This window comes from Columba livia, chromosome 16 (assembly GCF_036013475.1).
Source record: "Columba livia isolate bColLiv1 breed racing homer chromosome 16, bColLiv1.pat.W.v2, whole genome shotgun sequence".
Taxonomy (NCBI): domain Eukaryota; kingdom Metazoa; phylum Chordata; class Aves; order Columbiformes; family Columbidae; genus Columba; species Columba livia.
This window is the reverse complement of record NC_088617.1, coordinates 6,050,539-6,276,340: the sequence shown is the minus strand read 5'-3', so window position 1 is coordinate 6,276,340 and position 225,802 is coordinate 6,050,539. Positions and strand designations below refer to the sequence as shown.

At 59.2% G+C, this 225,802-nt stretch overlaps 21 protein-coding genes and 2 long non-coding RNA genes across 68 annotated transcripts; 16 read left to right on the top strand and 7 right to left on the bottom strand.

Annotated features, from left to right (window-relative positions):
* The first annotated feature begins 14,317 nt into the window (after window positions 1–14,317).
* RSPO4 (R-spondin 4) lies at window positions 14,318–22,413 on the top strand. The gene is made up of 5 exons (XM_005499547.3): window positions 14,318–14,877; window positions 17,648–17,836; window positions 18,113–18,256; window positions 18,350–18,535; window positions 21,306–22,413. Exons 1-5 carry the CDS (start codon window positions 14,799–14,801, stop codon window positions 21,377–21,379), a joined length of 672 nt encoding a protein of 223 aa, XP_005499604.2. The 5' UTR covers window positions 14,318–14,798; the 3' UTR covers window positions 21,380–22,413.
* Window positions 22,414–23,440: 1,027 nt separating this feature from the next.
* ANGPT4 (angiopoietin 4) lies at window positions 23,441–32,957 on the top strand. 2 transcript variants are annotated; one of them, XM_005499545.3, is made up of 9 exons: window positions 23,441–24,211; window positions 27,740–27,895; window positions 28,123–28,244; window positions 28,564–28,796; window positions 29,214–29,320; window positions 29,786–29,887; window positions 29,967–30,133; window positions 30,691–30,821; window positions 30,905–32,957. In XM_005499545.3, the coding sequence occupies exons 1-9, from the start codon at window positions 23,900–23,902 to the stop codon at window positions 31,063–31,065; spliced, it is 1,491 nt and encodes a 496-aa protein (XP_005499602.2). In that variant the 5' UTR covers window positions 23,441–23,899; the 3' UTR covers window positions 31,066–32,957. The 2 variants fall into 2 exon arrangements, with proteins under 2 accessions (XP_005499602.2, XP_005499601.2); XM_005499544.3 differs by having other exon boundaries at window positions 29,211–29,320.
* A 2,250-nt stretch (window positions 32,958–35,207) lies between these two features.
* Window positions 35,208–43,556, bottom strand: FAM110A (family with sequence similarity 110 member A). Of its 3 annotated transcripts, none has more exons than XM_065032136.1 (2): window positions 43,428–43,556; window positions 35,208–37,029 (listed from the first exon to the last, which is right to left on the bottom strand). In XM_065032136.1, the coding sequence occupies exon 2, from the start codon at window positions 36,958–36,960 to the stop codon at window positions 35,944–35,946; it is 1,017 nt and encodes a 338-aa protein (XP_064888208.1). In that variant the 5' UTR covers window positions 36,961–37,029; window positions 43,428–43,556; the 3' UTR covers window positions 35,208–35,943. The 3 variants fall into 3 exon arrangements, with proteins under 3 accessions (XP_064888208.1, XP_064888207.1, XP_005516040.2); XM_065032135.1 differs by lacking the exon at window positions 43,428–43,556 and adding an exon at window positions 39,058–41,326; XM_005515983.3 differs by lacking the exon at window positions 43,428–43,556 and adding an exon at window positions 37,987–39,051.
* Window positions 43,557–43,583: 27 nt separating this feature from the next.
* On the top strand, window positions 43,584–46,575 carry SLC52A3 (solute carrier family 52 member 3). 6 transcript variants are annotated; one of them, XM_065032139.1, is made up of 4 exons: window positions 43,584–43,723; window positions 44,567–45,633; window positions 45,883–46,006; window positions 46,147–46,575. In XM_065032139.1, exons 2-4 carry the CDS (start codon window positions 44,609–44,611, stop codon window positions 46,357–46,359), a joined length of 1,362 nt encoding a protein of 453 aa, XP_064888211.1. In that variant the 5' UTR covers window positions 43,584–43,723; window positions 44,567–44,608; the 3' UTR covers window positions 46,360–46,575. The 6 variants fall into 6 exon arrangements, with proteins under 6 accessions (XP_064888211.1, XP_064888214.1, XP_064888212.1 ...); XM_065032142.1 differs by having other exon boundaries at window positions 43,587–43,723; window positions 44,572–45,633; XM_065032140.1 differs by lacking the exon at window positions 43,584–43,723 and adding an exon at window positions 44,028–44,187.
* A 3,329-nt stretch (window positions 46,576–49,904) lies between these two features.
* On the top strand, window positions 49,905–55,302 carry SCRT2 (scratch family transcriptional repressor 2). Its single transcript, XM_065032164.1, has 2 exons — window positions 49,905–50,270; window positions 52,509–55,302. Exons 1-2 carry the CDS (start codon window positions 50,147–50,149, stop codon window positions 53,213–53,215), a joined length of 831 nt encoding a protein of 276 aa, XP_064888236.1. The 5' UTR covers window positions 49,905–50,146; the 3' UTR covers window positions 53,216–55,302.
* A 1,301-nt stretch (window positions 55,303–56,603) lies between these two features.
* Window positions 56,604–58,040, top strand: SRXN1 (sulfiredoxin 1). Of its 2 annotated transcripts, XM_005499542.4 has the most exons (3): window positions 56,604–57,003; window positions 57,126–57,372; window positions 57,615–58,040. In XM_005499542.4, exons 1-2 carry the CDS (start codon window positions 56,737–56,739, stop codon window positions 57,327–57,329), a joined length of 471 nt encoding a protein of 156 aa, XP_005499599.3. In that variant the 5' UTR covers window positions 56,604–56,736; the 3' UTR covers window positions 57,330–57,372; window positions 57,615–58,040. The 2 variants fall into 2 exon arrangements, with proteins under 2 accessions (XP_005499599.3, XP_064888245.1); XM_065032173.1 differs by having other exon boundaries at window positions 56,606–57,003; window positions 57,126–58,040.
* A 5,524-nt stretch (window positions 58,041–63,564) lies between these two features.
* Window positions 63,565–66,588, top strand: TCF15 (transcription factor 15). The gene is made up of 2 exons (XM_005499690.3): window positions 63,565–64,202; window positions 66,146–66,588. Exons 1-2 carry the CDS (start codon window positions 63,726–63,728, stop codon window positions 66,218–66,220), a joined length of 552 nt encoding a protein of 183 aa, XP_005499747.2. The 5' UTR covers window positions 63,565–63,725; the 3' UTR covers window positions 66,221–66,588.
* Window positions 66,589–68,488: 1,900 nt separating this feature from the next.
* On the top strand, window positions 68,489–91,947 carry CSNK2A1 (casein kinase 2 alpha 1). 6 transcript variants are annotated; one of them, XM_065032161.1, is made up of 13 exons: window positions 68,489–68,744; window positions 82,148–82,347; window positions 83,355–83,466; window positions 83,909–84,010; window positions 84,423–84,473; window positions 85,074–85,133; window positions 85,789–85,872; window positions 86,076–86,186; window positions 86,990–87,091; window positions 87,941–88,041; window positions 88,671–88,819; window positions 90,053–90,139; window positions 90,624–91,947. In XM_065032161.1, the coding sequence occupies exons 2-13, from the start codon at window positions 82,247–82,249 to the stop codon at window positions 90,737–90,739; spliced, it is 1,176 nt and encodes a 391-aa protein (XP_064888233.1). In that variant the 5' UTR covers window positions 68,489–68,744; window positions 82,148–82,246; the 3' UTR covers window positions 90,740–91,947. The 6 variants fall into 6 exon arrangements, with proteins under 6 accessions (XP_064888233.1, XP_064888231.1, XP_064888234.1 ...); XM_065032159.1 differs by lacking the exon at window positions 68,489–68,744 and adding an exon at window positions 72,268–72,420; XM_065032162.1 differs by lacking the exon at window positions 68,489–68,744 and adding an exon at window positions 72,277–72,298.
* Window positions 91,948–93,202: 1,255 nt separating this feature from the next.
* TBC1D20 (TBC1 domain family member 20) lies at window positions 93,203–102,962 on the top strand. Of its 2 annotated transcripts, none has more exons than XM_065032148.1 (8): window positions 93,203–93,413; window positions 95,641–95,826; window positions 96,783–96,863; window positions 98,282–98,468; window positions 99,164–99,265; window positions 100,001–100,142; window positions 100,535–100,719; window positions 100,837–102,962. In XM_065032148.1, exons 1-8 carry the CDS (start codon window positions 93,218–93,220, stop codon window positions 101,090–101,092), a joined length of 1,335 nt encoding a protein of 444 aa, XP_064888220.1. In that variant the 5' UTR covers window positions 93,203–93,217; the 3' UTR covers window positions 101,093–102,962. The 2 variants fall into 2 exon arrangements, with proteins under 2 accessions (XP_064888220.1, XP_021137947.1); XM_021282272.2 differs by lacking the exon at window positions 93,203–93,413 and adding an exon at window positions 93,462–94,926.
* Window positions 102,963–105,511: 2,549 nt separating this feature from the next.
* On the bottom strand, window positions 105,512–110,592 carry SOX12 (SRY-box transcription factor 12). Its single transcript, XM_065032163.1, has one exon. It carries the CDS (start codon window positions 109,614–109,616, stop codon window positions 108,717–108,719), a length of 900 nt encoding a protein of 299 aa, XP_064888235.1. The 5' UTR covers window positions 109,617–110,592; the 3' UTR covers window positions 105,512–108,716.
* Window positions 105,555–119,390, top strand: C16H20orf96 (chromosome 16 C20orf96 homolog). Of its 9 annotated transcripts, none has more exons than XM_065032152.1 (11): window positions 105,556–105,805; window positions 112,244–112,301; window positions 112,549–112,666; window positions 113,012–113,154; window positions 113,751–113,909; window positions 114,386–114,485; window positions 114,909–115,066; window positions 115,185–115,286; window positions 116,174–116,347; window positions 116,559–116,677; window positions 119,184–119,390. In XM_065032152.1, exons 2-11 carry the CDS (start codon window positions 112,257–112,259, stop codon window positions 119,287–119,289), a joined length of 1,224 nt encoding a protein of 407 aa, XP_064888224.1. In that variant the 5' UTR covers window positions 105,556–105,805; window positions 112,244–112,256; the 3' UTR covers window positions 119,290–119,390. The 9 variants fall into 9 exon arrangements, with proteins under 9 accessions (XP_064888229.1, XP_064888224.1, XP_064888222.1 ...); XM_065032150.1 differs by lacking the exon at window positions 105,556–105,805 and adding an exon at window positions 111,379–111,787; XM_065032153.1 differs by lacking the exon at window positions 105,556–105,805 and adding an exon at window positions 111,859–111,968 and having other exon boundaries at window positions 116,174–116,257.
* Window positions 119,391–119,966: 576 nt separating this feature from the next.
* Window positions 119,967–125,094, top strand: REM1 (RRAD and GEM like GTPase 1). Its single transcript, XM_005499539.4, has 4 exons — window positions 119,967–120,746; window positions 120,966–121,048; window positions 122,123–122,324; window positions 122,510–125,094. Exons 1-4 carry the CDS (start codon window positions 120,431–120,433, stop codon window positions 122,785–122,787), a joined length of 879 nt encoding a protein of 292 aa, XP_005499596.2. The 5' UTR covers window positions 119,967–120,430; the 3' UTR covers window positions 122,788–125,094.
* Window positions 125,095–126,026: 932 nt separating this feature from the next.
* Window positions 126,027–137,403, top strand: HM13 (histocompatibility minor 13). 5 transcript variants are annotated; one of them, XM_065032145.1, is made up of 13 exons: window positions 126,032–126,250; window positions 127,680–127,778; window positions 128,299–128,381; window positions 129,216–129,304; window positions 130,090–130,175; window positions 130,315–130,440; window positions 131,604–131,661; window positions 132,117–132,200; window positions 132,468–132,504; window positions 133,481–133,583; window positions 134,137–134,222; window positions 134,557–134,689; window positions 134,779–135,462. In XM_065032145.1, the coding sequence occupies exons 1-13, from the start codon at window positions 126,083–126,085 to the stop codon at window positions 134,812–134,814; spliced, it is 1,188 nt and encodes a 395-aa protein (XP_064888217.1). In that variant the 5' UTR covers window positions 126,032–126,082; the 3' UTR covers window positions 134,815–135,462. The 5 variants fall into 5 exon arrangements, with proteins under 5 accessions (XP_064888215.1, XP_064888217.1, XP_064888216.1 ...); XM_065032144.1 differs by having other exon boundaries at window positions 134,776–135,462; XM_065032146.1 differs by lacking the exons at window positions 134,557–134,689; window positions 134,779–135,462 and adding exons at window positions 136,249–136,438; window positions 137,040–137,403 and having other exon boundaries at window positions 126,035–126,250.
* A 4,619-nt stretch (window positions 137,404–142,022) lies between these two features.
* Window positions 142,023–142,916, top strand: ID1 (inhibitor of DNA binding 1). The gene is made up of 2 exons (XM_065032174.1): window positions 142,023–142,417; window positions 142,603–142,916. Exons 1-2 carry the CDS (start codon window positions 142,085–142,087, stop codon window positions 142,642–142,644), a joined length of 375 nt encoding a protein of 124 aa, XP_064888246.1. The 5' UTR covers window positions 142,023–142,084; the 3' UTR covers window positions 142,645–142,916.
* Window positions 142,917–144,681: 1,765 nt separating this feature from the next.
* LOC102093602 (bactericidal permeability-increasing protein) lies at window positions 144,682–150,236 on the top strand. Of its 2 annotated transcripts, XM_005499687.3 has the most exons (16): window positions 144,682–144,841; window positions 145,914–146,048; window positions 146,210–146,324; window positions 146,421–146,549; window positions 146,639–146,794; window positions 146,926–146,989; window positions 147,111–147,171; window positions 147,312–147,403; window positions 147,490–147,690; window positions 147,795–147,854; window positions 148,323–148,490; window positions 148,723–148,790; window positions 149,049–149,091; window positions 149,239–149,302; window positions 149,379–149,455; window positions 149,542–150,236. In XM_005499687.3, the coding sequence occupies exons 1-16, from the start codon at window positions 144,826–144,828 to the stop codon at window positions 149,581–149,583; spliced, it is 1,491 nt and encodes a 496-aa protein (XP_005499744.3). In that variant the 5' UTR covers window positions 144,682–144,825; the 3' UTR covers window positions 149,584–150,236. The 2 variants fall into 2 exon arrangements, with proteins under 2 accessions (XP_005499744.3, XP_064888210.1); XM_065032138.1 differs by lacking the exon at window positions 144,682–144,841 and having other exon boundaries at window positions 145,928–146,048; window positions 146,167–146,324.
* BCL2L1 (BCL2 like 1) lies at window positions 150,231–167,793 on the bottom strand. Of its 6 annotated transcripts, none has more exons than XM_065032167.1 (3): window positions 167,594–167,793; window positions 166,069–166,731; window positions 150,231–152,006 (listed from the first exon to the last, which is right to left on the bottom strand). In XM_065032167.1, the coding sequence occupies exons 2-3, from the start codon at window positions 166,621–166,623 to the stop codon at window positions 151,869–151,871; spliced, it is 693 nt and encodes a 230-aa protein (XP_064888239.1). In that variant the 5' UTR covers window positions 166,624–166,731; window positions 167,594–167,793; the 3' UTR covers window positions 150,231–151,868. The 6 variants fall into 6 exon arrangements, with proteins under 6 accessions (XP_064888239.1, XP_064888242.1, XP_064888238.1 ...); XM_065032170.1 differs by having other exon boundaries at window positions 166,069–166,726; window positions 167,594–167,781; XM_065032166.1 differs by lacking the exon at window positions 167,594–167,793 and adding an exon at window positions 167,345–167,493.
* LOC135575574 (uncharacterized) lies at window positions 152,363–166,062 on the bottom strand. Its single transcript, XR_010466571.1, has 2 exons — window positions 161,632–166,062; window positions 152,363–161,486 (listed from the first exon to the last, which is right to left on the bottom strand). It is a non-coding gene; the product is annotated as an uncharacterized LOC135575574 (long non-coding RNA).
* Window positions 167,794–167,806: 13 nt separating the features above from the next.
* On the top strand, window positions 167,807–182,492 carry TPX2 (TPX2 microtubule nucleation factor). Of its 12 annotated transcripts, none has more exons than XM_065032130.1 (18): window positions 167,820–167,994; window positions 168,829–169,028; window positions 173,828–174,000; window positions 174,271–174,393; window positions 174,597–174,717; window positions 175,261–175,392; window positions 176,065–176,187; window positions 176,619–176,752; window positions 177,043–177,200; window positions 177,605–177,776; window positions 177,907–178,045; window positions 178,560–178,776; window positions 178,984–179,082; window positions 179,700–179,876; window positions 180,020–180,166; window positions 180,759–180,870; window positions 181,541–181,707; window positions 182,097–182,492. In XM_065032130.1, exons 3-18 carry the CDS (start codon window positions 173,898–173,900, stop codon window positions 182,205–182,207), a joined length of 2,235 nt encoding a protein of 744 aa, XP_064888202.1. In that variant the 5' UTR covers window positions 167,820–167,994; window positions 168,829–169,028; window positions 173,828–173,897; the 3' UTR covers window positions 182,208–182,492. The 12 variants fall into 12 exon arrangements, with proteins under 12 accessions (XP_064888199.1, XP_064888206.1, XP_064888200.1 ...); XM_065032122.1 differs by having other exon boundaries at window positions 181,520–181,707; XM_065032132.1 differs by having other exon boundaries at window positions 167,822–167,994; window positions 173,775–174,000.
* A 4,045-nt stretch (window positions 182,493–186,537) lies between these two features.
* MYLK2 (myosin light chain kinase 2) lies at window positions 186,538–194,990 on the top strand. Its single transcript, XM_065032112.1, has 12 exons — window positions 186,538–186,687; window positions 187,623–189,132; window positions 189,240–189,568; window positions 190,399–190,504; window positions 190,722–190,815; window positions 190,988–191,097; window positions 191,207–191,348; window positions 191,672–191,742; window positions 191,960–192,088; window positions 192,400–192,552; window positions 192,825–192,957; window positions 193,384–194,990. Exons 2-12 carry the CDS (start codon window positions 187,679–187,681, stop codon window positions 193,462–193,464), a joined length of 2,802 nt encoding a protein of 933 aa, XP_064888184.1. The 5' UTR covers window positions 186,538–186,687; window positions 187,623–187,678; the 3' UTR covers window positions 193,465–194,990.
* Window positions 194,991–198,144: 3,154 nt separating this feature from the next.
* Window positions 198,145–200,232, bottom strand: FOXS1 (forkhead box S1). The gene has a single exon (XM_021281698.2). It carries the CDS (start codon window positions 199,540–199,542, stop codon window positions 198,202–198,204), a length of 1,341 nt encoding a protein of 446 aa, XP_021137373.2. The 5' UTR covers window positions 199,543–200,232; the 3' UTR covers window positions 198,145–198,201.
* Window positions 200,233–200,388: 156 nt separating this feature from the next.
* On the bottom strand, window positions 200,389–212,236 carry DUSP15 (dual specificity phosphatase 15). The gene is made up of 15 exons (XM_065032763.1): window positions 211,767–212,236; window positions 210,224–210,257; window positions 208,765–208,847; window positions 208,311–208,360; window positions 207,900–207,974; window positions 207,274–207,445; window positions 206,965–207,162; window positions 203,408–203,647; window positions 202,770–202,959; window positions 202,535–202,578; window positions 202,139–202,241; window positions 201,704–201,805; window positions 201,226–201,621; window positions 200,970–201,088; window positions 200,389–200,853 (listed from the first exon to the last, which is right to left on the bottom strand). Exons 1-15 carry the CDS (start codon window positions 211,785–211,787, stop codon window positions 200,713–200,715), a joined length of 1,968 nt encoding a protein of 655 aa, XP_064888835.1. The 5' UTR covers window positions 211,788–212,236; the 3' UTR covers window positions 200,389–200,712.
* A 2,949-nt stretch (window positions 212,237–215,185) lies between these two features.
* On the top strand, window positions 215,186–222,722 carry LOC110355929 (uncharacterized). Of its 2 annotated transcripts, none has more exons than XR_010466570.1 (3): window positions 215,186–218,654; window positions 218,746–218,835; window positions 220,015–221,360. It is a non-coding gene; the product is annotated as an uncharacterized LOC110355929 (long non-coding RNA). The 2 variants fall into 2 exon arrangements; XR_010466569.1 differs by adding an exon at window positions 221,401–222,722 and having other exon boundaries at window positions 218,621–218,835; window positions 220,015–220,607.
* On the bottom strand, window positions 221,641–223,328 carry PDRG1 (p53 and DNA damage regulated 1). The gene is made up of 5 exons (XM_065032113.1): window positions 223,134–223,328; window positions 222,970–223,045; window positions 222,795–222,869; window positions 222,344–222,424; window positions 221,641–222,014 (listed from the first exon to the last, which is right to left on the bottom strand). Exons 1-5 carry the CDS (start codon window positions 223,215–223,217, stop codon window positions 221,932–221,934), a joined length of 399 nt encoding a protein of 132 aa, XP_064888185.1. The 5' UTR covers window positions 223,218–223,328; the 3' UTR covers window positions 221,641–221,931.
* Window positions 223,329–225,802: the final 2,474 nt, after the last annotated feature.

Sequence of the window (225,802 nt, the reverse complement as noted above, 5' to 3'; positions counted from 1 at the left end):
GGCTGGGGACCTGCCCCATCTCCCAGTATTCCGGCTCCAAGGAAAACGGCCGCAGCTTGAAAGCCGAGTGAGCTGCACTGGCTCTGCCGGACTCGGCAGGAAAGCGACTGCTGATTTTCCATGGGGCTGGAATTTCAGCACGGGAGCTTTGCAAGAGGCATGGGATGGGGATGTGATGAGAACAGCAGGAAATGCCTCAGCTGGAGCTTTTCCAGCGCTGGGCTTGTGATTCACAGCAGCAGGCAGCGTTTCCACCCCACAGCTTGCTCCCGGCAGCAGCAGCCGCAGTTTCAGGCTTTGGCGGCATCCACATTTCACTTTCCCAACACAGCCTGTCCCTGGGCGAGTGAGGGGGGCACCAGTAGCTTCATTTGAATCACCCCTCCCGAGGCAGGATTTGAAATCTTGGGTCTTCCTCCAGAAACTTGATCCTAAATCCTGTATCCCAGCACCGCTAACACGTTTCCCCTGCCTGTCTGTGGCCTCGCCACAGGTGCAGGAGCACGTGCGTGTTTGGGATCAGCGACCACGGGAGCCGGCGGTGCCTCAGTGGGGCAAGAGGCAACAGGAATTGCACACAAGCTGTGCCAAGTGCTTGCCAAGCTTTTGCTTTTCCATCCAACTTGCTGCCATCGCTGTTCACCCTCTCACCCATTGCCACGTGCTCCCGTCCAGCCATTGGCTCGTCCTCCTGTGGCTTCACCTCTGCTCATCCTGAATTTATTTTCCCTTCTCCGTGTCACACTGGCTGCCTCAGACCACACACAATGGGTGACTTGTGGTGCCAAGACCCCCTGGCTCGATCATCCCCTCCGTGGGCACATCACGGGGTACAATGGGATGCCTCCATGTGTCCCCTCCCCACGGGACCCTCCTCGGAGCTGGGACCCTGCTGTACCTGAGCCCACGGCCCCAGGGCTGGCTGCCGCTACATCAAAGCTGCCTGCGGTGCCTCGCCGTGCTGGCCTGGCTCCCCATCGGCTCCTTTGCTCCAGCGTCTCGCTCGCTCTGTGGCTCGCTGATGATGAAAACCTCTGGCCACATGAAAGCAGCTCCCCTCGTGCGAGCTGGGGTCTGCAGGCGACGTGGGAGGCAGCGGGCAGCACGGCCCCGGCCGGCATGCAGCAGCCAAGTCAGTAACGAGGTGACGAGAATTACAGAACCAGCTCATTAGTGCTGCAAGGCAAGTGCGTCACGTTGCCTGCCGGGCACACCGGTGCCGTCGTCGGAGCAGGCAGAGCCAAGCCAGGAGAGCAGCGATGCTGTGAGAGCTGGGTGATGCTGTGAGAGCGAGTGAATCCCCAGAGCAGCTGGAGCCCCGGACTCCTGCACACGTTCATGAGGATGTGAATCTGGCTCTTGGAGCAGACAGCACTGACCGTCCTACCCATGGAAATGCAGGAGAAGCTGCATGTGGCCTTTTTCCTCCCTCTTTCACGAGGGAATGGGATCGGTGTGGCCATGCGGCTCACTGCAGAGGACAGGGACGGTATCCCAGGGTGGCAGTGGCTGAAGCCGCCCCAGCAGGGCTGTGGTGCTTGGAGCAGGTAGAGGCTGCATCACCTCCGTCAGACAAACCGCAGCCTCCCCTGACCTTCATACTTTCCTGCTGCCTCACTGCTCGCTGTGGATGAGCCCACGGTAGTGTTGTAATGAGCAGAAGAGGAAACAGATTTCCCAACCGCCCGCCCCGCTGGCAGCCCGTGAGCCCTCCGTGCTGGGAACGGCAGCTGCCACAGCCGTGCCATGCGATGTGCACCAGGTATGGCCTGGCAGGAGGCAGCAGAGAGGGACGTGGATTATCCCCGGCTGGTGTTCAGGTGTCACAGGCTGTTTGAGAGCATCACCCCTGCCTCCGGGTCAGCTCACTGTTGTCGTTGCCCATGCACAGCTGGAGCGATGGAGGGATCCTCCGGCAGAGCCTCCCGCATGCTCTGCTGAACCGCCGGGGGCTTAGTGACACATAAAGAGCCACCTGAAGGTGACCGAAATCGCCATGCCAAGGGACCCGGGGTGGAACAGGGCATTGCTGGCTCCTGGTTTCACCCCTCAATTTCATGGGGCTTCCGTCATTGCTGTGAGAGGAGACGCAGTCACTCCATGAAAATTTGGCCTCCTCTTCATTTCCCCCAAGTTTAATTCCAGGGAAAGATGACACCAAGGCAGGAGAAAGGGGGTTTTTCTCCAGGGGAGAAATTCAAACCACATGCGGATGGGCTCGCCGCAGTAGCAGGAGGAGGGACTGGGGCTGCGAGAGAGTGGGCGCCCGTCAGCGAGGCCAAATGTAAAGTCAATTAGCACTTTCAGGGATCAGAACATGCTCGAGTGCTGTGCTTCGAGCAGGGATAATCCCCATCGGAGCGAGGCTGCCAATAGGCTTTGAAAATAATGAGGAAGGCCAGAGCCCCTGTGCTTCCCAGAAAAGCCCATTAGCTCTGCAGTGGAAACCTCGCTAGCAGGGAGCGCGATGCACAAACACTGTCGTGACTCATCAACTGGATGGAGCGAAACTCAGTTTTTCAGAGGTCAACACGCTCGAGTCCTGATGAGCTTTATCCTCGGCGGGGCTCCTGCGCTCCCTTCGCCTGCCTGAATTCAGGGGATGCCCAACACGCCTGAGAGTAGCGGGGGGCAGTTTCATGGGATGTGTGTCATCCAGAGACACCGACACCTTCCTAAGGGGCAGTGGCGATGAGGAAACTGAGGCACAAAGTGCTTGAACCACCTGTGCCAGCAGCCTGGAGGGCAGCAGCAACCTCGGACCCCCTGACTGGAGCGTGCCTCCCACCAGCCCCATCCCTGCAGTCCATGTGGACGCTGCTGTCCCCCCTCCCTCTCGGGGGACCTCAGATGTGAATCCGAACGGCCCTGGACAGCCTTGGAGGAACAAAAACAAGGCCATCAATCACCCTTGCTTCACTCCCACCCCAGTCTGCAGACTGAGCCGGGTTGCATTGTGCGGAGCCGGAGGGACCCCACATCAAAGTGGGAACCAGACGGGCAGCGCCCTGCCCACGAGCTGCCTGTCTGCGCTGCCTGCGCGGGCCCTGCCTGCACCCGCTGCCCGCGGCCAGGCGGCAAAGCTGGGATGCAAAAGTGCTCCTCGCTCAGGGTACCACGGGGGATGCCCGAGGCCAGTCAGCTGCAGAAAGCATCAAAGACAAGAGAGAGCAGATGCCGCCCTGGGGCCAGGATCCTGCTCCAGCATCCCAGGAGCATCTTCTCTCTGTGGGGAAGAGGAGGAGGAGGAAGACGAGCCGGTCCCATCCTGAGCTTGTCCTGGAGCACTTCAGAGGCTGCGCGAAGCTGGCAGGGCCACGGGGCCAGCACAGCGTGCTCCCGCAGCGCAGCCCCCGCTATCCTCACAAGACCCTTTTCCTTTGCAGTTCCTTCCATGACACACGGCGGTCGCTTCCCCCGGGCTGCTGCTCTGCCGCTGCTGCAGACAGTACATTCATTTTTTGGATGGCGTTCGCAGCTCCCCGGCGTTTCTCCCCATCCCAGGCACGAACGGATGGTATGAGGCAATGTTCTCAGGGAGTATCGGCTTCCCAGTGCTGTTGGGTAAGCGCTCGCCTTTCTTCTGAGCAGCTGATGGTGAATATCCCCCCGGTGGAATGAGCCAACGTGCTGCCTGTGCAGAAGTGTAACAGCAATTAGGGTGCAAAACTCAAAATATTTCTCCACTAGCAAAGAGTTGAAGTGACTCTTCGCTGTGACCCTCAGCACGGTACAGAGCGGGGAGGACCACATCTGCCTGCACAGGGAGCCACGCTGAGCACCAGTGACCAGCCCCACCACCCACAGCCCACCCTGTGCCCCAAAACAGGTCTGTGCTCCTCTCTGGCCCTGCTCCTGGGCTTGCCACAAGGCCACCGACACCACAGCATCACTGATGCAGCCAGGAAAAAGCCATCTGGGCACCTGGAGAGTAGCGACCTGGCAGCCCAGAGACACTGAGCCCTGTTGGGAAGGGGATGGAGGCAGCAAAATTCCATCTCACGGGGGTTATCACCTGGGTTGAGGGTGGTGGTGCAGCCTGTGCCACCAGCGTTCACCATCCCCGAGGGCATGCAGACCAGCACTGCGGGAGCAGCTCTGCCATCACAGCCGGCTGTGCACGTGTGCCCGTGGCAGCCCACAACGGACATTTTTTCCAGTTCGCTAATTAAGACAGAATAAAAGTCACTAAAATGAGAGGCTGGGTGTTTAAAAGGAAAATTCTCCTCCAGGTGCTGGGTTTATTAAAAGAAGGTGAAAAAAACAAGGACGAGAGGCAGGACCACAAGCTGGACAAAGAACAGATGGGGAAGGAGACACTTTTGTGGGGTCAGACAGTGTTGGGTGCGTGTTGGGGAGCGGTGAGGACAGGGGCTGCAGTGACCACTGTGTCCCCATGGCCCCCAGGAAGCCATGCCCTGGGCATCGCTGTGGGGCAGGAGGTCCCCAGTTCACCCTGCATGCCCAGAGCATCCTCTGGTGAGGTGACACCCCGGCAGGGCTGATCCACATCCTTTGAAAGTTTCCCCATTAACTGGTAGGAAACTGCCCCAAACTGGGCAGGATCCCGGCTGGGAAAGTGGAACAGACTCTCAGCATCACCACCAGAGCCGGAGAAACACAAGGAAGATACACTCAGACAGGGGCCGCGGTTTGATGTGATGCTTGGGGCAGCAAAACCGCCCCCCAGCTCCTGCCAGCCCCCCTGGGAGAGCAGGGCCCAGGCTGGGGGTGGCAGAGCCCCCGGCCCCCCACACCACCCACCTCCGCCGGGTGCCTGCGCACAGGCGCGGCATTTGCACTTACACATGTAAAGCATTAGGACTTGTTTAGAAGCCCTTTATTGTCATATTTTGTTCTTTATTTCCTACAAATTAAATTTGCTGAGGGATATGTGTGGATTGTGAAATTATTTTGAGAATAGTTCCTTTGGGTTTTTTAATTTCCTTTGTATTAAATTTTTACAGCGTTTAAAAGACTATGAAAAAATTTAAATTTAAAAAAAAAAAAAAAGGTTGGACAGAATCCCAGGGAAGAAAAGAGAAGAGCCTGAGAAGGTGACCAGCCACTGCCACTTCTGTTATCGCAGGTGCCGGGGACGGTCTGCCACAAATGTCCCTTCCTGGTGCCCTCTGTCCTAGCCCTGCCACTCATCAGGGAACTGGGGCTGGGAGAGATGTGGCGGGACCTGCCACCCAACGACTACCAAGGCTGTTCCCACCATTTGCACACGCTGGCCGTTCCCTTCCCTTTACTCCCGGTGCTGGATTGGGGCAGAGACGCTCACACGAGGCTTGGGGGGACCCACTACCCATATTTCCAACCTAGAGCAATTGTTCGGTGCTGACATGAAAACCCGTAGCCAGGCTAGCAAACCACCCTCCCTGCGAGCAATTTCCAATGCGATAATCTTCCCAATTACTCCCCTGAGCTGCCACTGGTGCGGAAAGCTGAGCTGTCCCCCACAAAGGGCTCCACATCTTGGAAGCATTAGGGACCCCTTTCACTGCCGGGGCGCACGGCGTGGCGGCGATGGCTGGCCCGGACCCACCCTCCCACCCCTCCGTCCCCTGCACTGGGTGTTTCCAGCTTGTTAAAATCACAGACACATTCTTCATCTCTTTATTTCTGCCACTGTCATCGTCATTGTTTCAGGCTGGTGCAAATTGGGAACTGGCCGTGCACTGACGCTGCTGCTCCGCTCCACCCGGGAGCCGCCTGCGGCCCCTGGACACACAGGAGGGCCCCGCTCTGGGGATGGGGACAGGGAACGGCGTGGCACCAGCCTCCTGCCACTGCTCCATGGGGAAATTTGGACCCAGGTCCATGGCACTGGCCATCATGGGACCCCTGCACACCGACTCATGGGGACGCAGGGATGCGGGGATGCGGGGTTGTTGGGACACATGCAGGGATGTGGGGATGTTGAGATGCAGGGATGCAAGTCCTGACCTGATGGCCCCTCTGACCAGCACATCCCTCTGTCCATGCAGACCCTCTCCCCAGCCCCAGGGTGCTGAGGCCTCCTCAGCTCAGCCCAGCTCAGCTTGGTTCAGCTCAGCTCAGCTCAGCTCCGCTCAGCTCCTCTGGCCCCACTGAGGAACTTGGCACAGTGACGGGAGCGGATTACCGAGCCGAGCAGAGCCCAGCTCTTGATCTGTTCTAGGAAAAGGGAGGCCACACCAAGAACTTTCTGAAATTCCTTCCCAAATCCTTGGCCGAAAGCTGCTGCCTCTTTGCCGAGGCATTTAGACCTGGCAGTGCAGTGGCTCGAGCCCTGGCCTGGCGATGCCATCCTGTCCTTCCTAGCACTCTGGTTTAGGGAGCTGGAGCCTTTGCCATGGCTCCGTGTCCCCGTCCCATATGCCTCTGCAGGTGTCCAGGCACGGAACCACCCCAACAGACACCTCCTGGCCCCTCTTTGTCACCGGAGATGCAGGGTGATGGTTTCTCTGGGCTAAGGGATGCCCAGCATCACTCTCCCGACCACACTCTGGCAAATTCCTTTCACATGAACAGGAAATAAAAGTTCTCTGCTTCTCTTTGTTTTCTTCAGGAAAAAATATGTTAAAAAAAATCAAATAATATCCTATTTTTTTGTGGTCTCAGTGGTCTCCAGTTGTTTGGTTGAGTCTGGAACTCAACGCAATGCTGTTGGGATGATCATGTACTGTGTACACTCCAAATCTGCTGCAAATTTGGAGCACCCAGCCCTGCCATCAGCTGCATGAGCTGGGGCTTGTCCCCATGTGGGGACAGATGGATGTCCCCACGTCTCCACTGAAACCGGGTGCTGCTCCCACTCTGCCCGGGCTGGCTGAGGGTGTAGGGGGTGCCTGCTGGGAGCTCCGGCTTTGCCGTGTGGTCTTCCAGGGGGGGCTCAAATTAGCAAAGCAACATTGCTAAAGAGCTGAAAACATCAGCAACCTCTAATTAGCCCCTTTCCCCAGGGGAGGAGACATTTTGCACTCAGGGGAGGCTGTGACACACATCACTCTTTCATCACAATATGATGGTATTTTCCCCAAAATGATTTGAACCAGCTGAGCTCCCGATGGCAAGTGCCACCATGTCAGGACCCCAGACATCCCTGCCCCTGGGTGTCACCTCCACTGTGCTCATGGGACCTCTGTTCTTGGGGACGTCTGAGAAAGCCGAACCAAAGCCCAGCACAGAGGCATCCCTCCTTCTGCAAAGAGGTGACATGAGTTTTGTCCCTGTCCCCAATGGGCTGTGCCTGCTCTGAGCATCACCAGGTGCCTTGGGAGTGGGTTTGCCCTCTGCACCCTGGAGCACCCCTGGGTTGGTGGGGGAGACATGGCAGGAGGGTCCCTCTGCCTGCAGGAAGGTGCTGGAGCTTCACCCCCATGATGGGTGACAGCTCTGTGCTGCCGGACAAACAGCCAGGGCACAGTCAGGATGGACAGAGCAACTGGGACAAGGCTGCTGAGTCATAGTGTCCCCTCTGAGCTGGGACAGAGCTGTGCCCCTGGGTGACAAGCCATAAATCCCCAAGCCATGGGGAGGAGAGACAGCACGCTGTGCGTGCAGGCCTGGGAAGAGGCCGGGGTATTTGGAAATGTACTTTTTCTGCCTATATTTTTCCTTCATTTAATCATTTTTTTGCTCAAATTCTCAAGTGAACAATTCTTTCCATGTGCTGTAGCTCTGTGCCCAGCCATGGGCACTGGGGACCAGCCGGGGTCCGTGTCCCCGCATCCAGATGCTCAGGGACCAGAGCGAGGGTCGGGGCAGCATCAGCCCCTCTTGAAGCCCCCAGGCTGGGCTTTGGCTCCGCTCACCCACCACGACCCCTTTTTCCTCTCACTCCTGGTGCTTTTTGGGATGATGTTGAAGCTTCGAGATCAGAGCTGCCCCAACAGTGTTTGAAACTGCTCAGGCTTTGTCTTTATTCCAGCTCCTGAAAATTTAATTTGTTAGTGGCATAAACAGGATATAAGGAGAGGGGAACATTTTTCTCCACGGCTTTGCTGGTGATGGAGGAAGTGACCTGTGGGACCACATCCCCACACTTGGGTTCATTAGTGAAACTCCTCCCTAATGGCAAACAGACCCTGGGGAGCAGCTCCATCCAGCATCCTGGGACAGCTCCTGAACCTCGGGGTTTGGTGGACACACAGGTTGGCCCTTTGCAACTTCTGCTCTTTCCTTCTTTTTTCTTTTTTTCATGGTGTTCTCCAAAATCCGCAGTGGTTTATGGTGCTCTTTGACGTCACTCGCCTGCCAGGTGGTAATAATTTTCCTGAATGTTGGCTAAATAGAATTATCACTCTATTTTCACTTCAGAATATTAAAGATTTTTGTCCCTCCTGTTATTAATTCTGGGAAAAGTCTTTGTGAGTTACTGTGACACACGGCCGCCAGTCCCTTGGTGGTGATGGGCTCCCGTCCGTGTGTCCTTGGGGCACTGGGAGCCTCTGCGGGGCCAGTGACCACGGTCTGTGCCACATCCCTGGGCTGTGCTGGAGGGACAGGAGGCTTTGCCCAGGGGACACAGGGACCAGAAGCTGGGATGTCACCGGGGTGAGGATGGAGCATGGGGCTGGAAGGCAAGGAGGGACCTGTGTTCCCATGGGACACCCAAATCCCTGTTCCTGTGGATGGAGCAGGATGAGCTGGGGACAGGGGATATGCCAGGTGGCTCTGCTGCTGGTGACGAGGGACACTGGCAGATGTCCCTCATCATTTACAGCAATGGTGGAGCAGGTGCTCTTTTTCAGTCAGCTGCATGAAATCCAGTCTTCCATCCGTGAGCCAATGCAGCACAGACCATCAAAGGATGGACTTGTCAACAGCCCTCAGGACACACCATTTCTCTCTGGCTCACTGCCAGGAGCACACCTGAGCAGTTTTGGTCAGGACAGGTGGGAGCAGAGGAGCTGTTGGCTTCGGTCACAGCACAAGTCAAATCCAGTAGGTACATGAGGGTTTGCTGAACAGGGCCCAAGTTCATCCACCGCTAGCAGGACCCACAGCAGTGACCAGAGCTGACACAGGGAGGCTGGATTTCAAGCAAACTGGTTTAAAACAAAGCTCTGGCACAGAGACACACCGGCACAGACATGCCAGCACAGCCTGTGGCATCTGAGTGGCAGCCAGGCGATGCCAACACCAATTCTCTCAGCCCTGGCGTCTGCTGGGATGCAGGTACAGCCACACACCCAGGATTTGTCACCAGATGGGCACCCAGATGAGCACCCACTTGCCTCTCCGAGGCACCGTCGGCCCCTGCACCACGTCCCCTCACCGGTGGCACGTGCACCAGGAGCCACGGCTGCCAGGGGAATGAATTTCCCCATCCAGGAGCCGACCCAAAGCCTTTGTCTTCTGCTGAATTCCAGCAAGTAAGAGTCATCCCAAGGAGTCAGAGGATTTACCCTCCTGGGGAATTATGTGCAAGAGGGAACCACGTAGTCACAGTAGAATTATTTGGAAAAGGACGGGAGTTCTGAGTGCTGTCTCACGTGGAGCCAGGAACATCCATCTGACTGATGCTTCCATCTGTCTTTCTCAATAGTTTCCTGAAATAGTGCAAATATTAAAAGAAATTCAACTGGAATTTGGCATGAATGATTCTTAGGAGAGCAGAACAGGGACAGCTATTAAAATACCACTGGCTTGTGCCCATCCAGTAACAAACACATGATTTGCACTGCTAGAAAAGCAGGAGCCAGCTGATAGCTGTGAGGAGGATGCTCTGCGGTCACCGATGCTCTGGCTTTGCTGCGGGACTGGTGTCGGCTGTGCCGGGGCTGAGGAACATGGTGACAGCACCCTCCTCCCCTGGGGAATCCTGGCTCCCAAAATAATCTGCGGAAATGCTGCAATTTCAGGTTTCCAGGCTGTCTGAAGCCTGGTCCTGCTATGGGAGTCTGTGGGCTGGGGAGGAGAGAATGGCTGCAATGGCAGGAAGAGATTTCTGAGCCGTTTCTTCACCATGTCTCAGTTCCCCGAAGAGCTCTCCTGTTTTTGCTTTTAGTTTCAGCTCCTGTCAGCTCCCCCAGGGAACCTGCCGGTGCTGCGGAGTGGGAGGCTGGTTTATGGCCTGGTTCAGCATCAGGGATTTCTCACAATCATCTTTGCTCTTGTTTTGTCCGGCCAGCTCTGCTGCTCCTCAGGGGACAAGCAGAGGTGGCAGTTTCCGTGACACATGTGGGATGGAGATTGATGCTGGCTGCAAGGACAGAGGTTGGTATGAGCCCTCGCCCATGGGGATGCTGGAGCTGGGGAGTTTTCTGAAGAGACCCTGCTCCCAACACCCACCTGCTGCTGGGGAGGGAGTGAATAAAACCTTCAACAATCCCAAACCCCACATCTATCTCCTTTCACCTTCTCTGGTGAATACGAAGATCTCAGCACATTGGTTCACAAGCACATCCTCCCTCCTCCCAGAGCTCATCCAGTTCCACCATCCTCATCCCCTGGCTCCCTGCGATCGATGCCCAAACCCCACATCTCCCTGAGAAATCCCGACTCAGCCAGAACCACCAGCCCTGGTACAGCGGATGAGCCCTGGTGTTGGCGATGCCGTTCCCGCAGCCCAGCGGTGAGCCCAGCAGTGCCGGCCGGCGCCGAGCCCGTCCTGCACGAGCCGCCGTGCTGGTTCTCCCGCTCTGACATCTGTACGGAAATTGGAAGGCGGTGCTGACATGTGTCACTAATAATCAGGGAACAAGTGCCAACGGCGGCGGCTGTCCCCACCACCTAGAGCAGACTGGCCAGTCTTGGCTGAAATCAAGGCAAATCACGGCTGGGAAGTAGGAGTATTGTTTCAATTATTGCCATTATATAAAGTCAAGCCATTCAATATATTCTGCCTCAAAGAGGCTCGACTAAAGAGATAAAATAAACACTGGAAATCTGCCCCGCTGGCATGGAGCAGGAATCTGCTTTTGACACCAAACCTTCCCTCCCACCTTGCCTCTTGCCTTACCTCTCCTCCCACTGCCCCTCAGCCTTCGGCACCGCTCGACACCAATTCTGTCTTTGGGTTTTGCTTCTGTTTTGGCAGTCAGAGCGCTCGGAGGCTGCGCAGCCGCTGCGGGGGCCGGAGCGGAGGTGGAGGAGCTGCACCGGTGGGAAGGAGTGGGACCCCCAGTGCTCTCCCCAAGAGGAAGGATGTGATTTAAGGCAAATCTCCACTCCATTCCTGGGGGTGCCACATCCCCCCAAGAGCAGCAGGACCGGCAGGTGGCACAGACCCAGGACGAGCAAAGGCACAGTGGGAGGACGAAGAAGAGGAGGAGGAGAGCAAGAGCGCTGGCATGCAGGGAGCAGCGCCCAGCTGCACCTGGCTCCTGCACCAACACCAAATCTGCAGTTTGACCTTTTCCAGCAGGTTTCCCACTGAGCTCCAAGCTGTGTCCCCTCTGGAGTGGGAGTCATGGGCAGCATCACCGCTGGGGACGTGGGTGACAGAGGTGGCACCATGGGTGGCACCATGGGTGCCTGGTGATGGCCATGGTGCAGTGTTAGGTGGAGCTGGCATTTCGTAAGTGTGGGGGAAAGGGCCTCTGCCGAGCTGGCCTGGGGAGCGGCTGTGACTTTCCATGCCTGTGGGAAGCGGACTGCCACCGTCCAAGCATCTGGGCTTGTTATGATGGGAGAGGAATGCCAAATATTTTTCTTCCTTATCCACTACCATCCGCTCAAACCCGCCCCTGATCAAACCCACATTCACCGCCTGGGATGCACGAGGGCGCCTGCTCCGGAGCAGATTTCCCTCCCAGCAGCTGCGGGAAGCTCCTTGTACCTGGGGGGAAAACCTTGGGCCAGGGGCTCCCTCTGTCCCACTGCCCCTTGCTGTCCCCTTCCCCTACTGCCAGTCAGTGCCAGCCATTTCATTTTCACTTTGCCGCCTTGTCCAGGAGCAACTCTGTACCAGCATCACTGTGCCAGCATCGCTAGTGCCAGTATCACTGTGCCAGCATCCCTGTGCCAGCATCCCTGGCTGACCTGCAGCTCTGTCAGGGTCACACTGTCCCCTCCAAAGCCCCAGGCACCCCAAAAGCAGCCCCTCATGCCACGGGTGCGTAGCCGGGATGCCGGCCATGCTGGGAAGCGGGCGGTGCTGCCTTGGAGGGTCACCAAGATTTTTTTTTTCAAAGATGAAAGCATGCTCAAGTGTCAAACAAACTTTCCATATTATCTTCCTGGACACTCTCTCCCGGATTCTTTTGGAAGACAGAAGAGGAACATTGCATTCCCTCCCCGCTGGTGTGGGGTGCTTCTCCCCGGCATTACCCATGAGTCACCACGGTTGCCGCCCCGGCACAGCCAGCAGAGCTTCCCGCCCCCCCTGGTGCCCCAAAACACCTCCCAACACAACAGAGAGGTCACAGACGTCTGATTAATCAACAGACAACACATCATCCCTTTCCATCACAGTTTTCAGAGGTGTAGTCATAAATAGCCAGATTAAGGCAAATGAGAGGATTTCTCTGCTCCCTCGGGGCCACCCAGCACCCACTGGCGAGGAGCCGGGACCGGCAGCTCTGCGGCCTTGGCAAAGGCTCCGTTATTGCACAGCCCAGCGATGAGATGAGCAAATTGCCACGTGCCGTCCCCAAGGACCCGGCACTAATGAGAGCTGACTAATTAGCGCGCTCCTCCTGCGAGGGGCTCGCCCTGGCAGGGCTCGCGCCGACATCCGCTGGCTCGTGCCAGCAGCCAGAGGCAGGACCAGGGACGAGGCGCTTCCCTGGCCCGTGCACAGCGTTTTCCTTCCAGGCCTGGACAATGAGAGTTCCTGATCAGCTCCGGGGAGGTGGGCTGGCCCTGCTGCGGCGCCAGGAGCTGCCACCAGCTCCGCCAGGCTGGCACCCATGTGGGCACCCGCGGCCATGGGCACCTGTCACCGGCAGCGCTGGCACAGCCACCTGCAACCATGATTTCTAGATACTCCAGAATCTCCACTGCCATTCTCATATCCCTATTTTTCTCAGCTCCTGTGCCGGATGGTGCCACCCTGCCCATGCCCATGGAGGCCTCCCAGCCCATGCAGATCGACGCTGGGGATGCCGTGTTGTGGCCTTGGCTGTTTATGGAGAGTAAGGCTGAGCCAGATGCTGAAAACCTGCATTTTATGGGTAATTGTTCAATTCCTTTCACATTGGCATTAAAAAAAAATCCTAAAGTGAACCCAACCATCATTACTCCTGATTTCCTACAGCGAGGGCAAAGGGGTCTGAAACGGCTCCTTTGTTGTCTGAATCATTAACTCTTTGGGAATGAAACTCAGTGGGGCTGGATGGGAGTGGCAGGGAGAGGGAGAGCAGGAGGGGGGAATTCCAGGGGGAACAGGGGATGGTAACCCCAATGTTTTCCCTAGGCATGGCTAGATGCCCCAGGACACTGAGGGGCACATCTACTGCAGACCTGTGGGCAACTCGCCCCAGTGCAATGAGTTTGCTGGTGCTCAGCAATTCCCCAATGCGTTCGTCGCTCCCAAGTACAGCAGACCCAGAGCATTCCAGGTGGGAATGTGCCCTACCCGGCTGTCCTCAGCCTTGTCTGCAGAAACAAATCCCATAAAATTGGTGCAGACCGCAAGAGTGGAGCAGACAGAAACTCTCCCTTGGTTGAGTGGAAGCCATCAGAACCGAGATCCAAACACAAATCTCTCCCTGGAGCGAGTGGGGACACAGCAGCTGGCAGAGCCACTAAGCACAGCTCAAGAAACGCTGGGTTTGCCCACAAAAGATGGAAACCAGTTCTTGGCCCTTTTATTTCCCTGTGCCTGCAGCCAGCTGGGATGGCAAAGGGGTCAGCAACTGTCTCAGGGGTTGCGGGTACTTTGGGGAGCCCTGCATGGGGCAAGAGGGTGGGCGCCTGCGTGGGAGCCGGGAAGGGCTCAGTGCAGCTCAGCTCAGTTTAGCTGATCTTGGCTCAGCGCAGATCAGTTTAGCACAGCTCAGCTCGGCTCGGCACTGCTCGGGTTGGCTCAGTGCAGCTGGGCACAGCTCCGCTCAGCTCGGCTCAGGTCGGCTGGGCTCGGCTCACTTCAGCTCGGCTCAGTTCAGCACAGCTCCTGCAGCTCGGAGGGAGGTGAGTTACGAAGCGCTTGGAAAATCAGAGTCAGATGCGATCCCGGGGACAGCCAGGGCAGATCCGCAGCCGCCGCCGGAGCTGCCGGGGACTCCCCGCGGCTCCCGGCCCGGGGGGCTCAGCCCGGCCCGGGGGTCTGACCAGCGGGGTTGCCGGGGCCGGAGCGGGGCTGAGCCGAATGGGGCTGAGCCGGGGGGGCCGAGCCCGGGGTGGGGGCGGTGCAGGCAGCGTCACCCACCTGGCTCCACCCCTCCCAAAAGTGGCAGGGGCTTCGCCGTGACCCCGGCGCTGGGATGGCAGCGGGACAGTCGCACCGCGGCGGGACAGCGGGACGGTCCCCAGCCGAGGTGGCGGCTGGAGCGCTCCGGCGGGGGGAGACTCCAGCCAGTTTGTTTGCTAGTCGCTTTGTTGCTGCTGGGGGATATTTTATTATTATTACTATTTTGAAGTGCGGGGGGTGGCGAAGGGGGGCTGGCACCGGCTATAAAGGCAGAGCTCCCCGGAGCAGCCAACGCTTCCCCGGCACCATGAGTGCTGCCCTGGCCTGACACCCCCGCGTCCCCGGGGGTCCCAGCTGATGGCACCGTGGAGCGCGGCTGCATCCCGGGGTGGGATGGTGTGAGCCTAGAGCTGCTCTCCTCTCCACCACCCACCGTCCCTCGGCTGGAGCTGGACTCGCCAGCCGCTTGGATGATTTGATTTCTACCCTGCCTGAAATCACTCCTGCCCAGATGCAGTGGATAATATTCATGTTGCTGTTATTCATCAGCTCCATGGAAATGCTCATGCAGAACCGATGGAAGAAGCAAGGTACGGTGCGTGTGGCCGGCTCATCCTGCTCAGGTGCTGTGAGGCAGCTTGGGGACATGGGGCTGCTGGCCCCTGCCTGCCCTGCCAGTGCTTGGGCTGCTGGTGATGCCTGCATGGAGAGGGCAGAAGGTGTGAATCGGGGCTGATCGACACCTGGGGCTGGAAGAAGCTGGGAACCAGCATCCCCAGCCTGGCTGCATTCCCCTCTGGGTGCACGGCCCGGGCTGGATCAGCAGGATGTGGAGGAGGCCATGCCCAGCCCCATGGCACTGCTTGCCCCATGGCAGTGCTGCCCTCAGGGCTGGCAGGGAACAGGGGGACAGTGGCTGGCACTGGGATGAGCGGTACAAACCCCAGGAGCAGTGAGTGCAGTGGGGATAGTACAGAATGAGCTGATTTTCCAATATTTTTCTCCTTTGCTTCACACATTAAGTGTGTGGGGAATAAAACCTCCTGGAAGGGTGCTCAGAGTCACCGCAGGCATTGCCTTTCCCCTTCCCCATCCTCCTCTGAGCAGAGGCACCAGCCAAGCCACTGCTCAGTGCCAGGGCAGGATGTACGCTGGGGCTGTGCCGAGGTACCCACACCCTCTGCTGGGCACCGGCTCGTGTCCCCCCACTGAGAAGAGCCAGCCGGCTGTGGGAATGGGGCCAAGGCTGCTGCTTGGCTCTGCACTGGGACCAGGTTGTTTTTGGAACTGGCATGTGCCAGGGTAGAGACAGGACCTGTCAGGACCAAGGATCTTGGAGGCTGGAGCCTGGACAGTTTCCCTGTGGCTGATGCATGTTAAAGATGTGTGGAGCAGCAAGCACACATGGTTATGTCATGGCCAGGCTGGCTGTTGAAACCCCCCGATCGGAAACAGCCAGGCACCCAGAGGGGCTGTGGGTGCTGCGGTGCCAGGGCTCTGGCTGCTGCCGTTCCATGCGGAGCAGCCCAATGCTGCGGGATGCACGGGGGCAACAGGTCCTGGCAGCACCCAGGAGTCTGGCCACAACTCCCTGCCTGGAATGTGTGTTGTATCTCCTGTATAACCAGCGCAGAAGGGCCAGCATCGCTTCTGGTGGCTGGGAGCTGAGAGAAGATGCTGCAGCATCCTACAGCCACCCCAGGAGTTGCCTCCAGCCGTGTCCTGCTGCCACAGAGGGACTGTCTGGGGGGCTCCCGGTGCCTGCAGAGCCCACAGCGGCAGAGCTGGGCTGGGAATAGGCAGCGATGGGTGATGCCGCACTGGCATCCAGCACCCCCATACCCTCTGTGCCCCCTGCCCAGTGCCCATCCCAGCTCAGCCCTGCACCCCAGGTCTGAAATCAGCACTCGTCAGGGGGAGGCAAACCCATCAGGTGTCCCTACTTTTGCCAGCACCACTGTGTTGGTGTCAGCCGGGTCTCGTTCCGTGGCACAGCCAGCTCTGCACCAGCTCCCCAGTGTTGCTCCCCGCGGCAGAGCTGGTGATGGGAACGTCTCTGCATCGGCTGGTGGCAGCGCAGGGTCCCACAGCCTGCACAGGGCTCCTCACCTTCCCTGCCCCGACTGGGGCTTGGAGAGAGCGCGGCAAAAAAAAAAATCATCAAAAAGAACGAGGGAAGGGAAAGAGGCTCGTAAATCCCTGGGTCTCCAGGGAAGCGGCTCCAGCTGCAGCCAGGAACACAAATGTTGTCAGCGTTTGGTAAATATGTAACGGAGACCATAACAACTTAATGGATCCAAGGTGCTTTGTTAGCACGCTCCCAGCAGTCGCAGCCCTAATGAAGCCTCCCGGCTGCACCACACGGTGCAGCTGCCTCCTTAGGCCTTGGCTTTGTGCAAAAAATCACCTTCATGCTGTAAGGTCTGCTGGCAGATGAAGCCTGAGCCCCGAATAGGCAGTGCTGGCACTGCTGGCACTGTCACCACTGCGCAGAGCCGGTACCTGCACCCAGCAAACACTTCCCAACGTGGCCGGGCACAGCAGAGGCATCGGTCACCTGCATGTAGGAGCTTGGTGGCCACTTACAGAGATGCCCAGCCAGGCTGGGGGTGCTGCAGGACACGGGGTGCAGGTAACCCCCAGTGCTGGTGGCTCAGCTGCTGCGGTCCCAAAGTGTCTTTGCGTCAGGAGCATGTCTCTGGGCTTCATCTCCCTGGGCGCAGGGAGGCAGCTCAGGGAGGAGGAGCGAGTGGCAGGGGCTGGGGGGTGGCGCCCTGTCCTTGTCCCTGGGAGCAGAGCCCACCTTGGGGTGGGCGCTGTCACGCAGGTCGGGAACACAGCAAAGGCAGCCAGGGAGGCGGCAAGGGTCTTGAGCAACCAGACAGATCCTTATCTTGGCTCCTCTTGAACTTTCCCGAAAGGCTCCTTGTCCCCTGACACTTAACAGCCATCAACTAATTAATCCAGGTCAGAGCAGATTGCTGCCCACTGATGAGCTGCTGCCCAGCTTCTGTTCAGATGCTTCCCACAGGATGGGCACAGTTGGTGCAGAGACAGGGACAGGCTGGCACCCCTGGACACAGGGTGAACCCCTGGACCTGGTGCCCAGGGTGACAGAGGTGACAGTGCCCAAGCTGAGTGCAACGGGGAACAATGGCTCTGTGCACCCCTTGCTGCCAGCCCACAGAGAACCGGGGATTTAGGGAGCGGAGGAAGGTGGGAGGTAACTGCAGTGAGACGGGATGCTGCTGTCACCTCCCTGGGTGGCAGAGAGGCTGCCACGGGGCTGAGACTGTCCCCAAAGCCTCGACTGTGCCATGCAGGTGTGACACAGCCACTTTCCATCGTTTGTCCCCACAGCGAGCGCTGGGCTGCTGGAGAACTGCACGGGCTGCGTCCTGTGCTCAGAGGACAATGGCTGCATCACCTGCCACCACCGGCTGTTCCTGCTCATCTGGAGGGACGGCATCCGCCAGTACGGGATGTGCGTCCACACCTGCCCCCCTGGCTACTTTGGCGTGCGGGGACTGGAGGTCAACAGATGCACAAGTATGTCCTACACTAGCTGGGGGCCCCTGGCTTGTCCCTGTGTCCCCTCACCACCCCACGGGTCCCAGCACTGTGGGAAGGGCCATGGCTGCGTTTCCTGCAGCATCCCTGGTGAGGGTAGCCGGGCCAAGGGGCTGCTTCCCTTTTTACCCAGAGCTGCAGCCCGGACCCCACACATTTGCCAAGGGCTTTGGGTGCCCGGCGGGTACCGGGGCTGCTGGCTCTTTCCATGCCGGCTCTCGGCTGGCGCAGCTGACCAGCCCTCCTTCCCGGCAGAGTGCAGGTCTCCCAGCTGCGAGAGCTGTTTCAGCAGAGACTTCTGCATGAAGTGCAAAGACAAGTTTTACTTGCACAAGGGCCAGTGCTTTCGGCAGTGCCCCCCCAGCACCGCGGCACAGCCCGGCACTCGCGAGTGCCAAGGTAAGCAGCACCCATACCCACGCCCTTGGTCCCTGGGGACATGCTGGGTGCTGCTCGGTCACCATCTCCCCCTTGCACCCCCGCTCCCCACAGAGACGTGCATGCCGGGGCCCTGGAGCCAGTGGAGCGCCTGCACCCATGAGGGCCGGACCTGCGGCTGCAAGTGGGGTGTGGAGACACGGGTGCGGGAGGTGCTGGGGGCTGCCCAGGAAGAGGGGGCTGCCTGCCCCGCGCTGCTGGAGACCAGGAAATGCCGCATGAGGAAGCACTGCCCAGGAGGTGAGCACCCCCTGCCCACCACCCCAGGGGTGGCTTCGTGCCCCTCCGAAGCGCTCCCCATGGTGTGCCATGGAAGGGGGTGGTGGCAGCAGCCCAGCAGTTGCTGGCGAGCCTGGTGTCATGTCCCAGGCATGTTGAGGCCGGTGGCTGTAACCATGCAGTTCTGGAGAAAGCCGCCGTCCCAGGCACATGTGCTGAGCAGCCCCTGGGACTGCCTGGAACAGGCCAGTGTCCCCTTCTGCCACCCGGCTGGGACAGGCACTGGCGTCAGCCACCACGGGGGGACAGGTCTGCCGGGCTCCGACAAAGGGAAAGGCACAGCTGGGGCTTTGTGACTCCCAGTTGTGAATAACCAGGGTTGAAACCCACCTGCAAAAAACCCTGAGCCCCCGAAATACCATCAGCGCTTGCAGAGCTGGAGGGCATCACCCGGGGGATTTCTGGTTGCCAAAGCATTGGGGAACACCCCCAGGGCAGGGTCGCTCTCCATGGCTTGGGCACGGGTGCGTGGCTGGCAATGGGAACCAGGAGGCGGCTGATGTCATTTCTGGATACAGGCGGCTGGACCGAAGCTGTTCTAATAAATCTCCACTCCAGAACTGGCAGAAAGGGGGAATCGCATGAGATACGGAGCTGTAGGGCCTGGAAGGAGATCTGAGCCGCCAGCCCCGGCCAAGCAGGGCTTTGCCGTGCGGAGCTGCGGGCTCGCCGTGTGCCGAGGGACGCCGTGTGCCGAGAGACGTGCCGGCCGGCACTGCCAGCGTGGCGGTGGCCAAGGGCGGCAGAGGAAAGGACTGGGAGGGATAGAAAAGGGATGGAGAAAGGGGGGCAGTAACAGGAGGCGTGTACGCTGGGCAGAGGCCACGGAGCCAGGAGAGCGGCTCCATCTCAGCACCATCACTCATAAATCATATTTTCCCGCTGACAGCAGAGAGGAGCTGATTTCCATCCCCGCCTTGGCGCCGATTCACAGCTTCAGGGCGCCAGGTGGCATCGATTTTGGGGATGTTCCCCTCCCTGCTGGGCTGTGCCGGCTCCGGACCCAGAGAGCTGGTGACAGTTTGATGTGGCAAGTTTGGCATGGGATGAGGACAGGCGGCTCCGGAGCGTGGTGTCCTGCGGCACGGTGCCGGGCGGATGCCTGCGGCGCCAGGTCTGGCACATGGCGGGTCCTGCCGTCACCGCAGCGCTGGCGTTTCGCCGTGTCCCATCTCATGGGGTGTCTGGGAAGGCAACAGCACCCTGGCAAAGCGCTCAGCCTCCCGCTCTGCCCGCAGCCCTGAGGCCATGGTGATGGGCTCAGGGAATGGCGAGGCTCCTCGCTCTAGCTGCTGCCTGGGACAAGCTCTGGAGCCGGGTCTGGCCCTGAGATGGCAGAGGGAAATCCATCCATGCCCCATGAGCAGCCCCCGTTGTCCCATCAGCCTGGGCAGCTCCTCCATGTCTGGCAGCTCCGGGTGTCCCCGCCGCGGCACAGCCTGCGTCTGCCCTCGCTCCCGGCTCCTGCCTGCCCGACCAAGTGCTGCCTTATGGGATCCAGATGCTGGAGGAGGACGGCGAGTTCACTTGATGTAGCCGAGACAAGCCAGGGAAGGACCCGAGCGTGTGATGAGAGATTTGTGCCACCACGTCTGAGCTGTCCTCGGGCAGCTGGAAGGGAGAAGAACCCGCGCTTGGCCAGGGCACAAACCCCCTTGCGCTGCTGTAAATCTGCCTTGTGTGTCTGCTGTGCTCTCCAGACACTCGGCATTCGTGCTGTGCCCTCTCCGTGGTGGGTGGCAACTGTCTGGAGATCAGAGCCGAAAAACAGAGCCAGGAAGGAAAAGAGCTGGAGCCCTCAGAAAGGATTGGTGATACCAGCCCTGGCACACACCACACCGGCCAGTCGCTGTCCCTATACCCCTCATGCGGGGAAAGTGGCACTGGGCACCCCTGTGTCACCCATCTGGGGGTGAGCAGAGTGCATAGTGGGCACAAGAGTAGAAGTGGAGGCAGAGCTGCAGGTTTTTGTGCAGCTGTCCCACTCCCCAGCACGGGCTCTTCTCCCCGTCAGAGCTCGTGGCACAGCAGAGCTCATCCTGGGTCCCTGCTCAGTGACAACACTAGCCAGCAGAGCTGGGAGCTGGAGGGTGCTCGGGGCAGCCCCTTGGGGTGTGCAGAGATTTGGGTCCCAAGACCTTATTGGGGTTGTGCTGCCTGGGCCAGGAGCATTCCTAGGGAGAGCATCCCCACCCACGCATGGCCACCCCACCTCCCACCGTACCCAAACCCTCCTGGGGAACCTGCTGGGTACCGCAGGAGCCCGCAGCGGTGGGCAGCACCGGCTGGTCCAGAGGGAGCCATGGCCCTGCACCACAGCAGAGCCTGACATCACCGCAGCACCACTTTGAGGTGTTGGTGCAGCCGCCGTCCGGTTCCGACACTCCCAGTCCTCGCTCAGAGAGAATCTGGGGGATCTCCGGGCAGCCCCAACAGTTTGGTTGAGGTGGCCCCAGCCCATTCCTGTACATTTGCGGGGTATCAGGATTTAAAGTCCAGCCATGGGAGACAGGGGGACAATGCATCGGTGTTCCTGGCCTTCCCGCAGACCCATGCTGCTGTTTGGTGACCTGGAGGCGGGCTCTGGGGTCCCCCAAATCAAGAAGCGGGTCCTGTGCTAACACCCAGGACAGGATGCGGGATCCGCATCCCATGGATGGGGCTTGGGGTGGATACTGCTGCCCAGCTGACAAGCGAGCCCTCCTTTTCTCCTCCTTTTCTTCTCTTCCAGAGAAAACTGAACCCAAAAATAAAGGCAAAAAGCGGCAGAAGAAGCCAAAGACAGAACCGCACGTGGGTACCTAGCGAAACCAGCACGTGAGCCGGTGAATAGCGGTGGGAGCTGGTTGGGAGCTCTCTGTGCCACTGGCCGGTGGCATGAAGAGGTCCCAACCAGCTCCCACCGTGCTACCCCGGCCACATCGCCCTTGTTTTTCCATCCACAAAAAAAAAAAAATTGCACAATTTTCTCCCCCCCTCCCATTTCTTTTGAGACAATTTATGGCCTGTAAAACATTTCCTTTTCAGAAAATCTAATTTGCAATGTCCAAAGCGATGCCTCGGGGCTCGGGGAGGGGGTGGCTTCTTGTATTTGTTTTTTCCCTCTCCCCCAGCCTTCTCAGTCCCTTCCCTTGCTCTGGATGGATGGGATGGGGGTTGATCCTCGGGGTTGGACCCCATCTCTGCTTGGGTACCGTCCCCCAGGGCTGAGAGATGCTCTGTCCCCATGGGGCCCCGTTTGTACAGGGGTGCTGCAGTGCATAGGGTGCCACCGAGCTGCTCTGGGTGCTGGATAAGGTCCCCCATCCTCAACCACTGTCACAGAGAGCGGTGGGACCCCCAGAGTTCAGACTCCATTGGGGATGATGACATCAGTCATGGTAGTGCAGTCTGGTGCTCAATGGCACAACCGTGCACCAAATCCTGCTGTCCTCAGGCTCACAGAAGGGCTGGAGGAACCTCTCTCCCCACCTGATGTGGGTGCAGGGATTTGGGGTGGCTCTGGCCGGGTTTGGTCCAGGACAGGGGGTGCACACGCTGCAGCTGCTGGAGCCCAGGCAGGGGATGCTGCTGCCTGCTGCATCCTCTGGCCAGGACCCACCGCAGCCCCTCCTAAATGTCACCAGGGGCAAATTGCTGTCCCAGCCACAGGCATCTCTCTATTTGGAGGTGTTCTGGGTCAGATACCCCGTCCCTGCACCAGGCAGGGGGAGGCCAGGTCAGGGGGGTTGTCAGGGCTGCACAGACCCTGCAGGGCGAGAGCGCTGGGGCTGACACCAAGCTGCCACAGCAGCTCCTCCATTCGCTTAATACCAAATAAATGTATTAAAACTCCACCATCCCTCTCGCCTCCCTGTTTTCCTCATGTCCATGAGGCGCTGCCGAAAGGGGACAGGGGACAGGGACACTGGCTGGGGCCATGGCATCACCCTCGCATCCCCCTGCGTGGCACTGGGCATGGCAGCCCGGCTCTGCGCCAGCCCATGGCACTGCTGGGGGTGCAGGAGCAGCTGAGTCTCTCCGATGTCCCCCACACACAGCTGTCCCCAGCCCCTGAAGGGGACGGGAACAGCAGCCATCAGCATCGGTCCCCTCCATCCCACAACCTACAGCCTGTGCCCAGTGTGTGGCTCCCAACGTGGGGGGTCACCCTGTCTGGCCTCCTGGTACTGGAGGAGTCTGGTGAAAGGTTTTAGTGTTTTTATTTAAAGCATCACCAGCATTTTTTGGTGGCTGAGCCAACAGCTGGAGCGAGCAGCAAGCATGTCACCAGGGCTGCAAGTACCCCAGGCTGGGCTCTGCCACCGGCAAGCACCGAGAGGCTTGTTTGGCCGGTTGCTAATTGAGTGAGAACACTGGGCATCACTGGGCCACGATGGCAGCAGCAGCTGGGCCCAGCCATGTAATTGAAGGCACAGCCATGTAGGGACAGGTGCCCCCCACCCTCTCCTGACACACACACCTCAAGCCCAGGGAACCCCGCTCTGCCAAACCATCTTGTCTCCCCCACCATGGTTGTCCCCTCCTGGGGACCCAACCTGGATCTACCCCAGCACACTGGCAGCCGCCGTGACCCTTGGCTGGTGACACACAGCCGTCCTAACCCCCACCAGCCCCCAAGCCCAGGAACTGGGCACCCCGAGCCCTGCGCAGGGTCTGGCTGGGACGCAGCCCCTGTCCCGGTCCCCACGGGTTCGTCCCGTGGCCAGAGAAGTCAAACCCAGGCCTGGCTCCCGCTAGTGTTATAAATAGCCAGGACGTGGGGCGGGAGCTCTGCTGCCCGGGGGGGGTGTCCCGGGGCGGCGTGTCCCAGCGGGTGCCTGTTGGGGGGTGCTGGGGCTGGGGGGTGGGAGGGCTCAGTGCTGGTGTGGGCAGCTCGTCCCCACTGCCCTGGGAGGTGCAATGAGCTGTGCAGAGAACAGTCGGGGGGTTCAGCCAGGGGGGCACAAGGGCTGCGTGTGTGTGTGTGCGAGAATTTATAGATCACGTGTGAAACTTGATCTCCCCGCAGTGGGCCTGGAGGAGAGAAAAAAGATAGAAGTATTGTTTTTAAAGATTTTTTTCCTTTGTTTTTCTTTTTCTTTTTTTTTTTCTTTCCCCTCTCCCCCTGCGAGGGCTGCGGCCGCCTGGCGATAAAAGGCCGGGGCGGCCAAAGCCGGCTCAGAGGGAGGAAATGCCGAAATCGCAGCATTTCGACTTGGCGGCGAGAACCCACTGACCCATCCCAGCACAGAGCAGCATCGCGGCCACCCGGGAGGTGCCAGCGCATTCCCAGCCACGGCACCCGGCTGTCACCCCCCCCAGCACTGCGGGGACCCCTGCGCCATGCGGGTGCTCAGCATCAGCCTTGTGGCCTTGACCTTGGCCACGATGATTCTGTGCGCAGCCGGAGCCCAGCGCCGGGCGTTGGAGGGGAGCGGCCGCCGGCGGTACCACCGGGTGCAGCATGGGCACTGCAGCTACACCTTTGTGCTCCCTGAGGCCGACCCCCTGCCCTGCCCGGGCTCCCCCGGCCCCGCCAACGTGCTGCTGCAGCGGGACTCACCGGCCAGCACCGCGGTCACCAGCCACGGGGCCACCGAGCGCCTGCGGCACCTGGAGAGGATCCTGGAGAACAGCACCCAGTGGCTGCTGAAGGTAGGGTGCAAGGCGGGGGGGACAGGGGGTTGTCCCCAGCACCCAAGTGTGCAGCATCCCTGTACCAGGTTCCTGCTTCAGCTCTGCCTGCTCTGAGCTGCTGGCGGCAGAGCCGAGTGCTGGGGGGGCTTGTACCCCCCCAAGCAGCAGCACTGCCGCCGGACTGCATCTCCTCTGCAGGTTTGCACCCCAGGCCTGATCCTGCCCTGTTTATACCAGGCACTGTATCAGCAGAGGGGATGGGTGCTGTGGGTGCTGTGGGTGCTGCAGGTGCTGCAGCTCACTGGTGCTTGTGGCTGCAGCTGTGTCCTCTGCCATCGCCACTGTGACTGTCCCCTGCCATCCCTGCTGTGACTGTCCCACTGCAGCTCCTCCTCCCAGTCCCAGCGAGGCTGTGCCAGGCAGACCTTGGGGCTCAGAGTCACCCGTTCTGGGTCAGGATGCAGTTTTGCTCGAAAGCTCCTGGGAAGGGTTTTGGCAAGCGGCAGAGCGAGAGACCTAAGGGAAGGGGCCACCAAAACCTCTCCAGCTTCATTGTTTTCCCATTTCTGGGCTTTACAAAAGCTCCAGGCACTTTGAGTGGGATCCGCGGCTCCCGGGCAGCCTCACAGCACATGGGTGAGTGGTAGGGTGCAGGATAGGGACAGTGGGTGCCGCAGCAGAAGGGCTGTGTGCCCAGGGGGCTGTCCCCCACCCCAGCTCTCCCCATCCCCACCGCCCACGGCAGGAAGCACCATTTCCTTCCCGAGGGCTCGCACTGCAGCCTCCATCTGCTGAGTGCGGCTGCCTGCGTCAGACCCAGGAATAGCTCCCGGACGCCTCATCCCAGGGGACACCTCCCCAGGGGGCTGTATACCCCACAGCCCGGCAAGGCAGCAGCACCAAGCCCCTGGTGCTGATAAGAGGGCGAGTGGCTCGTCCCCAGCTGTCACTGAGCCTCCAGCCGAGCGGCATCGCCAGCACAGCTGCAGGCGCATCCAGGACTCACGTGTCTTTGCACCCCAGTTTCCCAGGTGATGTCACCAACTGAGCAGGGCCATCAGCGCTGTGACATGGTGTGTGCCAAGTCCCCACAGTGCCAAACACACCCACCTCATCCCATCCCATCCATCCCAACCCATCCTATCCCACCAGATCCCCATCCCATCCTATCTCCCTCTCCATTTAGAGGCAGTTTGCAGCTATTTTTTTTTGCTGTTCTTTGGCTTTCCTAATTTAACCGGAGCTGCCCAGGGAGGCTTGTTTTGGTCGGACTCCAGGCCTGAACAAACAAACTTGGGCTCAAAGGAGGCATCAGATTCGGGGACAGATTGTAAACAACGTCGTATCCCTGTCTGTGCTGTTCTGGCCTGAGGAGCCCTGCCAGGTGCTGGGGTGCAGGTCCATATCTCCTATGTGCACCCGCATGGCCAGGAGGGGCAGGGACACAGTGAGAAACCAGTGCATGAGGACACGTGGCTTCTGCTTACCATCCCATCGGCTGTTCCCACCTCAGGAAGAATTAATTTTAGTTCAAACACAAACATTTGATGGTGCTGCTGGGTCTTCGGGCGAGCTTGGGGCAGTAGCAGAGTGGCAGTACTGGGGTGCCCGTGGCACAGGGGCTGGTGCTGCTCACCCCGGCGTGGGTGCAGAGGTGCAGGCAGCAGGTGGGGGGACTTTCCCCACCTCTGGCCCTGTGGCTCCCCTGGCCGGTGCTTTCAGGTTGCTTAGAAATGCTGGGGCAGGATGGAGATAGGGACAGGGGAGGGATGTGACTGCAAGAAGGTGGCACAGGACCATCCAGATGTGGCAATGGGTCCCTGGCACTGGGACAGCCGGGTGGCCAGGGTCCTTCCTGCTCCCAGGCAGTGTTTTGGGGTGACCCACATCACCATGGTTGTCCCCCCCAAGTCACTGTGCCCTTTGTCATCCATGGGGCAAAGGGAGGGCGATCCCAGTTTCCCAGTCCTTTGCACAGAGCCTGTCCCACTTGGGTCCCCTGTGCCACCCATAGCTGGGGACACTGTGTCCCCCTCCAGCTGCAGCTGCTCACAGGAGCTGAGGCTCCATCGCTGGCTGCACTCAGCTCTCCCCATGCCAGCCTGACCTTTTCCATGGGTATGTGCTGCCCTCGGGCTCCGAGATATGTTTATTTAAAAAAAAAAAAAAAAAAGAAGGCAAGATTGAGGGGGAGAAAAGGCCTCCCCAAGCCCTGTGAAGCAACAAGATTAACGACGTGGTTAAAGGGAAACTCTCCAGCAATCACTCAGCTCGGGGAAATGTTTTCCAGACGTGGCTCTCCAACCTTTCCCTGCTTCCTCCCTGCTAGCACGTTCCGCAAGGGAAAATCCCTGGTGAATTGGGGTGCAGCCGCGCTGGCCAGGGACACGCTGGTCTCTCATGGGTGCTTGTGGTGGGGTGATGGTTTCATTGCTGTCCAGGTTTGGGGAGGGGGGAACAGGGCCCTGCTGCAGCCAGTGAGATTTCGTTATGTGCAAACAAGTGCAGAGCAGAGCCCTGTGCCCTGGCCCACTGCCAGACCCGCTCCTGTGCCGAGCATCCTGCACCGCTCTGTGCCGAGCATCCCGCACCGATCTGGTGCTGAGCATCCTGCACCGGTCTGTGTCGAGCATCCCGCACCGATCCTGTGCTGAGCATCTCAGCACCTTGGCTGCTGGCTGTGCCATCCAGAAGAGCATCATCCCACCGTGACTGGACCCACCTGGGACACAACCCCAAGAAATGCGCAGGGACGTGGGGCTCTGTGGGCACTGGCTGGGGGTCAGGCCAGAAGCAGAATCAGAGCAGTTTGGGGACAGTGGGATCTGTGGGGTGCCCCGTGGTGCCTTCCCAGAGTGGGCGGCTGTGTGGCCCCTCCTGCTCCCCACAGCCCCCACTGAGAGACCGTGCCCCTGCCGAGGCCATCGCCCTGGGGAGGGGCCGAATGGGAACCTCATGGTGTGGCTGCCAGAAATAGAAAAGCCTTTGGGAAAGGCAGCTCCCCACGGGCTGGGAAAGCGGAAGCGACATCTCTGCAGCGTCTGCAGCCCCGAGCACTTCTTCCCAGCTCCAAGTGCTTCCCCGGCAGCACCAGGGGCCGGACGCCCACTCACCTTCCCCAGCTGATGGTGGCCCCGCACCCTCCATGTCCCCCAGTCCTGGGAAACCAGTGCTGGGGCTGGCAGCGGAGCCAATGCTGATGTAGGTGGCGACGCCAATACTGACGCCGGCCACCCCCTGCCCAGCTGCTCGGCACAAGGCCACCCTGGCTGGGCACGTGCAAACCCATGCCAGGTCCTGGCAACCGGCTGGCACCGAAGAGCAGGAATCTTGGCAGCTGGTGCTGAGGGGCTCCCCGGCAGCAGCACAGCCCATGGACAACTTGCTCTGTCCTCCCAATGATCCTCATACAGCCCTGAGATGGGTTGTGCCGTGCTGAACCCCACAGGGGTGTGCCTGGGGGCTGTGCTGAGCTCAGTTTGGGTGCCAAAGGAAGACGCAGTGAGGTCCCCAAATGACCCACCATGCCCCTGCTCTCCTCTGCAGCTGGAGAGCTACATCCAGAGGAGCATGCGGCCAGAGCTGGCACAGCTGCGACAGACGGCGGTGCAGAACCAGACCGCAGCCATGCTGGAGATGGGCAGCACCCTCCTCAACCAGAGCGCCCAGCAGAGCCGCAAGCTCACTGACGTGGAGGCGCAGGTAGGGGGTGGCCAGGGCATGTGGCACATATGTCCCCACGTCCTTACCACCCCCAGGACCACGGCGAGTGGCATGGTTTCTCTGCTGCTAAAAGGGGTGCACCGTTTAATGCACCAGTGTGCAGAGGTACCAGGGTTGTGTGCCGGGGAGATGCAAGCCCAGTGAAACCGGGGACATGGTGTGACCCCGGCTGGTCACACCAACGCTCCCCTGCGCTCCCGGGGCAGGTGCTGAACCAGACATCACGCATCGAGCTGCAGCTGCAGGAGAACTCCCTGTCCACCACCCAGCTGGAGAAGCAGCTGCTGCTGCAGACCAACGAGATCCACAAGCTGCAGAACAGGAACAAGTAGGGCCTGGGGCAGCTCGGGGACCCACGCAGCCCCTACATCCCAGTGGGGAGGCTAGTATCTCACACCCCAGGAGCACAACTGCATTTGGGGGCGCTTGAACCCGTCCCAGGGCTGGCTGGGGTTCCTGGGGGGTTGCAGAGCCCCAGCACAGCCCTGTGGGCTTTGTTTTCCCTTGGTTAAGCACATTGGGTGGGATGCAATTTGGTGGGTGTGGGAGAGGACAGGGACAGCTCTGGGTCCCCACAGATCTGCTGGGTCCTCTCTGCCACCCTGCTCCCTGCACAGCCCCCCCATCACCGCTGCCCCCCATTCCAGCATCCTGGAGGTGCGGGTGCTGGCGATGGAGACGCAGCAGCAGGCGGAGCTAGCAGGGGCTCGCTCGAAGAAGGAGCAGCTGCAGCGGGTGCTGAGCTGGCAGAGCGGGGCCATCGCCGAGCTGGAGAAGTCACTGGCGGCCACCAGCACCAACGCCAGCCTGCTTCAGCGCCAGCAGCTCCAGCTGCTCGAGGCAGTGCAGAGCCTGGTGCGCCTCGTCACCCAGGGCAGAGGTGAGCTGGGGCGTGCAGGCAGGGTGCCGGCAGGGTGCAGGCAGCGATATTGCTCCTCACCCTCCCGAGAGGGTGCTGGGGCATTGTGCCAGCCCCTATGCTCGGCTCAGGCGTAGGTGAATTCACCCCAAAAATGAACCCTGTATCACATCCATGAAGCACCTCCGAGCCCACAGGGGAGGGTCCCTGGCCCAACACCATCCCAAGCCTGGCAAATCCCCCAGCTCAGGCTGGCGCAGCCCCAGTGCAGCCTGGCTGCCACCCCCAGCCCTGGAGATGGTGCAGAAGGAAGAAAAAGAATCAAAATAATCCCTGGGCACCAAAGCATCCAAAGGGAGAGGAGAAGAACAGCAAAGCCATGCAGGGCTGGGGGTCTGGGGGATTTCTGCCATCTCACCGTCCTGTCCGTCGCAGCAGCAGGGCAGGAGCAGCTGTTCCAGGACTGTGCTGAGCTGCGCCGGGCAGGCACCCACGCCAGCGGCGTCTACACCCTGCACATCACCAACCTCAGCGAGCCCAAAAAGGTGAGCACAGACCAGAGAGGGCTCCCAGTGCAGCACCCCAGGCTGCTGCTGACCCCTGTGCCACCCAGTGCCACCCAGTGACCCAGACCAGCGCGGGTATCCCTGTCTCATAGCACATCCCATACCCTCTGGCCGGGGACAGTGCTCCACACCCCATCTGACCGTGGGGCTGGGTTGTCCTGGGAGTGCAGAGGGATGAGGGCAGCAGCTGCTGGGTGAGGGCAGGGCTTGCACAGGCTTTCAGACAGGGGGGATAAAACTGATTTTAAACGTACCCACAGCCGTGTGCACCAGCCCCTGCCCTCAGCCACAGGGGGAGGAGAGACACCCCCCAGCCAGGCGCTGGGCTCGGCACATGATTAGCAAGCTCTAACACCCATGCAGCACCCATGCAGCTGAGCTGCCCAGCCCGGCGGGGATGCCCCCAGCCGCTCCCCCAGCCCGTCCCTTCTCTCCCTGCTGCAGGCGTACTGCGACATGGAGACGGACCGAGGGGGATGGACGGTCATCCAGCTTCGTGCCAACGGCAGCCTCAGCTTCCAGAGGGGCTGGAGGGAGTATAAGCAGGTCTGCATCCACCTGAGGAGGGGGGAGCCCTAGGGGCACCCCTGGCACCCCACACTCACCCACCCCACTGCTCCCCCAGGGCTTTGGGGATGCAGCAGGCGAGTACTGGCTGGGTAATGAGGCCGTGCACCTCCTGACAAGCCAAGCGCCCTATACCCTGCGCATCGAGCTGCAGGACTGGGAAGGCAGCCAGGTCTATGCCCACTATGGGAAATTCCAGCTGGGGAGTGAGCGGCAGCGTTACAGGTAGGAGAGGCACCGTGGCAGCATGAAATCACATCAACTCAGCGGGATTTCCCATCCAGCCAGCCTGGCACGGTGCAGCTCACTGCTGGGGCAGGTGGGGCTGATACAGCTGTAGCCACTGGGCACTCCCGGGGGTGCCAGGCATCCCCAGGATATTGCACTCATGACCGGGGAGGGACACTGAGCTCCTGCCACTGGGCTGGCGAGGACGGCGTGTCCAGGAGGGGTGGGAGGCAGCTGGGTGGTTTGGTGATGGGCTGGAGATGGGGGGAGATCCTGAGATCCCCTGCACTGTGTGTGCACCGAGCCCCAGCAAAGAGCACCAGAGGAGCCTCAGGGGTTCCCTCTGACACAGCACAGCATGACCCCCACCCCTGGGGACCCCTAGGACAGGCAGCCCTCAGCCATGCTGGAGCTGCAGGGTCTCTGCATCCCTGCATCCCTCCCTGCTGGCCCTCGCTCAGCTCGTGGCATCCCATGGCCTTCGACCCCCCCCAAGCAGGGCTGAGGAGCTGTGTGACCCCCCAGGCACTGACAGTGGCCACGCTGGGGGGCAGGCTGTCACTGCAGGACTACAGTGGGACGGCCGGGCAGCAGAGCGGGATGGCACCGCAGGGCACCCGCTTCAGCACCCGTGACGCTGACAACGACAACTGCCTCTGCAAGTGTGCCCAGATGCTGTCGGGAGGTGAGCAGAGGGTGGGACACCCACATAGCACCCATGGGTGCCAACCTGGGATGCCACCCTGCCCCTCTGCTCCCTCCTGGCAGGCTGGTGGTTCGACGCCTGTGGTCTCTCCAACCTGAACGGCATCTACTACCCAGCACGGCACAACATCCGCAAGCTCAACGGCATCCGCTGGCACCACTTCCAGGGGCCCAGCTACTCCCTGAAAGGCACTCGCATGATGATACGACCTGCCAGCTTCTAGCATGCCAGTGCTCAGGGCAGCACTGCCACTCGTGCCAGCCTGGCACAGAGGGAGGGCTCTGGGAGAGGGGACAGTTGGGCGACACTGAACCCTCCTGGCCACTGCAGGGAAGCTTTTCCCCCAGTTATATTTTTCACTCTTGTTTATCCTGCATTCCGGGAACCCGTGCACTGCAGAGAGGGACCATGGCACTACAGCCGTGCCGGAGGGACCCACAGGTGGTGACAAGGGGCTCTGTAGGAGCTGGCGGGAGGGCTCTGCTTCGAACCTGAGCCAGCCCCGCCACAATGGGCTTCGGCACACGGAAAACACCCAATCTGTCCCCAGCTTCTCTCCCCATCCTTCTGCGGGTGCCACTGGGTTTTGCCCCAGGGATGGGGGTCTGAGACTCCCTGGAACCCACTGCACACTCAGCTGGGCTCCAAGACGCAGTGGGTGCTTGGCCTTTTCCATATGTTTTTTGATTTGCAAAGCCCCCACCGTCTCACTTTCCCTGCAGGACTGTGGGGCTGAGGGAAGAATGGGGATCCCCAGGAATGCGAGGAGGACACAGGCTGCCCCCTCCCACATGCATGTCCCAAGCCACTGTCCCCATGCGCAGACACTGCTCCTCATGGGATGGAGCCAGGTGTCTCCAGCCCCTGAGGTGGACGGGAGGAGCAGGGGATGTCTTTGGGTACCCTGGGGGAACCAGTTCCAAGCTGGGATGGCTGGTGGCCCCGTGCTGGAAGGTGGTGTGGGCACAGGGACGGGCAGGATGGGGCTGGGGGTCACAGCTGGGGAGGGGGCTGTCATTTGAGATGGGGCTGGGGGGGTGGGAGATGGTGGGAAAGGTTCAGGGCGCTGGGGGGGCAGGGATCTGAGCTGGGCTGGGGGAGGGAGGAGGCAGGGGTGCAGGCGGGGAAAGTGGGGTTCGGGGTCAAGACCCCCCGTCCAGGGTTGTATTGACATGTCAAACCCCTCTGGTGGTACTTTTGGAAGCCGCCTGGGCAGAGTGGGGCACAGAGCAGATGGATCTCACCGCTTCCCCCCCCAGCTGCTGCAGCTTGGGCTGGAGGCACTTTTATTTTTGTACTAAGAGATATTTATTTTCTAAGCATCAGCGAGGCGGGAGCAGGCAGGGGCATCCCTGCGCCCCACTGCCCCCGAGCAGGGACCTGTCCCCCGGCTTCAGCAACACAGACAAAAGCAGAAGCTGGTGTTTGGCAGGCAGAGGGACCGCAGGACAGGGCAGGACAAACAGACCTTGGGCATCCCTGGGGGACCCCTGAGCCCCGCGCAGCTCAGTGCATGGGTGAGCCCACAGGAGGGCAGGGCTTGGTGACACCCAGTCACAGCCTGTCCTGTCACCCTTCTGTTCATCTGCAATCCCTGTCCCCCCTCCCTCTGGGGCCCGTTGTCATTAGAGTTCACTTGCAGCCAGGTGACAGCTCCCTGCAGCACCTTCACCCCTGAGGGACAGGGGTACCCCACTGGGTCCCCAGGTCACCTATTCCACTGGGTGCCAGGAAGCCCTGGGGACTGGTGACAGTGGTGGCAGCCTCTGGGACACCCAGGTACCACAGTGTCCCCCTCCCAAAAACGGGTCCCTCTTGCCCCAAGCAGGCATTTGCTGGGTGGGTGACGGCAGAGAACCTGCAGAGCCGAGGAGCAGAGGGGTTCAGGGATCCTCCACTGCCACCCAACTCAGTTCCCCCCGCCGCTCCCGGGGACAGGGCCAGTGCCCCGGGGTGGGACAAGGGACAGAGGAACGGGCTGCCCCCGCATCGGGACAGCAGGTGGTGGCACCAGCTGTGCCCACGGCAACAACGAAGCTCCCAATGCCCCCTCCTCACCTCGGTGCCGAGGCGTTCGCTAATTAACAGTGATTAAAGCACGTGATGCTGCTGGCACCTCCGGAAGCTGCTCATCAATGGGGCTGTGCGGAATAATTAAAAAATGGAAAATAGAGGCGGGGGGGCTGCCCGGGAACCTCGCCCCGCCCCCAGCGAGCAGCACTGCAGGCAGCAACAGCCCCGGCCCCCCGGCGGCTGCACCTGGGCCGGGGGCTCCGTGCCAGGGGGTTCGGCCCCACCCGGGGCTGGGCCGGGCTCCCCTGGGCGCTGCTGGTTCCTCTGCCCGCTGCCTGCAGCTCCTGCCTGCACACGGGGCGCCCACGGGGCACCCCGGCACGGAGGAGTGAGAGCGAGGGACACCCCCAGCTGTCCCTCCTCTCTGGAAATAACAGGCGGGCTCAGCTGCGGCTCTCACCGAAACCGGAGCCGCCGAGAGGCAGCTGCTAGGGACAGCGACAGGAACACGCAGAGCGGGTGCACTCTCGGCGGACAGTGTCACGTCCCTGCGGCTGTGCCGGGGGTACGTGCAGGCAGGGCCGGGGTGCAGGGTCAGCTGAAGGCTCCTGCTCCTGGAACACGGCTCCTCTTGTCCCTGCAGCTCCGTGCACGCGCACATGGACACACGTGCATACAAACGTGTGCGCATTGACACATGGACACACAAGCATGCACACACATGAACACGCATGCACACAGAGACATACGTGCACACATAAACTTGCATGCACATGGACATGCATGCACACAAACATGCATGTACGCTTGTACATACATGCACACAAATACGTGTGCACAATAGGACACACATGCACATGATCACACACACCCACATGAACACACAGGGCTTTGGGCGCCCATGCAGTTCGAGGGATGTCAGGATCAAGTGCACGCTGGCTGCCCAGCCCTGTGCTCGGCAGGGGTCTGGGGGGGGGCCCCCACCCTTGGCAATAGCAGCAAATTGAGACCAAGCCCTGGCCACACCGGGCTGAGGAATCCAGCAGCGCAGCCAGTCGCAGCACCAGTGGGGATCTGGTTCCTGCAGAGCTTCCCCCAGGGCAAAGCCTGTCCCTGAGTGTCCATGTCCCTGGTTTCCAGCTCCCTGGGGAGGCACTCGGTGCCTCATGTGCTGTCATTAAGGGTTCCGTGGGTATGTGCCTCCTCCCCAGCCCGCTCTGTCAGCCTGACTTGTGGGCTAGATATGTCCCCGTGTCCTGCCCACCCTGTCCTGCCTGCTGCATCCTGCACAGCCGGACCTGCCTGTACCCCTGTAAGAGTCGCATGGATCCTGCAGCCTGGGCAGTGGATGTGCATGCTGCAGGAGCCAGGCTGGGGTGGGAAATCCTTCATCCCCATGAAGGCTTTTTTGGGGAGCTCAAGTGCTGGATGGGACCCCCAGTCAGGGGAGCCCCAGTGCTGCCCTCCCCAGCACCTTCTGAGCGGGGGAAGCTCTGGCTGGAGCGGGATGAGGCGGCAGCAGCTCTGCTCCTTTCAATAATGGAACCCGCAGCCTTGGGGCAGGTGGCTGGACCTTGTCACCCACCTGTCACTGCCATGGTGCATGTGGCATTTGCCAAACATTGCCCCTGCCAGGCAGGCTGAGTTCCTGCACACGTGGAACCATTTGCAGCCACGGCCCCACCAACGTGACTGGAGCCGGGGGCAGGGGAGCAGCAGCAGGCCCAGTGTCCTGGTGGAGTCCCCTGGTTGCAGGCACTGGTGGCTTTGGTGCCAACTTCCCCAGCAGCCACCTGCCCCCATGAGATGCAGCAGCACGGTGCGGAGCAGGAGGACCTCACCAGCACAGGCATGGGCTGTGGTGCCGTGCGAGGCTGCCTGGGGACTCCACACGGGTGTTTTTCATCTTCAAAGCACTCCCTGCACCCACTTTCATCCTCGCGCCTCCCCAGCCTGCCTGGGAGGTCTTGATATCGCTGCCCCATCTCGCAGCCCCGCAGGAGCCGGGACTTGGCCAAGCTCTGTGCCGGAGAGGGGCAAGGAGGGAGGGGGGCTGCGCGGTCGACTTGGCGCTGGCTGTGGCGCAGAGGGGAATCCCGCCGGCCAGGGCTCTGCCGGGACCTGCCAGACCCAACCGCCACCCCTACCATGCCTGCCAGGCCCCGCGCTGGCACACCACGGCACAGCACCCATCGCTCCCACCAGCACCCATCGCTCCCGCCAGCACACGCCTCTTGGCACCGCCAGCCCCTGCCGAGCCCCAGAAGGTGCCAGCACCCCGGGGTCCCTGCCCCATCCCAATCCACACCACCTTGAGAGATGGCAGCCCACATAGCTTCCAAAGCACACAGATTTACTACAACCGGTTGCATTATTATTTTTTACAGATAAAACATCGGGAAAAACAGTAGAAATTAGGAAGAGACCAACAACTATCGTCTTCATAAATAGCAGGGCCCGGTGTGGCAGAGCTGTGTGCCCGCTGGCACCGGGAGGGGACACAAGCGCTCACAGACACTCAAACACACATGCAGCCTGGGGCTGCCTAAGGAGGGGTCGGGTTTGCCCCCCACAAAGCACCCCACTGCTCCCAGACCACCGGCATTAAGATGGGGGCTGCCAGGAAACAGCCCCCGCCCCAGGCAGCGTAGCTGCGTCCCTGCTCCTTGCAGGGAGGGAGTCCCAGGAAGTGCTGGTAGGGGCAGGGCAGGCAGGAGCCTCTGGCAGCACAGGCAGGAGGACCACACACGGGGTCCTGCAGGAGCGGGCGAGGGGACAGTGTTGGGGACCAGCCATGCACATGGGGACACACATGTCCTCTGCCCTGCTCACGAGAACCTGGCTTGCAGTGCCGGTGCAGGGGTCTGATGGAGCCAGAGCCAGCCGGAAGGATGCTCAGCCACCACACCGAGGCTCTGCCGGTGCCACTGTGGCCCAGGGGACAGGGAAGTAAGTGGGGAGATGAGTTCAAGGGTCCTGTCACCGCCGAGAGGTCCCTGTGCCTCCTGGGCCACAGCCAGCACTCCATGTCCAGTATCTCCTGCTCGTGAGCAACTTGTCCCCGGCACTGGTCACCACTATGGTACTGCTACACATTGGAAACCTGCTGGGGGTCCCTGGCCTGGCGCAGCCCATACAGCCACTTGATGACGCGGGCGTTGCGCTCGATGACAGAGATGCCGTAGGGGACGCGCTCAGCTGGCCGCCCCTCCGGCGTGGCGACACTGGGCGGCGAGCGGTCACCCTCCGAGCTGGCTGTGCTCACGCTGTGAAACTTGAGGGACACGATGTCGGAGCTGGCGCGGGCAAAGCGCTCGGCACCCATGTCCTGCACCTCCTCGGGGTCGAGGCCACAGTAGTTGAAGAAGCGTTCCAGGTCAGCGGTGGCCCGCGAGAGCCGGTCGCTCAGGTCTGACTTGGAGCGGTGCAGCAGCGGCTGACGGCGGGCGCTCTCAGGGCGGGCGGGCGAGATCTGCGCAGGGGTTACAGCCCGCCCCCCCAGGATAGGGGACATGGGCACTGGTGTCACCTGGCCCTGCGGAGCCCCACAGGGACGGACGTCCACTCTCCGCACGGCTACGCTGCCGGTGGGCTTGGTGGTGGCAGGGCTCTCTGGTGGTTTGTTGGCACCCTGTGCCCTGCCACCCAGTGCTGCCGGTGCCTCCACCCTCCACTTGTGCTCCCGGACCAGCGAGCTCTCTGCTTTGGGGAGAGGGCTGTCGCAGAGGTTGATGAGGTTGTTGAGGATCTCCAGGTTAAGCGAGGTCTTCGTGCCGCTGGCCTCGGCGCAGAGCGGCCCCGGGGGTGCCCTGCGGCTGGGGGTGAGCACAGCCCGGCGCACCCCCGGAGTGAAGAGGGGCTGCTTGAGTAGCGGTGGCTTCACCGGCTCCTGCTTGGTGCTGGCGACTTGCTGGCTCTTCACGTACTTGGCCTTGTCAGCCTCCAGCCTTTCCACAGCGCTGGGCTTCCCGGCACCTGGTTCAGCTCGCCGGCGGAAATACGCAGGGCCCTTGCTAAGGATGCGGATGGGCATGGCCGAGGTGAAGGGTGCCGTCACCGTCACCCCCTTCATGGCGTCACTGGCTTGCAGAGCCTCAATGGGCATCCTCTGCAGTGGCACCGGGGCGCGGGGTGGGTGGCCACCACGGGCAGCAAGGGGCTCACACACTGTCACCTGCAAAGAGGGGCTGGGGTGAGGGCTGGCAGGCGCTGCCTGCTCCCTGCCTGCTCCCTGCCTGCACCCCGGCCCCTCGAGCAGACAAAGGCTGTGTGGGGCTGTGCGGTACTGCACTGCCTGCGCTGGCCGCGCCAGGATTCCTATTTGAAGGCAGGGACCACGCCTCCGCCTCCGCCATGGCCTCCCCGAAACGTCACCCAGCCAATCCGCGCAGCAAACCTGCTTCAAACTGCACCCGGGCCAATGGCGCCGGTGGGGAGGGCACCCCGGCGAGGGGCACCCTGGAGAGCCAGCCTGGGATGGAGAGGGGTGGCGGTGCCCTGGTGCTCCTTGCCAATGCTCTGCCCACACCACCAGTGCCGAGGGGAGCGTCGCCCACATCCAGGGGTGCAATACCTGCACCCGGAGAAGCATTGCCAACAGCGAGGGGTGCATTGTCTGCACCCAAGGCTGCATCACCTGCCCCAATCACCCAGCACCCCACCCAGCTGGGGGTTCCGAGGCTCCGCTCCCTGCTTCCCCCTTGGCTCGCCATCCCCTCGCAGGCTCTGAGACTGCTTCCGGGCTCCCCGCTCCCACCCCTGAGCTCCTTGGAAAGCACCAGTGGGGTGCTGCGCTGCAGGCACCCCCTGTCCTTGGGCCCCCGCCAACCCCAACTAGCAGAGCTCCCGCCTCTGTGGTCACACAGAGGCACTGGCCCGCCCAAAACGCAGGAGGAGCCCAAACCAGCCCTGCACCCCTCTGCAGCCCCCGCCCAGGCTGGGCACAGCCAGAGGGGTCCCAGTGCACAGAGGGACTCAGCGTGCATAGGGGGGATATGTGGGGTCTGACCTGCCCCCACATTCCCCTCCCTCTCCATCCCCTTTCCCGAGCTGCTCTGAGAACCCTTCTGGGGGTCCCCATCTCGGGGGACAGGTGAGCCCCGGGGGGGTGACAGCAAGCCCTGGCACTCACCGGGTGCAGCAGTGGGAGCCAGGGTGCCACAGCCCTGCTCCCTCCCGTGGTGGCCCCGAGCAGGCTGCCGTCACTGTCACCGTCAGCCGCCCGCCTGCGCGCACAACTTCCTGGGTGCAACCCAGGGCCCGTCTCCGCGTCAGGAACCAGCCCCAGCACCCACAGCACCACGCAATGGCTGTGCCGAGCCATGGCAGCGCCGTCTGCCAGCCCATGTGCACCGGTGTGTCGGCCCCAGCCCCCCCAGATCAGCACCCCAGTGGGGTCCCTCCACCCCAACAGGGTCCCCACACAGTAGCCGCCACAGCACATGGTGCATTGACCTGATGCACTGTGACGGGCGTACAGCTTGGGGGAAGCTGGCTGTCCCTGTCCTTGTCCCCTGCCCGGGGGGACATGCTGTCTTCTGACCTGGAAAGTGTCTGTGGGGGGCCAGCCAGGCACAGGGACAGCTGGAGACGGTCCCAATGCCAGCACAGACACTCCTACCAGAGACCAGGGGCAGCTGGTCAAGAGCCTCACTGACCCAGCAGCAGGGACGTGTCCCCACATCCAGTGCTGGAGCTCAGCTCAGTGCCAGAGGCTCAGCCCCGTGGCCAAGCCATGGAGGAGATGGCTCTGGGGGCACAGGGACAAGGATCCAGGCACCTCCAGCACAGCCAGCCATGGCCAGTGTGGGCTCCCCCCCACCTGGCTGGGCACAACCTGCTGCTCCACATTCCTGTGGTGCTGAGCCTGCCCTGGCATGGCCGCGCTGAGCTGAGCCAGGCTGAGCTGAGCTGAGCTGGGCTGAGCTGCCCTCCAAACTGCCCCAAGAACACAGTGGCGTTGTCCCATGCCCCTGGCTGGAGCGCAGAGATGCGAGTGCCAGGGCTGACAGCCCTTCTCATGCCGGCAATGCCTGGCCGCAGCTCTGGCTCTGCTCCCTCCTGGCACAAGCAGCCCAGCCAGGCTTGCTCCGGCACGCCGGGTCACCTCCTGCTGGGTGGCAGCCGTCCCGGACAGCGGGTGACCCAGCCCCATGCTGCCACACAGGATGGGCACAGAACCAGCACCACCTCCACCACCCACCTGGATCAGCCCTGCGACGTGAGAGCCTCCCTGGCACAGTCCAGCTGCCACACTGCTTCTCCCAACACTTGTCCTGGGGGTGTCCCGATATCCCTGTGCCTCCTCCTCCCCAGCCACGTCCTCCCGTTCTCCCGGTGGGACAGCAGCTGGTGCGGTGCTGGAGCGTCTCTGTGCCACGGCTGCTCCCGCTGAGTCAGCACCGGGTGAGGACACGCTGCGAGACAGCTCAGCGCTCACATGGGATGAAAAGCATGGGGTATTCCCCCGTGCCAGGCTGCGTCACACAGTGTGAAGGTGTCCGGTGACGTCCCGGCACAGGTGCCGGTTCAGCCTGTGGTGCCGGCTGGGCAGCGCGGATGCACATCCTGGGGTGCACACGCTGCCAAAGCCAAAACACCCCTGGATGTCCCCTGCCCGCTGTAGGCAGAGGGTCCTGGTGCCCCTCTGGGCTCAGAGAGAGGGGAACATCCCCAGCCCTCCCGCGGGCACAGAGCTGCCACCCGGCTCCCTGTGTGCCACCGGCACAGCCAGCAGGGCCTGCTCTGGTTTGCAAAAATCACCTTGATTTCCCACGCACCCGGCAGCAGCCCTCTGCAATAAACCCAACACACAGCAAAATAAAATAACCCTGTTGGCACGAAGGGAGGTGACAGACCGGAGAAGGGCCGCTGACCCTGCAGCCACATGGAACGGGCAGCTCCTGCCTGTAGTGTGGGCAGATCCTGCAGTGACGTCCAGCTTGGTGTGCAGGGGCTGAGTGTTTGGCCCACGCAGCTTGGTTAGAACCCAGTGTTTTTCAAACTGCTCTTGGCAGCGAGACAAGGAGCTGACAGAGAGAGAAGAGCTGAGTGAAGTGCATGGAAAACTGCCAGTGCCCGGCTCAGGCAATGGCAAAGGTGGATCCACACCACGAGCTTGGCTGGAAAAACACTGCCTGGTGTGGTGAGAGACAGCAGAGCCTGCAAGCACCTGTCTGGTCACGCTACGTCCCCCCACTGTCCTGAGGCTGTGCGGGGTGCAGGCAGCCGGGTGCAGGAAGCAGGGTGCAGACAGTGGGATGCAGGCAGCGGCTGCAGGCAGCTGCCCGGACACGTCTGGGCATCCGGGTGATTTTGGAGTCAGGCAGCGCCCCAGAGCCTCACCCTCCTTGGGAGCATGCTAGGACTGGTTTTGGGAGGGCTGCCCCACCACGGGAGTGCTCCCCCAGAACCCGGCTCAGCACCTCTGCCATTGCACTGGACACACAAGGACAGAGCAGGGACGGGGGAATGGTGTTTGGAAACAGAGGGACAGGCGGGTGCTGGCACCAGCTTTGCCTTCACCTCCCACGGGTGCTCGTGCTGTTTCAAGGACCTCCTGGGAGGTAAATGCTGCCAATGAGCAAAAAACTCAAAACACTCACTCAAAGGCCAAATCCTCCCCGGGGGTAAGTGCTGGGTGGAGGCAGCTGCAGGTGCCCGGGGGCGAGCAGCAGGGCGGGGGCTCAGTGCAACTCAGGCAGCCCCAAGCAGAGGTGCCCCCAGAGACCGCCTTAACACCCTTGTCTTGGTGGGGGTTAATTCCTGGTGTTTCTTTATAGCCCCTCACCATGCTGGGCCTGCAGCCAGCTTTGCAGCAGGAGAATCACCCCTGAGCCACATGCCCCAAGCCTGAACAAGCCGCTGCTTTCTCCTGCCTCAGTTTCCCCAGCTGTGGGCTCTGCAAAGCAGCTCTGCAGGCAGAGGCAGCTTTCCAAGGGACATGGGGACTCAGGGAGGCTCTCGCTGGGCCCAGCATCACCTTGCTCAGCTGGGAGCTGGGGAGGTGACAGATGGGGACATGCCGGGTGCGAGGCCTTTGTCTGTGCAGCGGCACACGGCAGCACAGACCCGCAGATGGCGGCTGCTGGCTGGGCCAGGCCCGCAGCCCGCGGCCAGGCGAGCGCCAGGCCCTGGGGATCCGGTCCTTTGTCAGGGTCTCACCTCCAGCAGCCGCCCCTTCCCGGCCGCCCCCCACCAGCCTTTCAACTTTCAACTTGACCTGCTCCTTTCACATGGAAATGGGATGCAAATAGGGCCAGGGGGGCTGACAGGGGCCAGCGGCTGTGACCTGTCACTGGGTCCCCAAGTCTGGGGGGATCATTTCCACTTGTCTGGGGCAGACGGTGGTCCCAGGGGTGAGGGGCTGCCTCTTGTCCCCCTGCAATGGAGCAGTAGCCCAACCATCCCTACAGCTCCCTGCTGGAAGCAGCTAATGGGAGTGGCTCTTGCCATGCTCAGCTCACTAACAGACCCCGACTCTCCCTGGCTGCTGACCCCCCCCGTACCCTCCCATGGCCCAGGCACCCCCCCAACACAGGCAGTGTGCCCACCCCAGGAACCCCCTTCCCAGCCTGCCCTGTGCTGGCTGCAGTTAGGGACAGGTTCCCAAACCTGGCTGGGTAGGGAGGGGGCTCCTGGTCACCAGAGCCCAGGAAAGTCCCACGGCCAGGGACTGCTCGGCTACCACATGTTGCCATCTGCCTCAGGGGCCTTTGCTCGCATCTGCTGGGGGTGCGGAGGGGCGAGGGGCCAGGGGGGCAGGGGGAGTGGGGGGCTGGGGGGCTCAGCTGCAGCACGGGAGGGCAGAGGGGGCACAGCCATCTCCCACCACGCAGGCAGCACATGTCGGGCAGATCTGGGTGAGGAGCATGAAGCAGCAGCACAGCAGTCCCACACCCAGCAACCCCCCGAGCTCCCCTGTGCTGCAGATGGTTGCCTTTGGGAAGGGTCTCACCAGCCTTGTTGCTCCTTTGTGCTGCCAAATTAAACACAGGACAATCCCTATCCCTTCCCCAGCCCTGTCCCCTTCTCTGTCCTGAACCCCATGGGTGCCCAGGGACTGCAGCTGTCCTGGGACCAGCCCAAGCCCCAGTACCTGGTTTCTCCCAGTGTTCTGGATGTGCTCCCGCCCTCCCAGGTCCCCCCTGGGCACTTGTACTGGTTTTGGCTGGGATAGAGTTGATTTTCTCCATAGGAGCTGGTATGGGGCTGGTTTAGATTTGTGCCAAAAACAATGCTGATAACCCAGGGATGTTTTCACTGAGTGGTGCTTGCACAGCATCAAGGCCTTTTCTGCTCCTCACCCTGCCAGTGAGCAGGCTGGGGGTGCACAAGGAGTTGGGGGTGACACAGATGGGACAGCTGACCCTACTGAGCAAGGGATGTCCTATCCATAGGGTGTCCCGCACAGCAATAAAAGCTGGGGAAGAAGGAGGAAGAGGCAGACATTTGCAGTGATGGCCTTTGCTGGAGCCCTGGGGATGACACCTGCCCCAGGCAGCAGTGCAGGAATTCCCAGTTTTGCTTCGCTTGTGCACACAGCTTTTGCTTTCCCTGTGCAACTTTATTTTAAGCCACCAGTTTTTTCCCTTTTACCCTTCCCATTCTCTCCCCATCTCACTGGGGAGGGTGAGCAAGCAGGTGGTGGGTGCTGAGCTGCTTGCTGGGGTTAAACCATGGCCATACCTCAAGCTGTGCCCCATCATGGGCACCCGGCTGTGCCAGCACTGTCCCTGCAGCACCAGGGACACAGGAACAACCTTGTCCCCACTGCACCTGACAGCCCCAGCTGCCCCATGGTCAGGGCACAAGGTGGGATAGCTCAGGGGTCCCCCGAGAGCTCCATCCCCACCTATGACCCTGCAAAGGTCCCCAGTGCAGACACAGGCTGTCACCGGGTGACATTTGCACCTGCAAGAAGCAGCCTGATATTGGTGGCACACAGTTCAGCTGGGGACAAGCACAAAGTCCAGGACACCACCAAGAATAATCATTGGCACCTGGCCAAGCTGGGATGCACTGGGGCAGTGGTGACACTGTGGAGACCACCCCACACCGCAGCTGGGCACACCACGGGCATGGGGCTGCCGCTGGCACTGGTGGTATGTGAGGATGGAGGGCAGCGGTGGGCCCCGCAGCAGGGCAGGCATAGGGCTGCCCCCGGGCAGGCAGGGAGAAGGCAGGAGGTGGTCAGGAGCTGGAGGTGGCACAGCTGGACTTTGGCCACCAGGAAGAAGTTGGGAGCTGAAAAGGCCCAGCTGGTGCCCAAGGTCGGGCTGAGGGGGAAGAAGAGGGGAACCCCGTGGCTGGCACCGCACTCACCTGGGGAAGGGGCTGTGCCGGTGAAAACTGGGGACCCACCGGGAATGAAGGAAGGCAGGAGTGAGGGGTCCTGAGCCCCCTCCCGCCGCGTCCCCGTGCCCAGGCTGACACCAGCCCCTGCCCCGTGAGGGTGGGTGGACAACTGGGACCGGAGCTGGTCCCTCTAGCCACACGGGTGCCCTCGGCAGTGCGACATTCCCCCTCCCCGTGGCCCCAGGGACTCCAGTGCTTTTCCCTGCGCGTTCTTACCGCTCTTATCCCATCGCGCCCCGTGCCGGCAGCCGCAGCGCCCGTCCCCGCCCGGGACCTGCCGGGACCCGCCCACCCAGCACAGGTGCCCCAAACCCCGCTGCCGAGCACGTGGCGGGGCGCGGGGTGTCCCCGACTGTCCCCTGACCCCGGGACGCTGCCGGGCCGGAGCGGCACGAGGGACCGAGCGCGGCGGAGCCGCCTCCGTCTGCATCCGGAGCGGTGACGCGCGGCCACACGTCACTGCCCGGCAGCCGGATCGCGCCCGCCCGCGTGCCGCTGCCGGGCCCAACGCTGTGAGTTCGCCCGGGAGGGACCGGGCAGACCGGGAGCCCCGTTCCGTGCTGTTCCTGCTCGGTGTCCCCGTCACCTCCCCGCCGCGCCGGAGCCGTGGGCAGCTTGTCGCACGCTCCCGGCTCAGGGTGTCCCCCGGCGGGCTCAGCGCTGCCGCGCGGGGCTGTAGCCGGCTCTGCTGGGACATGGGGACACGGGGACGTGGGCTGGGGAGGTCTCCTGGCGGGAGCGGGTGCCCGGGGCGGGCAGGGACTGTGGCGGGATCCCGGCTGACTCAGCACGGCGGAATGAGCCCAGGCCGGTTTGCAGGTAGGGCCTCGGGGGCCCCTTCTCCCCGCGGCCACCGGAGCCGCAGGGGACCCGGCGGGGAGGAGACGGGCCCGCGCCGCCCTGCCCTGCGCTGCGGGGGAGGTACGAGGCTTCTTCCTGCCCAGCTCAGCGGCTGCCCAGGCCTCTGGCTGCCCAGGTGAGAGCCATCTTCACCGTCTGCCAGGCCGTGCCACGCCGTGCCAGGCCGTGCTGTCCCGCACCGAGCTGTGGTAGGTTCCGTGCCCACCGGGTCCCCTCCCGGCTCTGCACCGGGTGCTGCCGAGCTCCCCAGAATGGGGCCCAGGCAGAACCGAGCAGGTTCCTCGCCCGGTAGAGGAGGGTGCAGCGGCACGGCTTGCGGGGAGGAGGGGGCTTCCCAGGGCTGGTGGGGGGCAGAGGGCAGTGTGAGTCCCAGACCCCCATGGTATCTGCTCTGCCTGCCTGCCTGAGTGAGAACACAGGCAGCAGGAGGCCGGGTTCGGGCTTCAGGGGAGTCAGGTCTCACCGCACCAACTGACCAAAGCCTCTCTCCGCAGCGCAGCAGCATCACCCCCAGGCTGAGCAGCCAGCCCTGAGCCATGGCGCTGCTCACCCACCTCCTGGCCTGCGCCTTCGGCATGGGCTCCTGGGTGGCCATCAACGGGCTGTGGGTTGAGCTGCCACTGCTGGTGAGGGTACTGCCGGAGCAGTGGGACCTGCCCTCCTACATCACCATCATCATCCAGATGGCCAATGTGGGGCCACTCTTTGTCACTCTCATGTACCGTTTTCGGCCCGGCTTGCTGAAGGAGGTGATTGTTATCTACGTGGTTGTGTCTGTGGGTGTCGTGGCCAGCTTGCTCCTGGCCTTCCTCTGGAACTACACATCTGCCATCGCTGGGAAAACCTACAGCACTGCCTTCCTGATCCTCACCTTCTTCCTGGCCCTGGTGGACTGCACCTCCTCTGTCACCTTCCTGCCCTTCATGATGCAGCTGCAACCTCAGTACCTCACCACCTTCTTCATAGGTGAAGGGTTCAGCGGGCTGATCCCCGCTCTCATCGCCCTGGGCCAGGGCGCTGGAATCTCCATCTGCACCAACATCACCCGCGAAGTCAACGTCACCATTGGCAATGAGACCATAGAGACCACCATCTCTGAGATGGTGACTGACTACCTTCCAGCCAACTTCTCCACCCTTGTCTTCTTCCTTCTCATGACTGTAATGATGCTTGCCTGCTTGCTGGCCTTCTTTTTCCTTGCCAGGCAGCCCAAGGTGTGGGAGCTCTCCCAGCAGCACCTATTTCCCAGCAACATCATTCTGAGCTCGTTTGAGCAGATCTCTGATGAGGGAGCTGGCTTGCACCAAAGCAGAGGCTGTCCGTGCCCGAAGAATGCCAAGGGGCCTGGGGACATCCCGCCGGAGAAAGTCTACTCCCTGGCCAAGCTCACCTTCATCTACCTCCTCATTGCTTGGGTGAGCGCTCTGACGAACGGGGTCCTGCCATCTGTGCAGTCCTACTCCTGCCTGCCCTACGGCAACACCGCCTACCACCTCGCGACCACACTCAGCTCCATGGCCAACCCCCTCGCCTGCATGGTGTCCATGATCCTGCCTGGCAGGTGGGTAGCAGGGTGCTGGGGGATATAGTGGGTGCACTCCTGGGGCTCGTGTCCCAGGAACAGCCCCTGCTTTGCAATGGGGTGGGGGGATAAGACACTGGGTGGGAGAGTGTCTGTGGGATGTCAGTGCCTGGGCAGAGAAGTCACCCCAGGAAAGGAGGATGGAGCCAGCATGGATCCAATCAGTCTGTGCCCTCACCAGGGACAGGCTGGCAGTGCTCCTCAGTGTCACCTCCATGTCTCTTGCAGGTCCCTGGCTCTGCTGGGCACCCTCACAATGGCAGGGACAGGCTTTGGCGCCTACAACATGGCCGTCGCGGTGATGAGTCCCTGCCCGATCCTCCAGCAGTCCCAGTGGGGCGATGTCACCATCGTAAGTCACAGGGTCCCTCTCTCTTGGCCAGGGAAGTCTCTGGGCTGACCCCCTACTCCAGCCTTGCCCTAATGTCCCCCGTTTGCATAAGGGGAACCCCCCTGGCCCTGCTGACTGCTCTTTCCACCCTGTGCCGCCAGGTCCTGTCCTGGGTGCTCTTCACCGGGACGCTCTCCTACGTGAAGGTGATGGCCGGGGTCATCCTGCGGAGCCGCAGCCACAGCGCGCTGGTGTGGTACGGGGCAGCGGAGCAGGTGGGCTCCCTCCTGGGAGCCCTGGTCATGTTCCCCCTCGTCAACGTCTACGACTTCTTCACATCCGCTGACTACTGCAGCCTGCAGTGCCCGGCGTGAGCGGGACGGGCACCCTTGGACAGCCCCTCTTGCCACCACACACCGCCAAACCAGCGGGTGCTGGGTGGCCGGGCAGCAGTGCTGGGAGCGGGGCGGCTGCGGGCTTGTCTCCCCGCTGGGTTGTGCCGGGTCCCCGGGGGGCAGCAGCCCCATGGCTTTGTCCCCAGCCTGGGCACAGGGTGTCCCCGTTGTGTTCAAATAGAAGGTGTTTGCTCAGCCCTCGTCTCCCTGCTGCCTGTACCCCCACGCTGGTTGAGAGGGGCTGCTTGTGCCAGTGCCCCTCACCTGGCTATTGCTACATTTCGGCCACATCCCGTCCTGTCCCCTGGGGGGGCTGGTGCCATTTGGGACCTTGTGGGTGGGCACAGCCCCTGCTATGCCTGGCAGCACTGGCGACGTTCCCGGCCCCTTGCCATGGTGGAGGCAGCAGCTGCCCCGGGATGGTGGGTTTGCAGCAGCTGTGGGGAGCGGGGACAAAGGCAGCTGGGGCAGGGCTGTGCCAGAGCCTGTGCTGGGCATGGGGATAGGGCTTTCATAAGGGCCTCAATAGCAGCTGGAGAAACTGAGGCAAGGTAGGTCTGGGGGGATCTGCCCAGTGTTTGCCATCCTCTGCTGTGGCCCCATCCATGCCTGCTGCTCCCTTCCTGTAGCCCTGTACCTCACTGCACCCCATCCCAGCCCCGCTGCACCCCAAGACAGCGCTGCGGGGGCAGAAATGGCGAGGGACCGGGCACAGTGCTGCTTTGGGAAATGGCACAGGACCACCTGATACCAAACTGCGTCAGGTGGGCTCCAAGGTACCGTGGGCACAGGGGTCTGGAGGGCAGCAGCAGCCCTCAGACCGGGCCGGTGTCCACACCCTTCACGCGCATGCGCCCCTTCCCCGGGGCACGAGGCAGCCGGGCCTTTGTCCCCGGCCCTTTGTTTGGCAATCTGCTCCCCGAGCGGCGGCAATGCCAGACCCGCGCCTGCCGTGCCTCAAAGCCAGGGATTGGAGCCACTTCGGGGCTCCGGCTGTGGCCCGGCCGCCTCAGGGAAGGAGGACGTGGCTGGAATAGCTAATGGCCAGCAGCCCCCCCTGAGCTGGTGGCCAAGGCAGCAGAGAGGGCGGGAGCCAGGGCAGGGCTCTGACCGCAGCACCACCAGGCATCCCCCTTGCAGCTCCTGGCTGACCCCATGGCAGGATCTGGCCCCGTGGGGGATGAGGGGCAGGAGCGGGGGGTTGAGGAGTCGTGGGTGGTGTGGGGGCACCAACGGGCAGCTTGTCTCATCCTGGGAGTGGGGTGCATCCAACAGTCCTTGTGATGAGACCAGGAGCTGAAGTGGGGACCCTGTCCCGCCTGCGCCCTGAGAGGATGCTCCTGCCCTTGGGAGCCCCCAGGGACCCTCACCACCGGACACCCGCCGCCTCCTCCCTCTTGCTGGGAAAACAATTGCCTCCAATGGGAATTATTTCCATACAGCTGCTCAGGAAGGCACAAATACAGCTCTCCCCAGGCCGCAGCGGAGGAGAAAGGCTGAGCCTTTCTTCTGGCGCTCCCCTCCCTCCCCACCCCAGCGGGGGCAGATTTGGGGGGGCCCAGCCGCTGCAGTCAGCAATATTAGCACAGCTCGGCAGGACTGATTGCAGGTTATTAACATACATTATCTCAGTCCCCTGCCTCTGAAAGGAGCCGGGTTCCTATTCCCCCTCTCCCAGCCCTCCCTCCTCCTGTCTTTTACACTTAATTACCTCCCTTATTACACCACAGCCTGGAGAGAGACAAAATCCCAGGGCAGCGGGCAGGCAGGCAGGCAGGCCCGGCCCAACTAGGGCGTAAGTAATCGCCCATTCTGCAAACGTGCCTTCAAGGAGAGAAATGGCACACGCGCAGATAAATAAATCAGGGAGCAGAGGCCAGGAGCCTGGTGTGCAGGGGGAGGACACCGGGAGCAGCCTGGCAGGCAACGTCCCTCTGGGGCTGCGGCCCTCCGGGAGAGGTGACCTTGAACTTGGCACAGCCCTGACGTCAGGGCAGCGCTGCAGGGCCAGATGGAACTCGTGTCGCTGCCTGTGAGCCCCGGCCAAGCGCTGCAGGAGGGGGGGAGGCAAGACCCCAGCCCACGTGGGGAGCAGCCCCGGGACCCCCAGCCCTGGGTGTGGGTCTGGTGGGGTGGGCTGAGGGCTGCCCCGGGCTGGGGGATGCTGGAGGTTGCCCTGGGGTCTAGGATGCTGTGGGAGGTGGGATCCTGTGCAATGTGGGGTACCCATGGCTGTGCGATGCTGTGTGCTGTGGGATGCCCTGGGCTGTGAGCTACCACATGAAGCAGTGACCAGACCAAAGCAACGCAGGGATGGCCCCAGCCCTGGCTCCAAGCGCGGCTGGAGGAGCAGACACAGCTATAAGCAGCCAGGCCCAGGGTGCCAGCCACAGGGGTGCTGCTTTTGTCCCCCAGGCCCGATGCCACATGCCCAACTGAAGGTGCTGGTGCCTCCCAAGGCTGGGGGTGCCCATTATTAGGGCACAGGGTGCACCGCGGCTGCTCTGTGCTGGCTGTGCCAGCATCTCTGCCTGCGGTGATAGATGAGGGACTGGCCTTAGTTAAGTGCTGCAACTCTCGCCACGGTGCAGGGCTTGGGGAGTGCAGGGCCTGGTGCCAGCCAGGTCCTTGGTGTCACCCACCAGCCCCCAGCCACCACAGCCCCAGGGAGAGACAGTGTGCAGGACTAGGGCCTCATCCTGCTCCGGGAAGGGCGGCAGTGGAACGCCGGTGAGGGGAGGCGGGGGAGCGGGGGCTCCAGCAGGGAACAATGCACCGCCACGAGCCCGGTTATTGTTGTGGGCTGCGAAGGTCAAGGCGCTAACCCGGGAATGGGAATGGGGACAGGGACATGGGAAAAGGGGAGAAGGTGGGAAAAGGGACAGGGCAGAGGAATGGGGAGAAGGGAAGGTACAGGTGGGCAGGGATGGGGACAGGGCAGAGGTTGGACAGGAATGAGGGCAGGGAAAAAGGAACAGGGATGGGGACAGAGAAAAAGGGACAGGAGAAGGGACAAGGCAAAGGAGTCAGTGGAAAGGGACAAGAGACAGATTAGGACAGGGAAGAGGGATAGGAATGGGGAGCAAGGACAGAGACAGGAGAAAGGGGCAAGAAACAGACAGGGACAAGGGACAGGGCTGGAGACAAGGGACAAGGGACAGGCATGGAGACAAGGGACAGAGATGGGGACAGGAATAGAGACGGGGATGGAGACAAGGGAGAGAGGACAGGGATGGATGGGGACTCCCGCCCCGCAGCCCTGTTCGTCGCAGGCCCTGGGGGCTGGCGGCAGGAGACAAAGGCGGTGGGAGGCAGCGGTGTGTCCCACCCCCCAGTCCCCGCGTGTCCCCATTGTCCGTGGCCGGGGGGGTGTAACCGGGAGGGTAGCCGGGGGGGGACGACAGGGGAGCCCACACTGCCGTGATGCCCGGGGCGCCCGGCACAGCCGGCGACTCGGGGGACTCCAGGGGGGCTCCGGGCGCAGCCGGGCGGAGAGGCCCCCTCCTCCCCCGGCCGCCTGCCTTCCTCCCCCTCCTCCTCCTCCTCCCCTCCTCCTCCACCTTCTCCTCCTCCTCCTCCCCGCCGCCCTGCCTGCCCGCCCGCCTCCCCGCCCCTCGCACTCGGCTCCCCGCTCCTCGCCGCCCGCACAGCCGGGGCCGGAGCGCCGGGCGCAGCCGGGGCCGGGCGGGGCGGGGCGGGGGCCGGGGCCGGTGGCGGTGCCGGTACCGGAGCTGTCCAGTGCTGAGGGCGCCGGCCCGGCCCCGCCATGCCCCGCTCCTTCCTGGTGAAGAAGCTGAAGGCGGAGGCGTTCCCGGCCGCCGGGGCCCCCGCGCCCCCCTACGCCCCCCTGGAGCCCCCCTACGCGCTGCCCGGCCCCGCCGCCGGCGACGGTGAGTGCGGGGCCGGGGACTCCGGGTGGGACCCCCCCGCCGCTATTGTGTGTGCGCCCAGCGGGGCAGGGGGCGGGGGACGGGGACCGGGGCGGGGGTCCCGGGCGTTGTGTCCCGCTGCCGGGCGTCGTGCGGGGGTGCAGCGGGCCGGGGGGGTTCGTCCCTCCTCGCCTTGTCCCTCGTTACGGGGCCACCGGCCCCTGCGAAGTTGGTCCTTGGGGAAACATCCCCTGCGTGACAGCGGCAGCTCTCGTGGGCAGCCCCCGCCGCCCCCGCCGGCCCCCTCGTTCCCGGCCGGGGTGTAGCGAGGCCGGCTTCTGCCCACGACAAGTTTTTTGGGGGTACGAAGCCGCCGGGCTGCGGGGGCAGTCGGGGGAGCCGGCGGGGGGAGCGGGAGCCTCACCGTGCCTGCGGGTTTTATTGTTCGCAGCGGTGCCCCGAGCCCCCCCGGCAGCGCGGTTGGGATCGTCACCTCCCCGGGGCGCGGAGAGCAGGCGGGGAGAAGTGGGGGGCAGCCCCCTCCCCGCAACGCTGGGAGCGGAGCGAAGGGCTGGGCTGGCGGGTGGCCGGGGTCCCTGGAGCCCCCTCCTGCCAGGGGACACCCGGGCGGACTGTGGGAGTCACCCGGGGTCGGCAGAGACCCCCGACGGGGCGGCGCAGGGACCTGCCCTGGAAGAGCGGCCCGGGGAACGTCTGTCCCGGGCCGGGAGGTGTCGGGTCCCGACTGCTCGGGCACCGAGAAGCTGAGCTGGGTGCGGGGATGGGCCTGATCCAGCCACGCACAAGCCGAGATTCCCTGACCACTGCGGTGCTTGTCCCCGCTTTCCTACTGCGCGCTGCTCCCCAGCCTTTGGAGGGGTTTCCCAGCCGGGGACAGGGGTGCGAGGCACGGGGCGGGGTCTTCTGCTCCCCCCCTTCCCGCATCAGGAGCCAAGAGCCGATGGGGGAGGGATGTGCTGCAGCTGGGCAGAAGCTGCCGACGCTGCTCTCCTGGAAATAACCTTGCTGCATGCTCGGAGGCAGGGTGAGAAATTGCTGAGCAGAGCGCTTTTCTGCACAGCCCGCACGACCGCGCTGTCAGCACGGCGCGGGGGGACGGGGGGCCGAGCTCTGTCCCCAGCACGCAGCCCCCTCCCCACCACAGGCACCCCCAACCTCCCATGGGACAAACAGCAGCAGCCGGGCAGGGGGATCAAGGGGTGTCCCATGGGCAGGAGGGGCCTGGATTTAGGGGATGCTCAGCTGCAGCTGGGGGGTGTCCATGCTGCTCTGCTGCCATGCATTGGTGAGCCTGGCCATGCGCCGACCCTGGGCCCCTGACAGCCCCCACTGTCACCAACAGCAGGGCTGTGTCCTCTGAAGCAGCTGGCAATGCCCAGCGTGCGCAAGGCAGGAGACCACCAGGACCAGTTTGGGGAAGCCGGAGTGGCATCCTGTCCTACAAGGTTGCTGGCCCAGCAGGAAGAAGGCTGCGCTGCTCCTCCCGCAGTGACCTCCACATGCCAGCATGGAGGGACAGGGGTGCCCACGTGGTGCCCACTCTGCCATGGGTCAGGAGTCCATTATCCAGAGCCAGGCCATGAGCAGACATGTGCCAATGTCACACTACTGGCGTTGCACCTGAGTTCCACTTTGTGCCTGGGGAGCTGTGGGTTTCTCTCCTCTATGGGTGCCCAGGGCCCCATTGCCCCCAGCCTCTGGGTGCTGCCCCATCCCCAGGGACAGGGGGAGCTGAGGGGCCTTTCCCAGCCCCTTTGCTGGGGAAGGGAAACCCGGGGCAACCTCTTCCCCCTTGTCCTGGCTGCCGCGGGTTCCTGGAGCCAAGGTGGATGGAGCAGAGCTCATTACCCGCACCTGCCCCCCTGAACAATGGGGCTCCCGGCACCGACAGCTGTCTGGCTGCTAATGGCCCCTGGGGATTGCCTGCAGCCTGGGCAGCGGGGCGGCCCCTGGGCAAGCGCAGATGGATGTCCCATAGCCCTGTCCCCAGCTCCCACCTGGGGCAGCCCCGCAGGATGGGACGCATCCTGCTGGCAGACAGGAACAGGAGCCAGGCCAGACTTGGCCCTGTGCAGACAGGGCTTCAGTGCCTGGGGGGTTGTGCAGGGACAGGGACTGGTGCAGGGGGGAACAGCTCCGGTTCTGCACCCCCAATGAGCATTTTTGGCTCGTGGCTTTCCCTTGTCCCCAGTGGACCTGGCCCAGAGGGATGGTGACCTCACTGTCTTGTCCCCACAGGGTACCTCCAGCACTGCCTGGCACCCGCCAGCTATGACACTGACAAGAAGCAGGGTCTGCCGCCACCGCCACCGGACCCAGCCTACACCCCCAGCCATGAGGAGTACAGCGACCCCGAGAGCCCCCAGTCCAGCTTTTCCGCCCGCTACTTCAATGGGGAGGCAGCGGTGACAGACAGCTACTCCATGGATGCCTTCTTCATCACCGATGGGCGGTCGCGCCGGCGCAGCGAGAGCCAGCGCCGTGGCAGCCACCGGCACTCCTGCCCCGAGTGCGGCAAGACCTACGCCACCTCCTCCAACCTCAGCCGGCACAAGCAAACCCACCGCAGCCTGGACAGCAAGATGGCGAGAAAATGCCCCACCTGCGGCAAGGCTTACGTCTCCATGCCCGCCCTGGCCATGCATGTCCTCACCCACAACCTCAAGCACAAGTGCGACGTGTGCGGCAAAGCCTTCAGCCGGCCCTGGCTGCTACAGGGCCACATGCGCTCGCACACGGGGGAGAAGCCCTTCGGCTGCTCCCACTGTGGCAAAGCCTTCGCCGACCGCTCCAACCTGCGCGCCCACATGCAGACCCACTCCGCCTTCAAGCACTACAAGTGCAAGCAGTGTGAGAAGACCTTCGCCCTCAAGTCGTACCTCAACAAGCACTACGAGTCCGCCTGCTTTAAGGGCTCCGAACACAGCTGTGCAATAGGGAACTAGCCCCCCAGCCCCTGTGGCGCATCCTCATCCTCATGCCCCACCCCCATTGCCATCCCCGTTCCCATTGCCATCCCTGTCCCCACTGCCATCCCCGTTCCCATTGCCATCCCTGTCCCCATCCCCATCCCCATCCCTATCCCCATCCTGGTCCTCACTCCAGCTCTCCTGCAGCTGCAGCGGCCGGTCTGTGGCTGCACAGTGGCTGGAGGACACATCCCTGCAGACTCACTCCCCAGCTGGGAGGAGGGTGCCCAGCGCTCCCCAGGAAGGGACAGACCCAGTGCAGCCCACGGGTCCCCGAGCCCCCCGCAGCCAGGCAGGTCTCTCTGCGGGGGAATTACCCGGGAACCTCTTCCAGACCCAGGAGAGACTTTCCTACCCCGGCTTGTGACTTTCACCTCTATTTATTTAATTTATTACAATTATTTATTTAGATCTGCTGCTTCTCCTCCCAGGGGACCCCAGGGTAGAAAAGACACTTTTCTGCTCCCCCCAGGAGCAAAACCTCACCTTGACCCTAACACTGATGGGACCATGGGCTGGTGCTACCAGCAGCTCAGCGGAACCGACGGATGGTACGGCTGACAGGAGGACAGGGCTTTCAGTCACCCATGGAGGCTGGGGTCCCTGCAGCCTACCCCCCAAGCCCTGGGGCACCTCGATGTCCCCCTGCCTGGCAACAGTCCCATGGGACATGGGCCCATGGCACTGCAGCTCCGCAGCCCTGGCGTCAGGGAAAGAGTGAGGGGCTCCCAGCACAGACCCATGGACATGTACCCTGCTGGCTCCTGGCTCCCAGCTTTGCCAGGCACAACAGGCCCCCGCCACAGTGATGGGCAGGGGAACAGCCCCCCCAGGCAGATGCGGCTGCCCCTACCATGCATGCAAAGGGCCAGGCTGATGGCTGGGCTGAAGACCCAGCCCTGGGGCAGCACCAAACCCCCAACTGCCCCCCATGCACCCCCAGGCTCTGCCTGGACCCCTCCCCAGCGAGCTCCTAGCCCCCCTGCCATCGCCCCCACCTGCACTCAGGAGGAGGGGTCAGTGTAGCCGTAAAGTTCAGGTGAGTCTATTTAAACGTTCTTATTTATATTATTTATAACTTATGCTTTTCACTATTTATTTGCCAAGACTGGCAGGGCCGTGCCAGCACTGGCTTGCGGGAGGTGGCCGAGCTGCAGCAGAGCCGCCGTGCCCAGGACACAGCCACAGTGACACGGACGGGGACAGGACCCCACAAGCAGTCTGTGTAGTGGGTACAGAGGCGGGAGGGCACGAGCTGGCCCAGCAGCCCAGCTCCGCGCCCTGCAAGCCTCCCCCAAAGGCAAAGCCCTTCTTCTTCGTCTTCCTCGCTGCCACAGGCTCCTGCTCTGCTCCCTGCCCCACACTAGCCTGGTGGGGACTAACCAGCCATTCTATGCAACCTCCCGGTGCTGCACCCCCGCACCGGCCCCGGAGCAAGCACCACGTGTGCAGCGTCCAGGAGCAGGGCCCGATCCACGCCTCTGCTTCCTACCTCGGCCACGAGCTGCCATGGCCCCATCACCCCATGCCGGTCCCCAACACCTTTGGGGTTCAGCCCGGCACCCCACGGGGGGCACTCGTGTACCCCACACCGTCTTCCTGCGCCGTCTTCCTCCCTGTGCCGTCTTCCTCCCACTGCCTCGGTGCCCGTGTTGTCACGGTCACATTTTGCAGGCTCAGCACCTCCCAGGGACACCCCTGGCACGGTCCTCGCTGCCACAGCATGGTGGCCATGCACCCACATCCCACGCAGGGGAAGAGCATCGCCCTGGCCACACAGGCACCCACCAGCACGGATGCAGCCTGACTTTCCCCATGATGCCAGGACCTTTCTGCGGCAGCACCACGTCCCTTGGCTGGGCAGGCACAGGGCACCATGCCTCTGCCCCTGCCTATACTGTAAATAGCAGATATGACAGCAATAATTTTACATGCATGATAGATTTTTTTCTGCCAGGTTTTGTACTTGACAGCCCCCAGTAAGACAAGTCTACTGAGAACTGGCCACCCGCAGTATTACTTGTAATGCAATTCAGGGATATAAAAGGGATTTCTGCCACTAACCACGTGTCTCGAGAGGTTTGTACCGGCGGTGGTGGGTGGTGATGTGAGCACTGGACAGGGGAAGCCAGTCACCAGCCTGGCTGTCCCGTGGTGCCATGGGCAGCCCTGGGGCAAGAGCATCATGGAAAAATCATCTGCCTCAAACCAAGGGCTGGAGATGCCCCAGCAGACAGCTGGGAAGGGGGCGGCTAATGCAGCTGGAGCATCCAGCGCTGCCCGCTTTGCCTCGCCAGCCCTGGCAGCCAGCGGGCAGCGGCCAGACAACCCCCTGCTGTGGGTTTGTAATGACACCCAGATTGCAAAAGTGCCAGGAGAGGCTGTGAGCAGTGGCAGAGTGTTGACCTGGAAGTGAAGCGCCGTGTGAGATCCCAGCAGTGGGACAGAGAGCCCAGGGGCTGCCCAGCGATGCTCACACACCCCCAGCCTCACCCCCGGGGCTTGGCCATGCAGGATGGGAAGGGTTTGGTGAGCTGATTTCATTTAATCTGCCATCACATTTGCATCCACTCCTGCCCACACAGGCAGAGGTCGGGGCAGTGGGAACATCCCGGCAGAGCCTCGCTCCCGGGGGCAGCCGGGTGCTCCTGCCCCTCCCTCCCCCACCTTCCTTCCCCACAGATGGGTGCCAAACGGGGCAAATTATTTTCAGCCTCCAGCTCATCAGCAAAGCCCTCGCTGAGCCCTGTGCTCCAAGTGACATCGGTGCTGCCCCACAGGCAAGAGCACAATAATTCACCTGCAAAGTCATCACTGGATTCATCCCACAAAAAGCTCATCCTGGAGCCTTGCATGCCCATCCCCGAGTGTGACCATCCCCAGCCCTCACACACAGCAGTGAGTCACCCAGCGCACGCTGTCACACCGGCATGTTTCTGAGTCAGCACTGGGGCTGGAGACCCTCCCTGGGAGTCAGGGTGGGGGGACCAGGGGCAGCCATCCACCGGCACCACGGCCCTGCTATGGATCCAGGTTGCCCCAGTTCTGTCCACTGGTGGGGCAAGAGACCCAGTTCTTGCTGAGAGCTTCTCCAACATTTGTGACACTGGTCTGGTGAAATGACCTAGAAAGACTTGGGGCCAGAGCACCGCAGTGTCTGCCCAGCTGCAGAGCATCCGTGCTTCGCTGCTCACCTCTGGAGTTGTTTCATGGTGCCTCTTCCTCGCTGAGGACCCTGCAGGCGTCAGTGCAGTGGGGAGGGGTCTCTGGGGAGCAGAGACCCTCAGGCAGCCCCAGGGTGGGGGGCAGGACAGGGACCCCCAGCACCCACTGGGTGCCAAGGGGTGTCCTGCTCAGACAGGGAGCCAAGAGTAGCCCCGATCGTAGTAGCACCAGGGCAGAGAGGAGCCGGCAGCAGGCCAGTCAGCACTGGCACCGCTCCCGGCAGCCTGTCCTGCCCCTTCACTGTGACTCTGCAAAACAGCGAGGCGGTGGCGATGACGATGGTGATGGCTGGGCTGGGAGGAAGCAGAGCAGCACGGCTGGGTGCTGTGCTGCTTGGGGTGGAGCGGCAGGCTCAGTCGGGCCGGCAGGAGGAAGGACGAGGCTGGTTCACCACAGCAGCCATGGCTGAGACCGAGGAACGGAGCATCCACACGCAGCACATCTCGGCCGTGCACAACGTGCCCATGCGTGTTCTCATTCGGCCCATCCCAGCAGAGCTGGAGCCGGATAAGGTGCAGAGCCTGATGCAGACCCTGCAGGTGAGCCCCCCCTTCACCCACCCCTGCCCCCGGGGCACACCACTAGCACAGCTGCCAGCACCGCAGCCCTGGCACAGGTAGATCATGGGGTGTGTTGCTCTCGGGGGTCTCTGTCTTTCCAGGAGGATCCCGAGCGGGTCCCCCCCATCGACGTGCTCTGGGTCAAGGGCAGCGAGGGCGGGGATTATTTCTATTCCTTCGGGGGCTGCCACCGCTTTGCCGCCCACCAGGCGCTCAACCGGGAAACCATCCCCGCCAAGATCATCCCGTCCACCCTCAGCGATCTCCGCACCTACCTGGGCTCCTCCACCCCCCACCTGCGCTAGCCGGGCAGCCCGGAGCCTGCACGGTCCCCGCAGCCCCGGCCCGGTGGGTGTTCGCGGGCTGAGCTGGGCCTGATCCGGGGGCCCCGCGCCCCCCCGGTCGGGACGGGGTCGGGGTCTCGCTGGCACCGGGAGGCTCCCGGGGCGGTGCGGGGCGGCGGGGCCGGCAGGTGGCGCTATTGTGCCGCGCCGCGGGGACCGGAACGGGATGAACCGGGACGGGACGGGCTAGTCCGGGGCACGGCTCAGCCGGAACGGGACGAACCGGAACGGGATGAACCCACACAGGATGAATCGGGACGGGGTGCGGCTGAACCTGAGCACGTCTCAACCGGGATGGGCTGAACTGGCGCACAGCACAACAGAAAACGGCTGAACCGGGACAGCCTGAACCGGGACACACTGGAACTGGGCCAGGTCACAGCCCGTCCAGGGCACAGCCGAACTAGGAAGGGATACTGGCAAACTGGGACACAGCCAAACCGGGAGAGGCACAGCCAAACCTGGCATGGCCAGTTCCCAGACCTCCTCCAGCGAGTCTGGGGTCACACTGTGCCCAAATCGGGAGGACCCTGGGCTATGCCTGCCCCGAAACCTCCTGTCCCTACCCTTGGGCACATTCTGCATTCCTCTTCTCTGGGGGGGACATCTCTGGGATGGTGTGGTGGGGACACCCACTCCTGCATCTGGAATAAAGGCAATCAAACCCCCACAGCTCTGGGGCCTGGTGCTGCAGGGGTCAGGAGCAGGTGTGTGGCAGAACAGCACGATGTGGAGGCCTGGTGGCTGCCAGAGTGGTGGCTGTGGGCACAGGGGACAGGGACAGAGGCTGTGTCAGGAGGTGGATGCTCTGCAAAGGGACAGTGCTCTGCAGGGGCATGGAGGGTCTGTGAGGGGTTGGATGCTGTATTCAGTAAGGATGTTGTGCTGGGGGATGGATACCATGCTGGGGGATGAATGCAGTGCTGGGGATGGATACCGTGCTGGGGACAGTTGCTTTGTCAGACCACGTTGGTGTGCAGCTGGAGTCAGAGTCAGCTCTGGCCCAGCTGTGCGAGCACATGCAGTCTCACTACACTGGGATGCTGTCATTTCTGCAAACGCCACATCTTCACCCCATGTTCAGGCTGGAAAAACTTCCCTGAGCATCCCTCGGGCATATCAGCATCCCTCTGAGCCCAGAACCTCGGTCCAGGGAGGGGAAAGGCCACTGACTCACCCACCGCGCTGTGAGTCAGCAGCAGGACTGGGACAGGAACTGTGGCCGGACACTTCTGCCCTCGCTCTGCCCGCTCAGCCACGCTCCTCTCCAGATGGATCCTGTCCTCCCAGGGCAGAAATGGGCTGGGGAGGGTTTGGGAGGAGGACAAAGCCCCCCTGGGCAGCAGCTCTGCAGGGCAGCATGCACAGCGGCAGCTGGCAGTGCTGCCCACCGGACTGGGCGCACTTTGAGCTGCCTGCCAGCGTGGTGCTTCCGCAGAAGCCACTGGGGAGGAAGAGCACGGTGGGCTGGGGGCTGCTGTGCTGGAGCCTCACGAAGGAGAGGGAAGGGGCTGGAGGGAGAGTCCGGCATGGCAGAGCTGCATGTGCCACATCAAAGCCACTCTCCGCCGGGAGGAAGCCCTGCAAGCATTCACGGAGAGAGCAGCCCTGGCCCATGGCTCTCTGATGGGCCATAAATTTCTCAGCAGAATTGTGGCGTGCTAAAACGTTTCCTCTTGTTAGAGAGCGAGGAGGGGGAAGGGAGGAGGTGGCAGCTCCCATGGCAGCGCAGTACATCACCAGAGTGCCCTCAAATGGTTGCCCCATGGCAGGGATTGTGTTTTGCCCAGGCCCTGGGCTGTGCCCCAGTGCTGAGCATCTCCTGCGGGCTCTGCTCCCCCCCCTCTCCCCAGGTTCATGCTCCTTACAAAGGGAACTGAGCGTGAGGCAGCTCGGCAGAGCTGGAACCTCACGAGTGTGGATGAACTGAGGCTGCCTGGATCCTGCAACACCCTCTCCCTGCACCTTGCAACGGCTTCTTCCAACCGGGAAACCTGCTGCGGGATCTGCTCTGCCAGCCTCCCATCCCTGCACACAGTGCCAGGATGCTCACACCAGCCCTGCAGATGCCCCATGCTGCTTGTTCCAGGGCTCGGTGGCACTGGCTAGCAGCCAGGACCAGCTGCTGCAGCCAAAGGGCTGTGTGAGCATTGCCAGGGCTGACTGGCACATCCCTGGGGCTGGCACGATGCAGGTGTGAGCTGGTCCCCAGCCCCCAGCCAGTGCTGCCACCAGTGCCACAACCCCCAGCTGACACAGGAGCAGGTCCTGCCAGAGCCAGCGATCTCTGCATTGGCTTCATCCATCTGTCTGTCCGTCCCTTCACCTGTCCCCCTTCCCTCTGCCTGACCCGCAGGGTCTCCGGTGTCGCCAGCTGACAGCCGATCCCCACTGCCTTCAATCCATTCGTTCCAGGGCAGGAACAAAGGCGCTTTGTGGGCTCCCCCCAGCCTGGGCTGGGTGGGGGGGTCCTGGCTCCGGAACTGGGACAGACTTCCCCACGCGACAGGCGTGTAATGCCTTCCAGACCAGCAGCCCCAGCCCGCAGGTACAGCCCAGTGGGCAGAGGGGCCTGGGGCTTCTCACACTGCCCCAGGGACCCCCTGGGGCACCCCGTCCAGCAGCTCTGACCCGGGGGGGTCAGGCAGGGACCTCTCCCAGGGCAGGAGCTTCTTCCAGGGCAACGTTCCTGCTCCCCAAAAAGTTTCACAACGCCCGGTCCCCTTGAGCCCGTTTCACTGTTCCTCCCCACCCAGGGGGTTCCCAGGGGCTCCCAGGTCTGCCGGCCCTGGTGGGATGGGATATGTTGGAATATGATGGGATGGGATATGATGGGATGCGACCGGTTGGGTCAGTCTGGTGTGGCTTTGCAGACCCCAGCAGGGTCAGGACCAGCGTCCTGGTGGACACATGTGCTGGTGTTGCTGCGGGTCTGGAATCCATTTGCCTCGCTGGCAGCAGTGTTTTCCCAGCAGGGCTGGAGCAGCCCCATGGGGCTGTGGGTAGCCCTGGCCCCCTGGCCCATCTGCTCCCTGTTTATTTTCTTACACTTAAGTATCACCTCGCAGATAAACACTCCCCGGGGCAGGGGCAGGGGCCATTTCCCCATCAGCGGAGGAAGGACCCAGCCCTTGGGGTGCTCAGCACCCCAACCCCAGGGATGCCCTCGGCGCAACGGCTGGTTTGTTTGGCCTGATCAGCTGCGAGAGCCATGATGCCAAACACAACCTTGTCCTGGCAGCCGCTCAAGTCAGCTGCCCAGCACAGCAACCGGTGGGAGGTTTGTGGTACCATGGCCCCTGGCTGCGCCTCGTGCCGTCCGGCTGACTCAGACCTGCGGTGCTCAGTGTTGGGGGATTTGGGGCTGTCTGAGCACAGGGACACACGTCCTGTCCCGTGTGCCTGACCAGCAGCACAGGAAAACCCGGCTGCTGCCACGCGTCCTCTCAGCCCAGCAGCAGCAGCATCCGCAGGCAGCTGGCAGCAGGACAGACAGGGAGCCGGCAGCGTTCGTGGCTTCCTGTGGCTCCTGCTGTTCTCCTGGCCAGGACTGACGGCTCCTCTGTCTGTCCATCCTCCCACGTGCAGGACCTGCTGGGGCTGTGGCCACACACACATGTGCCAATCTGAGGAGCTTTCTGCAGCACGAGATGGTGGCAGTCGGGGTGTACATGGCTCCGTGCACACGTGTGCATGCACACGTGTGTACATGCACATACATGTGTGCAACTGCACACAGACACATATCCATGCACACACATGCGTGGATGCATGTGCACATCCGCATGTGCAGCTGTACACCCACACCAATGCACACTCAGATCTGTGCACGCACCTTCACGCACATGCATGCACACCTATGCGCTGCCCCTGCCCCATGCTGAGCCACCTCCAATGCCTGCTGCTCCTCCCCTGCCCATGTCCCCAAGGGCCCCATCCTCCACCACAGCAGCCCAGGCCACTGGCACCCCACACATGGCCGTGTCCCCTAGAAACACCCCAGGGCAGCTCGGCTGGGCCCTTGGCCTGGGGTTTCCCCCCCAGCCCATCCCTGTCAGCTGGTGGCCATGTGTGGGGTGGCTGCAGCTGAATATACAGCCCCTGCCATCCGTCTTGCCGCCTGTCAGGGCCGGGGGCTGCTGTGGGCCCCCCAGCCCCAGCCCAGCGGGACGCTGGGGTGATAGCAGGGCCTCCCCTCCCCATGCAGGCACCTGCCTGCTCCCTGCCTGCTGCACCAGGGGCTGACCTGTCCCCAGCGCTGCCCCGGGCAGCTCTGCAGGGGCAGGAACAGCCCCTAGTCCTATTGCCAGGAGGCCCATTGCATGGACTGGTGCACAATGAGGGGTGGGGGACACGTCCCCATGGCAGTGGGGACACTCAGTGCAGCCCCACGTGCCCCCAGCCCCAGCAGGACCCCCAGCCCGCGGCATGACCCTTTACCCCCCGCTGTGTGATTTACGGGCTCTGCACAGGCAGCCAAATGGTGAAGAAAAACAGGGCAGGGGGTCCCGCCAGCGAGGGGCTGCCTGTGCCCCGCGGGTGGGAGAGGGGCCGTTTGCTCACAACCCGTGGGACAGACGGGCAGCAAACCGGTACCGGTGCTGGTGCCAGTGCTGGCACCAGAGAGCATGGCCACCCTGCCGCTGTCCCAGCAGAGACAAGCCCTGGCATGCACAAGGAGAGCCCCAGGGGGACCCAGCAGTGCAGGAGCCACCCTGAAAGCTCCTGTACTGCAGCCATGGGGCACGTGCCATAGTGGGACATTATGCCACCCTATCCCATGGGCCAGAGACCCTTCAGTGGTCACCTCACTTTGGGGTTTGCAATGTGCCCGCTGCACCCTGTGGATGCCATCCCAGCCCCAACCAGCCCCCGGGCTGGCCATTTTTGCCTCATTACCTGAAGATTTCCCCCAGCATCCCCTCCGGATGTGGGGCTGCCAGGCAGATGGGGGCTGCAGCTGGCATGGGCCAGCACCGCAGCCACCACCAGGTCCCAGGGCCATGTACTCAGCAGCCCCGGGAGCATCCGCTGGGAGCCGGGTCCTGCCCTCCATTTGCCTTTGCTGCTTGACCTGCCATGCCCTGAGCATCACCGAGCTGCCAAGCTCCATGCGGTTGTGGGCCAGGGAGGAAGGCTCAGGATGGCTCAGGACAGCTCAGGAAGGCTCAGGACAGCTTCTGGCTGCTTGGCTCTGCTGGCCGCTCCCCCGCCTGCTCTCGGGGGTGCTGGGCTCAGTGCCAAGGCGGTGAAGGCAGAGGGGACCGCACAGACCTCTCTGGTGAGGAGCGGGGGGTGGCCACCACTAGTGGTAGTGGGTGCCCAGGAAGAACCAGGAGCCAACCGTGGGCTGGGGGCACCACCCGCCCTCCCCGGGGATTACAGCAGCTCCTCCTGTTCCCAGCTCAGCTCTCCCCTTGCAGGAAAAGACTCCGTGTTTCCACTGCCGGTGCACACCTTCCTCCGAGGCAGGAGGAAACGCTCCTGGCTGCCTGGCAGTGCTGCCTGCAACACTGCCCATGCCCCTGCCCCTGTCCCCCTGTCCCCTCCCATGCTGGGCAAGAAGGTGCCAGGCCCTGGGGACATAGGGGCGAGAGATGCAGAGCATCCCTGGGGGCTGCCTCTCCACTCCCTGCCCACCCCAGGCACCCTCCTGGGCACAGACCCTGTGCCAACCGGCACAGTGTGGTGGGGGGAGCAGCATGTCCCCCTCCCCAGCACCAGCATCCCATCCTGTAAACACCCCTGGGGACTGCACCAGTGCCACCCACGCCTGGGTACCTGCCTCTCCCGGCTCCCACACCCCATGTTCACCTTGTGCCGGACCCGGGGCTGGCTGGGGACAGCCGGGCAGGACCTGGGGACACGCTGTCTGGGGACTGGCACTGAGTGTGGCATCGATCTGCACACGCCAAGGGCAGCAGCACAGGGAGGTGGCCATGCGGTGACCCTAGCACTGTCTGCAGCACCACCAGGCTCTGTACCACCACGGGCACAACACAGAGCCCAGCCCTGGGTGCAAGGTGCCGCGGCCAGTGCCGGCGTGCCGGAGCAGGGCCAGGCCATGGCCGGAGCCAGCTCTGGCTCCCACGGGCTGGGGCGAGGACGCTGGCCGCTGGCCGGCGGCTCGGGGGGCCGGCTGGGGGTGGGCTCCGCCGCCAGCCCCTCCCCGGCCGTATAAATCCTGATTCCCCCCCGCAGACACTCGTCCCAGCCCCGCTCGGCTGCCGGAGTGGAGCAGCAGCGAGCGGGAAGGCGTCCGGAGCCGGCCGTGGCAGCCGTGCCGGCGGGGGGAAGGCTCCCCGCAGCCCGGGGGGTCCCCCCAGCAGGGCCGGGGACACGGGGGGACACCCTGCCATGGCCTTCACCATGCTGCGCCCTGTGGCCACCCGCATGCTGTACCCCGACCTCAGCATCCTCTCGGAGGACGAGGAGAACCGCAGCGAGAGCGACACGTCGGACCAGTCTTTTGGCTGCTGTGAGGGTGCCGAGACCCGCCGCAAGCTGCCGCGCAAACCGGGGCCCATGGTGATGGTGAAGCAGAGGCAGGCGGCCAACGCGCGGGAGCGGGACCGGACCCAGAGCGTCAACACGGCCTTCACCGCCCTGCGGACCCTCATCCCCACCGAGCCCGTGGACCGCAAGCTGTCCAAGATCGAGACCCTCCGCCTGGCTTCCAGCTACATCTCCCACCTGGCCAATGTGCTGCTGCTGGGCGAGGGCTGCGAGGACGGGCAGCCGTGCTTCAGCGCAATCTACGGCGCCAAGGGCGACCTGGACGGCAAGCAGCCCCGCAGCATCTGCACCTTCTGCCTCAGCAACCAGCGGAAAGGGGTGAGTGGGGCTACGGGATGGGGGCAGCAACCTCTGCCCGGGCTGAGCGGGGCAGGAGGTTTGACACGTCCCCAGGAGAACCACAGGCTCTGGCTCCAGCCCCGACAAGAGGTTTTGGCTGCTCCCGACCAAATCCTGCTCATAGCCGCACGCCCACAGCTCCCACTGGCGTCAGAGGGCCGGGCTGCTCCCCCACGTCTGTCCAGGACGAGAGGTCTCGGGGGGATTAAACAGTCACCCCAGTGCCGGGGCACTTGGCCACCCCGGTTGGGGTAATTCAGAGCTGGAAGGGTGATCCAGTCCCCATCCTTTTCCCTGCCCTGATCCTGCCAGCCTCCCGGGAGCTGTGGCAGGGCTGTCCCAGGCAGCTCCCCTGTGTGGTGGAGATGGGGGGACACAGCAGACACCCTGCATGGAGGCTGGGCAGGGCTCCCCGTCACGTGGCCGGGCACAGGCTCTGCGGCAGCGCCAGCACAGCTCCCACGCCGGCTGTGGGCCAGAGCTGGGCTGTGGCCTGGCACCCCTGTCCTGCCCAGCTGACCCCCACCCCTGGCACCCTTAGTCTTCAGGGGCACATTTCCCCTGGTGCCCCCTTCCCGCTGCCCACACCAGGGTCCTGGGTGCCCCTGCCCCACGGTGGGCCTGGCAGGGTACAGGGTACAGATTATGGGGTGCAAGTTGTGGGGTGCAGGATGCAGAGTGCAGGGTATGGGATGCAGGGTGCAGGGTGTGGGTTATGGGGTGCAGGGTGCGGGGTACAGGGTGTGGGGAGCAGGGTGTAGGGTATGGGGTACAGGGTGCAGGCTGCAGGGCACAGGGTGTGGGGTATGGGGTACAGGGTGCAGGTTGGGGGGTACGGGATGCAGTGTATGGGGTGCAGGGCGTGGGGTGAGGGAGCAGCAGCTGCCCAGCCCTGTGGGTACCCCCAGGCAGGGCCATGGGCAGGGGCTGCTGGACCCACCACTGTCCCCACAAGCCCCCCAAGTCATCTCACATGTGACCCTGAGCATCGTGGCCCCAGGACAGGCTCCAGCCCTCAGGCTCTTTCAGTTTCTGCTGCTCCATTTTTAATTCCTGCTCCTGCTCCCATCCCTTCCCTCAGTGGCTGGACTCTGCAGCAACCCCAGCCCCCCAGAGGACCCCCAGTCCCTGCCCCTCACTGGGACCACCCGGTTGGGGCTGAGCTGTGTCCCTGGGCTGCTCCCCCAGGGCCGGCACTGGCGGCTGGCAGGGCACTAGATCCCAAGGGGACCCCACAGAGGCTGGGACCCTGGGGACAATGGCAGGAGCTGGGCTGGGACCAGGCTCTGTGCTCCCAGCTCTGGGGCTGGAAAGAGGCTGTACTGGGATGGGCTGGAAGTGGGCTGTACTGTGCTGTGCGAGAGTGGAAATAGGTTGAGCTGGGCTCAAAATGAGTTGAGCTGGAACTGGGCTGTGCTGGGTTATACTGGGCTGTTCTGAGCTAGACCTGGGCCCTGCTGCTCTGTGCTGGGTTATACTGGACAGCACTGGAATGAAGTTGTGCTGATACACTGAGAAGTGGGGCTGAGCCTCCTCGTCCTCAGTGGGTCCATGGGGCTGTGGGTCTGTCTGGGGCTGTTGGTCCATCCTGGGGCAGCATCAGCACTGCCTGCAGGCCTGAGCCCAGCAGAGCTGAGCAGCCATGGGGGGCTGTGTCCCTGCAGGGTGACAGGGCCACAGGGACTCAGCTCGGGGAGCCCCCCCGAGCACCGACCCCCAGCTGCCTACCCAGCCACTTGCCAGGCACTGTCCCGTCTGTCTGTCCATCCCAGCCAGTGCTGAGCAGCACCAGGACTGCAGCACCAGCCATTTCGGAGCATATCCCCGTGCAGAACTGGCACAGGGCGGTGGTGGGCAGGAGTGGCGCACCCCAGCCAGGACACCCCCACATCGCCTGCAACTCTCCCCTCTTCTCTCCACAGGGCAGCCGGAGGGACCTCGGGGGCAACTGCCTGAAGGTGCGGGGGGTGACCCCGCTGCGAGTGTCACGGAGATGAGCCGGGGTCCGGCAGCACCCGCCTGAGACAGCAGCAGAGCCAGTGGAGCCCACGCACGCCAGCCCCAGAGACCGCAGTGGGGAGGGAGGGAGCTGCTGGCCCCAGATGGTGGCAGCCGAGCCCCGGGCTGTGGGCTAGGACCGCACTGACACCAGCCATGGGGCTGGCAGCGGGGCGGGAGGATGCTCCCGTGGCCAGTGCTGCCCGCAAAAGGCACGGCCAGGGAGGGGGTCCCTGCACCCCGGGGCTGGACTGGAAGGGGCCCGTGTGCGGCCGGCGTCGAGGTGCTTAGGGGGGACGGTGTCGCGGCCCCGTGGGCGCTGGTTGTGCACGTGCAGCCGCTTGGAAAATAAACCTTATTTTTCTGACGGGCCAGTGCCTGCCTGCTGCCCCAGCATAAGGGACATGTGATGTCCCCAGGGTGGCCCCAGCCCTGCGCCCACCACTGCTCTGCCACTGGAGCCTGTGTCACCATCCCAGCTCTCCCCGTGGGTGCACTTGTGGGCCCCAGTGGGAACCCTGTGGGGCAAGACCCCCAGGCACATACTGCTCCCATGTCCCCAGGCCCTGCTGACAGCTCTGGCTGTGGGACTCCAACACAGATTGTGCTGCGCGATACTGCAGTATGGGGACAGCACTGCCAGCCCTGTGCCACAGCCAAAAGTGCCTGTGCCACAGCTTGGGGTTGGTGTTGCTGCTTTTGTGCCTCCACCTGGTATGTCATGACTGTCTCAACTGCCACCACCACTGCCACCACCACCATGATGCCACCACCATGATGCCACCACCATGACTGCCACCACCATGACTGCCACCACCACGACTGCCACCACCACAACTGCCACCACCACCACAACCGCTGCTGCCACCATGACCGCCACCAACACAACCACCACCGCTGACATTACTGCTGTGACTGCCACTGCTGCCGCTACTGCCATGGCCACCACACCGGTGCCCCAGGCCGTGCACCTCTGGGCTGCAAGCAGCAGCACCTGCCTGGGGTCAGACAAGGACAGTGGGGTTCCCAGGCCAGGCCCCCCCCAGGACCCTGCTCGTGGGGTCAGGCTGCACCAGAGGTTCGCCGAGCCTGGGAAAGGTGCCGTGCCGGGGCCATGGCTCCCAGGGGCTGGCCTGTCCCGCGGAGCAGCAGCAGCTGTGGCTGGGGCGGCCGGGGGCTCCTGGGGCAGCCCCCCCAGGGCTGTGGGGCTGGGGCTGTGGGGCTGGCTGGGAGCAAGGGGAACGTCCCAGGGGTCCCGTGGGGGCCACCTCCAGCCTGGCCTGGGGAGGTGGGACCCCAGCAGCACCTTTGGGCCCCCCGCTCAGCTGCAGTGAGCCTGCCCTGGGCTCCCCCCCCGGGTTTGATTTATGGAGCTGACAGCGCGGCGCAGCTGCGAGCGCTGGTCCCAGGCAGGGAGCGGGGTGGGTGGGAGAGGTTTGTTCTCAGCGTGGCTAATGTGTCCCAGACTCCGAGCAACAGCCGTGAGATTCTCCAAACAGCCCAGGACACAGAATCCCTGCCCCCGGGTTTATCGGGGGGCAGCGGTGGGGGGAGCTGCGCTCTGCAAACAGCCAGACCCGCACATGAAAGGGGACACGGCCCTTGAAGCGGCAGCTCCAGAGCCCCCATGGGGCCAGTGAGGGCTGGTGGTCCCAGTGCTGGGGGCACAGTGGGTCCCAGCACCAGGGTGGGGGTCCCAGTATGTCCCAGCACATCCCAGTGCCAAGGGTGGTGGTCTCAGCACATCCCATTACTGAGTGTGCAGGTCCTAGTGTGTCTCAGCTGCTGGGTCATGGGACCCAGGATGTCACAGGGCTGAACATGAGTGTCCCAGTACATCCCAGTGCCAGTGATGAGAAGTCCTAGAATCCCCAAGTAAAGGCTATGGGTCCCAGTATGCTCCAGTGCGGGAACTGTGCATCCCAGGGTGTCCCAGTTCTGGGGCTGTGAATCCCAGCATATCCTAGCACTGAAGCCATGGATCCCAGCACATCCCAGCACCAAGACTCTGCATCCCAACATGTCCCAGCACTGGGACTGTGGGTCCCAGCATGTCCCAGGGCCAAGCTGATGGGTCTCAGCGTGTGCCAGTGCCAAGCCCATGGGTCCCAGTACATTCCATCCCATTCCAGCACCATGAGAGGGAAACGGTGACTCAGAGGTGCCGGAGGATGGTGGGAGCTGAGTGCCCTTTGGCCTCGCACAAGACGAGCCCCGTGGCCACCACCGCTGATCAACTGTGGGTGCTCCGGGCTCCCCGGCAGCTGCGGCCCCGCGCCGAGCCCGGCCATGCTGCCTCTCCCGCGCTCCCCTCCCATCCTCTCCCCTTCCTGCGCGCAGACACCCTTGGAAAGACTCTTGGCCGCTTTCTCTGAGACAGGAAGGTGTCCCCGAGTCTCAGGAAGGAAAAACACTCAGTGCTGAACCCACCAAGACCGTCTCCGAGGGGCCAGGGCTGGAGCTGCTCCAGGCCTGACATCACCTGGGAACTGGAACCAGAACCGCAGCTGCACTCCGCGCCTGGTATTTTTTTCTTTAACTTGTGTTTTTAAACTTTCTTTTTATAGATTTTCTTTTCCCCTTTCCCTTCTCCATTCCCCTCCCAAATATTTCAGCCTCTCGGCAGTTTAACCTTGCTGGGCCAGCGAGGCTGGAATGCAGCAGGGCTGCACCCGCGGCTGGAGCCCAGCAGTGTCGAGAGCCATCACAGTGCTGGGACAGCTGGGGACAGGGACGTCAGGGGCTGGGGATAGCCAGAGCCCTGGGCAGGCAGGCAGGGGGCTCGGGCAGGGGCTCACTGCCTGGTGATGGGGGGACCAGGACCCCACAGTCAAGGGAAAGGGACTGGTGGCCTCAAGGGGACCTGGGATGGCCTGCACAGGCACAGGGGGTGCGAGGAAGGAGCCACCAAAGCAGAGGATCTGGCACAGCCAGCGGTTGGTGGCAGCACAGCTGTCCCCATCACAACCCGGAGACAGGGCATTTGGTCAAGTTTGCCTGAGCCTGAGCCGTAGCCCGAGCCTGGGCCTGAGTCTGTTCTAGGTGAGCAAGCAGAGCTGACCAGGGATGTGGGACACAAAGACCAGTTCCAGCCCTGGGATCCATCCTTCTTCATGCCTTGGCCTTTGGCTGCACCTCTGGGTGCTGCTGGGCTCTCCCTGCACTCCTCATGGGGCAGGGGCTCACGATAAACATCCCGACATGTCCTGCACTGGCACCGGCACAAAGTGCAGACGCTTGCTGCCTGGGAAACCTCCCTGTTGCAGTGACCACAGTGACGGATTGAGCATTGCAGGTCACCCCCGGCCCTGTCAGACCTGGGGACAAACGTCTGTGAAGTGACCCCAAGGCCTAGATGGCAGCAGGTGGGGACAGGAGGACAGGTCTCTGCTGCCCAGGGCAGGGCAAAGGACCAGGGAGCAATGGGCAGCCAGATGTGGGGGTGGGATGGACACACCATGAACCATGGTGTGGTGGGCACACTGGGATGGGGTGGGATGGGGTGGGATGGGGTGGGCAGACCAAGGCTCCCGGTGCCATGATCCCACCACATCGCCCCATGCACCGGAGCCCTCGGAGCTGCCTGCCCCACCGGGACCCCGTGCTGGCCGCGGTCCCTGGGGACACAGGCCTCGCTGGCAGGGACAGGGCGTGAAGCTGCAGCGCGGGGTGAACGCCAGGTTAATCTCCCACTGGAGCTTCCCTCTGCAAACAATAAGACAATGCCCGGCCGGGGGCCGCCTGCGTAACCAGCAGCGTGGAGGGGAAGTTGTAATATTTGGATTTAGCACTCAGTAAATTAAGGAAGAAAAAGGAAAAAGCGCTGGGGGTAATCAGAGCAGGGCTGGCGCTGTGCCCTTCCCCATGGCCAGTGGCCCCAGGGGGCTCAACCCAGGCTGGGGACAGGTGCTGAGTGGGGTCAGTGTCCCCAAGAGCCAGCACAGCCAGGCACAGCTGGGACCAGGAAGTGTCCCCAAGGGCCGGGCAGGGGACAGGCACGTCCCCACCATGGAGACACACGGCCTGGAGGCTCGAGGCTCAGGCACTCAGCGGGGCTGCGGGCAGCGCTGGCGGCAAACATGGCATCTCCTGCGACACCACCAAAGGGATGTGGGCCAGGAGTTTATTTTAATCCAGACCTGCACATGGGAAATCAAACCCTGTTTCTGCAGCTGGGGTGGCTGGGCAGGAGAGGGCTGTGGGAGGGGACAGTCACCTCCAGCTGACAGCGGTCAGGGTGACAGGGGGTGACAAGCTAGGGGGCTCTCCCAGGGGTGTCTGTGGGCCTGAGCCCTGTCTTGCCGCAGCCCTGCAGGGGCTCCTGAACCAAATCGGCACAGGGACAGGGGCTGTCACTGGAGGCCGGGAAAGGGCTGTGCGATGGGTCACCCCTGTGGGTGCCCGGGGCAGGGACAGCTCTGCGGGGTTCAGCTTAACCCCTCTGAAATGTGAGCCCACACTGTGGGACCAAGCTGAGGTTTTGGGAGAGCTCCACCTCCCCTGTGTGCCCTGGGCAGAGCTGTCCCCTCCTTTGGGTACCCCAGGGTGGGGGTCTGGCACAGAGCTTGCAGAAACACTCGGACAGGTTGGGGAGAGGTGACAGTCGAGCAGCAACAGCACGGGAAGGCCTTCGGCACGCAGCCGCGCACCGGGAGCCCATTTCCCTACAACAGGGGCTGTTATCAGCGGTGAATACCCGGAGTGGTCCCAGGGGGGACCTCCAGCCCTTCCCCTCCACCTACCCCACCGCTCTCCCGCTCCGGCCCACGTCAATGCTGCCGCGAAGGTGTCGGAACAATCGCCTGACAAAGAGCTATTTTTAGGGACCGGGGCTCGGAGCGAGGATACGGCCCGGCTGCTGACAATGGGGGGAAGGGGGCCGGGCTTCCCCCGTGACCACTCCGCAGCAGAAGGACCTGTCAGATTTCCTCGATGACCCAGGCCCGTACAATACAAGGAAAGCGCGAGAGGGAGATACCCCCGCCAAGACGAGCTGCTCCTTTACCTAATGGGAGTGACCTGGGGTGAGGGGCTGTGAGGTTCGGGCCAGCGGCCTCCCAGGGGGAGGACTCCCACAGCGGGAGGGGACCTGGGTGAAGCATGGCCGTGCTCAGCTTTCCACAAGGCGCGGGGAGCCGGGATGGTTCCTGTCACCTTGTGCCACATGCCCGGTGCTGAGGCAGCTCCGGGGGGTGCAGGCACAGCACGAACCCCTCTGTCCTCCGGGCTGGCCCATGGCTCTGAGCAGGCTGCAGCGCTTGGCCAGAGCCTGCCTGCGGTGGCAGGGTTGTGACCAGCCTGGGTGTCCCTGTCCCCAGCCGGCCCCGCTCAAGGGTGCCGGGAACTGGGGCACACGCCGGCCCTGCCTGGGGGCTCGCTGGGTTCCACAGAGCGGTCGGGCTGTGCCCTGAAGCGTTTTCTCCTCTCTCGGGTCTCCCCGAGCTCGGCCTGCAGCAGAGGGCTCTGCGGACGATGCGCTTTAGGGGTGCAGCTCACGTCCTGGGATGCGCAACAGGAATCTGGGGCAAAACCCGTGAAAGGCAGCAGCGAGCAAAGGTCACCGGGGACCTGGAAGGGGTCAGGGCTCAGCCCAGCCCCGTCCCCAGTCCCCTTCGCCCGCGGCCGCACGGCCCGGGCTTCCCGCAGCGTCCCCGGGGTCCGGCCGCCCCCGTCGCGGAGCACGGCCGGGCTCACGGGACGGGCCGCAGTTGCCACCTGGCGGCGGCCCCGTGCACAGCCCTGAGGAGCGGCCGTGCCGGCGGCCCCTCGGGAGCCCCGTGGAGGGTCCCGGTCCCGGTCCCGGGCTGCCGCCGCGCACGGCCGGGACTCCTGCCGGGGCCCGCGGGGTGAGGGCAGGCGGTGCGGGCGGGCCACGGCTCGCCAGACGGAGCGGCCCGAGCTGCCCACGCCGGGGCACGGCCCGGAGACACGGAGTGCGGACAGGCGCAAGGCCCGGAGTCCCCCCGGTCCCGCCCGTGCCGCCGCCATCGCCGCCGCCCGCCCCACGGCGGACTACAGCTCCCATAACCCCGCGGGACAGCCCCCGCTCCGCCCCGCATGCGCGCCTCGCCCCCGCGGTACGTCGTGCGCCAGCAGGCGGCGGGGATTCCGGTTCCGGCGCGCCTCGCTCTGGTCCCTGCGGCGGCGGCCGAGCCTTGTGCCTCCGCCATATTGTCTGTGTGCGGCCGGCGGGCGGGCGGTGAGCGGGCGGCCGCGGCAGGTACCGGCGGGCCGCGGCGGCTCCGGCGCCTCTCCCAGGGCCACCCGGGGGGGACGGGCGGAGGGGGCGACTGGGGGGAGGCGCCCCCGTGTCTCCCGCACCCCCTCCTCGCCGCGGGCACGGTGCGGGCTGAGGGGCCGGGGCTGCCCCTCAGGAGAGCTGGGCCGCGGCGGGGGCTGGGCCGGTGCCGCTGAGGAGAAATAGGGCGGCTGCGGCGGGAGGGAGCGGTCGGGCCCGGCTGCGGGGGCAGGGCCCGCCGCCCTCTGCCTCTGGAGCGGCCTCGGTGCCCCCGGGGGGCGGCAGGGCCGGGCGGGGGCCGGGGGGGCGGTTCGGCCGCTCCCAGCCCGGCCTGGGACCAGCTGTTGGGCCCCCGCTGCCCCCGGGCGCGCAGGACGGGCCGGGTCCCCGCCCCGCTCCGGGTGCGCACGTTTAGGCGGTATAGGTGGGATTTAAAAGTCTTTCTTTTTTCCCCACGCTGTCCCAAAAAAGCGGGGGGCAAGGAGAGGCCTGCTGCTTCTCGCCACCGCCCCTAGCTGCGCAGGGGCTCTGTTCTGGGCCTTTCTGGGTGGAGGGGAAGGTGCTTCTCGCAGCTTTCCCCACCAGTCGCTCTCCTCTTCTGAAGTTCTCGGTGGTCAGTATCGCCCCTGCTGTACTTTAGTTAATTGTGCCTTGGGGCAACGGGCTGTGTGGCCATTGGTGAAATATGTTTTGTAAAGGAAAGGACAGATAAGATTATGAAACACCCTGCGTGTTCTTTGTCAGATTACTTTATTCTTCCTTACTCAGGGCTTTAGGTACAACCAATAAAGTTTGGATTATGAACACTCAGTCATCGGTATATTTTCTGCTGACAGCAGTGGTTGATCTGTGCAGAGACTCACAGAAGCATGTTCTTCGCTTCTGCAAGATAAACTGATGGATCCTGAGCCTGTGGTGTTCAGTGTTTTGGTTCTTCGCCCCCATGAGAGGTCTGCAGTAGCGTGGGGTCAGACCTGCCACTGGTTTGGGCTCTTGGAGCGCTGCTCCTGCGCTGAGCGTTGATGCCGGGCTGTGAAACTAAGTGCTGCCTTCTGTCTGTGGAGGTGGCTGTGCTGTGTGCCCCATGGGCGCTCGCTTGGCTCGTGCAAACCCCGTCCCCAGCGTGTTCCAAAAATGGCGTGTGAGGAGCAGCTCATTCTGCATCCAAGGCTCAGCACCCACCAGAGGTGACTTGGGCAACGTCGTCTTTTGAGAGAGAAGCACAGGAAGGCAGCAGCATCTCTGCTTGGGGGCAGGTGGTAGTTTAGTTTGCTCTTTGGACATTCTCTCTTTTTCAGAAACATAGTAGTTGCTTAGAATATTCAGGCGCAAGGAGAGTTGGTGTTCACACTGTGTTGCCAATTGAGCTGGGTGTTGGATTCAGGTGTAGCACAGGTAGGTGTGGAGAAGTCGCTCGTCCTGCACATTGTTCGTGTCGGTGTGATGCAGAAAAGGGTGAAGCTTGTGCCAGGAGAGGGGAGACTGATCTTGGGAATACTTTAGGCAGGATTTGCGGAAGATGTGAAGCTTGATCAGCTCCTTAGTCCTAAAACTAGGACTAAGGTAATACTTCCAGTTCTTACAGCACAATGCTGTGCCTGGGTAAAACACAGCAACAGTGGTGCATCCTCTGTGGAGACACACTGCGTCTGTCACTGGAAAAAGAAAACTGGAGCTGGATGAGCGTCTGCTTCCTACCCTCAGGAGAAGATCTGCCCGTGTCTCACGGGTGCAGGTCCGGCTCTTCAAGTGCCTCCTGGCAGAAAAGGGGTTATTGGAAAGGTCCAGACCTTTGCCCGGGTAGGAAATGTGTCCATCTTTGGTAGGCACTGATCCCTTTCTTCTTGGCAATGGAGACATTTCCTTTTTTTCACCTTTCTCTGTTACCTGGTAATGTAATTTCTGTTATTTATGCATTGTTAGTGAAACCTCACAGTCTTCTAGTGCCCAGCATGGGCAGTAGCAGAGCGTTCAGTGTCCACATCCTGCGGCTCAGACTGGTGAGCTCAGAGTTGGCTGCTGCCCACGAGGAATTGAAACGGTGTTGAGGAAGGTGAGATCAACCATGGAGTGAGGAAGGTGACACCCTCTCGGTCTCAGCTGTGGCAAAACAGGACAAAGGGATGAAGCAGAATAGCTGATAATGTGCTGTGGGGTGGATAAGGCACGGAGCATGGAAAAATGTTGTGAGAAAGTTGGATGCTGGAAGAGAAAGTGGAGACTTCTGAGTGGGAGGCTCGGAACAGCTTTGCTGGGTTTGGCGAGGCATGTGGGTTCATGGATAAGGGAGAAATCAGTCCTGTTGGGAATACAGCTCTTTGGAAGAGGGGCAGAAAAACTGACAGTGGGCTCTAGCAAATGTGGAGGAATCGTGTGCTGTTTCGTGCTGTTAAGCAGAGTTTAATTTTGTGCAGGGGCAGTTAATGGTACTCGATTACTTGAGAAAAGCTGATGAAACGTGAGAATGAAGACACAAACCTGTGAGTGGGGATTATGGGGAAAGACTTGGTAAAGTGCTGTTACCTGAAGGTGAGACACGGAAAGACTCCAGTATTGGAGATTTGGGGCATTTTCAAATAGTACAGGTTGGGCACCTGGGCATGAAATGGGTTTGAGGCAGGAATCTTTGGAATGCTGGGTCGCAGAGTTGTAGAGAAAGAGGTTATGTTTCTACTGTGATAAGAGGCACAGGGATGTAACTTTTCCCAGTTGTGTTAAATGGTGGGTGTCCTTATGCCTTCCACTTGAATTCTTTTTCTGCATTTTCTCCTTACAGAACTAATTTTCTCTTCTTGTCTTTCCTCACATCCTCTGAGGAATAAGAGGATGGAAGACAGAAGCAAATGGGTGACATTGTGGTGGGGTGATTAATTTTGTGTCACATTTCTGAAGAGGCAGGGTTTTCTTTCTGGGTTACCAGACCTGTCACCTCCACCATTCCTCCCTTATTGAATTGCTTTCATTAAGGCATCTGTTTTATAAACCATCTGGGTGAGATTGATGCCATCTTAGATTTCATTGTCCCATAGGGGTCTTGAGAGAATAAACTTGACAAATTTTAAGATCAGAAAGGGCTGATGTGGCATTGGCTATGAACATTATCTGGTTTTGGTTGTGAGACAACTCTCAGATAATTTTTCTGAGCTTGAATATTCCCTTCAGGGGCCTTTTAAGAGTTTATTTTCCTGGAATTTACAGCACCTGAGGAAAGGAGTTCTCCTTTGGACCTAGAAAAAATGCTTTGGAGAGGAGACTGCAGCTTTCTGAACTGGCATTAGCACTGTTGCTGAAAGCAGAGTGGATTTTGTAGCTGTTTTTTGGTCCCCATTTGCCATCAAGGTGCCAAACCTGTCTGTTGGTGAGAAAGGTTGATGAGAAATGGGGCTATTGATGTGGTCGTAGGATCAGTGTTCACAGACATCTCCTGTTGGGCAGGTGTCAGCAGCAACATGAGCCCCACATGAGCCTCACCCGCTTCTTTGTTCAGGCTGTTCTGGACAGTTTTATTCAAACAAATTATTTTATTCTGCATTTCACACTGTTTCTTTGGGAAGCTGAAGAGCAGAAGGGAGACCTTGGAGTTCTTTGCGGACTCAAGACAACACCACCACAGACTCATATTTGGCAGGCTATGATTTCTATTTTACTTTTGCACAGAGTTTATTTCTGAGAGTTAGGCTATACCCTTCTTATGACCGATTTCTAATTTTTAAGGAATATTACCATTTACAGGAAAGTGTTTTCTACAGCTGTCCAGCTGCTTCATCTAATGGCTGGATTATATCATGGCAATTTACTTGAATGGTGAATAAAATCTGTACTAGATGGTAGTGGAGAATAATTTTGGGCCAAGGTGGAATTTGGCTGCCAGTGGGGTGGTTGTGTTTTCGAATGTTATCAAAAGTCCTGCAAAAATGAAGATATTCTGTCTGTTTTTGCAGAGAAGTAGACCTCTGTCCTTGTACCTTCTGGAACAGCCAAAGGGTCAAGAAGTTTTGGTGGGTTTTTTTTAATTAAGCTAAGTGTAGGGAGAGCCCAGTGTGTTCTGTGGCATTAGCACAGAATTACATACAAGAGTTTGCTTTCACTGGGTGGGAGAGGTCTTGCCATGTTGTGACAAAGTGTCCCCAAAGTCTACCTGCCCAGGGGGACGGTGCTGCTCCCATGCTCTTGCCTGAGCCCTCGGAGGAGGCAGTTTCTCAGCACATCTTCACACACGTGTCCATGAGTTGTCAGTAAATCTTTATTTTTAGTGTTCTGAAAATGGATGAGTGTGGATGCGCCCAACAAATTAATTTCTGGTGTAGAAAAGCAAGAGCTCCTGCAATGTTCCTTCTCTTACAAGTTTTGTCACCGATTTCTCTCTCTGTTCCAAGTGTGCTGTTAAATTCCAGCCTTCTGCAGGTTAAGCAGCACTTTGACTGAACTCTGGGAGAAAAAGGAGGCTTTTTGCTCCCCGAGGAAGTTTTGCAGCATCCAGATTCATGGTAACTCAGCTGACAAGTTAAAAGTTTTAAGTTTTGGTATTTTAGAACCTATGGCATTCAGGCACATGTCAAACATATGCGTCATGCCAGGTATATCCACGTATACTTGTTTTAAGCCATGACTTAGTGCTGCACTGTGGCTTTACTGGGGGATCGCAGAGTGCAAAGAAAGATGCTGTGGAGATGGACAAACGTGGCCCTGTGTGTGAGTGGTTTGGCATGGCGAGTGTGCACTCAGCATTCATGTCCCTGCTGGGTGACACCAGGCGGGGAACGCTGCAATCACCAGGCTTCAGTTCATCTCCGAAACACTGGGGTGAAATATTAAAACCTCTGTCAACACGTTTCCATCCGCTGCGATGGCTGGAGAGCTGCCTGTGTGACTGTAGCTGCGGAAACCCAGAATTACTCCAAGATGTTTCTTATGTTTAACTTAACCTGTCAACTGTTTTTTCCTTGGCCAGACATAAGCAGCTGTTTAAAAGAAACCTGGAAAATAATTCTGGTGGAAAAATGTAGCTAGAGCAGATTATGCTGTTCCAAAAAGATACCAAGAAGAAAGTTTTGTCTCAAACCTAAGCTTTTTTTTAACTCATTAGATTTTTAAATCTGCTTCTCTATTGATGTTGTCCATTTAGTAGGTAAATGGTCTTCAGGAAAGGATGTAAAACGTCAGTTTTTTTAATTGAGGCTTGTTTCTATTTTAGTTATAAAATCATAGGAAAATATAGGTTGCAAGGGACTTGTGGAGGTCATTTGCTCCACATTTGTATTGCTGCATTTCCAACGTTGTGAAAATACGCAGATTTTATTTCTTTTGTGAGACAGAACCTGTTTTTTATAAAGTTGTTACTATTATGTCTTCTTTTAAAGGTGATCTGGGTTCTGGTTGACATTGGCTGCCAATCGGCCATACTGGAGGATTTCAGCATGTCTTGATATTTTGATTTCAGTGGTGTCTCTCCAGCACTAGATGTTCTCCAAACACTGGAGGAGCAAGTGCTCCTTCCCTGAGAGGCTGATGGGCAAGGGATAGATGGGCTACGTGAAAGAAACCGTAATCAATTTTATCCAGTAATTGTAATACTTCCTCTCACTAACAAAGCACATGATGCACCATGATTTCAGAGGCTGGGATTGAGCCATTTACTATGAAAGGCGATGCCTTGCTTGTAGTTGTGGAAAAAATAAAGGAGTAACCTTTTGATTCCAGGCAACTCACTGTTATTTTGCTCTTCTCAGCTGACAGAGGGCTCTTTCCAAAACGAGCTGGCTGCTCTGGCTTTGCTTGGTCACAGGCTTGGTCTGGTAATGAGCTTACGTGGGGAAAGTAGAAGAAGGAGGAAAGTCTCTAGACCTGTTTGCCGATCTGTGTGTGTTGCGCTCTCCGCAAGGCTGCCTGGGATGCTCCATCTGGAGCTGATAAACTGACGGCAGTATTTTCTTGGCTCTTTGAGCTTGGCTTGGTGCAATTCAGAGCCTGTCCTAACTCCTTTGGGACTGCTCTCTGCTCACTGAAGTTCAGGTCCTTGTCGGTAAGGATCGTGTTTATGTTGTGTTGAACACAGTTCACTGGGTCCCGGGTGCATTATTTATACTCCAGACCTTCTCCACAAAGGTCATGGCTTGACAGCACTTGCAGGTCCTGGGGACACTGCTCTGCTGGGAAGTTCTTGGCTTCCAGCTCACCGGGAGTCTGTGGGCCCCACGTCACGCGGATGCAACTTCTGGGTTTTAGGGTTCTGAGGGAGTAACTGTGCTTGAGAGAAGCTCCATGTCAGAAACACTTCCATTTAAAAGGAGAAAAAAAAAATCCAGTATTTCAGTTGTTCAAGAAAAAAAAGAGGTGAATTTTACTAGAGGCTGAGCAGGTGTGTTTCTCAGAAACAAATTTGCATAGATTTCTTGGCTCTGTTTTGGGCTGTAAGTGGATACACCTGGAAGGACAGGGTGTAGGGAATTCATATGAATTGTGTGGAGGTGCTGGGAGTGCAGATACCGCACAAGAAATCGGGTCCTCCATGGGGGTGGGGGCTGCTACTGGGATTAGAGTGTTTTAGAAGGATGATAAAATCCCTTTTAAAAAGAAGGGTGTTTGTGTTTTAAATAAAAATGTTTTAAAAATCAAAAGTAAACATTGAGAGGCTTTTTACCATTTTATTGACCTTTAGGCACAAAAAATCTGGCTTGCCAAGCTGCTTGGACAATAGGCTACTGTTAAAATAATTCAAACATTTAAGAACTGATCTCTTTTAATTAATAGGCCTTCCAATTAAAACATTCCTATATGATGGCAGCACAATTGGTTTTGTCTTTTTACTGGGACTCTCACGCACTCCTGCAGAGTAATTATCAGCAGTACATGCAGTGCTGTATTGGGCTGTTGTTGTGATGCTTATTTTTTTTTTGTAAGCAGGATGAGCAGGGTCCTGTGGGGTGCTCTAGATAAGGATGCTGTGTAAGAGAGCAGCTAATTATCAGTTTGCTAATACTGCTGCAGCATTTTTAAGGCCAGGCCTGTGTGGGAAAGCCAAGTGCTGATCCTCCCGTATGGTGCTCGTTGGATACAGCACCACAGGTCGGTGATGTCCCAGGGGCTGTCACCACAGAGCTCCAACACAAGAGCTGTTTTCTGTCCTTGCCCGGGCACTGAACAGTGTGTGTCAGATGGTAACTGGAAGCTTTGTTTTCCTCTCTCTGCCCTCTGCTACATCGCCTAGAAAACTCATGGTTATGTTTTCTAGTTGAGCACTTCTCTGCTAGAGCAATTAAAATTTTCAGAGATTTTTGGAGTTGTTTTTGGAGATGTTCGAGACTATGCTGGACATGACAACCTGATCTAATTAGATCTGCTTTGACTGGATTGCTTTCAGCAGTCTCTCCTGGTATAAATTATTCTGTGATTCTGTCATTAAGGCAGGAGTTAAGAAATGACATATTCTGTTTGGATTCTGCAGAAATAGAACTCATCTTTTATAACGAGTGCAGGACACTCATCTAGGAGTAATTGTTGCTCATACTGTAGATTTTTGTACCTTGAAACTGCAAACTAAACTGACTCTTGCATGGCCACACCTGTCCCTGTTATTTGTCCCTATTTGTGTCAGTCTCATCTGTCAGAGCTTGGATCCACTGCAAAATTGTCTGTCTCTAGGGGCAGTGAAAGCAAAATATCTACAAATTCCATAGTGGTTTTGAGCGGAGAGAGTGAGAAGCTTCCAGGCAGGGTAAGTTTGGATAGGTATGTAACTTTGCTTTAAAACCAAATTACCTGTGCAGACTCTCTCCTCTTCCTGTATAAAAAACAGTAGACAATAACACCCACCTTTGTAAATAGGCATTGTGTGCCATTCTTAGAAGCTGCCGTCGATGATTTCCTGAAAAAGCCTTTCTCTGAGCAGTCTGTTACAAGATACAGCTTGTGCTAGGCTGGAGCTACGTGACAAAAAATAGCCACTGTGAAATTTGATCTATCTTTAGATAATGTGATTGATTTTTCTTTTTTATTATTTTTTTTCCTGCGCTGAAGCTGATGTTGCTAAGCTGGATGAGGAGCTGTCACATGTTCTTTATTGATACAGAGTTGTGCTTAAAAATTAAAATTGCTAAGTCATCTTAGATGTATATGAGTTGTTAATGCCTACGTGAGGAGTATCGGGCAGAGGAAATCAGCCAGAAGTACATGGAATGAGGAGAAACAGAAACGTGATTAAACTAAAATCCAATAAATCTCACTGTGCTAAAAAGTGTTCTAGTGAACTTGCATGCTCTGTTAGTGCCTGAATACATTTTTGGAATAGATATCTAATTTCTGAGTGTCTGAGTCATGCCACAGAGATGATTCAAGGTCTTAGATGATTGCTGCCTTATCTTCTGAAAGTGGCTTTTGTGAGAGGACTAACATTTGTTCCACAAATAGATATTTTTAATTTTTTTTTCACTAATACTTCATATTCTCCCATTAGCTGAACACCTGGCTGACGTGCCCCATGCCTCCCTCCCTGCCTTAGGCCTCGGTCACGCCTCTCCCGTGGACTTTGGAGCAGAACCGTGGCCCTTTGTAACCTGCCTGCCTGGAGCCTCCTCACACCCTTTGTGTGTCAGTAGGTCAAAAATAACCCACGTGGCCAAGGTGGGACCCCCTGAGGAGGCTCAGTCCACACCAGCAAGAGACCTGGTGCACATCTCTGCATCCGAGCGCAGCCCTGGCTGCTGGTGGAGCTGTGTGACGTGGTGAAGGACACCGGGCCCCTGTACCCCAGGTTCTCCACTGCCTTCACAGCCGGTGGTTCTGTGGGGTCTTTGCCGCAGGCTGAAGCTCTGCAGACCTCCAGGAGACCACAGGACAGTGCCGATAGGGCAGATTTTGCTTCTGGAAGTTTGTTCTGGTGTGATGTATCCTGATAGCCTAAGCTAACTGCTCTGAGCAGATTTCTAGGTCTTTCTGATTAATTTATGGGGCTGTTACTTCCTCCTGCAGTCCAGCAGTTCCCTTTTTCTGTGAAGGGATAAGATTGACATAGCAAATAAATACATCATGTTCATTTAGATTGCAGCGTTGCCCACTGGTTGAGCGTCTTTGTATAACCGGGGCCGTGTAGTTTCTGCCGTATGCCGCCCACCAAACAATACCCTTTCATGCTCCAGTACAGCTTCCTTCCTTGTAAGTTGTTTTGAAAGCCGACAAAGAGATTCTTGTATTGAAATGTTTAGAAGTATGTCAGCTTCACTCATGGTGAAAGATTGGAGAGGTGCAAAGGCAAGAGTTTTATTCTAAGCAGGACAATACTTTGGTATAAAATTTTAATCTTAAATACTCTGAAATTAGAGTATTTGTCGTTGATCTACGGTAACTTTCTTTTGAGTTACTTTAACTAGTCTCAATACTGGTGAAACGTAAAAGATTTGCTAAAATCACGTTGTAAGGAGAAAGAAGTGGTTGTGCTTACTAAATCCTTTGGACACACAGAATGCAAAGAAGCATAATTGGACTGTTGCAGCAGAATCTTTCATGTTTGGATCAACCCTCATAACCCAGCACAGACGCCGCTGTCTTTTGGACAGTTGGAATTTATGTCCTGACTATAGAAAGTGGTGACCGAAACTGGTGCCTCTCCCTCAGCAGCTTTTAATTATTAACTTAAATAATTTTTCTTATAGTATCTTGAGGTTTTAACCTGTGGTTTGTGTTCTCTCTGCAGGTGGAAGAATTTGAGGCCCTTATCCTCTGTGCAGCTTTGCCGTTCAGGTAGCCTCTGATTTCAGACATCTCATCATTTCCACCTGCCAACCTGTCTGATATGTCGGGACCCGTGCCGAGCAGGGCCAGAGTTTACACGGATGTGAACACACACAGACCCCGGGAGTACTGGGACTACGAGTCGCATGTTGTTGAGTGGGGGTGAGTCTGGGCCGCTCGGGATCGAGCCCTGCAGGATCGTGCATGGGTCAAGTTACGTTAGGCTTTTTCATGCTCCTTGGGGGATTTCTAATGTGCATGGCAAGTGTTAGGATCACAATTCTTCTTTGGAAAAGGGTTTCTTGTCAAGATTTCAAATCCCCATCAGTGCAGGAACATTTTTAGCAGCTTCCTTAAGAGTTTAGTTCGAAGAAGTGTTGCCAGGTAGTCAGTAAACGTCCCCTTTCAGAGGGAAGACAATATTTTTTTCTGAAGCAATCTAAACGCCCCTGGATGCAGGGCTGAAAAGAAGTGAAAAGGCATTTGATGTTGCTTCTGACTTGGATGAGTGAAGAGACTCAGCAGACTTAAATAGGTACGTGCTATTTTGTGACTTGTTGCTCAGCATTCTGCGGGTGACTGGAAAAGACGTCTGCTCCTTTTTGAAGAAAGGAGGTGTCTAAATTGAGCTCATGACTAAACTGTCCGAGAATCATAGAGCAGTAACGCCAGATCTGCGTTCCTGCTTTTGTATAGCAGGGCCCAGACTAAGTTCTGCCCTCAGCTTTGTTACAGCTCCTGGTTTCTGAAATGTACACAGCAAAAGTGGAATGTCCTGAGCAAAGGTGGTTTTCTGTGCCCAGTCTATTTTAAAACCGACTAGCATTTAAATATTTGGCCTGACTGGCTTTGTTGAATTTTAACAGCATTATACAATTGAAAATTTAGCTTTTAAATATAGATAGACCAGTGGAAGGTATAGCTTGAGTTTGCTGAAATGCATAGTTGGGCTTATGTTATCTACTACAGGAGAACTAAGTCCTGGATTGAATCTAACTTGAGCAAGAAGCAGCGCCCTGTTTCTCTCGTACTTCTTACTCATTGCATTCAGGAGGTGTAAGACACTAGTTGATCCCCCTTGTCTTGTCAGTGAGTTAGCGTTGAGTGGTTTGTAAATTGTGATGGAAATGTCTGAGCTCTTTGGAACTCTTAACAATTTATCTCCACAGAAATCAAGATGACTACCAGCTAGTTCGAAAATTAGGCCGAGGCAAATACAGTGAAGTATTTGAAGCCATCAACATTACAAATAATGAAAAAGTAGTTGTTAAAATTCTCAAGGTGAGCTGGGGAGCTAATGGGATTGTTGTTCTTTAAAGCCACTGATTAGATTTAGGGACTGTTAACCTTAAAATTTTCATTTCTGCTCTGTGTGTTCCGTTGCATGTGTAGTATCCTTCCAGATTGAGTAAAGGTCTGGCTGCTGGTTATTCTATAGCCTTGATTGGTGAAATACCTTCATTTAGTGGCCCTCAGGTAGCTGGTGTACTTCCCATAGTTATACAGTTACCATGTGCCAGTTAAGAAGTTTTGGACTATGATCATGTTCAAACAGCTTTGAAAAAAAAATGCCATCTTGTGGCTGTTTGAACTGAACTGGAAAAGGCTCCAATGTACTTTGCTGTCTCGCAGTCACTTGCCTTCGTCTCTTGGGTGTTAGGGTGTCTGTCAGCCTCATGTCGCTGGAGTGCTTTGTCTCATACTTTCGCTTTTTATTCTTCAGCCTGTTAAAAAGAAGAAAATCAAGCGTGAAATCAAGATCTTGGAGAACTTGCGAGGCGGTCCCAATATAATCACTCTTGCAGATATAGTAAAAGATCCTGTGGTGAGTATGGAAGGAACTTAAAGGGTACACGGGGGTGAGGAGTGAAGTTGCAGTGTTTGAATTCAGCTCTGAGCTGGCTTCTTGTTTTCCCTTGCTCTTAAATCCTACTTCTGAATTGATTAATCAGATCAGCTCTTAATCTGATTAAGTTCTTTCAGAGGCCACTCCCCCCGCAGGTCCCCTCAGCCCCTCACACTAAGAGTGAGATCCCAGTGAACTGAGACACGTTAATTCGTTCTACAGATGGTGCTGCCAGGGCTGCGGGCTTTGGCCGTGCTCTGTCTGAGGGGAATCACAGCATGGCTGAGGCAGCGGGGCTTCCAGCAGTTCTAGGAGTAAAAGTGGTTTAATTTGTTATCCTAAATGAAAACATGTTGTCTTAACATGGCTGAACACCTTCTCTCTGTTTCAGTCTCGGACACCCGCTTTGGTTTTCGAACATGTAAACAACACAGACTTTAAGGTACGGTGTGGGATGTGAACTTCTAATGTTTTCCATTTGAAATCCACTCGTAATATTTTTCTGGGGAAAGGCAGGTACATAGTGAGCAGGCAGGTTATTAAATCGTTTCCTTCCACCAGAGTAACTGTCTTTAAAGGTAAATGTGCTTGGAACAGAAGTTTGTAATTAGTCCTTTAGTATCATTTTGCCACAGAAGTTACAAGATGAGAATTCAGATTCCAGGTGGTATTCTAACATTTGGAGCAAAGTAATCTGTTATCTGGTGGACCACCAGTGCCTGTCTCTCTGAAACACTTCGCTTTTATGTTCATTGTATAACTGTTTATCGGAACCACATAAATGTGGACAGCTCTTTCTGTGGCTTTCCTTACTTCTGGTTAAGGGGATTTAAGTGTTTCTTTGTCCCCTTCCTTACTGACCTGCCTGAGGACAAGAACCGCTGTGCAGTGCCATCTTGTAACTTAGGAAATATTTCCTGTTCTTCAAACGGGTTTGCAGAACCATGACAGCAGAGAGCAGGGCTGGGTTGCTCTGGGTTAGAAGGGATGTGATCTTTTTCTTGGGTGTTGACCATTGATACAATGTGTTTGTGTCCCACAGCAATTATACCAGACACTAACAGATTATGATATTCGATTCTACATGTATGAGATTTTGAAGGTAAGTTGGTGTTTTGCTGTTTTATCAGTTTATTTCTAGAATTTGCACTCAGCTAATCCTATAGAGATGGTTATCATGCCACTAATGGTGGTGCAGAGAAGAGAGAGCCTGTGGAAAAATTGCATGGAAAAATATACATTAAGCCATTACCAACTGTTGAACTTTGTTTCCGCAACAAATTCTAGTCCTTTTTTTTGAGGATAGCAGAGCCTTTGAATACACTGATATAACTTAAGATTGTAAATCTTCATGTAGCCTCTGAAAACAGGAAACTCTAAGTTGCTGATGGCTGGTTTTGTGCCCTGATGTAATGTGAGTCAAATATACTTGTCCATTCTTCTGAAAGAATTTTTCTCCTCGGGAGTCTGGGGAAGGAGAGACGTGTTTGATCAGTAGTGCCTAGTAACTCTGCTCTTAGGGACTCTGAACATTTTTATGAGGAAGTACAGCAGGTGAAATCAAGACACTTCTGTTGCTGGAATGTCCCTTTGAGAGGGGGCTCTAGAGGTGTTTTCTGTGGTCTCTGAGTCTAGTCCAGGACTGGAAGGTCTGGTTGGCTGGTTAGACTTAGTATATGTGGAAATACTTCTGAATATGGTTCAATGTGACAGATGATTGTGACTCCAGCATCTGTTTCTTTGTGTGTCACCTACAGGCTCTAGATTACTGCCATAGCATGGGAATCATGCACAGAGATGTCAAACCTCACAATGTCATGATTGACCACGAGCACAGAAAGGTAATAATGTGGGGCGTAAGGAGAGGTATCTTGGTGATACGGGTGGGGGGAGAATGTCTAAACAGATAGTCTGATCAACTTCAAATTAATTGCAAATAGAATTGTAAATGAAACTTCAAACTAAACTCACTTGTAGTGTGGTTCAGCCAGCGGAGAGCTGGAACATCCCCTGAGCCTTTTTTCTTTGTTTTTACCATTTCTAGCTTAGACTAATAGACTGGGGTTTGGCTGAATTCTATCACCCCGGCCAAGAGTACAATGTCAGAGTGGCTTCCAGATACTTCAAGGGACCTGAACTCCTTGTAGATTATCAGGTAAGAATTACCAGGACTTATCACTGATTTTTATATGGAAAGTCTATGCCATTTCAACGTAGCAAACCAGAAATTCAGACATCTAGAGACGAGAAGCTAAAGACAGTCCATTCTAAAATGTATAATGGAAAGCAGTGGCTATGAAGCCACTGAATAAAGAAACTAATGCATAGTCTCAGGACCTTGAGGAAGAGCTGCAGAACTATCACCGTGGATCTTGCAATGCAAATGTTGAATGTTTTTTTTAGCAAGGCAGCTTTTGCAGTAGGGTAGAGCAATGAAACATGCCCATGTGGGAACAGCTAGAATTGCAGGAACTTCTAAACGAAGCTATAAAAACATCCCCGTATCTGATGAGAAATGCTGTGGGCTGGAAAGAGCCGTGTTACTGGTGACTCCAGATCATGCTGGTTCTGAATGAAGGTGCTTCCTCACCTGCCCGTGTACGTTGTGCAGTCCACTCCTCTTGTCGCTCGGGATACTTCCTTTCTCGACATGTATTCATCAGCGGTTCATAACATTGAATTTTGCAGGGAAAATAGAGAAGGGCACTGGTCTGTAATATCGTTATAGGTATGGATGGAAATAGGATACCGGCTGTTCTGCTGATCGCTGTATCCCAGTTTGAGTAGCTGGAACTCTGAGCTGAACAGAGATCTCGTGATGGAGATGCAGGAAGATATTTCACCCTGTTCCCAGCATAATGTGGCTGTATCGCTGGAGGGAGGGGGGAGCCTCTTAGTATTGGGAGTCTGTTCCGCTTAATTCATTTGAAACTGAGTTGTCCTTCTGGTTTTGTACAGATGTATGATTACAGTCTGGACATGTGGAGCTTGGGTTGCATGTTGGCTAGTATGATATTCCGAAAGGAGCCGTTTTTCCATGGCCATGACAACTATGATCAGGTGAGAGCTTATCTTTTACAATCTTTGTTCTCTTTGCACAATGAGGGATTCCTACCTACACTTCTGTTGAGGGATCTGAAGAAGAATTTAAACATTTCTCTAATGGCTGCTTTGCTCTGTTTGAAGCCACACTCCTTTTCTCAAGTGTGCAATTGTATCTCGCCAGTTAAACAGAAATAGATTTATAGTGCTTTGTATTTGTGAGCTCCTCAGTAGACAACTGGAAAAAGCTCTAACAATAGTTCTATTAAAGCTGGTGTGCTCTGGTACACAGGTGACTTTTCCTGAGGTGATGTTATGTGGAAAGCCCCTTCCACCATCCCCCCTCCCTTTCCTCTGCATAGAAACTGAATTTGACACAGTTTTACATGCATTCTGAAATCTTTTATGTATTGCCTTTAGGCCAAAATTTTCATACATAAACCTTTAACATGCATCTGAACTAACATGTAGACAGTTAAGCACAGTGACCTGTTCTCAAACCTTCATTCTGGAGCCCTCCAGGCTGGCACTTCACCCTTCACATGCAAGTTGCGGAGTTTCTCTTTTTTCGACCAGTTATTCTTGCCTTCCCACTCTGTTCATTTTGAGTATTTTCTTGCTACGAAGGGAGCGAGCATTGCAAGATCTGAATTTTTAGTGATGTGGGGTGTCCTGGCTGCCTGGGGTTAGCAGGTAATGGCTGTGAGCGGAGGCACGTTGGCGATATCCCTGATTGTATGTGGCTAACCACGAGGTGACCCTGTGACTGCTGCTTCAGGCTCCCAAGGGAATGTGCTGCTGTCTCTTCATGCGAGCTCTGGCGCTATTGTACCCTCCCCGCTTTGATATTTCTCTGTTTGTTCCCAGCTGGTGAGGATAGCCAAGGTGCTGGGGACAGAAGATCTGTACGACTACATCGACAAATACAACATTGAACTGGATCCACGTTTCAATGACATCTTGGGCAGGTGAGCCAAGGTCCAGAGTAGCTCATGACAGCTGCTGCTTTGTCAGCAGACTGTGAAGTACACAAAAAGTTATGGGAGAATCTGAGCCAGGATTCTTGAGACCTGTAACTTTATGCCTTTGATCCCTTCTACCTTTGCTTCCCATGGTCCTTTGTCTGCAAATGGACTTGAGGAAAGGTTTTAAATGTAATCTAGGCAATAAATGAACTGCCGGAGCATAAAGCGTGAAGGGCAGATGCTTCCTCCAGTATCCTGGGGGAAAAAAAAGAGAGTGTTTCTCAGAATTACAGTGCAGAAAATCAGTTGCTGCTTAAGGTAGCATTTACATATCTTTTTCCCCTCATAGAGTTGTTTTATGTGGCACATACCAAAACCACAAGGAACTAATGTTGAGGACATAAGAGCTGTGATTAGGCCTGTAAATCCATTCTGAGCTTGAGCCCTGCGGGTGTGCGGGGCTGTGGTGGCTGTGCCGCCACGTGGAGACATGCTGTAGTGCTGCTGCCCGCTCAGCGTGCAGTGGCCCCTCTCGGAGGCGGACATCTGGCGCAGTTCTTGCTCTTGAAAAAAGGGAATTTTGGCGCTGATGTCCTCTGCCTTGCCTGAGTTGGGTATCTTTTTTTCTGCAGACACTCTCGTAAGCGATGGGAGCGCTTTGTTCACAGTGAGAACCAACATCTGGTGAGTCCAGAAGCTCTGGATTTCTTAGACAAGCTGTTGCGATATGATCACCAGTCACGACTCACAGCGAGAGAAGCCATGGAACACCCCTACTTCTGTAAGTATCAGCTGCTGTTTGAAGAGTTCCTCCTGTGCCGCTGGGAAACCTCCGTTCCTGGAGGCTGTGCAGGCAGGAGCTGAGAACGGCAATGTGATGAGCTGCTCTTTGCCAGTAATTGCGCTGGAGCTGAGGCTGCTTGTCTCTGTGGAGTAAACAAAGCATTACCTGCCAGAGTCAGGCCAGTGAATCAGCAGCACTGTGATAAAGACGCTTTGGTGCTAAAACCTCTGCTGATGTCAGCAGCTGCAAGCCAGGTAACTCTCGTTTGTTGAGAAACAGACCCTATAACTCCTTTTCTTACTAAATGTGTACCCCAGCGATTGCTATATTCAGGTCTTGGTTTTGCAAGCAAAAATGTAACTTTCACTAGTAAATGTTTTTAAACACTTCCTGTTTTTCACAAATATTGATATTTAGGTTTTTGAAACAGCTGTAACAATGCAAAATATGAATATTTCCTTGGTTATTTTCTTTCTCTTGCTGCTGAATGAACTTAAGTAATTACCAAACTGTACTGGTCTGCATTACGCCTGTTGCAAATGTTCCAGTGAAATGTTTTGCAAGTCTGAGCATTAGTAAAGCTGAAAGCTGTGAGCGTTGGACAAACAGCTGAATTAACTTGTGTCCACGGAGATACAGGTTGTACTAAACTCTGCACGAGGAAGAGCAAGATTTGCCATTCCCTGGTGTGACACAGTGGGATGGGAGGGTGGGAGAGGGTTATCTCTGGTCGGGTGGCAGCGTCATTTACCTGCAGCTGAAAATAAATTTAGCGAGTAACTCAGGGACATCTCGCAGAAGACAGCAAGCTCTGATGGCACGCATTACAACTCGTAGGCTGTTGGGGGGTGTTTACAGAGACATGACGGGATTGGAACTGGTGATCATCTTTCTGCTTGCTACTCCCGTTTTCTGGGTTTGGCTTTACACAGTTATGCAGTTGCTGAGCGTAGACAGGAGATCAACTTCACCTTCGTTTCCTTCAGCTTTTCCTGTCAAGCAGAACTCCAAAGCACATTGTTTAGGTGACTTTTCACTGATATTACCTTGGTGTCTTCTTGGGTGCTTCCCACTGGAGTTGGTGGAAAATTCTGTGTTCCAGTAGCTGATGGTTGATATTATTTGACATGGGCAGCTTGGCAGAACCAGCTGAGCGCAGGGGTCATGGGCGGACAGCATGTCAGCCGCTGTCTGGCAATGCGGTGTCTAAGGCTCGTGTGCTCTTCCTAGATCCCATCGTGAAAGACCAGGCTCGGATGGGCTCGTCCAACATGCCGGGCGGCAGCACTCCTGTCAGCAGTGCCAGCATGATGTCAGGTCAGTTCTGCTCCCCGCTCTCCTTGGCGCGCAGTGTTTTAAAGCATTGACACATGCTGTGAGGATCCAGGAGGGTGGGTTCTGCAGGTGGGGCCGTAGGTCATCTCCTGGGACTGATGACAGTGGCAAGAAGGGCTATGACAAAGCGGGTGGGAGAGTGTGATAACGAAGGCCTCACTGCAGCCTGACCTGCTTTTCTGGTCCTGTTCTAAAAGAGTGCTTTACAGTTGGATTTTTTGGCAGCAGTTGAAGGACAGCGATCCTGCCACACATCTGCCCGTTGGTGACACTTGCACCTGTGCAAATCTGCGCTGTTTTCAGAGGCTGCAGAGAACAGTAGCAGGTCTTCAATCTCACTTTATTTTGGCAGCTCTGAAAACATAACAAAGCGGCAGCAATCTGACCCACAAAGAGACCGCTGAGCTGTCCTGGGCAGCGATGCAGTGTTTTCACTCTAATCCCTGCTCACCTGTCTCTCTTCCAGGGATTTCTTCAGTGCCAACACCTTCACCCCTCGGACCTCTCGCCGGCTCCCCAGTCATTTCCGCCACCACCACGCTGGGGATGCCGGTGCCGGCGGCCGCGGGCGCTCAGCAGTGACGGGCTCTGTCTGCGCTGAGTCAGGTGGGGAAGAGGTTTCCCCTCCGTCCCCGCGGGACGCAGCTCGTGCCCGGCCGGGGAAGGGAGGGGACGAACGCTTTGGAGGCACCGTGTCTGAACTGTTGCTTGTGGATTTATAGTAGTTCAGTCATTATATACAAAATTATTATAGGCTGATTTTTCTTTTTTTTACTTGAACTTTTCGTAACTCAGGGGATTCCCTGAAAATACCTACAGATGGAATATTTCTCGGACAGTTTTCCACCCCACCCCCCCGCCCCCCATTCCTCCCCCCCAAAAAAGAGTACTCTTCATTTAAGAACAAAGATGAATCAACAGCATTTTCAAGCTATTGCATCCTGCTGGAAATCTCTTCATGTTCCCAACATTCTTCCTCCATGAGCCCACACCTTGGGGGGACTGTGCTGTTCTCCAGAGGCCACCAACCCAAGTCTTCATCAGGCAGGGGAGGGGGATTCTTATTGTCTCACCCACTTGAACCCCGTGTCCTGCCTCTGACTCAGCTGGGGGACACTGAGGAGACAATTCCAGTGTGGAGAGGTGGTGGAAGCTTAAAAGAACTGCAGATAATGTCTGAAACGCTAATTGGATTGAATCATGTTTCCTTAGGAGCCAAGCAGAATGCCAACTCACCCCCTTGCATGTAATTTTAGTCTTAAAAGAAGAAGTTACTGATCCGATGGGAGTCCTTGCCAGCTCCTGAGAACGGTGCTTCTTGAGAGAAAGCCGCACTCTGAGCAGCCCCTTTCTCCGGAGGGTTCTTCCTGCCATGGCTTGGCTTGGATCTTGGGAATTAGTTTGTTATTGGGTACATTGTTTTGGTTTTTTTTTTAATTGTTTATATAGATTTCAAGCTGGTGGCTACTTAAAGCTGGAAAAATCAGACTGCGCCAAGTCCGATCTCACATCTTCACCCACCATCCCCTCCCTCACGTGCCATGTGGTGAGAAATACCAGTTACCTCACAGTCTTGTAAATATGCACTGAGAGGAAGGAGCGAGCAGATGTTAACTTAAACTGAACTGGTAGATCAGTAATTGTGGACAAATATTATCATTGACAACGGAGAAGCACCCTTGTTATAGCCCTGCAACCCCTTGCTGTGTATATATACTTTGTCCTTCATATGTGAAAGATCCAGTGTTGGAATTCTTTGGTGTAAATAAACATTTGGTTTTATTTATCGAGGTTAGATTTCAGTTCCCTGTGTGGAGGCTCCATGGGGCGGCAGGACCCCATGCCGGCTGCCAGCTCCGGCCCGTTCGCACGTACCCAGCATGGTGAGCGGTGCAGAGAAGCCTCACACATCTCGCAAGCCCAAGTCTCTCCTGAGAGAAGGATCTTTTGCCATAAAACCCAACCCCCCTCCTTTTGTCTCGGCCCCGATGGCTGCGGAGTGGGGATGCTGAACCAATTCTTAGGTTTTGGTGTGTGTTGCCGTTCCCTGGATTCCAGTGAGTTGTTTTCAGTCGCGCTCTGCTGGGGTGGCTGTGAGCACAAGGGCCCCCGTCCCTGTTGGTGACCGACCTCCCATCCCAGAGCCATCGCAGCAGCTGCTCTTGTGCGTGGTGTGTTCTGTTCCTCAGTGGGTGCTGGAGCCGTGACCTCGGGCTACTGTGGGTCCCCTGAGCATCCCCCCTCCCTCTTCTTTGGCAGGTGACGCCCACGTACTTCATGTTACTTCAGTTAATTTTGCATGGCAGGTTGGAGTGTGGGTTGGGTTAAACTGAAGAGAAACAGGGCAGGAGAACACGGAACACAGCAAATTCCCACAAGGATCACGGGGATGGGATGAGGCGTTTCACCTGCACCAGGGTAGTTTTCTCCTCCATAACTTCATCCAGGGGAAATATATTGTATTTCATCTTTTATATCCTAGAATGATGTGAAGGTTGGACCGTGTTGATTGTTACCTTGATGTGCTGTAATGTAAGAACACCCAGTATGACAAAAATACAGCTCGTAGTCATTTGCGCTGGGTTGTGAGCTACACGGGATGTTTAACCTCCTTTTTTCTTCTGTTATTTCAAGCGAGGGAGGTTTGCAAACTGCAGTGCTTGCTGCTCAAGGTGCCCATCAGGCCTCGCACAAGGCGGCAGGACACCCTGTGCACAGAGGGACCTTTCGAGGTGTGACAAGCCCCGCTGCAAAGCATGAGGCGCAAATTCTCAGCGCAGCTGCTGCTCCGGGCCATGAAATAAGCCCCGGGGTGTCTCTTTATGGGCGCTCGTTAATGGGGACGGGAGCGGTGCCGGCGGACGCGCTGTCCGCCCCGGGAAGCCGCAGTGCTGTGGCGGTTCGGGTTGTTTTTCGCAATAAAAACCTGCAAATAAACGTCTTGGCGCCGTGACCCTGCGCGGGGGGCGGACACGTGCGGCGCGCTCCTCTCTGCGCATGCGCGCCCGGCCGCACCCCCTGCTGCCCACGTGATCCGCCTCCCGGAGCTGCGACTGCGCAATGGGGCGCCGTGACGTACTGCCCGCGCGCCCGCGGCGGAAGGGCGGGGGGAACGGGCGGGGGCGGAACAGGACCGGGCGGCGCGGGGAGCGCGGAGCCCCAGCCTGGTCCGGTCCGGTTTCCGGCTCGGAATGCGCCGCAGCGCCTGGGAACATGGCCCGGCGGAGCCCGCCGCGCAACGGTGTCGGCGGCCACGGTACGGGCTGGGCCGGGCCTGGCGGGCGAGCGGGCGGGGGGCGCCGGGTCCTCTGAGGCAGCCGGGGGCTGGAGCGCCCCCTGCGGGCACGGCGGCGCCCCCTAGCGGCGGGGCGGGGCTCGGCGCTGCGCTCGGAGCCGCCCGGCGGGGACGGGCCCGGGGGGTCCTGGGGGCCCGAACCCTCCGCTCAGGCTCAACCCCCCCGCGGCTGTGGAACCCCCTCGGGCCCTCCTGGCCTCCCCCTCCAGGCCGCGGGAGCAGCCGCGGCTGCGCTTTGGCCGCTACCCGGCTCGAGGCCCTTGAGCTCTGCGGGCTTCGCCTCTCCCGGCCGCCCACCGCGGCGGTAACCGGGGCGGCCCCGGGGCTGGCCCGGCCTTGCTGTGCTCGGGTGCTCGGCAGCGAGAGCCCTTCCGGGCGCTGGGGGGGACACAGACCCTCTGGCCGGTGCAGTGGCACTTTGTGCTGGGACACTTGGCGTTGGGTGCGATGAGCCCCCATGCTCTGAGATCTGGTTTCTCCTTCGAAGTGCAACTTCGCCTGCGAGTCGAGGTTTTGTGGGCGCACAGAAAAGCCTTTGAAATACCTGATTTTGTATTACTTGCAGCTGCTGTTTGCTGTACTTTCAAACAGGGTAAATGTTGGGGTATTTGCCAGTAAATCTCAGAAGAGGAGCCAGCAAGACCTGCCCCTTCCTTCGTGCTACTCGTGAAGTTCTTGAGTCTCTCCTTCCCGGGGCTCCTGGAGGTGCCAGCAGGTGTCTGTGTTGCAGGGGCAGGAACAGCCAGTGGACTGGAGCTGGTTTCTGCTCCTGTGCACACACGTCTGCTTGCACAAGGGGCAGGAAGGGAAATAAAAGGAAGTTGTGGTCACTGGGTGAGCGTTTGGTGTAACGTTACCAGGAACTCCATGTTTGGAAGGGAGTTGGAAGTTTGTCCTAGGCTGCTGCATCTTGTTTTCATCTCAAAAGTGTTTGTAAAGGGTACTTTGAGAAGGGATGGCATCCACCTCTTGGCCTCCTCAGTGTCCGTGTGTCTGAGCAGCTGCCATCCCATTCCAGCACCTTGAAAAGCGGCACTTCCAGCTCGGCTTCAGGCAGCGTCCCAGGAGCAGGGAGGGGACACCGGAGGTGCCACGTGGGCAGGGGACGCGCTCCCCCAGCTGCTGCTGGGAGGGTGGGGCCTTGAGGCTGTTTCTCCATCCGGATCCTTTTAATTCCTCCCACCCCAAATCCTGTTCAGATACATCCCTTATCAAGCAAATCCCGTTTGGATCCCGGGGTAGTTGGATTTGTTGGAAAAGCCTTTACCTAAAGGTGGTGTTTGTGGCCTCATCGTGCACTCCAGCCCTGTGGCTGCTCCGCAAAGTCTCCATAGTGGAAACTCCTCCGGTGTGGGGTATCGGGTGCTGCTCAGCTGCCTCTTTCCTTCCTTGTGTGAGGCAGAGGTGACAAATACTGCGATGCAGTGTGAAATAGTGTCTCTTGGCAACTCCCAGGGAAGCGTTCCGGTCTCCTGTAAGTGCGTTTACCCCATCTGAAACCAGAGCACCGTGTGCTCTGGGTGTTGTTCCCTTCCCACCTGCCTCGGGGCTCAGGCACTCCACAAAACAGAGATATTTGTTCAATACTGTGAACTGCGTGTGTACTAACAGCTGGCAAGATTGTGTTTGTTGGGAGAGAAGTCAATACGTTTGTGATTCGTTAACTCCAGTGTAATTATGTCCTTTCTTGTGGCTGTTGCTGTCGGTGGAAATGCTCAGACTTCTCCCTGGGACGGCTGCGTCCCAGAGCCGCTCTCAGCCTGGAGCTGGTGGGAACAGCGAGTCCTGCTCTGATGAGACACTTGACACCTGAGCTGGCAGCTGCGTCAGAGAGTAAACCCGTTGCAGGACGAGGGCTCTGAACGGTGCTGGCCGGAGCCTGAGCTGGGGGTGGGAACTGAGGGCTGGGGGCTGCAGGAGCAGTGGGGGTGGGAGGGAAGCGCTGGGGATACCCCGTGGGGCACCCCGGATGCTGAGCCTGTGGGGATGTGGACAGGCAGCTGGCGGGTGACCCACCAGGGCGGTCCCTGGTCTGTCCTGGTGAGTGTGCACTGTCTGTCCCATGTCAGCTCCCTTCTGTGCATGTGGCATCGCTGTGACCAGATTCTTCCCCCCTCCCCAATCTGAGTTGCTGCCCCCCATGTGCTGTCCTTGCCTGTCAGCATGTCTCTTGGTGATTTGCTCACAGACTTTGATTCTAAGAAGAAAAGAAAAGTGGCAGAAATTTATCAGGCTCTGAACAGCGACCCCATCGACGTGGCAGCGCTTCGGCGGATGGCGATCAGCGAGGGGGGGCTCCTGACGGATGAGATTCGCTGCAAAGTGTGGCCAAAGCTGCTGAGTGTCAACACGGACGACCTGCCCCCTCCTCCAGGTACAGACCCACCTGGATTCGGGTGCAGTGACCAAGGGCTCAGTGATCTCTGTGTGCCGGAGGGAGGGTCACCAAGGTGGCAGCGTGCCCTCTGACCTGATTGTTCGCCCCGCCGTGCTGCTGCGCTTCCCCCAAGCTCGTGTGCGATAGGGACTCACGCTGCGGTGTGAATGCTGTAGCTTCATGCACGGTGTTGCACATAAGTGCCAGAATTTGGAAATGCACAACTTTCTAAACTTTTACTGGCTGAAATACTTCTGAGCTGCCTCCTCCAGGCACAGGTAAAGCAGTTTGTGGCATGAAGCACATGGTGTTTGGTCAGAGCAGAAACAGAAAATGACCTTCCTGCTGAGGTAGCTGCGTGGGTTTTAAGCCTCAGTAATGCAGGAGCTCCAAGTCCTGTAGCTGTTACAGTCACTGTCACCAGGACAGACGTTGTTGTTCCATTCAGCAGTGTGCGTCCCCCGTCCGTCGGGAGCTGGGTGGTGTTAAGTGGCCAGAGCTGCTGGAAGTTCTGTGTGCCAGCAAATTATTTTCTTTTCTGTTTGAATGATCTTAGCTACCTGTGGTGGAGTTTTGTTACGAATTATTTCTATTTAATAAGCCATTCTTTGTGGGCTCCACAGCCTATTGTCCTTTGCTGCTGCTGAGTACGCTTTGAATTCCACGTGAAAATTGTAGTGCAAAGATGTTTTCAGAAACACTGGGAGTGGTGTCAGTTTAAGCGTTTTAATGTTTGTTTAAAGAAATAAGTCTCGTTTCCTTGCGCCAACATGCCTTTAGTGTCAGCAAAAGTGAGGGGACAGGGGCTGGTGTGTGACACAGAGAAAGGGTGTGTTTGCTGGGGTTGTGTCTGTGCTGCAGCCACCTCCTCGTCCCTGCTTGGGGGTTGCTTTCAGCTCTGCCCGGTGCCTTTGCACGCTCGCTGTGAATCACGTTCCTCTTTCTCTCGGCAGGAAAGGAGCTGCGCGAGGACAATAAGGATTACCAGCAAGTGCTCCTGGATGTGCGGCGATCTCTGCGCCGCTTCCCACCAGGTGAGAGGGGATTGAGGGGACTCTCCTCCCGCTCCGCGCCGTGGGGCAAGTCCTGGCTCACGCATCGCCCGGGGTTGCAGTGGGTGACACTCGTTGTTCTGGACTTCTAGAAAACCTTTTTCTTGCGAGCTCACAGCCACTTCTTCACACAGTGGAGCTGTTTTGCCGCTCTCAGTTTCTTTCAGCCATGTTACAGGGTTTTGCTGTGGTTATGCTCCCCCCTTCCCTTTGAACCCCTGTGCTGGCAGCCCTGGACTGTCCACAAGTTTTAGTGCAGAGAGACCCGGATCCTGCGTGTCCTTCGCCTGTTGTGACCAGAGTGGGGTTAGGGCAGAGGGAGGCTTGAGAAATGTACCATTTGCTTCCGATTATTTTAGACCGTGTTCTGGCTCAGGGGTGTGTCTGGCAGCATCGCCACTGGTTACAACAAATTCCGTTGTAAAACAGGAGTCAATATCAGTTTCATGCACCAATTTTAAGTGAATTCTGAACCTTTAGAAGCAAAAGGGTTTTGCAGTTGTTTAGTTCTGATGGGTGGCTGGTGCCTTGTTGTGCTATTTATAAAACATTTAATCCAGCAGCTGTTTAACTCCGGCCGGAATCTGCTTCCCTCTTCTGCTGTGTTTATTTTGCGTAAACAGTTGATTCACTCTGACTCTTCCGAGCGCAGATACCGTGTACAACCCTCATTCCTGAAGGGCCTGCCTCTACGGATTTTTTTGCCCTTGAATGGCAGCGTCCTGCCTATTTTTAGACACATCAGTGAAGCGGGGGAAAAGGAGAGTTTTGTCATTGCAGTATCTCCTCTGGGACGTTCTGCTTGGCCTTTGGGCATTTTCTCCACTGACAAGGACTGCCAGAACCTGGCTGCAGCTGCGTGAGGCAGGAACAATGTTTTTCCTGTGACATCCTGTCCCTAAACACATGTTGTTAGCAGGGGACTGATACTGAGTTGTGGCGATGGAGGCCTCGCAATCTGATGCAGTTGGCATGGTTTCTGTGAAAATGAGTCCTGTCTAATTTTTTCTGGAGCCCCTGGGAAATTAGAAATGCTGAAAATGTCCTTAGCAGTGCTGGATGTGCAGCGCAGTTCGCTCTTTGCCGCGCTGTACAAACATCAGCAAACGCCGTTCCCGTCCTCCACAGCGACTTCCTCGCAGGTGGGGCCAATGCAGCTCCAAATATTAACCAACCTTAACAACTGGCCGCTTCCCCTGGGCCGTCAGAGTTTTGAGGGGCAGGATTTAGGGCTTGGGATATTTTTTTTTCTGCTGGTTTTGTCTCCCTCCCCTTTGCACCACATCCTTGGAGACAGGGTTGATAAATGCACAGGTCCCCTCCTCACACACCACAGCCACACTCCAGTGGCAGGAGCTGGTGAGTGACACAGCCCATCCTGCTGTCACCTGTCCCCGCAGGGATGCCAGATGACCAGAGGGAAGGGCTGCAGGAGGAGCTCATCGATATCATCCTCCACGTCCTCAAGCGCAACCCCCAGCTGCACTACTACCAGGGCTACCACGACATCGTGGTCACCTTCCTGCTGGTGGTGGGGGACAGACTGGCCACGGCGCTGGTGGAAAAGCTCTCCACGCATCATCTCAGGTACCCGGCGGGCTGGGCTGGAGGAGAGGAGCCGCTTGCATGTCCCTAGGCTGTGGGGACACCAGTGCTGGTGGGGGTGACCGGAGAAGCAGAGCCGCATGTCACAGCTGCCTGTCGTGTCCCTGCCCAGAGGGGACAGCGTGACCACGTGGTGGCACATGGCTTTGCAGGGAGCTGTGCTCTGAGGAAGGATTAGTGGAAGGCTGACAATTAAATTGTAGTATCTCTTGAAGGTAAAAAAGCCAACGTGCCTATGTTATTCATAGTTCTCTGGCCATGTCTGCTGGCAGGGCCTCCAGCCCCTGGGGCCTCACACTCTCCTTATGTAGCCCTGCGCAGTTTGGCACATTGCGGGGGTCTGTATAGCTGGTGTCCTGAGCCCCCATGTCAAGTGTCTCTCCTGTTTGTGCGCTGAAATGAGAACAGCCTCTCAGCTGTGGACTGGTTTGGAGGGATTCTCCCTGCTCTCCCAGGTGGGGAGTTAGCTTTTGGGTGCTGGAAAGGCTTTATGGTTCACTCGTGTGCTGCAGGGAAATAAGACATACCAGCTGACACCAGCACTTGTCTGGGGCTGGGGCCACCCTGCCAGCAAAGCTCGTTGTTGCAAGGACATTTATTTACCTCTGGCTGCCTCCCTGGAGGGAGAGCTCACCAATGTGGTTGCTTGACAGAGCTTCTTTTGAATATTTCCTCAGGGATTTCATGGACCCAACGATGGACAATACCAAGCACATTTTAAATTACCTGATGCCCATCATAGACCAAGTGAACCCTGAGGTGCACGATTTCATGCAGAGGTATGCAGATGTTCCCTCAGAGCCTCCCCACTCTGCCCTGTCAGTCTTGTGTCACTCTTCATGGGGCCATTGGCACCAGCATGTCCCCAGCACCACAGTGGCTTCCTCAGAGTGAGTCAACAGCCAACGGTGACAGTCCAAAGCCATGTGGCACTCTGCTTCTGAGCAGACCCAGACCTGTGCTGCCTGTCTCAGGGGGTTTTCCGTGGTGTCATTGTCACCCTGGTGCTTTACAGTGCATTCTGGAAAGCTGGGTCTTTGTGGATGGTGTCACACACAGGTGCCACAGCCACTTCCCATGCCCAGTTTTTAGCTGGTGTCACCTTGCCATAGTCTGTTGCTCGTTCTGGGGATAATTCCTGGGTTGTGGAGCCTGGGCAGGTTAACGCAGCAGCAGGAAGGGAAGCGAGAGGGCGCTTTCTGCACAAGTGTCTCTGTTGCCTTGTGTGGCCAGGATGTCTTTGGGTACCCAGCTCGGTCACAGACTCCCAGAAGTGAGTGAGCCTTTAGACTGGGAAGGAATCTGAACAGCTAACTGTGCTGCAGGACTGCAGGTGTCCAGCGTGCCAGCCAGTGACGGACTATGTCACACATTCAGGTTCTCCTGCAGGGACCATTTGGACTTTTACTGGGGACCCCGCTGGCCGTGAGACGAGTGGTACTTTGCCCTGGGGTTCAGCGCTGCTTCCCCGCTGCCGGCAGTGGCTGCTCTAACTGCCCTTTCTCTCTGCACAGCGCGGAGGTGGGAACCATCTTTGCTCTCAGCTGGCTCATCACCTGGTTTGGGCACGTTCTGTCCGACTTTAGGCACGTTGTGCGATTATATGACTTCTTCCTGGCTTGCCATCCCCTGATGCCCATTTATTTTGCTGCTGTGGTAAGTACTGTCCAGTGACAAGGGGGTTAACTGAACTGTCGCACAGTGCTGGTGGTTGGGGGTTACAGGGGGGGACTGGCTGTGCTTTCACATGCTGGTCCCACTGCTGGGCACTTGTGCGGGTGTTGGGGAGCCCATCTGGCTGGGGAGCACCCTGCGCCATGTATCCATCTCCCTTTTTCCTGAGAGAGCTCCACACAAACCCCTGCTTGAGGGCAAGTTGTGGAGTCAGGCCCTGCTGAGGTTCTGCCTGCATCTCAGACCTGCCAGCTGCAGCCTCGGCTCAGGAGGCGGGTGGAACTACCCAGGAAGGGGCTTTCCATGGCCTCAGCGTGACAAGGAGTCGTCCCCACGTCCCCGGCTATCCTCAGTGCTCTCGCTCCTCTCTGCAGATCGTGCTGTACCGCGAGCAGGAAGTTCTGGACTGTGAGTGCGACATGGCCTCTGTCCACCACCTCCTGTCCCAAATCCCGCAGGACCTTCCGTACGAGACTCTGATCAGCAGAGCTGGGGACCTTTTTGTCCAGTTTCCCCCGTCCGAACTGGCCCGGGAGGCAGCTCAGCAGCAGGCGGAACGGTGAGTGCGGGGCAGTCCGCCTGCTCCCTGTGCCCTTGCAAAGATCTTCCTTCCTGGCGGGAGGCTGGCCCCAAAGGTAAGCTGTGGGCGCTCCTTCACTCCTTTCTTCTCTTGCAGAACTGCGGCTTCCACTTTTAAGGACTTTGAGTTGGCGTCAGTGCAGCAGAGACCAGACACTGTGTTGAGGCAGCGCTTCAGGGAGCGGCTCCGAGGGGAGGAGCGGACAAAATCCATCTTGACAAAGCCAAGGACCAACCGCTTTGTCAAGCTGGCGGTGATGGGGCTGACGGTGGCGCTGGGGGCGGCTGCCCTGGCCGTGGTGAAGAGCGCGCTGGAGTGGGCCCCCAAGTTCGAGCTGCAGATTTTCCCCTGAAGCCAGAGGAAGGGCCGTCCCTGTAACCACGGCTTCCCCTGGCACGAAGGGCTGATGTTTGCTGAAAGGACGTGTCCAGAAACAACCTGTCTGAAGATTATTTTTTATTCTTGCTGCGTCCTGTGACGCTTTGGGCCTTTGTGACAGAGACTGACGGGAAGCAGCCCAGCAGGATTGTTCCCTGCGCCAGCGCTCACCGTGTTCTCTCCTCGCAGTGCCGAGGTGAGCAGACGGGCGCTGCCGCTGTCTGGTGAGGAACAGGAGTACGGATCAGTCGAGCTCTCCAGGCAAGCACAGGTGACCGTGTGAGTGGAGAACCATGTGTGGGCTCTGCCGAAATGATCCCGCGTTCTCTGTTGGGGTAATTAGTGTGATTGAGGGCAGATCCTCTGTCTCTGCATCGCTCCCAGCACACACGCCTTGGCATTCAGCTCCACCGGTGCTCTCACCCTTCCACAAGCGTGTAACACTCCCCGGCTCCTTTGCTTCCTCATCTTTGCAGTCTGCCCCAGTCACAGAAGGGCAGGGGGCAGGAGCGGCCCAGGGGGAGCAGAGCTCTTGGGCGCTGGACTCCATCCTGGGCAGCACCGCAGTCGTATCTCAGATCAGCGTGGTGAGAGACAAGTGTCGCTTGGCCTGCCCGAGGTATGTGCTGTCATGCGCCACATTGCGTCACCACAAGAGTTAGTGACACTGTAAACACTAGTTGCAGACTTTTTTTATGGCTCTGGAAACAGGCTCGAATGTGGGGAAAGGCTTTTTCTGCCTCGCAAAACACTTTGCACATGCCAGAAGTCTTTACGCTTGGAAGTCTGTCTTAAATCTCCCCCACGAGCCGATCAAACTTCAGTGTTGCCCCTCAGAATAACGCAAGTGAGGGAGTTTCCCAGAAAGGCCCCCCCCACCCCCGGCATAGCTCCCTGCCAATGACAGTCCCAACGCTCCCTCACCCCCCAGGCTAAGCAGCAAATCCTTCTGGACAACTCAGTGTCCCACTGAGACAAAGCCAATAGACACTCGATGCCTCTACCTCTCCCCAACCTGCTAAACCTCCCGCAAGTGCCCTTACCCATCCCTACGGCCCCCCTGGCTCCCCCCTGCTGCGTTGTGCCCAAAGCCGCCTGTGCCGTGCCCAGGGGCTGCACACCTGAAAACCAGGTGTTACCTGAAGAGTTACAGATTTCTGGATAGAGAAGAAAACTCTTGCTGTGCAAAGCTCAGCACCCTCCTGTCCCAAACCCCTGCCTGTTGGTTCATAACCATTTCTGGGTAAATTCTGGGCTGCCTTGTGGGCCCTTGGTTTCGGGGGGGCTGTGCTGGGCTGGCTGGGGGGGTGCAGAAAGTTGTCACGCCGGACCTGTTTCAGTTCATCTGTGAGCAGAGCAGTTCCCTCTGCAGGCTGAGAGCTGGAGTGGGTGGATCTGCGTTCACAGAGGCAGGGGTGGTGTGAGCTGGGGGCTGCTTGGGGGTCTCCTCGCCCAGCATGACCCATGGCAGAGCCTGTTCCTGGCCTCCAGCCCCTGGCCGCTGTGGCACGGAGTGCTGGGTGACTTTGCACTTTAAAACTCGTGGTGCAGGAGAGTTCATGGTGGCCCAGGGGTGCTGCCAGGGGACCCCGGACCCCTCTGTGCACTCCCCACTGCCCCGAAGGACGGGATGGCTGGAGCCTCCCTGGGGAAGCCGCTGTGCTCTCCCTGCTCTCTGGCCATGATGCACTTTAGTTCCTGTGTTGTCCCCAAGGAGGGGAAGGGCCTGGGAGGAGATGGGTGCTCGGGTGCTTCAGTTCCTCTGCACAAAGACTTGTATGTACCCATGTAAATGCAAATTTGTACAAACCCTATAGCTGTAAAATAAACACTTACTAAACGCGTTTCCTTCCCCGCCCTGTGCCAGTAGGGCATGGTGTGGGGCTGGGGGTGCCAGAACCGCTCTTGTGGCACCCAGGGCCTGGCGCTGGCACGTCTGCTGCGGTCACCAACCCGTGTGGCCTCGTGCCCAGTATCCCCGTGGGAAGAGCAGCCAGAGCAGAGCAAAACAGCACTTCCCAGCCTGGTTACCGTTCTCCTTCCATTTGCCTTTGGGTCAGCGCCAGGTCCTGCACGTGCTGCGACTCTCCAGGGTGTCCCGCGCTCCACGGTGTCCCCCACCAGCGGGGCTGGAAATAGCTTGACCCCCTTTTGCACCCTGGGCCAGGTGTCCGGCTGTGGGAGGAGATCGCAGGCACAGCCAGGGCACGGTGCCCGGCATCGGGGACACAGCCATCGCCTCTTCCCCTGTGCCATCTCCAGCAGCCAGGCACACTCTGCTGAGCCACGGTGACACAGCAGCCGCTGTCTCTGGGCTGGGAACGGGCTTCGCTCAGTGAAACAAGGCGGCCACCGTGGTTACTGGATCATCCTGGGGCTGGTTTTAGTTCCCTGGGGCTGCTTCTCTGTGAGCGACTTACTCAGTAGCGCTCAACCCTTCAGGAGGAACAGGCAGGCAGAGGCCTGGGGCTGTGGGGCCCTGGAGCCCTCCTCTTCCTCGGCTGCTCACCAGCACCTCCTGGCACTTACCTGTGCTGCAATTCCTCCCTGTCCTCAGGGAGTGGCTGCCCGCATTGCCCATGCCAGAGAGCAGAGGGTGCCTGTGTCGGGAGCTGGACTTGGCCACGGTGGAGCTGTGTGCGGCACGGCAGGAGCGGCCTCTGTGCCACGCTTCCGTCAGGACATACAGCCAGACCGCTGGGGTCGGCACACGGGGCTGGGGGTGTGGGGGCTTTGGCCTCACTGGCTCAGGGCTGTCCTGGGGCTCCTCCAGCCCCTTTCTCCCGCCCTGGTCCCTGTCTGAGGGGGCAGCTGCCCCACAGCACCCAGCAGGATGGGCACCCTGTGCCCAAACCTGGCCAGGGTCACTGGAGGAGCTGCCAATGCCACCAGCTCAGCCATGGCGTGGTCGTGCTCTGGTCCTGCTGCTGCAAGAGACAGCGCGGGGACATGCCAGTGTGTGCCAGGTTGCTGGGAGACGATGGCAATGGCAGCAGGGCCCCCAGCCCACCCCCCTCCGCAGCTGTAGCACCCGTGGGGCTGAGCCAGCTCCTGTCTTTGCCCCAGAGTGCACAAATGGGGCACTGGATGCATCCCCATGCAAGGGCCATTGCCTGTTTCCGGGAGTGCCAGGAGGGACCCTGAGAGCTGCCCCACCCTGCAGGGCTCTGTCTCAGCCACTAGGACTCAGCCGGGCCAGCGAGGCCAAGGCCACGTCCTCAGGCTGACCAGAGCATCGCTGCCCTTGTCCCGTGGGGCTGCCACACGGGACGGAGGAAGTGACCCCCCTGCACACGGGGACCTGCCCGTCCTGGGCCGGATCCAGCACAGGCACCCCCCCCTCCCCCACCCGCCGCGCTGGCAGGATCGGGCCCCACATCAGGCCACCCGCAGCCACCCAATCGCCGGCGCTGGGGAAGGAGGGGCGGGGGCGAGGAGGGGGGATGCGGGGCCGCTGCCTTGCGGGGACACAGGGACACGGCCACCACATTGCAGGGGACAGGGCCACCGCGTCTCTCGGGCCGCCTGCCCAGGGATGGGGCGTTGCCATGGGAGCTGCCCTGCAGTCTGGGGGGGTGTGCGGGGCGGGGGGATGCGGGGTAAATGACACCCCGGAGGAGGGCGGGGGGGACCGGGACCCTTTCGATGCCGCTGAACAAAGCCCGGTGCCGGAGAGGCCTCCCCGGACACGTCCACCACGCCGGGGACAGCCCTGTCCCCAGCACCGCCCGGAGCGCAGGGCGGGGGGCGGCGGGACCCGCGGATGCTCCGGGCTCCCTTGTTGCCGTGGCAACAACTGGGGGGGGAGGTGACGCAAGCGGCGCGTGGCCCCCCCCGGGCCCTCCTGCGGGGCCGGATTAGCGACCCGACCCCCCCGACACGTCGGTTCCCGCGGGCTAAGCCGAGCCGGGGGGACCCGCCGGGGCTGCGTGTGCACCGAGCAGGAGCCGGCACCGGCACGGGCACGGAGCACACGCGTGCACTGCACACGTGTGTGCACACACACGCCAGGCATCCCCCACCGCACATAGACCGTGCACATGGCTCCGGCCTGCACACACGCACACACGGGGGTGCACTCGCGCCAGGTGCTGACACACAAGTAACGAGATGCACACACACACATGTGCACACCCCCCCAGCAGTGCTGCTCCCAGGGGACATCCAGCCCGTGCCAGGTGACAATGATGAACCCTCCCCAGGGGACAGGCAGTGAGGAAACCCGTGGGCTAGTGTGGGAGCAGAGGTTTGGGGTGGTAGCCCGTGGACCAGGGTGGGAGCTGGATGTTGGCCCCTGGGAACCCCACATTCCCTTAGGGACCCCACATCCCCCTGGGGATGCCCCATCCTGAGGGCAGGAGCGAGATGGCACAGGAGGAGCCAGAGCCATGGACAGCGACCAACACACTTTATTCCATAGTCACAACAGTCAGAATAACCAATAACTGAGCTTTTGCAGAGCCGGCGCTGGCCACGTCGCACCCCCCGGGACGGGACGGGGGCCGGGGCTGCCCCTCCACTAAATCCTATTTCTCCAAGACACCAAATACAGGACCCTTCACTAACACAACACTACAAAGGTGACCCCGAGCGCTGGCGCCCGTCCGCAGGCTGCACCGCGGCCCCGCCAGATCCGGGGACCCCCGGCCTGCTCGGCCGCCGCCGGGGCAGCTTCTTCCTGAGAGAGGTTTGGTTTATTTTTATTATTAATTTATTATTATTATTATTATTAGCTTTGTCTCTAGTGATGACAGGATGTCGCACGCGCACGCACACACGCTCGCACACGCATGCCAGCCAGCACGGGGCAGCGGGGAGGTGGGGGCGCAGCGGGAGGGGGCCGCACGCTGGGGGGGTCTCTAAGCACTACAACCACACGGCACAGAAAATCCACCACTGTCCACAACGGTTCTCCCCCGACAAACACACCCAGCGAGTCTCGAGGAGGGGGCAGGAGGGGGATGAGGGGGGACGGGGATGAAGCGGATGGTGTTGTGCTTGCGGCCGGGGGGCCCCGGCTCTGGCTCTGGTTCTGGCGCTGACCCAGAACCTGCTCCTGAGGAAACGTTTCGCCTGACAGTCCATGGAGGGAGCACCCCAGCCCATGGGTGACACAGAGGACCCTGGGTCACCCATGTGCCCTGAGCTGCAGGACTGACAGCACACACATGTGATGCGAGACCCTCACCATGGCCTCAGGCCCTGCCGGTACTCGGGGCTTTGACTTCCCCGGGGATGGGGACGGAGGGCAGGCGGCCGGCAGCCTCAGCAGATTTCCCAAGCGCTCCCAGCCATGGCACAGGGTGGCTGTGCACCCCGAGAAGGCACCGAGATGCTGGGTGAGATCTGTGCATGTCAGAGAACCCTGGGGCTGCGGAACCCCCCAGGAACCCCAAATCCAGCTCAAGCAGGGGAGGGGGCTTGGGGCGCTCCTGGCACGAGGCTGCCCGCAGGTTGGGAAAGCAGAGTTCCCCCTGGGGTGGCAGTGAGGCAGGAGCAGGCTGCCGGTGTCACGGCTGGCCCGGTGCTTATTTGGCTTTTCCACCTTGGGTGGGGTTGGGTCCAGTGGGGAACGGGCCGGGGGGGCAGGGACGGGGACACGCTCTATACAGGGAACATGTGTCTGATGCGTGACACCCGCCTGGCTCCGCAGGCTGGCACCACACCGGGGCTACTGAAACACGGCGGCTAAGGCAACGCCGACACACACACACGCAGCTACCGCTACACACCAACACATCTACAACCCATGGCTGGCAACAGGGAGGTGCCTCGAGGGGACTCTGAGGCCACCCGGGACGGGACTGGGGGACACTGAGCATCCCTGCGAATGGCCAGGGTACACACCTCTCCCTGCACCACGGTGCCTGTCCCCATGCTGAGCCGAGGCCAACGGCACCTCTGGCAGCGGGGCCAGGCAGGTCTCCCTCTCTGACCCCCCCGGGGTGCCAGGACCCAGTGGCGGGGAGACCTTCCCCTGGTCACAGCTCTGTCCAGCCCTGCTGCACCGGGCAGGCACAGGGCAACCTGTGACCAGAGGAACCGGCAGCCCCAAAATGGGGACACAGAGCTCCAGGGCGCAGGTGCCCCACTGCCCCTGGCACCCCACTGCCTGGGAAGGCTCAGAGGGGTCCCCACACACCCTGAACCCCTGGAGAACCAGGGCCATGGGGACCTCAGAGGCTGCTGCAAGCAGCAGTCCCGGCTGACCCAGTACAGCTCCCTGCCACAGCCATGTCCCCAGGGCTAGCAGCGCGGGGTGGCTGCGGTCGCTGCTGGTCCCCCCAGCACAGCCGTACCCCCGTGCTGCCCCTGCGGCTGCTGCCGCCCGGCGCTGCAGCCACGTGCTCCTGGCAGCGGGAGGAGGCAGCTGGGTGCAGGAAGGAGCCATTAGGAAAAGCAAAGAAAAACCCGTCTGGAGGCGCCGCTGTGACAGGACCTGCCGTGCCGGGAAGCTCCTTGGCAGCGCTGTGCCGGGATGTCCCCGCTTCTGGCGGAACCAGGGGCACAGCATGGCACAGCGTGGAGCAGCACCGTGCCGGAGCATCGCCCACACCACATGCAGCCGCGAGCACTGGCTGTTGCTGCTGCTCTCAGCCCCACCTGGGTGGTTGCCTAAGGCAGATTTCCCACAGCATCCTTGCCCGGCCTGGCCTTGTCACCCCGGCAGCGTCACCCGCCGCAGTCGCGCATGGTAGGACCCGGCTCTGCCAGCCACAGCCAGCCAGCCCAGCGCAGGTGCCACATGGGCACCGGCTCCAAGGCTAAAGGAGGGGCAGGTTGCTCTGGGAAGGGCTTGTCCCCCAGCGGGTTTCGGGGTGGCTCCAGGCATGGGCTTCCCCCGCGGCACGGTGGGCGCTGCACAACCGCCAGGCGAGAGGAACAACACAGCCTCTGCATCCACGTGCGCATCACGTGCGCACAACTTTGCTCTTCCCAAAGTCAGCGGCGGGCAGCGCGCGCCACAAGGAAAGCGCAGGGAAAGAGCCAGCCCTGTGGGACAGCGAACCCCCAAAGCTGGGGACCCCCATGAAACAGGGTGTTGGGCAGAGAGGGCTCCCCATGGCTCTGCCACCCCTAGATGCAGCACAGCAGAGGACCCCTCCCCAAGGGCTGCAACAAGGAAGAGGAAAAAATTGAAGACAGGCTTTAAATGCAGCCAAAAAGCAAAAGGAATCGGCCATTCCCGAGGAACGGGGAGGGCGGGACGGGCACCGAGAGCTGGGGCTGACATGGGTGCTACTGCTGCCCAGGGCAGCGGCCGGAGCAGCCACGGCTGGGGGAAAGGGGCCAGGTGCTGACAATAAAAACCCCATTAGATACTCGCATTTCACGGCCAAATAACCGCGGCAGCCAGCCACGTGTCCCGAGGGCCAGACAGACAGACGAGGAGTGGGTGTGTGCCAGGGGGATGGGGTGAGCAGGGAGCTCTGCCTTCCAGCGGCTTCAAGGCAAAATACCTGATTCCTGCATGTAAACAGCTGGTTTCGGGTTTTTTTGTTGGTTTTGTTTTTTTGTTTTGTTTTTTTCTGTTTTTTATGACCTGATTGTGGAAAAAAAAAAAAAAAAAGAAGAGCGTTACCTGCAGAGCGCGGGACTCAGTAGGTAAAGACCAAGTCTGAGATGCTGGACATGAGCCAGTCCCCCGCTATCATCTCCGTCACCTCGGGCGTGCAATAGTCCGGGAACTCGAAATGCGAGGAGCTTCCCCGCGGGAACAGGTCGTGGTCCTTGTCGAAGACGGACCAGTCCAGGGCAGCGCAGGCGGCACTGGCAGGAGCCCGCGCGGGCAGAACCCCCAGCAGCTCTTCCTCCAGCTCCTCATCAGAGGAGCTGAAGGAGGAGGGAGGGGACCTGGCCGACATGGGAGAGGGAGACCCGCTCTCTGGGGAGCTCCCCGGCTCGGGGCAGGCAATGGCAGGGAGGGGGGCCACAGGGGGCTCCTCGGTGCCACGCTCCTCAGTGGGTGCCGCATGCCAGGTGGTGGTGCCGGGCGCCATGGGGCTGTCCTCAGCTGGCACCTCCAGCGCAGGCTCCTGCGGGGTGTCGGGGCTGGCGGGCGGCTTAGCGGGCTGCCTGCGGCCAGCGGAGACGCGGCCCAGCACCGAGGGTTTGATCTTCACCGGGAGCCGCGGGCGGGCCGTGCCAGTGCCCACCTTGCCCTTTTTCCGGGGCCGGTACTTGTAGTCGGGGTAGTCGGCCATGTGCTTGAGGCGCAGGCGCTCGGCCTCCTTGACAAAGGGGATCTTCTCAGAGTCGTGGAGGAGCTGCCAGCGCCGGCCCAGGCGTTTGGAGATCTCGGCGTTGTGCATGTCGGGCCACTGGTCCATGATCTTGCGCCGCTCGTGCTGTGACCACACCATGAAGGCGTTCATGGGCCGCTTGATGTGCCCACTCGGCGTCTTGCACCAGGCAGGCTCGGTGTCACGGGTGGGCAGCGAGGCACAGGGCTCCCGCCGAGCCTCTGCGCCCCGGCCCCGTGTGCCGCGCTGCACCATGCCGGGTCCCGGGACCCCCCCGCCGCCGCCGCCGCCGCCTCCTCCTCCTCGTCCTCCTCCCCGCCTGCTGCCGCCGCCTCCCCGCCCGCCGCTACGCGCCGCGCCGCGCCGCCCCCATTGTGCCGAGCGGGCGGCGGCGGGGCGGGGCGCAGGGGGCCGCGCCGGGGACCGGGAGCGCACGGCGGGGGCGGCTCCGCCGGGGCGGCGGCCGCTGCGATGCTCCGGGCCGGCCCGGCGGTCTCCGGTTCGGGGATGCTCAACAGCGGTCCGGTCCGGGGGTGCTCCGGGACGCTCCGCGCCGGCTCGGGGATGCTCGGGGCTGTTCGGCACCGGCTCGGGGACGTTCCGCGCCGGTCTGGGGGCCCTCTGGGGTGCTCCGCACCGACCCGGGGATGTTCAGCACGGGCACGCTCCGCACCGGCCGGGTGATGCTCTGTACCGGTGCGAGGATGCTCCGCACCGCCTGGAGAGGTTTCCCCGGTCGAGTCGGCGGATGCTCCGGTCGGGTGCGGTGCGAGGACTCTGCGGCGGGTCGGGGGTGCGCGGGGGCGGTGCGGGCAGCCCGGGAGCCGCACGCCCCCCGGTGCCGTTCTTATAGCCGCCACCGCCCCGCCCCCGGTAAACACCGCCGTGCCGGTTCTGTCAATGGGAGGCACCGCCCCCCCCGGCCCATTGGCCATGGGCCGGGGGGGAATATCCGTCTCCGCCAATGGGAGACGCCCGGAGAGGGGTTGCTGGAGAGAATGGCAGGGCGGCACGCCCCGGTACCCCCGGTACCGCCGCCACGGCACCCTGGGAGCTCCCGGTGCCCTCACCGGAGCAGCACAGCATCCCCAGTAACCTTCACACGGGCATCACAGTACCCCGGGTGGTCACTCTGGTATCTCCCCGTGTCCTCCCGTACCCACCCGGGGATGCTCCACTACTGCCGTTATGCACTGCTCCCCCGGTCTGAGCACCCCAGTGGCCCCGGTGCCCCCTACACCCTCACGTGGGCACCCCCAGGAGTCCCCACACCCCTCACGGCCCCCTGGCAGCAGCACCCCGAGCCGGGCACGGCTCTGCTGACCGGGACCCTGAACATCACCCGGGATCCAGAGCATCCCCTGGGACCAGAGCATCCCCTGGGACCAGAGCATCCCCCGGGACGCTGCTCACGGCCCCCGCCTCTGCCGGTCCACCGGCCTCTCGGGGTGCCCCGCTCCCCCAGACAGCCCAGGCCCGGGACAACCCCCATGCTGCGGCTTGCAGCGCTCGGCCCCCCGCGGCGTGGGAAGGCCGGTGCCACCGTGGACACGTCCCCTCCACCCACCCCAGCGGCGTCTCCCCGGGGCTCGGCTCCCGGCGGGTTAGAGCGGAGCGGCGGGGAGCGGCGAGAGGCGCTGCCGGGCAGGGAACGCGCTGCCCACGGGGGCCACGCCGCTTTCCTGGTGCCACGCGTGGGGCCTTGAACCCGCAGCGCGGCACGGCCCAGCCAGGCCCCGCCCTCCCGGACAGGCCCCGCCCCCTTCGCGGGGCCGCGGGCAGCACCAATGGCGCGGCGGCGCTGTTACCCCGGAGACCGCGGGCTGCCCGCCAGGGGCCGCGCCCATTGGCTGCCGCGGCGGCGCGCGGGCTCGCCGCAGGGCGCGCACCCATTGGCTGCGCCGCCGCCGCCAGTTGCTGTGGAAACAGGGGCCGGAGCGGCGGCGTGTACCGGGCGCTGCGGCCTGTACCGGGGCCTGCACTCCCGCCGGCCCGGCCCGAGCGCCTGAGCTGTCCCGACAACATCACACAACACCCCCCACAGCGGCTTCCTCATCGAGCTGGGCCTTGCACGGGGCCTGGCAGAGCCGTTCACTCCCCGTGCAGCCGGAGGCGATGCCCAGCACCGGGCACCCGCCACCCAGCTCCCGTATAACCCTGGCACCGGGCACCCGCTCTGCCGCTCCCCCTGATCCACAGGGCTTGACGCCCAGGCCCGCGGGCAGGACGGGCTGAGCGCGTGTTAGCGCGGCAAGACCCACAGCACCGAACCTCGCCGAGCGCCCGTGAGGCGGCTGCCCGGCTGGCCCCGTGCACCGCGGCCGCCATCCCCCGGACTCCCTCCCGGCCCCTGCGGCTCCGCGAGCGGCCCGTCCCGCGGAGCTGTGCGCTCCGGCCCGGCTCCCGCCCCGGTGGACCCCAGCCCGGTGAGCGCCGCCCCGGCCGGTCCCGTCCCTCTGCCCCCGGGCTTCCGCCGTGCGGCGGCGGGGCGGAGCCGGCAGGGGGCGCCCCTCCCGCCCCTTCCCGTGCGCGCGGCCCCACCCGGTTTCCGCACCCGGCCGCTGTCGCCATGGAGACCGGCCCGGGGCCGGGAGACGGGGACGCGGGGTACGGGGGGAGCCCCGGGGGACTGTGGGGTACGGGGGATCCGCGGGGGGCTCCCAGTGGGACAGAGGGGGTGTTCCCATAGGAGAAGTCCCCAGGGGGATGGGGTGGGCAGGAGCTCCCCGCGGGGCAGGGGGGATCGGTGAAGTTGGGGTTCACCAAGGGCTCCACAGCCCGGGGGGTGTCTCTGTGCTCTTTGGACTCACAGCAGACGGTCCGTGGGGACGGGCAGGGTCGCGGGCTCAGCCCACACGTGGGGTGACGCTTGTTCCTTCCAGAGCCTGCGCAGAGATGGATGCACAGGTCCCGGGCGTTGGAGCACAGTCCAAGGGAACAGTAAGTCTCTTGTTCCTGTGGGGTTTCTGGTACTCACAGCGCTGTGGCTGTAAATACAGTGTCTCTCCAACAGGCCTGGGACTCGCTGCCGGTGATGGGCACAAAGGGGCACGTGGGAACCCCGGGGGGTTGTGGAGGGGACTCAGATCTGGGGGAGTCAGATCTGGGGGTCGAGGCAGAGAGGTGTCTGCTCACAAACCTCCTCTGACTCCCAACGTGTTCTGTGCTACCCTCGTGCTGAGTTTAGGATAACAGCAAACAGCAGAAGCCAGAAGCAGAGGAGAGGAAATCTCCAGCCCACAAGGTGACTTTGCCACTGCACACCGACGAGGACAAGAAGAAGAAAGGGGAGAAGAACAAGCCAGGTTGGGAGAGATTCCCTTACACACTGCGCTGCTGTCCCTGCCCACCGGTGCTGCTTTCACATTAGCCCAGCTCTTTCTGCTGGGAGATGTTCAGCAAAAGCCACAAAAAGAAAATTACCCAAGGGAAAGCGCTGAGAATAAAGGGGGAGAACTAGAAGAGGCCAGGGAGAGCTTTGTAGGCAGCTCCTGGGCTGTAACTGCAAGCAGCTTCTGCTGGGGCTGCAGGTTTGAATTCAGTCACTCCGTTGTTCTTTTATGTTTCCCTCAGCCGAATATGACAGGAGACAGTAGATGTGTTAAAGCTGGACTGCAAAATAAACACACTCCTCTATTTTGTTTTACCAGTTTCATTTACACTGAGTAAAAAACCACACTTGGCTTTGGAGACATCATCATCCCAAGAGAAACACACAAATTTTGCTGACAAGAAATTAGCGCTTAGGAAGGCTGAATTAGCTAAAGCCTTGGAAGAGATCGAAATGACCACGGTATGTGTGAGAAACATCCAGAGCTGGGATGTAGGTAGCAAATCCATACAGTTACCCTGGCGGCCTTTATGGAAGAAATTCTAGCAGTCTGACTCACGCTTGCAAAATGGCATGTGTTTATTTATTAATACGCTGGAGGTGGTTATGCTGCTCTGCTTAGTGCTGGTGAAATCCAACCTTGATATTGTTGGAATTAAGAGAAACCAAGAGAGATTCCAGGCTGTAGCTGTAGGAGGGATGAGATTTAGGAAGCATGACCTGTTGGAAAAGACTGTCAATATCAGATTTTCTCAGTGTGGCAAAGAGAAGGTTGAGGTGGAGGACGTGTCTGCAGATTTTTGGCAGGTGAAAGGTGGTTATAAAAGAGACGGTGATCCTGCAGCTGGCAGTGAGGACGGTGGGCGCAGGAATGAGCTGTGTGGGGAAGTCAGAGCATCCTGGCTGAGGTTTGTTATGTGATGCCAGGATGGTCAGGTCCTTATTGGTGCTGTTACCCTGCGACAGGAATGTCCTGGGGATGGCAGATGATGGTAACAAAACTTGGGGCAGGTAGGACTGGTGCATTCTCCAACACTTTAATCCACAAATTCCTGTAGCATCTGATCGATCTGAAGAAAAATACCATAGAGGAGCTGAAGCAGCGTGGTGCCCACCTGGCAGAGACCAACTGCCGTCTGATGAGGTACATCCAGCACACTGATGACAGCACTGCCAAGCAAGCCAGGGTCCTGCTGCAGGAGTATGAAGCATTTCAGGTGAGGCTTTAGGGCTGACCAACAGACCCAGTTCAGCAGAACATGGAATTTCCCATTAGTTGTTAGGAGTGGAGAAGGGTCAGACACTGTCCGGTCCCCTCCCATGCACTGTGTGTGACTGGAGTGTCCCCAGTCCTGGGGGAGCTCTCTGATGCCCAAAGGTCCTGCAAGATGCTCGTTTTGTGCCTGTGTTTTAAAGCCATGAGAGCACCCTGGCTGTAACTGTCCCAAGCACCAGTAATCACTCCTGTAACACCCCAAACCTGTCCCCCCGTAGTGTCCTTGGCTGCAACTGGCTCCTGCAGCACTGCTCTGCTCCCCAGAGCAGCTCCAGTGCACGAGCTGGCAGCAGCCACAGCAACGGGTTCCTCTGTGCTGCTAATGCAAGTGCCGGCACGTAAGCTGGTCAGGGATGGAGCAGCGGGACAGTTCAGAGCTCTGTGGGATGAAGAGTGACTGGATTTCTCCCTATGCAGAGCGTGCAGGCAATGGTGCAGACCCTCAATCAGAATCGGCTGGATACAGCAAGGGCAGAGCTCCAGGAAACAGAAAAAACATTGCAAAAGAACCTGGGAGGTGAGTTTCTCACACCACTATGAAATGCAGTCTGTGCACCATGTTATCTTTGCTTTCCATCTTATTAGGTTAAAGACGCTGTGTTGATCTTATAAATGTCAACCAATTCAGTTTCTGAAAAAGAATCCTGTTTGCAATATGGGATGATCTTTCCACCAGCCTGTCGGGAGGGACTGAGCCCTGTGACAGTGGCAGCGTGCTCTGGAGGAGGGAAGTGCCCCCTCCTCGGCAGCTCTTTGCACTGTCCCCTCAGGTCAGGATCTGCTCAGGGTCTGACTCGCGTTGGCCATTCCTGCTCCCCACCAGGTGTGTAATCTCTGCAGAGAAGGGCTCAGGCAGACGCAGGACAGACCCATCAGCTTAGGGAAGAAGCAAAGCTCTGGAATCCCTGCGTTGAGAGTTTCTCTTTTGACTTTCAACCAGAGCTACAGCAGCAGCTGGAGGAAGCCACAGCAAAGGTTCAGGTTCTCCAGGAGGAGCTCAGCACTCTGCGCCCCTACATCAACGGGCACTATCCAGAAGAAGATATCAAGATCGTCTTTCTGCAGCATAGCATCGAGAACCTGAAGAAGCAACAGCAGGTGCTGAGACCTCTCCTTCCCTGCTGCGTTCCCAGGGAGGAAGATGAGAGCAGGGAGGAAGGAACACAATGGTTGTCTTGCCTAACGCTCCTGTTGCTGCTTCCCGCTGTGCGCTCAGGTGGAGACAGAAAAGACAGAAAAAATGGTGGAGGCCATGTTGGAAGAATTGCAAGCAAAGGCACAGGCGGAACAAGAGGCAATCCTGCAGAAAGTCGTGGAGGTTTGTGAACATCCCAGCAAGTGAGATCAGTTTCTGGGAGCTGGGAAACACAGCCGGGGCTGCCACATGTTGCTCATTGGTAATAGCATGGTGCAGCAGGCACCCCAAATGACAGAGCATCACTGCTGCCCTCCCGTGCCATCCTGGGGCTGCTTGTCAGGCTGGGAGGGGACATGAGAAATGATTCTGAGCTGCTGCTGTAGTCTCATGAGTTGAAATATTCTCAGACTCGCTCCTGAGAGTTTGCCACATGGAGGTGAGTGCATTGTGACCCAACATTCACCCTGTTTTTACGGTCCCTGTTTTATTACATTATTTAGATAGCTGCTTTGCTAATTGGCTGTGACACCGCTGTGGCAGCGCACATGCGTTTGTAATAAATTCATGAGGAAATTAAACTATATGCGGCACTACCGAACAGGGACTGCTGTTGTTCTTCCCAAAATAGGAGGAACTCCTGTTGCCCTGTTCCTGCTTGTGTGACGTGCTTAGCCCTCTTCCTGGGTCAGCAGCTTGAGAGCACTAAGAAAATATTAATTACTGACTCAATTTACAGCCTGCTCTGGTGCAGAACTGCTGTGCCCTTTTACAGGTGATTTTGTAAGGATGGGTGATATAAGTAACCCAAGCAATATTAATAAACTTTCCCTGGGAAACTGAACTGGATCTCTTGAGTTCCTCAATCTCATTCCACAATCAGCATGATGTGATCTCAGGAACAGTCTCTTTCGAGAGACAGAACCCAAACCTCATTTGAGCAGAAATTATTTCCTCAAAGAGTGACGTGTCTGGACACAGCCAGCGTTGGCACCCGGCAGTCGTGGGGTTTCCTGCTGGTGCTTACTGGGGATTTTCTTCAGCTGGTTTTCTTCTTTTCACCCGTGCAGGAGATGTTGCTGCACCAGGATGGCCTGAAGCAGATGATGATAAACAACTACATTCTGCAACGTGAAATACTGAGGCAGAGGGAGGTGAGCGAGCTGGGGAAGAGCCGGCGCAGTGCGGCAGAGCCGGCCATCCTGAGCCCTTGCCCGTCCGCAGGACTTTTTTGCCTTAGTGGGGTATGTTGCCTTCCTTTTCCACGGGAGTCAGTGGGCACTTGGGACATCCTGAGGACGAGCCGTCCAGCAGGTATTTCAGGGAGCCTGTTAGAGGATTCCTTGTACAAGGGATGTTTTCTAGCTCTGCTGTTTCAAAATCTCTAAAAAAAATCCCAAAACACTCCTGCTTCTCTTGCAAAGTAAAGAACTCTTGGAAATTTAATTCATTCAGGCTAATAAAGACCTGGAAAAGGAGATTGGCGAGCTGAAGATAAGTATCCAGACACTGCGCCAGAGTGCAAGAGACCCAAGAGAGATGATCTTTGCTGACGTTCTTCTCCGCAGACCGAAGTAAGGCTGGTCGGTGGGCACACGTAGCCCTTTTCTGTGGCCTTGGCTTGCAGAGCCTTTGGCACTGAGTGCTAATAACCTCACCCCGTCTTTTCAACAGACGTCACTGTTAAACCTACACCCAGCCTGGGGAATAACCTCACAGTTACGTTGGGTTCTGCTTGGGAAGACACTGCAGGTCTCATAGTATTGCCTAAGAGCAGCTGGGAACAAGGAGCATTCCTGGCGAGGCAGGTCTTGCCCACCTGGTTGTGTGAAATGGCAGCAGTGCACTGGGGGAACAAAGATGGGCAGCTATTTCACCTAATATGTAAAAAAAATGTGTCGATGGCATTGGCTGGCAGAAAAATAGCAAAACTTTATGATCTTTCTCCCTGCTCCTCCCCTGCCCCAGTTCTCTGGTAGCGAATCACATCCAGAGCGCAGGTTGTGGGTAATCCCCGCTCCCACTTGCCAGGGTGCGCTCTGCTGGTACTGGAGGTAAGAATTACACAGCGCAAGGCGAATCCTTACTTAGCGTGGACAGGGAGAAGGCCCTGCCAGCTCGGTGACAGAACACCGGGCTCTCCTCGCAGGGACAGACCCGGCAGGGCCAGCTCTGCAGGCTGACGCTCAGCAGCACCCAGCTGTGACAGGCTGTTTTCCAACAGACCCACAACAGGCTGAGGCCATAATGCTGCCCATTGTCCTGCAGCAGCGAGGACAAATCACAGATGATTCAGAGCTGCTGAGGTACCTCAGCTTCCTGCGCTGCCCGCTGACCAGGGGTACAAACCTGAGAAAAAATGGGTCAAAGATGTTTGAATCTTGAGTATGCTGTCACCCAAAACCCGTAGTTGTGCACAGAACAGTGTGCATATGCACTTTTATTTACAGCAGCTGCCTATACAAATTGTTCTTGGCACAGAGACGTCTGTTAATGGAATCATTCCTTTCCAGCGCGTCCCATCGGTGCAGGTGCGGGCCAGCCCCCAGCTCCCCTGCACTTCACATGCCCACGGGCGTTATTTTGCGTGAAAGTATCATCCCTTGGGATGAGCAGATGCTCTCCCAGCAAACCAGAGGTGGTGCGGGCAACAACAGGGGCCAGATCTCCTGCTCCAGGCCTGGGGTTTTAGCTGGAAGCCAGTACAGCTGCAGCGCTATGGAGGCACGAGCCGAAGCAGGAGGAAAACCTGGAACGTGTCAGGAGACCACGGGAGGGGGGCGAGTGATGGATTAGTGCAACTTAGGGTTTTTTTCCGATAACAACAAAAAAATGATAAAAACAGGGAATTAATTAGGCTCGACATCTGGTGGGGCTGGGATTACTGAGGGTGGCTGGGAGGAGAGTTAAAAATAGCAGGAAGGCCCAAGTGGAAAGTTTCTGTAACATCACAAGTCAGGCATTTGGTGCTTACCCGCGCTGACAGGCGGGAGCCCGTGCCAGGCCCGCTCGCCATCCCTCGGCCCTTTCCCACTGACCTCCCTGCAACTTTTCACACGACTTCACCGGCCCTGCTTTTTTTTCTAATTAACCCTTTGGTTCCTGACACCGGATTTGCTTCCTGAAGGAGCAAAAATCAGACCCGATCTGTGCTCAGCCTGGAAGCATAAGGGTGCGCGGGAGCGCAGGGCTCTTGCTGACCCTCCTCGGGTCCTTTGTGAGCCCAGAGGAGCTGTGACCCCTGCATATCTGTTCCCATCTGCATTTCAGTTTTCTCTCTTTAAAATCCCTCTGGCTTCCAGGGGCCCCGGCTGGATTTCAGCAGCAGCTTCAAGCCCCGTGCTGGGGACACTCTGGATGCACAGTTTGTCCTGGGCTCAGACAGAGACGGATGAGAGCAGCCCTGAGCAAGCCCAGCTTGCTGTGCTTGTCCTGTCTATGCGAGAAAGCAGATGTACCTGACTGCTCCGATGGGCTTTCTCCGCTGCTGTTTGTCTTGCGGGGTTGACAGTGAGGGGCAGCTGGTTTAACTCCTCTCCCTCTCAGAGCCCCAGGGTTACATCTGGCTCTGCCTGGCAGGGAAGGCCGGTGAGCACCAAGCCTGTCCCGCAGTCACAAGCACAGTCTCAGAAAGGGCCGTGGAGCAGGGCTGGGATTCAGAGCTGATTTGTAGGCAGAGTGTTTAGTGGCCAGGGCAGACCATGAAGGCTGAGCTGAAAAGCAAAATGGTGTTGGGGTGAGCTGGAGGTTGGGCTGGGATCTGGTTCCTGCTGAACAGGGGCTGTGCACAACAACCCTCAGCTGCTTTTCAAGGGGTTTTGCCCCTCATCCCACAGCTTTGTCCTGTGTCCCCAAGCCAGCCTCTGGACCCTCCCCACGGGCCCTGGGACACAAAGGCAGCGGCACAGCGAACACAAGGCTCACTTCCCTCCCCGGGTGGGCTGCACAGAGCACCCGAGCAGTCACCCACCTCCCGCCCTGGCCATGCAGGAGCTGCTTCTCCTCCTCCTTGCGCCAAAGAAGCTGAAGTACAGCAGTTTATTCCTGCTTTGCCTGTCCTAAGTCCCCTCTCTCACTCAGGTGCATGCCCGATGCTGAGGTGGTCCTCGGCCTCCCCACCAAGGAGGAGCCACTCAGTGGATGCTCAGCCCCTTGCCCAATACGCAGCACAGTGGGGCTCAGATGAGGTGCTGAGGAAGTGCTGCTTTCCCATCACCACTTCTCCATCCCAGCCCGCCTTGGGACTCGCGGATGCGGTTATGTGGTGCAATAAAGGTGTTACTGTCATTCCTGGCTTGCTCACTGGCTGCAGTCACTTGGATGGAGCACGGGGTGAGCCCTATGACCACAGCACCCGGGGAGGATCACCAGCCCTCCCGCAGCTGTGGCCTGACTGTTGTGGTAACGCCAGAGGGTTTGAAGCCAAAAGGAGCCTCTCTGTCACTGTGCTGTGACTGTGAAGGGTGTCCTGGAACTGGCCCTGGTGCCCTGAGGTCCTAGCAGCGCATCCCAGTGTGGGTCAGACTGGTGCCCACACAGGGCCGGTGCTCAGGGGGTTTGGTACAGCACCAGCGGTGCCTGCATTGCTCCAGTGCAACCAACCAGTTCAAATAAAACCAGCTCCTCTGCTTGCCCGTGCCAAGAGAGCCCCCGTTTGCACTTTCTGTCGCTGGCTCTTGGTGCTGTGGCATCTGCCGAGCAGGGCCCGGGCAGGACTCCCGGTCCCGGCAACGCACGGCCTCCCTGGGCACCGCGCACCGGGCAGGACTCGCTCCTTACTTGGCAAAGCGGCGGAGCCGTGCGCTGCCCCCCGCCGCCGCGAGATGGAGCCGGGCGGGGGCGCGGGGAGCGCGGCCGTGGGGAGCGGGGCGGCGGGGCGACGCGGCCCGGGCACAGCGGAGCGCGGCGGAGCCCCCGCCCGCGGCAGCGCGTCCCGGCCGGGAGGTCCCGGGGCGATCGCCCCCCGGCACTGCTCCCCGGGACCGAGGGGACACGCCCCGGGGGAACTCGCCGTGCCCCGGCACCGGGAGCCCCGCGGGGACCTCGAGGACCGGACAGAGCGGCCGGAACCGGGGCTGGGGCCGGTGAGGGCGGGGGTGTGTCCGGGGAGGAGGGACCGGGCGCGGCGAGGGGCTCCACCTCCCGGGGTTTAAAGCCCGCGCCGGGCGGTGGCGAGTCTGTCCTGGGGAAAGTTGTGACCGAGCTGCCGCCGGCTCGAACGGGCACCGGGAGCGGCACCGACACCGGGAGCGGCGCGGCCGGGGGGCGCGGGCAGCCGGGGCCGCTCGGGGCGACCTCTCCCAGCCCCGCTGCCCTCGGTGCCGCCAATGACCCTGAACACGCAGCGCGGGAGCAAGAGCCCGCTGCGGAGAAGGGCCAGCACCCCCGTGCCGCGGCCGGAGCTGCCCGGGGCCACCGCGCAGCCCGAGCCCGGTCACCCACAGCTTGGCCAGTCCGCGTCCGAACCGGGCGGCCGCGCTGCGGCATCCCGGGCCAGCTGGTCCTCCGAGTCCTCGGGCTCCTCCGGCTCCTGGGAGCCCCTGTACCGCGTGGTGCTCCTGGGGGACCCCGGCGTGGGCAAGACCAGCCTGGCCAACCTCTTCGCTGGTGTCCAGGAGCGGGACCTGCTGGAGCAGCACGGAGGTGGGTGCCTGGCGGCGGGCTGGTTGGGTCCCCTCTGCAGTGGGGTCACCTGCCACAGGGCCCAGTGGAGGTGGCGGGGAGGCAGTGCATGTCTGGGCTGCGTGCACAGCACTGTGATGGGAAAAACCCGTGTGTGAGGTGGAGAGGAGCCTGGTGCTGGGGCTGAGGCCCAGTGCCTGGCCAGTGCCACACCAACCGGGCTCTCCCGGTGTCTTGCAGTGGCCGCGTATGAGCGCACGCTGTGTGTGGATGGCGAGGAGACCACGCTGCTGGTGATGGACACCTGGGAGCCGGAGCAGCGGGTACGGCAGGGCGGGGTGCTGCAGGGAGCCCACAGCACTGTGTCTTCTGGGACGTGCCCAGGGGACATTGTATGGGCACAGCCGCTGCTGTGGGGTCTCTGAGCTCTGCAGAGGTCTCCCTGGGGCTTGCCTAGCCATGTCCAGGGCTCACCGCTGCCCTCACCACAGAGACCTGGGCAAGATAGGGACTGGGGTCACATCTCTGACCAGCCCTTTGCCCAGCTTTCCCTGCAAGGGAGGCCGCCTGCTGTGTTCTCGCTGGTGGGGACTCTCATGGTGAGGCACTGCTGGAACAGGAGCAGCCGTGAGAGCACAGGGCCTCCCTCACATGAGGGGCAGGCGGGGGGAGGAAAGTGCTGTGGGGAAGGAGTGCAGTGCCAGCCCACACGTCCGCGTGAGCTGGTGCTGCCAGCCAGCTCACGTGCTCCAGCAGGCAGAGCAGTGGCCTCAAGAGCCTGGCATGGGGCATTCCCTCTGCCCAGCACACGGAGGCATCTACTGGGTGGAAATGTCAGAGCTGCCGTCACTGTCTCCTTCAAAATGCCCCTTTGCCTCCCTCCATGCTGGGACCCAGTGTTCCCACAGGTGCCACCCAGCAGTGACCAGTCCCCAGGAGTGGGGATGGAGCTGGTGCCTGGGCGGTGCATGTGGACACAGCACCCATGTGGGCCGGGCTGCATTTTGCACATGGGGCTGTGCTCTTTGGAGATGACCCAGCACCATAATGCCCTGACAACAGCCCTTTATTTCCACCACTGCTTCATGCCTCCCTCCCGGCTGTGCCCAGGGTTGCATGGCTGAGGGCAGTTCTGGGAGGTGCAGCCTTAACCCGCTGAGCCGACCTGAGCCCACAGCCCCAGTTTGTTCCTGATAGAGGAGGAGACTCTCAAACACCCCCCCAAAGCCTAAAGCTTTTAATCACCATTTTACTGATAGGGCCACATGTGCACTCCCCAAGATGTGGAGGCTGGCAGGTCCCATTGGTGTCGGGGTGCTCTGCTGTTCCCCAGGAGCAGTCAGGGCTGCCACCAGCCCCTGCAGTGTGGTGATATGTCGTACACCATGCGGTGGCAGGGTGACAGCTGGCTCCGAAACCAGTGCCTGCAGGTGGGGAACGCCTACGTCATCGTCTACTCCATCACGGACCGGGGCAGCTTTGAGAGCGCCTCCGAGCTGCGCATCCAGCTGCGCCGTGCACGGCAGGCTGAGGACATCCCCATCATCCTGGTGGGGAACAAATCTGACTTGGTGCGTCGCCGCGAGGTGTCTGTTGAAGGTAAGCAGTTGGGAATGGTCTGGCTGGTGAGGACCCCCAAGGGGTCCCTGTTTCCAGACTCCCCACACAGCTCCCCCCCATCCCTCCTCTGGACATGCAGCTGCCGTCCTGTGTGCGGCAGCACCCGTCCCTCAGCACCCGGGGTGCCAGCGGGGCTGTGTCCCCTCCCTGCCCTTCCCTTGCAGAGGGCCGTGCCTGTGCCGTGGTGTTCGACTGCAAGTTCATTGAGACATCGGCGGCTCTGCAGCACAACGTGGCCGAGCTCTTCGAGGGGGTGGTGCGGCAGATCCGCCTGCGCCGTGGGGGAAAGGAGGCCCAAACACGCCCCGCACCCCGCCAGAAGCGCAAGGAGAGCCTCACCAAGAGAGCGCGGCGCTTCCTCGACAGGCTGGTGGCCAGGAACAGCAGCAAAGTGACCCTCAAAGCCCGCTCCAAGTCCTGCCACGACCTGTCCGTGCTCTGAGAGCCGCTGCCTTCCTGACCCTCTGCACACATGGGCTGGGGAATCTCCACCAGCAGTGTGGCCAGTGACTCCATGGAGAGCTCAGACACGGCCAGAGCGATGCTGAGGACGTGGAGCTGTTTTTATGGGTGCTGAGGGATGCCCAGGGTGCTCTGGATGCAACCACTTCCCCTCCAGGACAGAGGACAAGTGGGGCCAGGTCTGCACCCGTGGAGCAGAGGGCGGAATGGGGACCTGCGCCTGGGGAGGTGGGATCCTGGATTATGGAGGCTTCTGAGGAGCAGGAGGTGAGGAGGGGCCGTGCTCCAGTGCAGGGCTGGAGGCGGGTGGGAGCATGGCTGTTGCTGTGTGTGGTGCCTGTCCTTCACAGGGCAGCAGGGACAGGCTAGGGCACCATTGTAGTGTCCACCTTAAGTGTCCACCCAGAACCCAGCTGTGGAGAGGAGCCAGGGGAGCACCAGCAGCATTGCCTGGCACCCCTGGCCCCTCTGCACCAGGGCTTGTGCTACATCTCCCAGGCACCAGCACTTCTCAGACAGAGGTTTTTCTTCTGTCTTTGTACTGGTGCAATGGGGAAAACTCTTGATCTGCAGAATAAACTGCATCAGGGAGGTGCTGGTCTCTGCTGGGTCCCTGCTGCAGGGAGCCGTGTTCCAGAGCCCAGTTCCTCACCCACAGCCAGGGCAGGGAACCTGCCTCCTGCTCCAGCCTCACCAGGCAAAACACCTCAGGGCAGGGAGAGCCTTCATCCACCTTTGACAGAAGTCTTTGTCCCTCACCCAGTGGTCGCAGCATCATCCCCTGCGATGGCAGATGCCCCAGATCCCCCTGCACCTTCCAGCAAACTCCAGAAACCCCCCCTGGGAAGGGCTGAGCTGTGCTGCCTTGCAGCTCTCTATCCCCAAGCACCGTGGGAGCCGCAGGCTGGGCAGGGAGCCGGGTGCTCGGTGGCTCCCGGTGCAGGAGCCGAGCAGCGAGGCACAGACGGGAAGGGACGTGCTTGTCTGCAGCGAATGACCCCGGGGAGGTGACGCTGGAGCCGCAGGGGGCTCTGCCCGTTGTTTTTCGGCTGCGCGGCCGGCGAGCAGCCGGGACACCGCGGGGTAGCCGGCTCGGCGGCCCCGGGCCCGGTGCCAGGGAGGATCAGCGGTGCCCTCGCTCCCCGGGTCGGGTCGGGAGTTTCCGCTCGCTTCGCGGCTCGGGCGTGGGGACCCACGGGCTGTGCAGCTGGAAAGGGGGTCACCGGCGCAAAGGGGACACTATCCCCATGGGAAAACAGTCTCTCCACAGGAGCAAGCCCTAGTGGGGGCTTCTCCCCCACGGCTCTGTCCCCAGGACCGGGAGATCCCACTCAGGCTTATTCGTGCTGACCGGAGTCTCCCCGAGCCGTTGCTGCTTTCTCCCCGCTGCTGCTATACCGGGGCCCAGGCCCAGAGCTCCCCACTCCCCGGTGCTGCGGGACGCGATGCTGCGGTTCTCCCCGTGCCCGTCAGCGGGGCCGGGATCTGCACAGCGGGGCCGGGGGCTCCGCGCTGCCGCTTGTCCCTCCCGCAGCTGCAGCCAGCGCTTCCCTGCGGCGGGAGGGCCGGGGGGGCCGCGGGATGGAAAATTGGCAGCCGGCAGAGAGGGGAGTGGAAAGAATGAGCTCAAACCCAGAAAAATGCGGCCGCGCTGGAGGGTGGGAGGAGAGGCCAAGGGGGCGCCGGGGCGAGGTGCTGGGAAATGGAGCGAGGGAGGACGGAGGAGGGTGCTGAGCACCGGCGCTGAGCCAGCGCGGGGCCGGGCAGCGCCGAGGGGGCCACGGCCAGACCCCGGGGCACACGGAGATGGACGGGCGCCCGACCGCTGCCGCCTTCTCCTCCAGCCTCCTCGCCGGTCTCCTGCGAGCCCTCCCGGCTCCCCATCCACCGCCAGCTCCGAGGGGACGGTGCCCACAGGCAGGACGGCGGGGCCGGGGGCTCCTTCGGGTTCTGGTTTAACCAAAACGCAGGGAGCCGCTTCCCCCCAACCTGCGCTTCGAGCTCTCCCCGTCTTGGGCTGATGCGACTGCTCCGGTTAACCGGGGGTGCTGCCTGCTGCTGCCCTCGCTGCCCGTCCTTCTCTGTGGGAGGACTGGTGACGGGGAGGGTACAGCATCCCGGGCAGGGGGCCAGCCCCGCAGAGAGGGACATCGACACTCCCGGGGGGCCTTTCCATCTGCCCTCGCCTGAAGCAAACGATGAATCACCCCGGGTCCTGAAATAGATCTTTGTTTGTTTGTTTGTTTTTTAAAAAAGGAAGAGGAAAACATTAAAAAATAAACCATCAGCTTGCTTTTTAATCCCTGCTGCCCCCCCTTCCCCTGGCCGCGGTTCGGATCTAAACTGCGGGCAGCGCCGTCTAACTTCGCTCGGTTTTTATCCCCGCAGGTGTCTCTGCCCCGCACAGGAGGGTGAGGGGGCCGGGGCACGGCCAGGCTGCCGGCAGCTCGGGATTGGGGACATTTGTGAAGAAAGCACGTTTCAGCCAGCGCTCCAGCAGAGCCCCGGCCCCGCTCCAGCGGGGGAGAGCTTGCTGCCGTTTGTGAGACATTTTCACGGAGCGCAGCCGTGGGTGGGCTGGGAACGGTCTGGGGGGGGCCCGGGGGCACGGGAGGGTCCTCGGGAAGCGGCGGAAGGCAGAGGACCCAGGACGGATGGAGGAGAAGCCTGGGAGCCCCCGACTCGCTGGGGCTGGCGGTGGCTGAGGCCGCCGCCTTCCCGCTCGTCGCCCGGGGGCTGCGGGGAGCGGCTCCCCCCTGCCCGCCCGCCCTCCACACCGGGGGACTGGGCAGGGAGGGACAGGCCGGTGGCCAAAACCTGTTGCGCCGACGTGGTCCCCCTCGACGACACAGATCGCGGAGACGGGACAAACGACCATAACCCGGGTCATCCCGGGCTGAGGCGGCCTGAGCACACGCAGGGGCGGACAGGCCCTCGGCGAGACCAAGGGCCCTGCTCCGTCCCACCAGCCTCGGTCCGCCCGCCCTTCCCGCACCGGGGCCTTTCACGGCCGCTGTGCCCGGCTGCGAGCAGCCAGCCTGGAGACCGGTCCCGAGCGGGGCCCGAGCCCGCGGCCGCTCTGGGGGAGGCAGGATCCCGGGAATCCCGGGAATCCCGGGATCGGGCCCAGCCGCGCTGTCCGTCTCCTAGCAACGCGGTGTGGGCTGCCGGGGGCGTGGTTAAGCGTCCGCGACGCGTGACGAAGTTCCGGTCGGTAAGAGGACGTGTCCCTGTCGCGCGCGGGCCGGAAGCGGAGCGCGGGGGGAGCAGCCGCCATGGAGGAGGCCGCGGCGCACAACGGCACCGGGCCCGGCGCCCCCGCGCCCGCCCGCCCGCCCGCCACCCCCGAGGGCATGGCGCTGGCCTACGGCAGTCTCGTCCTCATGGCGCTGCTGCCCATCTTCTTCGGGGCGCTGCGCTCCGTCAGCTGCGCTAAGAGCAAGGTACCGCCGGGGCCGCCCGGGCTCCCCCCGCCGGGACAGCCGCCCCCTCCGCACCGGGGGGCGCCCCCGCCTCCCTCCAGCCCGTGCCCGGCGGCGGGGGCTGCCCCCCGCCCCTCCCGGGAGACCCTCCGGGCCTCCCCCCCAGCCCGGGTGCCCCCGGGTACCGCATCCTGCGGCGGCTGCGGGGCCCAAGGTCTGGAGGGGAGACACCGGGAGGTGGCAGCAGGGGACCCCGGGGGGATGGGCTGGCATCCCTCGGACTCTTCTGCAGCCTCATCCTCGCCGTCCCCATCAATTCAAGTGCTGCAGAACTCGTCACTGCTCCTGTGCCCCCAGGAGAGACGCTGTGCTGGGGGGACACTCTGTGGCTTTGCTCCCCAGGCCTGCAGGGCTGGGCTTGGTCCCCAGGCTGCTGCAGTGCACCCCTGCACCCATCGAGCTGCTCTGCGTTTTGGGCAGCAGATGGGACCTAAATCCCGACACTTTGGCTCCTGAAGCTCAGGAGAAGGGGCTGTTTTACACTGTCTGATTTACTGCAGATTTTTAAAGCCCTTTGCCTGGCCTTACATCCTGCTTCAGGGGTTTCAGCTGATTTTACCGGGTTCCTGAGAGCAGAGGGCTGCCGGCAGGGCCCAGCTGTGGTTCTGGGGGGTGGATTTCTCTTCCCTCACGCCACAGGGAGCGAGAGGCTGTTTGGGCACTTCTGTGCCGCCGGGCGCTGCCAGGCAGCAGCTGTGCCTGAGAGAAGCTGCTGCTTCTTCCAAACATCACTTTTTGTAAGGGTTTTTGTTCGTGTGCGCTCGGTCCGACGCTGGCTGCAGGTGTTTGTGTGGCATTAGATGTCTGGGTAGGGGAACGGGCAGCCCTCTGCCTCCCCTCTGAAAGCTGAAGGTCTCTTGTGGGAGGTGGCTCGGACGTGGGCTGATTCACCTGGTGTCAAGGTGTCTCAGAAGGCAAAAAGGGTTTATAAACCTGGGACTTTTGAGCATGAGGAGTGTCCCAAGAGTGAGGTGAGGGATGAAAAGGTGATGGGAGAGGAACGTCATCGCGGGCGATGGCCAGATGGTGCGCACAGATGGGCAGGCTGTTGGGGCGTGCGCAGTGAGGGGACCCGGCTCCCCTCGGGGCTCGGGGGGAAAGGAGCAATGCCAGTGCAGCGGGCAGAGATGTTTTTTCTTTTTCCCTACTCCAAGAGGAAAAAAGCCATAAATTGTGGCAGCCCTTGGAGTGCCATATGCAAGGTTTTGATTTTTCCGCCTCAGGCTCTGCCTGTGACACAGCCCCAGCTCTGGGAATGACAGGGGCCAGTGGTTGCCCAGCCCCTCTCAAAGCTGCTGCAGAACCCCGCTTGTTGTGTCTGTTCACCTGTGCGCAGGTGGGAACCCGGAGCAGGGGCTGACCCACTCCTGTCCTCTCCTTCGCTCCCCAGAACTCCTCGGACATGCCGGAGACCATCACCAGCCGAGATGCTGCTCGTTTTCCCATCGTGGCCAGTTGTACCCTGTTGGGGCTCTACCTCTTCTTTAAAGTAAGTGAGCGACGCCGGCACCTTCATCCTCCCTGCCTGGTCAGGAGCTCCTGAAATGGGGTCAGCTCCATTTTTGGCTTCCCCTGGCTGGAGGCCCTTAGCATTGGGACAGAAAGCGTGTAAGGCTGCAGAGCTCAAGCTCGTCAGTGTTACCAAGCAGGAGGGCATCAGTTCTCACCTGAATTTTAATAGCTTGGGGTGAATCAGAGCCCATTTGTGCACAGGGTGGTTCTGGAGAGCTGCTGAGTGGCTCTGTCCTCCTTCCTGCAGTGCATGAGTTATTTTTTGACCCGAGCGGCTGTAGATATGCGACAGCTCACAGGCCTGTTGTGCTCGTTCTGTGAGCAGGCGGCTATTTCCAACATATTTCCCATCAGCAGTGCAAGAATTTGGGTTATTCCAGCTATTCTCCTCATCTCCCTGGAGCACCGACACCGCAGCTGCTGAGCACAACGTGAAGTGCTGTAGGTGTGGCGGACGCTGCAGTAACCAACCCCTACTGTCTGGCTTTATCTTGCAGATATTCTCGCAAGAGTACATCAATCTCCTGCTTTCCATGTATTTCTTTGTGCTGGGGATCCTGGCCCTGTCCCACACCATCAGGTACAGCAGAACAAGGGTTGTGACTGGGTGGGGTGTCCAGGGCTGCCTCCTCTGCGAGGGCATGGAGGTTATTTGGGATTTCTTGAGCACGGTTGCCTCGTGGCAGAGCCAAGCGCCAGCTCACAGGAAGTTTTCCCTCAGAAAAGGTGTGAAGGGCTCTCCATGGAGGCCCAGAGCTGCTGTGAACTCTTCCTGATGGGGCAGCCAAGGGCAGAACCAAAGTCTTGGAGGTCCTGGCAATCTGGGACCCCGTGCAGCCTCACTGGGAGAGCTGGCGGGGGTGTGGGCAGCCACTGGTGTGGGACAAGGCCAGCCCTGCCCCACGGAGCTGCTCTGGCTTCTCAGAGTCCTCACTGCTCTCTGGAGGGGAGAGCTCTTTGGTATCCCTGTTCCCCTTACTGGGATGGCTGGAATGGGCAGCTGGAGCTCGTGGAAACATCCCCCAGCTCACACTCTGATGCTCTGCACGAGGTTTTGGAAGTTCAGGCTGTTTCAGTAACTGAAAAACTGATTTCCTGTTTCCTGAGCTCTGGGTGTTGGAGACCAGATGCTCTCCCTGGGCTGGTGCTGTGACTGGGGCTTCATCCTGGCTCCTGGTGTTGTGGGAGGGTGGTTCAGGGCTGGCACAGCCAGTTCTGGGTGCCCAGACACATTTGGTGCCCAGGGGGCTGCTGGGGGGCGCGGTGAACCTGATGGGGGCTGGACTGGGTCCTGGCTTCTCTGTGCCTGGAGCATTTTGGGGGCCTGTCACACACGCGCAGGTTATCCCTCTGGGGAGAACAAAGTCCCACGTTGGTTCTGTCCAACAGCCCTTCCCTACACCTCTCGTTTCAGCCCCATGATGAACAGATTCTTCCCCGCAAATTTCCCCAACAAACAGTACCAGCTGCTCTTCACCCAGGGCTCTGGGGACAGCAAGGAGGGTACGTTGGTCTCTCTCGGGGACTGAATGTTTCTGCCTTTACCGTTCTGTTTCTTGTGCACTTGGTGTTTTGACTTTCAGCCCATTGAAACCAGCTTCTCCCAGACTCACCTCTTGCTCCCGTTGCGCTTCTGTAGCCAGCATGAGCCCTGTGTCTGTGCAGAGCTGGGGCTGCCGCCTGCGCCGTCCTGCGCCAGCAGCTGCCTCCCTCCCTGCTGCCTCTGCCTGGCAGCGAAACCCCAGAAGTGGATCCCTGAGCACTACAGGAACAGAGCTGTGGCCACTATTAAATGTGCTATCTTTATTTCATCTCCTCAGGCAGCGTAGTGCCAACTTTTGTGCTGCCTTAGCTGATCTGATTCAGATCTCCACACTGGTTGATGTTTTGGTTTCCTGCCCCATAGCTTTACTGGTAAGGGAAAACTTCATCTAGAGATACCAGCAGGAGTTAACTGGTGCAGGAAGAGGGAGAAGCTCTGCCCCTCCTGCCTCAGTCTGTGCCTGAATCCAATTTCCTCGCTGCCAGCAGGATGGCAGATGCTGTCCATGTGGCAGGGTCTGCCTGGAGGGGAAGGTCCGGCCTTGCCAGGCCCGGCTCTGGCTCACAGTCAGTCCGCACGTGTTTACTGTGGGCCTGGCTATTCCTGGGGACACAGTCCCCTTGTTTAGGACACGAAGGCTGCGTCTCTGTGTCACCCCTGCTGTAAAGTCACTCGTCTCTGCCCTGCGTGGGAAGTGGGGAGCTGCCTGGGCTGCCCAAAATCTGACTTCTCGGTTTTATTGCAGAAATAGTAAATTACGAGTTTGACACCAAGGATCTCGTGTGCCTGGCCCTGAGCAGCATTGTGGGCGTCTGGTACCTGCTGAGGAAGGTGAGGGAACCCCAGCCCTGTTCAGGGGGAGCAAGGACTGGGCTGGATTTGGCCCAGTTCTGCACAAGGCGCCTGCAGGCTGAGGCCACAGCTCGGCACGTGCAGTGAGACCCAAATCTCCTTTTCCTGCTGTTCTCAGCACTGGATCGCCAACAACCTCTTCGGGTTAGCGTTCTCTCTCAACGGGGTGGAGCTGCTGCACTTGAACAACGTCAGCACTGGCTGCATCTTGCTTGGAGGCCTCTTCATCTACGATGTCTTCTGGGTAAATGGGAGCGTTCCCCGAGGCAGACGTGAGCCACAGCTGTCGGTGGAAGGCGTGTGCGGGGTGTTGCGCCTCTTCGGAGGCAGCAGGCTGGTTGGACGCATGTTTGTAGTCAGGATTTCCACTTTCTCAGCCCAAAAGGGTGTGGTGGGGATGATGACAGAATCAAACAGGGGCAGAACGTGGCTCAGCAAATGTTTATTCTTTTAATCTCTGGCTTGGAGAGCCCAGGGCTGGCGGGGTCTTGTCAGGGCTGGTGTGGGGTACCTGGGTGTGCAGTGCATCCCATTTGGTGACTTGCGTTCCCAGCTGAGCTCTTCCCAGTGCCTGGCAGAGCTGGAGGATGAGACTGCTCTGGGGTGTGCTGATCCTGTTTGTGAGCTGTGCCTCACCTCCGTCACCTGCCAGCTTCGTTAGCGTCCTTCTGCTCTCCTGTGCAGGGAACCGAACCCTGGAAAGCCTCCAGCCTCTCCCTCAGCCTGTGCAGAGCCCCGACATCTGCATTTTGAGGTTTTCCTGATTCCTCTCCAGTGGGATCCTCCTTTCCCCTTGTCATGTCCCCTTGCCATGTCCCAGCATCACCCTCCTGAGTTATTTGGCTTCTGAAAGTCTAGGAGCCTTGTGCACCATGCAGTCTGTCCAGCAGCTCAGCAGCTGCATAATCTTTCCCTATTTAAGCCTGGCTACTGTGTGTGATTCTGTACTTGGCCAGTGCTGCCTGTTTCACAGGCTCGTTAACAGCTCTGTGGTTCATTAGCCCATGTGCCTCTTCCTCCGCTGCACTCAGCTGGAGAGGACTCAGCCCACCCGGTGCCTCATGCCCTGCTCGGGGTGTGAGTGTCTTCCCGATGCTTCCTGGACAGTGAGAGCACAACCCTTGCTGCTCTCCCTTTGCCGCTGTCTCCTGCTTCAGTTTCCCCAGCAGGTCAGTGGGTCACCAGAGCCCCACGAAAGGGTTGTCCTGAGGTGGAGATCTCTCACTGTGCCCCCTGCTCTCCCCTGGGTGCTGGGCTCCCTTGCAGGCCTCCTCTGCCCATGGTTCTGCTGCTTTTTGGCTATTTCTGCCAGTGAGGCCACTCCGAGCCCCAAGGTGAAGCCATAGCCAAGCGTGTGCGTGTCCCTGTGCGGCTGTGCTCACCCCCTACCTCTCTGCTTGCCCCTAGGTCTTTGGGACCAACGTGATGGTGACAGTTGCCAAATCATTCGAGGCCCCGATCAAACGTGAGTAGATCTTCTGTGTGCTGGAGTGGGGGCTGTCCTGTGCACCCCCTTCCTTTGGGAGGTGGCTCAGAAGGTGGGCTGGCAGCAAGGAGTGTCCCCTTAGACTGCTGCCGGTGTCGCCGACCCGCAGGGAGCTGGGCAGGGTCTCTGCAGAGGGGATAGTCCGCACCCTGAGAGCAGGCAATTTCACCTCATTTAAAAAATACCAAAACAACCCCCCCAAAAAAAACAGCAGAGGTGAATTTGTGCAGTTATGGAGCACACAGAGGTTTGGGAGCTGGGGCTGAACCCTGTGCATGGGGTTGGCCCCAAGTCCCTGTTTCCATCCCAGCTGAGGGCAGAAGTCTTGCCCTGCTCCGGTCCTTTTTTGCCAGGCCCAGTGGTGCTGACTTCTGCTCGGCACAAACACGCCCCCTCATTGTCCCCCTCCCTGTCCCCGTCTCTGCCCCTCGCAGTGGTTTTCCCTCAGGACCTGCTGGAGAAGGGACTGGATGCTGACAACTTTGCCATGCTGGGTTTGGGAGACATTGTCATTCCAGGTGAGGACAGAAGAAAGGGGACATGGCCAGGATCGTCCCTCTGAAGGGGCTGCGGGAGCTGAGCGGGTCCCTGGCTCTGTCCTTGGCCCTGCCAGAGCCCCACGGGTCCCCGCCGGGGCTGGGGGGTGTCCCAGCAGGTTCGGGTGCCGTCCCGGTGCCTTGTGCCACGAGAGGGCACTGTCTCCCCGGGCATGGCCCCGGAGCTGCTGCGGGTCCTGCCTGGCTCCCGCAGCCTGCTGTCCCCTCACTGTCCCCTTGTCCCCGCAGGGATCTTCATTGCCTTGCTGCTGCGGTTTGACATCAGGTGAGTAGGTGGCAGGGAGGGGGCTCTGCCTGGTTGGATCTTGCAGAATATTTGTGCTGTCTTTATAGAAGAAAAAGAGGAAGGCAGGAGCGCAGCCGTGTGCTCCCCCCGGGGCTGGGAGGGGGCTGCAGGGCAAGGGGAAGCTCTTGGAAGAGTAGGTGTGATCAGGGCTGGCTTTGTGGTGGTGTCATGAGCACTGGGGTGAGTTGTGTGAGCTCACGGGCCTTGCTGTGTGCGCAGCAGGGGGGCAGCAGCATGCAACAGCCCCCCCAGCCTCCCTAGGACCGCGGAAGAGCAGGCAGAGCTGCTGCGCAGAGGCACTGAGGGGAAATTGCGAGTTCATGGGAAAACCCTGAGGGTGCCGGGGCCCAGGAAGCACTCATGTGGATGCAAATCTGTGCCGGGCAGTGCTGGCGCCTGCAGGGCTGGGGGAAGTGGCTCCTTCCCATGCAGGGAAGCTGCTCCCACCGCCGGGATGCAGCTTTTGGCATTGCCACACACCAAAAGTCTCTGGTGGGGGAACTGCCAGGAACAGGCGGTGTGTGTGACCGTGGTGGGGTGGCCCAGCTGCTGTCACACAGACCCTCTGGGCTGGCCCAGCCCTTCCAGGTGTTTACACCCACATCGCACCTGCACCTGCTGGGAATCCCCGTTCCCGCAGCCTGTCCTGCGGAAAACAGCACGGGCTGAGCACCAGGGACCGGCTGGGCCTCCCCAAGGAGATGGGACCCTCTCCCTGGGCCCCAGCACCGATTCCTTCCCCCCCAGCAGCAGAATTGCATGTCCCAACCCCTCATGCAGGTGTCACCCCCTCCAGTCCCACCCTGCTCCCACAGCACTGGGGCTGTGCTGGTGGCAGTCCCCGCGCTGGGGGTGCCTGCGAGCGCTGGCCCGACTCCGTTTCAGTCACTGGCGTCCCAGACCTGAGGTCACTGGCGTCCCAGACCTGAGGTCACTGGCCTCCCTTTCCCTACAGCCTGAAGAAGAACACGCACACGTATTTCTACACCAGCTTTGTGGCCTACATCTTCGGGCTGGGCCTGACCATATTCATCATGCACATCTTCAAGCACGCCCAGGTGAGCTCCGCCGCGCAGAGGCACGTCCTGGGTGGGACCTGCCAGCTTGGCCACGAGGTTCCTGCATCGTGCCAGGAAAAAGCAGCTGCATTCCTTGTCTTGACTTTGGTTCTCCAGTGACACCCAGTACCTTTCCCTGCCCAAAACTTGTGTGCCTGGCTGGAGGAGAGTCCTGTTTGGGGCAAGGCTGGTTTAGGCAGCTGTGTTTCCAACAGCAGCACCTCATTCGGGCTCTCCTGTGTTTTTGTGGCTCTTTGCAACCAAGCTGGCCCTGCAGACCCACCCTCCATGCTGCAGAGGGGCCCTGGGAGCACCGGGGATGCTGTCACTGCTCTGTACAGGCCCCTCGGTGTGTCGGTGGCCCACTGGGACCTCACGGCGAGGGTTTTGTGCTGGTGCAGCTGTATCTTAGCTCTGAAAGCTGCTTCTGGGGCATTAACCCTCTGTGTAGCCCTGTGACAGATGCTGTGGGTGCCGAGGGGGCAGGACCAACTCGCTGCACTCCTCGCGAGGACTGATTTGTGGTTTAACAGTAGTTTTTCTTTCCTGCCAGCCTGCCCTGCTGTACCTGGTCCCCGCATGCATCGGATTCCCGCTTCTTGTGGCCTTGGCAAAGGGAGAAGTAACTGAAATGTTCAGGTGAGCCTCAGCTGGGGCCAGAGCTGTTTAGCCCCCGGCGCTGAAACGCACGAAGCGTGCAGATGTTCCCACGCCTGGGCACAGCTGGAGGGATGGGTTCATCTGGGCACACTCTGGGTGTGTGTGGGTGGAGGGAGCGGGTCTGTGTCCGTACACGCCAGCCCTGGCTCCAGCCGCTTCCTTGGAGCCACGTGAGAGCTTTGCTGCGGTACCAGCAGGCAGCAGCATCTGGTATCGCTTTCCACCCTGGTGACAAGCTCTTCCCGTGCGCTGGCAGGCCGGGGAGGGTGGGACCGCACACCTGGTGCTGAAATACTCGGTCATTGTGTCCCAGGGCCTGTGGGTGGGGGAGAACGGAGCCGGATCCGGCTGCCGAAGCAGCCAGGGCTGGTTCCAGCACATCCCGGCCTCCCAGCGCGGGTGAAGAATCCTGGTTTGCAGCAGTCGTCCTGCCCAGGGGATGGCAGGTGTGTAGAAAGGGGCTGTGTGGTGCCGTTGCTCTGCAGCTCCTCTCTGCCTGCCACACACCAGGTGTTTGCCTGTTTGCTGTCAGCAGGCAGCTCTGGTCTCCTGCCCGGACTGTCCCCTCTGAGCTGCGCAGAGCCCGGCCGGGCACTCCGGGAGCTGTTTGTGCACTGTGCTCGATGCTCGGTGGTGGTGGCCCAGTTTGAGGATGGCTGAAGCAGCGGAGGGAAGGGAACACCCATCCCAAAGCAGGGTTGTGAACCCCCCCCCCCCAGCCTCCCCATTCTGGGGTGCTCCTGCCCAAACCCCCAGCCTGCTCAAAGGGAAACCAGCACCCATCTGGGGCGCAGCGGGGAGCCTCAGTTCCCTCCACTCCCCTGGGAGACGCGGGTCTGCATGTTCCCACCCGGCTCTTGGCTGGGCTGGCTCCCCAGCCCCCCTGCACCTGCCCAGCCTTTGATGTTTGCTGCTGCAGGCGCTGCCTGTCCTGGGATCGGCTTTCCTGTGCACCTGGGATCCCGCAGCCGCTCTCCCCGGTGCTGTGACTCACCAGCTGACAGTGCCGGCACCTCCTGTGCCAGGAAACCGGGGAGAGATGAGCTGTCAGTCCGGCCCTGCTTGCAGCAGGGTGCCTGGCAGCCAGGCACTGGGGGCTAATGCCCCCACAGAGCATCAGCACAAGCTGCTCTGGCAGCAAAGTGCTGCCCGCTGCTGCTCTCTGAGTGCTTCCAGGGTGAGCGCAGCAGCCTGGGGGCTTGCAGCTTTGGACCCCGGGCTCCAGCGCCCCTGAAAGTCACCCCAGCTGCAGGCAGAGGAAATGGGATGCGACGGGACTCGTGCCTGGAGGGCAGCAGCTCCCACCACAGGAATCCCACCAGGTGTAGCTCCCCGTCACGGCTTTGGTACGCCCTGATCCTACCCTGTGGTCTCTGCTGTGCTCAGCAGGCTGCCTGCGCACCGTGGGCTGCCTGCGCACCGTGGGCTGCCTGCGCACCGTGGGCTGCCTGCACGCTGTGTCTCACGCTCTGATGCGGGGGCAAACGCAGGCAGCGCTGCCGGGAGGGTGGGAGCAAGCGGATCTGTGCTGCAGGCCCGGGGAAGGTGCCGATGGAGCAGAGGTGGACAGCACTGGGTCAGTTTTGCAGCTCCCAGCCTTGGCAGCCTCCCTGGGCAGGCCGTGACCTTCGCTCTGCCTCCGTCAGCAGTGGGGAACCCACTCAGAGCTGCTGCAGATGAGCTGTTCTTGAGTGGCAGGAAAGGGTCTAAGGGCACGACTAAAACAGGGAGATTCAGGCTCAACATGCAGAAGGAATTGTTGCCCCTGAGGGTGGTGAGAGCCTGGCCCAGGTTGCCCAGAGAGGTGGTGGATGCCCCGTCCCTCGAGACATCCCAGGCCAGGCTGGAAGGGGCTCTGACCAGCTGAGCTGGTGAAGATGTCCCTGCTCATGGCGGTGGTTTGCAGCAGTCTCCCTCCAAAACTCTTCTGCTTTTTCTCTCTCCCCCCTCTCCTTTCTGTCCTCGTCTTCCCTCTGTCCCCTCCTGCTTCCTTTCTCTTCCACAGCTATGAATCCTCTGCTGAAATCTTGCCACACACACCGAGACTTACCCACTTCCCCACCGTGTCCGGCTCGCCGGCCAGCCTGGCTGATTCCATGCAGCAGAAACTGTCCTGTCCCCGCCGACGCCGGCAGCAAAGCCCCAGTGCCATGTAGCAATCACACGCGGTGCCCTTTCTCTGTCGCTCTGGCCAGGTAGGGGCTGGTCCCGGCTGTCCCCTGTCCCCAGGCACAGGCAGCAGCTGTCACCCCATTGCTATGGGACAGCTGTTCTCACTGGCTCTGAGGGAGAGGGTTTGACATCTCTGGCCTCACTGTGCTGCAGTGCTCCTGGGTTTCCTCTGCTGGGGCCCTGGGAATGGTGCCAGGGGATTTGCAGCCGGAGGAGCAAGCCTTGAGGGGGTGTCACTGCTCTTGGTCTTGCTGTGGCTCCTTTGGTGGCACCGGTGCTTGGTGTGGCAGCGTGGGGCTATCCAAGGTCTCCGAATGTGCTCTTGGGAGTGAGGATGGGCACAGACAGGTGGACAGACAGCTGGGCACAGAGCTGGGGGAAGCACCAGCCCCTGGCTGGGTCCTCCCCATCCCTGGTGTCTTGGGGGGATGTCACAGTGCTTGTCTCCCCACTTGGTCTCTGCCTCATCGGACTTCCTGCAGCAGGGGGTGATGCCTGGAGCTGACCCCTCCTCAGCACAGCGGGGCAGACCCCAAACCTGCGGCCTGGGCTGGGCTGTCCCTGCCAGGCACAGATCTCTGTCCCCAAGGTCTGGCCCCACTCACTGCTGCCTCTTGTCCCCAGCTACGAGGACAGCTCTACCCCCAAGGATGTGCCGGGGGCCTCCAAAGAAGAGACGACAGAAGCCGCCAAGAAGGAGAAGTGACCTTGTCCACGGGCCGTGCCCGGTGCCGCTGGGCTGGGGCCCTTCCAGATCCTCTGCAAGTGACAGACGACGAAACAATTGTGCAAAAGCATCATGTTGTGTGTGTGGGAGCAGCCGCCCAGGTGGGGCATCGATGTTACTGCATCGCCGCCCCCCCTGCCTGGTGACCTCCTACGGGGGTACAAGGCGGGTGGGGGGGCAGACCACAGGCTGGTTTTTAAATTTTGTATTGTGCATTTGCTTTCTCTCATATTAAACCATGTTGAAGGAAGGAAGGAAGAAGCACTGGTCTGGTGGTGCTGCAGCCTTGTTCTCCCTGTGGGGCCCGTGGCCGTTGTCCGGCTGTTTCCAAGTGACCGTCCCCTTCCCCCTCCTGCTCCTGTGCTCAGCCTCAGCCTGCCCCGCAACACCCAGATTTAGGGCCACAGTTGCTGACCCCTAGCCTGTCCTGGGGTGGGTTTGATCTGAGGTCTCACCCTGGAGCTGGGATCGGGGTGCGGGAACCCTGTGGTTTGGGGATGTGCTCTGCCTTGCCTGTGGGGGGGTGCTCAGCAAACGGGCTAAGCCCCCACAGCCTTGGAGAGCAGGACAGAAGGGAATCTGTCCCAGAATCTGTCCCAGTCCCAGAGTGGGCTGAAGGGCGTGGGCTGCCCCTTGTCCTTGTGGGGGCTGGGGCCGCGGGGACAGCTCCAGCAGCTGCCACATGTCCCGCAGCACCGGCCCTGTCCTCCCTGCCCGCCCTCGGGCAGGCGTGTGGAGGATCCAGCATCCCTCTGGCCATGCCCACTGCCAGAATAAATAGAAAGTGTTTGCCGGCTTGGCAGCTCCGCCACAAAAGCCGTATTGAACCATTATTCCCCCACATTGGCTGCGAGCACTAAAAGTGGCGCCTCGCGTTCTGCCATCTAATGACCCTTCGCAGTCTCCTACAGATGTTTTCTATGACTTACAGCTCCTTTTCCAACAGCCCTGTCCGCAAAAACAAGAGGGGCCACTTTAATTCCAATTAAATACCTCCAGCTAAGCAAACAGTGTGCAGCAGGGCCCGGACAGCGCGGCTGCCGGCCCGGCCCATGGAGTCGCTGAGTCTAGACTCCAGATGTGGTTTCACCAGCCTCCAGTGTCCCGTGGAAAACTGGTGCTGGCTTTGCTGTGGGGCGCAGCGCTCTGCCTGAGCTGGGGTCCTGCTCACTGCCGTGGTGTGACAGCACGGAGCCCCCGGCGTGGGTCTGGCACCACGTCCCGCGAGGTGCCATGTCCTCCCTGGGTGGTGGGAGCCTGATGCCACCGTGGCCTCGTGCCCGTCCCCGTGCAGCCTCCTCAAGCCAACAGGGACACGCTGTGGGGCTGCACGTTACCCCCAGCCCCTCATGGCCCTCCCGCCCTGCAGAGCTGGGGACACCCGTACGGATTGTACGTGCGTGTGGTTCGAGCGGCAGGGAGCCAGGAGCTTTCCCAGGGCACAGAAGGCCTGGGGAGGGGACAGCAGGGTCACCCCGCCCTGCCCAGCTGATCGCGGGTGCTGGCCTGGAGGAAGGAAGCGCTCAGGCCCGCAAGGATCTGCCCCTGGAGCTGGCGCCTCGGCGCCCCCGGGCTTGCTTGCCCGCTGCACCTGGCCCCACAGCACCGCCGGCACCTCCGCTCCGGGGCTGCACAGCTCCACGCTGTCTGGGCTGCTGCTGGGCCACCTTCCCCTCACCGCAGGGTCCGTCCGGATCGGAGGGGTGGGCTGCGGAAACAGGAATGTGCTGGCTCCAGCAAGAAACCTCTGTCCACAGAGCTGGGCCCAGCTGGGACAGGGGCTGGAGCCAGAGCCAGCCCACCCTGCTGCTGGCAGTGTGGGGTGGGGGTGATCTCCCCCATGGCCCCTCGGGGCAGCCATGCAGGTGCCCACTGGTGGGGGGAGCCCTTAGGCCCCCTCCCCTCATGCCGAGCTCCTGCGGGGATTGCAGCAGGGTGCGATGGGCTGAGCTGAGGGTGCACAGCGGACACCCCTGGGTGCCCATGCCAGGCAGCAGGGTGCTGGTCCCATGGGTGGGGAGTGCTGGTGCCTGGAAAAGGGGGAGACACTGGAGCTACTCGTCCCCAGAGCACTGCAGAGCGTCCCCACCACAGCTGGTAGGGCGTGCTGGATGTCCTGTGCAGGGCTGGGGATGCCCAGCACAGTGGGGGTGCCAGCTGTGAGAGCCAGGGTCCTGCAAGTGGTGGGTGCTGGAGCAGGGAGGAAGCAGCCAAGAGCAGCCCCAGCCGGCGAGGAGGGGCAGGAAGCTGGAATAAATCCCAGGAAGGGCTGCCTGGCTCCAGCTGGTCTGGGTTGCAGCGGATGGAGCTGGGGACGGGAAGGGAGAAGGCGGGAGAGGAACGCACAGGGGCTTTCTCAGGCCTCAGTCCTGCTCCAGCTGTGCCGGCAGCCCCGGCTCAGCATCATGCTGCGGGCACTGGGGGCTGCAGGCTCTGCACAGCCCCAGCGCTGAGGTGCGCGTGTCCCCAGGGCCGATCCGTGGATAGCACGGGCTGAGGGGACCTGGATGGAGTGCAGCCCCCAGCCAGGGCAGGAGCAGCCCAGGTTTAGGGAACCCATGCTGTCCTGCAGCCCTGCAGAGCCATGTGTGCCCGATCGTGGGGCTGGGTGCTGCTGGGGCTGGCGTGCTAGCTGGTCCCTGTCCCCATCATCTCTGCAACACTGGCAGCCCCCACAGCCCCTCGCTGGCCTGGCGTGGCCATGTCCTGTGTGGTCCCAGTGGGGCGTGGGGCGGCCAGGGGCTTTGATGTCCTCGGCTGCTGGGCAACCCCTGCTCTGCGCAAAGCAGCCGCCCCCCTGGCCGGGCTGAGCCCCGCCAGCACCATATGGCCGAGGCCGCTGTTACCGCGCTGCACTCCCGGTTCCCAGAATTGAGATGGAAATGAAGCTATCTGTCTTGCTGGACAACGCCGGCGGTGCTGGCCAGAATGCCGTGCTGGGACCCTGCGCCCAGCTGTGGCCAGGGCAGAGTCCTGAGGGCGCGCTGGCACCCCCGAACACAGCTCCCCAAAGTGCAAAGGGCCATGGTGAGGGTGTCCTGCAGCCAGGGACATTCCAGGAAACAGGACCACCGGCAGTTAGGGTGGCTATGCCACTTGTGCTATGACACCCGTTATGGCAGCGCAGCCTGTCCCGATCCCCATGCTGCCTGGGGTGGTCAGGGCCGTGGGCAGGGTGCCCACTGGGGCGCGGGGGCCGGCTTGTCCCTACTGCAGCACATTGTTGGTGGCGCAGCTGGCGGCGCCCGGCCGGCCAGCGGCACTGAAAGGCATTCCTGTGGACAATGTCCCCGGCCTCCCCGCCGCGGCCCGGCCGCCGCTGCCAGATGGGGGCTAATTAGCAGCTTTGAGAGCCGCGGTGGGAACTGGGCAGCACCAGGCCCTCCGCTGAGCCCTGAATGGAGGGGGCGACCCCAGCGCTCTGCCCACCCTGGGAACCGCCACCGCACCGGGGTGGGGGACACAGGGAGGAGGGACAGAGGGAGGGACAGAGGGCTGGAGGGATTGAGGGACAGGGGGACGCAGCTCCCTCCCAGCCGTCGCAGCCATGGCACTGCAGCCCACCCTGGCAGCCCTGTCCTCTGGCGAGTAGGGGGCAGCTGAGGACAGTGCAGGGTCGGGGTGCACTGGAGCCACACTGTTGGGGTGCCCCAGCCCCATGGGTGTGTATCTGTCTGCGCATTCACCCGTGTGTGTGTATGTGTGTGTGTGTGTGTGTGTGAATGTCCTGATGACATGTGTGTGCATCCACAGGTCTGTGCATCTGCATGAATCTTCCTGTGCACGTGTGTTTGTGTATGTCCATCCATCCGTGCGTGTACAAGCCTCCGTGTGTGCACACATGCGCTGACATCCACGTGTCTATGTGTCTGTCCTTGTGTGCAGGGACTCAAATCCCGCAGCTCTGCCCGCACAGCCCCTGCTCTCTGCTGCACTGTTCCGTGCTTGTTCAGGGATGGCTGGGGGTCCCTGTCAGTGCTGCCCGGCCGAGCAGCGGCTCCGGGGGGCCGGGGTCCTGCTGGCCCCGCCCGGGGCTCCCGGCCCCGCTGCTGACAGGGCGCCGGCTGCGCCTCCCTGCAGGTGCGAGGTTAACGAGAAGTAACGCTAATTACCGCCCGGATCGGAAGCCCTGCAGGGTAGGGACCGGCTTTGGGCTGCCTTGCACGGAGGCTGCAGCCGCACCGGCAGGGCCTTCCCCGTCCCCCCGCGGCTGGAGTGGGGTACGAGCCGGGAGACCCCGGGGCGGGGAAGACCGAACAGGGGGGGACGCCCGTACCCCCGTGTCCCCGTGGGGGTCCTGGTGTCCCCGGGCCGGGCTGCAGGTGTCCCCCGCTTCCCCCCTACCCCGTCGCCATGGGCACCGCCCGCGAGGCGCCGCGCTGACAGCGCGCGGGGTTTTATGAATGGGTGACGTCACGGACCTGGCGTCTAACGGTCTGAGCCGCCGTGGAAGCGGGGAGGGCGGCGGGGGGCCCGGGCAGGGCAGGGGGGCTGGGATCTTAGAGGGGGGCTGGGAGGCCTGGGCGGGGGGCAAGGGGCGAGCGGGGCTGCGGTGGTCCTGCGGGACGGAGAGGAAGCGCGGGCTGCAGGGAGCCTGCCAACCGGCAGCCCGCGGAGCAATTACCCACGTTAATGGCGGGGAAGGTGGCGGGGCGGGCGACGCCCACCGGCACTCCGCACCCCGGTAACCCCGCACCCCCAGTGTCCCCGCCACCGCCATCCCCTCCCGTCCACTGTCCCTTTAAGGCGCTGCCCTTCTGCGGCTCGTGAATGGGGTGGGCGGGGCCGTCACCGCCCCCGCGGCGTGGCCATTGGCCGCGGCTCTCCCGGCGGCCCCGCCTCCGAGTCTGCCGCGCTCTATAATTGGCGCGGCGGGGCACGCGCTCAACTGTCCGCTCGCAGTGTCCCGCCGCCGTCAGCGCTTACCCCACCGCCACTCGTCATGAAGGTCGCTGCCGCCGTCCCCTCGCCGCTGCCCGCAGGCGCCGGCGGCGCGTTGAAGGCGGTGCGGCCCGGGGAGGCTGCCCGCTGCGGCCCGGGCCCGGGCCCGGTGCTGGGAGTGTCCCCGGGGGCGGCGGAGCAGGCGGCCGCCGCGCTGCTGTACGACATGAAGGGCTGCTACTCGCGGCTGCGAGCGCTGGTGCCGACGCTGCCGCGGCACCGGCGTGTCTCCAAAGTGGAGCTGCTGCAACACGTTATCGACTACATCTGGGACCTGCAGCTGGCGCTGCAGCGGTGCCCCCCCTGTCCCGCAGCCGCCGGGGACCCCCCCGAGGTGAGTGTGGATCCCCCGGGGCCGGCTGCACCGGCCCGGTCTCGCTCTCCAACCGGGTTTCCTGGAGCTCCCCGCTGTGCACCGCGCTGCCCCTTTCCCGGGAGTGGCCCTTTCTCCTGCCGCGTTCCTTCCCCGGGACCCTCCTGACCAGCACTGACCAGCCGCTTCGTCCTCCTTTCCCGCAGGCTCCGTGCATGCCCGCTACCGACCAGATCCTGTGCCGCTGAGACTGCTCCGGACCCGCCACGGACATCCCCGAGACCCCGGTCCCGAGCGCTGCGGCTCGGCTGTCCCCCGGGACCTCCGCGGCCTGGCTGGGGGTGCTGCCCCGGGGGTCCCTCTGCAGCCTGGGCAGGGGGTGCTGCCCGGCAGCTGCGGGACGTATCCTTCTCAGATTGCTGAGAGCATTCCCCGTATTGTATATTACAATGATGCTGGAGAAATAATATTGTTCTACAATAGCTGGAGTTTTGTTATTAAACAAGCCCTGATGACCAGATATGCCTCTGCTTCCTGACTATGCCCCCCCAAGGGGACTTGGGGGGGGGGGGGTCTGAACCCCGGGGACATGTCCCCAGAGAGCATGAAACTGCAGAGAACCCATCTGGACCAGTATGGACTGTGTGGGTGTGCTGTGGGATACTACGACTGGCTCCAGTGGTGGTGCTCAGGATGGGTGTCTCCAATGGGCTGGTCCCAGTTCTCCCAGTGTGCTGCTGTGGTGGGACCCAGGTGTGCTGGGGTTACAGGTGGCCTGTCCCAATGTGTCCTCACAGAGTCTGTCCTGGGACCTACTGGCTTCTGTGGGGTCCATGTCATGCTTCCCCCCCACTCCCCAGGTCTTTGAGGGGGGGTGCAAGCCCTGGGGTGTTGCTCGCTGCAGTCCTGCTGCTGCTGCCCCTGTGGTCCTGGCTTGCTCACCTTGGTGCAACCCCTGCCAGTGAGGCCAGGGCTGGACAAGCTCTTGGGGACAAGGAAATTGCATTAGGGGTTGTGCAACCCCATGAGCTGGGGGTGCCCTGGGCAGCAGCACTGACCTGAGCTGCAGTGTGACTCATGAATGTCCTAGTGGACACGCTGCCTCCCACAGCAGATGTGTACAGATGTTCCTATGGCCATGATGGGTCAGGCTGGGGTGTCTGGGGGGTGGGTCCTGCTGGCCCAGCCACCCCCAGGGGAGGAGGCCAGTTGGGGGCTGCCTTCCTCCCCCCCTTGCTCCTGCATCTGGGTGTCTCTGGGGCTGGAGAGAGTTGATCAGCCCTGGCTGCAGGTTTGTGCTTCTCCATGGGTGTTTGTGGGGTCACAGCTCCATGTCTATGTGTCTACACAGCTATCTATGTGTGAGTCTGTGTCTTCATGTGCTGCTCGTGGTTCCCCAGCTTGGCAGATACCTGGGCAGAGGGGTGGGCAGGGGCAGATGACTTGGGGAACCAGGACACTGCCTGGCCCAGCCAGCCTGGTCCTGCCTGTGACACAGCAGCAGGGGACACAGAGAGGGGCTGTGGGCTCCACATCCCTGTGGGTGAACTTGTCAATCAGTCGTGGTGTCGCCCTTCTCATCCAGGTCCCTTCTATCGTCCCCACTGTCATACCCTCCATCACTCCTTGTGTCCCTTCCACCTCCGTGGCTCCCTCCCGGTCCCAGAGTGCGGTGCTGCTGGGCAGTGGGTCCCTCTCCTGGTGTCCTCTCGCACTGCACGGCCTGAGCCACCCTTCCGGAGCAGCCCAGGGGGTCCTGGGACAGGAGAACCAGGGCCTGGAGCTCTGCTCGGGTTGGGGGTGCTGGGGCTCTTTCCCGCTCCCCAGTGCAGCGGCTGCATCCCCACCATGCTCCCTGGTGCCATTCTTTCCCGTTCATTGCCAGCCATGGGAAGAGGGGCTCTGTGTGTGGCAATGTGTGACCCACATCTCTGCCCTGAGACCCTGCCCAAGCTCCATGTGATGTAGCCCGGCTGTCCTCCCGCTCAGGGTATGGGGACACGGTGTGGCACTGCCACAGGGTTGCTGTGTCCCAGGCACTGCCCAGGCAACCACAGAACAGGGGAAGGGGCTGCATGGAGCCAGCCCAGGCAAGGAGCGGGGCTGGCAGGGCTGAGCCACGTGCTGGGATGCCGCATGCAGCTGCACCAGGATGTGCTGGGAGCCCCAGGGACGGCCCAGCCCTGTGGGCACCTGCACCCCAACTGATCCCTAGCTGTTTTGATGGGCCCTGATTCATCCCGGAAGGGATTAGGGACTGGGGATCCTGGTGACGTTCTGGTCTGACCAGCCCAGCAGCCCCGGGATGGACATTGGCGTCAGAGCCGGTTCTGCTGTTTGCTGCCACACATGACCCTGGGGACCTGGCAGGGCTGGGACCCACAGAGTGGCTTACAACAGGATCCAGAATCCCTGCAGCAAGGGGCACAATGGCAGCCTGCCACGGTGAGTGTTGGTGCAGGGTGGGGGCACCTGGGGATGGAGCGGCTGTGGTGCGTGTGGGGCTGGGGCGGTGCTGGCTATGGGACACTGCTGGGGGCTGTGGCCATCACTGTGTCTGGTGGCACTGGGGGTCCCAGGCAAGTGGGTGGCCGCTCTTGAGGGGTCCATAAGGTGTGCTATGTGGGGCTGCGGTCCCTCCAGTGGGGTCGTCCGTTGGCCTAATGTCCCTCAGTGGTGCTTGGGTGGGGACCTGTCCCCCACAGAGGGACCCCCTGGGCTGGATCCGGGTGGGCAGCTGGGTATGTGGCTGGTGCAGCCCATGGCACTGTCCAGCTGGAGGGGCTCACCCTGCCTGGGGATGGTCCTACTGGAGGCGGATTTGGCAGCGCAGGCAGCTTCTTCCCTGTGGCCAGGGCTTTTCAGAGGGGATTGCACAGTTCTGCTCTCGTTCTGATCTTCCCATCACCCCATGACCCCAAGAGCTGCCACTGCGCTCCAGCCAACCTGACCCCCCACTGAGGTTTGGGTGCCCCCACACAGGGTCCCCAGAGCCCTTCCCAAAGCAGGAACAGCGTTCACTCCCCAGTGCAAGCGGGTCAGGCTCCGTACCCCTGCCCAGGGTGTCACCTGAGGACTGACCCACTGTGTCCCTCCCTAGCCCTGGTGCCCCCAGACTGGGCACTGCAGGAGGTTCTCGGGGACGCTGTCCCTGTGAGGTCCCTGCATGTCCCCACACGTTGACTATGTGCCTCTACGGGGAGCCCTGATCAGTGCCACTGGCTCCCACAGCCCCCCCAAGGCAAGGGGCTGACCACAGTGCTGTGTGGGACCCTCCTTCCTCTGCTCCCACGATGGGCTCGAGTGGGGAACAACAGGGGAACTGGCTTCCCCTTTGAGTCATGTGTTGGGCAAGGCCGGGCTTTTGGCAGCCAGAGCGCCGCGGTGTCCCCCGTGTGTACGCACGAGGATGATGTCACCCGGCCTCCCTGTCCCCGATATAAGTCCTGGTGGGTCTGGTGCATGGGAACAGGGTCTCTTCAGCAGCCGCATCCCACAGCCATGTCCTCTGCTCCAGCCTCCAGGTCCTGGCACCACCGCCAAGGTGCAATGGCGCCGACGCGGCTCTGCCTCCTGCTCCTGCTGAGTGCACTTGCCACCGCCACCAACCCCGGCATCACAGCCCGGCTGACCCCGAGGGCACTGGAATTCGGTGAGTCTCATGCTCCTGAGCACCTGTGAGGGACCTGGGCAGGGGTAGAGTGGGACGATGCCCAGATGGGGCTGGAGGGGTGTCCTGGACCTGGCTGCTCACCCTGCCGGCGCCCCAGCCCCTTCCCAGGCGCCCTCCCCTGAACGCCTGCTCTGCCCCAGGCCGGCAGTTGGGGCTGGAGCTGCTCCAGTCGCGGCTGCAGAAGGAGCATGAGCTGAACCTGACGGGCTCCTACCACAGCCTGCTCCTGGGGACACTCACCTACACAGTGCCGCGGTAAGAGCCGCCCACAGAGTCCCTGTCCCTGTCCCCGTCCCTGTTCTGGCCATGCCACGGGCACAGCCGCGAGCCCAGGCTCTCCATGTCACACAGGATCCATGTCCATGAGCTGCAGATGAACGACTCCGCTGTGGATTTTGTGGAGGACGTGGGGGTGAGGCTGAGGGTGCAGCACGCCCGTGTCCAGCTCAGCGCTGACTGGGAAGCCCAGCTGGGTGCCATGTGAGTCCCGGGGACAGGGATGGGCACCTGGGTGGCTCAGGGTGGCTTGGGGTCACCACCATCCCCGTGCTTACCCGCGCTGTCCCCAGCCAGGACAAGGGCCCTGCTGAGCTCCGCACGCGTGACCTGGCCGTGGAGTTGGTGCTGGGAGTGGGTGTAGATGGCAGCGGCCGCCCCATGGTGTGGAGTGCTGGCTGTGATGCTCATGGCACCAACCTGCACGTGGAGTTCCACCAGGGACACAGGTGACACCGGGATCCCCACTCCCCTCCTGTCCCTGGCAAATGAGGGTCCCCCAGTGCCCCTGGCTGCAGGGTTGGGCTGGAGGAGGCTGGGGCACCCCAGGGTGACCTGACATCCTCACTCTGTTCCGCAGCTGGTTCTACAACCTGCTGGCACCGCTGCTGCAGAGAGTCCTGCGGCAGGAGCTGAACAAGCAGGTGGGTGCTCGGCCCCTGCGCTGTGCTGTGTCCATGTCCCTGTCCCCAACCCTCAGCAGGCCCAGTGGGTGGCCTGGGGACCTGTGTTCGTGGGGTCACTCATGGCCTGATCTGCTTCCAGCTCTGCCCTGAGCTCCACAGGGGGGTCGGCCAGCTGGAGGCTGCACTGAAGGGCATGAGAGGTGGGTGACAGGACCCCAGGGCTGGGCAGGGGGCCCAGGGGATGCTGGGTGGGGGGCAGTGCCCAGTGAGGTCTGTGGGACTGGGGGCTGCAGAAGGGTTGGCTGGTCTGGCTCCCCACAGCTCCTCCTTGTCCCTGCAGTGTCCTCCCAACTCGACCCTTTTGCTGCCATTGACTACTCCCTGCTGGGGCAGCCGCTCATTGCGGCAGAGCACGGGGATGTCGCCATCAAGGTAACGTCAGCCCAGGTTGCCTGGGCTGGGAACGGGGCACAGAGGGAGCTGGATTGAACCTTGTGTCTATCTGTCTGTCTGTGCAGGGGGAGTTCTTCAGGGTGGGCAAGTGCCAGCAGAGCCCCTGCTCACCGCTGCCCACAGCGCTGCCTGTGCCGCTGCCCGTGGCACTGCCCATGGTGCACGAGCCCATGCTGCTGCTGGCTGTAACCGAGTTTGTCGCCAACTCAGCCGCCTTCACGTACTTCACGGCTGGGGCCCTGCGCAGGAACATCTCGGGTGACATGGTAGGGATGGGTCCAGAACTGCCCCTCTGGGATCCCACTGGGTTGTCCGTGCACCCGGCTGTGCCTTGTGGCACCAGCAGCCTGACCCTTCTGCTGCCTTCCAGCTCCCCCGGCGGTTCCCGCTTCAGCTGAGGACCAAGAGTCTGGGGCTCTTCTCCCCACAGGTGGGCACAGGTGGGATGGGACATGGGATGGGATAGGACAGGATGCGAGTAGGATGGGACATGGGATGGGATGCAGGAGGGACAGGGTGCAGGTGGGACAGCACGTGGAATGAGACAGGTGGAATGGGATGCAGGAGGGACAGGACAGGGGTTGGTAAGCAGGAGAGGTGGGACACAGGCAGGATGTGACACGGGAGGGTTGGAATGCAGGGGAGATGGGACATGGGGTGGGATGCAGGCAGGGTGGGCAGGAGGAGATGCAGCGTGGGCTGCAGTGGGGGTGGGACATGGGCAGGACAGGATGTGGGCAGGGAGACTGTGTGCAGGACAGGACACGTTGCCCACCTTTCTTACACCCATTGCTGGGCAGTGACAGGGCACAGAGACCCAGGGGGTGATGGGGACCAGCCGGGAGCCTGGGCTGGTGGTGCCCGTGTGGCTCTGTGCCAGACCAGCCCATGTCCCCAGCTGCAGGAACGCTACCCGGATCAGCCCATGGAGCTGCAGCTCTGGGCCCGCCAGCAGCCTCTGCTCTCCTGCCGCCCTGACGCGCTGCATGGGACCCTCTTCGGCTCTGCTGAGGCCTTCGTGGTGCTGCCCAATGCCACCCGAATCCCTGCTTTTCTGCTGAACATCGTGAGTGTCCGGGTCTGCCATGGCACTGGGTCCAGGGCATGGCCACAGAGGGCTCGACTGGGACCATGCTGGGAGATACTGGATGATGCTGGCGTGACCCAGGGTTGATACTGGGTGGTGCTGGGGCAATACAGGGTGGTACTGGGCAGTGCTGGGGCAATGCAGGATGATACTGGGCGATGCTGGGTTGCAGGCACTGCCCTGGTCTTTCTATCATCTCTTCTTGCTGCAGGATGCCAACGTGACAGGGAAGCCAAGCATCAGTGGGAACAGGCTCAGGGGCACCGTGAAGCTGACGGGGTGAGTCCCAGCCCGGTGCTGGCTCCAGCCTCCAGCGGGGGTCCCTGGGGACCCCCCACCACTCTCCAGCTCTGGCCTTTTGCTCTCTGGGTCACGTTCCTTGTTCGGACCCTGTTCTACCCCCAGTTCTCATCCCTGCTGCTCTGGCACCGGGACTCTGGGGGCTCCCAGCCCTGCCCTGAGGCTCAGCCTGTCCCTGCCCCAGGTGGGGACAGTCCCTGTCCTGTGCCTGGCACTCACCCTGCTCTTGCCCTCCAGGCTCAGCGTGACGCAGGTGACATCGCGTGTGGGCCCTGTGGAGGTGAGTGGTCGTGCTGGGGACACAACGGGGCAGCCGGGAGGAGCTTTGGGGGGAGAGGGTATTGGGGATGCTGCTGGTGCAGCCCTGGCATGGGGGGGCTCAGCCCTGCCTGCCCCCTGCCCGGCTCAGGGTCTGCCTGTCCCACAGGTGACGAGGCTGGAGACGCTGCTCAAGTTTGGGCTGTGGCTTTTCGGAGTGCCCTGGGCAAACAGTGAGTGCTGTCCCCATCCTGTCCCTTCCCCCCGCTGTCCAGGGGTCACCCCGTTCATGTCCTGCTCTCCCCACAGAGCGGCTCCAGACTGGTGTCCCCCTGCCCAACCTCCATGGCCTCCGCCTGCTCAACCCCCAGCTTTCGCTGCAGGAGGTGGGTGTCACCACTGTCCCCTCACACCACTCCCCATCTTGTCCCCTGTGCCCCCATGTCCCCCTTCTCACCCTGACTCCCCGCAGGGCTTCATGCTCATCGCCACAGACCTGCAGCACCAGACCTGAGACCAGCCACTGCACGGGAACCTGCCTGTCCCCTGCTAGCCGTGTCCCTGTCACTGGGGCCTGTGGCCAGCAGAGCCACCCACTCCCCAGTCGCTGGGGGCTCCTTGGCCGGGATTAAAGCTGGGAGTGTGGCTCAGACTGGTGTGGTGTCTCAGGGAGCCCCTGCAGCTGGGATGGTCCCATCCCCAGCTCCATGCTGGCACATCACTCGGTCCCTGGCTCCGTGTGGCTCCAGCTGTGCCAGGGCGAGGGGTCCTGTCCCTGTGCCAGGTCCTGCAGCACCACTGGGTGCAGGTGGACGGGGCTCAGGGGCGCTGGGCCCAGGGCTGCTGGTTCTTGGGGACCAGGGAGGGAAGGTGTCACCTCAACACTGACACCATGCGGGTGCCCTCTACCCCAGCAGCGGCCGCTGTGGCTGCAGCTCCTCGGCAGCTTCCACCAGCGCCCACGGGATGGTGCTCGTGTCCGTGGCCTCCCACGGGCTCCACTCCCCAAGGTTTGGGCCATCCCCAGCAGGCGGCCATACACCACCCAGCTGGGGCTCAGACCCTGCAGAGATGATCCCCTCAACCCAAAATCTGCCCAAATCCCTCCCCCCGCCCCCACCAAACTTCGGCGCTTGCAAAGACCACAGCAGCACCAGCAACTCCAAGGACAAGACTTTATTAGTGGACTCACCTCCACCTGCAAAACCGAAGCATTCAAGGGGATAATTCTAATTCTCGTGTTCCCCGCGGAGGATCCGCTCCTGGCGCCGCAGGCGACAGGAGTGGATCCTCCACGGGGAACACGAGCCCGTGCTCAGCGTGGCCAGACAGGACCCTCTTGGCACGGCCCCACACATAAATACAGACAGACAAGATAACAAAAATAGCATTAAAGAGTATTCACAAATGAATTAAAAACTACTCAGATATGTACAGCAAGAGCGCGGGCGGTATGTACATAAGACAAGCCCGGATGGACAGCTGGGGCTGTTGGTGATGGTCTCTGAAGGATGAAAGGTTATTTTTTGAAGCTAATTTCAGCTCAAAGCTCAGTGGTCCCGTGTTCCCGCGGTGGCAGGATCAGTGTGGAGCGGTGGGAGGGGAGGGGAACCGGGCACCTCTGTCACTGCATGCACCTGTCACAGCCACACTATGGGGACAAGGATCTGCCTGCGCTACAGGGACCAGCAGCAACTGGGATGGCACGGGAGAGGCCAGCGGCTCCTGCTGTCCCCAAAGAGGGGCCCCAGTGGTGGGAACGGCTCTCAGGTGGTGCTGTCACCTCCCTGGCCTTGTCCCCCTGCCAGACCAGCCATTCTAGATCTAGCCTTTCCCTGCTGCCACTCCTGCAAATGGCAGGAGCACTGTCCCCTTGTCCCTCCTTTGTCACTCCCCCAGCTCTATCCCTGCACTCGCTGGGTGCTCTGGAGAGCCCCTTGTGTCAGGGCGGGGGCCGGGGAAAGGGCTTCTCCCCTCACCTGCCTCCTTTGCTGTCTGGAGGAAGCGTGAGGAGGGATGTGCACTGCCCCACAGCAACCTACATTCAGAGGGAGAGGGAAGAGGAAGAGGATCAGGATCCCTTCACACCAGGGACAGCCCTGGGCCTGACACCATCCTCACACCTGAGACCAGCTCCCAGCAGCTGATGTCCCAGGAGAACGGGGCTCCAGAGCTGAGACACGGACAGAGCTCATTGTCCCCAGTCTCTGCCTCTTCCTCCTGGCTAAACCCCTGAGCTCTGCCCAGAGGGAGCAGGGACGGGAAAGGGACAGTGTGGGGACAGGGGAGGAACACTGTGGGGATAGGGGCAGGGACGCTGCGGGAAGCTCGGTCCCGCTCGGCCACCCACCTCCTCCCAGGCCCCAAGCATGCCCGAGATGGGGACATGGAGCCTGGTCCCTCGCTCTGGCTGGGGAACCCTATATTAGTGACACATCTACACACACGCACGCACTCACACATGCAAAAATAAGTCTGTTTATTCTCTTCAAAGTGATCTAAAGGACCCTGCAGGGCTGCGACACCTTCTAGCCAGTCCTGCCCCCAGCTGCCTGGGCCTCCCCAGCGCTGGGAGCCATTGGCTGAAGTGCTGCATCAGTCGCAGCGCCTTTAAAACACAACGGAACGGTAATTAAGAGGGGTTACGCTAAAAGGAGCTGGCGGCACGAGAGAGAAAGCTCCGAGGAGCGGGGCACTCGCCCGGGAGGCTGCTCCCGGTGACGGTGCTCAGGAGCGGAGTGTAGTGGATGTGGCGGTGAAGGTGCAGCCGTCCCGGTGCCGGGGGGACGCGGTGGTGGGTCACTTGCGGCTCAGCAGGGATCCCAGCAGAAGCACGCCTGCCACCGTTGCCCCAGTCAGGAGCCACTTGTTGAAGGTCTCCTGTCCCTTCCTCACCTCGGCAGCAGCGTTGTTCCCGTAGAGGTCCACAAACCGCTCCTGCGGGAAGAGAGCAGCAGTGAGCAGGGAAAGGGGAGCGCAGGGACCCTCAGTGTCGCTTTCTGGGGCTCCTTCCCCACCATGGAGCAAAGGAAGGGGTGGAAGGTGCTGCCAGCAGGAACGTGGTGCTGGGGACCGGGTGGGTGACAGACGCCTTGTGCTTCCTTGCTCTGAATCATGCACAGAGGGTGATGGGGAAGCACAGGACCAGCCATGAGAGAAGTGGATGCCAGAAAGGATTTGTGAGAAGAAGAACCACGTGGGCAGGGCAGGGGACACATCACGTGCTCCGGGCTCCCTAAATCAGCATCCAAGTGCGACACAAACCATTGCAGCAGGAGAATGTAGGGTTGTTGGTGCTCCAGGTTACAGCTGAAACACAGAGGGTGTACCCCCCACTGCCCACGGGTCAGAACTTTAACAGGTACTTAATGGATACCTCCTTTAGGATTAGTTTTCCTGACTCCTCTTAGAAGCAAATTGTCAAAACCCAATAGTCAGACTCTTCAGATGAACACTGATGCTAAGAACTGAACTATGTATAATATCAAACTGCAAAGCTCCATTGCAAGCACATTTTGTAAGGTGTGCCTTACATTTTGTAAGGTCAGCCTCACAAATCCTCCTTGTCTGCACTGCTGCACCCCAACAAGACCAACACCCCATGGCCCGGCTGTCGTGGGTTACGCAGCAGCACCATCTGGATTTGCGAGTCCCTGCAGCCACAGTGGCCACACCGAGTCACGAAGCTCCTGCCTTCCCCGAGGCGTCGGGAGAGCTCGGCCAGGAATGCAGCTGCTCCAGAGCTGCCTGTCCACACCGGCCACCTCCAGCCCTTCATCGCCGGGAGCAGATTTCACCCATTCCACTGCGCAGCAAACTGCTGCAGCCCCTCAGCCTTTGAGGCAGGCAGGTGACAGGGCTGGGGACAGATGGCCTGGACAGAGGGAGGGCACAGAGAGAAAGACCACCAGAGCTGAACTGCTCCCAGAAACAGGCTTTTGGGGAGAGCATCTGCCCCCTGCATCTGTGCAGAACCCCTGGGCACAATGCCAGCCCTCCTGCTCCCCCAGGCACCTTGGGCCACTGCGAGGACAGAGCTGCTGGGGGGCCCAGGCACCATGGGGATAGAGGGTCCCCGGGCAGCCCACACCAGCTGCTCCCAGTTTATCAGGGCCAAGCAGGAGTCCCGGGGCCCGAGGGAGCGGGAGCTGCGAGCACCAGGCTTGGGGATGGCAGGCAGCTTGGTGACAGTGGGGGATCGGCGCTGTTGCACCTCCAGCCCATCTTCCCAGCAAGTCCCCTGTTCTCTGATAAGTGAACGCAGTTCCAGTAACGCGGCTGCTCTGGGAAAGCAGAGATAAGCCCGGCTGACGCTGAGCTTGTGTCACGCCTCCCCCTGACCTCCGTGGGCACGGGCGGCATCCCTGCCTGGCTTGGGCAGTGCTGCCCGCCAGCTGCCTCCCCACAGCCTGGGATAAAGCCACGGTGCCCAAATCCCATCTGGGATCGAGAGGCTCTTTGGGCAGGTGCCTCTCCATCCCTCCCAGACACATGGTGCCTGTCCCCAGGCCCACAGCACAGCCCCGGCGCGGTCACAGGGCCGCTCCTCACCGTGCCACACACACACCAGCCAGCTCATGTGTGGTTTTTCAGCTCTTTTGCTCCCAAGAGCTGAGCCGTATCCCTCTCCTTGGCCACAGGTACCTGAACAACAGCCCAGGCGAGCTGTGCATCCCAGCACCTGCCAGTGCTCCTGTGCCTTCGCCCCACACCATCCCGGCACCGCCAACCCCACCGCTGCTTTCACATCCCCTTGACCATGAGGAGGTATCAGCAGACTTGGGGACAGGGCGCTGCGACAACAGGGACTTTGTCAATTCACATCAGGGCATGTGGCTGCTGTCACCTCACTCTGAATCCTCCTCAGGGATGTGACAACCGTCCCTGTGACTCCGGCCACCTACACAGAGCAGCAGAAGGCAGCTCCCGTCCCACCAGGGATGGCACAGGCTCTGCCAAGGTGCCGGATTGCAACCCAGCCCTGCAGGGACAGGGCAGGACAGGGGGTCACAGGCAGGTGCCATCCAGGGACAAAGGTGAGGGCAGCTGACCATTGCTGCTGCCTGCTGCCAGCCCCACTGCTCCGCAGCACGAAGGGCACAAAAACAGCCAGGGATGTGCTGCAGGAGAGGGATGGGAGAAGAGCCCAAACCCAAGGAGGGGATATTTTCAATTATGGCAGAGGAAATCCCTGTGCTGATAGGTGGTGACGAGCAGCACAGCAGTGACAGCCCCGCGAGCAGACTGGTGGGGACGGATGGGACAGAAGGCATGGGCTCACCAAAAACAGCCCTAAACATTCCTCAGTACTGGGAGATCCTCGCAGCTGCAGCACACAGGAGGGAGGAGGCTGCACCCCGTGTACTACATTCTCCCCGAAAAAGCCACTTTGCTTTGGGATTCAGTGACGTCTGCCCCACCGAGCCCCACGCAGGCTCCTCCTGACCCACGGGAGGGGATGTCCCCACTGTCCCCAGGAAGGCTGCGGAGGTGGAAGGGGCTGGCAGCAGGACCAGCCCCAGGATGGGCCCCCCCAGTGCAGGGAGCCGGGGAGCGCTGGCAGCCGCCTCCACGCCACCTTCTCCACAGTATGTGCCCCGAGCTTGGGGAAAGGCAGTTCCAAGAAGCGTGTTTTGAAGCCCTTACTTCTAAGAAAAGGAAGTGTTTGCTGAACAAGAGATAAATGGCAGATGTTGAACCAAAAGCTATCGGGTGCTACAGACGGAGAGGGGCACGACAGGAGCCCCGCGTGGGCAGGGAGGGGACGCGAGCCCCTTGGCCTCCCCTGGGAAGCGCAGTGGCAGCGGGGGCCGCAGGGGCCGCGGAGGAGGACGCCTTGTCCTTCCCCAGGGAAGCCGTCCCCAGGAGCTGGCACAGCTCAGCCCCTGCACAACTGCAATCCCAGATGTGTCCCCTAGGAATGGTGATCGCAGAGCAGGGGCGGTGGGAAACAGGCAGGAGTGTGTCCCTCTCTGCCGGGGGGTGCGGGCTGGGGAACGGCAGCTTGTGCAGTTCCCACACCACCCTGAGCTGCTGCCGCTCAGCACCTGAAGCCCGGTGCTCCCAGTACCGATCCTGACCTCTCTGCTCTGATGTTTGAGATCTCAGGCTTGTCCAGACACGTCCAGATATTTCTGGCCTCCCCTAGTCACCTTTATCTGAGAGGAAATATTTGGAATTCCTGAGCCACTCACAAGGACTATGGTAGCAACAGCACGTCAGTGTCTCAACCATGTCTCAAGCTCCCTCCCCGCATGCCCGTGGGCCCCTTCCAGCCCGGAGAGGACACCCTGTTCCTTGCTTAACACAGTCACATCCCCTTCACCAGCCCAGGGACAGCCACGTCCAAGGGGAGAATGCTCTGGGGCGGGTGAGGAGGAAGCAGTGAGAGGTTTTGCCTACACAAAAGGCGATCCCCCGGCTTCGCCTCTCCCCCCGCAGCGCTGGGGAAGGACACAGCGTTTTCTTGCTGGAGACTAAACCAGTATTTGCTGTGGGAACTTCCCTCCAGCTGCACGTGTACGGCAGGACATGGGGGGCCTGGAGATCCAGACTCCACCGGTGCCCGTGGTCCTGCAGAGCAGGGAGGTTCTGCAGCACCAAAGGCTCTCGACACACCTGCAATGCCCCAAATCACACCCCCATCCTGGAGAGGCACAGCCACCACCAAAATATGGCCCAGTGAGGAAACACAGCACTGCAGTAGAGAGGAAAGAGAAGCAGGGCTGACCCCAAGTGCTCTGTCCTGGGTGGGAGAGCAGATTAACCAGGCAGGAGGTCCGGCTGAGACAGCGATTGCCTCCTGGCCTGGAAGCAGGACAGGGAAGACCCCCAGTTTCACTAGCAGCAGAGGCTCCGCTGGTTCCATTCACCAGCTCTGCCCCAGCAGCTCCAGGTCCCATTCAGATCCAGTTCCTCTTTCAAGACAAGCCCCAGTGCTGGGGGAAAGAGGATTCGGTGACACCGACCCACGAGGGCCGTGATGAAACCCACGAGACATGGGTGATGAATCCCTGTCTGGTCCCTTGTGAGCCAGGGTGGAGCGGGATGGGAAGGGCGGGGAGGAGGCCAGTTTGGGTGCTCAAGGCTCCCATTGCACAGGCGAAGGGTATGGAGGTCACCAAAACAGCAACACGAAGCTCTGAGAACCAGCAAAGAGCTGGGCTCTACCGGGACTATTCATGGTGAACCAGCGGCACTTGGTCCGACTCTGACACGGAGATTTCGAGTGCAGCAGGAGCTGCAGCCCCGACTCCCGGCCGAGACACCCACGGCAACCAGCTCAGCACGTACAAAAGCATTTCTACCCAAAATCTTCATGTGTTTCATCAAAAATCAGTTTGTTCTCCAAAACCTCCTGTGGGATAAGTCAGCATTGTTCCCAGACAGATCAAGAGGGGTGCGGAGAGGTTAAGTGCCTTGCCCGGAGTTGCACACAAGCCAACGAATGAGCCACAGCATCTGACTCCCAACCCAGGCATCCTCGTCACGAGGCAATGTTTCACTTGAAAACAAGCCTGTTTCTGTTCTACCTTCGCCGTAACTACAGCTGTGTTACTGCTAACAGGTCTAACGCCAATCACCGGCCAGGAGCGGAGTCAGCTGGACGACCAGACATTTGTTAATGAGATGCTGGGAACAGTTTTGTTCTGAGCAGCGAGACAAGAGTGGAAAAAGCAAAGCAGCAGCTCAGTGCAGACCACAACAAAGCACCGACAGCAACCTGCTCCCCGAGCCCCTCCGGGCTGCCAGCTCACCGCGTGGGACCGGCATATGCAAACCTGGAGGTGAAGCACAGGGGAGAAAAGGCAGCTGAGATCTTTAAAAAAAAAAAAAGAAAACATAAGTATTCCCAAAGGGATCCTGTAAACACAGCTCGGCGGGTCCCTATGCGCTGTGAAAGTGGAAGAGACATCCTGGAGGTTCTCCCTCCATCCTGCTCCACCCCACGCTGCAGCCACACGTGGCCCCCGCTGCCCCCAGCCCTGTCCAAGGTCCAGCACCAAAGGGGGAGCAGCAGGGACACCGAGCGTGCCCGTCACACTGCACTGGTGCTGGAACCAGAGGTGAATACGAACCCTGGACACGGAGGCAAGCTAAGGAAACCTGCCATCCTAAGCACAGGTCTTGGAGCTCCTCCAGACCCCCAGTTCAACACGCTGGTCCCGTCAGCACTCTGGGCGGGCTGGGGAAGGGGCTCCAGGGACATGGGAGGGGAAGGGGCTCTGGGGACAGCGCCCTGGCAGGTGCAAGGACTCCAGAGACCCAGCTCTGACTGTTATGCAAATGGTGACCTCCAGGGAAGCAGCTGCTGATCTCCATGACAATGGCACAGAATTGCCACCCGCTGGCTGCCACTGCGGCTCTGGGAGCAGGTGCTGGGGTGCTCAGGGACTGGGGTGCTTGGGCACTGGGGTGCTCAGGGACTGGGGTGCTGCCCCTGGCTGAGCTCCAGGGCTCTGCACACAGAGAAACCCGCGACCCTCAGCTATAAATGCAAAAGGGTTAAATAAATAAGCACATCCCCGCTTCACTCTCCTCCCCGCAGCCACACACGGAGCGGGGCTGCAGCCTACGGTGGGGCCCACCAGACCTGTGGGGCTCCAGCCCAGAGCCAGCTCTTTTCTAAGTAGAAACAACCCCTCACCGGCACATTCCAGCCCTAATCCTCGCCACATCAGCCTCCTGTCAAACTGGTTTCATCACCAGCTCCAGGGAACCTGCAATAACCCCACACCATTCAGTACAATTTCAGCATTTCCCAAATAGATGAAAGGGGCTCCGATGACAGCTGTAACCCCTGTCCCTGCCCCGGGAGGCAGCACGAGATGGAGAGCGGGGAATTGTGCTCTGCGCTCCAGAAATCTGCTGAAACATTCATGTGTATTAAAGCAAATGACTAATCTACTTGCATCCATCTTTCATCAGCGTTTCTCCCAGCACTGAGCAGGCCGAGGGCTCCCAAAGGTGCTGAAGCCCCGGCAGGCGCGGGGCATACTGGCAGGGATGAGGCTCCGGTACAAAGGCACAGTGAAGAACATGCTGACTGAGCCGGATCCACTCAAGAGATTAGCACCTGCTGGGAATGGGATTGTTTTCCAAAGGGCATTAAGTGGAATAGTCCGAGAAAAGACGGTCTCTCTGATGCTTCTCCCCACCGGACAGATGGTGTCTGAGCCCCAGCAGGCAGAGCAGCCTTTGTGCGAGGGGCGCGCGCGGGGGGCAGGGACGGCTCCTGCTTTCATTTCACGGTTCTCTGGTGCCAGCTCTCTGCGCCGGACCTTGCTCGGCAGGGTCCCCCACACCCGGGGCACGAAGCTCAATTTTCACCTTGTCATTGCTCTTCCCAGACGTCACAGCTCCTGTGCAATCGTGCCCTTGTGTAACTGTGGGGAAACCTGCACCGAGGAGACGTGCAGGGCTCATGTGTGCCTGGCTGTGGAGACACGTTCCCTCCCAGCAGGGGGCTGAGTCCTGTGGTGCCAATGGCTCCCCCAGGCCCCGGACCTAACCATGAGCCTCACCCCAAACCCTCCCTGCAGGGAATGGCGGCATCATCAGAGCATAGGCCACGTACAGAGACGGTCCCCAGGGGAAACAGGTCCCCGGGAAGGGCCACCTGGTTCTCCCACATCCAGCCACTTGTCCCCAGCATCCTGGAGGAGTGGCGGCCGAGCCCCGGCGCCTCACGAGGCTGCTGTAATTCTGACACACCACTTGAATGAAAAAGGGGAAAGGGTGGAGGTGCAGGAAGAGGAGGAAGATGTGCTCATTCTGTTTTCACTTCCTGTTAGTCCACATGAAATCTCAAATGATCCAGGCCACTGAGTCCCCCACAGCAAAACCCTCGCAGGCTGGAGGGCAGGAAGCAGAGCAGGCAGCTGATGCAGCAAACGCGGGAGCGCTGTGTGGCATGAGAAGGAGACTTTGTGCTCTGCCCTGGGCTCCTCCATACGTGTTGTTGCATGAAATAATCACTGGCTGCTGCACTGGAAGCTTCTAAATGAGGTCAGTTGCTCTAATAAAAGATATTAGCTCTCTGGCAAGTTTAATACGCTGGTGAGCCAGGATGGAAGCACTTGCAACGCTGCTATGACAGTTGATTTACAGGTAGCAACACCTCATTTTCTCTATACATTAGTCAGACACTACCCAAGGCCACATACACACCCAGCTCCCATGTCCCAGCCCAAACCCCGAGCCAGCTCCCCATGGGTTGCACACAAAATAATGTCACGTACTGCCACCAGCTGTGCTCCTGCACTGTGCTCAGAGGGTCCCCAGCCTTCCTCAGCCCTGATGGCGGCAAAAAACAGAGAGATGTGCAATTGGCACGAGCATCACCTGGAGAACCAGGGCAGTGATGCAGAGAGCTGTCCCACTAGGGTCAACTGTGTCCAAACCAAACCAGCTCCGTGCCAGCCCAGACCTCCTCTCTGAGCTTCCCAAAGAGCCCAGCAAGGAAGAAAACCTGAGAAAACCCATCCATGCTCCTTTGGGAAGCTCCATGTTCCCCTTGAGTGCACAGTCCTACCCGCAACAGACACGGCCCTCCCAGTTCTGCCCCTTGCGTAGCCCCGGCCTGAGCAGCTCCTGTTCAAAGCCCTGACAAGATGTCACGTTTCGGAATATTTGATTCTGGTCTTAAGAGCACCTGCCTGGCAGCGATACAGACAGGGAGAACCTGCCTGCTCTTTGTTCTCAGCCAGGTGGAGCACAGAGCAGAGGACACCTGCCTCAGTTTCCCTCGAGCTCGGGACCAGGGCTGCGAGCTGGGGAGCTCCAGGACTGTCCTAACGGTTGAGCCCGGCCCCTCTCCCACCAGAGGCTCCTCGTCTCCACGGCTTGTCTCCCCAAGCAGGATGCTGATGCCAGAAGCTAGCTACTAATTGGATCTACTTAAATCAGAAGCTCCGTCTGCAGACACAGCTGAAACACAAGCTTGAGCAGGAAGGAGGATAATGCAATAAATTCAAGCAGCTCTCCCCAGGGGAATCGCACATACCCTGAAACCTCCCTCTGCGCAGATACAGCCTGCTACCCAGCCTTGGGCACACTGGCTGCACGCAGGCGCAAGTGGCATAGAGAATAACCACCCCAAGGTGGCTGAAACGCCGTGCTCGCCCAGCTCCCTGCTCTACTGGGAGGGACACCAGTTAGACTACCAGGTTCCAACAGTCCCCATGGCCACGGGAGCCTCTCTGGCTAACGCTCCGAATCCCGCTCCTCCCTCCTGCGCTCCCCCGGAGGCACCAGCAGCGTTGATGCGCTGGGTTTCCCATTAAAGAGATCCTGAGAGACAGCACTGGGCTGGTACACGTGAGCACGTGTCCGAGAGAAGACGCGGGCGGCTGGAGCGACACGGCTGCGCTCCCGCCTGCAGGCAGTCCTTCCCAGCGCCGCTCAGCCCTTGCATTCCTCTTTTGCTAACTAAATTAAACATGAAGATAAAATAAGCAAAATACCTAAAAATAAGAAATAAACCGAGCATTTCTACAGCACAACTAGGTCACAGCTCCCCAGCATGCAAGTTGTAGCAGCCACGGCTCAGCCCCTCGAGCCTCCCGGATTCAAAACTGACATCTCTCTGCAAAGGCTGCGTCCTGAAACCCACACCTGCTCCCCGGTGAGCCCAGCTGGAGCCATCTGCTAACGGCTGTGCCTCCCGCAGCCCCGACCTGCACTCTGCCAGGCGCTGCTGCGGCCAAGGGGAAGCCCCTTGCCCCCCCACCTCAGCCAGGGCCACCACACAGCCCCACACTGGCCCCAGCAAAGCCCCCGTCTCCCCCTCCACAGGGGAAAGCTCTCGCACGCCCCAGGAAAGCAGGTCCCCTCACTGAAGCCCTTGGCATCTCAAGGACGCTCAGGAGTGGATTGCAGAGGGATCTTGCACTGAACACCCCTCCACACGTCCCAGCAGGTGGGGAGCAGGGAGGACGGCTAGTTTCCCCGTCCAAGGCCAGGGCAGCAAACCAAGGAGTGCCCTGGCACCGACAGCCACCACTTCCCTTTCATGCCTCCATTATCTGTGTTAATCTTTAGTTGCTCAGAACAATAGTGTTTAAGGGTAAGATCCCTCTCGGGAGGGTGGAGGAGGAGAACGCTGCTGCTTTCCTGAAGGCAAAGCCACCCCGCAGACGAGAACTTCGTGTCGCATCAGCCAGGATATGGGTCCACATCTGCTCTGGGGGTCACAGGAGGGGAAGGAGCAGCCGCCCCAGCCCCTTCCCGATTCCAACGCAAGAGCCACCATTAATCCCTCACCTCTCAGTTCAGGTGGTCTGCAACACTTGTACGACTGATACTCATCTCTTCCCCCAGCTCCTCCGGGGAACAGTCCAGCTCCACAGTTAGTGGGGAAATTGCTGCTGGAAGAACACTCCTTGGAATGGCAGAGCAGGACTGGGCCCTCAGCAGCTTGGGGAAAATCAAAAGAGAAGCTTAAGCAAAGACCTGGAAGCACCACATGTAGGCCACAGCCGTGTGGCCACTCCTGGGATGACCCATGTACACAAACCACACAGGAGCTCCACACAGGCCCAGGAGCACTTGGGACACGTACAGAAAACTGCAGCTTCCACAGGGGAAAAAAAGAGCCTGCTGCTGCTGAAATGGGGACAGAGTCCAGGCAGCACTCAGGGCACCCAGCTCCACTTTCAGACAGGAGCGGGGCGATCGGGACGACCGACATGACCAAGAGCAGCTGTAAACACAGAGCAGCAAGAAACAGTTTGTTAATTATTTCACAGTTCTTTTTTTAAATGACACTCCATTCTATGGATTAAAGGACCTCCGAGTGCTTTACAAACCCGAGTTCCCAGCGGCCCCCCTGGGAGGGAACGCTGTCCCTTTTGCTGTGTTGGGCTGCAGCCAGCCCTGGGCAGTGGCTTTGCCTTCCAGGCGCCTGCTCTAATCACAGATCTGAGGAACGTCATCAAACTGCACTGCACGCTCAGAGGCAACGAGGAAAACAGGCAGGGCCCCAGAGAAGGAGAAAGGTTGAGGAGCAAGGCTCTGGGCCCTGGGTCTAGCGGCAGGAATGCTGCTGCGGGCGGTAGGAAGCGGTGGGGAACTCATTCCAATGGCATTTCCTGGAGAGCGCGGCACAGCAGCCTCCCAGGTTGCGGGGAGAGCCAGGAGTTGCCGGGATCTGCACACTGAGCCCACATCCCAGGCTGCATGGAGGTCATGGCCGTGCCGGGCAGGACAGCCCGAGCCAGGACCCTGCGGGCAGCGACCGCCGGAGGAATAGCCCGCACTGCAAAGGGACACGAGGGATTCAGCTGGCGGGGGAAGGGTATTTTTTTCATCCCAAGCAGGTGATGACAACGGGGGCATCATCTCAGCTGCAAGGGATCCAGACTGTAAAATAATTAGAGGACAAACTGGAAAGTGATAGCCCAGCAAAACTTTGCAGAGCACTGCTTGGGATTCAGCTCAGGGACAGCAAAGCTGCAGCTGTCTCCCAGAGCCACCCCTGCTGCACACTGGCCAGGGAGTGGATCTCAAAGGGGACCAGCAGCACCGGGACATCCCCAAAAACCGACACGTGAACCCACATTGGCTGCAGGGAATCAGGCAGGATCCCTGGGCAATGGCACGAGGCCACAAAGCATCTCTGAAGAGCTGAGAATCAAAGCGTTGCTCTCAACCTGAAAACACTGAGAAGGCTGGAGCGAGAGCATAGGACGAAATCCCAGCTGCAATCTGTCATATGACAAAGGCTGAGTCACTTCCCATCATTGAAGTAAAAAAAAAAATCAGAAAGATAGAAAATGAGTTTGCTATATTGACATCTTCTAAGGGTTTTCCCCAAACAGAACCGCAAACTTCCAGTCCACCACAGAGCGACTCGACACGTCCGTCCAGCACACCAAGCACACACAGCCCGTCCTCCTGCAGCCTGGCCCAGCATGTCAGGATTCAGATGTCACAGACCGGTGACAAAGATGCTCACTGCTCAGTCCTGGCCTGACAGAGCCCCTTCAGGTGATCCCCACCACATGTACCGCAAATGGCCTGTGCCCACAGATCTGCCCCCCAGAACCCCCCTTCAAATCCCTCTCTGGATGCGGATTTGCAGGCAGTAGCTGCTGCTCACGTTCCTTTCTCCAGCAGATTACGCACGGTCAGTGCACCTCTGCCTGCCGGGCGCTCCTGCTCATCCTGCGCTCCCCCTCCTGTGCTCCCACTCACCAGATCTCACCCCCAATGACTCCCGAAGCCCACGGGATCACTGTTTGAACTCCACAGCTAGTGGGAATCTGGTCCTGACCAAAGCCACTGCCCCAGGGAAGCCTCCTCTTTGGCTCTGATGGCTCAGCAAGGCAGCAGCTCTCTTCAGCCCAGGGCTGGTTATTAAATGCCCCCCTTGGGTTCTTCTTGTTTGTTTTCGCAGTGCCAGATTGCAGAGAAGGCGGCAAATCAACATAGAGCCAGAAAACATGATAAAATACACCCATGTTAATACTACATAGCGAGATCTACCATTTCCCCCTTGCCTCAAAAAATGGTTTCTCAAGAAAACTGCTACAGCCCAGCACACAGCAGCCTTCAGAGGCCCCTCCGAAGGCAAAGGCGCACCCCGCCGCCATCCTACGCTTGCCTTTGTTCCACTGGTGGGGAATGAAACAGCTTCCTACGCGAGCGGGCTGTGCCACACTTGTGATGGAGCTGTGCTCCTTCCCTCTTTCAGAGGGGCTTTCCAGGAAGAGAAACACTGCAGCACTCTAAAACACAAACCACCTGGTCCCTGCCATGCAGACCTGCCAGAACTTGCATCCTTCTCAGCAGGACCTGCCTGCTGCACCTCTTGGGAGAGCTTTGTTTGCATGGGACAGGCTCTAACAGCTCCGATGCACCAAACAGGTTCGCTGTGCAAACAGGGCGGCAGGAGGGGGACCGCTGGGTCACAGCAAGCGCAGGGTGGCACTAGCTCGGTGCGGGGAGAGTTGGCAGCAGGCCAGCAGCTCCCTCCCCGCAGACGCCAGAGCACAGCGGAGCATCCCCACGCACATCCCATGCGTGAGGCACTCGGGAGCTCCCGCTGCACTGGCCCTTCCCCAGAGCGCACGGCTGTCCCTGAGAGGGGACACGTGAAACCTGCGCGTGGAGGGAAGCCATGGCTGAGATGTCAAACAAGCATCAGGTTGGGGTTTGCAACAGGCTGGCAGCAGTCGCGCTCTCCAGCCCTTTTTCTGGTGGCTGGTGGGGTGGGATTGCCTGCACCCCGGCCTTTTCATCTTGCCCAGCTCCCCCTCAGCCCCAGCAGTGAAGTCAGAGCCCCGTTCAAGGTCAGGAGAGGAGAGCGAGGCCACTGCCGGGGTGGGAAGCGCGGCAAGCGGTGATCTTCAAAGCAAGAGCTGGTGGGCGGGTCAGAGGGAGAGGAGTCCTGACCCTTCCGCAATCTGTTGAACAAATATTTGCTCCAAACAATGAATTTACTGACAGACACAAAAAAATTGAAGTCTTAACCATGATGGTGGGGGTGGGGAATGGAGGGAGGAGGTATTTCATTCCCCACAAGCAGGGACCAGTGATTTTCCACCAGTGATTTAATCTAAATCCCCCAGAGAGTTCATTTACAAAAAATCAGATTGCATTATCGCCTAGGTCTCCAGGATACAGCCCAATCCGTCACTAACAGCAACAGCCACACTAGCTTGGAAACCTCAATTTGATCACTCAATTCCAAGACTAATCTGTGGCTTTAAAAGCCAAAGCCAGAGGGAGGGGGAAGGAACTCGGCTTTTGACCAGGGTTATCTGCAGGATGAGAGAGCTAATGGGCCAGACACAGCGGGCAGCACATCCCGGGTTATTCATCGAAACCGAAGCCTCTGTCGGAGCAGCCCCACCCAGGCAGAGCCCCAGTGCGGCTGCATTCCTGGAATTCCTGCACCCTGCGTGAACCTGCTCCCTCTCCCTGGCTGTACCGGCTCCCCCTCTTCTCTGGGGTCCCTGGCACCGCTGGCCAGGCACCCAGAGCTGAGGAGCTCCCAGGGGCTCCCGTAGCTTTGCTCTGCCAGGAGGGTGCAGAGCACAGCATGGGGCCTAGAGGTTCCTGCCCCCCCAGACGCAGGGGCTGCTGATGGACAGGGAGATGGAGGGGGCTGGGAGGGCCAATTTCCCACTGTTTAGATGCTAATACCTGAGAGCGTGAACTCTTCCCATTGTGCACCACTAAAGGTTACACCAGCAGGGAATCACTAAAATGTAGAAGTAGAAAGAAAACTCAGGCATCTGTAGGTCGTGTACCTCCCTCTGGCAGTCCCAGGCAGCACCGTGCAGCCGGACCCGGCATCTCAGGAATGCTTCCTGCAGAAATGCTTATTCATGTTAATACCTCACCGCCAGGGTCCTGGGCTCTGCGCTGGGGCAGCCGGGAGTGTCACTCCCTGCCAAGGAAGAGGCAGCTGCAGGTTGAGCAGCTCCTCAGCTCAGTGCCGGCTCCTGCTGCACCATTTACACAGACCCAGCAGCCCACCCACCCACATCTGCAGTGGGATTCACTGCACCGTGCGCATGGCCAAAGGCAAAGTCCTGTCTCCAGAATGAAGAAGTGGCTGTTAGCCTGGCAGACCGCAGGCCAGCCCACCGTAGCACTGCGCTGGGAGAGGAGGAAGCTTCGCTCCCTGCTGGTAAATGCCCGAGAGCAAGGGCTGCTCCCGCTTGAAGAACAAGTTCGGATGACATTAGATTTCCAAAGGCTCTTGGAAAACAGGTCTTTTACATAACATCCAGGGAGAAGGAGAAAAAATAGGGATGGAGAAGGACACATCTGAGCATAAGCTGTGTCACCGCGGTGAACTGACCCTCTTGGGGCAGAGGGTTAAGGGCACAGAGGGAAAGACCACAACCCTTTTTATCTCCCTGCAAGGTCTAGGACATGCAGTAGCACAAGCATTGTGGGGAGCTGTGCTCCGGTTTGACCAGCCACACTGCCAGCCTGGAGTGAAGGAGGACACTGGCAGCCATCCCCACCACGCAAGAGTTCTTACCCATCCGCCATTCTCCTGGATCCAGGGGTCTAGGTGGTCGGTCAAGTACGTGGTCATCCAAGACACAATGCGTCCCACCAATACCCGCATCTCCTTGTCAACGCTCTCCACGCACAACGCTCCTCCGAAGGAGAAGAAAGCCACGATGCGGCCCCAGTTCACTCCATCACGGAAGAGTTCATTCACTACCTGCTCAAAGCTCTGATACGCTGTGCCAGGGGTGATATGGAGCTGGGAAGTGAGGTCGCTGAACGCCCGCCGGTACCTCAGCTCAAACTCATCCCCCGCCTCCCTCAGCGCCTGCCTCACATCGGCTGTTTGAATGATTTCATGGACTTCGAGGCCGCTCCGGTGCACGGCAGCTCCGTTCACTACGTGGCTGGGGGGCGGGTGCCAGGAGGGGCTCCCGTTGAGGACGCCGTCCATCTCGACCTCCTCCGCGGCAAAGTCAGTCCTGTTCTCATCCTCCTCTTCCAGCTGACTCCAGCTGTATCCCTTCTGTGAGAGCTTGTAGGAAACAAAGTCAATCACTAACTCCCGGTTACTGCTGGACATTTTCACACCTGAGACACCCTCAATGAGTCCATGGTCCAGAGCACAAGCAGATCAGCGCTTAGCAGGTCCTGACTCCGCTCTTCTTCACGACCGATGGTAACATCTGACCTTTGCATAGACAAACACCAGAGGAGAGAAGAAAGAAATGGTTAACGCCACAGCTCTTACATGCGCCCGTGCCATTAACACCGATAGCTTATCGTTAGACTGAGATCATCCCCCGGCTTTATGCAGAGACTTAGGGTCACCAGATTGAAGCCGCACAGAAAACCCACTGCGACGCCCCCCTCCCGGGAAACCGGCCGCAGGGACCTCCCCAACTCGCTCCGAGCAGCCCTTGGCCACGGGTCTCACCGGGTGCAGGCGCTGCCTGCCGGGCCGGGCCGGGCCGGGGCGGAGGCGGCTTTCGCTCTGCTGGGGCTGCGGGCCGGGCCCAGCCGCGCTCCGCCAGTCCCGGAGGCGGCACCGCCCCCGCCCGCCCCGGCCCCGCCCGTTAAAGGGCCCGGCCCCCCCGCCCCCCGTTGCCGGCGTTGCCCAACGGCGGCCGGCGGAAGCGCTCAGGCAGTGTTGCCCAAGGGTTACGGCAGCCCCGTGCGGGGCCCGGTTTGCCGGTAACAGCGGCGCAACCCCCCCACCCCGTCTGGAAACGGCTCGCCACCAGGATCGGGCTCGCAGGGCACGGCCTGCCCGGGGCTGCCGTCGCCTGGCCCTGCGTTCTTACGGGAGCGGTTCCGGTGGCGGCGGTTACCGGGGGCACGCCGGGCCGTGCAGGGGCCGCCCCCCGGCCACCGTACCCGCACGGGGCGGGGCGGCGAGCACGGGGCCCGCGCACGAGGACCCACACGGCGCCCGCCCCTCAACCTCCAGCCAATCACCCGCCGGGAGAGCCCCGCGGGGCGGGGCAGGAAAACGGCTTCTCCCATTGGTTGATCCGCACGTCGCTCACGGCCTGCCCTACTCCGCCCCTCACCTCGGCGGCCGGTGTAGGGTCCGGCTTCTTGCCGCCCCTGCCCCGCGGGCCCGGCTGGCAGGGACGCCGGGGTCGCGGGAAGCCCCGCCGGGCCTCGGCCCGCTCAGCAGTCCCCGGGCTGCCTCCACATCGCCCGCCAAACGGCCGCTGTGCTCCTGGGCCGCGCTGGGGGGGTTCCGTAGGGTGGGAGGGGGCAGGAGGGGGCGGTGCGCATGCGCAGAGAGGGCGGGGCGGGAGCGTCCGTTAAGCGGGCGCGTGCGCGGAGCGGTTTGTGCTGTTGCGCAGGCGTGCCGGGCGGAGGATGGGGCTCTAGCGCCGCCTGTCGGCAGAGCAGTGCCCGGTTCGCCGAGCCTGCCGGCTGCCTTACTCGGTGCTACGGGGAGCTTTGTGCGGAACTTGGGGTATGTACCGTCGCCGAAAGGGCACTTTCCTCCCTGGCGGTGCTCGCTGGAAGGGGTGGGTGGTGGAATCGGCCTTCCCTGGGTCAGGCAGTCAAGGGAGCAGCCGGCACGGGACAAGGCGGTGAGCGAGCGGGCCGGCGGCCTGTGCCGGAGCGGGAGGAACAAAACCGCGCTACGTGCTCCTTGAAAACCGCTGGGGACCCGCCCACCGCCCGCTGATAGGCCGGCTGCCTACAGCACGCACAGCGCTGCCCACTGTGATTGGCCGGGCTCGCCCCGCGCAGCGCCTTGTGGGAGTTGTGGTTGTGGGGAGGCTAGCGGGCGCGGCTGTTATAGACTGGTGGCAGTGTTGCCGTTGGAAGAGACCCTCAGCACCATCCAGTCCAACCGTTAACCCAACTCTGGTACTGAACCATGTCCCTGAGAACCTCGTCTAAACGCCTTTTAAACCCCTCCGGGCATGGGGTGTGTGTGTGTGTTAAGTTCTAAACCTCCCCTGGCACAACTTGAGGCCATTTCCTCTTGTCCCATCACTTGCTACTTGGGACCAACACCCTCCACGCTCCAGCCTCCTTTCAGGCAGTTTCGGAGAGTGAGAATGTTTCCCCTCAGCCTCCTCCAGGCTGAACAGCCCGGGCTCCCTCAGCCACTCCTCATTAGGCTTGTGCTCTAGCCTCTCAGCAGCTTTGTTGCTTCCTCTGCACTCCCTAGTACCTCAATGTCCTTCTGATGATGAGGGGCCCCAAACTGAACACAGCATGCAAGGTGCAGCCTCACCAGTCTCTAATGTTTTTATGTATTCTCTGTTTATACATCTACCAGTTGCTAATACAGTTACAGAAACATCTCCCATCAGCCTTTGCGGCTGCGCAGGGCGGGGTTTGCTCATCCGGGTCCTCTGCTCTCCTGGCAGCCCGCCCAATAGGCACCCACCGAGGGTGTGTCCTAGGCGCTGATTGGTTGGTTCGGACCGACGAGCTCTGTTTAAAATCAGTTAACGGCGGCGGGTCGCGCCGGGCGGTTGCGGCGCTGAGGTGAGTGGGGGCGGGCGGCGGTTACCGGGCACCGGGCGGCCTTCCCGCCCTGCGGGGGCTCTCGGCTTCGCCTCACCTTCCTCCTTTCCCTGCCAGGTGCCGTCCGGTAACGGTATCTTAGGCCGTGGTCGTCCCCCGGGATCTGGCCGGGTGTCTCTGTGCCCCGGGCTGGGCCGCGGCCCTGCTCCGAGCCACTGCTAACGGTAACGCGGCCCCGGTCCCTTGCAGCACCGACAGGCCAGCGGGCGCGGTTGGGCAACGGCCGCAGGCACTTTCCCCGTGTCCGGGGCCGGTTCTGCCGCGGGGGGCGGGGTCACACCCGGGGACCTGAAGGAGCCACAGCCCGGGATTCCCTCCCGTGAGCTGGTACCGGAACAGGCCTTGCGAAGGGGCAGCAGCCTCCTCAGTAACACAAAGCTGCGTGCCGAGCCGCGAGTGTTCAAAATACCCGGTGTGAGGCCTGTGCTGGTCACCGTGAAACCTGCCCAGGGTCCTGTGTGCTCCTGCTGTGTTGTGTCCTGACTTGTGTGCTTATACCCACCACTCAAACCTGGAGAAATGTGCATCTGAATTTTGGAACTAAGGAAAATGATGTTACTGCTTCTCAAACCATGTCCTGCTTCCTTGGAAAAGGAAGGAAACCAGGAAAAACCTGACTCAAGTAACAGAAAAAGTGTTTGGTTAGCTATTTTTATGCAGCACTTATTTTTTTTTAAACTAGAGGAGCTTCAACTTAAACTAGCAAGAAGTTGAGGTTATCCTGGCTAAAAATAATTTACTTTTCCTTGAACAGCTATTCTTAGAATGCCACATCTTCATGTCTTCTGAAACTTGTGGGATCTTATTTAGGGAGGATGAGATGCCAGGGCTGTTTATTTTGGGCTGTTGGAAGGGAGATGGGTCTGGAGAAAAGCTGCCACTCCAGCCCTCGCTCCTTTTGCGCTAGTGAGGGCAGGTTGGGGTGGTCTGTGGAGCTCTCTGCATGTTCATCTCTCTCTGCATAGAGTTAAAGGTTTTATCTCTCAGTTTGAGGATTACATGATGGAAAAGCGGTGTTGCCCCCTGTTCTGTACCAGGATGATGAGTTCAGTGTTGATTCTGTGCTGCAGGAAAGCTCCCTTGAGCTTTGAGCGAGGGACACCCACGAGGAAGGAGAAGTTGTAGATTCCAAAACTGTTAAAAGTGTTCACTTAGCCCTGCTCAGGGCAAAGCCAGGAGTTCAGGCAGAGGGTTTGTGGTGGGATAACTGCCTGCCTGGCTGTGCTGACAGGACTGGATCTCTGGAGAGGCAATTTCCAGCCCTTTATAATGGTCAAATTTAAATATTAACCCCTGAAAAGCATCCAGGAACTTTGTCCTTTTAGGGGGACGAAAGCTTTGGGTCGTAGGAGAATAAAGAAGCTGCCAGGCTGAATTAAATGAGGTGCCTGGTTAGTGCAGTGTCCTGTCTTTAAATGGCAGTTGGTTTTGAACACGCAGCAGAAGGCACTGGAATTACCACAGTGCATGTCTACGTGGCTTCCTCGGTATTGATTGTCCATCTTTGGGTTTGAGGCATGTGGATCAACTGGCTTCAGATGTTTCTGCTGATGTGACTCTGATGTAATATCCTTTTTGGGTATCTGGTACTGTTTATTTTCCACTTTCTGATCCTGTTAGGATTTAGAGTAAGTAACACCTGTAGCTGTGATGCTCAATGGTGTATTGTGACAAGGTGTTGTCTCAAGCTGACCAGGGTTTATCTGATCACACTGCAAGGTGGCAGGAAAGAGCAGATCTTCTCTGTACTCTCCTTCTGTCCATCCCTGGCTGCTCCCCAACCCCAAACACCCCCATTCTCCCTCCTGACCTCTGATTTCTCATCTGGGAACTCTGCTTCCTCTCTCCAACTCTAAGGCCCGTGTGACTGGGAGGTCTGAAGCAGTGGGTGCTGTTATTGTGTTGCACGGTGACCATCAGTCTGTGTTGATCTGCTGCTCTACAAATAAGAGGATCTTTTTATTGGGCGGTAATTGTGAAGTGCTCCCCTACGCCGTGCTTGGTGCTGAGTTTCACCTACTACAGCTGGGTCAGTCCTGAGTAGGTTTCATTAGAGTTACTCTTCTCCAACCTTGTCCTAAATGTTTTTGGCAATAAATTAACAACTACACTGAGAAAAAGATGCTGAGCACATCAGTGGTGGAATTGTGTCAGCATTTTAAAGCTAATTTGGATTACAGTGAGGTGTGAAGTTATTCCAAAATACCTATTGCACTTGCTGTTGGATTAGTCTTATTCTGGAACAGGAATGCTTGTTCTAATTTAGCTTAATCCTTTTTCAAAGCTAACTAATCTGAACCAGGCCAAGGCACTCCTCTGGAACGTGCCAAAGTGTAGTTAATCAAAAGAAACCTGATGTGCGGAGAAACCCGTTGTCCGTTCCTTTTTGTGGATACGGCTGTGCTGCCCTGTGCAGAAACCGTACATGGCTGCGTGAGGCACGTTTTGGTCAGCGAGGGGAGTGGGACTAGAAAGAGAATTAAGGTTTTAGTTGGGCAGTCACTTCTGTCAAAGGAATTTGGGCTATTTTTGAAAGCAAGAGGACTGGATACTCCTTCCTTGCGGCAGTGGTGGTGCGAGCAGTGATCTGAAAGCTGATCCCATGGGCCAGGGTGAGGGTTCCCCGGCTGGCTTGCTGCAGAGCTCTGAGCACGAGTGTCGACACGGAGGGTGATGGATGTGGGGGAGAGCAGGGTGACGCTTTAAATCTATGCTGTAGTTATGTAGGATTGCAGTGTGCCTGTAACCATGGTCTGGTAAATGCATGCAGTGCTTGCTAATTAGGTAATGTCCCTATTAACGAGGAGAAGTTTCCTGGTGGAAGAGTGCCACAGGGGAGGGAAAGAATTTTGCCTCCTGTCTCTAAATAAAAGATTGAGATAATAATTCTGCCATCAAGGCTGTGAGCGGGTGAAGGGCTGGGCAGCGATACTGGGGCTGTCCTTGGTTGAGCCTGTTGCGATGGCTGTGTTGGTGTTAAGTCACATAACAGTCCCCAGGTGGAATTAGTGGCTGGAGGAGCGAGATGCCGGTCAGTGAACTGAGGCTTCCCAGTAAATCCAGTTCTGCACAGGCCTCAGAGGACACGCAGGGGTTTGAAACGTGGATGCTGTGAGTTTGTCTGGCTGAAACAAACCCTCAGGAGTTCAGTCACGATGACTTTTACCTCCCCACTGGCTCTTTGAAGAAACTTGGTGTGTGAAACTGTGATGTTGATGCACTCCCTATCTTTTCATGACTATTCACTCCCATGTGGGAGGGAGAAAGGCTGGTGGTGGGGTCGGTGCTGAGGCTGCTGACACTATGACAGGATATGGACTTTACACAGTAAAAGGTTGGGAACTGCAGCAGGTAGCAGTGGGCACAAGGAGCCGTGAAACGTGATGCCTGGTGCTGCGACTCCCCAGGCAGAGCAGGGAGGGTGAGGGGAGAATGCAGATGACGCATTTGATTTTTAAAAAAGTGGATAGTGTTGACAGAAACTCTATCTTGATGAAGGGCGGTAGGAAAGCATTTGATTCCCGCCGTGTCTCGAGCTCAGTTATAGTTGGTTTTGGCTCTGATTCTTCTGTTTGCCTTCTTTGGGTCCTACTCTGACATCTTCAGTCAGGCAGCTGAGGCTTTTCTAATGACGTTTTTCCCTTTAACTATCACAGTCCTGGGCTGGGGGCCTGGAGGCTTTGTGGTGCAGCCGTCTCTGGGAGGGACGGCCAGGGATTGCAAACAGCAATGGTATCTCATGATTGCTGTCTTGATTTACTCTTGAATATTTTCTTCTTTATGGAGCGTACTGTCTGGGTTGAACAATGTGTGGTCTGCGCAGACAGATGGTTTAGGTCTGAGACTTTGAGGATTAAGAATACGCTGCTTTAGAGTTGGTCGGACTCATAAAAGCAAAGTTCAGGTGATTTCCTTGGGGAGTGTTTTATAACGTGTCCTTGTGAGCTTTGCCTTGCAGCTGTGCGGGGCATCTTGAAAGCACAAAAACACCTTTGCAAAAAGGTTTTGTTACAATTTCAGGGTTTATGACTTTGCTGGCTTTATTCCTGTTCTGTTGAGTTTAATATCACCTGTTGACACAGGGACTCCTCCTGCTGTCAGTGCTGCACTAATTAACTGCGGGGACTGTTCTTGCCAGGGTCACGGTGCTGGGTTGTTTATAGCCCGGCCAGCCTGCCGTTGTGCCATGGAATGCAAGGGCCCTGTGCTGCCCTTCTTCTGCTTTTTGCCCAGTAACAATACCCTACGGAACTCTCCTGCTTTGAAAATCAAGTTACTCTTTAGAAAAGCACGTTTGTGTCGTTAGTTCTTATTTGTAGCCCTTCAGAGGGAGCCAGACCGCACTTTGCGGTGCTCTGGAGCCAACCTCGTCAGCAGGCGCTCACTTCATAAATCTGCGCCCTGGTAAGGGAGAGGGCTCTGCTGTGCATGGGGAGGGAGAGGAGGGCAGATCAGTCGCTCTCTGCAAAGGCTCTGTGCTTTTCTGCCTTTTTTTTAAAAAAAAATACCCTTCTAGCACCTTCAGGTACAAAGAAAACCTTCAAAACTTGATCTTTATGATAGTTTTGAACATGCAAATGTCAACAATGGTAAAATCTCCTTAGCTTTGCTAGTCAGGAGTAGAATAAAAAACAACATTTCTGATGAGGCATTCTGTCCAAAGGCTGTGAATGACGAGAAGGACAATGTTCTGGTGTCTGTCTCTAGAAACCACACAGAGGGAGCGAGGTTGTCAGATGTGCTGGGGTTTGGTGTCACAGGTGACCAACACTTGTTCAAGGACCGTGGCAGCGCAAGGGGAGGACGCGTGGGGACAGCGTGAAGGTGAAGATGTATCGCCCAGTGTTTCGCTATTCCTTTGATGTCCCAAATCATTGCATCAACTTTGCAACTCTGAGCGAAGATGATGACCTCAATGCAGACTCCTGGTTTGGTAAGTTCCTTCCAGCTCCTTGGTTTGTTTTCTCTTTGAATGAGGGCTTGGCATGATCCTTGTTTTGGGCCTGGCTTCTGTCCCGGTTGATTAGTCATGTTGTTAACTACATCATTCATCATGCATGGAGGTTGTTTTGCTTTTCTATTTAAAATTTGATTGTCGTCTGTAACTTGACAGATGACTTTGTTAACATCATAATGATATTCCTAGGTATTGTTAAAAATTCTGAACGTAGAATGTATAATGAAAGTCTCTCTTTCCTCACAGACCAAAGAGCCAATCTGGAGAACGTCCCTCCTGCAGAAAATCTGGCAAAGACCTCTCTTACCAGCCCTGCTTTGTCAAAGCCCGATGTTTTGCCTCTTGTCACATCGCAAGAAATAAAAACAAGTAAGCTGGCATGGAATAGCAGGAGAGAATAAAATTTATGTGCTTTTCACTAGCAAAGCCTCAGTCTGGCTTTTGTGGGACCATCTTCAGGTGTTGTCGTCTAGCAAGGTCTCATGGGGTTTCACTTTAGCATTCCTCTGTGTGTGTATATAAATATATATATATATATATATATGTGAGCTGATGTTGGTCACTGTTCTCAGGTGAAAGCTGTGGTGAAGACAATAGCCAAGCAGAATGTGTGCAGGCCAGTGCAGTTCCTCAGAATATTGTTGGATCCCTGACGAGCTGGAGAGCTGCTGCGCCTGCGGAGGCCTCTCAGAGGTGAAATACTTGTATTCAGTTTGCATGAAGATTGATGATGGTGTAACTAAGCAGGTCCTGGCTCTCAGGATCTGCAGTTCTTGGGTTATCCTGTGGGTCTGAAGTTCTCCAGCCCAGAGATGGTGTATGGGGACAGCTGGTCTGCTTGCTAAGCTGGAGGGACAATTCTAGAGGTGGAAATGTAATGCAGTGTCTCGCATACTTGTCAAATGAGACTCAGTAGCACTAGGAGCTTCTGGAATGTGAGGGTATCTGAGACTGAAGTGGCTTATAAAGTTTCTTTGTTTATATCTGCTGGAGTTGGGCAGAACTCGTTTTTGATATGAATGCTAAAGGGCTCTTGGGCTTCTGTGTACCAAAGAATATTAAGTTTATGGATTGTTAAATAATTCATGCTGTATTTGGGTTGTTGTGTTAAGCACAATTTGCATAGTCGGTATGTTGGAGTTAGGTGGTGCACTGACATAAAAGCACTACACCGATGGTGTGTCCTCCCAGCCCCGCAGGAAAGCTGACCTCCATCCTCTTTCTGTTCTGCTCTAGAGCGGGTAGAAGACAAGCTACAACACAGAGGAAAACACAGCAGCGTAAACAGCCGGCTAGAGTCAAAGTGGAGAGAAATGCTAATGCCTTGGTTAATAAGGAAGAGGTTCCACCTATGAAAAAAATGAGAATGTATGTCAAAGTCCTTCTGTTTGGGGTTGGGAAGAGGGATACAACTGTGGTTTTGGAAGGATTTTCCGTGTGGCTGAGAGGGTTCTTACAGGAAGGTTGAAGGGAGGTGACTGCAACCCTGTTGCTGATACTGGTTTCATAATGAAGAAGAAATGCCTGTAAGATCTGAAGGAAATGCTCTATTTGGAGGTAGAGATGTGAATGAAATAAGCTTGGGTTTCTTGAGCTTCTTCCTCCATACTCAGTGTCTGTCAGCTAGCTTTAAATTGGGCTTAACTTCTCCCTCAGGAAGTCATCAGGCAATCATACACTGTGAAAGAGTTGCAGCTAAGATATCTTTCCAATTAACTCAATTACTAAGATATCATATGGTGATAAGCTTGGGGTCAGGAAATTGAAGTGCAATCTTTGAAATGCTGCTGTATCTAGATGAGGTCCAGTACACTTAGCTCCTCAAGAACAGCCTGAGTTCCAAAAACTGGGTAACTCATCTTCCCTTCTCCAGCTGTAGAGTCCTGGAGAAAATGACATGCTCTGATCCTGGGTCCAGGTAAGGCTGGTCTGGAGTTCACCAGGTGTCGGAGATTGCGCATGGTGGAGGGAGCTGCAGGTGATTTGTCACTTAGAGCACAGTTAATTGGAGTGGTTTCCCATAACAACTTGGTGCTTTAGTTCTAGTGGCACAGAGAAGCTGACAGAAGTGTCCACGAAGAGCGAGCCCCTGCAGAACCCCAACCTCTCCCCAGCAAGAGGGAGAACCAAGCCGGCCATGCCCTCCACGCCAATGGTGTTAAAGTACGTGGCTTTCTTGTGACTTGGCTCTGCTAATCACGGTTGATTTAGGTGACGGCCCTGGCTAAAGTGTGTTCAATTCCAACCCAGCATGTGGTGGTATCATGTTTAGTAAACACTGGAACAAGGCAACAATATTGAGATGAAATGTACTTCACCAGCTGAACCCATGCAGAGGAAAGCTTTTGCTTTTAATTTGAGGAAAAAGCTGTTCTTGTTGATGGGTGAAGCAAATGCATATGCAGGACAGCAGCTAGCTGCAAGCTTTCTTGAGGAAAAAAAAATCCAAACAGATCTTTTCTGAAGAGTATACTTTTATAATGAGTGATGCTTCTGCAACGAAGTCGGAGATAAGAATGTTCCTTTGCACTAACATTGTGCTCGTAACCAGCCAAGCAGGATGGCGTATCTCAGTCTTTCCCATGCTTCTGCAGGAGGACCAATCCTTCTGGCAAGGCAAAGAGCACAGAGGAGCAGGAGCTGGAAAAGATGCAGCAATTGCAGCAGGAAGTTATGGAACTGCGGAAGAAGAACGAGGAGTCTCTGAAAGCAGCGATTGCTGGGGCAGGTGGGCTTGGGCTGGACTGTGAATGGAAGCCTCTCTGGGCTCAGCTGGAGAGGCTGCATAGAGCTGTGCCAGTACCTTTAAAAACGTTCCAGATTTTGTAATAAATATTAGGATGAGGTGACTTTAAGTGTAGATCTGCCCTTAAACTGCTCAGAAACAGGTGTGTTTGTTTTATCATGTTTTGAAATTTTATAGATGAGTTCTCTAAAAACTGTTGAAGTTATTAGAAATCAAATGCCTTTTTCCCCACCCCAAAAGGCTTCCAGACCTTATGTATTATTTTTCTTCAGGACAACCTGTGAAGAGAGCTGGTGGTCAAGTAACAAAGCCAGTTGACTTCCACTTCTGCACGGAGAACAGAATTAAACAACACATGGAAAGCCAGCCTGGGAATGAGTATAAGGAAGTGGATTTTGCGGCTGTACTGAGAAAGCATCCTCCCTCTCCGGTGAGAGCCAGAATGGTGCCAGCAGCCAGCTGAGTAGCTCCTGACACCACTGCTTTCTGCTTTTGCACCACAAGTGCTGCTGGCAGCCCACAGAGAGGGTTACACGGGAGAGGGGAGTGTTGTGCAAATGTAGCTGTGTCTGCATTGCCAAGGGGCACTTTAATGCCAGATCTTCCGGTCATTACGCTTTGTGCTTTAATCTTCTCCTTCATGCAGATTCCCGATATGACATGCTTGTGCATGTTCAGATGGTTTAGAGTCATGTCGAATGTGAAGTGTTTTCTTTTTGATAAGGGGAAGGGACAGAGATTGTGAATCAGTGGGAAAGGGAAATGTCATTGAAGCATCTGGTGTTAAATGGACATAATGACTGTAGGTTTGTTTTTTTTCTTTTCTGTTTCCAGGGACAAATGCCAAAGAAACCCACTGTCCCCAAACCTTTCAATCTGTCCCAGGGAAACAAAAGAAAACATGAAGAAACCACATCAGAATATGTGCCTCTTGCTGAGCAGGTAGAAGCATTCCAAAGACGCACACCCTCTCGGTACCATTTGAGGAGCAGGAAATCAGATGAAGGTAAGTGGTCCTGGCTGTGTCCTCAGAGGTGGTGGTGGAGCCAGAAGGCAGAGCCCACTCCTGAGCAAACAGTCTGTGTCTGCTGCAGGCCTTGCCATTAACTGCTGGTCTCTGTCACCTGAATTTATAGGCCCAGTCCCAGGAAAGTTGGCGAAGGTTCAGATGACAAACCCAAAAACACCATTGCTTCGAACAAAGCAGCGCTTCAGACCAGTCACCTGCAAACCTACAGCAGAGCTAGAAGCAGAAGAACTAGAGAAAATTCAACAGTAAGTAAAGGTTTACTCTAGTCCTCTGAGAGAATTGTGCCACACTGGAAATAACTTTCAGATGCCAAAATATCACTTCTCATGAACACTCTTTTTGTGTACAAGAATGAGTAGCATAAAAACACTGAGATTCTTTTAGCTTTTTTATAGTCTTATGGCCCTGATTTAATTGGGTACTTTCCACATCCCTGCACTTTGAAGAAAATGCTCTTAGGAGAGCTGATCTTGGGCTGAGTACAGCATGTGATGAGTAAAACAAAGCCAGTCCAGTCTGCCTACACTTTAAAGCTCTCCTGTAGACAAAGTTTTGAACTCCCAAGAAAGCAATCCATAACACTTAATGGCTTGCTGTTTCAGAAGTGAAGGAGGAGTCACTAACTATGTAACATGTGTGTGGAACAACTGCTTCTATACCTGTTTATTTCTCTTTAATGCTGTGACAGAAGCCGTTCGCTAGAAGCTGCATCTCGCCACGTACAATGTGTCTGTGACTACCCCCATCTTTCCTGTGTAGGTACAAGTTCAAAGCACGAGAAGTTGATCACAAAATCTTTGAGGGTGGACCACTCCTGCCCAAGAAACCCCCTGCAAAGGAACTCACGCGACCCATTGGCTTTGAGTTGGAAATAGAAAAGAGGATTCAGGAGCGTGAGAGTAAGAAGCAGCAGGAGGAAGAGCACTTTGAATTCCATTCCAGGCCGTGTCCAACAAAAATCCTGGAGGATGTTGTGGTAAGTTTAGTAATACCCATACCTGGGAACTAGGAATTAGCTTCGAAAGATCTGTTGCTATATTGCATTATGTATTTAATAATCTTCAGTAAACGCTGTCATTAGGTAAGAACAATGAGTATGTACTGTGCTTGTCAGGATGTTTATCTGTAGCACTTTCTCTTGGCGCTTAAACTTGGGTAACTCCTTCCTGGCTCTTCTGAACAGGGTGTTCCAGAGAAGAAAGTGCTTCCTGTTACAGTCCCCAAGTCTCCAGCCTTCACCTTGAAAAGCAGAACCCGAGTGTCTGGCAGAGATGAAGAGAAGGTAACTGCTGGGAATGGGCTGGTTCGATGTTGGGCAGTTCCTCCAGCTCTGTCTGTGCCACTCCCGTCTAATGATCTAGTTACTGCTATTCATTTTACAGAAACTGAATTCTTACAGAATGAAATAACTCAGTTTCTCCAGGAGGGTACTGATGAGGGTTACTGAGCTGTTGCTGCTCTGAATGCAGAAAGTGAATAGCTTCAATTTCCAAGGGAAATTCCCTGGTCTGTTAAATCAGGAAGGACAGATATTGTACATGACCTTCCCACAGTCACTCCAGATCCCCAGGGGTGGGGAGCAGGGCTCAGAATGCATCACGTCCTTTGTCCTTTCCCTCTTGTGAAGAGGACATTAAAGAATTACAGTCTAAGTTGGATGAATACTAGAACTGAGAGTGGTTTGGAAAGTGGAAGAACTTGCCTGTGGTTCAGGATGTCTGTAAATTGGTACTTCTTGGATTACTCATTCTTGCAGTGTCTGGAGTGTTGACTTGGTACTGTTGTGACCTGTATTAAAGAACTCTAGTATTGATGGCTTTGTTTGGCAGGAACTGTAGTCTTTCTAGTAAACCCAAAGACCTGGTGCTGTGTCACATCCTAATGCTGATATCCCTTTAGGAAAAAGAGGTGGTCCCTGTGATCAAGGCTAACCCTATGCCACACTACGGAGTGCCCTTCAAACCTAAAATGCCAGAGCAGAGGCACGTGGAAGTTTGCCCCTTCTCTTTTGATGCTCGTGACAAAGAGCGGCAAATACAAAAAGAGAAAAAAATAGAAGAACTGCAGAAGGAAGAGGTAAGAACTATAAGCTACCTTGGATTCCACTCCTGAAGTAAAAAGCATGGGGTAGGACTTGGCTTTTGCTGTTGTCTCTTAAACTTCCAAAGCTCCATGCCCTTGAGGAAAGGGCAAGAAATATTTTAAGTTGTTTCTTTCAGGTGCCAAAGTTCAAAGCGCTACCTCTGCCTTACTTTGACCATGTTAAGCTGCCAGAAAAGAAGGTGAAAACCCCAACTCAGCCAGAACCATTCAACCTGCAGGTTGACGAGCGGGGAGCTGCCAAGCTGCAGAGCTGGAAACAGCAGGTAGGGTGAAAAGAGGTGTGACCAGACTGAAAACAGCTCCTGAAGCTTGGACTTCAGAAAGTGTCCTACTTGAGCTGAATCAGGATCTGACTCTGAGCAATGAACATCCTTGGTGTGACATTTTCCCTTAACCCTTGGCTACAGGTTAAGCATTGGTGCGTTGTTGTGTGGTTGGTTGTTCTGTTTTGTTGTTGTTTGTTTGTTTGTTTTGGGGGGGGTGTCCCTTTATGGTAATCAACATGATTTACCACAACTGCATTAATAGCTGTGGGGTGTATTTTAAGCTGCAACTATATGCAGCTTGATTCCTCTGACCATCTCTGCTTGGACATTTATTGACATATAAATAATATACTGCTTTTTTTCTGCAAAGTCTGCAGTGGACACCCAACATTTTCTTCAGGCTGTTCTTGGCAAACGTAACTGACTGGCAACATGTGACACAATGTTTGGCTGTAACATACTTTTCACTGCAAATGATTTGATCTAAGTCAACCTGGTTCTTCCAGCGTTGGGAATGCTGAAATCTGGGTGGGTGTGATGGTCTGTTAGTTATTATGCCTGGTACTTGATGGGATCTCTTTTCTTGCAGCTTGAAGAAGATTTGAAAAGGCAGAAAGAGGCAGCGTGTTTTAAAGCTCGTCCCAACACAGTGGTGTACCAGGAGCCTTTTGTACCTAAAAAGGAAAATAAGCTGTTAGCAGGTGGAGTTGCAAGTATTTGCTACACAGGCTTGGCTGATAACTCAGAACTGATGCAATTAAATGTTTGGCCTGGCTGTTGCCTCTTCTTTATCAGCACAGCCAATAGTGCTTAATCAACTAATTCCCTAACAGCTCGTGTCCCCAGGGAGCCGGGGAGTTTCCTCTCGGCTGCCCCCCTGTCTTGTGCTAACAGGGCAGCTGTATTTCACAGCTCTGCTGCAATTGGCAGATGATTGATGTGTGCTAGCTTGGGAGAAGGGTAAATAGTAGACACAGAGCTCCCTGCAGAGACAGCTGGCGTTTCTGCTGCAGCTGTCAGTCTTTCCCTCCCATATCTAATGAGATGAAGGCATCTACGATGTTGGGTGGACTAAGCTTTGCAGGGTATAGAACCAGCTCAAAACTTGTTTGTACTAACAATTGTGTGCTTGCTCCCTCCTGTGAGGATGCCTGTGATGTGGTGATGTCTGCACTAACACTGCTCATGTCCAGGCGCAGGCTTTTCTCTTTTCCTGAAGCCTGGAGGTATCTACTAACAACCTCTGCAAGGTGAAGTGCTCCAGAGGGAGTCTTCCATTTGACACTAGTGCTGCTCTGGTTTACCTGGCTGTCTTTGCACCAATGTTATCTCCTCTATTTCTAAACTTAGAGAGCCTTTCTGGTTCCATAGTTCCTGAAAATTTTGAGCTGGCAACAGAAAAAAGAGCTAAAGAGCGGCAAGAATTTGAAAAGCGATTGGCAGATAAAGAAGCTGAGAAGGAGAGGTATCAAGGCCAGGTCAGACAGGAAGAAGAGGAGCGTGAAAAGGAAGAAATTTCTAAGCTACGACAAGAACTGGTAAGTGAGGTATTTCTGAACAGTAAGCCAAGGGATGCGTGAATATACTAACTGAGCTTGTGTCAATGTCGAGCTCATTAAAACTGCTTTTTCTCGTTTCCCTGTTGCAAATTGACTCCTTGTTAACTTTACAAGCAACCTAAAAAACAAAGGAAGCCAAAGGCAGCTCTGAGATGGTTGGTTTTCAGAGCCATGCACACACAGTTGTTGGAGCAGGATGATCTTTGTAAAATCCACAACCCTGAAGCATCCCTTGCATGTTCCCACCAGTGTCCTGGGTAGTGTGTGTCTCATGGACAGAGCCCACCCTCATCCCTCCAAGTGCAAGTTTCAGCTTCCTCATAACTGCAACTGTTTGCTTCATCTTGTCTTTTTTTTTTTTTTTACAGGTTCACAAGGCAAACCCAATACGCAAATACCGCAGTGTAGAGGTGAAACACAGTGACAAACCACTGACTAGGCCCAAGTCTCCCAACTTCTCAGATAGGTTTAGGTGCTGATATGCCTCATGTGGTAGGAGGAGGGAGATCCCATTCCTCCACTCTCTTGATAAGCAGAGAGGGAACAGTTTCTATGTGCTTGCTGTCTCAACTCCTACACTTGATTCCATTATTGTTTATTGAGTAGTTTAACTCCACCTGAGGCAGGTGGCTGAGGCACAGCGACTAGGCTGTGCCATACAGTTTCACTTCAGCTCTGGACATCTAGTTCTCAAAAGACTAAACTAGGTTTTTATATTATATATGAATATTGTGTACCAGAACTAAATAAAAATTCTAATCTGATCGCTGCCTCTTGCTAGTGGGCTGAATCCTTTTCCTGCAGAGGAGATTTTGCTGAAGGGCACTTGGTGAATATACAGGGATGTGCACATCTGGAAGAGCTGCTTTGTCTTTGTACAGCTAAGTATCAGTTTCAGGTGTCTGTTTCTTAGGCCTTTAACCTGTGTTAAGCTTGAACTGTGTTAAGTAACGTGGGTTCTGCAAGCCAGCATATTGCAAGTCTGACTTTTCCTGTTGATGTTTAGGCAAGTGCTAATACAAATCTTGCCCACGCTTTAAAGTAGTTCCCTGTGTATATTAGAGCATTAAACCTTCTGCTGTTTTATAGCTGAAGTAATTCTATTTGGGGAACCACTTAACTGGCAAATGACTGGCTGGGAGCTGCCTCCTGGCTCCCGCTGCGCCCTTCTCGTGGCCAAAGCCGTGTCATCTCCCAGCCAGCGCAGCCCGCGGGACTAAATATAGACCAGAGGACACAACTGCCAGCATTGCAAAGAGGTGATCAAATTTAGATTAAAACTTACTACGAATTATTTCTTACCTTAGCGTTGTGATGTGATTTCTTGTCTTGTACAACTGTGCTTAGACCTTTCCTTGGGTTTGTCTTCACAAGAAAACTGACTGCAAAAGACAAGGGGTTGGGGCACAACTACATCTAAACGGTGCTCAGGCACCAGTGCTGCCTGCTGATGTGTCTGCGGTGCTGTTAACCTGCCATGCTCACTCAGGTGATCCTGTGGTGCTGTTTCTTGAGCTGAAAAGGTGCTTGCAAAAAAAAGGTACAGCAGTGACGGGAGCTGTGTTTGAAGCTGTTGGAGAAAAGAATGAGAGCAAGGTCTCTGGCTGAGGCTTGGAAAACACAAAGCTCTTTGGGCTGCCTTGGCTCCTTGTGCCTGTTATGACATGGGGGCTTTGCCTCTGCCCTGGGCATGGGTCTCTCCCCTTCATGTCTCGCTGGGACAGTGTGACTGGGCTGCTCCCTCTGTGCTGCTGCTCTGAACAGGAGAACATGGAAACAATTTGTCCAGGTAGGATTTTGGGGATTATGGCAAACATATGCTTTCATTTCCTCTGAATTTGGATACCATTGGAGAAGAGTTCTTAGAGTGTGTGGCCCTTTATTCAGATTTTCTTTCAAGTGGAGAAGAGAAGGAGTTCAAACCTGTTGGGTGTGGGACTCCAGCTGAGGGCTCTGGTGAGCGTCACTGTTGCTGTCATTGCTAAAGTGCTTCAGCGTTTGCTGGTGTTTTATTCCCAGTCTGAGAGGGATAACAGAGGGAGGAGATCCTCAGAGAGCTAAACACAAAGGGGGACATTGTTGTACCCGAGGATGATGTTTTTGTAGGAATTCTCCTAAAAAGTGCAATGCTTGAGGGATATCAATGCAGAACAGGTGTGCAGGTTTTCCATTTGTCTGTCTCAATGGGATTCCTGTTGTGGTGAACACTTGTGATCTGCTGGATGGGCCATGGCAGGACCTTGAGTGTGCAAAGAAACTTCTGCTGTGGATCCACGCTTGGCACTCCTGGTGTCGCTGTCCTCGAGCTGCTGTGTGCCTCTGGAAGCTCTCCTGGTGCTGTTGGGATCTTTCTACTCTTTGCCCACTACCCTGGCTGGAGCTGCCATGACACAATGGCAGCTCGGTGGGACAGTCCTGGGTGCTGATGGCAGCAGTTGAGCTGCCACATCGGTCAGTCCCCACCAAGACCGGCAGCCCGGCTGGCCTGTGTGACAGCGGCGGGGCCAGGATTCAGGTGGGGATGTTGTTCTTGCCTGCGCTGCTGCTGCTCGATTTAGCTGGGGTGTTGGGTTTCCTGGAGAACGGGCAGGGTCTGGCTGCACATGGAGCCTCCCCAGCCGTGAAAAGCAGAAAGGTTAAAGTGTGCTGAGAGTTGTGACAACCGTGTCGCCAGGGAGCCGGCGTGCCTGAGGCTTTGCCAGAGCCCCGGGACAGGCTGTTTCCCACTGCAGCCAATGCAGACTCTGGCTTCAGTTCCTGAATGGGGAGGAGGAAAAAAAACAACCTGAGAAGCCTTGGTGGTGGTTGGTTTGCTGTGTGCTCTGCAGAGACCCAGGGCACAATGCTGCTTGTTGGGGTGTGGGTTTTATGACTGAGGCATCTACAATCCTGGTGTGCAGCAGCTATTGCCCTTTGACACTAAATCTTTCCCCAAGGGGAAAGTTTTCAGCTTGTTTCTCTTTGCCCACAAGTGAATCTTGTCTTGTAACAGTGCCAAACCATGGGCCACTCATCCTTCTCCTGCAGTTCCTTTAGAGAACCACTCCCATGGCTCTGCAGTGTCTGCTCTGAGCTTTGCTCCCTCACATCGTCCCAAGGCCTGGACACCAACCCTGTCTCTCAGGTGACGTGTGACATTGCCAGTGCCCCCAAAGGGCTGGGGAGCTCCCAGCAGCTGTTCCAGCTCTCCTGGGAGGGTTTTATCCCACCTCCCACTGCACCCACTGGCCCCTGGAGGGGCCACGGCTGCTCCCCTCCCTGGCATGTGTCTGTGCTCCTTCCAGCCGGGGTTGTGGAGGGTGCAGAGCCATGGGCTGGCAGAGCGGTGGCAGCATGTGCCTCAAGTGACATTGGTGGCCTCCAGGTGCCTGGCAGCCCTTGGCTGGAGGAGGGGGGGAGGCAATTCCAAGCTGTACCTTGGTGATGACAGTCGGTCAGCAGAGTCCCCACTGCCCCAAGCACGATGTCTCGCCAGTTATTCCTACCGGCATTTCCTGCAGAGGCCAAGCTGGGGGGACTCGCTCGCCATGGGGGCGGTGGCCACGCTGGGGACAGACAGCGCAGGTGTCATGGTACCCGAGAGCCAGAGATGCTCCAACATCTGCAAATACACAACTGCGTTGGCACTGCTGGGTGGAGCCACGTGCCTGCTCCTGTGCAATCCCTCGTGGTTCTCGTCACATTCCAGGTCCGGATCTCAGGCAGAGGGACACGTGCCAGAACAGGGGCACAGCCATGTCCCCATCCTCGTGTATCTTGCTCTCAATGCCACATGTGAGACACGTGGCATTTTCTCGTGCACAGAAGGTGGTGGCTTGCTGGGAGCTGGGGTTTTACAACACGGAGTGGTGCTGTCCCTGCCTGGAGGGTGTTGGGCTCTGCTCCCAAGGAACCAGCACCAGGATGAGAGGAAATGGCCTCAAGTTGCACCAGGGGAGGTTGGGGTTGGATCTTGGGAACAATTTCTTCCCCAAAGGGCTGGAAGAGCTTCCCAGGGCAGTGGTGGAGTCACCATCCCTGGAGGAGTTGAACAGATACGGAGATGAGGTTCTCAGGGACGTGTGTAGTGCCAGGGGTGGGTTAATGGTTGGACTTTGTGATCTTGAGGTTCTTTTCCAGCCAAAGTGATTTTGTGATTCTATGACACTTTTGCATCCTTCTGGGAGCTGCTGCAAGTGACATGTGTGTTGCTCTTGTGTTGGTGGCCTCAGCTCAGCCTTGCAAGTCCCAGGTGGGAGCAGCTGGGCAGGACTTGAGCTCCATGTGCCCATGGGATGGAGAGCTCGGGAACACAGACCTCAGCTCCTCTGTTTCTTTCCCTGATCCCCCAAATGCCTCATTTTGTTGGAAGCGAGTCTTTTGACTGGTTCTGGAGCAGGCTGCAGCTGCTGCTGTGCCTGGCTGCTGGTGGTTCTGTCTCAGACCCCAGCAGTGGTGCCAAGCTGGGGGTGCCCTCAGTGCCACATTGTGCCCCTGCAGAGCTGCTGTCCCCAGGGACTGGCACCAGTGGGCAGAGCCGGCCAGAGTTCAGCAGCACTGGGGGTTGACACTGGCTGCTCTGGGCCGCCATCCCCATGGGGTGACCAGTGGCCACTCTGTGTCACCTGTGGACGCCTTGGAAGCACTTGGACCCTGCCTGGTTGGCCAGGCCACCCCTATGGGATGTTTTTGAGGTGCTGCTGTGGCCAGTGTCCAGTCATGAGGCAGCTCTGTCCCCTGCCCCGTGTCTGCGTGTCCCTGGTCCGTGGGGACAGAGAAGAGTGGCGTGTCCTTTGAATGGGTTCCAGCAGCAACAGGTGCTGGGAAAGGCGAAGCGGGACGGCTCCCGCTGCTGTAAAGGATCCTCCTCTGCCCACACTAATCCGGCTCCGTTACACCCGGGATAGAAGGGGCTGCTCGCTCGGGTGCTGCCACAGTGCAGATGCTGCTGTCCTGACCGCCTGCTGCGCTGGGACACAGGTGAGGGGGCTGGGGGGTCCCCAGGGCGGTCCACGTTGGGCACGACATGGGGGGGGTCCCGGGGAGGGTGGAGCCCCCAGGCCTACGAGGGACTTGTCTGTCCCTGTGGGGTCCACATGCTGAGCTGTGAGACATGGGACTGCTCAGCTGGGAACCAGCTGCTTGCAGCTCCTGTCTCAGTAAGACTGGCGAGTGACTCCCCTCTTACTGGGATGGTCACTGGTGGGTTTAGTCCAGGGCTGGGCTATCCTGGCCTCTGTGCAAGGGGGGTGTTTTTGGACAAGGTGATGGGAGGTGGCTGAGCAGGGACAAGGACTTGTGGAATGGGCAATGAGCTGGAGGGGACATGGTGGCAGATTGTGCTGGCAGCCTGTGTGGGTACATGGGCAGGAGCAGGTCTCCTTGGTGGGGACTGCTTGAGCAGGAGCTGGGGTCACCACTGGGCAGGGGGACTGGCAACACTGGGACTGGGAGTCCCCATGGCCCCTGAGGTCCCCATGGCTCTCAAGCTGCTGGTGCGATTGGCGGTGGGCAGCGGTGGGGCCATGCGGGGATGCTCACCTCGCCTGATCCCCACCACCAGCCTGGGGCTGGAGCTGCCATCTCCTGTCCCACCGTGGGGGGACTTAGTCTTAAATTGTCGCCCTGGCCGTGCTGGCTGTTTGCACGCCAGCCACCCCATGGCAGTGACAGGTGCCGGCGTCAGGCCATCGATCAGTCACCGTGCAGCAGATAGATACATGGGCACCCCAGCTCAGTACCACCAGCCCTGGGAGCTGCTGCCTGCGTGGTGGGGATGTGATTCCTGGTTTCTGGCTGTATAGCAGCAGCTTGTCCCTCTCCTGCATGTGCAGACTTGCTGCCCATGTCCTGCTGTGCTCCTCTGTGGGGCATTGGGTCTGGGGATCCCTCAGCATCTCTCTTCTCCCCCACAGGAGCCTCGCTGACCCGGGAGCCCCGTGGGGCAGCCACCTTGTGCCCCGGAGTCCCCATGGAGCGGGGCGGTGGGGTGGGCAGCATGCCTGGCACTGGGGGGGCTGGTGGCACAGCCTCCCCTGGAGCAGAAGCCAGCACAACCCAGCCGGTCCCAGAAGCTCTGCAGGCTGCCCAGCCCCAGGCGGGGATGGCAGCGCCCACGGAAGGGACAGTGGCGGCTGCCACTGGGGTGCAGGATAAAGGGAAGGACAAGGCTGGGCAGCAGAAGGCTCCAGCAGGTGCTGTGGTGTGGGATGGGGCACAGCCAGAGCCTGGGGAGGCAAAGCCTGTGGGAGCAGCTGGAGGAGGAAAGGTAGAGTCCGCTGGGGAGATAACCCTGACCGCTCCGGAGCCCGGGGATGGAGGGATGGCAGCGGCAGGCAAGGAGGCTCCAGCTGTGCAGCATGGCAGAGGGATGGCAGCATCTGCCGAGGGGAAGGTGCTGGTGGCCGCTGAGGTTCGAGATGGAGGGAAGGATGAGCCCGGGAAGAAGGGTCCAGCTGTAGGAGAGCCCAAAGGAGGACAGGCAGAGCCTGTGGAGGGGAAGGGCCCAGCTGCAGGAGAGGCTCAGGATGGAGGGAAGGACAAGCCCTCGAAGGATCAGGCCCCTGGTGGGTTAAAGGCTGAGGGTGGTGGGAAAGCGGAGCCTGCGGAGGGGAAGGCTCCGGCTGCAGCACAGGCAGAAGGTGAGAAGGCAAAACCCGGGGAGGTGACGGCCTTGGCTGCACAACAGGCTCAGGATGGAGGCAAAGAAGAGCCTGCAAAGGAGAAAACCACAGCTGCTGAAAAAGGTCAGGATGGAGGGAAGAAAGCTGTAAAGGCAGAGAAAACCCCTGCTGATAAAAAGCCTGCAAAGGAGAAGGCTCCAGCTACTGTAAAGGCTCAGAATGGAGAGAATAAAGTAGCAAAGGCAGAAAAAGCCCCAGCTGCAAAAAAGGCACAAGATGGAGGCAAAGAGGAGCCTGCAAAGGAGAAAGGCCCAGCTCCTGCAAAGGAGAAGGCCCCAGCGGCTGCAAAGGCTCAGGATGGAGAGAAGGCAGCAGCAAAGGCAGAGAAAAGCCCAGCTGCAAAGAAGCCTCAAGATGGAAACAAAATAGAGCCTGCAAAGGAGAAAGCCCCATCTGCTGCAAAGGTGCAGGACGGAGGGAAGAAAACTGCAAAGGTGGAAAAAAAAACAGTTGCATCAAAGGCTGAGAATGAAAGCAAAGAAAAGCCTGCAAAGGAGGAAACTCTGGCTGCTGCAAAGGAGAAGGTCCCGCCTCCTGTAAAGGCCCATGATGGAGAGAAGAAAGCTGAAAATGTGGAGACCCCCATAGCTACAGCGGAGGCCACGGCTCCTGTGAAGGCTCAGGGTGAAGGAGACAAAGTGGCAAAGGTGGCGGGGATGCAGAAGCAGCAGCCGGCAAGGGCCTCTGAGCCACCCCGTCCAGCCTTGCTGCAGAGCCTGAGCTGTCCGGCCACCTGCCAAAGGTACCCTGGGATGGGGTCCCCTCTCCTCCCTGCACCCTGAGGAGCCCGGGGTCCCTCTGGGCTCAGGGGGCTGCTGGGCTCTGCTCATCTCCCACTCCTGTCTGCAGGGAGGAGCCCCCCTCACTGGAGACAGCAGCGCTGGAGCCGATACAGGAGGAGACCCCGGCCGTGGAGCCGAGAGAGGGTCTGGCAGAGCCTGGCCCTGCCCTGCCAGCCCTGGGGGATGTGCAGCCCCTGGAGTCCCCTGGCCCCTCGGGGAGCGCTGATGCCCCCCAGGAGAGGACATTGCCCGGTGCCCCGGGGCAGCCCCCCCATCCTGCCGGGGCCACGGAGCAGCCTGGCCCTGGGGGGGAACCCTCCTCGACAGAGGCAGAGCCGCCCCCCAGCCCCTTCCTCACCCCTGATTTTGGGAAGGAAGATCCTTTCGAGATCCTGGGTAAGGCTCTGTGCTCTCTGCCGTGTCCTCGCACTCCGGGACCCTTTGTGGGGTGGCAGACCGGGGTCCCCCATGGCCCTGCCTGTGCTGTCCCCCTACGCTGCTGCCTCAAGCTTTTGGCTTGTCGCCTGCCCGGTGGCCTCCGAGCTCCTGTTTCACTGTAAACAGGGCTAAAACTGTCGCGTCCCCTCCCCAGGCTCCCTCGCTGCAGGCTGGCACCGTCCCCAGGGCTGGGGCTGCCCGCGAGGAAGAGGAGCCGGGGAGTGACAGCCACCGCCTGGCCGGTGGCAGGGGACAGCGTGTCCCCGAGTGCTGCTCCGCTGTCCCTGCGGGGATGGCAGGGCTGGGGCTGCACCCTGCTGGGGGACAGTGGGGGGCCCGGCGGGGCCAGCGCCTGCTCTGGGGACGGGCTGGGTGCGGGGGGCATGTCCTGGGAGGATGGGAAGGACGTGGTGGCACCGAGGGGTGGTGGCCTGGAGAGGGCGAGCGTGACACGCGGGACGGTGGGGAGCGGCGGGCGGGTGTGGGAGCTATGCAGCAAAGTGTGTGCTGTGCAACTGGGTGATACTGCGGGGCAGTGGCAAGGGACTCGGGGGGTTCTGTGCGTCCCCTGCAGCAGGCAGCCGGGAGACGCCCATCTGCAGCTGAGAAACATCGATTTCCAGCTGGGCACTTGGTTCCCGGCAGCACCCCCCAGCCCTGAACTTGCTGGGCTTTGCCACTGGGTTCCAGCCATCGCTGTGCCTTGGGGTAGGGGGTGTGTCCAGCCTGAGGCACCCCGGGGTTCCCAGCCGGGCAGCCCCCCTCTCACCCCTTTCCTCCCTGAGCAGATGACGTCCCCCCGCCACCAGCACCCTTTGCACACCGCATCATCACCCTGCGGTCTACCAGCGTCAGCTCCCAGTATGACCTCAGCTCCAAGGACATCCTGGGGGGGTAAGGTGGGGTCCCGAGAGGGCGTGGGGTGACCGATGTTGCCCTGACACTGCCCTGAGCTGCCATCCAGCCCGGGCAGTGGTCCTGAGTCCCTGGGACCTCTCTCAGGCAAGATGGGTGCAGAGGGGAGTGTGGGGCAGCACCCCAGAGCCATGTGGGGTCCCGAGCAACCAGGGCGGGTGATGGCATTGGCTTCTCTCCCTATTTCCCTCCCCAGAGGCAAGTTTGGGGAAGTCCACACATGTATGGAGAAGCAGACAGGGCTCAAGCTGGCGGCCAAAGTGATCCGGAAACAGGGTGCTAAGGACAAGGTGTGTCCAATGTCAATACGGGGGGCTCCTCCTGGCCGTGGTGCCACCAGCAAGTGGCATGGCCATGGGGGTGGGTGGCAGTGCTGCGCCTGGCGTGTCCCCAGTGCTGTCATGCTGCTTGTCCCTGTGCTGGTGGCTGACACCCTGCACTGCCATGGGGCTCCTTCTACAGGAGATGGTGTTGCTGGAGATCGATGTGATGAACCAGCTGAACCACCGCAACCTCATCCAGCTCTACGATGCCATTGAGACCCCCCGGGAGATCATCCTCTTCATGGAGTTGTGAGTGCCGGGGCAGCGCTGGGGGTCTGCAGGGTGGCCAGGGGGGCTCTGCAGGAGGGGGACACAGGGCAGAGGGCCCCGGGTGACCCCGCAGTCCATCCCCATGCAGTGTGGAAGGCGGAGAGCTCTTTGAACGAATCATCGACGACGACTACCACCTGACAGAAGTAGACTGTATGGTGTTTGTCCGGCAGATCTGCGAGGGCATCCGCTTCATGCACCACATGCGTGTCCTCCACCTTGACCTCAAGGTGCGGGACCAGGTGGTGATGGCAGGGGCTGGGGTGACAGTGGGTGACAGTGGCTGCTCGTGGTGATGGGGGAGGTCAGGGCGTGGGGGGGCAGTGGGTGTTTGCAGCTACCAAAGCTGGGAGCACCATGTGCTGGCCTGACCCTGCCGTGCCCATGAGGGTAGCACGTCCCTGGTACCAGCCAGCTATGGGAGGGGTGTCTGTGGGTCAGTATCACTCTGGCTCAGGTCAGAGACCCCCTGTCCTGCCCCTTCAGCTGCCAGACCCGCACTCTGGCGATGTCCCCTCTTGGCAGCAGGTCAATGGTCTCCCTGTCCCTACAGCCTGAGAACATCCTCTGTGTCACTGCTACTGGGCACATGGTGAAGATCATCGACTTTGGGCTGGCTCGAAGGTGCTGTCTCTCCCCCTCAGCTCTGTCCTCTCTCCCCATCTCACCCTTCAGCTCCACACATCCCTGGGTTGTGAGGAGCCCCAGGACCCACTCAGGGCTGTGGCTTTGGCCCCGGCTCTCTCTGTTTGGCACAGGAGGGCTGGGGAGGGCAGCACCTGCCCAAAGACGTTTGGGGGAGCAGCCTGTCCCCTCCTGCTGACTCTCCCCCCACTTCCAGGTACAACCCCCAGGAGAAGCTGAAGGTGAACTTCGGCACTCCTGAATTCCTCTCTCCTGAGGTGGTCAACTACGAGCAGGTCTCCTACTCCACAGACATGTGGAGCATGGGCGTCATCACCTACATGCTGTACGTAAGGGGTGCGGGGGGGCTGCCAGCACTGTGCTGGCCTGCGGGGCAGAGTCCCCCAGGCCTGGAGCCATCCCCAAAACACATGTGTGCCCCAGGCACCCAGATGCTGGGGGGACAGGTGGGGCTGGGGGGAATAAGGGCGTCCGTGACTGTAAGTGCAGGCAGGAGTGCAGCACCTCTACATGCCACCTCCCTTCTCCCTGCCTTGCTCCCTGGGGCACCCACAAGCCAGGTTTGCTCTGTCCTGGGGGGTTTTGGAGGTGCCACAGCCTGAGGGCACCTGGCCCCTCACCCTCCTGCATCCCCAGGCTCAGCGGCCTCTCCCCCTTCCTGGGTGACAATGACACTGAGACACTCAACAATGTCCTGGCTGCCAACTGGTACTTCGACGAGGAGACCTTTGAGAGCATCTCCGATGAAGCCAAGGACTTTGTCTCAAACCTCATCATCAAGGAGAAGAGGTGCGGGGCTGGCAGCGGTGTGGGGGTCCTGGGGTGGGTTTCCCTGGAGCTGTGTTCTCTGGCTACCACATGCTGCCCCCTGCACCAGCAGCATCCCCCCATGTCCTGTGCCAAATGGGGTCCTGCCCTGGCCACTGTCTGTCCGCAGCAGAGCCCTGTGTCCCTCCAGGATCCCCCCCCTGCAGGTTTTAGGGCTTTTGGGGGGCTGGAGAGGAGGGTGGCTGGGGGACAGGGGCTCAAGCAGGGGTGACCTGGGCTCTTCTTGTCCCCAGTGCCCGGATGAGTGCCGGCCAGTGCCTGCAGCATCCCTGGCTCAACAACCTGGCAGAAAAGGCCAAGCGCTGCAACCGCCGGCTCAAGTCCCAGGTGCTGCTCAAGAAATACGTCATGCGGCGGCGCTGGAAGGTGCGGGGCCAGCAGGAGGAGGGGGTCAATGGCAGCTGCTGGGCCTGCCCGCCTCTGCCCATCCCAGCAGATGGTGTTTGAGGTGGCTCTGTCTGTTTGTGCTGCTGGCAGCTGGGACACAAGGGCTGGGGACACCTGAGCCTGCAGGAAGGGCTCCCCAGCACCAAGGTCCTTATGTGGGTGAGACCTTCCTCAAGTGTAGGTGTCTTTGTGGTGGTTTCCCCAAGTGTACGTTTTAGGGACGGAAGGGGTGTAGGGACTGTGAAGGGGATGATCCCCAGCGTCAGCCCTGCACTCCCACACCATGGCTGAGGGGGTGCCTGGGCAGTTGCCCTCCTCCCCAGCCCCAAGAGCAGGGTCTGACTCAGCCTCTGCAGTCACAGCCCTCACAGTAGGATCAGCATCTCTCCTCTCCCCCTTTTACAGAAAAACTTCATTGGGGTGTGTGCTGCCAACCGCTTCAAGAAGATCACGAGTTCGGGCTCGCTGACGGCGCTGGGTGTCTGAGCAAGGGCTCCCGGGGAGCCTGAGCTGTGTGTCAGCCAAGGCTGGAGAGGAGCCACTCATGAGGGTCCCACATCACTCTCGCTCCTGGATGGCACCAGGGCCTTGCTGGAGTCTTTGCTTCACAGCACAGGGGCTGGGGGCCTGGAGCTATGTAGCCCCCTCCCTGTGCATGCTGCTGCCTGGTGGCTGCTCTGGACTCTGGGGTGTGTGCTGTACCCCTGCTCTGTGCCACTGTCACTGCCACCATGGATCCTGCTCTGCTATGTCCCCCGGGCTGCTACCCTGCCCTGGCACCCAGCAGCTGCGGGACTGCTCCAGGCCAGGGCCCCCACAGGGCTCTCTGCCTGCACCTGCAGCTGTGGAGCTGCTCTGCTGAGCTCGTCCCACCCCCGGCGCCATTGCTGTGCCAGGTGGATGCTGGCAGTGCCCTCCAGGAGCTCCAGCCCTCCCTCTGCCCATCCAGCTCCTCTTGGGATTTCCTTGGACTGCGCGGCCGCTCCTGAGTGCTGGTTTCCCATCCCATCCCTGGCCCAAGTACGTGATGCCTGACCCACAGCACCTTGGCTCTGCTCCCTTTCCCGGCCTCGGAGCAGTGAGGCCACACTGGCGCGAGCCGCCCTGCATCCTCGCTGCTCCCTTGGACCCAGGATTTGTGCGTTCTGCCTGTAAATGCCGCAGCCCTGCCCCCACTGGCACTGGACCCCGAGCTGCCCAATCTCCCTGCCCGGTGTGGGGATGCTGGGGGGCAGGTGTGGACCCTCACCCTGGCGCTTTGGCACTGGAGCCGGGGCTGAAGCATCTCCTCCCTGGTGGGGTGTGCGGGAGTGGAGCTGGCCCTGAGCTGCTGCTCGCACAGGAAGAGAGGAAGTGGCGAGGATGATTCCAGCAGCATCCCCAGCTGGGAGCCAGCAAGGGAAGAAGGAGGCTTTGTGTTCATCCTGCCCTCCCTGCCCTTCGGCTCTGCCAGCAGGGGAAAAACACAACCTCTGCTTCACCCGGCCCCGCCAGATCATGATGAGCGAGGCGGCCTAATGCACAGCAGCTGGACCGCGCTCCTGCGAGCATCGCTCCGGCCCGACCACCAACGCACAGGAACTGCCTCGGCCGCCAGCTCCCCCCGCTGTGTGCGGGGGCTCCCGGGGACCGGCCAGGCTGGGGGAGGCAGGTTCTGCCCCCGCTCCTCTGCCCTCATCCCCTTCCCTCTGCTCCAGCCCCTTGAGGCTCCCCAGGCTTTGCAGCTTCCAGCCGTGCCTGCTGTAAGAGGGGATGGAGGGGTCCCCCTGCCCCCAGTTTTGGCTTTTGCCATGGCCGAGCCCCCCCACGGCAGGGCTGTGTGTTTGCTCCAGGGCTGCCTGTGCCCTCTGCCTGCTGGAAAATCCCTGGGGAGAGACAGGGGGAAGCACAGGTCCCCTGGCTGCAGCAGATGAAGGGGCTTCAGGCTCATCCCCACCAGTCAGGGGACACGGCTTGCCGGGTCATGCCCAGCTCTCATCTTCTTGTAAATAAATGTACAGGTCTGCCCGCAGGCTGCGCCTGCCCCACGTCCCTGGGGGCTGCTCCTAGCCCCCTCCCTGAGCCACTGCTCCCTCCTGCCTGCAGAAGCTGTGCAGCCGCAGTCCGAGGGCTGCAGATAAACCCAGAGGGGATGGGAAGAAGTGTCTTGTCCCTGGGGTGGAGGGGATGGAGCGGGGCCCCAGCCGTGTGGGGGACAGGGACCCCCTGGTGCATCCCAGGCAGGGTTGTACGGCTCATGGTGCTGGGGGGAGGGGTCCAGTCTCTGCACCCTGCGACCAAATCTGAGCACCCCAGTGTGCTGGGGGAAGAGGGAGGAATGGATGGATGGACAAGTGAATGGATGGATGGATGGGCAGAGGTGTCCTCACAGCTCGAGCCTCTGCTCTCATGGGGTGGGATGCCCAGGCGAGGGCTGGTGGGGGCCAGTGGCCCCCTGCCCCGGGGGCTGCAGCCAGCCCTGAAGCAGTTAACCCCATGGGCGTCCCTCCTGGCCGCTTCCTGCCGCAGCCCTTGGCCGGTTCCTGTCGGTGACCACCCCGCAGGCCTGGACGCCAGTGCAGCCCCATCTGGTTTGAGTTACACTCCGCAGCGGTGACGTCTCCTTCCTGTCTGGCCCCAGGAGCTGCGTGTCGCCCCAGCAGCTCACGGGGGCTGCAGAGCCCTGGTGCAGGGTGGCCCACGCAGCTCCCAGCCGGGCTGTCACCCCCGTATGCTCCTGGCCCCCCAAGCCACCCAGGTGATTGGATCCTGAACACAGCCCTGTGTGTGCACAGGGATGCATGGGAACCCCTGGTGCCCTGAGCACAGGGTAGGGGACCCCCACATCCCAGTTTGGCTTCCCCAGCCTGCCCCCTCTCTCTCCCCAGCACCCCACAGTGACACCTATGGTGCCTCCATGGGGGCTAGAGCAGCTGGACTGTGGGGCTGACACCCCTGGAGCAGCTGTGGTCCCATCCTGTGCTCCTGGCCGAGAGGCAGGATGGGGAGCGAGAGCATGTGAAACCCCAGGAAGGGGACCCATCCTGCTGGGACCGATGAACATGGTGACAGGGCTGGTCCTGGTCCAGCACGAGCAGTGGCACCCTGTCCCATCCCTCTTGTGGGGGGTACTTGTGCCCCCCCAGACACACAGCACAGTCTGGGGTGTGCGTGTGTGTCCCCAGCATCCACCACAGAGCCCCGAGTGCTTGCACGGAGCAGTCCCTCTCCCCCACCCCTGCTTGCACCCCATCCCCGTGGCACCCCTTTGGGCAAGAGGCCTCCCAGGCACGGCAGGAATGGGAGCAGGCAGGGGTCTGGTGCTATCGCTGGGAGGTCACCCCATGCCGGGGTGCAGGCACAGACCATGCTGGGAGCGGGCAAGCAGGCTGGGGCCAGGCCACCCACCATGGCCGGCAGCAAGCCAGGGAGGAGGCAAGGCAGGGAGAGCAGCGGGTCCATGCCGGGAGCACCAGGAGAGCAGCCGGTCCTGGTCTGCATGCCCAGGTGGTGGGGATGGTCAGGCTCTGCAGGACGGGGTCTCCATCCCCAGGGGCTGCGACTCAGGGTGTTGGGATGCATCATGCACTACCACGATGCTCCCAGTGCTGGGACCCCGACCCAGGGCATCGCCAGAGCTGCATGTTCCCAGAGGTGGCGGGAGCCAGGCGGGCGATGGATCTGGACACGCTGCGTGGGAACCAGACAGCCCCTGGGCACGGCTGCGACTCCGCTTCCTCCCGCGCCCCCGGGGACTGCGAAGGAGGGGGCTGAGGTCAGAGCGCTCGCCGCTGCCGCGCCAGAGACGCCAGCATGATCTAGATGCTCAAATATTGTTTTCCACTGGGGAGGGAGAGAAAAAAAAAGGGAGAAAAGAGAAACCTGGGACTGAGTGGCTGTCCCTGCTCTGGCGATGATGAAGGGCGGCCCCCCCTGCCCTGCCTGGGCCTGGGATGTGGCCATGGCCCAGCAGCGGCTGTCTGGGGGCCGATAACAGGGCTGACGCGGCAGTGGTGCTGCTGGTCCCTGAGTGACGCCAGCACTGTCCCTTGGTGCCAAGGCGGCCCCTGCAGAGACCCCTGGGACTGGCCAGGCTGGGGTCCCACTAGCCTTGGGGGGCTGGGGGGTGGTCTGCCCACAGCATGGAGAGCCCCACCAACTCAGCGTCCTCCTGCTGTGTCCACCTTGGGGCTGGCTGTGCCGTGGAGTCTGGGCATTGCTGCTCCTGGAGTCCAGCTCCCAGCCTGGGGGGGCAGGCTGGGGGCACAGGCATAGGTGCAATGTCCGACTTTGCCAGCATTGCTCTGGCCCTGCTCCAGTGCTGCAGAGATGCTGGCCTGGGTGTCCTGGCAGTGCCAGGTCCCAGCCTGGGGCTGTGCGGGGATCTCTGCCCACTCCAGTCCCCATCAGCTCAGCCAGCCAGGGCAGGTCCTCGTGCCCAGCCCAGTGCGGCAGCGGTGACTCAGCCGGTGCCTCCTCACCAGCAGCTGCCCGGCATGATTCAGGTTGGAGGAATCCACTTTCTCCAGCCATTCCCACCACAGCCGTGGCCCCTGGCACAGCCCAGCTCCGGGTGTGCCCCAGCCTCGGGGTGTCTGCTCCCCCTGAGCAGGGACACAAAGGAGAGGGAGACCTGTCCCCTCCAGCACAGAGCCCCCATGTTGTGCCCCCACCCCACGAAGCCCCTGCACTCCTCTCCAGAGGCTCCTCAGGGCCCTCTGGATGCACAAGCAGGACCATGCGCTGAGGCTGGTGCCAGTCATACTACATGTGGCACTCGGGGCAAAGCCGGGCACCTTGAGTGGTCCTGGGCGCAGGGAGGCAGCGGTGGGGCCCTGCAGGGGTTCACTCCTGCCACAGGCTGTCCCCCTGCCCCTCGTGGATGAGGTTCCTCCCTGCCACCTTGGGACAGGGCTTTGGGGGCTCCTGGCTAGCATCACAGCAGGACCCTGTCCCCAGCATCTCCCAGGGATGCAGGACTGGGATGCGGGTGCCCTGACCCTGGCTGTGACCCCTCACCCCACAGCCTCACCATCCAGCCAGTGAACACCCATGAGGGGTCCAGTGGGGAGGAAGGGTGCACTGGGTGGCCTTGGAAACGTGTGTCCCCCAGCCAGCACCGGGGGCAGAGCTCCCCAGCTCACCCTGCCCGCTGCCCACCCGGAGCAGGCACAGAGACGACAGAAGCAGCATTCGGGAATGTTCTTTATTCAGTGCTGGGGGTCTCCTGGTGGGGCCAGTCCCTCACTCAAAGAAGAACATGCCAGGTGTCCGGTAGAGGCAGGGGGGCAGCCCCAGAGCATAGCCGTTGCCCCCCTGCAGTGGGATCGCACCCCCCAGCCCCCATGGCTCCTTTTGCTCACCAGCCCGCGGCCCCACGGCCCCGAAGGGCGGCTGGCGGGGGGCGGCTGGGGCTGGGGGGGCCGTGGCCAGGAGATGCTCCAGTGCCGCACCACATGGCCGCTCCTTCACGCAGAAGCTCAGCGCCTGCACCCGGCACTGGTAACTGCCACCCAGCGTCTCAGGCCCTGGCCGCCCAAAGGAGCCAAAAACGGGCAGGGGGGCCTGCGTGTAGCCCTCCCCCTCCAGGAAGCAGGATGGGGGGGCCTTGCCCGTGCCCAGAAGGGTGCCAGGGAACGTGGAGGACACCTGCCCAAAGGGCTGACCTGCCCCCAGCCCAGGGGCAGCCGCCTCCTCGCCCGCCAGCTGTCCCGGGGGGGTGCATGGGGGGGCCGGGGAGTCCTGCGGGGGGTCCCTGGGCTGGGAGGGCAGCAGAGCGGGCAGCAAGGTGGGGTGCGGCACTGGGTGCTCGCTGGGCAGCGGGTACTGACCTGGCCGGGGCAGCTGCAGCGCGGCCGGCAGCCCCCCAAAGACAGTCTCCTTGGGTGGGCGGCTCTCGGGGGGGGCGAAGAACGGCCCCTTGGGCTGTGGCGCATCTGGCAGGTACAGGCAGGGCTGCCTGGCCTTGGGTGGCTGCCGTGGGGCGCAGGGCTCAGCACATCCCAGCACCCCAGCATCCTCCGGCAGTGCTGGGGGGCTCAGCATGTTCCCCGTAGGCGCTGGTGAGGTGTAGCCCCCCTCCGCTTTCCCCTCCTTGGGCAGTGGGGTGGCTGGTGGCCCCCGTGCCCGGTGCCTGGGTGGCTTCCCACGCCCCTCATCCCCCTCGTTGCCTGGTGTGTCCTGGAGACCCCTTTTCCTGGTGAAGCGCCGGCGGCGTCGCAAGAAGCTGCCATTCTCAAACATGTTGTAGCAGTCGGGGTCCAGGGTCCAGTAGTTGCCCTTGCCTGGCTTCTTGTCGTCGCGGGGCACCTTGACGAAGCACTCGTTGAGGGACAGGTTGTGGCGGATGCTGTTCTGCCAGCCCTGCTTGTTCTCGCGGTAGAAGGTGAAGCGGCCCATGATGTAGCGGTAGATGCCACTGAGCGTGATGCGCTTCTCGGGCGCGCTCTGGATGGCCATGGTGATGAGAGCGATGTAGCTGTAGGGTGGCTTGGTGGCCTCAGGGACAGGGAAGGGGCCACCGGCTGGCTCGGGGGCCGGTGGGCTGCGCAGTGCCGTGTCACCGACAGGGATGTCCGGCTGCATCCTCCTGCCGCCCACGGCCCTGCCGCGTTGCTGCCGCTCTCGCTCTGCTGCATGGCCCCAGCACGGCCCGTTAAAACCCGCCAGCAGCCCAGCCTCCCGCGCCGGCCAGCGAGGGGGCGGCCAGCCCCTCCTCCCCGGGGCTGTCCAGGGCGGAGCGGGGCTCCAACGTCCAGTGCTGGTCCCTGCGGACAGACGGACGGACGTGCCGCCAAGGCCTGCGGCCAGCAGCCAGCAACTCCGGGGCTGGCAGAGGTGGGCAGTGCTGGCCAAGCCTCAGGCATGGCCCCTGGCCCCTCCAGCCTCTCTTCCCATGGGAGGTTCCCACGACCTGAGTCTCATCCTGTCCTGCCCACAGTCGTGCTGGGGATGGGGGGCTGAGACAGGTGCTGCCAGCAGTGCTGGGGCTGCTGCAGCCCTCAGCTCCCCTCCCGTCCCCTGCCCACCCGTGCCACAGCCCCTGTGCCCAGGTTGGTGTTGTGCCGGATACTGTGTGCTGTGCTGGATCTCTGCACTGTGCCAGGTCCCTGCACCCTGCCCAGCCCGGATGTGGTCCCCAGGGCACAGCATGGCCCCCACATCCCAGGAGCCCCTTCACCCCACTCACCAGGGGAAAGTGAGGCACGGGCAGCAAGTGCCTTTGGGACAGGCTCCCACACTGCCAGGACAGCAGAGCAGCTAATGGGCACCTCACCACTGCCTGCACCCCTTGCCAAGGGGCTGGGGACCATGGACAGGAGGGACTCATGCATGGCAGGGGGTCAGCTCACGCTGTGCCCCAGCTCAGCTCCCCCAATAGCCTGTGTACCTCTCGGACCAGCACCAGCCCCCCCACGCCAAAGCCAGCAGCACTGAAACACAGCCTTTATTTCTGAGGTTCGCAAACAGCGAGTCCTGGCAGTGCAAGGCATGAGGATGGATTGAGCTGGCTCTGGCCTGGCTCACCGAACAAGCACACAGCGAATCCTACCCGGCTGGCTCCCAGGGAATAAATACAGGCTTTTGTGTGGGGGCAGCAGCACCACCTCCTAGCCCACCTGTGTCTTGCCCTGTGGCGCTGAGCACCCTACATGTGCCAGCTCAGGGGCTCACAGCTGGAGCGGGGCCATGGCAGGGCAGAGCACCCCGCTCCCAGGCTTCATCATGACTGGGTTCTCCCGCCGCCCACTTGGCTCAGGGCTGGCAGAGCTGTTTGAGGACACGGATGATGTGGCTGGAGGCACCAGGGGCGCAGGGCTGAGGGGAGTCTCGGAGCAGCATCGGCCCCATGCGCTGGGCGTGATGGAAGAGCTCCCGCGCAAACACTGGCTCCACCTGTGGAGGGACAGAGCTGACGGAGGACGAGCACAGGTCCGCGTGTCCCCAAGACCGTGACGGCCCCAGCACCTGGCACACAAATGCCGCCAGCGCCAGCCCCACTGAGTACTCACATGGGCCATGATAAGCTTCTGGAAGTGGCTCCTGGTGCTGGTGGGATACTCCTCTCCAAAGCACAGGTGGATCTGGTACTGCGGTGCGGGCTGCCCATGGCTCAGGTACCCCCGCAGCTCTGCAAGACACCAACCTGTCAGGGGACATGGGGTCCCCACAGCCCCAAGCAGGACCTGTCCCCATCCCTGGGGGATCAGGGGCTCGCAGGACTGGGGCCGGCAGAGCCATGTGCCCAGGGCGGCAGGCGGCACTTACGCTGCAGGAACTGCTGCGTGTCCAGCAGCTTGTAGGTCTTCTCCCGCTCCAGCTTGTTGGGCCAGTCCCTGTGCGGGGCCAGTGGCCCATTCCAGTACACCCTGCCCTGGCACTGCCGCTTCATGAAAACGCCCTCAGGTGCGACCCACAGCAGCACCCCCCGCTCCAGATGGGGCAGGAGCCTCTCCAGCACAGTGGTCATGCCGGTCCCCCGGCCAGTGCCACCCAGTGCCCGTGGTGAGGGGAACTCGATCTGCTCCATGCAGGAGGGGCCGTAGAGGCGCTCGCTGTCAGCCAGTACAGCACGGGAGGTGATGCGGCAGCCCTCGGCCGTGCGGGTGGTCACCTCCTTCACCAGCACATCACAGTAGTAGAGGCGGACGTGGAGCCAGCAGTCTGGAGTGAGGGGAGGGTCAGCTTGTGGGCAGCCTGGCTGGAGGAGACACCCAGGGCACTGCCCGGCCAGCATGGATCCTACCTGAGTGGTTGACGTCCTCCACAGGAACATAGGACATGGGTCCGGGGAGGAGGTGGCTGTGAGTTGGGTTCCAGCCATAGAAAACTCCCCTCACGTGGTACCCTGGACGAGGGAGAGACAAGGTGGCAAAAGGACACAGGCAGCTGTCCCCAGGGGTTCCTGGGTGCCATCCCAGCCCCAGACTCTGGGCCAGGTGTGCAGCAAGGTCCTTCCCACTGCTGCTGTTGGTTACTGAGCCTTGCTAAAGTCCATAAGCACATGATCAGGTGGCATCACTCTGGAGCAGGCAGGGAGCCCCCAGCCCTGGTTTCCAGCCCCACCGGCACTGCTGGCACAAGGGACGGGGTGCAGGGCTGCGGAGAGCAGGGTCGCTCCTGCTGGGCAGCATGTGATCCCTGCCCCCAGCCCTGTCCCACTGACGGGGGCCCTCCTCACCTCGCTCAGCTGGGTGGGTAGAGAGTAGAGGCAGCGGAGACATGTGGCACGTCTCCATCGTGCCCTTCTGGTTCTCCTCCTCCAGGCTCCTCGTGGTGCTGGCCTGGGGCAGAGAGCAGCTGCAGTGAGGGCTGGGCTGGCAGTGGGGAGCCCTGAGCAGGTTCTGCCCCCACCACAGGCCCTGTGTGCCAGCAGATCCCCTGCCTCGGTCTGGCAGCTGTGTGGCACAGGGGACCCGCAATGATGCTCAGGGGACCCAGCTGCCCAGCAGGATGGATGCAGGCAGTGTGCAGGCAGGGGAGCAGCCAGCGGACAAGGGGGGATTTGGGGCTCCCACCTTCTCCAGCCCCCAGGCAGTTCCCGCGGCAGATGGAAGGGGATGGGGGGCTGCCTCACCTGCTGATCCTCTCCAGCTGGGGACTGTGTGTCACCGTCCTTCTCTGGGGAGAGCAAGGAAAACCAGCTCAGCTCCTGGCCAACAGCAGAAACAGCCGCCAGGAAGGAGCCTGGCTGCCCAGGACACCCAGGGACGAAGAGGAGCAGGGAGGAAGGGTGATGTCTGCAGGACACAGGGCTCGGTGCAGGCACCAGCCCCAAGTGTCGTGCAGGAGGAGAGACGGCAGGAATGTACCTGCATCCCGGGTGCCCTCAGACACAATCTGGTACACCTTGTAGGGCTCGGAGATGTCCAGCTGGCTCCGCTCAGGCACCTCCTGGAAGTCGGTGCTCTTGTTGAGGGCGCAGCGGAGACGTGTCTTCCAGGTGGAGGGGTCAGCCTTGTCCGTCCCCTCGTGGTACTTCCCCTTGTAGATGGCCCAAGCCTGCCAGAAAGACGGTGCCCTGTGCTGCAGGAGCTGCCCGCACCCCAGCCCCCTGCTCTGTTGTCCAAGGGGGTCACAGGGATACAAGTCCCCTGGGGCTGGGTGGGGGGCAGTGGGGAGCCATGGCTGTGTGTCCTGGGGGGCTGCAGGGAGCTGGGTGGTGGGGCATCCGAGGGGGACACACAGAACTGGGTGGGGAGGTCCCAGAGGAGCACATGGAGCTGAGCAACAGGGAGCCCCAGGGGTTTGCACTGAGTTGGAAGGGGGGCTCTCAGGGGTGTGCATGGAGTCAAGTAGGGGTTCTTAGGGGTGCACATGGAGCTGAGTAGTGGGCAGCCCCAAGGGTGCGCATGGAGCTGGGTGGGAGCTCCGGGGGCACACACGGATCTGGGTGGGGGGTCCCGGGGCTGCTCCTCGGGCAGGAAGGGTCCCGTGGGGCTGTGGGTACCTTGAAGAGCGCGGCGTCCTGCTGCTGCCGGTAATCCTGCTTGGCCGCGTGTTTCCAGGGGATGCGGAACAGCGTCCGGTGCCGGTTCTCCCAGCGCAGCCCCGGGTACCGGCCGCTGTCGATCTGCGCGATCAGCCACTCCTTCAGCCGCATGGGTCCCCCCGGCTCCGCCATGGCGGCCCCGGCCCCGCCGCCCCGAGGGAACGTGCCGGGGCGGCGAAAGCGAAAGCGCGGAGCCGACTTTCACTTTCCCTTTCCCGCCTGACGCTGCCGGGTCTGGCTGGGCCGCCAGCCCGGGGGGCGGGGGGAAAGATACGGGGCTGCCCACGGGAGAGGGGACAGGCACCTTGCACCCATGGGAGAGGGTACAGAGCTCTGGGTGCTGAGCTGAACGGACAGCGGGTGGGAAGGGCCGAGATGAGCCGTGCCAGAGGCTGCCGGAGGCTGGCGAGGAGCTTGATTTTATCCCACGGGCCCTGGGGTTCCCGGCAGGAGCTGTCCCCACCAAGGAGACAGCACCCGTGATCACGGCACTTCTGGGCACTGGCCTTCCCACACCTCGGGAAACGGCTTCCCGTGTCCACACTGCTCTGCAGGGGGGTGGGTGCAAGCGCTGGTGCACATGGGTGAGATGGGTGCCAGCGTGTGGAGAGGGCTGGGCCCAGTGCAGGGTCTCATCCCTTTCACTTCCAACTGGCTCCCCAGCATCCTTCCTCAATGCCACAGCTCCCAGGAGGGTCTGTCTGTCTCTCTTCCGAGCTCAGAGCCCAGCTCGGTTGTCCTTTCAGGAGGAAGAGGGATTTCACCCTGAGGGGGCAGGGATGGAGCTGGCTGGTACCACGCACCATCTGGCTGCCCTTGCAAAGGGCTATGCTGGAGCAGGGCTGGCGGTGTGACCCCCCCTGCAGCAGGGCATGGGCCGGGTGGGCTTTACGGTCTGGGCTCATTGGGCCACCCTGGCGTGACACTGGTGCTGGTTCCTCCGTCACCACTGCAGAGCCACGTGTCACCATGTGGGGAAACCCAGCTCCTCTGCCCGCCGGGTCTCCTTTGGCAGCCCACTGGGTTTCCTTTCCAGCTCTGAGTCACAGAAAGTCACTTCTCATCAGGAGGAGACATGAGGCTGCTCAGGGCTGCAAAGCCTCGGAATGAATAAGCAGCAGCACAGCGCCTGGCCCCGGGCTTTCCCGCATGGTACCAAGGCCACATGGAGGCACACAGGTGTACAAGCCAGCCACGCTGGCAGGGGTTTACTCTCCTTACTGAGCCTATCTCAGTTTCTTTATCCCAGAGCAAAGCCTGTCCACCCTGCCTGAGCCTGCCTGCCCTGCCCGCCCCTCCCCTGGGTACGGGGCCACTGATAACCAGGGGTCTGCCTGCAGTGCTGCTGTCCCTGCCTAGGAGGAGGAGGAGGCAGCGGTGCCAGCACTACAGCTCTGAGCACGAGGAGATGGTGGAGGCCCAGTTTGGGGAGGGGGAGAGGGGCAGCAAATAGAACCCCCCACCCCAGCCAGCATTGGGTCATGCTTGCTGGTGCTGCCACTTGCCGGTGCAGCCGTGGCCAGGCTGGCACTGGCAGCTCTCGGGGCGGTGCAGGAAGTTGCTTTGCTCTCTGCATCACACCAGTGACACGGGGATTTCCAGCGGGCTGTGCTGCCATCGGGGCAGCGCCCTGGCCCCCTCTTTGCCCCAAGTCTGGGCAGGTCAGGGGCCGCATTCCAGGAAAAGGGCCCAGGACGGACCGACCCTTTGAGGAAGATCTGCATGTCCCCGTTCAGCCTCGGAAATCGTACGGTGGCGAGGGGTCATTGCACAGCAACTCTCAAGGGTTTGCACAGATTACAGCCAAGGCTGGGAGATAATCGTAGCCACTGGCTCGTTCGCCAGCCCCAGCCCGACAGGATAATCCTTTTTCAGCAGGGAATTTCATCTGGTGTGACAGACATGCGGTGACACGTAGGACCCATGGGATCTAATTACCCGGTGTCAGCGAAGATGCTCAGGAGCTGTTTCCCTGCTGTGCTGCTCCCTGCATGGGGAAGGCAAAGCCGCTTAACCTTTAAACTTTTTATGCCAAAATGTGCTTCAAAAGGAGTAAAACATTAACCCACAGCTAACCCTGCACTCACCCAGGTTTTTCAAGTTGTGCAAAATGGATCTGCCAAAATAAATAGATTTTGCAGTGCGGTAGAGCTGGGCTGGAGATACCATTGCCCTGTGTATGGCCTTGCCATGGGTTTACAATGTGAACAGAAAAACTCTGGATGTAAACGCCTCTGCCCAGGGGTGGCAGGGATAAGGGGGACCCCAGAAATTTGCTCTAGCTCCCTGCAGGGGAAATGCTGATGACCCAGCTGGGCAGCCCCAGCATCTTCCACACCTGGGACTGCTCCAGGGAAAGGTGTAAATAGGACAGGGCTGGGGATGAGTTGGGGTCAGGCTGCCATTGTTCCTAGTGCCTGCAGGCTCCTGGACTCCTGCCTGTGCTTCCAGACCTGGTGAGTGCTGAGGCGAAACAGGCTACAGGTGAGTGTCCACCTGTGGCTGCCCAGCCTCTCCTGGAGCAGACCCTGTCCCTGTGGGGAGCCCTGCTGTGTCAACCAGGCTTCTGGCCTCTCTTGTAACCTTTACCCTAGGCAGCAGGGTGGTCCTCTGTCCATATGTGCCACTATCCCCAGCCCACTGTGCTCCTTCCCTCTTGCTCCCTGCACTGCAGAGAGCTGCCAGCAGCAGCCCCCAGACCTGTGCCATGTTGGGACTGTTCTTCTCAGTGTCACCCTGTCCCACTTCTGATCTGGCCATCACAGGGAGTCAGGCTGTGCCCCAGGCATGGTGGACAAGAGGTGTTTATTACTGGGGGGATGCAGAAAGTCTTTCAGAAAAATGGCTTAAGGCTCTGCTTTAGTGAGGTCTGGCCAGGTTAAACGCTTAGTTCCCACCTTTTAAAGATTGTGCCCTGGGGTGGATGGGAACAGGGTGTGATGGGCTTCTAAAGCTACAGTGCTGCTCAGTGCTTATGCTTGGCCGGGCTGGAGCTGGGCCCTTGCTGGGAGCTAGTGCAGCCGCATCATTTGCCCCTGCACCCCCTTGCTCCACAGCTGCCTCTGTGCCACGAGCTGGTGCTGCTGGTGGGAAAACCGTCTCTCCTGCGCATCCTGAGGCTTGTGCAGTGGCTACCCAAGTGCTAAAGCTGCTGCTGGCATCTCCTGGGTGCTGGCTCTGTGGCAGAAGAGAACCCCCCTGTGTTGCTCTGCCCCGAGCCAGAGCCCACGGTGACCTGAGGGGCGTCACTGGGTATCCCAAATATGCCAGACACAAAGAGGCTGAGCCCGGCGAGTGCTGCAGAGCGCAGCAGTGCGCGTGGATCCCACCCCGACAGAGGAGAGCTGGGACAGAGGATGGCACGCTCGCACCACAGAAGAGAGGAAGGAGCTGGACTTGCCGCAGCTCCCCTGTGCAGTGCTCCCCTGGCCCGCTGCGCCACGGCTCCTCCGTCTCTCCCAGGCTGTTGGGTGATTCTTGCTGCTCTCCCTTGGCCGGTGTCACTTCAGACAAGCCGGGATGCAGGAGAACGTCCTCTTCACCCGCAGCAGGAAGGGAGTCGTGCTCCTGATGTCCCTGGCTCTTGGGACCAGTCCTTGCAGAGCTCCCTCTGTCCTGGATGCTCCTCCTCTCCCTGCAGGCAGCAGGGCCTTGATTTCTTCCTCATCGTTGAAAGCTGATGTCCCATATCTCTGCTTCAGGTGCCTGCGGACCTGGGGAAGGAGGAAGAAGCAAACTAAGGTGCCTGTTTCCAAGGGCAGGTCCAAGCAAGGGTAGCGGGGCAGCACCCTTTTTCCCCCGGCAGCTCTGAGGGTTGGTCCCACCTTGCGGGCTGCACTCCCGTCGAACTCAGCCAGCTGCTGTCTGAAGCCGGGGTTGGGGTTGGCAACAGGCCGGACGGCACGGATGGCGTCCAGCACATCCTGGCAGCTCAGCTCCGTGACAGCCATGACATAGGCAACGACCACTGTGGTGCTGCGGGAGATGCCGGCCAGGCTGGCAAGGGAAAGGGCAGAAGAGCTGCTGACAGCAGCACAACCTGACCCTGCGCTTGCCCCTTCCTCCACCCTCATGCTTCAGCTATTTCGGTTCCTCTTCTCTGAGAACTGACTCTCCAGGAGCCCTGAGCCTTTCCAAGGTCCTCTCTGTCAGTGCCTATAAATACCCATTCCTTCCCAGGGTAGCGAGAGCAGCAGCTCTGCCTGGCTGCCTGCCCCAAACCCCCCTCTTCCCGCTCGCCCAGCAGCAGTGAAAAGCTGCCCCATCCCCAGGGCTGCTGGGATCCCACTTGGTTTGAGGCACAAGCCACAGCCGAGGGTGAATCTGTGGGCACGGAGCCATCTGACCCAGGCTGGCTTTGATCTGCCAAAATAAGAGACAAGGGGCTGGGTCTTTTTTTCTCTGCTGTCCTGGGGGGACATGGCATTGGATACTGAGAAATAAGTGTTACCAGTGGACGAGGCAGTTCCCTCCATGCAGGCGACACTGGTGGATAAAACTGATGCATTCCTTGAAGTGCCTCTTGCTAGCAGAAGAAATAAACCAGAATAAGGACTTCATGGATGGAACAGGATTTTTAGGTTGCAGGCAGCACAGCATTGCATGTTTGAGGAAGAAGCACTAACATAAACTGCTTGTTGCTTTATGGACGCAGCCAGCAGCTGCTGAGACCTGAGCTGAGATGCTCTTGGGGTCCGGAGGTTGTCCCCAGCATGGGGCATCGTGCCTCCAGCCTACAGGTCTCTGCACTTGAGGCGCTGGAGGCAGCACCTCAAGGTCTAGGGGTGCCCTGAGCCCTCCCCCTTGATTGCCCTGTACTCCCCAGCACTCCTGTGTGCCCCCAGCATCCCCTGGTACTCACATGTTGGCCTCAGGGGTGTCGGGCAGGGGGATGCGGAGGTAGGTGATGTCCTGGAAGACACAAATGAAGAGGAAAGACTTGGGCGCTATGGTGGGGGTGCTGTGCAGGCTCACAGCTGGTCTGGCAGGGTCTGGTCTTCACCCCCTAACACAGTGTCCCTGGGTGGGGACAGTGCTGCTCTCTGCCTGGGTTGAGGGGGCACTGGGGGACAGGCGGCTGTGGGAGGGGATGGGAAACAAGATGAGGCTGGAAATTGCTTCCCATTAGCGTTCAAGGCCAGGTTATAATAATGATATGGCCAGTTTCCCATGCTGGAGGGGCTGTGCAGCTCCTCTGGGACCACTGACCGGGGAGAGGTGGATGTGCTGTGGGGTGCTCAAAGGGGGAAGGAAAACGCTGCAGCCTGGAAGGAGCTACAGAGATCTACACGGTGGTGTTGGGCATGGGATCCTACCTGCAGCAAGGGCTGGGGAGATTCATGGATTGAAATTATGTGGGTGATCTTGTTCCGGCTCAGCTGTTCCAGGTCTTTGGCATCTAAAGGACAAAACTAGATATTAGTGTGTATTTGTTTCTTACTCTTCCCACAGGCACATCTGCTGTGCTCCCAGCCCAGCGAAGCCTTGCTCCAGAGATGGGCTACATCACCTCCCCTATGTGCCACAGGCAAATACACAAACACACCCTGGAAATCTGGAATGCAAACCCATGATACCAAACCAGAGACCTCCCTCCGATGGGACTTGACCTTGCTGCTTGTGCTGGGGTGAGAATTCACATCTGCATGGAAAAACTCCCTCCTTGGCAAGCAGGCAGCTGCCCGCCCACCTGTGCTTGTCCCCAGCCTGGGGCAGCACCTCCCCTGTGCAGACACACACAGAGCAATGTGACTTGCTGCAGCCTGAGGGATCTGCTTGATCTTGTGAACTACAGAAGCAGAGCTGCAGCGGTTCGTGTCAACCCTGAGTTTGGTTCAGTCTGTCTGAGCTCAGCTTTATCACCTGAGGAAGCTGCAGAAAACACCCAAGCAGCGACTCGCAGCACCATGTGTGTGTCCTCTCTGCAGCTGCACACAGACTCGGGTACCCTCGGCTGTCTGGGGCAACGACCTGCTCCTCACTAATGCTTCAGCAACCCTGGCTGGGATCCTGCTCACCGGTCCAGCACAGGGGTTGTTACATTGCGGGAGGACCGCACTCGTCGCGCTGGCTGAGCAGCTTCCTTGCTGTCTCCCTTTCACACCACAATGAGCAGATGCTGCATGAGCTGCTGGAGAGGGGGACTAACACTTTCCCATCTCATTGCTTTGGGCTTCTGAACTTTCACGTGATGTAAAACCTTGGCTCAGAAATCCAGACTGTGATGTGCTAATGGCATGATGTGAATTTTAACAAACGTGGCACAAGGAAGTGTGCTGGGGGGTATGCACAGGAAAATTGCTCACTGTAGCCGAGGAAACCCTGGCACAGGAGGATGCAGCCTGAGTTAGCCCCCACTCTTCACCATCTCTGCCCATGGTACCCAGCTGGAAGGCTCAGCACCTGCATCTGCTTGGGACTGAGCTCCCCACACTCGCCCCTCTCAGGGGCAGCTGAGGACAGGCAGGGGAAGAGGCTCTGCCAGCCAAGGGATGTCCTGAGCTGGGTTCAAGTAAACTGGGATGATGGGGAGCAGAACAGGTGAGAGAGCTGCTCTTACCCACGAGATAGAAGATGAGGGATCATGTGCTCACACACCACCCCTGAGCCCACACACAGGGCTGGACCAGCCCTGGAGAAGCTGAGCCCAGAGCTCACCCGAGGGCAGCGCCGGCAGGAGGTGCTGCCAGGGTGTGCAGGCAAGGAGTGCCCTGTGGCACCAAACCCAGCTTCCCCAGCGGGAGGATATCTCTGCAGTGGCACAGCTCCGCTTACCGATGAAATTCCCGAGGTAAAGGCCAGGCAGGATCTGCGGGACACAAGGAGAAAGGGCAGAGTGAGCAGTGACCTCATGCCATGGTACCCACTCCACCGAGCCCCCCATGGGAAACAGTCACCTTGGTCAGAAATGCCAAATTTGTGCCATCAACGCGACCATCACCAGCCCTGCAGCCTGGGGCCACAGCAGTGCCAGCACCAGTGATCCCGGGTGCTGCTGCTGCTCTGGCATCCAGCTGCAGCTCTGGTACCCCAACCTGTGCAATGCTGTACCCTTGCAGGGGCTGGGAGTCAGCCACGGCTTTTTTTTTATTGCTCCTCTTGCTTATTATCAATAAACGCTTTGTTGGGGCTTTTTATCTGAGCTCAGCAAGCTGCATACGCCTCCATATAGCCTTGGACTGTACCCATGGCCTGCAGAAGTCCTGCTGTCTGAGGGACGGGGAAGCAACAGGCATGGAGAAGCCTGGGGGGAACATGGGGGTGTCCTCCCCAGCTCTGCTCCCCTCCCTCTGCGCTGCCGGGAGCCCATTTCTCACAGCTGAAGAACAGATTGCTCTGGGCACTGTGTCTTCATCTTATTTTCCTGATTAAAAGATAATTACTCGGCAATGCCTCTGTTAATTGCTCTGCGGTTGCAGAAGCAGGACACCTTGTATCCCATCTTACCTGGAGCTATTTTATATTTCCCCTGTCTCCCAGCCTGGGCAGTGAGGCTCCCCAGGCTGTTCACCCCCATGTGCAGCCAGTTCCCCTCCCTGCAATGCCTGGTGCCTGGGACCCGGGCAGGCAGAGGTGCTTGCCACCAGCACAGCTGGCTTGCACTTATCTCATCCTGGTTGAACACCTTAAAGAGAGCTTATTTTATGAGTCCTTAGTTTTTAGATCAATTTTCTATTGCCAGGGCACCTTTAACTTGCAGCTGTGGCACTGAAATGAGCTGGTGGGAGAGTGTCAATTAGCAAGAGCAGCTCCCAAGGGCAGGACACTGAGCCATGCACTTTCTCGTCCCCAACACCCTTCTAACCCCTCATTGCTGGAGAAACTGAGGCAGTACAGCCTGTCTGCAGCACTGCTGCCTCCCCAGGTATGAGCAGTTCTGGGACTGGAGAGGGCTGTTTAAAGCTTAGGAGATGGAGATTCTTGCAAGGAGAAGGTGTCTCTGTTCACCTGTGACAAGGGGAAGCCTAAATAACCATAAAATAGCACCTGTCCCCTGCCTGGGGGTCACACGGGGCTCCTGGCAAGTGCTCGGGAGCTGGTGCCTTGGTTTTAAAGCATTGGGAAAGGTTCCACCCTCCCTCGGAGGGGCTTGCTGTCACCGCTGTCCCCCTACAAGCCCTGGGGGCTGTCAGGATGAGCTCCGGGCTGGCACAGTGTCCCTGCCTGCTCCTCTGCTCAGCGAGCTGCCTGCAGCCGAGCCCTGTGCTGGGGCCGGTGCTGGCAGGTGAAACGCTGCCCAGCACAGCAGAACCAGCGCTGGGACAAGGCGCCCCAGCATGGTTGTCCCACCGAGCAGCCGCCCCGGCGTCCCCGTTACCTGGGTCATGCCGTTCCCCATGGCCGGCAGCGGGCACTGCGGGGGGGACGGGCTGCGGGTGTCCTTGTTCCCAGTGTCGCCGTCCTCCCTGTCCCCAGGCGCAGCCGCTGTTCCTGCTCCAGACACTTCCTGGTTGGGTTTCTGTCATGAAGAGCTTGGCTCCCCCGGGATGGCTGCTCGCGGCGGGTGGCTTTGTCCCCTGCGAGTCCGAGCCAGTGGCGGCTGTGCCGGGGCAGAGGGGACCTCGGCCGCCGTCCTGCCCAGGCCGTTCCCCGGCTGCGGCTGCTGATCTCGCCGGGCGCAGACAAAGGAGGAGAAACTCCCCCCTGTGCCTGGCGTGGGAGTGCGGGGCCGCGCCGGCTGCTGCCTGTCACCGCTGCCTGTCGCCACCGCACAAGGCCGCAGTGTTGGGAGAAGAAGAAAACCTTTGTCCCGCTCCATCAAGGAAGGTCTGTGCGGCCACGCAGTGAAACGGCCGGTTACATGCCCACCCCTGCCTGTTCCCACCGAAGGGTGTGCCAGACCCCGGCCCCGCACAGCTCGGGCTGCCCACAGCAGGCAGCAGTGCCCACCTGCAGGCAGGTGACACAGGTCACCGCCCTGCCTGGGGGTCTGTGCGAGTGTCCTGGGTCGGACAGTGCCAGCGGGGGTCCGGCGGTTGAGCTGCCTGTCACCCATCACCCAGTCTGCGCCCTGCACCCCAGAGTGATGTGTTGGGCTGGATTTTAGGAGGTTTTAGACTTAGTTTGCTGCTACCAGCCCCAGCAGCCATGTGCACCTTGCTGGGTTTACTGGGACTGGGGAGGTGCTGGTCCCCATCCCTGCCCAGCAGGGGGATGGCAGCAGGGACAGAGCCAGGGGTTAGGGGGACCTCTGTCCTGTGCCCTGTGGAGTGCCACACTGCGAACTCACGTGGGGTGGGGGACCCGTGGTGCAGGGTGGAGGGACACGAGGTGGGAGACTTGGGGACACGGGGGGCTACAGGGTAGGGGATATGGGGGCATAGAGCGGGATGAGAAGGGATGGGGGGACATGGGGCGTGGGGGGTTAGGAATGCAGAGAGTGGGACCGAGGGGACTGGCGGGGGCAGGGCACGGTGGGGACGCAGACCAGAGAAGGGCTGAGGTGGCCGAGCTGAGGCTCCGGGGGGCCAGGCCCGGGAAGGGGGGCTGCGGACCGAGGGAACACACCGAGGGGACACACCGAAGAGGGACACACGGGGCGGGGGGGGCACACAGGAGGAGGACACGCCGAGGGAACACACTAGGGGGGGAAACACACGGGGGGGATCGGGTCGGGAGTCTCGGGGTTCCGGTCCCGCCAGCGCCCCCTGCTGCACAGCGGCGCGGTTGCCATGGGGACGGGCGCAGGACCGGGCTTAAACCCAGGCCCAGGCGCAGGCTTAAATCTAGGTCTGGAGCGGCTGCCCGCTGATGTGGGCAGTGCTGTCTGTCCCGGAGGGGTGTGCTGGCTGCACGGGAATGCTGCAGGAGAAATGGTAGGACGTGGTTTGTACAGCCTGCTGTGCTCTAGCTTGCTGTGCTCATGCAGAGATACAGAAGATAAAAATTGAGCCTTCTCCACAAAGAAGCAGCAGTTCTCAATGGTATCCATATTTTTTCTTTTTCTCCTCAGAGTATGTGGTGCAGTTGATCCCCAGAAACTTCTCAAGGGCAATTAAAGTGAGTCAGACTGTGGGAGCATTTGTTGAGTTGAACCCTATATTTCTTTTTTACCCATCTGAGTCAGAAGAACTGCTTAGCAAAGACTGTGGAGAGGTTTTTGGAAGCCATTAGAAAGAGAAGCAGGAAAGTCTCAGGCAACAAAATGTGTCTTTGTTCCAAAGGCCTTCAAAGTGCCTTCAGAGTATCATTTGTGGAAGAATTTCACAAGAATCCTGGCATCGCTTTTGTTATGAAACTGGTAAGTATGTGCTCTGCCAGGGAAATCGAGACCAAGATAGATGGATGACTTGTTCTGCGGAAAAGAGGAAAATACACAGGAAATCGCAGGAAGGAGCGGCAGAGCGAGGTGCTGGGAGCAGCAGGGCCCCGACCGCTGTCTGCGCAGCACGTGCTGCCAAAACACCTCTTGGGTCACCATTCATTTCAGCACTCGAAAGACAACTCTGTTTAATTATATGGCCAAAGATAACCCCGTGGTGAAGGTCTGAAGTGCAGAGTTCTTGTGTGGAGGAACAGATTGTGCTCCCAGGTGTTCCTGCTGTGAGGTCATGGCCTTGGTCATGCTCTGAAATGTTTTAGTTCAGCTCCAGATGTGCAAGAAGGGGTGTGTGTGTGTGTGTGTGTTCAGGGCAGCTGGGTGACTTGCCTTCTGATTAAGCAGGGTTCCAGGGCAACCCTGAAAGCTGGAGCTGTGAAAACACCTGTTTGCTTTGAGGGAAGTCCCACTACATTAGATGTTGGCCCCTGTACATGCAGTCAACTTACTGAGTGGGTTTCTATCCTGAGAACATGAAGAGATTACTGGAGGTTCCACGAGGAGCCTTGAGAGCGAGTTGGGGTGGGTTGTGTTGGCATGAGCTTCTCTCTGCTCTGCAGTTAGAGACCTGAAGGGCAGCCCTGTGCTCCGAGTCACATTTGTCCCCACAGACCTGTGTGTACCTGGAGCTGTGCTGAGCTTCCACTTCAGCCGGTGTCTGGGGGACCAAGGAAAAATTGTGTTTCATTTCGAAATTACAGTGGCACAACATGATGCTGAGAAACGCCTTGCTTCTGCCAGGTGATTCAGGACGTTTAACACTGTGAGTATTGTGCCGTGGTGCATAACTGAAAATACACCCATCTGCAAGTGAGCAGTCACGGTGCTTTGTGCAGCAGGTCTGGCCAGGAGGCTGGGACAGGAGGATTTGCCTTCGCCTGAGTCAGGCCCATCGGTAAGGAAACGCTTGTGAGAAGAGAATGGGGGTAATTATGCAAACTAACATGAGAATTACAGCCAGGAGGATAGCAGCTAGTGATTATCTGACTCTACAAATGGGAACGTGTTAATTGGCAACAAAAACCCTTCTATTAAGCTGATTTTATGCCCACAACCTCAATTAACATGGTAAATAACAATAATGTAGTAAACAAGGATGTATGAAAAGTCTGTGATTACTTAGATTATACCAACAACTTAAATGAAATAGTTTGTGGCTAACCTTGCTGACACGTAAAAATAAACTTCATGTTACTGCTGTCAGTCTGTCCTGCTGAACCCTTTATCTGGGATCTGACTTCTTACACTTTGTCTGCGTGTTTGTGTATAAACTTCTGTTTTTTGGTAGCTCTAACACTAGGCAGCGATGTCAGCAACTGGGTTATATTGTACATTTCTCTGTGCTTCATAGGTTGAAATTTTGACTTGAAGGCTTATGTTCCAGTGACACCTGTAAGTGCAAACCACCATTATTACACCAGAAATTGATTTCCTTGCCTTAATGCCCAGCTGCTCCTTTCCTCTTCTCCCAGTACACCCTGCTGAAGGCCTGGTTATACACAGGTGGATTTGCTTGCTTTTCTAATACACTATTTGCTCCGAATAGCAGAGCTGATGGCTGTATCCTGCCTGTGTGTGTAAGAAAAGGACTGTATGATTCTACTGGTTGGTATTAGGTGCATCAGATGAACCTTGTCACTTCTGACTCCTGCAGACACCCATAGGATTTGGCTGTCCTGTCACTGCTGCTGTCACCCTGTCTCTCTCCTGTCTTTTTTCATTGGAAAACTGGTGTCACCAGACCACTGGAAATGTCAGTTTGACAAATCAGCCAGGTCCGAAGCTGAAATGTCAGTCCTGGTTTCATTGTCAGCGGTTGAACATTGGCAGCCTTTCCTCTTCCTCAGCGTCACAGAACGTAAGGACAGGGTGATTCATGGCAGAGAACTATTTGATTTCCTACATGTCAATGCTTGCTGCTGGATTGAGTTTGATGACTTTCATTTGATTAACACATCTTTCCAAAAGGTATCCCACCTCAATTTGATGGCTTAGGAGACAGGAAAATCCATCACTTCTCCCCATGAAAGTTCAGTGGAGTTTGTGCTTGCTCTGAATGATGAAAAGCCTTTCCAGAGGGCAGGCACAGCAAGCTGAGGGGTGGAGAGAGGCTGATGTGAAGAGCTTTGTGCCAGCCGGGAGGTGCAGTACTAGCTCAGGGCAGTCGCAGTCATTCTTTTATTTTCCACATACCACTTGTGATTACTTCTGATTTTTATTTTTTTTCCTGTAATTTTTATCATTGCACAGTGTTGGTTTTAAGCTCAGGTGGCTGAAGTGTGTGATTACGAACAGGGAAGAAAATTAATGGGCACTAGGGCAGAAGAGGACTGTTCAGAGTGAGAGTTCTGTGTTTCCTTGTTTAGTGTCTTTGATCCTAGTCTCCACTTCATTCCAGGTGTTCATCTCACAGAGGTGTCAGTGTAAAAGGCTGCACACGGTGACGATCCCAGGAAGGTCAGGGATCTATAAGGCTGATCTTTCTGACTTTAAACCTAATAACTTTCTGGTTAGCTCTCTTCTGAGATATAGATATCTCATAGCTCAGCCCTTTGCTTTAAAGACCTCAGCAGTACAAGGTTAACATCGCTGGATATGACTGTCACTGTTAAGCTTCCTCTCTCAGGAGGTGGCAATTGAGAGAAAGAGAGGACGGGGAGGAAAAAGATTTCAAATGGGATGTCAGATTCCTCGTGAATCTGAGATGAAGGTCAATGCCTGAGAGTAATGGAGGATGGTGTTGAACTGCCCATTTTGTAGGCTGATCCCTTCTATAAATCTCTCTTGCCTGTATGGAGAGGAGAGTCTTTGCAATACCCAGATAGAAGATGAGATGTTGATTGCTGTCAGGAACTTCTGATGGGGACTTGGGGACCTTTTTCCCCTGTAGCTGTGCGGCTGTCATGTTTGAAGAGTTTCACTGCACCGTGGGGTTGGTGGCATCTCCCTCCTGGTCTCTGGGATTTTACTCAGGATTCTTGCTGGGCTGTGGAGACCACAGGGTGAGGACTAACAGAAATCCTGTGGGCTAAGTGCGTGGTCATGTGCTGGGAACAGATCATCTGTGTGGGTGTCTCGGGGCTGCAAGTGGGTGGTTCAGCAGCTCGGACAGGACCCGATGGCCAAGTGTGTGGCAGGGTCAGTGCAAGTTCTCTGTGCGCTTTATTATGGAGAAGAGGAGGCTAAGGGGGGGACCTTATTAATGTCTATAAGTATATAAAAGGTGAGTGCCATGAGAATGGAGCCAGGCTCTTCTCGGTGGCCAACAATGATAGGACAAGGGGTAATGGGATCAAGCTGGAACACAAGAGGTTCCGCTTAAATTTGAGAAGAAACTTCTTCTCAGTGAGGGTGACAGACACTGGAACAGGCTGCCCAGGGAGGTTGTGGAGTCTCCTTCCATGGAGACATCCAAAACCCACCTGAACATGTTCCTGTGTGACCTCACCTGGGCGTTCCTGCTCTGGCAGGGGGATTGGACTAGATGATCTTCTGAGGTCCCTTCCAATCCCAAACATACTGTGATACTGTGCTGATACGCACAGCACTTCCATCCACAGCCTCCAGGGTGTTCAGAAAGTGAATAGCAGTGGCAAAAACTGCTCTGAGCAGTAGGGTCTCTAGCACTGTGCTGTGAAACTGCCAATCTGGCTATTTCTGGAATATGTTCCCCTCCAAGTAGCAGCATATCCCAAGTGTGGCAGCACTCCCCCAAGATGGACGGTCACCATCCTCTCTGCTTGTGTATCCCACAGCAGTGCCCCCCGCACCGATAAACCTCCAGTTTGGCTGTGAGCACCAGATACAACCCGTGTCTGTTGTCATGGGCTGGAAGGCAGATTCCCTCCTGCTCCTTGTGGGGAAAAGGATGCCACAGGAGCTGAGAGTGTTTAAAACAGAACAACAGAAACCCTTTAAAACATAACTTGTCTCTAGATTATTTTCTTTTTAAATACAGCGCTCTTCTCACTGGCCAAGTGAAAAATATGTATCATTAAAGTTCAGCAGAAATTCTCAGAATTTTATCTGCTATGTACGCAACCCAAGTATTGCAACAGCAGGAAACCGAGAGCACAACTGGCTTGTCATTACAGGAGTTGAGAAAAATAGAAACAGCAAATAGTACTTCAGAAATTATGAGCAAATAAGATTATTATTCTTTCAGCCTTAATCACTCAAAGTGCAAGTGGTACCATAGGTAAGGAAATTTCCCTTGGATATGATTTTTATTGACAGAGCTCTCCTACCAATTGTCTTCTCTAATCTATTTGGTTTTTAACTTTAACAAGATGTGGAAGCTGATAGACCTGTTCCAGCCCTGTGTCCTGCCACCATTAGTCCAACATTTTGTGTGGTGCCACTGGGGACAGGTTTACTTCAAATGGGCAAACAAATGCAGCTCAGCTGGACTCCTGGGCAGCTCTAATTTGCACAATCTACTCAGTTCACAGCCTCAAGCCACATCACTGCTCAGGCAGCCTCACGTAAAGAGCTGGAGTAACTTCAGTTGGCCAGGAAGCAAATGAATCACAGTGAAAGTCCTCGGTGTTGTCACTGTGCTCAGATATCGCTGCTGGGCTCTCGCAGGAGGGTTCTCTGAATGCTGGTGCTAGGAGACTGTTCCCAGGAGGCAGCACATTCCGCCACTGAAAAAGGGTTAATGCTCATTCTGTGAATTCTCCTCAGTGTTCGCTGCTGCTAGACTTCGGTTTTCACTTGCACCGTTTTCTGGAAGCCAAAGGGAATTTTTTTTATTTTTTCAGTACCATCGAGAACAAGAATAGAAACTTTGCAATAAGCTCAGAATGTTCTTTGGCTCAGCGCATGGGAAAGAGGTTTGGGGTTGGATTTCCTATTACTTCACACTTACTCCTGCCTGCGAGCAGGGTAATGATTTTGTGGACAGGCGTTTCTCTTGGATGAACCGTTGGCAAAAGTGCCTGTTTCTCCCTAATTTACTGTTGTTGTATCTCCTCAGCTGTCATATCACCTTCCCTCACTGCCAGGAGCCAGGAAGACTCTGAACTCCAGTGTCATCTGCTCAAAGACACACTTCATACCATGGAGGGTAGGCAGGCAAGGATGTTTATTTCCTTCTAGGGGTTTTTATTAAAATGCTTGGAATGGCTGGGCTGGGTCCATGTCTGTCTTAGCAACTGGTTGCAATACTCTGAGCTTCACAGCGACTAAATGGTGAATTTCCAGAAACAGAGCAAAGTAAGCGGGCGTGCTGGCACTTCAGAGCGGGAGGACAAAGCAGCGCGGGGCTGTGGGGGATGAGGCTGGCTCAGAGCTGGGGCTCGCACAAGAGCTCTCCTTCAGAGGCGCTTCTGCATTGTGCTCCCACACTCGTGCTTCTGCAGCGCTCTGCTCCCAGCAGCTTGGCTTGTGATTGACTCCACGACTGTGCTAAGCTCAGATATTAATGGCAAAAAGATGTCCACTGCTTTCAGCTGTCTGGCTTTACCGCCGCTCATCTGGGACTTCATCCCTGGGCGCACACAGATAGTTGTCGCTGCTCGGGTGCTTTAGGACGTGTGTTTGCTGTTGCAGGCTGATGGGAAGGAGAAGCACACGCGAGGCTAGGACCTGGTGGGGCACCATGGGCCTGTGAGCAGAGGGGAAACTTCTGGTGATTGAGAACGTTGTGGCAAACGTGCGTTTAGGTGTGTGCTCATCCCACACTGGTGAGCCCTGTGCACAGCCTTAACCTGTCCTCATGTCAGCGAGAGACGAGCACACACCTTTCACTTGGGAATAAAAGAACAACAACAGGCCTGTGGGCTTTTACAGAATTAAGAGACCAAAAGGAGCAAATCCTTTCCAAAAGTGGCTGTAGCAACCAGGCTGCAGCAGCACTGTTGAAAACAAACCTGTAAGTGCAGTGGGGAACAGTTTTGTTCTTAGTCCTGCTTGTGAAGTGTCAGGTCACAGCAGAGTTCTCCATACACCAGCTTTATTGCAAAATCCGCTCTGCAGTCCCCGTGGTGACCGTTTGCTGGGTGCGTTTCTGCAGCTAGTTGTGTATTGTTGGGAAGTAGACCCTGGATTCTGAAGTTGTACTTCCGAGAGGCTTATGTGTTTTGTAAGTGTATTTTGCAGCACACAGCCCAGTGTGCCTGCAGTGATCTCTGCAGTAGTTTCCAACTAACAAAACACAACAAAACTTCACCTGAAGTGGGACGTTACCTCCCCACTATGGGAAGGAAGAGTGAGTGTGGCTCCCCCATTCACATTTCCCTTGCAGGCTGCTACGATGACAGGAAGAAACAACTGAAGCAGCTTTTCAAGAATCTTCCTGCACAGCAGAAAGTGTGATGCTGAGCCTGAGCTTGGGATGGGAGGGATCATGGTGGATGAAGGTCACTCACTCTTCCTCATCACGTGCAGTGACAGCTCCCACAGCTCTCTGGACACTGCTGGCTCAGCACGAGGCGCTGGCCACCGGCTTCTGAAGATTTCCCAGCTTCGAAACTGCAATAAGTTGGAATGAAATATTTCACAGTGGCTGACACATGCTGGCTTCTCAGCTGTCTGTGCTCACGTAGCTCAGCTCTGTACTGTGTGAGAAAATAACGGGGCTAAACACCTTCTGCACACAAAGCTTTTGGGGAAGGCAAGCACCCAATCCTCCTGCTGCTGCTACTGTGGGAATGTGCCAGAGCAGAAAACCTGTTGCCATGATACTAAAAATCATCTCGCTGTCACATTATGGAGACATTGGCTGTACTACACGGGTTACGTAAAAGTGCAGCTCCAGCACCAGGACTTGGTGCTGAACTGCCACTCGCTTCCAGGAGAGATGCAATTTCTGAAAAAGCTGCAGGCGTGACAGTTCAGGTAGTGACTCCATGTTATTTTTAATCTCTCTCTAAAACTGAAGTCTGAAGCGGACAGTCTGGCTGCTGGCAGATGTACATTCAGAGTACGCAGCCTTAGCTACAGAATTTTAAAACTTGGATCAGGTGATGGCAGTTGGCTTTTTAGATTTAAAGCAATCACACCTCAGTTCTAAGGAGTCTGAAACAGGGTGTTTTTTGGAACTCTCCATAATTTGAAGCATGTGTGAGACTGGATCGGGCAGCACTGTGTGGCTGGGAGGTGATGGGGACCGGGGGATGCTGGGGCCATGTCTGATGCTCCGCAGGGAGGGCTGGGCTGAGGCCCTGCTCTGCATTAGGTTCCGCAGGCGGGTCAGCTGCCTCGAGAGCTGGAGAAAGGACAACTGCTCTGTTTAAAGTTTTTAAATGCTATCCAGAAATATGTCTAGAGAAGTTCAAAAACCAAAGGGCTTCTCAGGACCTGAGCACAGGAAAAAAAAATCAAGCTCTCTGTAGTCCATTACTAATTGTGATTTATTATTATTATTATTATTTTATTTTTAAATCTTATAAGTCTTAACTGAGTTGTGCTGGGGTAGCAAGTTCAGACTAAAGAGGGTAGTGTAGAAGACAATGAATGTAAAAACCCTTGAGGAAACCATTACTGGTTAAATCAATTGTCCTTTTGTTATGAGGCAGGCTCAGTGGTTATTCCTGCTCAGCCCTCTTCAGGCTGCTTTTTCAAACTATACATATATTTTATCCCTTCATCTAGTTTTGAAAGCTCCTTTCTGTGGTCTCTTGCCTTCCAGCCTAACAGCAAAACGTGTTTTCCCAGTGAGACTAAAAGGACGCTGCCTCCTCCTGCCCCTAAAGAGATTCCTGACGTGCTTCGGCTGTATAGCTTTGCTTTACCACCACAGCTCTGCTTCTGTGCTCGGGCTTGGGCTGCAGATTCCCAGGTCCTCCCACTTCTGTTCCTGACACCACAATGAACCAGCTCTGAAGCCAAACTCCAGAAGCGCTTGCATACAAGGAACGGACACACAGAGTAAGAATGCCTCGCTGTTCGGATTTTATTATTTAACAATAATCCCACCTCCACCCCAGCCACGGGTATTCGCCCAGCGCAATGTCCCAGCCATGGCTCTGCAACGAGGAGCAGGAAAGGGTTTGCGATCCCAGGAAGCTGCAATGTCGTAGCTGAGGAGCCAAATGCTTCCCAGCACCTGCCAGGTCCCTGGCCCAGGCAGCTGCTGGCACATTGACGTCCTGCACACCCCAAGAGCTACAGCTATTGCAGTGTGAGCTCCACGTGTGACCGTGACAATGGCATGGCCGCCTCAGCACTCCAGGATGCGATTGATTAACTTCATTTCCTCAGCAGTCATGGGGTTCAGGTTAAATCCCTTCAACTCAGGTTTACCTGAAAGAACACACAGAAAAATCAGGATTTTGCTACAAAACAAGTGAAGCAGCTGATGTTAAACTTTAGAGGCGCTGTGGGGAGGGCAGAGGCAGCCCTGGAAGCTGATGTGCGGTCACCCTGGTGTGACACAGGACCCCTTTCAGTGCAGTGTGCTGGTGGGTGACAGCTCTGCATCAGGAGCCGTACGATACTGGAGCAGGAAAGAAATTGCAAAGCCAGTGGGAAAGTGGCTGCAGGAACATGCAGAACTTAGGAGCTTCTGGACCCTCCCAACTTATGATGTTTACTCCGAGATACTTAGAAGGTTCCAGAACAGGTGTGTTTACCTTGAGCTTCGTAGAGGCGATTGACCTTCACGCGCAGCTCTTTCCGGAGGTTGTTTATCTCTTCATCCAGCTGCTCCTGGTCTGAGAGAAGCAGGACAGGAGTGAGGAGTGTGGGTAGAACCTCCCGCGGCACGCTTGGCACAGGAGCCCAGGCCCGGGGGCAGCAGAAGGTTCTTCCTCAAGGGACCCCCTGTCCCTGGCGCTGAGCTCCCAGTTCCTTTGTGCCCAAACGTGTTTCCCAGGGCACAATCTGCCTCTGAGTGCTGGTGAGAGGTTTTGGGCACTTCGAAGTCCAGCAGGGATGTGATTTAGAGGGGGGCTTGGCAGTGTTTGGTTAATGCCTGGACCTGATGATCTTAAAGGTATTTTCCAACCTAAACGATTCTGCGCTTTTTCTAAAAACCTTATCAGGGTTATGTGCAGGCAGAGCCTCTTGTGCAGCTGCCCTTACCCTTCTGCAGCATCTCCTTGGTCTTGGCTTTCGGGAGCTCGATGAACATGTCCCCGAAGCAAACCATGGCCTGGGCTGGGGGAGGAGGAGAAGGAAAAGAGCCGGTCAGGGCGGCTCTTCCCCGGGCACGGAGCCGTTCCCCGGGCACGGAGCCGTTCCCCGGCCGGGGCCTCACCCTCGGGCTCCGGGTCCTTCTGCAGCGCCCGCAGGGCCTCGCGGTTCCGGTTCCGCTTCATGTCCAGGTCCACGATCTGCAGCGGGACAGAAACAGCAGGGGTCGGGGCTACCGGCGGGGGGAGAGCGCCGGGGCTACCGGGGGCGCTGGAGGCCGGGCCGAACCTGCTGCCGCGCCGCCAGCACGTCCTCGGCCAGCTCCTCCACCTCGGCCAGGTAACGCAGCACGAAGGCCGGGTCCCGCGCCATGGCGGGCCGGCCCCGGTACCGCTCCGCTCCCGATCCGCTCCGGCTCTCCTCCCAGTCCGCCCGGGTCCTCCGCTCTCCCCGCCGGGCGGAACCCGCAGCCGCGCGGGTGAGTTCCGCGGCGGGAGCACGCCCCCTGGCGGCCGCCTCGGGCGCTGCCCGTGGACCCAGCCCGGCCCCCCAGGGGCTCCGCTCGCCCCGGGACGGACCGAGTCGGCGGGTACCGAGCCGGGGCGGGGGCTGCCGCGAACACGCGCGGCCGGGTGGGGACCCCGGGACTGACTCCGTGCACCCGGCTCGGCCCTGGCCCTGCGGGGACTCGCCGCCGGCAAAAGGATGGGGCGCTCCGTGCGGCCGAGCCCCGGTACCTCCCGCGGCGGCGGGGGCTCCCACACAGCCCCAACCCCCAGCCCCGCTCCTGCAGCCGGCAGGGGCCCTGGGCCGGGATCCTCCCGCCTTGCCGCGGGTCCCCACGCGTGTGAATTATTTACGCCTTGTCACCAGCTTGTCACCAGCTGTCCCCTGTCCCCCTCCTGTCAGCCCCGCGCTCCTGCCTACTCTCTAATGCTGTGCCCGTGTCCGGCAGCTGGGCCCCTCGGAGCATCAGGTTGCCTTTCTGCGCTTTTTTCCCCCAGAATGCACTAAGAGCACTCACAGCAAGGGGCCATGAGCTCAGATTTCTGCTGGTGGCTCACAGAGAGCTTGGGGGCCGAGGGTTTGCTGTCCCTGTGGACAGGAGTTGGCTGTGGTCCCCAAGGTTTGGCTCATCTGCGGCCAGCCCCTATGCCCCCCAGTCTGTGCCAGGCAGGGACCAGCCCTGGAGATGTTTGGAGCAGCCGCAAGGCTCTGCCAGGGCACCGCGTTCATCCTCTGCCCTGAATGATCCTGCCTACAGGACAGGGGAAATATCACCCCACAAAATGGCTTTTATCCCTTCTTTCCACCCTACCCAGCCTGTGAGCAAGAGGAGACAGGGGCAGCTGCACAGGGACCGCAGGGGACAGGGACGGAGGCAGTGAGGTGGCAGCTGGCCGGTGGTCACCACACTTCTGTGAGTAAATAATCCCTTAAGGGAGATTACCCAGATCGGAAGATTACTGGCCCTAATCCCATAAAGTCATTTGTTACAGTTAACTGGGAAGAGCTCCTGGGTCTGTGGCAGCATGTGCTAAAATGAGGTGGCTTCCAGGGAAGCAAGCACTTGTGTGCAGTATCCTGGCCAGGCTTGCAGTGATTTACACTTGGGTTGGATTTCTTCCTGACATCAACCAAAAGAGGCAGCAGGTTTGGGGCTGGATGCCAGTGCTGGAAAATGTTTCTTTTTCAGTGGGGGTGGCCGGCTGGAGATCCACAGACTGTTTGGGGGCAGCTGTTTCCCATCCACCACCCCCAGATGGGCTCCCATGGAGTCCGAGTGGGACACAGGCATGGGGGTTGGCTGCAGAGTGGGATGTGGAACATGGGATGTGGGATGTAGGATACAGGACATGGGTCTGCTTTTCTCTTGCAACCTCACACTTCAGCATCCACCGCAGAGTGATTGGCTTCCACTTTCTGCTAACGTGAAGGCAGCATTTGATCCTTGTTGTTGTGATGGGATCAGAAGAGAAAAGTGCCTGATTCTCCTGGGGTGTGCTGGGACCCCAGCTAGAGCTGGAGCTACATTTACTTCCCAGGGGGACAGGTTTTTCAGATCAGTGACAAAAAGCTCTCTGGGCAGTGAAAGCCCCATCTGTCCGTCCTGCCACACGTGCACAGACATGGCCTCTGGAGACAGGTTTGGCTGCACAGTTTGGAGCTGGAGATGATGCTTGGGAAGTGTGGCCTGGCTGGGTAGGACCATCCCCTTTGGCAGTCTGGAAACCTCCCAGAACCTCCACCAGCAGCCCTGGGGGAGGGAGGGAGGGAAGGGGATGGGGACAGGGATAAGGATGGGGACAGGGATGGGGACAGGGAGGGAGATGGGCTGCCCGTGTGCTGGCAGCAGTGGAGAGAAGCACAGTGACCATCTGGAGTTGCCATTGACACACAGTGCCACAAAGGCAGGGCTTTGCCAGGGATGTTGGTCTATGTGGAGGGACAGGGGCTGGTCTCCCTGGGAAGTCGGGGCTCAGCTCAGCACAGGTGTGGGGGAAGCTGCCGCTGGGTCTGCTATGGCAGGAGGGATCACAAAGCCACAGGCACCTGGAAAACATTCACAGGGCAATGAGAGGTGGCTGGTGCTGTGCTCTGTGGGCCTCACCCCAACTGAGCTCTGAGCCAGCTGCAAATCATCACAGATTTCTGCTCCTGGAGCTGGTGATGGGGACAGGCCATTTGTGTGGAAACCGGAGTCAGCCTGGCGACCAGAGGCCCATCTGGACCAGTTGCACTTTTATGTACCCTCCTGGGAACCAGCAGTTGGAGGGACCAGCCCCCCACCCGCTCCTGAGCCCTGCTTTGCTTTGCTGTGTGTTTTGTTGTGCAAAGAGCAGGATTTGGTTTCAGCATGTTCCTTTTTCTTCCTTGCAACACTTTTATGTATGCAGCTAGAAACCCTCCCTGCCTGCTGACAGCTGCATGCGGAGGATTCAGGGATGTTTATTGGG

Bases quoted from the DNA above. Each gene is read 5' to 3' on its own strand.
- TPX2 (XM_065032127.1), top strand. From the start codon at position 173,898: ATGTATCGCCCAGTGTTTCGCTATTCCTTTGATGTCCCAAATCATTGC. The intron at 178,046-178,559 runs GTAAGTAAAGGT...TTTCCTGTGTAG, and splicing joins GAACTAGAGAAAATTCAACA to GTACAAGTTCAAAGCACGAG. The intron at 181,708-182,096 runs GTAAGTGAGGTA...TTTTTTTTACAG, and splicing joins CTAAGCTACGACAAGAACTG to GTTCACAAGGCAAACCCAAT.
- BCL2L1 (XM_065032167.1), bottom strand. From the start codon at position 166,623: ATGTCCAGCAGTAACCGGGAGTTAGTGATTGACTTTGTTTCCTACAAG. The intron at 152,007-166,068 runs GTAAGAACTCTT...CTCTTCCCGCAG, and splicing joins TCCAGGAGAATGGCGGATGG to GAGCGGTTTGTGGACCTCTA.
- SOX12 (XM_065032163.1), bottom strand. From the start codon at position 109,616: ATGGTGCAGCGCGGCACACGGGGCCGGGGCGCAGAGGCTCGGCGGGAG.
- ANGPT4 (XM_005499544.3), top strand. From the start codon at position 23,900: ATGCGGGTGCTCAGCATCAGCCTTGTGGCCTTGACCTTGGCCACGATG. The intron at 27,896-28,122 runs GTAGGGGGTGGC...CTCCCGGGGCAG, and splicing joins TCACTGACGTGGAGGCGCAG to GTGCTGAACCAGACATCACG. The intron at 29,321-29,785 runs GTGAGCACAGAC...TCCCTGCTGCAG, and splicing joins ACCTCAGCGAGCCCAAAAAG to GCGTACTGCGACATGGAGAC.
- REM1 (XM_005499539.4), top strand. From the start codon at position 120,431: ATGACCCTGAACACGCAGCGCGGGAGCAAGAGCCCGCTGCGGAGAAGG. The intron at 120,747-120,965 runs GTGGGTGCCTGG...GGTGTCTTGCAG, and splicing joins CCTGCTGGAGCAGCACGGAG to TGGCCGCGTATGAGCGCACG. The intron at 122,325-122,509 runs GTAAGCAGTTGG...CTTCCCTTGCAG, and splicing joins CCGCGAGGTGTCTGTTGAAG to AGGGCCGTGCCTGTGCCGTG.
- DUSP15 (XM_065032763.1), bottom strand. From the start codon at position 211,787: ATGGGGAACGGCATGACCCAG. The intron at 208,361-208,764 runs GTAGGATCCCAT...TGTGTCTTCCAG, and splicing joins CTCCCCAGCCCTTGCTGCAG to GACATCACCTACCTCCGCAT. The intron at 207,975-208,310 runs GTGAGTACCAGG...TTCTTCTGCTAG, and splicing joins GACACCCCTGAGGCCAACAT to CAAGAGGCACTTCAAGGAAT.
- SCRT2 (XM_065032164.1), top strand. From the start codon at position 50,147: ATGCCCCGCTCCTTCCTGGTGAAGAAGCTGAAGGCGGAGGCGTTCCCG. The intron at 50,271-52,508 runs GTGAGTGCGGGG...TTGTCCCCACAG, and splicing joins CGGCCCCGCCGCCGGCGACG to GGTACCTCCAGCACTGCCTG.
- FOXS1 (XM_021281698.2), bottom strand. From the start codon at position 199,542: ATGCAGCCGGACATCCCTGTCGGTGACACGGCACTGCGCAGCCCACCG.
- LOC102093602 (XM_005499687.3), top strand. The intron at 146,049-146,209 runs GTGAGTCTCATG...GCTCTGCCCCAG, and splicing joins CCCGAGGGCACTGGAATTCG to GCCGGCAGTTGGGGCTGGAG. The intron at 147,404-147,489 runs GTAACGTCAGCC...CTGTCTGTGCAG, and splicing joins ACGGGGATGTCGCCATCAAG to GGGGAGTTCTTCAGGGTGGG.
- SLC52A3 (XM_065032139.1), top strand. From the start codon at position 44,609: ATGGCGCTGCTCACCCACCTCCTGGCCTGCGCCTTCGGCATGGGCTCC. The intron at 45,634-45,882 runs GTGGGTAGCAGG...TGTCTCTTGCAG, and splicing joins TCCATGATCCTGCCTGGCAG to GTCCCTGGCTCTGCTGGGCA. The intron at 46,007-46,146 runs GTAAGTCACAGG...CTGTGCCGCCAG, and splicing joins AGTGGGGCGATGTCACCATC to GTCCTGTCCTGGGTGCTCTT.
- PDRG1 (XM_065032113.1), bottom strand. From the start codon at position 223,217: ATGGCGCGGGACCCGGCCTTCGTGCTGCGTTACCTGGCCGAGGTGGAG. The intron at 223,046-223,133 runs GTTCGGCCCGGC...GTCCCGCTGCAG, and splicing joins TGCTGGCGGCGCGGCAGCAG to ATCGTGGACCTGGACATGAA. The intron at 222,425-222,794 runs GTAAGGGCAGCT...TGCTTCTCTCAG, and splicing joins CAAGGAGATGCTGCAGAAGG to ACCAGGAGCAGCTGGATGAA.
- HM13 (XM_065032143.1), top strand. From the start codon at position 126,083: ATGGAGGAGGCCGCGGCGCACAACGGCACCGGGCCCGGCGCCCCCGCG. The intron at 127,779-128,298 runs GTAAGTGAGCGA...TTTATCTTGCAG, and splicing joins GGCTCTACCTCTTCTTTAAA to ATATTCTCGCAAGAGTACAT. The intron at 132,505-133,480 runs GTGAGTAGGTGG...CTTTCCCTACAG, and splicing joins CTGCTGCGGTTTGACATCAG to CCTGAAGAAGAACACGCACA.
- RSPO4 (XM_005499547.3), top strand. From the start codon at position 14,799: ATGCAGTGGATAATATTCATGTTGCTGTTATTCATCAGCTCCATGGAA. The intron at 14,878-17,647 runs GTACGGTGCGTG...TTGTCCCCACAG, and splicing joins GAACCGATGGAAGAAGCAAG to CGAGCGCTGGGCTGCTGGAG. The intron at 18,257-18,349 runs GTAAGCAGCACC...CGCTCCCCACAG, and splicing joins CGGCACTCGCGAGTGCCAAG to AGACGTGCATGCCGGGGCCC.
- TCF15 (XM_005499690.3), top strand. From the start codon at position 63,726: ATGGCCTTCACCATGCTGCGCCCTGTGGCCACCCGCATGCTGTACCCC. The intron at 64,203-66,145 runs GTGAGTGGGGCT...TTCTCTCCACAG, and splicing joins TCAGCAACCAGCGGAAAGGG to GGCAGCCGGAGGGACCTCGG.
- TBC1D20 (XM_065032148.1), top strand. From the start codon at position 93,218: ATGGGGCGCCGTGACGTACTGCCCGCGCGCCCGCGGCGGAAGGGCGGG. The intron at 99,266-100,000 runs GTATGCAGATGT...CTCTCTGCACAG, and splicing joins GTGCACGATTTCATGCAGAG to CGCGGAGGTGGGAACCATCT. The intron at 100,720-100,836 runs GTGAGTGCGGGG...CTTCTCTTGCAG, and splicing joins GCTCAGCAGCAGGCGGAACG to AACTGCGGCTTCCACTTTTA.
- ID1 (XM_065032174.1), top strand. From the start codon at position 142,085: ATGAAGGTCGCTGCCGCCGTCCCCTCGCCGCTGCCCGCAGGCGCCGGC. The intron at 142,418-142,602 runs GTGAGTGTGGAT...CCTTTCCCGCAG, and splicing joins CCGCCGGGGACCCCCCCGAG to GCTCCGTGCATGCCCGCTAC.
- C16H20orf96 (XM_065032149.1), top strand. From the start codon at position 111,931: ATGGAGACCGGCCCGGGGCCGGGAGACGGGGACGCGGG. The intron at 115,287-116,173 runs GTTTGTGAACAT...TCACCCGTGCAG, and splicing joins TCCTGCAGAAAGTCGTGGAG to GAGATGTTGCTGCACCAGGA. The intron at 116,678-119,183 runs GTAAGGCTGGTC...TCTCTCACTCAG, and splicing joins GTTCTTCTCCGCAGACCGAA to GTGCATGCCCGATGCTGAGG.
- MYLK2 (XM_065032112.1), top strand. From the start codon at position 187,679: ATGGAGCGGGGCGGTGGGGTGGGCAGCATGCCTGGCACTGGGGGGGCT. The intron at 189,133-189,239 runs GTACCCTGGGAT...TCCTGTCTGCAG, and splicing joins TGTCCGGCCACCTGCCAAAG to GGAGGAGCCCCCCTCACTGG. The intron at 189,569-190,398 runs GTAAGGCTCTGT...CTCCCTGAGCAG, and splicing joins AGATCCTTTCGAGATCCTGG to ATGACGTCCCCCCGCCACCA.
- SRXN1 (XM_005499542.4), top strand. From the start codon at position 56,737: ATGACGATGGTGATGGCTGGGCTGGGAGGAAGCAGAGCAGCACGGCTG. The intron at 57,004-57,125 runs GTGAGCCCCCCC...CTGTCTTTCCAG, and splicing joins GCCTGATGCAGACCCTGCAG to GAGGATCCCGAGCGGGTCCC.
- CSNK2A1 (XM_065032161.1), top strand. From the start codon at position 82,247: ATGTCGGGACCCGTGCCGAGCAGGGCCAGAGTTTACACGGATGTGAAC. The intron at 83,467-83,908 runs GTGAGCTGGGGA...TTTATTCTTCAG, and splicing joins TAGTTGTTAAAATTCTCAAG to CCTGTTAAAAAGAAGAAAAT. The intron at 88,820-90,052 runs GTAAGTATCAGC...TGCTCTTCCTAG, and splicing joins CATGGAACACCCCTACTTCT to ATCCCATCGTGAAAGACCAG.
- FAM110A (XM_005515983.3), bottom strand. From the start codon at position 38,538: ATGTGGGGACACGTCCCTGCTGCTGGGTCAGTGAGGCTCTTGACCAGC. The intron at 37,030-37,986 runs GTGAGTGCCAGG...CCCTCTTTGCAG, and splicing joins GGCTCCCACTGCTGCACCCG to GTGACAGTGTGTGAGCCCCT.